The sequence below is a fragment of the Chaetodon auriga genome, chromosome 13 (genome assembly GCF_051107435.1).
Source record: "Chaetodon auriga isolate fChaAug3 chromosome 13, fChaAug3.hap1, whole genome shotgun sequence".
NCBI classification, from domain to species: Eukaryota; Metazoa; Chordata; class Actinopteri; order Chaetodontiformes; family Chaetodontidae; genus Chaetodon; species Chaetodon auriga.
This window is the reverse complement of record NC_135086.1, coordinates 26,367,945-26,656,302: the sequence shown is the minus strand read 5'-3', so window position 1 is coordinate 26,656,302 and position 288,358 is coordinate 26,367,945. Positions and strand designations below refer to the sequence as shown.

Sequence of the window (288,358 nt, the reverse complement as noted above, 5' to 3'; positions counted from 1 at the left end):
CATGGTTTATTTTGAATTCGTGTTGAGTTAGTGTGAAAAGTGCAGTATATGTTCATTTTGTGCTTTTCTCGCTCAAATAGCGTTATTCCGACCTGAAAATGACAGAATATGAGTATTTTAGATTCATTTGTATTTATTTGTCAAACTGTCATAGAATGACATTTCCACTTTAGAAACATCAATTCTTGCATGTTTTTGAAGGACAGCATGGTTTATTTTGAATTCGTGTTGAGTTAGTGTGAAAAGTGCAGTATATGTTCATTTTGTGCTTTTCTCGCTCAAATAGCGTTATTCCGACCTGAAAATGACAGAATATGAGTATTTTAGATTCATTTGTATTTATTTGTCAAACTGTCATAGAATGACATTTCCACTTTAGAAACATCAATTCTTGCATGTTTTTGAAGGACAGCATGGTTTATTTTGAATTCGTGTTGAGTTAGTGTGAAAAGTGCAGTATATGTTCATTTTGTGCTTTTCTCGCTCAAATAGCGTTATTCCGACCTGAAAATGACAGAATATGAGTATTTTAGATTCATTTGTATTTATTTGTCAAACTGTCATAGAATGACATTTCCACTTTAGAAACATCAATTCTTGCATGTTTTTGAAGGACAGCATGGTTTATTTTGAATTCGTGTTGAGTTAGTGTGAAAAGTGCAGTATATGTTCATTTTGTGCTTTTCTCGCTCAAATAGCGTTATTCCGACCTGAAAATGACAGAATATGAGTATTTTAGATTCATTTGTATTTATTTGTCAAACTGTCATAGAATGACATTTCCACTTTAGAAACATCAATTCTTGCATGTTTTTGAAGGACAGCATGGTTTATTTTGAATTCGTGTTGAGTTAGTGTGAAAAGTGCAGTATATGTTCATTTTGTGCTTTTCTCGCTCAAATAGCGTTATTCCGACCTGAAAATGACAGAATATGAGTATTTTAGATTCATTTGTATTTATTTGTCAAACTGTCATAGAATGACATTTCCACTTTAGAAACATCAATTCTTGCATGTTTTTGAAGGACAGCATGGTTTATTTTGAATTCGTGTTGAGTTAGTGTGAAAAGTGCAGTATATGTTCATTTTGTGCTTTTCTCGCTCAAATAGCGTTATTCCGACCTGAAAATGACAGAATATGAGTATTTTAGATTCATTTGTATTTATTTGTCAAACTGTCATAGAATGACATTTCCACTTTAGAAACATCAATTCTTGCATGTTTTTGAAGGACAGCATGGTTTATTTTGAATTCGTGTTGAGTTAGTGTGAAAAGTGCAGTATATGTTCATTTTGTGCTTTTCTCGCTCAAATAGCGTTATTCCGACCTGAAAATGACAGAATATGAGTATTTTAGATTCATTTGTATTTATTTGTCAAACTGTCATAGAATGACATTTCCACTTTAGAAACATCAATTCTTGCATGTTTTTGAAGGACAGCATGGTTTATTTTGAATTCGTGTTGAGTTAGTGTGAAAAGTGCAGTATATGTTCATTTTGTGCTTTTCTCGCTCAAATAGCGTTATTCCGACCTGAAAATGACAGAATATGAGTATTTTAGATTCATTTGTATTTATTTGTCAAACTGTCATAGAATGACATTTCCACTTTAGAAACATCAATTCTTGCATGTTTTTGAAGGACAGCATGGTTTATTTTGAATTCGTGTTGAGTTAGTGTGAAAAGTGCAGTATATGTTCATTTTGTGCTTTTCTCGCTCAAATAGCGTTATTCCGACCTGAAAATGACAGAATATGAGTATTTTAGATTCATTTGTATTTATTTGTCAAACTGTCATAGAATGACATTTCCACTTTAGAAACATCAATTCTTGCATGTTTTTGAAGGACAGCATGGTTTATTTTGAATTCGTGTTGAGTTAGTGTGAAAAGTGCAGTATATGTTCATTTTGTGCTTTTCTCGCTCAAATAGCGTTATTCCGACCTGAAAATGACAGAATATGAGTATTTTAGATTCATTTGTATTTATTTGTCAAACTGTCATAGAATGACATTTCCACTTTAGAAACATCAATTCTTGCATGTTTTTGAAGGACAGCATGGTTTATTTTGAATTCGTGTTGAGTTAGTGTGAAAAGTGCAGTATATGTTCATTTTGTGCTTTTCTCGCTCAAATAGCGTTATTCCGACCTGAAAATGACAGAATATGAGTATTTTAGATTCATTTGTATTTATTTGTCAAACTGTCATAGAATGACATTTCCACTTTAGAAACATCAATTCTTGCATGTTTTTGAAGGACAGCATGGTTTATTTTGAATTCGTGTTGAGTTAGTGTGAAAAGTGCAGTATATGTTCATTTTGTGCTTTTCTCGCTCAAATAGCGTTATTCCGACCTGAAAATGACAGAATATGAGTATTTTAGATTCATTTGTATTTATTTGTCAAACTGTCATAGAATGACATTTCCACTTTAGAAACATCAATTCTTGCATGTTTTTGAAGGACAGCATGGTTTATTTTGAATTCGTGTTGAGTTAGTGTGAAAAGTGCAGTATATGTTCATTTTGTGCTTTTCTCGCTCAAATAGCGTTATTCCGACCTGAAAATGACAGAATATGAGTATTTTAGATTCATTTGTATTTATTTGTCAAACTGTCATAGAATGACATTTCCACTTTAGAAACATCAATTCTTGCATGTTTTTGAAGGACAGCATGGTTTATTTTGAATTCGTGTTGAGTTAGTGTGAAAAGTGCAGTATATGTTCATTTTGTGCTTTTCTCGCTCAAATAGCGTTATTCCGACCTGAAAATGACAGAATATGAGTATTTTAGATTCATTTGTATTTATTTGTCAAACTGTCATAGAATGACATTTCCACTTTAGAAACATCAATTCTTGCATGTTTTTGAAGGACAGCATGGTTTATTTTGAATTCGTGTTGAGTTAGTGTGAAAAGTGCAGTATATGTTCATTTTGTGCTTTTCTCGCTCAAATAGCGTTATTCCGACCTGAAAATGACAGAATATGAGTATTTTAGATTCATTTGTATTTATTTGTCAAACTGTCATAGAATGACATTTCCACTTTAGAAACATCAATTCTTGCATGTTTTTGAAGGACAGCATGGTTTATTTTGAATTCGTGTTGAGTTAGTGTGAAAAGTGCAGTATATGTTCATTTTGTGCTTTTCTCGCTCAAATAGCGTTATTCCGACCTGAAAATGACAGAATATGAGTATTTTAGATTCATTTGTATTTATTTGTCAAACTGTCATAGAATGACATTTCCACTTTAGAAACATCAATTCTTGCATGTTTTTGAAGGACAGCATGGTTTATTTTGAATTCGTGTTGAGTTAGTGTGAAAAGTGCAGTATATGTTCATTTTGTGCTTTTCTCGCTCAAATAGCGTTATTCCGACCTGAAAATGACAGAATATGAGTATTTTAGATTCATTTGTATTTATTTGTCAAACTGTCATAGAATGACATTTCCACTTTAGAAACATCAATTCTTGCATGTTTTTGAAGGACAGCATGGTTTATTTTGAATTCGTGTTGAGTTAGTGTGAAAAGTGCAGTATATGTTCATTTTGTGCTTTTCTCGCTCAAATAGCGTTATTCCGACCTGAAAATGACAGAATATGAGTATTTTAGATTCATTTGTATTTATTTGTCAAACTGTCATAGAATGACATTTCCACTTTAGAAACATCAATTCTTGCATGTTTTTGAAGGACAGCATGGTTTATTTTGAATTCGTGTTGAGTTAGTGTGAAAAGTGCAGTATATGTTCATTTTGTGCTTTTCTCGCTCAAATAGCGTTATTCCGACCTGAAAATGACAGAATATGAGTATTTTAGATTCATTTGTATTTATTTGTCAAACTGTCATAGAATGACATTTCCACTTTAGAAACATCAATTCTTGCATGTTTTTGAAGGACAGCATGGTTTATTTTGAATTCGTGTTGAGTTAGTGTGAAAAGTGCAGTATATGTTCATTTTGTGCTTTTCTCGCTCAAATAGCGTTATTCCGACCTGAAAATGACAGAATATGAGTATTTTAGATTCATTTGTATTTATTTGTCAAACTGTCATAGAATGACATTTCCACTTTAGAAACATCAATTCTTGCATGTTTTTGAAGGACAGCATGGTTTATTTTGAATTCGTGTTGAGTTAGTGTGAAAAGTGCAGTATATGTTCATTTTGTGCTTTTCTCGCTCAAATAGCGTTATTCCGACCTGAAAATGACAGAATATGAGTATTTTAGATTCATTTGTATTTATTTGTCAAACTGTCATAGAATGACATTTCCACTTTAGAAACATCAATTCTTGCATGTTTTTGAAGGACAGCATGGTTTATTTTGAATTCGTGTTGAGTTAGTGTGAAAAGTGCAGTATATGTTCATTTTGTGCTTTTCTCGCTCAAATAGCGTTATTCCGACCTGAAAATGACAGAATATGAGTATTTTAGATTCATTTGTATTTATTTGTCAAACTGTCATAGAATGACATTTCCACTTTAGAAACATCAATTCTTGCATGTTTTTGAAGGACAGCATGGTTTATTTTGAATTCGTGTTGAGTTAGTGTGAAAAGTGCAGTATATGTTCATTTTGTGCTTTTCTCGCTCAAATAGCGTTATTCCGACCTGAAAATGACAGAATATGAGTATTTTAGATTCATTTGTATTTATTTGTCAAACTGTCATAGAATGACATTTCCACTTTAGAAACATCAATTCTTGCATGTTTTTGAAGGACAGCATGGTTTATTTTGAATTCGTGTTGAGTTAGTGTGAAAAGTGCAGTATATGTTCATTTTGTGCTTTTCTCGCTCAAATAGCGTTATTCCGACCTGAAAATGACAGAATATGAGTATTTTAGATTCATTTGTATTTATTTGTCAAACTGTCATAGAATGACATTTCCACTTTAGAAACATCAATTCTTGCATGTTTTTGAAGGACAGCATGGTTTATTTTGAATTCGTGTTGAGTTAGTGTGAAAAGTGCAGTATATGTTCATTTTGTGCTTTTCTCGCTCAAATAGCGTTATTCCGACCTGAAAATGACAGAATATGAGTATTTTAGATTCATTTGTATTTATTTGTCAAACTGTCATAGAATGACATTTCCACTTTAGAAACATCAATTCTTGCATGTTTTTGAAGGACAGCATGGTTTCTTTTGAATTCGTGTTGAGTTAGTGTGAAAAGTGCAGTATATGTTCATTTTGTGCTTTTCTCGCTCATTTTGACAGGAAAATCATATGAATGTTACTTTTTAAGATTCATCCTGTCAAGACCACATGAATTCAACAGTAATTTAAACGAAGTCAAATTCAACAATTAAGTTGCTGAATGTTGCAACATTCACATTGTTTCTCAAGTGGAATTCTCATTCTAAGACACGTTGAAGCATAAAAAACACATGACTATCAAATGGTAACACTCATCTAATTTCAATGTCAACATCATTATACATGGGCAACAAGAGAACAAAATGAACATGTATTTTTAACAGCAATTGAAAAAAAGTCAAATTAAACAATGTTGTTCTTTAAAAACACTCACATTTGAGTGTGGAATTGACATTCTGACAGTGTGACATATAAAAACAAATGAATCTGAAATGGTGACGCTCATTTGATTTTACAGTCAACATCGTACTACATGAGTGATAGGAGCACAACATCAACACTTGTATTTTTCACATTAACTCTGAAGGAAGTCAAATAAAACATGTTGTCCTTCATAAACATTCACAGTTGAATGTTTCCAAAGTGGAATTGTCATTCTACGACAGTGTGACACATAAAAACAAATGAATCTTAAATGGTGACGCTCATTTGATTTTACAGTCAAAATCACCCTACATGAGCGAGCCACGCACAAACTGAACAATTGTCGTACTTTTCAGAGTATCTGAAAAAGAAGTCAAATTAATTAATGATGTCCTTCATAAACATTCACATTTGAGTGTAAGGTGGAATTGGAATTCTGAGACTGTGACACATAAAAACAAATGAATCTTAAATGGTGACGCTCATTTGATTTTACAGTTAAAGTCACACTACAAGAGCGAGAAAAGCACAAATTGAACATTTCTCGTACTTTTCACAGTATCTGAAAAAGAAGTCAAATTAAAACATGTTGTCCTTCATAAACATTCACAGTTGAATCTTGCCAGAGTGGAATTGTCATTCTGAGATAGTGTGACACATAAAAACAAATGAATCTTAAACGATGACGATCATTTGATTTTACAGTCAAAATCACACTACATGAGCGAGCCACACAAAAACTGAACATTTGTCGTACTTTTCACAGTACCTGAAGCAGAAGTCAAATTAAAACATGTTGTCCTTCATAAACATTCACGGTTGAACGTTTCCAAAGTGGAATTGTCATTCTGAGACAGTGTGACACATAAAAAGAAATGAATCTTAAAAGGTGACGCTCATTTGATTTTACAGTTAAAATCACACTACAAGAGTGAGAAAAGCACAAATTGAACATTTGTCTTACTTTTCACAGTATCTGAAAAAGAAGTCAAATTAAAACATGTTGTCCTTCATACACATTCACATTTGAGTGTTTCTAAAGTGGAATTGTCATTCTGAGACAGTGTGACACATAAAAACAAATGAATCTTAAATGGTGACGCTCATTTGATTTTACAGTCAAAATCATACTACAAGAGCGAGACAAGCACAAATTGAACATTTCTCGTACTTTTCACAGTATCTGAAAAAGAAGTCAAATTAAAACATGTTGTCCTTCATAAACATTCACAGTTGAACGTTTCCAGAGTGGAATTGTCATTCTGAGACAGTGTGACACATAAAACCAAATGAATCTTAAATGGTGATGATCATTTGATTTTACAGTCAACATCGTACTACATGAGTGATAAGAGCACAACATCAATACTTGTATTTTTCACATTAACTCTAAAGGAAGTCCAATTAAACCATGTTGTCCTTCATAAACATTCACATTTGAATGTTGCTCAGGTGGAATTGTCATTCTGAGACAGTGTGACACATGAAAACAAATGAATCTTAAATGGTGACGCTCATCTGATTTCACAGTCAAAATCACACTACATGAGCGAGACAAGCACAAATTGAACATTTGTCTTACTTTTCACAGTATCTGAAAAAGAAGTCAAATGAAATTATGCTGTCCTTCATACACATTCACCTTTGAAGTGTTTCTAAAGTGGAATTGTCATTCTGACACAGTGTGACACATAAAAACAAATGAATCTTAAATGGTGACGCTCATTTGATTTTACAGTCAAAATCACACTACAAGAGTGAGAAAAGCACAAATTGAACATTTGTCTTACTTTTCACAGTATCTGAAAAAGAAGTCAAATGAAATAATGCTGTCCTTCATACACATTCACATTTGAAGTGTTTCTAAAGTGGAATTGTCATTCTGACACAGTGTGACACATGAAAACAAATGAATCTTAAATGGTGACGCTCATTTGATTTTACAGTCAAAATCACACTACATGAGCGACAAAAGCACAAATTGAACATTCGTCGTACTTTTCACAGTATCTGAAAAAGAAGTCAAATTAAAACATGTTGTCCTTCATAAACATTCACAGTTGAACGTTTCCAGACTGGAATTGCCATTCTGAGACAGTGTGACACATAAAAACAAATGAATCTTAAATGGTGACGCTCATTTAATTTTACAGTCAAAATCACACTACATGAGCGAGCCACACAAAAACTGAACATTTGTCGTACTTTTCACAGCACCTGAAAAAGAAGTCAAATTAAAACATATTGTCCTTCAAAAACATTCACATTTGAGTGTTGTTCAGGTGGAATTGTCATTCTGAGACAGTGTGACACATAAAAACAAATGAATCTTAAATGGTGACGATCATTTGATTTTACAGTCAAAATCACACTACATGAGCGAGCCACACAAAAACTGAACATTTGTCGTACTTTTCACAGTACCTGAAAAAGAAGTCAAATTAAAACATATTGTCCTTCATAAACATTCACATTTGAGTGTTTCTTAGGTGGAATTGTCATTCTGAGACAGTGTGACACATAAAAACAAATGAATCTTAAATGGTGACGATCATTTGATTTTACAGTCAAAATCACACTACATGAGCGAGCCACACAAAAACTGAACATTTGTCGTACTTTTCACAGTACCTGAAAAAGAAGTCAAATTAAAACATATTGTCCTTCATGAACATTCACATTTGAGTGTTTCTTAGGTGGAATTGTCATTCTGAGACAGTGTGACACATAAAAACAAATGAATCTTAAATGGTGACGCTCATTTGATTTTACAGTTAAAATCACACTACAAGAGTGAGAAAAGCATAAATTGAACATTTGTCTTTCTTTTCACAGTATCTGAAAAAGATGTGAAATTAAGCAATGCTGTCCTTCATACACATTCACATTTGATTGTTTCTAACGTGGAATTGTCATTCTGACACAGTGTGACACATAAAAACAAATGAATCTTAAATGGTGACGCTCATCTGATTTCACAGTCAAAATCACACTACATGAGCAAGACAAGCACAAATTGAACATTTGTCGTACTTTTCACAGTATCTGAAAAAGAAGTCAAATGAAATAATGCTGTCCTTCATACACATTCACATTTGAGTGTTTCTAAAGTGGAATTGTCATTCTGACACAGTGTGACACATAAAAACAAATGAATCTTAAATGGTGACGCTCATTTGATTTTACAGTTAAAATCACACTACAAGAGTGAGAAAAGCATAAATTGAACATTTGTCTTACTTTTCACAGTATCTGAAAAAGACGTCAAATTAAGCAATGCTGTCCTTCATCCACATTCACATTTGAGTGATTCTAAAGTGGAATTGTCATTCTGACACAGTGTGACACATAAAAACAAATTAATCTTAAATGGTGACGCTCATCTGATTTCACAGTCAAAATCACACTACAAGAGCGAGACAAGCACAAATTGAACATTTCTCGTACTTTTCACAGTATCTGAAAAAGAAGTCAAATTAAAACATGTTGTCCTTCATAAACATTCACAGTTGAACGTTTCCAGAGTGGAATTGTCATTCTGAGACAGTGTGACACATAAAAACAAATGAATCTTAAATAGTGACGCTCATTTGATTTTACAGTCAAAATCAGACTACATGAGCGAGCTACACAAAAACTGAACATTTGTCGTACTTGTCACAGCACCTGAAAAAGAAGTCAAATTAAAACATGTTGTCCTTCATAAACATTCACAGTTGAACGTTTCCAGAGTGGAATTGTCATTCTGAGACAGTGTGACACATAAAAACAAATGAATCTTAAATGGTGACGCTCATCTGATTTCACAGTCAAAATCACACTACATGAGCGAGACAAGCACAAATTGAACATTTGTCGTACTTTTCACAGTATCTGAAAAAGACGTCAAATGAAATAATGCTGTCCTTCATACACATTCACATTTGAGTGTTTCTAAAGTGGAATTGTCATTCTGACACAGTGTGACACATAAAAACAAATGAATCTTAAATGGTGACGCTCATTTGATTTTACAGTTAAAATCACACTACAAGAGTGAGAAAAGCATAAATTGAACATTTGTCTTACTTTTCACAGTATCTGAAAAAGACGTCAAATTAAGCAATGCTGTCCTTCATCCACATTCACATTTGAGTGATTCTAAAGTGGAATTGTCATTCTGACACAGTGTGACACATAAAAACAAATGAATCTTAAATGGTGACGCTCATCTGATTTCACAGTCAAAATCACACTACAAGAGCGAGACAAGCACAAATTGAACATTTCTCGTACTTTTCACAGTATCTGAAAAAGAAGTCAAATTAAAACATGTTGTCCTTCATAAACATTCACAGTTGAACGTTTCCAGAGTGGAATTGTCATTCTGAGACAGTGTGACACATAAAAACAAATGAATCTTAAATGGTGACGCTCATTTGATTTTACAGTCAAAATCAGACTACATGAGCGAGCTACACAAAAACTGAACATATGTCGTACTTGTCACAGTATCTGAAAAAGAAGTCAAATGAAATAATGCTGTCCTTCATACACATTCACATTTGAAGTGTTTCTAAAGTGGAATTGTCATTCTGACACAGTGTGACACATAAAAACAAATGAATCTTAAATGGTGACGCTCATCTGATTTCACAGTCAAAATCACACTACATGAGCGAGACAAGCACAAATTGAACATTTGTCGTACTTTTCACAGTATCTGAAAAAGAAGTCAAATGAAATAATGCTGTCCTTCATACACATTCACATTTGAGTGTTTCTAAAGTGGAATTGTCATTCTGACACAGTGTGACACATAAAAACAAATGAATCTTAAATGGTGACGCTCATTTGATTTTACAGTCAAAATCACTCTACATGAGTGAGCCACGCACAAACTGAACACTTGTCGTAATTTTCACAGTATCTGAAAAAGAAGTCAAATTAAAACATATTGTCCTTCATAAACATTCACATTTGAATGTTGCTCAGGTGGAATTGTCATTCTGAGACTGACACATAAAAACAAATGAATCTTAAACGGTGACGATCATTTGATTTTACAGTCAAAATCACACTACATGAGCGAGCCACACAAAAACTGAACATTTGTCGTACTTTTCACAGTACCTGAAGCAGAAGTCAAATTAAAACATGTTGTCCTTCATAAACATTCACGGTTGAACGTTTCCAAAGTGGAATTGTCATTCTGAGACAGTGTGACACATAAAAAGAAATGAATCTTAAAAGGTGACGCTCATTTGATTTTACAGTTAAAATCACACTACAAGAGTGAGAAAAGCACAAATTGAACATTTGTCTTACTTTTCACAGTATCTGAAAAAGAAGTCAAATTAAAACATGTTGTCCTTCATACACATTCACATTTGAGTGTTTCTAAAGTGGAATTGTCATTCTGAGACAGTGTGACACATAAAAACAAATGAATCTTAAATGGTGACGCTCATTTGATTTTACAGTCAAAATCATACTACAAGAGCGAGACAAGCACAAATTGAACATTTCTCGTACTTTTCACAGTATCTGAAAAAGAAGTCAAATTAAAACATGTTGTCCTTCATAAACATTCACAGTTGAACGTTTCCAGAGTGGAATTGTCATTCTGAGACAGTGTGACACATAAAACCAAATGAATCTTAAATGGTGACGATCATTTGATTTTACAGTCAACATCGTACTACATGAGTGATAAGAGCACAACATCAATACTTGTATTTTTCACATTAACTCTAAAGGAAGTCCAATTAAACCATGTTGTCCTTCATAAACATTCACATTTGAATGTTGCTCAGGTGGAATTGTCATTCTGAGACAGTGTGACACATGAAAACAAATGAATCTTAAATGGTGACGCTCATCTGATTTCACAGTCAAAATCACACTACATGAGCGAGACAAGCACAAATTGAACATTTGTCTTACTTTTCACAGTATCTGAAAAAGAAGTCAAATGAAATTATGCTGTCCTTCATACACATTCACCTTTGAAGTGTTTCTAAAGTGGAATTGTCATTCTGACACAGTGTGACACATAAAAACAAATGAATCTTAAATGGTGACGCTCATTTGATTTTACAGTCAAAATCACACTACAAGAGTGAGAAAAGCACAAATTGAACATTTGTCTTACTTTTCACAGTATCTGAAAAAGAAGTCAAATGAAATAATGCTGTCCTTCATACACATTCACATTTGAAGTGTTTCTAAAGTGGAATTGTCATTCTGACACAGTGTGACACATGAAAACAAATGAATCTTAAATGGTGACGCTCATTTGATTTTACAGTCAAAATCACACTACAAGAGTGAGAAAAGCACAAATTGAACATTTGTCTTACTTTTCACAGTATCTGAAAAAGAAGTCAAATGAAATAATGCTGTCCTTCATACACATTCACATTTGAAGTGTTTCTAAAGTGGAATTGTCATTCTGACACAGTGTGACACATGAAAACAAATGAATCTTAAATGGTGACGCTCATTTGATTTTACAGTCAAAATCACACTACATGAGCGACAAAAGCACAAATTGAACATTCGTCGTACTTTTCACAGTATCTGAAAAAGAAGTCAAATTAAAACATGTTGTCCTTCATAAACATTCACAGTTGAACGTTTCCAGACTGGAATTGCCATTCTGAGACAGTGTGACACATAAAAACAAATGAATCTTAAATGGTGACGCTCATTTAATTTTACAGTCAAAATCACACTACATGAGCGAGCCACACAAAAACTGAACATTTGTCGTACTTTTCACAGCACCTGAAAAAGAAGTCAAATTAAAACATATTGTCCTTCAAAAACATTCACATTTGAGTGTTGTTCAGGTGGAATTGTCATTCTGAGACAGTGTGACACATAAAAACAAATGAATCTTAAATGGTGACGATCATTTGATTTTACAGTCAAAATCACACTACATGAGCGAGCCACACAAAAACTGAACATTTGTCGTACTTTTCACAGTACCTGAAAAAGAAGTCAAATTAAAACATATTGTCCTTCATAAACATTCACATTTGAGTGTTTCTTAGGTGGAATTGTCATTCTGAGACAGTGTGACACATAAAAACAAATGAATCTTAAATGGTGACGATCATTTGATTTTACAGTCAAAATCACACTACATGAGCGAGCCACACAAAAACTGAACATTTGTCGTACTTTTCACAGTACCTGAAAAAGAAGTCAAATTAAAACATATTGTCCTTCATGAACATTCACATTTGAGTGTTTCTTAGGTGGAATTGTCATTCTGAGACAGTGTGACACATAAAAACAAATGAATCTTAAATGGTGACGCTCATTTGATTTTACAGTTAAAATCACACTACAAGAGTGAGAAAAGCATAAATTGAACATTTGTCTTTCTTTTCACAGTATCTGAAAAAGATGTGAAATTAAGCAATGCTGTCCTTCATACACATTCACATTTGATTGTTTCTAACGTGGAATTGTCATTCTGACACAGTGTGACACATAAAAACAAATGAATCTTAAATGGTGACGCTCATCTGATTTCACAGTCAAAATCACACTACATGAGCAAGACAAGCACAAATTGAACATTTGTCGTACTTTTCACAGTATCTGAAAAAGAAGTCAAATGAAATAATGCTGTCCTTCATACACATTCACATTTGAGTGTTTCTAAAGTGGAATTGTCATTCTGACACAGTGTGACACATAAAAACAAATGAATCTTAAATGGTGACGCTCATTTGATTTTACAGTTAAAATCACACTACAAGAGTGAGAAAAGCATAAATTGAACATTTGTCTTACTTTTCACAGTATCTGAAAAAGACGTCAAATTAAGCAATGCTGTCCTTCATCCACATTCACATTTGAGTGATTCTAAAGTGGAATTGTCATTCTGACACAGTGTGACACATAAAAACAAATTAATCTTAAATGGTGACGCTCATCTGATTTCACAGTCAAAATCACACTACAAGAGCGAGACAAGCACAAATTGAACATTTCTCGTACTTTTCACAGTATCTGAAAAAGAAGTCAAATTAAAACATGTTGTCCTTCATAAACATTCACAGTTGAACGTTTCCAGAGTGGAATTGTCATTCTGAGACAGTGTGACACATAAAAACAAATGAATCTTAAATAGTGACGCTCATTTGATTTTACAGTCAAAATCAGACTACATGAGCGAGCTACACAAAAACTGAACATTTGTCGTACTTGTCACAGCACCTGAAAAAGAAGTCAAATTAAAACATGTTGTCCTTCATAAACATTCACAGTTGAACGTTTCCAGAGTGGAATTGTCATTCTGAGACAGTGTGACACATAAAAACAAATGAATCTTAAATGGTGACGCTCATCTGATTTCACAGTCAAAATCACACTACATGAGCGAGACAAGCACAAATTGAACATTTGTCGTACTTTTCACAGTATCTGAAAAAGACGTCAAATGAAATAATGCTGTCCTTCATACACATTCACATTTGAGTGTTTCTAAAGTGGAATTGTCATTCTGACACAGTGTGACACATAAAAACAAATGAATCTTAAATGGTGACGCTCATTTGATTTTACAGTTAAAATCACACTACAAGAGTGAGAAAAGCATAAATTGAACATTTGTCTTACTTTTCACAGTATCTGAAAAAGACGTCAAATTAAGCAATGCTGTCCTTCATCCACATTCACATTTGAGTGATTCTAAAGTGGAATTGTCATTCTGACACAGTGTGACACATAAAAACAAATGAATCTTAAATGGTGACGCTCATCTGATTTCACAGTCAAAATCACACTACAAGAGCGAGACAAGCACAAATTGAACATTTCTCGTACTTTTCACAGTATCTGAAAAAGAAGTCAAATTAAAACATGTTGTCCTTCATAAACATTCACAGTTGAACGTTTCCAGAGTGGAATTGTCATTCTGAGACAGTGTGACACATAAAAACAAATGAATCTTAAATGGTGACGCTCATTTGATTTTACAGTCAAAATCAGACTACATGAGCGAGCTACACAAAAACTGAACATATGTCGTACTTGTCACAGTATCTGAAAAAGAAGTCAAATGAAATAATGCTGTCCTTCATACACATTCACATTTGAAGTGTTTCTAAAGTGGAATTGTCATTCTGACACAGTGTGACACATAAAAACAAATGAATCTTAAATGGTGACGCTCATCTGATTTCACAGTCAAAATCACACTACATGAGCGAGACAAGCACAAATTGAACATTTGTCGTACTTTTCACAGTATCTGAAAAAGAAGTCAAATGAAATAATGCTGTCCTTCATACACATTCACATTTGAGTGTTTCTAAAGTGGAATTGTCATTCTGACACAGTGTGACACATAAAAACAAATGAATCTTAAATGGTGACGCTCATTTGATTTTACAGTCAAAATCACTCTACATGAGTGAGCCACGCACAAACTGAACACTTGTCGTAATTTTCACAGTATCTGAAAAAGAAGTCAAATTAAAACATATTGTCCTTCATAAACATTCACATTTGAATGTTGCTCAGGTGGAATTGTCATTCTGAGACTGACACATAAAAACAAATGAATCTTAAACGGTGACGATCATTTGATTTTACAGTCAAAATCACACTACATGAGCGAGCCACACAAAAACTGAACATTTGTCGTACTTTTCACAGTACCTGAAGCAGAAGTCAAATTAAAACATGTTGTCCTTCATAAACATTCACGGTTGAACGTTTCCAAAGTGGAATTGTCATTCTGAGACAGTGTGACACATAAAAAGAAATGAATCTTAAAAGGTGACGCTCATTTGATTTTACAGTTAAAATCACACTACAAGAGTGAGAAAAGCACAAATTGAACATTTGTCTTACTTTTCACAGTATCTGAAAAAGAAGTCAAATTAAAACATGTTGTCCTTCATACACATTCACATTTGAGTGTTTCTAAAGTGGAATTGTCATTCTGAGACAGTGTGACACATAAAAACAAATGAATCTTAAATGGTGACGCTCATTTGATTTTACAGTCAAAATCATACTACAAGAGCGAGACAAGCACAAATTGAACATTTCTCGTACTTTTCACAGTATCTGAAAAAGAAGTCAAATTAAAACATGTTGTCCTTCATAAACATTCACAGTTGAACGTTTCCAGAGTGGAATTGTCATTCTGAGACAGTGTGACACATAAAACCAAATGAATCTTAAATGGTGACGATCATTTGATTTTACAGTCAACATCGTACTACATGAGTGATAAGAGCACAACATCAATACTTGTATTTTTCACATTAACTCTAAAGGAAGTCCAATTAAACCATGTTGTCCTTCATAAACATTCACATTTGAATGTTGCTCAGGTGGAATTGTCATTCTGAGACAGTGTGACACATGAAAACAAATGAATCTTAAATGGTGACGCTCATCTGATTTCACAGTCAAAATCACACTACATGAGCGAGACAAGCACAAATTGAACATTTGTCTTACTTTTCACAGTATCTGAAAAAGAAGTCAAATGAAATTATGCTGTCCTTCATACACATTCACCTTTGAAGTGTTTCTAAAGTGGAATTGTCATTCTGACACAGTGTGACACATAAAAACAAATGAATCTTAAATGGTGACGCTCATTTGATTTTACAGTCAAAATCACACTACAAGAGTGAGAAAAGCACAAATTGAACATTTGTCTTACTTTTCACAGTATCTGAAAAAGAAGTCAAATGAAATAATGCTGTCCTTCATACACATTCACATTTGAAGTGTTTCTAAAGTGGAATTGTCATTCTGACACAGTGTGACACATGAAAACAAATGAATCTTAAATGGTGACGCTCATTTGATTTTACAGTCAAAATCACACTACATGAGCGAGCCACGCACAAATTGAACATTTGTCGTACTTTTCACAGTATCTGAAAAAGAAGTCAAATTAAAACATGTTGTCCTTCATAAACATTCACAGTTGAACGTTTCCAGACTGGAATTGTCATTCTGAGACAGTGTGACACATAAAAACAAATGAATCTTAAATGGTGACGCTCATTTGATTTTGCAGTCAAAATCACACTACATGAGCGAGCCACGCACAAATTGAACATTTGTCGTACTTTTCACAGTACCTGAAAAAGAAGTCAAATTAAAACATGTTGTCCTTCATAAACATTCACATTTGAGTGTTGCTCAGGTGGAATTGTCATTCTGAGACAGTGTGACACATAAAAACAAATGAATCTTAAATGGTGACGCTCATTTGATTTTACAGTCAAAATCACACTACATGAGCGACAAAAGCACAAATTGAACATTCGTCGTACTTTTCACAGTATCTGAAAAAGAAGTCAAATTAAAACATGTTGTCCTTCATAAACATTCACAGTTGAACGTTTCCAGACTGGAATTGCCATTCTGAGACAGTGTGACACATAAAAACAAATGAATCTTAAATGGTGACGCTCATTTAATTTTACAGTCAAAATCACACTACATGAGCGAGCCACACAAAAACTGAACATTTGTCGTACTTTTCACAGCACCTGAAAAAGAAGTCAAATTAAAACATATTGTCCTTCATAAACATTCACATTTGAGTGTTGTTCAGGTGGAATTGTCATTCTGAGACAGTGTGACACATAAAAACAAATGAATCTTAAATGGTGACGATCATTTGATTTTACAGTCAAAATCACACTACATGAGCGAGCCACACAAAAACTGAACATTTGTCGTACTTTTCACAGTACCTGAAAAAGAAGTCAAATTAAAACATATTGTCCTTCATAAACATTCACATTTGAGTGTTTCTTAGGTGGAATTGTCATTCTGAGACAGTGTGACACATAAAAACAAATGAATCTTAAATGGTGACGATCATTTGATTTTACAGTCAAAATCACACTACATGAGCGAGCCACACAAAAACTGAACATTTGTCGTACTTTTCACAGTACCTGAAAAAGAAGTCAAATTAAAACATATTGTCCTTCATGAACATTCACATTTGAGTGTTTCTTAGGTGGAATTGTCATTCTGAGACAGTGTGACACATAAAAACAAATGAATCTTAAATGGTGACGCTCATTTGATTTTACAGTTAAAATCACACTACAAGAGTGAGAAAAGCATAAATTGAACATTTGTCTTTCTTTTCACAGTATCTGAAAAAGATGTGAAATTAAGCAATGCTGTCCTTCATACACATTCACATTTGATTGTTTCTAACGTGGAATTGTCATTCTGACACAGTGTGACACATAAAAACAAATGAATCTTAAATGGTGACGCTCATCTGATTTCACAGTCAAAATCACACTACATGAGCAAGACAAGCACAAATTGAACATTTGTCGTACTTTTCACAGTATCTGAAAAAGAAGTCAAATGAAATAATGCTGTCCTTCATACACATTCACATTTGAGTGTTTCTAAAGTGGAATTGTCATTCTGACACAGTGTGACACATAAAAACAAATGAATCTTAAATGGTGACGCTCATTTGATTTTACAGTTAAAATCACACTACAAGAGTGAGAAAAGCATAAATTGAACATTTGTCTTACTTTTCACAGTATCTGAAAAAGACGTCAAATTAAGCAATGCTGTCCTTCATCCACATTCACATTTGAGTGATTCTAAAGTGGAATTGTCATTCTGACACAGTGTGACACATAAAAACAAATTAATCTTAAATGGTGACGCTCATCTGATTTCACAGTCAAAATCACACTACAAGAGCGAGACAAGCACAAATTGAACATTTCTCGTACTTTTCACAGTATCTGAAAAAGAAGTCAAATTAAAACATGTTGTCCTTCATAAACATTCACAGTTGAACGTTTCCAGAGTGGAATTGTCATTCTGAGACAGTGTGACACATAAAAACAAATGAATCTTAAATAGTGACGCTCATTTGATTTTACAGTCAAAATCAGACTACATGAGCGAGCTACACAAAAACTGAACATTTGTCGTACTTGTCACAGCACCTGAAAAAGAAGTCAAATTAAAACATGTTGTCCTTCATAAACATTCACAGTTGAACGTTTCCAGAGTGGAATTGTCATTCTGAGACAGTGTGACACATAAAAACAAATGAATCTTAAATGGTGACGCTCATCTGATTTCACAGTCAAAATCACACTACATGAGCGAGACAAGCACAAATTGAACATTTGTCGTACTTTTCACAGTATCTGAAAAAGAAGTCAAATGAAATAATGCTGTCCTTCATACACATTCACATTTGAGTGTTTCTAAAGTGGAATTGTCATTCTGACACAGTGTGACACATAAAAACAAATGAATCTTAAATGGTGACGCTCATTTGATTTTACAGTTAAAATCACACTACAAGAGTGAGAAAAGCATAAATTGAACATTTGTCTTACTTTTCACAGTATCTGAAAAAGACGTCAAATTAAGCAATGCTGTCCTTTATCCACATTCACATTTGAGTGATTCTAAAGTGGAATTGTCATTCTGACACAGTGTGACACATAAAAACAAATTAATCTTAAATGGTGACGCTCATCTGATTTCACAGTCAAAATCACACTACAAGAGCGAGACAAGCACAAATTGAACATTTCTCGTACTTTTCACAGTATCTGAAAAAGAAGTCAAATTAAAACATGTTGTCCTTCATAAACATTCACAGTTGAACGTTTCCAGAGTGGAATTGTCATTCTGAGACAGTGTGACACATAAAAACAAATGAATCTTAAATAGTGACGCTCATTTGATTTTACAGTCAAAATCAGACTACATGAGCGAGCTACACAAAAACTGAACATTTGTCGTACTTGTCACAGCACCTGAAAAAGAAGTCAAATTAAAACATGTTGTCCTTCATAAACATTCACAGTTGAACGTTTCCAGAGTGGAATTGTCATTCTGAGACAGTGTGACACATAAAAACAAATGAATCTTAAATGGTGACGCTCATCTGATTTCACAGTCAAAATCACACTACATGAGCGAGACAAGCACAAATTGAACATTTGTCGTACTTTTCACAGTATCTGAAAAAGACGTCAAATGAAATAATGCTGTCCTTCATACACATTCACATTTGAGTGTTTCTAAAGTGGAATTGTCATTCTGACACAGTGTGACACATAAAAACAAATGAATCTTAAATGGTGACGCTCATTTGATTTTACAGTTAAAATCACACTACAAGAGTGAGAAAAGCATAAATTGAACATTTGTCTTACTTTTCACAGTATCTGAAAAAGACGTCAAATTAAGCAATGCTGTCCTTCATCCACATTCACATTTGAGTGATTCTAAAGTGGAATTGTCATTCTGACACAGTGTGACACATAAAACCAAATGAATCTTAAATGGTGACGCTCATCTGATTTCACAGTCAAAATCACACTACAAGAGCGAGACAAGCACAAATTGAACATTTCTCGTACTTTTCACAGTATCTGAAAAAGAAGTCAAATTAAAACATGTTGTCCTTCATAAACATTCACAGTTGAACGTTTCCAGAGTGGAATTGTCATTCTGAGACAGTGTGACACATAAAAACAAATGAATCTTAAATGGTGACGCTCATTTGATTTTACAGTCAAAATCAGACTACATGAGCGAGCTACACAAAAACTGAACATATGTCGTACTTGTCACAGTATCTGAAAAAGAAGTCAAATGAAATAATGCTGTCCTTCATACACATTCACATTTGAAGTGTTTCTAAAGTGGAATTGTCATTCTGACACAGTGTGACACATAAAAACAAATGAATCTTAAATGGTGACGCTCATCTGATTTCACAGTCAAAATCACACTACATGAGCGAGACAAGCACAAATTGAACATTTGTCGTACTTTTCACAGTATCTGAAAAAGAAGTCAAATGAAATAATGCTGTCCTTCATACACATTCACATTTGAGTGTTTCTAAAGTGGAATTGTCATTCTGACACAGTGTGACACATAAAAACAAATGAATCTTAAATGGTGACGCTCATTTGATTTTACAGTCAAAATCACACTACATGAGCGAGCCACGCACAAACTGAACACTTGTCGTAATTTTCACAGTATCTGAAAAAGAAGTCAAATTAAAACATGTTGTCCTTCATAAACATTCACATTTGAGTGTTTCTTAGGTGGAATTGTCATTCTGAGACAGTGTGACACATAAAAACAAATTAATCTTAAATGGTGACACTCATTTGATTTTACAGTCAAAATCACACTACATGAGCGAGACAAGCACAAATTGAACATTTATCGTACTTTTCACAGTATCTGAAAAAGAAGTCAAATTAAAACATGTTGTCCTTCATAAACATTCACAGTTGAATGTTTCCAGAGTGGAATTGTCATTCTGAGACAGTGTGACACATAAAAACAAATGAATCTTAAATGGTGACGCTCATTTGATTCTACAGTCAAAATCACACTACATGAGCGAGCCACACAAAAACTGAACATTTGTCGTACTTGTCACAGCACCTGAAAAAGAAGTCAAATTAAAACATATTGTCCTTCATAAACATTCACATTTGAGTGTTGTTCAGGTGGAATTGTCATTCTGAGACAGTGTGACACATAAAAACAAATGAATCTTAAATGGTGACGATCATTTGATTTTACAGTCAAAATCACACTACATGAGCGAGCCACGCACAAACTGAACACTTGTCGTACTTTTCACAGTATCTGAAAAAGAAGTCACATTAAAACATATTGTCCTTCATAAACATTCACATTTGAGTGTTTCTCGGGTGGAATTGTCATTCTGAGACTGTGACACATAAAAACAAATTAATCTTAAACGGTGACGCTCATTTGATTTTACAGTCAAAATCACACTACATGAGCAAGACACACACAAACTGAACACTTGTCGTACTTTTCACAGTATCTGAAAAAGAAGTCAAATTAAAACATGTTGTCCTTCATAAACATTCACAGTTGAACGTTTCCAGAGTGGAATTGTCATTCTGAGACAGTGTGACACATAAAAACAAATGAATCTTAAATGGTGACGCTCATCTGATTTCACAGTCAAAATCACACTACATGAGCGAGACAAGCACAAATTGAACATTTGTCTTACTTTTCACAGTATCTGAAAAAGAAGTCAAATGAAATAATGCTGTCCTTCATACACATTCACATTTGAGTGTTTCTAAAGTGGAATTGTCATTCTGACACAGTGTGACACATAAAAACAAATGAATCTTAAATGGTGACGCTCATCTGATTTTACAGTTAAAATCACACTACAAGAGTGAGAAAAGCATAAATTGAACATTTGTCTTACTTTTCACAGTATCTGAAAAAGACGTCAAATTAAGCAATGCTGTCCTTCATACACATTCACATTTGAGTGTTTCTAAAGTGGAATTGTCATTCTGACACAGTGTGACACATAAAAACAAATAAATCTTAAATGGTGACGCTCATTTGATTTTACAGTTAAAATCACACTACAAGAGCGAGACAAGCACAAATTGAACATTTCTCGTACTTTTCACAGTATCTGAAAAAGAAGTCAAATTAAAACATGTTGTCCTTCATACACATTCACATTTGAAGTGTTTCTAAAGTGGAATTGTCATTCTGACACAGTGTGACACATAAAAACAAATGAATCTTAAATTGTGACGCTCATTTGATTTTACAGTTAAAATCACACTACAAGAGCGAGAAAAGCATAAATTGAACATTTGTCTTACTTTTCACAGTATCTGAAAAAGACGTCAAATTAAGCAATGCTGTCCTTCATACACATTCACATTTGAGTGTTTCTAAAGTGGAATTGTCATTCTGACACAGTGTGACACATAAAAACAAATGAATCTTAAATGGTGACGCTCATTTGATTTTACAGTCAACATCGTACTACATGAGTGATAAGAGCACAACATCAACACTTGTATTTTTCACATTAACTCTAAAGGAAGTCCAATTAAACCATGTTGTCCTTCATAAACATTCACATTTGAATGTTGCTCAGGTGGAATTGTCATTCTGAGACTGTGACACATAAAAACAAATGAATCTTAAACGGTGACGATCATTTGATTTTACAGTCAAAATCACACTACATGAGCGAGCCACACAAAAACTGAACATTTGTCGTACTTTTCACAGTACCTGAAGCAGAAGTCAAATTAAAACATGTTGTCATTCATAAACATTCACCGTTGAATGTTTCCAAAGTGGAATTGTCATTCTGAGACAGTGTGACACATGAAAACAAATGAATCTTAAATGGTGATGCTCATTTGATTTTACAGTCAAAATCACACTACATGAGCGAGCCACGCACAAATTGAACATTTGTCGTACTTTTCACAGTATCTGAAAAAGAAGTCAAATTAAAACATGTTGTCCTTCATAAACATTCACAGTTGAACGTTTCCAGACTGAAATTGTCATTCTGAGACAGTGTGACACATAAAAACAAATGAATCTTAAATGGTGACGCTCATTTAATTTTACAGTCAAAATCACACTACATGAGCGAGCCACACAAAAACTGAACATTTGTCGTACTTTTCACAGCACCTGAAAAAGAAGTCAAATTAAAACATATTGTCCTTCATAAACATTCACATTTGAGTGTTGTTCAGGTGGAATTGTCATTCTGAGACAGTGTGACACATAAAAACAAATGAATCTTAAATGGTGACGATCATTTGATTTTACAGTCAAAATCACACTACATGAGCGAGCCACACAAAAACTGAACATTTGTCGTACTTTTCACAGTACCTGAAAAAGAAGACAAATTAAAACATATTGTCCTTCATAAATATTCACATTTGAGTGTTTCTTAGGTGGAATTGTCATTCTGAGACAGTGTGACACATAAAAACAAATGAATCTTAAATGGTGACGCTCATTTGATTTTACAGTCAAAATCACACTACATGAGCGACAAAAGCACAAATTGAACATTCGTCGTACTTTTCACAGTATCTGAAAAAGAAGTCAAATTAAAACATGTTGTCCTTCATAAACATTCACATTTGAGTGTTTCTCGGGTGGAATTGTCATTCTGAGACTGTGTGACACATAAAAACAAATGAATCTTAAACGGTGACGCTCATCTGATTTCACAGTCAAAATCACACTACATGAGCGAGACAAGCACAAATTGAACATTTGTCTTACTTTTCACAGTATCTGAAAAAGAAGTCAAATGAAATAATGCTGTCCTTCATACACATTCACATTTGAAGTGTTTCTAAAGTGGAATTGTCATTCTGACACAGTGTGACACATAAAAACAAATGAATCTTAAATGGTGACGCTCATTTGATTTTACAGTCAACATCGTACTACATGAGTGATAAGAGCACAACATCAACACTTGTATTTTTCACATTAACTCTAAAGGAAGTCCAATTAAACCATGTTGTCCTTCATAAACATTCACATTTGAATGTTGCTCAGGTGGAATTGTCATTCTGAGACTGTGACACATAAAAACAAATGAATCTTAAACGGTGACGATCATTTGATTTTACAGTCAAAATCACACTACATGAGCGAGCCACACAAAAACTGAACATTTGTCGTACTTTTCACAGTACCTGAAGCAGAAGTCAAATTAAAACATGTTGTCATTCATAAACATTCACCGTTGAATGTTTCCAAAGTGGAATTGTCATTCTGAGACAGTGTGACACATGAAAACAAATGAATCTTAAATGGTGATGCTCATTTGATTTTACAGTCAAAATCACACTACATGAGCGAGCCACGCACAAATTGAACATTTGTCGTACTTTTCACAGTATCTGAAAAAGAAGTCAAATTAAAACATGTTGTCCTTCATAAACATTCACAGTTGAACGTTTCCAGACTGAAATTGTCATTCTGAGACAGTGTGACACATAAAAACAAATGAATCTTAAATGGTGACGCTCATTTGATTTTGCAGTCAAAATCACACTACATGAGCGAGCCACGCACAAATTGAACATTTGTCGTACTTTTCACAGCACCTGAAAAAGAAGTCAAATTAAAACATATTGTCCTTCATAAACATTCACATTTGAGTGTTGTTCAGGTGGAATTGTCATTCTGAGACAGTGTGACACATAAAAACAAATGAATCTTAAATGGTGACGATCATTTGATTTTACAGTCAAAATCACACTACATGAGCGAGCCACACAAAAACTGAACATTTGTCGTACTTTTCACAGTACCTGAAAAAGAAGTCAAATTAAAACATATTGTCCTTCATAAACATTCACATTTGAGTGTTTCTTAGGTGGAATTGTCATTCTGAGACAGTGTGACACATAAAAACAAATGAATCTTAAATGGTGACGCTCATTTGATTTTACAGTCAAAATCACACTACATGAGCGACAAAAGCACAAATTGAACATTCGTCGTACTTTTCACAGTATCTGAAAAAGAAGTCAAATTAAAACATGTTGTCCTTCATAAACATTCACATTTGAGTGTTTCTCGGGTGGAATTGTCATTCTGAGACTGTGTGACACATAAAAACAAATGAATCTTAAATGGTGACGCTCATCTGATTTCACAGTCAAAATCACACTACATGAGCGAGACAAGCACAAATTGAACATTTGTCTTACTTTTCACAGTATCTGAAAAAGAAGTCAAATGAAATAATGCTGTCCTTCATACACATTCACCTTTGAAGTGTTTCTAAAGTGGAATTGTCATTCTGACACAGTGTGACACATAAAAACAAATGAATCTTAAATGGTGACGCTCATTTGATTTTACAGTCAACATCGTACTACATGAGTGATAAGAGCACAACATCAACACTTGTATTTTTCACATTAACTCTAAAGGAAGTCCAATTAAACCATGTTGTCCTTCATAAACATTCACATTTGAATGTTGCTCAGGTGGAATTGTCATTCTGAGACTGTGACACATAAAAACAAATGAATCTTAAACGGTGACGATCATTTGATTTTACAGTCAAAATCACACTACATGAGCGAGCCACACAAAAACTGAACATTTGTCGTACTTTTCACAGTACCTGAAGCAGAAGTCAAATTAAAACATGTTGTCATTCATAAACATTCACCGTTGAATGTTTCCAAAGTGGAATTGTCATTCTGAGACAGTGTGACACATGAAAACAAATGAATCTTAAATGGTGATGCTCATTTGATTTTACAGTCAAAATCACACTACATGAGCGAGCCACGCACAAATTGAACATTTGTCGTACTTTTCACAGTATCTGAAAAAGAAGTCAAATTAAAACATGTTGTCCTTCATAAACATTCACAGTTGAACGTTTCCAGACTGAAATTGTCATTCTGAGACAGTGTGACACATAAAAACAAATGAATCTTAAATGGTGACGCTCATTTGATTTTGCAGTCAAAATCACACTACATGAGCGAGCCACGCACAAATTGAACATTTGTCGTACTTTTCACAGTACCTGAAAAAGAAGTCAAATTAAAACATGTTGTCCTTCATAAACATTCACATTTGAGTGTTGCTCAGGTGGAATTGTCATTCTGAGACAGTGTGACACATAAAAACAAATGAATCTTAAATGGTGACGCTCATTTGATTTTACAGTCAAAATCACACTACATGAGCGACAAAAGCACAAATTGAACATTCGTCGTACTTTTCACAGTATCTGAAAAAGAAGTCAAATTAAAACATGTTGTCCTTCATAAACATTCACAGTTGAACGTTTCCAGACTGGAATTGCCATTCTGAGACAGTGTGACACATAAAAACAAATGAATCTTAAATGGTGACGCTCATTTAATTTTACAGTCAAAATCACACTACATGAGCGAGCCACACAAAAACTGAACATTTGTCGTACTTTTCACAGCACCTGAAAAAGAAGTCAAATTAAAACATATTGTCCTTCATAAACATTCACATTTGAGTGTTGTTCAGGTGGAATTGTCATTCTGAGACAGTGTGACACATAAAAACAAATGAATCTTAAATGGTGACGATCATTTGATTTTACAGTCAAAATCACACTACATGAGCGAGCCACACAAAAACTGAACATTTGTCGTACTTTTCACAGTACCTGAAAAAGAAGTCAAATTAAAACATATTGTCCTTCATAAACATTCACATTTGAGTGTTTCTTAGGTGGAATTGTCATTCTGAGACAGTGTGACACATAAAAACAAATTAATCTTAAATGGTGATGCTCATTTGATTTTACAGTCAAAATCACACTACATGAGCGAGCCACGCACAAATTGAACATTTGTCGTACTTTTCACAGTATCTGAAAAAGAAGTCAAATTAAAACATGTTGTCCTTCATAAACATTCACAGTTGAACGTTTCCAGACTGAAATTGTCATTCTGAGACAGTGTGACACATAAAAACAAATGAATCTTAAATGGTGACGCTCATTTAATTTTACAGTCAAAATCACACTACATGAGCGAGCCACACAAAAACTGAACATTTGTCGTACTTTTCACAGCACCTGAAAAAGAAGTCAAATTAAAACATATTGTCCTTCATAAACATTCACATTTGAGTGTTGTTCAGGTGGAATTGTCATTCTGAGACAGTGTGACACATAAAAACAAATGAATCTTAAATGGTGACGATCATTTGATTTTACAGTCAAAATCACACTACATGAGCGAGCCACACAAAAACTGAACATTTGTCGTACTTTTCACAGTACCTGAAAAAGAAGACAAATTAAAACATATTGTCCTTCATAAATATTCACATTTGAGTGTTTCTTAGGTGGAATTGTCATTCTGAGACAGTGTGACACATAAAAACAAATGAATCTTAAATGGTGACGCTCATTTGATTTTACAGTCAAAATCACACTACATGAGCGACAAAAGCACAAATTGAACATTCGTCGTACTTTTCACAGTATCTGAAAAAGAAGTCAAATTAAAACATGTTGTCCTTCATAAACATTCACATTTGAGTGTTTCTCGGGTGGAATTGTCATTCTGAGACTGTGTGACACATAAAAACAAATGAATCTTAAACGGTGACGCTCATCTGATTTCACAGTCAAAATCACACTACATGAGCGAGACAAGCACAAATTGAACATTTGTCTTACTTTTCACAGTATCTGAAAAAGAAGTCAAATGAAATAATGCTGTCCTTCATACACATTCACATTTGAAGTGTTTCTAAAGTGGAATTGTCATTCTGACACAGTGTGACACATAAAAACAAATGAATCTTAAATGGTGACGCTCATTTGATTTTACAGTCAACATCGTACTACATGAGTGATAAGAGCACAACATCAACACTTGTATTTTTCACATTAACTCTAAAGGAAGTCCAATTAAACCATGTTGTCCTTCATAAACATTCACATTTGAATGTTGCTCAGGTGGAATTGTCATTCTGAGACTGTGACACATAAAAACAAATGAATCTTAAACGGTGACGATCATTTGATTTTACAGTCAAAATCACACTACATGAGCGAGCCACACAAAAACTGAACATTTGTCGTACTTTTCACAGTACCTGAAGCAGAAGTCAAATTAAAACATGTTGTCATTCATAAACATTCACCGTTGAATGTTTCCAAAGTGGAATTGTCATTCTGAGACAGTGTGACACATGAAAACAAATGAATCTTAAATGGTGATGCTCATTTGATTTTACAGTCAAAATCACACTACATGAGCGAGCCACGCACAAATTGAACATTTGTCGTACTTTTCACAGTATCTGAAAAAGAAGTCAAATTAAAACATGTTGTCCTTCATAAACATTCACAGTTGAACGTTTCCAGACTGAAATTGTCATTCTGAGACAGTGTGACACATAAAAACAAATGAATCTTAAATGGTGACGCTCATTTGATTTTGCAGTCAAAATCACACTACATGAGCGAGCCACGCACAAATTGAACATTTGTCGTACTTTTCACAGCACCTGAAAAAGAAGTCAAATTAAAACATATTGTCCTTCATAAACATTCACATTTGAGTGTTGTTCAGGTGGAATTGTCATTCTGAGACAGTGTGACACATAAAAACAAATGAATCTTAAATGGTGACGATCATTTGATTTTACAGTCAAAATCACACTACATGAGCGAGCCACACAAAAACTGAACATTTGTCGTACTTTTCACAGTACCTGAAAAAGAAGTCAAATTAAAACATATTGTCCTTCATAAACATTCACATTTGAGTGTTTCTTAGGTGGAATTGTCATTCTGAGACAGTGTGACACATAAAAACAAATGAATCTTAAATGGTGACGCTCATTTGATTTTACAGTCAAAATCACACTACATGAGCGACAAAAGCACAAATTGAACATTCGTCGTACTTTTCACAGTATCTGAAAAAGAAGTCAAATTAAAACATGTTGTCCTTCATAAACATTCACATTTGAGTGTTTCTCGGGTGGAATTGTCATTCTGAGACTGTGTGACACATAAAAACAAATGAATCTTAAATGGTGACGCTCATCTGATTTCACAGTCAAAATCACACTACATGAGCGAGACAAGCACAAATTGAACATTTGTCTTACTTTTCACAGTATCTGAAAAAGAAGTCAAATGAAATAATGCTGTCCTTCATACACATTCACCTTTGAAGTGTTTCTAAAGTGGAATTGTCATTCTGACACAGTGTGACACATAAAAACAAATGAATCTTAAATGGTGACGCTCATTTGATTTTACAGTCAACATCGTACTACATGAGTGATAAGAGCACAACATCAACACTTGTATTTTTCACATTAACTCTAAAGGAAGTCCAATTAAACCATGTTGTCCTTCATAAACATTCACATTTGAATGTTGCTCAGGTGGAATTGTCATTCTGAGACTGTGACACATAAAAACAAATGAATCTTAAACGGTGACGATCATTTGATTTTACAGTCAAAATCACACTACATGAGCGAGCCACACAAAAACTGAACATTTGTCGTACTTTTCACAGTACCTGAAGCAGAAGTCAAATTAAAACATGTTGTCATTCATAAACATTCACCGTTGAATGTTTCCAAAGTGGAATTGTCATTCTGAGACAGTGTGACACATGAAAACAAATGAATCTTAAATGGTGATGCTCATTTGATTTTACAGTCAAAATCACACTACATGAGCGAGCCACGCACAAATTGAACATTTGTCGTACTTTTCACAGTATCTGAAAAAGAAGTCAAATTAAAACATGTTGTCCTTCATAAACATTCACAGTTGAACGTTTCCAGACTGAAATTGTCATTCTGAGACAGTGTGACACATAAAAACAAATGAATCTTAAATGGTGACGCTCATTTGATTTTGCAGTCAAAATCACACTACATGAGCGAGCCACGCACAAATTGAACATTTGTCGTACTTTTCACAGTACCTGAAAAAGAAGTCAAATTAAAACATGTTGTCCTTCATAAACATTCACATTTGAGTGTTGCTCAGGTGGAATTGTCATTCTGAGACAGTGTGACACATAAAAACAAATGAATCTTAAATGGTGACGCTCATTTGATTTTACAGTCAAAATCACACTACATGAGCGACAAAAGCACAAATTGAACATTCGTCGTACTTTTCACAGTATCTGAAAAAGAAGTCAAATTAAAACATGTTGTCCTTCATAAACATTCACAGTTGAACGTTTCCAGACTGGAATTGCCATTCTGAGACAGTGTGACACATAAAAACAAATGAATCTTAAATGGTGACGCTCATTTAATTTTACAGTCAAAATCACACTACATGAGCGAGCCACACAAAAACTGAACATTTGTCGTACTTTTCACAGCACCTGAAAAAGAAGTCAAATTAAAACATATTGTCCTTCATAAACATTCACATTTGAGTGTTGTTCAGGTGGAATTGTCATTCTGAGACAGTGTGACACATAAAAACAAATGAATCTTAAATGGTGACGATCATTTGATTTTACAGTCAAAATCACACTACATGAGCGAGCCACACAAAAACTGAACATTTGTCGTACTTTTCACAGTACCTGAAAAAGAAGTCAAATTAAAACATATTGTCCTTCATAAACATTCACATTTGAGTGTTTCTTAGGTGGAATTGTCATTCTGAGACAGTGTGACACATAAAAACAAATGAATCTTAAATGGTGACGCTCATTTGATTTTACAGTCAAAATCACACTACATGAGCGACAAAAGCACAAATTGAACATTCGTCGTACTTTTCACAGTATCTGAAAAAGAAGTCAAATTAAAACATGTTGTCCTTCATAAACATTCACATTTGAGTGTTTCTCGGGTGGAATTGTCATTCTGAGACTGTGTGACACATAAAAACAAATGAATCTTAAATGGTGACGCTCATCTGATTTCACAGTCAAAATCACACTACATGAGCGAGACAAGCACAAATTGAACATTTGTCTTACTTTTCACAGTATCTGAAAAAGAAGTCAAATGAAATAATGCTGTCCTTCATACACATTCACCTTTGAAGTGTTTCTAAAGTGGAATTGTCATTCTGACACAGTGTGACACATAAAAACAAATGAATCTTAAATGGTGACGCTCATTTGATTTTACAGTCAAAATCACACTACAAGAGTGAGAAAAGCACAAATTGAACATTTGTCTTACTTTTCACAGTATCTGAAAAAGAAGTCAAATGAAATAATGCTGTCCTTCATACACATTCACATTTGAAGTGTTTCTAAAGTGGAATTGTCATTCTGACACAGTGTGACACATAAAAACAAATGAATCTTAAATGGTGACGCTCATTTGATTTTACAGTCAACATCGTACTACATGAGTGATAAGAGCACAACATCAACACTTGTATTTTTCACATTAACTCTAAAGGAAGTCCAATTAAACCATGTTGTCCTTCATAAACATTCACATTTGAATGTTGCTCAGGTGGAATTGTCATTCTGAGACTGTGACACATAAAAACAAATGAATCTTAAACGGTGACGATCATTTGATTTTACAGTCAAAATCACACTACATGAGCGAGCCACACAAAAACTGAACATTTGTCATACTTTTCACAGTACCTGAAAAAGAAGTCAAATTAAAACATATTGTCCTTCATAAACATTCACGGTTGAATGTTTCCAAAGTGGAATTGTCATTCTGAGACAGTGTGACACATGAAAACAAATGAATCTGAAATGGTGACGATCATTTGATTTTACAGTCAAAATCACACTACATGAGCGAGCCACACAAAAACTGAACATTTGTCGTACTTTTCACAGCACCTGAAAAAGAAGTCAAATTAAAACATATTGTCCTTCATAAACATTCACATTTGAGTGTTGTTCAGGTGGAATTGTCATTCTGAGACAGTGTGACACATAAAAACAAATGAATCTTAAATGGTGACGATCATTTGATTTTACAGTCAAAATCACACTACATGAGCGAGCCACACAAAAACTGAACATTTGTCATACTTTTCACAGTACCTGAAAAAGAAGTCAAATTAAAACATATTGTCCTTCATAAACATTCACATTTGAGTGTTTCTGAGGTGGAATTGTCATTCTGAGACAGTGTGACACATAAAAACAAATGAATCTTAAATGGTGACGCTCTTTTGATTTTACAGTCAAAATCACACTACATGAGCGACAAAAGCACAAATTGAACATTCGTCGTACTTTTCACAGTATCTGAAAAAGAAGTCAAATTAAAACATGTTGTCCTTCATAAACATTCACATTTGAGTGTTTCTCGGGTGGAATTGTCATTCTGAGACTGTGTGACACATAAAAACAAATGAATCTTAAATGGTGACGCTCATCTGATTTCACAGTCAAAATCACACTACATGAGCGAGACAAGCACAAATTGAACATTTGTCTTACTTTTCACAGTATCTGAAAAAGAAGTCAAATGAAATAATGCTGTCCTTCATACACATTCACCTTTGAAGTGTTTCTAAAGTGGAATTGTCATTCTGACACAGTGTGACACATAAAAACAAATGAATCTTAAATGGTGACGCTCATTTGATTTTACAGTCAAAATCACACTACAAGAGTGAGAAAAGCACAAATTGAACATTTGTCTTACTTTTCACAGTATCTGAAAAAGAAGTCAAATGAAATAATGCTGTCCTTCATACACATTCACATTTGAAGTGTTTCTAAAGTGGAATTGTCATTCTGACACAGTGTGACACATAAAAACAAATGAATCTTAAATGGTGACGCTCATTTGATTTTACAGTCAACATCGTACTACATGAGTGATAAGAGCACAACATCAACACTTGTATTTTTCACATTAACTCTAAAGGAAGTCCAATTAAACCATGTTGTCCTTCATAAACATTCACATTTGAATGTTGCTCAGGTGGAATTGTCATTCTGAGACTGTGACACATAAAAACAAATGAATCTTAAACGGTGACGATCATTTGATTTTACAGTCAAAATCACACTACATGAGCGAGCCACACAAAAACTGAACATTTGTCATACTTTTCACAATACCTGAAAAAGAAGTCAAATTAAAACATATTGTCCTTCATAAACATTCACGGTTGAATGTTTCCAAAGTGGAATTGTCATTCTGAGACAGTGTGACACATGAAAACAAATGAATCTGAAATGGTGACGATCATTTGATTTTACAGTCAAAATCACACTACATGAGCGAGCCACACAAAAACTGAACATTTGTCGTACTTTTCACAGTACCTCAAAAAGAAGTCAAATTAAAACACATTGTCCTTCATAAACATTCACATTTGAGTGTTTCTTAGGTGGAATTGTCATTCTGAGACAGTGTGACACATAAAAACAAATGAATCTTAAATGGTGACGCTCATTTGATTTTACAGTCAAAATCACACTACATGAGCGACAAAAGGACAAATTGAACATTCGTCGTACTTTTCACAGTATCTGAAAAAGAAGTCAAATTAAAACATGTTGTCCTTCATAAACATTCACAGTTGAACGCTTCCAGAGTGGAATTGTCATTCTGAGACAGTGTGACACATAAAAACAAATGAATCTTAATTGGTGACGCTCATCTGATTTCACAGTCAAAATCACACTACATGAGCGAGACAAGCACAAATTGAACATTTGTCGTACTTTTCACAGTATCTGAAAAAGAAGTCAAATGAAATAATGCTGTCCTTCATACACATTCACATTTGAAGTGTTTCTAAAGTGGAATTGTCATTCTGACACAGTGTGACACATAAAAACAAATGAATCTGAAATGGTGACGCTCATCTGATTTCACTGTCAAAATCACACTACATGAGCGAGACAAGCACAAATTGAACATTTGTCGTACTTTTCACAGTATCTGAAAAAGAAGTCAAATGAAATAATGCTGTCCTTCCTACACATTCACATTTGAGTGTTTCTTAGGTGGAATTGTCATTCTGAGACAGTGTGACACATAAAAACAAATGAATCTTAAATGGTGACGATCATTTGATTGTACAGTTAAAATCACACTACAAGAGTGACAAAAGCATAAATTGAACATTTGTCTTACTTTTCACAGTATCTGAAAAAGATGTCAAATTAAGCAATGCTGTCCTTCATACACATTCACATTTGATTGTTTCTAACGTGGAATTGTCATTCTGACACAGTGTGACACATAAAAACAAATGAATCTTAAATGGTGACGATCATTTGATTTTACAGTCAAAATCACACTACATGAGCGAGACAAGCACAAATTGAACATTTGTCGTACTTTTCACAGTATCTGAAAAAGAAGTCAAATTAAAACATGTTGTCCTTCATAAACATTCACAGTTGAATGTTTCCAGAGTGGAATTGTCATTCTGAGACAGTGTGACACATAAAAACAAATGAATCTTAAATGGTGACGCTCATTTGATTTTACAGTCAAAATCACACTACATGAGCGAGCCAAACAAAAACTGAACATTTGTCATACTTTTCACAGTACCTGAAAAAGAAGTCAAATTAAAACATATTGTCCTTCATAAACATTCACGGTTGAATGTTTCCAAAGTGGAATTGTCATTCTGAGACAGTGTGACACATGAAAACAAATGAATCTGAAATGGTGACGATCATTTGATTTTACAGTCAAAATCACACTACATGAGCGAGCCACACAAAAACTGAACATTTGTCGCACTTTTCACAGTACCTGAAAAAGAAGTCAAATTAAAACATATTGTCCTTCATGAACATTCACATTTGAGTGTTTCTAAAGTGGAATTGTCATTCTGACACAGTGTGACACATAAAAACAAATGAATCTTAAATGGTGATTTTACAGTCATTTGATTTTACAGTCAAAATCACACTACATGAGCGACAAAAGCACAAATTGAACATTTGTCGTACTTTTCACAGTATCTGAAAAAGAAGTCAAATTAAAACATATTGTCCTTCATGAACATTCACATTTGAGTGTTTCCTAGGTGGAATTGTCATTCTGAGACAGTGTGACACATAAAAACAAATGAATCTTAAATAGTGACGCTCATTTGATTTTACAGTCAAAATCACACTACATGAGCGAGCCACGCACAAATTGAACATTTGTCGTACTTTTCACAGCACCTGAAAAAGAAGTCAAATGAAATAATGCTGTCCTTCATACACATTCACATTTGAAGTGTTTCTAAAGTGGAATTGTCATTCTGACACAGTGTGACACATAAAAACAAATGAATCTTAAATGGTGACGCTCATCTGATTTCACAGTCAAAATCACACTACATGAGCGAGACAAGCACAAATTGAACATTTGTCGTACTTTTCACAGTATCTGAAAAAGAAGTCAAATGAAATAATGCTGTCCTTCATACACATTCACATTTGAAGTGTTTCTAAAGTGGAATTGTCATTCTGACACAGTGTGACACATAAAAACAAATGAATCTTAAATGGTGACGCTCATCTGATTTCACAGTCAAAATCACACTACATGAGCGAGACAAGCACAAATTGAACATTTGTCGTACTTTTCACAGTATCTGAAAAAGAAGTCACATTAAAACATATTGTCCTTCATAAACATTCACATTTGAGTGTTTCTCGGGTGGAATTGTCATTCTGAGACTGTGACACATAAAAACAAATGAATCTTAAATGGTGACGCTCATTTGATTTTACAGTTAAAATCACACTACAAGAGTGAGAAAAGCACAAATTGAAAATTTGTCTTACTTTTCACAGTATCTGAAAAAGAAGTCAAATGAAATAATGCTGTCCTTCATACACATTCACATTTGAAGTGTTTCTAAAGTGGAATTGTCATTCTGAGACAGTGTGACACATAAAAACAAATGAATCTTAAATGGTGACGCTCATTTGATTTTACAGTCAACATCGTACTACATGAGTGATAAGAGCACAACATCAACACTTGTATTTTTCACATTAACTCTAAAGGAAGTCCAATTAAACCATGTTGTCCTTCATAAACATTCACATTTGAATGTTGCTCAGGTGGAATTGTCATTCTGAGACTGTGACACATAAAAACAAATGAATCTTAAACGGTGACGATCATTTGATTTTACAGTCAAAATCACACTACATGAGCGAGCCACACAAAAACTGAACATTTGTCGTACTTTTCACAGTACCTTAAGCAGAAGTCAAATTAAAACATGTTGTCATTCATAAACATTCACGGTTGAATGTTTCCAAAGTGGAATTGTCATTCTGAGACAGTGTGACACATGAAAACAAATGAATCTTAAATGGTGATGCTCATTTGATTTTACAGTCAAAATCACACTACATGAGCGAGCCACGCACAAATTGAACATTTGTCGTACTTTTCACAGTATCTGAAAAAGAAGTCAAATTAAAACATGTTGTCCTTCATAAACATTCACAGTTGAACGTTTCCAGACTGGAATTGTCATTCTGAGACAGTGTGACACATAAAAACAAATGAATCTTAAATGGTGACGCTCATTTGATTTTGCAGTCAAAATCACACTACATGAGCGAGCCACGCACAAATTGAACATTTGTCGTACTTTTCACAGTATCTGAAAAAGAAGTCAAATTAAAACATGTTGTCCTTCATAAACATTCACATTTGAGTGTTGCTCAGGTGGAATTGTCATTCTGAGACAGTGTGACACATAAAAACAAATGAATCTTAAATGGTGACGCTCATTTGATTTTACAGTCAAAATCACACTACATGAGCGAGCCAAACAAAAACTGAACATTTGTCATACTTTTCACAGTACCTGAAAAAGAAGTCAAATTAAAACATATTGTCCTTCATAAACATTCACGGTTGAATGTTTCCAAAGTGGAATTGTCATTCTGAGACAGTGTGACACATGAAAACAAATGAATCTGAAATGGTGACGATCATTTGATTTTACAGTCAAAATCACACTACATGAGCGAGCCACACAAAAACTGAACATTTGTCGTACTTTTCACAGTACCTGAAAAAGAAGTCAAATTAAAACATATTGTCCTTCATGAACATTCACATTTGAGTGTTTCTTAGGTGGAATTGTCATTCTGAGACAGTGTGACACATAAAAACAAATTAATCTTAAATGGTGACGCTCATTTGATTTTACAGTCAAAATCACACTACATGAGCGAGAAAAGCACAAATTGAACATTTGTCGTACTTTTCACAGTATCTGAAAAAGAAGTCAAATTAAAACATGTTGTCCTTCATAAACATTCACAGTTGAACGTTTCCAGACTGGAATTGCCATTCTGAGACAGTGTGACACATAAAAACAAATGAATCTTAAATGGTGACGCTCATTTAATTTTACAGTCAAAATCACACTACATGAGCGAGCCACACAAAAACTGAACATTTGTCGTACTTTTCACAGCACCTGAAAAAGAAGTCAAATTAAAACATATTGTCCTTCATAAACATTCACATTTGAGTGTTGTTCAGGTGGAATTGTCATTCTGAGACAGTGTGACACATAAAAACAAATGAATCTTAAATGGTGACGATCATTTGATTTTACAGTCAAAATCACACTACATGAGCGAGCCACACAAAAACTGAACATTTGTCGTACTTTTCACAGTACCTGAAAAAGAAGTCAAATTAAAACATATTGTCCTTCATAAACATTCACATTTAAGTGTTTCTTAGGTGGAATTGTCATTCTGAGACAGTGTGACACATAAAAACAAATGAATCTTAAATGGTGACGCTCATTTGATTTTACAGTCAAAATCACACTACATGAGCGACAAAAGCACAAATTGAACATTCGTCGTACTTTTCACAGTATCTGAAAAAGAAGTCAAATTAAAACATGTTGTCCTTCATAAACATTCACATTTGAGTGTTTCTCGGGTGGAATTGTCATTCTGAGACTGTGTGACACATAAAAACAAATGAATCTTAAATGGTGACGCTCATCTGATTTCACAGTCAAAATCACACTACATGAGCGAGACAAGCACAAATTGAACATTTGTCTTACTTTTCACAGTATCTGAAAAAGAAGTCAAATGAAATAATGCTGTCCTTCATACACATTCACCTTTGAAGTGTTTCTAAAGTGGAATTGTCATTCTGACACAGTGTGACACATAAAAACAAATGAATCTTAAATGGTGACGCTCATTTGATTTTACAGTCAAAATCACACTACAAGAGTGAGAAAAGCACAAATTGAACATTTGTCTTACTTTTCACAGTATCTGAAAAAGAAGTCAAATGAAATAATGCTGTCCTTCATACACATTCACATTTGAAGTGTTTCTAAAGTGGAATTGTCATTCTGACACAGTGTGACACATAAAAACAAATGAATCTTAAATGGTGACGCTCATTTGATTTTACAGTCAACATCGTACTACATGAGTGATAAGAGCACAACATCAACACTTGTATTTTTCACATTAACTCTAAAGGAAGTCCAATTAAACCATGTTGTCCTTCATAAACATTCACATTTGAATGTTGCTCAGGTGGAATTGTCATTCTGAGACTGTGACACATAAAAACAAATGAATCTTAAACGGTGACGATCATTTGATTTTACAGTCAAAATCACACTACATGAGCGAGCCACACAAAAACTGAACATTTGTCGTACTTTTCACAGTACCTGAAGCAGAAGTCAAATTAAAACATGTTGTCATTCATAAACATTCACGGTTGAATGTTTCCAAAGTGGAATTGTCATTCTGAGACAGTGTGACACATGAAAACAAATGAATCTTAAATGGTGATGTTCATTTGATTTTACAGTCAAAATCACACTACATGAGCGAGCCACGCACAAATTGAACATTTGTCGTACTTTTCACAGTATCTGAAAAAGAAGTCAAATTAAAACATGTTGTCCTTCATAAACATTCACAGTTGAACGTTTCCAGAGTGGAATTGTCATTCTGAGACAGTGTGACACATAAAAACAAATGAATCTTAAATGGTGACGCTCATTTGATTTTGCAGTCAAAATCACACTACATGAGCGAGCCACGCACAAATTGAACATTTGTCGTACTTTTCACAGTACCTGAAAAAGAAGTCAAATTAAAACATGTTGTCCTTCATAAACATTCACATTTGAGTGTTGCTCAGGTGGAATTGTCATTCTGAGACAGTGTGACACATAAAAACAAATGAATCTTAAATGGTGACGCTCATTTGATTTTACAGTCAAAATCACACTACATGAGCGAGCCACGCACAAATTGAACATTTGTCGTACTTTTCACAGTATCTGAAAAAGAAGTCAAATTAAAACATGTTGTCCTTCATAAACATTCACAGTTGAACGTTTCCAGAGTGGAATTGTCATTCTGAGACAGTGTGACACATAAAAACAAATGAATCTTAAATGGTGACGCTCATTTGATTTTGCAGTCAAAATCACACTACATGAGCGAGCCACGCACAAATTGAACATTTGTCGTACTTTTCACAGTACCTGAAAAAGAAGTCAAATTAAAACATGTTGTCCTTCATAAACATTCACATTTGAGTGTTGCTCAGGTGGAATTGTCATTCTGAGACAGTGTGACACATAAAAACAAATGAATCTTAAATGGTGACGCTCATTTGATTTTACAGTCAAAATCACACTACATGAGCGACAAAAGCACAAATTGAACATTCGTCGTACTTTTCACAGTATCTGAAAAAGAAGTCAAATTAAAACATGTTGTCCTTCATAAACATTCACAGTTGAACGTTTCCAGACTGGAATTGCCATTCTGAGACAGTGTGACACATAAAAACAAATGAATCTTAAATGGTGACGCTCATTTAATTTTACAGTCAAAATCACACTACATGAGCGAGCCACACAAAAACTGAACATTTGTCGTACTTTTCACAGCACCTGAAAAAGAAGTCAAATTAAAACATATTGTCCTTCATAAACATTCACATTTGAGTGTTGTTCAGGTGGAATTGTCATTCTGAGACAGTGTGACACATAAAAACAAATGAATCTTAAATGGTGACGATCATTTGATTTTACAGTCAAAATCACACTACATGAGCGAGCCACACAAAAACTGAACATTTGTCGTACTTTTCACAGTACCTGAAAAAGAAGTCAAATTAAAACATATTGTCCTTCATAAACATTCACATTTGAGTGTTTCTCGGGTGGAATTGTCATTCTGAGACTGTGTGACACATAAAAACAAATGAATCTTAAATGGTGACGCTCATCTGATTTCACAGTCAAAATCACACTACATGAGCGAGACAAGCACAAATTGAACATTTGTCTTACTTTTCACAGTATCTGAAAAAGAAGTCAAATGAAATAATGCTGTCCTTCATACACATTCACCTTTGAAGTGTTTCTAAAGTGGAATTGTCATTCTGACACAGTGTGACACATAAAAACAAATGAATCTTAAATGGTGACGCTCATTTGATTTTACAGTCAAAATCACACTACAAGAGTGAGAAAAGCACAAATTGAACATTTGTCTTACTTTTCACAGTATCTGAAAAAGAAGTCAAATGAAATAATGCTGTCCTTCATACACATTCACATTTGAAGTGTTTCTAAAGTGGAATTGTCATTCTGACACAGTGTGACACATAAAAACAAATGAATCTTAAATGGTGACGCTCATTTGATTTTACAGTCAACATCGTACTACATGAGTGATAAGAGCACAACATCAACACTTGTATTTTTCACATTAACTCTAAAGGAAGTCCAATTAAACCATGTTGTCCTTCATAAACATTCACATTTGAATGTTGCTCAGGTGGAATTGTCATTCTGAGACTGTGACACATAAAAACAAATGAATCTTAAACGGTGACGATCATTTGATTTTACAGTCAAAATCACACTACATGAGCGAGCCACACAAAAACTGAACATTTGTCGTACTTTTCACAGTACCTGAAGCAGAAGTCAAATTAAAACATGTTGTCCTTCATAAACATTCACAGTTGAACGTTTCCAGAGTGGAATTGTCATTCTGAGACAGTGTGACACATAAAAACAAATGAATCTTAAATGGTGACGCTCATTTGATTTTGCAGTCAAAATCACACTACATGAGCGAGCCACGCACAAATTGAACATTTGTCGTACTTTTCACAGTACCTGAAAAAGAAGTCAAATTAAAACATGTTGTCCTTCATAAACATTCACATTTGAGTGTTGCTCAGGTGGAATTGTCATTCTGAGACAGTGTGACACATAAAAACAAATGAATCTTAAATGGTGACGCTCATTTGATTTTACAGTCAAAATCACACTACATGAGCGAGCCACGCACAAATTGAACATTTGTCGTACTTTTCACAGTATCTGAAAAAGAAGTCAAATTAAAACATGTTGTCCTTCATAAACATTCACAGTTGAACGTTTCCAGAGTGGAATTGTCATTCTGAGACAGTGTGACACATAAAAACAAATGAATCTTAAATGGTGACGCTCATTTGATTTTGCAGTCAAAATCACACTACATGAGCGAGCCACGCACAAATTGAACATTTGTCGTACTTTTCACAGTACCTGAAAAAGAAGTCAAATTAAAACATGTTGTCCTTCATAAACATTCACATTTGAGTGTTGCTCAGGTGGAATTGTCATTCTGAGACAGTGTGACACATAAAAACAAATGAATCTTAAATGGTGACGCTCATTTGATTTTACAGTCAAAATCACACTACATGAGCGACAAAAGCACAAATTGAACATTCGTCGTACTTTTCACAGTATCTGAAAAAGAAGTCAAATTAAAACATGTTGTCCTTCATAAACATTCACAGTTGAACGTTTCCAGACTGGAATTGCCATTCTGAGACAGTGTGACACATAAAAACAAATGAATCTTAAATGGTGACGCTCATTTAATTTTACAGTCAAAATCACACTACATGAGCGAGCCACACAAAAACTGAACATTTGTCGTACTTTTCACAGCACCTGAAAAAGAAGTCAAATTAAAACATATTGTCCTTCATAAACATTCACATTTGAGTGTTGTTCAGGTGGAATTGTCATTCTGAGACAGTGTGACACATAAAAACAAATGAATCTTAAATGGTGACGATCATTTGATTTTACAGTCAAAATCACACTACATGAGCGAGCCACACAAAAACTGAACATTTGTCGTACTTTTCACAGTACCTGAAAAAGAAGTCAAATTAAAACATATTGTCCTTCATAAACATTCACATTTGAGTGTTTCTCGGGTGGAATTGTCATTCTGAGACTGTGTGACACATAAAAACAAATGAATCTTAAATGGTGACGCTCATCTGATTTCACAGTCAAAATCACACTACATGAGCGAGACAAGCACAAATTGAACATTTGTCTTACTTTTCACAGTATCTGAAAAAGAAGTCAAATGAAATAATGCTGTCCTTCATACACATTCACCTTTGAAGTGTTTCTAAAGTGGAATTGTCATTCTGACACAGTGTGACACATAAAAACAAATGAATCTTAAATGGTGACGCTCATTTGATTTTACAGTCAAAATCACACTACAAGAGTGAGAAAAGCACAAATTGAACATTTGTCTTACTTTTCACAGTATCTGAAAAAGAAGTCAAATGAAATAATGCTGTCCTTCATACACATTCACATTTGAAGTGTTTCTAAAGTGGAATTGTCATTCTGACACAGTGTGACACATAAAAACAAATGAATCTTAAATGGTGACGCTCATTTGATTTTACAGTCAACATCGTACTACATGAGTGATAAGAGCACAACATCAACACTTGTATTTTTCACATTAACTCTAAAGGAAGTCCAATTAAACCATGTTGTCCTTCATAAACATTCACATTTGAATGTTGCTCAGGTGGAATTGTCATTCTGAGACTGTGACACATAAAAACAAATGAATCTTAAACGGTGACGATCATTTGATTTTACAGTCAAAATCACACTACATGAGCGAGCCACACAAAAACTGAACATTTGTCGTACTTTTCACAGTACCTGAAGCAGAAGTCAAATTAAAACATGTTGTCCTTCATAAACATTCACAGTTGAACGTTTCCAGAGTGGAATTGTCATTCTGAGACAGTGTGACACATAAAAACAAATGAATCTTAAATGGTGACGCTCATTTAATTTTACAGTCAAAATCACACTACATGAGCGAGCCACACAAAAACTGAACATTTGTCGTACTTTTCACAGCACCTGAAAAAGAAGTCAAATTAAAACATATTGTCCTTCATAAACATTCACATTTGAGTGTTGTTCAGGTGGAATTGTCATTCTGAGACAGTGTGACACATAAAAACAAATGAATCTTAAATGGTGACGATCATTTGATTTTACAGTCAAAATCACACTACATGAGCGAGCCACACAAAAACTGAACATTTGTCGTACTTTTCACAGTACCTGAAAAAGAAGTCAAATTAAAACATATTGTCCTTCATAAACATTCACATTTAAGTGTTTCTTAGGTGGAATTGTCATTCTGAGACAGTGTGACACATAAAAACAAATGAATCTTAAATGGTGACGCTCATTTGATTTTACAGTCAAAATCACACTACATGAGCGACAAAAGCACAAATTGAACATTCGTCGTACTTTTCACAGTATCTGAAAAAGAAGTCAAATTAAAACATGTTGTCCTTCATAAACATTCACATTTGAGTGTTTCTCGGGTGGAATTGTCATTCTGAGACTGTGTGACACATAAAAACAAATGAATCTTAAATGGTGACGCTCATCTGATTTCACAGTCAAAATCACACTACATGAGCGAGACAAGCACAAATTGAACATTTGTCTTACTTTTCACAGTATCTGAAAAAGAAGTCAAATGAAATAATGCTGTCCTTCATACACATTCACCTTTGAAGTGTTTCTAAAGTGGAATTGTCATTCTGACACAGTGTGACACATAAAAACAAATGAATCTTAAATGGTGACGCTCATTTGATTTTACAGTCAAAATCACACTACAAGAGTGAGAAAAGCACAAATTGAACATTTGTCTTACTTTTCACAGTATCTGAAAAAGAAGTCAAATGAAATAATGCTGTCCTTCATACACATTCACATTTGAAGTGTTTCTAAAGTGGAATTGTCATTCTGACACAGTGTGACACATAAAAACAAATGAATCTTAAATGGTGACGCTCATTTGATTTTACAGTCAACATCGTACTACATGAGTGATAAGAGCACAACATCAACACTTGTATTTTTCACATTAACTCTAAAGGAAGTCCAATTAAACCATGTTGTCCTTCATAAACATTCACATTTGAATGTTGCTCAGGTGGAATTGTCATTCTGAGACTGTGACACATAAAAACAAATGAATCTTAAACGGTGACGATCATTTGATTTTACAGTCAAAATCACACTACATGAGCGAGCCACACAAAAACTGAACATTTGTCGTACTTTTCACAGTACCTGAAGCAGAAGTCAAATTAAAACATGTTGTCATTCATAAACATTCACGGTTGAATGTTTCCAAAGTGGAATTGTCATTCTGAGACAGTGTGACACATGAAAACAAATGAATCTTAAATGGTGATGTTCATTTGATTTTACAGTCAAAATCACACTACATGAGCGAGCCACGCACAAATTGAACATTTGTCGTACTTTTCACAGTATCTGAAAAAGAAGTCAAATTAAAACATGTTGTCCTTCATAAACATTCACAGTTGAACGTTTCCAGAGTGGAATTGTCATTCTGAGACAGTGTGACACATAAAAACAAATGAATCTTAAATGGTGACGCTCATTTGATTTTGCAGTCAAAATCACACTACATGAGCGAGCCACGCACAAATTGAACATTTGTCGTACTTTTCACAGTACCTGAAAAAGAAGTCAAATTAAAACATGTTGTCCTTCATAAACATTCACATTTGAGTGTTGCTCAGGTGGAATTGTCATTCTGAGACAGTGTGACACATAAAAACAAATGAATCTTAAATGGTGACGCTCATTTGATTTTACAGTCAAAATCACACTACATGAGCGAGCCACGCACAAATTGAACATTTGTCGTACTTTTCACAGTATCTGAAAAAGAAGTCAAATTAAAACATGTTGTCCTTCATAAACATTCACAGTTGAACGTTTCCAGAGTGGAATTGTCATTCTGAGACAGTGTGACACATAAAAACAAATGAATCTTAAATGGTGACGCTCATTTGATTTTGCAGTCAAAATCACACTACATGAGCGAGCCACGCACAAATTGAACATTTGTCGTACTTTTCACAGTACCTGAAAAAGAAGTCAAATTAAAACATGTTGTCCTTCATAAACATTCACATTTGAGTGTTGCTCAGGTGGAATTGTCATTCTGAGACAGTGTGACACATAAAAACAAATGAATCTTAAATGGTGACGCTCATTTGATTTTACAGTCAAAATCACACTACATGAGCGACAAAAGCACAAATTGAACATTCGTCGTACTTTTCACAGTATCTGAAAAAGAAGTCAAATTAAAACATGTTGTCCTTCATAAACATTCACAGTTGAACGTTTCCAGACTGGAATTGCCATTCTGAGACAGTGTGACACATAAAAACAAATGAATCTTAAATGGTGACGATCATTTGATTTTACAGTCAAAATCACACTACATGAGCGAGCCACACAAAAACTGAACATTTGTCGTACTTTTCACAGTACCTGAAAAAGAAGTCAAATTAAAACATATTGTCCTTCATAAATATTCACATTTGAGTGTTTCTTAGGTGGAATTGTCATTCTGAGACAGTGTGACACATAAAAACAAATGAATCTTAAATGGTGACGCTCATTTGATTTTACAGTCAAAATCACACTACATGAGCGACAAAAGCACAAATTGAACATTCGTCGTACTTTTCACAGTATCTGAAAAAGAAGTCAAATTAAAACATGTTGTCCTTCATAAACATTCACATTTGAGTGTTTCTCGGGTGGAATTGTCATTCTGAGACTGTGTGACACATAAAAACAAATGAATCTTAAATGGTGACGCTCATCTGATTTCACAGTCAAAATCACACTACATGAGCGAGACAAGCACAAATTGAACATTTGTCTTACTTTTCACAGTATCTGAAAAAGAAGTCAAATGAAATAATGCTGTCCTTCATACACATTCACATTTGAAGTGTTTCTAAAGTGGAATTGTCATTCTGACACAGTGTGACACATAAAAACAAATGAATCTTAAATGGTGACGCTCATTTGATTTTACAGTCAACATCGTACTACATGATTGATAAGAGCACAACATCAACACTTGTATTTTTCACATTAACTCTAAAGGAAGTCCAATTAAACCATGTTGTCCTTCATAAACATTCACATTTGAATGTTGCTCAGGTGGAATTGTCATTCTGAGACTGTGACACATAAAAACAAATGAATCTTAAACGGTGACGATCATTTGATTTTACAGTCAAAATCACACTACATGAGCGAGCCACACAAAAACTGAACATTTGTCGTACTTTTCACAGTACCTGAAGCAGAAGTCAAATTAAAACATGTTGTCATTCATAAACATTCACCGTTGAATGTTTCCAAAGTGGAATTGTCATTCTGAGACAGTGTGACACATGAAAACAAATGAATCTTAAATGGTGATGCTCATTTGATTTTACAGTCAAAATCACACTACATGAGCGAGCCACGCACAAATTGAACATTTGTCGTACTTTTCACAGTATCTGAAAAAGAAGTCAAATTAAAACATGTTGTCCTTCATAAACATTCACAGTTGAACGTTTCCAGACTGAAATTGTCATTCTGAGACAGTGTGACACATAAAAACAAATGAATCTTAAATGGTGACGCTCATTTAATCTTACAGTCAAAATCACACTACATGAGCGAGCCACACAAAAACTGAACATTTGTCGTACTTTTCACAGCACCTGAAAAAGAAGTCAAATTAAAACATATTGTCCTTCATAAACATTCACATTTGAGTGTTGTTCAGGTGGAATTGTCATTCTGAGACAGTGTGACACATAAAAACAAATGAATCTTAAATGGTGACGATCATTTGATTTTACAGTCAAAATCACACTACATGAGCGAGCCACACAAAAACTGAACATTTGTCGTACTTTTCACAGTACCTGAAAAAGAAGTCAAATTAAAACATATTGTCCTTCATAAATATTCACATTTGAGTGTTTCTTAGGTGGAATTGTCATTCTGAGACAGTGTGACACATAAAAACAAATGAATCTTAAATGGTGACGCTCATTTGATTTTACAGTCAAAATCACACTACATGAGCGACAAAAGCACAAATTGAACATTCGTCGTACTTTTCACAGTATCTGAAAAAGAAGTCAAATTAAAACATGTTGTCCTTCATAAACATTCACATTTGAGTGTTTCTCGGGTGGAATTGTCATTCTGAGACTGTGTGACACATAAAAACAAATGAATCTTAAACGGTGACGCTCATCTGATTTCACAGTCAAAATCACACTACATGAGCGAGACAAGCACAAATTGAACATTTGTCTTACTTTTCACAGTATCTGAAAAAGAAGTCAAATGAAATAATGCTGTCCTTCATACACATTCACATTTGAAGCGTTTCTAAAGTGGAATTGTCATTCTGACACAGTGTGACACATAAAAACAAATGAATCTTAAATGGTGACGCTCATTTGATTTTACAGTCAACATCGTACTACATGAGTGATAAGAGCACAACATCAACACTTGTATTTTTCACATTAACTCTAAAGGAAGTCCAATTAAACCATGTTGTCCTTCATAAACATTCACATTTGAATGTTGCTCAGGTGGAATTGTCATTCTGAGACTGTGACACATAAAAACAAATGAATCTTAAACGGTGACGATCATTTGATTTTACAGTCAAAATCACACTACATGAGCGAGCCACACAAAAACTGAACATTTGTCGTACTTTTCACAGTACCTGAAGCAGAAGTCAAATTAAAACATGTTGTCATTCATAAACATTCACCGTTGAATGTTTCCAAAGTGGAATTGTCATTCTGAGACAGTGTGACACATGAAAACAAATGAATCTTAAATGGTGATGCTCATTTGATTTTACAGTCAAAATCACACTACATGAGCGAGCCACGCACAAATTGAACATTTGTCGTACTTTTCACAGTATCTGAAAAAGAAGTCAAATTAAAACATGTTGTCCTTCATAAACATTCACAGTTGAACGTTTCCAGACTGAAATTGTCATTCTGAGACAGTGTGACACATAAAAACAAATGAATCTTAAATGGTGACGCTCATTTGATTTTGCAGTCAAAATCACACTACATGAGCGAGCCACGCACAAATTGAACATTTGTCGTACTTTTCACAGCACCTGAAAAAGAAGTCAAATTAAAACATATTGTCCTTCATAAACATTCACATTTGAGTGTTGTTCAGGTGGAATTGTCATTCTGAGACAGTGTGACACATAAAAACAAATGAATCTTAAATGGTGACGATCATTTGATTTTACAGTCAAAATCACACTACATGAGCGAGCCACACAAAAACTGAACATTTGTCGTACTTTTCACAGTACCTGAAAAAGAAGTCAAATTAAAACATATTGTCCTTCATAAACATTCACATTTGAGTGTTTCTTAGGTGGAATTGTCATTCTGAGACAGTGTGACACATAAAAACAAATGAATCTTAAATGGTGACGCTCATTTGATTTTACAGTCAAAATCACACTACATGAGCGACAAAAGCACAAATTGAACATTCGTCGTACTTTTCACAGTATCTGAAAAAGAAGTCAAATTAAAACATGTTGTCCTTCATAAACATTCACATTTGAGTGTTTCTCGGGTGGAATTGTCATTCTGAGACTGTGTGACACATAAAAACAAATGAATCTTAAATGGTGACGCTCATCTGATTTCACAGTCAAAATCACACTACATGAGCGAGACAAGCACAAATTGAACATTTGTCTTACTTTTCACAGTATCTGAAAAAGAAGTCAAATGAAATAATGCTGTCCTTCATACACATTCACCTTTGAAGTGTTTCTAAAGTGGAATTGTCATTCTGACACAGTGTGACACATAAAAACAAATGAATCTTAAATGGTGACGCTCATTTGATTTTACAGTCAACATCGTACTACATGAGTGATAAGAGCACAACATCAACACTTGTATTTTTCACATTAACTCTAAAGGAAGTCCAATTAAACCATGTTGTCCTTCATAAACATTCACATTTGAATGTTGCTCAGGTGGAATTGTCATTCTGAGACTGTGACACATAAAAACAAATGAATCTTAAACGGTGACGATCATTTGATTTTACAGTCAAAATCACACTACATGAGCGAGCCACACAAAAACTGAACATTTGTCGTACTTTTCACAGTACCTGAAGCAGAAGTCAAATTAAAACATGTTGTCATTCATAAACATTCACCGTTGAATGTTTCCAAAGTGGAATTGTCATTCTGAGACAGTGTGACACATGAAAACAAATGAATCTTAAATGGTGATGCTCATTTGATTTTACAGTCAAAATCACACTACATGAGCGAGCCACGCACAAATTGAACATTTGTCGTACTTTTCACAGTATCTGAAAAAGAAGTCAAATTAAAACATGTTGTCCTTCATAAACATTCACAGTTGAACGTTTCCAGACTGAAATTGTCATTCTGAGACAGTGTGACACATAAAAACAAATGAATCTTAAATGGTGACGCTCATTTGATTTTACAGTCAAAATCACACTACATGAGCGACAAAAGCACAAATTGAACATTCGTCGTACTTTTCACAGTATCTGAAAAAGAAGTCAAATTAAAACATGTTGTCCTTCATAAACATTCACAGTTGAACGTTTCCAGACTGGAATTGCCATTCTGAGACAGTGTGACACATAAAAACAAATGAATCTTAAATGGTGACGCTCATTTAATTTTACAGTCAAAATCACACTACATGAGCGAGCCACACAAAAACTGAACATTTGTCGTACTTTTCACAGCACCTGAAAAAGAAGTCAAATTAAAACATATTGTCCTTCATAAACATTCACATTTGAGTGTTGTTCAGGTGGAATTGTCATTCTGAGACAGTGTGACACATAAAAACAAATGAATCTTAAATGGTGACGATCATTTGATTTTACAGTCAAAATCACACTACATGAGCGAGCCACACAAAAACTGAACATTTGTCATACTTTTCACAGTACCTGAAAAAGAAGTCAAATTAAAACATATTGTCCTTCATAAACATTCACATTTGAGTGTTTCTTAGGTGGAATTGTCATTCTGAGACAGTGTGACACATAAAAACAAATGAATCTTAAATGGTGACGCTCATTTGATTTTACAGTCAAAATCACACTACATGAGCGACAAAAGCACAAATTGAACATTCGTCGTACTTTTCACAGTATCTGAAAAAGAAGTCAAATTAAAACATGTTGTCCTTCATAAACATTCACATTTGAGTGTTTCTCGGGTGGAATTGTCATTCTGAGACTGTGTGACACATAAAAACAAATGAATCTTAAATGGTGACGCTCATCTGATTTCACAGTCAAAATCACACTACATGAGCGAGACAAGCACAAATTGAACATTTGTCTTACTTTTCACAGTATCTGAAAAAGAAGTCAAATGAAATAATGCTGTCCTTCATACACATTCACCTTTGAAGTGTTTCTAAAGTGGAATTGTCATTCTGACACAGTGTGACACATAAAAACAAATGAATCTTAAATGGTGACGCTCATTTGATTTTACAGTCAAAATCACACTACAAGAGTGAGAAAAGCACAAATTGAACATTTGTCTTACTTTTCACAGTATCTGAAAAAGAAGTCAAATGAAATAATGCTGTCCTTCATACACATTCACATTTGAAGTGTTTCTAAAGTGGAATTGTCATTCTGACACAGTGTGACACATAAAAACAAATGAATCTTAAATGGTGACGCTCATTTGATTTTACAGTCAACATCGTACTACATGAGTGATAAGAGCACAACATCAACACTTGTATTTTTCACATTAACTCTAAAGGAAGTCCAATTAAACCATGTTGTCCTTCATAAACATTCACATTTGAATGTTGCTCAGGTGGAATTGTCATTCTGAGACTGTGACACATAAAAACAAATGAATCTTAAACGGTGACGATCATTTGATTTTACAGTCAAAATCACACTACATGAGCGAGCCACACAAAAACTGAACATTTGTCATACTTTTCACAGTACCTGAAAAAGAAGTCAAATTAAAACATATTGTCCTTCATAAACATTCACGGTTGAATGTTTCCAAAGTGGAATTGTCATTCTGAGACAGTGTGACACATGAAAACAAATGAATCTGAAATGGTGACGATCATTTGATTTTACAGTCAAAATCACACTACATGAGCGAGCCACACAAAAACTGAACATTTGTCGTACTTTTCACAGTACCTGAAAAAGAAGTCAAATTAAAACATATTGTCCTTCATAAACATTCACATTTGAGTGTTTCTTAGGTGGAATTGTCATTCTGAGACAGTGTGACACATAAAAACAAATGAATCTTAAATGGTGACGCTCATTTGATTTTACAGTCAAAATCACACTACATGAGCGACAAAAGGACAAATTGAACATTCGTCGTACTTTTCACAGTATCTGAAAAAGAAGTCAAATTAAAACATGTTGTCCTTCATAAACATTCACAGTTGAACGCTTCCAGAGTGGAATTGTCATTCTGAGACAGTGTGACACATAAAAACAAATGAATCTTAATTGGTGACGCTCATCTGATTTCACAGTCAAAATCACACTACATGAGCGAGACAAGCACAAATTGAACATTTGTCGTACTTTTCACAGTATCTGAAAAAGAAGTCAAATGAAATAATGCTGTCCTTCATACACATTCACATTTGAAGTGTTTCTAAAGTGGAATTGTCATTCTGACACAGTGTGACACATAAAAACAAATGAATCTGAAATGGTGACGCTCATCTGATTTCACTGTCAAAATCACACTACATGAGCGAGACAAGCACAAATTGAACATTTGTCGTACTTTTCACAGTATCTGAAAAAGAAGTCAAATGAAATAATGCTGTCCTTCCTACACATTCACATTTGAGTGTTTCTTAGGTGGAATTGTCATTCTGAGACAGTGTGACACATAAAAACAAATGAATCTTAAATGGTGACGATCATTTGATTTTACAGTTAAAATCACACTACAAGAGTGACAAAAGCATAAATTGAACATTTGTCTTACTTTTCACAGTATCTGAAAAAGATGTCAAATTAAGCAATGCTGTCCTTCATACACATTCACATTTGATTGTTTCTAACGTGGAATTGTCATTCTGAGACTGTGTGACACATAAAAACAAATGAATCTTAAATGGTGACGCTCATCTGATTTCACAGTCAAAATCACACTACATGAGCGAGACAAGCACAAATTGAACATTTGTCTTACTTTTCACAGTATCTGAAAAAGAAGTCAAATGAAATAATGCTGTCCTTCATACACATTCACCTTTGAAGTGTTTCTAAAGTGGAATTGTCATTCTGACACAGTGTGACACATAAAAACAAATGAATCTTAAATGGTGACGCTCATTTGATTTTACAGTCAACATCGTACTACATGAGTGATAAGAGCACAACATCAACACTTGTATTTTTCACATTAACTCTAAAGGAAGTCCAATTAAACCATGTTGTCCTTCATAAACATTCACATTTGAATGTTGCTCAGGTGGAATTGTCATTCTGAGACTGTGACACATAAAAACAAATGAATCTTAAACGGTGACGATCATTTGATTTTACAGTCAAAATCACACTACATGAGCGAGCCACACAAAAACTGAACATTTGTCGTACTTTTCACAGTACCTGAAGCAGAAGTCAAATTAAAACATGTTGTCATTCATAAACATTCACCGTTGAATGTTTCCAAAGTGGAATTGTCATTCTGAGACAGTGTGACACATGAAAACAAATGAATCTTAAATGGTGATGCTCATTTGATTTTACAGTCAAAATCACACTACATGAGCGAGCCACGCACAAATTGAACATTTGTCGTACTTTTCACAGTATCTGAAAAAGAAGTCAAATTAAAACATGTTGTCCTTCATAAACATTCACAGTTGAACGTTTCCAGACTGGAATTGCCATTCTGAGACAGTGTGACACATAAAAACAAATGAATCTTAAATGGTGACGCTCATTTAATTTTACAGTCAAAATCACACTACATGAGCGAGCCACACAAAAACTGAACATTTGTCGTACTTTTCACAGCACCTGAAAAAGAAGTCAAATTAAAACATATTGTCCTTCATAAACATTCACATTTGAGTGTTGTTCAGGTGGAATTGTCATTCTGAGACAGTGTGACACATAAAAACAAATGAATCTTAAATGGTGACGATCATTTGATTTTACAGTCAAAATCACACTACATGAGCGAGCCACACAAAAACTGAACATTTGTCATACTTTTCACAGTACCTGAAAAAGAAGTCAAATTAAAACATATTGTCCTTCATAAACATTCACATTTGAGTGTTTCTTAGGTGGAATTGTCATTCTGAGACAGTGTGACACATAAAAACAAATGAATCTTAAATGGTGACGCTCATTTGATTTTACAGTCAAAATCACACTACATGAGCGACAAAAGCACAAATTGAACATTCGTCGTACTTTTCACAGTATCTGAAAAAGAAGTCAAATTAAAACATGTTGTCCTTCATAAACATTCACATTTGAGTGTTTCTCGGGTGGAATTGTCATTCTGAGACTGTGTGACACATAAAAACAAATGAATCTTAAATGGTGACGCTCATCTGATTTCACAGTCAAAATCACACTACATGAGCGAGACAAGCACAAATTGAACATTTGTCTTACTTTTCACAGTATCTGAAAAAGAAGTCAAATGAAATAATGCTGTCCTTCATACACATTCACCTTTGAAGTGTTTCTAAAGTGGAATTGTCATTCTGACACAGTGTGACACATAAAAACAAATGAATCTTAAATGGTGACGCTCATTTGATTTTACAGTCAAAATCACACTACAAGAGTGAGAAAAGCACAAATTGAACATTTGTCTTACTTTTCACAGTATCTGAAAAAGAAGTCAAATGAAATAATGCTGTCCTTCATACACATTCACATTTGAAGTGTTTCTAAAGTGGAATTGTCATTCTGACACAGTGTGACACATAAAAACAAATGAATCTTAAATGGTGACGCTCATTTGATTTTACAGTCAACATCGTACTACATGAGTGATAAGAGCACAACATCAACACTTGTATTTTTCACATTAACTCTAAAGGAAGTCCAATTAAACCATGTTGTCCTTCATAAACATTCACATTTGAATGTTGCTCAGGTGGAATTGTCATTCTGAGACTGTGACACATAAAAACAAATGAATCTTAAACGGTGACGATCATTTGATTTTACAGTCAAAATCACACTACATGAGCGAGCCACACAAAAACTGAACATTTGTCATACTTTTCACAGTACCTGAAAAAGAAGTCAAATTAAAACATATTGTCCTTCATAAACATTCACGGTTGAATGTTTCCAAAGTGGAATTGTCATTCTGAGACAGTGTGACACATGAAAACAAATGAATCTGAAATGGTGACGATCATTTGATTTTACAGTCAAAATCACACTACATGAGCGAGCCACACAAAAACTGAACATTTGTCGTACTTTTCACAGTACCTGAAAAAGAAGTCAAATTAAAACATATTGTCCTTCATAAACATTCACATTTGAGTGTTTCTTAGGTGGAATTGTCATTCTGAGACAGTGTGACACATAAAAACAAATGAATCTTAAATGGTGACGCTCATTTGATTTTACAGTCAAAATCACACTACATGAGCGACAAAAGGACAAATTGAACATTCGTCGTACTTTTCACAGTATCTGAAAAAGAAGTCAAATTAAAACATGTTGTCCTTCATAAACATTCACAGTTGAACGCTTCCAGAGTGGAATTGTCATTCTGAGACAGTGTGACACATAAAAACAAATGAATCTTAATTGGTGACGCTCATCTGATTTCACAGTCAAAATCACACTACATGAGCGAGACAAGCACAAATTGAACATTTGTCGTACTTTTCACAGTATCTGAAAAAGAAGTCAAATGAAATAATGCTGTCCTTCATACACATTCACATTTGAAGTGTTTCTAAAGTGGAATTGTCATTCTGACACAGTGTGACACATAAAAACAAATGAATCTGAAATGGTGACGCTCATCTGATTTCACTGTCAAAATCACACTACATGAGCGAGACAAGCACAAATTGAACATTTGTCGTACTTTTCACAGTATCTGAAAAAGAAGTCAAATGAAATAATGCTGTCCTTCCTACACATTCACATTTGAGTGTTTCTTAGGTGGAATTGTCATTCTGAGACAGTGTGACACATAAAAACAAATGAATCTTAAATGGTGACGATCATTTGATTTTACAGTTAAAATCACACTACAAGAGTGACAAAAGCATAAATTGAACATTTGTCTTACTTTTCACAGTATCTGAAAAAGATGTCAAATTAAGCAATGCTGTCCTTCATACACATTCACATTTGATTGTTTCTAAAGTGGAATTGTCATTCTGAGACTGTGTGACACATAAAAACAAATGAATCTTAAATGGTGACGCTCATCTGATTTCACAGTCAAAATCACACTACATGAGCGAGACAAGCACAAATTGAACATTTGTCTTACTTTTCACAGTATCTGAAAAAGAAGTCAAATGAAATAATGCTGTCCTTCATACACATTCACCTTTGAAGTGTTTCTAAAGTGGAATTGTCATTCTGACACAGTGTGACACATAAAAACAAATGAATCTTAAATGGTGACGCTCATTTGATTTTACAGTCAACATCGTACTACATGAGTGATAAGAGCACAACATCAACACTTGTATTTTTCACATTAACTCTAAAGGAAGTCCAATTAAACCATGTTGTCCTTCATAAACATTCACATTTGAATGTTGCTCAGGTGGAATTGTCATTCTGAGACTGTGACACATAAAAACAAATGAATCTTAAACGGTGACGATCATTTGATTTTACAGTCAAAATCACACTACATGAGCGAGCCACACAAAAACTGAACATTTGTCGTACTTTTCACAGTACCTGAAGCAGAAGTCAAATTAAAACATGTTGTCATTCATAAACATTCACCGTTGAATGTTTCCAAAGTGGAATTGTCATTCTGAGACAGTGTGACACATGAAAACAAATGAATCTTAAATGGTGATGCTCATTTGATTTTACAGTCAAAATCACACTACATGAGCGAGCCACGCACAAATTGAACATTTGTCGTACTTTTCACAGTATCTGAAAAAGAAGTCAAATTAAAACATGTTGTCCTTCATAAACATTCACAGTTGAACGTTTCCAGACTGAAATTGTCATTCTGAGACAGTGTGACACATAAAAACAAATGAATCTTAAATGGTGACGCTCATTTGATTTTGCAGTCAAAATCACACTACATGAGCGAGCCACGCACAAATTGAACATTTGTCGTACTTTTCACAGTACCTGAAAAAGAAGTCAAATTAAAACATGTTGTCCTTCATAAACATTCACATTTGAGTGTTGCTCAGGTGGAATTGTCATTCTGAGACAGTGTGACACATAAAAACAAATGAATCTTAAATGGTGACGCTCATTTGATTTTACAGTCAAAATCACACTACATGAGCGACAAAAGCACAAATTGAACATTCGTCGTACTTTTCACAGTATCTGAAAAAGAAGTCAAATTAAAACATGTTGTCCTTCATAAACATTCACATTTGAGTGTTTCTCGGGTGGAATTGTCATTCTGAGACTGTGTGACACATAAAAACAAATGAATCTTAAATGGTGACGCTCATCTGATTTCACAGTCAAAATCACACTACATGAGCGAGACAAGCACAAATTGAACATTTGTCTTACTTTTCACAGTATCTGAAAAAGAAGTCAAATGAAATAATGCTGTCCTTCATACACATTCACCTTTGAAGTGTTTCTAAAGTGGAATTGTCATTCTGACACAGTGTGACACATAAAAACAAATGAATCTTAAATGGTGACGCTCATTTGATTTTACAGTCAAAATCACACTACAAGAGTGAGAAAAGCACAAATTGAACATTTGTCTTACTTTTCACAGTATCTGAAAAAGAAGTCAAATGAAATAATGCTGTCCTTCATACACATTCACATTTGAAGTGTTTCTAAAGTGGAATTGTCATTCTGACACAGTGTGACACATAAAAACAAATGAATCTTAAATGGTGACGCTCATTTGATTTTACAGTCAACATCGTACTACATGAGTGATAAGACCACAACATCAACACTTGTATTTTTCACATTAACTCTAAAGGAAGTCCAATTAAACCATGTTGTCCTTCATAAACATTCACATTTGAATGTTGCTCAGGTGGAATTGTCATTCTGAGACTGTGACACATAAAAACAAATGAATCTTAAACGGTGACGATCATTTGATTTTACAGTCAAAATCACACTACATGAGCGAGCCACACAAAAACTGAACATTTGTCATACTTTTCACAGTACCTGAAAAAGAAGTCAAATTAAAACATATTGTCCTTCATAAACATTCACGGTTGAATGTTTCCAAAGTGGAATTGTCATTCTGAGACAGTGTGACACATGAAAACAAATGAATCTGAAATGGTGACGATCATTTGATTTTACAGTCAAAATCACACTACATGAGCGAGCCACACAAAAACTGAACATTTGTCGTACTTTTCACAGTACCTGAAAAAGAAGTCAAATTAAAACATATTGTCCTTCATAAACATTCACATTTGAGTGTTTCTTAGGTGGAATTGTCATTCTGAGACAGTGTGACACATAAAAACAAATGAATCTTAAATGGTGACGCTCATTTGATTTTACAGTCAAAATCACACTACATGAGCGACAAAAGGACAAATTGAACATTTGTCTTACTTTTCACAGTATCTGAATAAGAAGTCAAATTAAAACATGTTGTCCTTCATAAACATTCACAGTTGAACGCTTCCAGAGTGGAATTGTCATTCTGAGACAGTGTGACACATAAAAACAAATGAATCTTAATTGGTGACGCTCATCTGATTTCACAGTCAAAATCACACTACATGAGCGAGACAAGCACAAATTGAACATTTGTCGTACTTTTCACAGTATCTGAAAAAGAAGTCAAATGAAATAATGCTGTCCTTCATACACATTCACATTTGAAGTGTTTCTAAAGTGGAATTGTCATTCTGACACAGTGTGACACATAAAAACAAATGAATCTGAAATGGTGACGCTCATCTGATTTCACTGTCAAAATCACACTACATGAGCGAGACAAGCACAAATTGAACATTTGTCGTACTTTTCACAGTATCTGAAAAAGAAGTCAAATGAAATAATGCTGTCCTTCCTACACATTCACATTTGAGTGTTTCTTAGGTGGAATTGTCATTCTGAGACAGTGTGACACATAAAAACAAATGAATCTTAAATGGTGACGATCATTTGATTTTACAGTTAAAATCACACTACAAGAGTGACAAAAGCATAAATTGAACATTTGTCTTACTTTTCACAGTATCTGAAAAAGATGTCAAATTAAGCAATGCTGTCCTTCATACACATTCACATTTGATTGTTTCTAACGTGGAATTGTCATTCTGACACAGTGTGACACATAAAAACAAATGAATCTTAAATGGTGACGATCATTTGATTTTACAGTCAAAATCACACTACATGAGCGAGACAAGCACAAATTGAACATTTGTCGTACTTTTCACAGTATCTGAAAAAGAAGTCAAATTAAAACATGTTGTCCTTCATAAACATTCACAGTTGAATGTTTCCAGAGTGGAATTGTCATTCTGAGACAGTGTGACACATAAAAACAAATGAATCTTAAATGGTGACGCTCATTTGATTTTACAGTCAAAATCACACTACATGAGCGAGCCAAACAAAAACTGAACATTTGTCATACTTTTCACAGTACCTGAAAAAGAAGTCAAATTAAAACATATTGTCCTTCATAAACATTCACGGTTGAATGTTTCCAAAGTGGAATTGTCATTCTGAGACAGTGTGACACATGAAAACAAATGAATCTGAAATGGTGACGATCATTTGATTTTACAGTCAAAATCACACTACATGAGCGAGCCACACAAAAACTGAACATTTGTCGCACTTTTCACAGTACCTGAAAAAGAAGTCAAATTAAAACATATTGTCCTTCATGAACATTCACATTTGAGTGTTTCTAAAGTGGAATTGTCATTCTGACACAGTGTGACACATAAAAACAAATGAATCTTAAATGGTGACGCTCATTTGATTTTACAGTCAAAATCACACTACATGAGCGACAAAAGCACAAATTGAACATTTGTCGTACTTTTCACAGCACCTGAAAAAGAAGTCAAATTAAAACATATTGTCCTTCATGAACATTCACATTTGAGTGTTTCCTAGGTGGAATTGTCATTCTGAGACAGTGTGACACATAAAAACAAATGAATCTTAAATAGTGACGCTCATTTGATTTTACAGTCAAAATCACACTACATGAGCGAGCCACGCACAAATTGAACATTTGTCGTACTTTTCACAGCACCTGAAAAAGAAGTCAAATGAAATAATGCTGTCCTTCATACACATTCACATTTGAAGTGTTTCTAAAGTGGAATTGTCATTCTGACACAGTGTGACACATAAAAACAAATGAATCTTAAATGGTGACGCTCATCTGATTTCACAGTCAAAATCACACTACATGAGCGAGACAAGCACAAATTGAACATTTGTCGTACTTTTCACAGTATCTGAAAAAGAAGTCAAATGAAATAATGCTGTCCTTCATACACATTCACATTTGAGTGTTTCTTAGGTGGAATTGTCATTCTGAGACAGTATGACACATAAAAACAAATGAATCTTAAATGGTGACGCTCATTTGATTTTACAGTTAAAATCACACTACAAGAGCGAGAAAAGCATAAATTGAACATTTGTCTTACTTTTCACAGTATCTGAAAAAGATGTCAAATTAAGCAATGCTGTCCTTCATACACATTCACATTTGATTGTTTCTGATGTGGAATTGTCATTCTGACACAGTGTGACACATAAAAACAAATGAATCTTAAATGGTGACGATCATTTGATTTTACAGTCAAAATCACACTACATAAGCGAGCCAAATAAAAACTGAACATTTGTCGTACTTTTCACAGTACCTGAAAAAGAAGTCAAATTAAAACATATTGTCCTTCATAAACATTCACGGTTGAATGTTTCCAGAGTGGAATTGTCATTCTGAGATAGTGTGACACATAAAAACAAATGAATCTTAAATGGTGACGCTCATTTGATTTTAGAGTCAAAATCATACTACATGAGCGAGCCACGCACAGACTGAACACTTGTCGTACTTTTCACAGTATCTGAAAAAGAAGTCAAATTAAAACACATTGTCCTTCATGAACATTCACATTTGAGTGTTTCCTAGGTGGAATTGTCATTCTGAGACATTGTGACACATAAAAACAAATGAATCTTAAATAGTGACGCTCATTTGATTTTACAGTCAAAATCATACTACATGAGCGAGACAAGCACAAATTGAACATTTGTCGTACTTTTCACAGCACCTGAAAAAGAAGTCAAATGAAATAATGCTGTCCTTCATACACATTCACAGTTGAACGTTTCCAGACTGGAATTGTCATTCTGAGACAGTGTGACACATAAAAACAAATGAATCTTAAATGGTGATGCTCATCTGATTTCACAGTCAAAATCACACTACATGAGCGAGACAAGCACAAATTGAACATTTGTCGTACTTTTCACAGTATCTGAAAAAGAAGTCACATTAAAACATATTGTCCTTCATAAACATTCACATTTGAGTGTTTCTCGGGTGGAATTGTCATTCTGACACAGTGTGACACATAAAAACAAATAAATCTTAAATGGTGACGCTCATTTGATTTTACAGTTAAAATCACACTACAAGAGCGAGACAAGCACAAACTGAACATTTCTCGTACTTTTGACAGTATCTGAAAAAGAAGTCAAATTAAAACATGTTGTCCTTCATAAACATTCACATTTGAGTGTTGTTCAGGTGGAATTGTCATTCTGAGACAGTGTGACACATAAAAACAAATGAATCTTAAATGGTGACGCTCATTTGATTTTACAGTCAAAATCACACTACATGAGCGAGCCACACAAAAACTGAACATTTGTCGTACTTTTCATAGCACCTGAAAAAGATGTCAAATTAAAACATATTGTCCTTCATAAACATTCACATTTGAGTGTTGTTCAGGTGGAATTGTCATTCTGAGACAGTGTGACACATAAAAACAAATGAATATTAAATGGTGACGATCATTTGATTTTACACTCAAAATCACACTACATGAGCGAGCCACACAAAAACTGAACATTTGTCGCACTTTTCACAGTACCTGAAAAAGAAGTCAAATTAAAACATATTGTCCTTCATGAACATTCACATTTGAGTGTTTCTAAAGTGGAATTGTCATTCTGACACAGTGTGACACATAAAAACAAATAAATCTTAAATGGTGACGCTCATTTGATTTTACAGTTAAAATCACACTACAAGAGCGAGACAAGCACAAACTGAACATTTCTCGTACTTTTGACAGTATCTGAAAAAGAAGTCAAATTAAAACATGTTGTCCTTCATAAATATTCACAGTTGAACGTTTCCAGAGTGGAATTGTCATTCTGAGACAGTGTGACACATAAAAACAAATGAATCTTAAATGGTGACGCTCATCTGATTTCACAGTCAAAATCACACTACATGAGCGAGATAAGCACAAATTGAACATTTGTCTTACTTTTCACAGTATCTGAAAAAGAAGTCAAATGAAATAATGCTGTCCTTCATACACATTCACATTTGAAGTGTTTCTAAAGTGGAATTGTCATTCTGACACAGTGTGACACATAAAAACAAATGAATCTTAAATGGTGACGCTCATTTGATTTTACAGTTAAAATCACACTACAAGAGTGAGAAAAGCACAAATTGAACATTTGTCTTACTTTTCACAGTATCTGAAAAAGAAGTCAAATGAAATAATGCTGTCCTTCATACACATTCACATTTGAAGTGTTTCTAAAGTGGAATTGTCATTCTGAGACAGTGTGACACATAAAAACAAATGAATCTTAAATGGTGACGCTCATTTGATTTTACAGTTAAAATCACACTACAAGAGTGAGAAAAGCACAAATTGAACATTTGTCTTACTTTTCACAGTATCTGAAAAAGAAGTCAAATGAAATAATGCTGTCCTTCATACACATTCACATTTGAAGTGTTTCTAAAGTGGAATTGTCATTCTGAGACAGTGTGACACATAAAAACAAATGAATCTTAAATGGTGACGCTCATTTGATTTTACAGTCAACATCGTACTACATGAGTGATAAGAGCACAACATCAACACTTGTATTTTTCACATTAACTCTAAAGGAAGTCCAATTAAACCATGTTGTCCTTCATAAACATTCACATTTGAATGTTGCTCAGGTGGAATTGTCATTCTGAGACTGTGACACATAAAAACAAATGAATCTTAAACGGTGACGATCATTTGATTTTACAGTCAAAATCACACTACATGAGCGAGCCACACAAAAACTGAACATTTGTCGTACTTTTCACAGTACCTTAAGCAGAAGTCAAATTAAAACATGTTGTCATTCATAAACATTCACGGTTGAATGTTTCCAAAGTGGAATTGTCATTCTGAGACAGTGTGACACATAAAAACAAATGAATCTTAAATGGTGACGCTCATCTGATTTCACAGTCAAAATCACACTACATGAGCGAGATAAGCACAAATTGAACATTTGTCTTACTTTTCACAGTATCTGAAAAAGAAGTCAAATGAAATAATGCTGTCCTTCATACACATTCACATTTGAAGTGTTTCTAAAGTGGAATTGTCATTCTGACACAGTGTGACACATAAAAACAAATGAATCTTAAATGGTGACGCTCATTTGATTTTACAGTTAAAATCACACTACAAGAGTGAGAAAAGCACAAATTGAACATTTGTCTTACTTTTCACAGTATCTGAAAAAGAAGTCAAATGAAATAATGCTGTCCTTCATACACATTCACATTTGAAGTGTTTCTAAAGTGGAATTGTCATTCTGAGACAGTGTGACACATAAAAACAAATGAATCTTAAATGGTGACGCTCATTTGATTTTACAGTTAAAATCACACTACAAGAGTGAGAAAAGCACAAATTGAACATTTGTCTTACTTTTCACAGTATCTGAAAAAGAAGTCAAATGAAATAATGCTGTCCTTCATACACATTCACATTTGAAGTGTTTCTAAAGTGGAATTGTCATTCTGAGACAGTGTGACACATAAAAACAAATGAATCTTAAATGGTGACGCTCATTTGATTTTACAGTCAACATCGTACTACATGAGTGATAAGAGCACAACATCAACACTTGTATTTTTCACATTAACTCTAAAGGAAGTCCAATTAAACCATGTTGTCCTTCATAAACATTCACATTTGAATGTTGCTCAGGTGGAATTGTCATTCTGAGACTGTGACACATAAAAACAAATGAATCTTAAACGGTGACGATCATTTGATTTTACAGTCAAAATCACACTACATGAGCGAGCCACACAAAAACTGAACATTTGTCGTACTTTTCACAGTACCTTAAGCAGAAGTCAAATTAAAACATGTTGTCATTCATAAACATTCACGGTTGAATGTTTCCAAAGTGGAATTGTCATTCTGAGACAGTGTGACACATGAAAACAAATGAATCTTAAATGGTGATGCTCATTTGATTTTACAGTCAAAATCACACTACATGAGCGAGCCACGCACAAATTGAACATTTGTCGTACTTTTCACAGTATCTGAAAAAGAAGTCAAATTAAAACATGTTGTCCTTCATAAACATTCACAGTTGAACGTTTCCAGACTGGAATTGTCATTCTGAGACAGTGTGACACATAAAAACAAATGAATCTTAAATGGTGACGCTCATTTGATTTTGCAGTCAAAATCACACTACATGAGCGAGCCACGCACAAATTGAACATTTGTCGTACTTTTCACAGTATCTGAAAAAGAAGTCAAATTAAAACATGTTGTCCTTCATAAACATTCACATTTGAGTGTTGCTCAGGTGGAATTGTCATTCTGAGACAGTGTGACACATAAAAACAAATGAATCTTAAATGGTGACGCTCATTTGATTTTACAGTCAAAATCACACTACATGAGCGAGCCAAACAAAAACTGAACATTTGTCATACTTTTCACAGTACCTGAAAAAGAAGTCAAATTAAAACATATTGTCCTTCATAAACATTCACGGTTGAATGTTTCCAAAGTGGAATTGTCATTCTGAGACAGTGTGACACATAAAAACAAATAAATCTTAAATGGTGACGCTCATTTGATTTTACAGTTAAAATCACACTACAAGAGCGAGACAAGCACAAACTGAACATTTCTCGTACTTTTGACAGTATCTGAAAAAGAAGTCAAATTAAAACATGTTGTCCTTCATAAATATTCACAGTTGAACGTTTCCAGAGTGGAATTGTCATTCTGAGACAGTGTGACACATAAAAACAAATGAATCTTAAATGGTGACGCTCATCTGATTTCACAGTCAAAATCACACTACATGAGCGAGATAAGCACAAATTGAACATTTGTCTTACTTTTCACAGTATCTGAAAAAGAAGTCAAATGAAATAATGCTGTCCTTCATACACATTCACATTTGAAGTGTTTCTAAAGTGGAATTGTCATTCTGACACAGTGTGACACATAAAAACAAATGAATCTTAAATGGTGACGCTCATTTGATTTTACAGTTAAAATCACACTACAAGAGTGAGAAAAGCACAAATTGAACATTTGTCTTACTTTTCACAGTATCTGAAAAAGAAGTCAAATGAAATAATGCTGTCCTTCATACACATTCACATTTGAAGTGTTTCTAAAGTGGAATTGTCATTCTGAGACAGTGTGACACATAAAAACAAATGAATCTTAAATGGTGACGCTCATTTGATTTTACAGTTAAAATCACACTACAAGAGTGAGAAAAGCACAAATTGAACATTTGTCTTACTTTTCACAGTATCTGAAAAAGAAGTCAAATGAAATAATGCTGTCCTTCATACACATTCACATTTGAAGTGTTTCTAAAGTGGAATTGTCATTCTGAGACAGTGTGACACATAAAAACAAATGAATCTTAAATGGTGACGCTCATTTGATTTTACAGTCAACATCGTACTACATGAGTGATAAGAGCACAACATCAACACTTGTATTTTTCACATTAACTCTAAAGGAAGTCCAATTAAACCATGTTGTCCTTCATAAACATTCACATTTGAATGTTGCTCAGGTGGAATTGTCATTCTGAGACTGTGACACATAAAAACAAATGAATCTTAAACGGTGACGATCATTTGATTTTACAGTCAAAATCACACTACATGAGCGAGCCACACAAAAACTGAACATTTGTCGTACTTTTCACAGTACCTTAAGCAGAAGTCAAATTAAAACATGTTGTCATTCATAAACATTCACGGTTGAATGTTTCCAAAGTGGAATTGTCATTCTGAGACAGTGTGACACATAAAAACAAATGAATCTTAAATGGTGACGCTCATCTGATTTCACAGTCAAAATCACACTACATGAGCGAGATAAGCACAAATTGAACATTTGTCTTACTTTTCACAGTATCTGAAAAAGAAGTCAAATGAAATAATGCTGTCCTTCATACACATTCACATTTGAAGTGTTTCTAAAGTGGAATTGTCATTCTGACACAGTGTGACACATAAAAACAAATGAATCTTAAATGGTGACGCTCATTTGATTTTACAGTTAAAATCACACTACAAGAGTGAGAAAAGCACAAATTGAACATTTGTCTTACTTTTCACAGTATCTGAAAAAGAAGTCAAATGAAATAATGCTGTCCTTCATACACATTCACATTTGAAGTGTTTCTAAAGTGGAATTGTCATTCTGAGACAGTGTGACACATAAAAACAAATGAATCTTAAATGGTGACGCTCATTTGATTTTACAGTTAAAATCACACTACAAGAGTGAGAAAAGCACAAATTGAACATTTGTCTTACTTTTCACAGTATCTGAAAAAGAAGTCAAATGAAATAATGCTGTCCTTCATACACATTCACATTTGAAGTGTTTCTAAAGTGGAATTGTCATTCTGAGACAGTGTGACACATAAAAACAAATGAATCTTAAATGGTGACGCTCATTTGATTTTACAGTCAACATCGTACTACATGAGTGATAAGAGCACAACATCAACACTTGTATTTTTCACATTAACTCTAAAGGAAGTCCAATTAAACCATGTTGTCCTTCATAAACATTCACATTTGAATGTTGCTCAGGTGGAATTGTCATTCTGAGACTGTGACACATAAAAACAAATGAATCTTAAACGGTGACGATCATTTGATTTTACAGTCAAAATCACACTACATGAGCGAGCCACACAAAAACTGAACATTTGTCGTACTTTTCACAGTACCTTAAGCAGAAGTCAAATTAAAACATGTTGTCATTCATAAACATTCACGGTTGAATGTTTCCAAAGTGGAATTGTCATTCTGAGACAGTGTGACACATGAAAACAAATGAATCTTAAATGGTGATGCTCATTTGATTTTACAGTCAAAATCACACTACATGAGCGAGCCACGCACAAATTGAACATTTGTCGTACTTTTCACAGTATCTGAAAAAGAAGTCAAATTAAAACATGTTGTCCTTCATAAACATTCACAGTTGAACGTTTCCAGACTGGAATTGTCATTCTGAGACAGTGTGACACATAAAAACAAATGAATCTTAAATGGTGACGCTCATTTGATTTTGCAGTCAAAATCACACTACATGAGCGAGCCACGCACAAATTGAACATTTGTCGTACTTTTCACAGTATCTGAAAAAGAAGTCAAATTAAAACATGTTGTCCTTCATAAACATTCACATTTGAGTGTTGCTCAGGTGGAATTGTCATTCTGAGACAGTGTGACACATAAAAACAAATGAATCTTAAATGGTGACGCTCATTTGATTTTACAGTCAAAATCACACTACATGAGCGAGCCAAACAAAAACTGAACATTTGTCATACTTTTCACAGTACCTGAAAAAGAAGTCAAATTAAAACATATTGTCCTTCATAAACATTCACGGTTGAATGTTTCCAAAGTGGAATTGTCATTCTGAGACAGTGTGACACATGAAAACAAATGAATCTGAAATGGTGACGATCATTTGATTTTACAGTCAAAATCACACTACATGAGCGAGCCACACAAAAACTGAACATTTGTCGTACTTTTCACAGTACCTGAAAAAGAAGTCAAATTAAAACATATTGTCCTTCATGAACATTCACATTTGAGTGTTTCTTAGGTGGAATTGTCATTCTGAGACAGTGTGACACATAAAAACAAATTAATCTTAAATGGTGACGCTCATTTGATTTTACAGTCAAAATCACACTACATGAGCGAGAAAAGCACAAATTGAACATTTGTCGTACTTTTCACAGTATCTGAAAAAGAAGTCAAATTAAAACATGTTGTCCTTCATAAACATTCACAGTTCAACGTTTCCAGACTGGAATTGCCATTCTGAGACAGTGTGACACATAAAAACAAATGAATCTTAAATGGTGACGCTCATTTAATTTTACAGTCAAAATCACACTGCATGAGCGAGCCACACAAAAACTGAACATTTGTCGTACTTTTCACAGCACCTGAAAAAGAAGTCAAATTAAAACATATTGTCCTTCATAAACATTCACATTTGAGTGTTGTTCAGGTGGAATTGTCATTCTGAGACAGTGTGATACATAAAAACAAATGAATCTTAAATGGTGACGATCATTTGATTTTACAGTCAAAATCACACTACATGAGCGAGCCACACAAAAACTGAACATTTGTCGTACTTTTCACAGTACCTGAAAAAGAAGTCAAATTAAAACATATTGTCCTTCATAAACATTCACATTTGAGTGTTTCTTAGGTGGAATTGTCATTCTGAAACAGTGTGACACATAAAAACAAATGAATCTTAAATGGTGACGCTCATTTGATTTTACAGTCAAAATCACACTACATGAGCGACAAAAGCACAAATTGAACATTCGTCGTACTTTTCACAGTATCTGAAAAAGAAGTCAAATTAAAACATGTTGTCCTTCATAAACATTCACATTTGAGTGTTTCTCGGGTGGAATTGTCATTCTGAGACTGTGTGACACATAAAAACAAATGAATCTTAAATGGTGACGCTCATCTGATTTCACAGTCAAAATCACACTACATGAGCGAGACAAGCACAAATTGAACATTTGTCTTACTTTTCACAGTATCTGAAAAAGAAGTCAAATGAAATAATGCTGTCCTTCATACACATTCACATTTGAAGTGTTTCTAAAGTGGAATTGTCATTCTGACACAGTGTGACACATAAAAACAAATGAATCTTAAATGGTGACGCTCATTTGATTTTACAGTCAAAATCACACTACAAGAGTGAGAAAAGCACAAATTGAACATTTGTCTTACTTTTCACAGTATCTGAAAAAGAAGTCAAATGAAATAATGCTGTCCTTCATACACATTCACATTTGAAGTGTTTCTAAAGTGGAATTGTCATTCTGACACAGTGTGACAAATAAAAACAAATGAATCTTAAATGGTGACGCTCATTTGATTTTACAGTCAACATCGTACTACATGAGTGATAAGAGCACAACATCAACACTTGTATTTTTCACAGTAACTCTAAAGGAAGTCCAATTAAACCATGTTGTCCTTCATAAACATTCACATTTGAATGTTGCTCAGGTGGAATTGTCATTCTGAGACTGTGACACATAAAAACAAATGAATCTTAAACGGTGACGATCATTTGATTTTACAGTCAAAATCACACTACATGAGCGAGCCACACAAAAACTGAACATTTGTCGTACTTTTCACAGTACCTGAAGCAGAAGTCAAATTAAAACATGTTGTCATTCATAAACATTCCCGTTTGATTGTTTCCAAAGTGGAATTGTCATTCTGAGACAGTGTGACACATGAAAACAAATGAATCTTAAATGGTGATGCTCATTTGATTTTACAGTCAAAATCACATTACATGAGCGAGCCACGCACAAATTGAACATTTGTCGTACTTTTCACAGTATCTGAAAAAGAAGTCAAATTAAAACATGTTGTCCTTCATAAACATTCACAGTTGAACGTTTCCAGACTGGAATTGTCATTCTGAGACAGTGTGACACATAAAAATAAATGAATCTTAAATGGTGACGCTCATTTGATTTTGCAGTCAAAATCACACTACATGAGCGAGCCACGCACAAATTGAACATTTGTCGTACTTTTCACAGTATCTGAAAAAGAAGTCAAATTAAAACATGTTGTCCTTCATAAACATTCACATTTGAGTGTTGCTCAGGTGGAATTGTCATTCTGAGACAGTGTGACACATAAAAACAAATGAATCTTAAATGGTGACGCTCATTTGATTTTACAGTCAAAATCACACTACATGAGCGAGCCAAATAAAAACTGAACATTTGTCGTACTTTTCACAGTACCTGAAAAAGAAGTCAAATTAAAACATATTGTCCTTCATAAACATTCACGGTTGAATGTTTTCAGAGTGGAATTGTCATTCTGAGATAGTGTGACACATAAAAACAAATGAATCTTAAATGGTGACGCTCATTTGATTTTACAGTCAAAATCAGACTACATGAGCGAGCCACACAAAAACTGAACATTTGTCGTACTTTTCACAGCACCTGAAAAAGAAGTCAAATTAAAACATATTGTCCTTCATACACATTCACATTTGAAGTGTTTCTAAATGATGGCGGCGCGCAGCAGTGCAGCAGTCGGACAACTCTCCCGGTGCGACTCTACTTCTACCTCTTTTTCTACCTCTTTTTCCTGCAATTCGCTGAGCACTAATAAGTACAGCAGAGAGGAACTACTCCGGATTGGTATGCGTTACGGAGAGTCCAACTCCAGCCGGACTTCTAACGACAACATCCCACCGGAGATAGTGAGACCAGTGAGCAGCCCGTGGTTCACCATCCCCGCGACCAAACAAAGGAGGCGGCGGCGCCGGGGCTGCCGAGCCGGCGTCCAAGCTCGGCTACGGAGAGACCCGTACAGACCAGCGCTACCCAGCATCTTCCTCACGAACGCCAGGTCGCTGAACAACAAGTTTGACGAACTATCGGTCTCCATAGACGCGCAGAAAAACCTGCGAGACAGCAGCATTGTCGTCATGACGGAAACCTGGCTTCACTCGGGGATCGCGGACGAAGCTATCACGCTAGCGGGACGCACAGCACACCGAGCCGACCGGACGAGCGACTCGGGGAAAAGCAGAGGAGGAGGACTGATCATCTACTCCAACAACAGGTGGTGCACTAACGCTACAGTGACTGCAAGACACTGTTCCCCTGATTTGGAGTTTATTACACTGAGATGTCGTCCTTTTTACCTGGCCCGAGAGCACACGGTTGTTATGGTTACGGCTGTATACACACCACCCAGTGCTAATGCTAACATAGCATTAAAGACCCTGCTAGCCGCTGTTAGCAAACAACAGACCGCACACCCGGATGGCATTTTCATTGTGGCGGGAGACTTTAACCATGTGGACTTAAGAACTATGCTCCCCAAGTTCTACCAGCATGTTACATGTGCAACGAGAGGTCACAACGTGCTGGACAAGGTCTACAGCAACATCAAGGGCGCATACAAAGTCTCCCCCCTCCCCCACCTCGGACAATCAGACCATTTGTCCCTATTTCTCACCCCAGCATACAGACCTCTCATACAAAGAACACGGCCTGAGGTGAGAATCACACGTACTTGGCCTGAAAATGCCATCCCACAACTACAGGACTGCTTTCACACAACTGACTGGGACATCTTTGCACAAGAGGACCTAACTACCTACACATCCACTGTTCTGTTTTATATTAAAACGTGCATGGATAATGTCACTGAGGAGAAGAAGGTTAGACATTATCCAAATCGGAAACAGTGGATGAACAGCGAGGTAGAACAGCTGCTGAGGGCACGGGACTCTGCTTTCAGGTCAGGTGACAGTGAACTGTACAGTTTAGCCAGATCCAACCTGAAGAGAGGCATCAGACAGGCAAAGGCATCTTATGCTAGAAAGATCGAGGGACACTTTGCGGAGGGGAACCCCCGACGTGTTTGGCAGGGCATCCGTGACCTTGTCAACATGAACAGCTCCAGCGCTCCCACTACCAGCACCAGCACAGATCTAGCAGAGGAGCTGAATCAGTTCTTCGCTAGATTTGAGGTTGGAACAGAGCAGGATGCCCCCGTGACTACGATGCTGCCAGCTGACACCCCGGCCCTTACTGTAAGCACGGAGGAGGTCCGGAGTGTGCTCCGGAGTGTGAACCCGTCTAAGGCTGCTGGCCCCGACGGCGTACAGGGGAGGGTACTGAGGGGCTGTGCAAACCAACTAGCAGAGGTTTTCACCAACATCTTCAACCTTTCACTGGCTACCTGCACAGTCCCCAGCTGTCTCAAATCGGCCACCATTGTACCCATCCCCAAGAAACAGTCAGTCAGCGGCCTGAATGACTACAGGCCTGTGGCTCTCACATCCACCGTGATGAAGTGCTTTGAGAGACTGGTCCTGAGGCACATCAAAACCTTACTGCCTCCCAGTCTTGATCAACACCAATTCGCATACAGAGCCAACAGATCCACGGGTGATGCAATCAACACAGCCCTCCACACAGTGTGTAAACACCTGGAAGATTCTGGCAGCTACGCGAGGATGTTGTTTGTGGACTTCAGCTCTGCCTTTAACACTCTGGTTCCGAGCAGACTATTGTCCAAACTGCGCAGTCTTGGCATTGGTGAGTACACCTGCAGATGGATCAAAGATTTTCTCACTGAACGTCTGCAGACAGTCAGGATGGGGGATCACCGCTCCTCAACCCTGACTGTGAGCACTGGGGCTCCCCAGGGCTGTGTGCTCAGCCCAATGCTGTACACCCTCTACACTCACGACTGCGCACCAATTCATAACAGCAACATCTTTGTTAAGTTCGCAGACGACACAACTGTGGTGGGGCTGATTCACAACAACGACGAGACAGCCTACAGAGATGAGGTCCTTAATCTCACTACCTGGTGCTCCCTCAACAACCTGGCACTTAACTCCTCAAAAACCAAGGAGCTAGTGCTGGACTTCAGGAGGAAGAGAGAGGATCCCCCTCCTCTTCTCATCGGAGGGGACCAGGTGGAGCAGGTCAATGACTTCAGGTTCCTGGGAACGCACATCTCAAAGGACCTGACATGGGGCACCAACTCCAACGTCCTTGTGAAAAAGGCACAGCAGCGTCTGTACTTTTTAAGGTCACTGAGAAAAGTCAACGTTTCCAAGGACCTGCTGCTGTCCTTCTACAGGTGTTCTGTGGAGAGCATCCTCACCCACAACATCCTGGTGTGGTTCAGAAGCTGCTCCCAGGCTGACAGGAAGGCTCTGGAAAGAGTCAGGAAGTCAGCACAGGGCACCATTGGAGTCCAGCTGCCCTCTCTGGCAGACATCTACAACACCAGATGTCTGCGCAGGGCCACAAACATCACCCGTGACAGTTCACACCCCGGACACAGACTGCTCTCCTTGCTTCCCTCAGGAAAGAGATACAGATCAGTCAGGGCTCACACCTCCAGACTCCTTAACACCTTCTACCCCAGTGCAATCAGAGTACTGAACTCAGCACTCACTAGGTAGATGATGTTCACCGTGCAATACGTATGTGCAATATACCCAATACGTGCAATATATCCCACTGCTGCTGAAACTTCTTTTTGCTCCTGCAAATATGACCTACTGTTAAATTTATCATACTGTTAAATCTCTTATCATACTGTTAAATGTCATTCATCACACTGTTAAATGTCATTTATCATACTGATAATGCCTCTTCTGCACTATACTATTTACTATTTACTATTTACCATTTGCTATTTATTCTTTTTCTAGCACAGCACCACCAGAGTTGTCTTAAATCTCGTTGTACACCACGTATAATGACAATAAAGGCATTCTATTCTATTCTAAAGTGGAATTGTCATTCTGACACAGTGTGACACATAAAAACAAATGAATCTGAAATGGTGACGCTCATCTGATTTCACAGTCAAAATCACACTACATGAGCGAGACAAGCACAAATTGAACATTTGTCGTACTTTTCACAGTATCTGAAAAAGAAGTCAAATGAAATAATGCTGTCCTTCATACACATTCACATTTGAGTGTTTCTTAGGTGGAATTGTCATTCTGAGACAGTGTGACACATTAAAACAAATGAATCTTAAAAGGTGACGCTCATTTGATTTTACAGTTAAAATCACACTACAAGAGTGAGAAAAGAATAAATTGAACATTTGTCTTACTTTTCACAGTATCTGAAAAAGATGTCAAATTAAGAAATGCTGTCCTTCATAAACATTCACGGTTGAATGTTTTCAGAGTGGAATTGTCATTCTGAGATAGTGTGACACATAAAAACAAATGAATCTTAAATGGTGACGCTCATTTGATTTTACAGTCAAAATCAGACTACATGAGCGAGCCACACAAAAACTGAACATTTGTCGTACTTTTCACAGCACCTGAAAAAGAAGTCAAATTAAAACATATTGTCCTTCATAAACATTCACATTTGAGTGTTGTTCAGGTGGAATTGTCATTCTGAGACAGTGTGACACATAAAAACAAATGAATCTTAAATGGTGACGATCATTTGATTTTACAGTCAAAATCACACTACATGAGCGAGCCACACAAAAACTGAACATTTGTCGTACTTTTCACAGCACCTGAAAAAGAAGTCAAATTAAAACATATTGTCCTTCATAAACATTCACATTTGAGTGTTGTTCAGGTGGAATTGTCATTCTGAGACAGTGTGACACATAAAAACAAATGAATCTTAAATGGTGACGCTCATTTGATTTTACAGTCAAAATCACACTACATGAGCGACAAAAGCACAAATTGAACATTTGTCGTACTTTTCACAGTATCTGAAAAAGAAGTCAAATTAAAACATATTGTCCTTCATAAACATTCACAGTTGAATGTTTCCAAAGTGGAATTGTCATTCTGAGACAGTGTGACACATGAAAACAAATGAATCTTAAATGGTGACGCTCATTTGATTTTACAGTCAAAATCACACTACATGAGCAAGACACACACAAACTGAACACTTGTCGTACTTTTCACAGTATCTGAAAAAGAAGTCAAATTAAAACATGTTGTCCTTCATAAACATTCACAGTTGAACGTTTCCAGAGTGGAATTGTCATTCTGAGACAGTGTGACACATAAAAACAAATGAATCTTAAATGGTGACGCTCATCTGATTTCACTGTTAAAATCACACTACATGAGCGAGACAAGCACAAATTGAACATTTGTCGTACTTTTCACAGTATCTGAAAAAGAAGTCAAATGAAATAATGCTGTCCTTCATACACATTCACATTTGAGTGTTTCTAAAGTGGAATTGTCATTCTGACACAGTGTGGCACATAAAAACAAATGAATCTTAAATGGTGACGCTCATTTGATTTTACAGTCAAAATCAGACTACATGAGCGAGCCACACAAAAACTGAACATTTGTCGTACTTTTCACAGCACCTGAAAAAGAAGTCAAATTAAAACATATTGTCCTTCATAAACATTCACATTTGAGTGTTGTTCAGGTGGAATTGTCATTCTGAGACAGTGTGACACATAAAAACAAATGAATCTTAAATGGTGACGATCATTTGATTTTACAGTCAAAATCACACTACATGAGCGAGCCACACAAAAACTGAACATTTGTCGTACTTTTCACAGCACCTGAAAAAGAAGTCAAATTAAAACATATTGTCCTTCATAAACATTCACATTTGAGTGTTGTTCAGGTGGAATTGTCATTCTGAGACAGTGTGACACATAAAAACAAATGAATCTTAAATGGTGACGCTCATTTGATTTTACAGTCAAAATCACACTACATGAGCGACAAAAGCACAAATTGAACATTTGTCGTACTTTTCACAGTATCTGAAAAAGAAGTCAAATTAAAACATATTGTCCTTCATAAACATTCACAGTTGAATGTTTCCAAAGTGGAATTGTCATTCTGAGACAGTGTGACACATGAAAACAAATGAATCTTAAATGGTGACGCTCATTTGATTTTACAGTCAAAATCACACTACATGAGCAAGACACACACAAACTGAACACTTGTCGTACTTTTCACAGTATCTGAAAAAGAAGTCAAATTAAAACATGTTGTCCTTCATAAACATTCACAGTTGAACGTTTCCAGAGTGGAATTGTCATTCTGAGACAGTGTGACACATAAAAACAAATGAATCTTAAATGGTGACGCTCATCTGATTTCACTGTCAAAATCACACTACATGAGCGAGACAAGCACAAATTGAACATTTGTCGTACTTTTCACAGTATCTGAAAAAGAAGTCAAATGAAATAATGCTGTCCTTCATACACATTCACATTTGAGTGTTTCTAAAGTGGAATTGTCATTCTGACACAGTGTGACACATAAAAACAAATGAATCTTAAATGGTGACGCTCATTTGATTTTACAGTTAAAATCACACTACAAGAGTGAGAAAAGCATAAATTGAACATTTGTCTTACTTTTCACAGTATCTGAAAAAGACGTCAAATTAAGCAATGCTGTCCTTCATACACATTCACATTTGAGTGTTTCTAAAGTGGAATTGTCATTCTGACACAGTGTGACACATAAAAACAAATGAATCTTAAATGGTGACGATCATTTGATTTTACAGTCAAAATCACACTACATGAGCGAGCCAAATAAAAACTGAACATTTGTCGTACTTTTCACAGTACCTGAAAAAGAAGTCAAATTAAAACATATTGTCCTTCATAAACATTCACGGTTGAATGTTTCCAGAGTGGAATTGTCATTCTGAGATAGTGTGACACATAAAAACAAATGAATCTTAAATGGTGACGCTCATTTGATTTTACAGTCAAAATCACACTACATGAGCGAGAAAAGCACAAATTGAACATTTGTCGTACTTTTCACAGTATCTGAAAAAGAAGTCAAATTAAAACATGTTGTCCTTCATAAACATTCACAGTTGAACGTTTCCAGACTGGAATTGTCATTCTGAGACAGTGTGACACATAAAAACAAATGAATCTTAAATGGTGACGCTCATTTAATTTTACAGTCAAAATCACACTACATGAGCGAGCCACACAAAAACTGAACATTTGTCGTACTTTTCACAGTATCTGAAAAAGAAGTCAAATTAAAACATGTTGTCCTTCATAAACATTCACAGTTGAACGTTTCCAGACTGGAATTGTCATTCTGAGACAGTGTGACACATAAAAACAAATGAATCTTAAATGGTGACGCTCATTTAATTTTACAGTCAAAATCACACTACATGAGCGAGCCACACAAAAACTGAACATTTGTCGTACTTTTCACAGTACCTGAAAAAGAAGTCACATCAAAACATATTGTCCTTCATAAACATTCACATTTGAGTGTTTCTCGGGTGGAATTGTCATTCTGAGACTGTGACACATAAAAACAAATTAATCTTAAACGGTGACGCTCATTTGATTTTACAGTCAAAATCACACTACATGAGCAAGACACACACAAACTGAACACTTGTCGTACTTTTCACAGTATCTGAAAAAGAAGTCAAATTAAAACATGTTGTCCTTCATAAACATTCACAGTTGAACGTTTCCAGAGTGGAATTGTCATTCTGAGACAGTGTGACACATAAAAACAAATGAATCTTAAATGGTGACGCTCATCTGATTTCACTGTCAAAATCACACTACATGAGCGAGACAAGCACAAATTGAACATTTGTCGTACTTTTCACAGTATCTGAAAAAGAAGTCAAATGAAATAATGCTGTCCTTCATACATATTCACATTTGAGTGTTTCTAAAGTGGAATTGTCATTCTGACACAGTGTGACACATAAAAACAAATGAATCTTAAATGGTGACGCTCATTTGATTTTACAGTTAAAATCACACTACAAGAGTGAGAAAAGCATAAATTGAACATTTGTCTTACTTTTCTCAGTATCTGAAAAAGACGTCAAATTAAGCAATGCTGTCCTTCATACACATTCACATTTGAGTGTTTCTAAAGTGGAATTGTCATTCTGACACAGTGTGACACATAAAAACAAATAAATCTTAAATGGTGACGCTCATTTGATTTTACAGTTAAAATCACACTACAAGAGCGAGACAAGCACAAATTGAACATTTCTCGTACTTTTCACAGTATCTGAAAAAGAAGTCAAATTAAAACATGTTGTCCTTCATAAACATTCACAGTTGAATCTTTCCAGAGTGGAATTGTCATTCTGAGATAGTGTGACACATAAAAACAAATGAATCTTAAATGGTGACGCTCATTTGATTTTACAGTCAAAATCACACTACATGAGCGAGAAAAGCACAAATTGAACAATTGTCGTACTTTTCACAGTATCTGAAAAAGAAGTCAAATGAAATAATGCTGTCCTTCATACACATTCACATTTGAGTGTTTCTAAAGCGGAATTGTCATTCCGACACAGTGTGACACATAAAAACAAATGAATCTTAAATGGTGACGATCATTTGATTTTACCGTCAAAATCACACTACATGAGCAAGCCACGCACAAACTGAACACTTGTCGTACTTTTCACAGTATCTGAAAAAGAAGTCACATTAAAACATATTGTCCTTCATAAACATTCACATTTGATTGTTTCTTGGGTGGAATTGTCATTCTGAGACAGTGTGACACATAAAAACAAATGAATCTTAAATGGTGACGCTCATTTGATTTTACAGTCATCATCGCACTACATGAGTGATAGGAGCACAACATCAACACTTGTATTTTTCATATTAACTCTGAAGGAATTCATATAAAACATGTTGTCCTTCATAAAAATTCAGAGTTGAATGTTTCCAAAGTGGACTTCTTATTCTGAGACAGTGTGACACATAAAAACAAATGAATCTTAAATGGTGATGCTCATTTAATTTTACAGTCAAAATCACACTACATGAGCGAGCCACACAAAAACTGAACATTTGTTGTACTTTTCACAGTACCTGAAAAAGAAGTCAAATTAAAACATATTGTCCTTCATGAACATTCACATTTGAGTGTTTCTTAGGTGGAATTGTCATTCTGAGACAGTGTGACACATAAAAACAAATGAATCTTAAATGGTGACGCTCATTTGATTTTACAGTCAAAATCACACTACATGAGCGACAAAAGCACAAATTGAACATTCGTCGTACTTTTCACAGTATCTGAAAAAGAAGTCAAATTAAAACATGTTGTCCTTCATAAACATTCACAGTTGAATGTTTCCAGAGTGGAATTGTCATTCTGAGACAGTGTGACACATAAAAACAAATGAATCTTAAACGGTGATGCTCATTTGATTTTACAGTCAAAATCACACTAAATGAGCAAGACACACACAAACTGAACACTTGTCGTACTTTTCAGAGTATCCGAAAAAGAAGTCAAATGAAATAATGCTGTCCTTCATACACATTCACATTTGAGTGTTGCTCAGGTGGAATTGTCATTCTGAGACAGTGTGATACACTAAAACAAATGAATCTTAAATGGTGACGCTCATTTGATTTTACAGTCAAAATCACACTACATGAGCGAGAAAAGCACAAATTGAACATTTCTCGTACTTTTCACAGTATCTGAAAAAGAAGTCAAATTAAAACATGTTTTCCCTCATAAACATTCACAGTTGAACGTTTCCAGAGTGGAATTGTCATTCTGAGACAGTGTGACACATAAAAACAAATGAATCTTAAATGGTGACGCTCATTTGATTTCACAGTCAAAATCACACTACATGAGCGAGACAAGCACAAATTGAACATTTGTCATACTTTTCACAGTATCTGAAAAAGAAGTCAAATGAAATAATGCTGTCCTTCATACAGATTCACATTTGAGTATTTCTCAGGTGGAACTGTCATTCCGACACAGTGTGAGACAAAAACAAATAAATCTTAAATGGTGACGCTCATTTGATTTTACAGTCAAAATCACACTACATGAGCGAGCCACGCACAAATTGAACATTTGTCGTACTTTTCACAGTATCTGAAAATGAAGTCAAATTAAAACATGTTGTCCTTCATAAACATTCACAGTTGAACGTTTCCAGAGTGGAATTGTCATTCTGACACAGTGTACACATAAAAACAAATGAATCTTGAATGGTGACGCTCATTTGATTTTACAGTCAACATCGTACTACATGAGTGATAAGAGCACAACATCAACACTTGTATTTTTCACATTAACTCTAAAAGAAGTCCAATTAAACCATGTTGTCCTTCATAAACATTCACATTTGAGTGTTGCTCAGGTGGAATTGTCATTCTGAGACAGTGTGACACATAAAAACAAATGAATCTTGAATGGTGACGATCATTTGATTTTACAGTCAAAATCACACTACATGAGCGAGCCACACAAAAACTGAACATTTGTCGTACTTTTCACAGTACCTGAAAAAGAAGTCAAATTAAAACATATTGTCCTTCATAAACATTCACGGTTGAATGTTTCCAAAGTGGAATTGTCATTCCGACACAGTGTGACACATAAAAACAAATGAATCTTAAATGGTGACGCTCATTTGATTTTACAGTCAAAATCACACTACATGAGCGAGACACGCACAAACTGAACATTTGTAGTACTTTTCACAGTATCTGAAAAAGAAGTCAAATGAAATAATGCTGTCTTTCATACACATTCATATTTGAGTGTTTCTAAAGTGGAATTGTCATTCTGAGACAGTGTGACACATAAAAACAAATGAATCTTAAATGGTGACGCTCATTTGATTTTACCGTCAAAATCACACTACATGAGCGAGACACGCATAAACTGAACATTTTGTCATACTTTTCAAAGTATCTGAACATACACATTCACATTTGAGTGTTTCTTAAGTGGAATTGTCATTCTGAAACAGTGTGACACATAAAAACAAATGAATCTTAAATGGTGATGCTCATTTGATTTTACAGTCAAAATCATACTACATGAGTGACAGGAGCACAACATCAACACTTATATTTTCACATTAACTGTGACGGAAGTCAAATTTAAACATGTTGTCCTTCATAAACATTCACAGTTGAACGTTTCTAAAGTGGAATTGCCATTCTGAGACAGTGTGACACGTACAAACAAATGAATCTTAAATGGTGACGCTCATTTGATTTTACGGTCAATATCACTACATGTGAGTGACAGGAGCACAACATCAACACTTGTATTTTTCAGAGAAACTGTGATGGAAGTCAAATTAAAACCTGTTGTCCTTCATAAACAATCACAATTGAATGTTTCTCAAGTGGAGATGTCATTCTGAGACAGTGTGACATATAAAAACAAATGAATCTTAAATGGTGGCGCTCATTTGATTTTACAGTCAAAATCACACTACATGAGCGACAAAAGCACAACATCAACACTTGTATTTTTCACAGTAACTGTGAAGGACGTCAAATTAAAACATGTTGTTCTTCATAAACATTCACAGTTGAATGTTTCCAAAGTGGAATTGTCATTCTGAGACAGTGTGACACATAAAAACAAACGAATCTTAAATGGTGACGCTCATTTGATTTTACAGTCAACATCACACGACATGAGTGAGACACGCACAAACTGAACACTTGTTGTACTTTTCAGAGTATTTGAAAAAGAAGTCAAATGAAATAATGCTGTCCTTCATAAACATTCACATTTGAGTGTGTCTCAGGTGGAATTGTAATTCTGAGACAGTGTGACACATAAAAACAAAAGAATCTGAAATGGTGACGCTCATTTGATTTTACAGTCAAAATCACTCTACATGAGTGAGACACGCACAAACTGAACACTTGTCGTACTTTTCAGAGTATCTGAAAAAGAAGTCAAATTAAATAATGCTGTCCTTCATAAACATTCACAGTTGAATGTTTCCAAAGTGGAATTGTCATTCTGAGACAGTGTGACACATAAAAACAAATGAATCTTAAATGGTGACGCTCATTTGATTTTACAGTCAACATCACACGACATGAGCGAGACACGCACAAACTGGACACTTGTCGAACTTTTCAGAGTATTTGAAAAAGAAGTCAAATTAAATAATGCTGTCCTTCATAAACATTCACATTTGAGTGTGTCTCAGGTGGAATTGTCATTCTGAGACAGTGTGACACATAAAAACAAATGAATCTTAAATGGTGACGCTCATTTGATTTTACAGTCAACATCGCACTACATGAGTGATAGAAGCACAACATCAACACTTGTATTTTTCACATTAACTCTGAAGGAATTCATATAAAACATGTTGTCCTTCATAAAAATTCAGAGTTGAATGTTTCCAAAGTGGACTTCTTATTCTGAGACAGTGTGACACATAAAAACAAATGAATCTTAAATGGTGATGCTCATTTAATTTTACAGTCAAAATCACACTACATGAGCGAGCCACACAAAAACTGAACATTTGTTGTACTTTTCACAGTACCTGAAAAAGAAGTCAAATTAAAACATATTGTCCTTCATGAACATTCACATTTGAGTGTTTCTTAGGTGGAATTGTCATTCTGAGACAGTGTGACACATAAAAACAAATGAATCTTAAATGGTGACGCTCATTTGATTTTACAGTCAAAATCACACTACATGAGCGACAAAAGCACAAATTGAACATTCGTCGTACTTTTCACAGTATCTGAAAAAGAAGTCAAATTAAAACATGTTGTCCTTCATAAACATTCACAGTTGAATGTTTCCAGAGTGGAATTGTCATTCTGAGACAGTGTGACACATAAAAACAAATGAATCTTAAACGGTGATGCTCATTTGATTTTACAGTCAAAATCACACTAAATGAGCAAGACACACACAAACTGAACACTTGTCGTACTTTTCAGAGTATCCGAAAAAGAAGTCAAATGAAATAATGCTGTCCTTCATACACATTCACATTTGAGTGTTGCTCAGGTGGAATTGTCATTCTGAGACAGTGTGATACACTAAAACAAATGAATCTTAAATGGTGACGCTCATTTGATTTTACAGTCAAAATCACACTACATGAGCGAGAAAAGCACAAATTGAACATTTCTCGTACTTTTCACAGTATCTGAAAAAGAAGTCAAATTAAAACATGTTTTCCCTCATAAACATTCACAGTTGAACGTTTCCAGAGTGGAATTGTCATTCTGAGACAGTGTGACACATAAAAACAAATGAATCTTAAATGGTGACGCTCATTTGATTTCACAGTCAAAATCACACTACATGAGCGAGACAAGCACAAATTGAACATTTGTCATACTTTTCACAGTATCTGAAAAAGAAGTCAAATGAAATAATGCTGTCCTTCATACAGATTCACATTTGAGTATTTCTCAGGTGGAATTGTCATTCCGACACAGTGTGAGACAAAAACAAATAAATCTTAAATGGTGACGCTCATTTGATTTTACAGTCAAAATCACACTACATGAGCGAGCCACGCACAAATTGAACATTTGTCGTACTTTTCACAGTATCTGAAAATGAAGTCAAATTAAAACATGTTGTCCTTCATAAACATTCACAGTTGAACGTTTCCAGAGTGGAATTGTCATTCTGACACAGTGTACACATAAAAACAAATGAATCTTGAATGGTGACGCTCATTTGATTTTACAGTCAACATCGTACTACATGAGTGATAAGAGCACAACATCAACACTTGTATTTTTCACATTAACTCTAAAAGAAGTCCAATTAAACCATGTTGTCCTTCATAAACATTCACATTTGAGTGTTGCTCAGGTGGAATTGTCATTCTGAGACAGTGTGACACATAAAAACAAATGAATCTTGAATGGTGACGATCATTTGATTTTACAGTCAAAATCACACTACATGAGCGAGCCACACAAAAACTGAACATTTGTCGTACTTTTCACAGTACCTGAAAAAGAAGTCAAATTAAAACATATTGTCCTTCATAAACATTCACGGTTGAATGTTTCCAAAGTGGAATTGTCATTCCGACACAGTGTGACACATAAAAACAAATGAATCTTAAATGGTGACGCTCATTTGATTTTACAGTCAAAATCACACTACATGAGCGAGACACGCACAAACTGAACATTTGTAGTACTTTTCACAGTATCTGAAAAAGAAGTCAAATGAAATAATGCTGTCTTTCATACACATTCATATTTGAGTGTTTCTAAAGTGGAATTGTCATTCTGAGACAGTGTGACACATAAAAACAAATGAATCTTAAATGGTGACGATCATTTGATTTTACAGTCAAAATCACACTACATGAGCGAGCCACGCACAAACTGAACACTTGTCGTACTTTTCACAGTATCTGAAAACGAAGTCAAATTAAAACATATTGTCCTTCATAAACATTCACATTTGAGTGTTTCTTAGGTGGAATTGTCATTCTGAGACAGTGTGACACATAAAAACAAATGAATCTTAAATGGTGACGCTCATTTGATTTTACAGTCAACATCGCACTACATGAGTGATAGAAGCACAACATCAACACTTGTATTTTTCACATTAACTCTGAAGGAATTCATATAAAACATGTTGTCCTTCATAAAAATTCACAGTTAAAATTTTCCAAAGTGGACTTGTTATTCTGAGACAGTGTGACACATAAAAACAAATGAATCTTAAATGGTGACGCTCAATTGATTTTACAGTCAAAATCACACTACATGAGCGAGCCACACAAAAACTGAACATTTGTCGTACTTTTCACAGTATCTGAAAAAGAAGTCAAATGAAATAATGCTGTCCTTCATACACATTCACATTTGAGTGTTTCTAAAGTGGAATTGTCATTCCGACACAGTGTGACACATAAAAACAAATGAATCTTAAATGGTGACGCTCATTTGATTTTACAGTCAAAATCACACTACATGAGCGAGCCACGCACAAACTGAACACTTGTCGTAATTCTCAGAGTATCTGAAAAAGAAGTCAAATTAAAACATATTGTCCTTCATAAACATTCACATTTGAGTGTTGCTCAGGTGGAATTGTCATTCTGAGACAGTGTGACACATAAGAACAAATGAATTTTAAATGGTGACGCTCATTTGATTTTACAGTCAAAATCACACTACATGAGCGAGACAAGCACAAATTGAACATTTGTCGTACTCTTCAAAGTATCTGAAAAAGAAGTCAAATTAAATAATGCTGTCCTTCATACACATTCACAGTTGAATGTTTCCAAAGTGGAATTGTCATTCTGAGACAGTGTGACACATAAAAACAAATGAATCTTAAATGGTGACGCTCATTTGATTTTACAGTCAAAATCACTCTACATGAGTGAGACACGCACAAACTGAACACTTGTCGTACTTTTCAGAGTATCTGAAAAAGAAGTCAAATTAAATAATGCTGTCCTTCATAAACATTCACAGTTGAATGTTTCCAAAGTGGAATTGTCATTCTGAGACAGTGTGACACATAAAAACAAATGAATCTTAAATGGTGACGCTCATTTGATTTTACCGTCAAAATCACACTACATGAGCGAGACACGCATAAACTGAACATTTTGTCATACTTTTCAAAGTATCTGAACATACACATTCACATTTGAGTGTTTCTTAAGTGGAATTGTCATTCTGAAACAGTGTGACACATAAAAACAAATGAATCTTAAATGGTGATGCTCATTTGATTTTACAGTCAAAATCATACTACATGAGTGACAGGAGCACAACATCAACACTTATATTTTCACATTAACTGTGACGGAAGTCAAATTTAAACATGTTGTCCTTCATAAACATTCACAGTTGAACGTTTCTAAAGTGGAATTGCCATTCTGAGACAGTGTGACACGTACAAACAAATGAATCTTAAATGGTGACGCTCATTTGATTTTACGGTCAATATCACTACATGTGAGTGACAGGAGCACAACATCAACACTTGTATTTTTCAGAGAAACTGTGATGGAAGTCAAATTAAAACCTGTTGTCCTTCATAAACAATCACAATTGAATGTTTCTCAAGTGGAGATGTCATTCTGAGACAGTGTGACATATAAAAACAAATGAATCTTAAATGGTGGCGCTCATTTGATTTTACAGTCAAAATCACACTACATGAGCGACAAAAGCACAACATCAACACTTGTATTTTTCACAGTAACTGTGAAGGACGTCAAATTAAAACATGTTGTTCTTCATAAACATTCACAGTTGAATGTTTCCAAAGTGGAATTGTCATTCTGAGACAGTGTGACACATAAAAACAAACGAATCTTAAATGGTGACGCTCATTTGATTTTACAGTCAACATCACACGACATGAGCGAGACACGCACAAACTGAACACTTGTCGTACTTTTCAGAGTATTTGAAAAAGAAGTCAAATGAAATAATGCTGTCCTTCATAAACATTCACATTTGAGTGTGTCTCAGGTGGAATTGTAATTCTGAGACAGTGTGACACATAAAAACAAAAGAATCTGAAATGGTGACGCTCATTTGATTTTACAGTCAAAATCACTCTACATGAGTGAGACACGCACAAACTGAACACTTGTACTTTTCAGAGTATCTGAAAAAGAAGTCAAATTAAATAATGCTGTCCTTCATAAACATTCACAGTTGAATGTTTCCAAAGTGGAATTGTCATTCTGAGACAGTGTGACACATAAAAACAAATGAATCTTAAATGGTGACGCTCATTTGATTTTACAGTCAACATCACACGACATGAGCGAGACACGCACAAACTGGACACTTGTCGAACTTTTCAGAGTATTTGAAAAAGAAGTCAAATTAAATAATGCTGTCCTTCATAAACATTCACATTTGAGTGTGTCTCAGGTGGAATTGTCATTCTGAGACAGTGTGACACATAAAAACAAATGAATCTGAAATGGTGACGCTCATTTGATTTCACCGTCAAAATCACACGACATGAGCGAGACACGCATAAACTGAACATTTTGTCGTACTTTTCACAGTATCTGAAACAGAAGTCAAATGAAATAATGCTGTCCTTCATACACATTCAGATTTGAGTGTTTCTAAAGTGGAATTGTCATTCTGAGACAGTGTGACACATACAAACAAATGAATCTTAAATGGTGACGCTTATTTGATTTTACCGTCAAAATCACACTACATGAGCGAGACACGCATAAACTGAACATTTTGTCGTACTTTTCAAAGTATCTGAACATACACATTCACATTTGAGTGTTTCTAAAGTGGAATTGTCATTCTGAGACAGTGTGACACATAAAAACAAATGAATCTTAAATGGTGACGCTCATTTGATTATACAGTCAAAATCATACTACATGAGTGACAGGAGCACAACATCAACACTTGTATTTTCACATTAACTGGGACGGAAGTCAAATTTAAACATGTTGTCCTTCATAAACATTCACAGTTGAACGTTTCTAAAGTGGAATTGCCATTCTGAGACAGTGTGACACGTACAAACAAATGAATCTTAAATGGTGACGCTCATTTGATTTTACGGTCAATATCACTACATGTGAGTGACAGGAGCACAACATCAACACTTGTATTTTTCACAGAAACTGTGATGGAAGTCAAATTAAAACCTGTTGTCCTTCATAAACAATCACAATTGAATGTTTCTCAAGTGGAGATGTCATTCTGAGACAGTGTGACATATACAAACAAATGAATCTTAAATGGTGACGCTCATTTGATTTTACAGTCAAAATCACACTACATGAGCGACAAAAGCACAATATCAACTCTTGTATTTTTCACAGTATCTGAAAAAGAAGTCAAATTAAAACATGTGGTCCTTCATAAACATTCACAGTTGAATGTTTCCAAAGTGGAATTGTAATTCTGAGACATGGTGACACATAAAAACAAATGAATCTTAAATGGTGACGCTCATTTGATTTTACAGTCAAAATCACTCTACATGAGTGAGACACGCACAAACTGAACACTTGTCGTACTTTTCAAAGTATCTGAACATACACATTCACATTTGAGTGTTTCTAAAGTGGAATTGTCATTCTGAAACAGTGTGACACACAAAAACAAATGAATCTTAAATGGTGACGCTCATTTGATTTTACAGTCAAAATCATACTACATGAGTGACAGGAGCACACCATCAACACTTGTATTTTCACATTAACTGTGACGGAAATCAAATTTAAACATGTTGTCCTTCATAAACATTCACAGTTGAACGTTTCTAAAGTGGAATTGCCATTCTGAGACAGTGTGACACGTACAAACAAATGAATCTTAAATGGTGACGCTCATTTGATTTTACGGTCAATATCACTACATGTGAGTGACAGGAGCACAACATCAACACTTGTATATTTCAGAGAAACTGTGATGGAAGTCAAATTAAAACCTGTTGTCCTTCATAAACAATCACAATTGAATGTTTCTGAAGTGGAGATGTCATTCTGAGACGGTGTGACATATAAAAACAAATGAATCTTAAATGGTGACGCTCATTTGATTTTACAGTCAAAAATCACACTACATGAGCGACAAAAGCACAACATCAACACTTGTATTTTTCACAGTAACTGTGAAGGACGTCAAATTAAAACATGTTGTTCTTCATAAACATTCACAGTTGAACGTTTCTAAAGTGGAATTGCCATTCTGAGACAGTGTGACACGTACAAAGAAATGAATCTTAAATGGTGACGCTCATTTGATTTTACGGTCAGTATCACTACATGTGAGTGACAGGAGCACAACATCAACACTTGTATTTTTCAGAGAAACTGTGATGGAAGTCAAATTAAAACCTGTTGTCCTTCATAAACAATCACAATTGAATGTTTCTCAAGTGGAGATGTCATTCTGAGACAGTGCGACATATAAAAACAAATGAATCTTAAATGGTGACGCTCATTTGATTTTACAGTCAAAATCACACTACATGAGCGACAAAAGCACAACATCAACACTTGTATTTTTCACAGTAACTGTGATGGACGTCAAATTAAAACATGTGGTCCTTCATAAACATTCACAGTTGAATGTTTCCAAAGTGGAATTGTCATTCTGAGACAGTGTGACACATAAAAACAAAGGAATCTTAAATGGTGACGCTCATTTGATTTTACAGTCAACATCACACGACATGAGCGAGACACGCACAAACTGAACACTTGTCGTACTTTTCAGAGTATTTGAAACAGAAGTCAAATTAAATAATGCTGTCCTTCATAAACATTCAGGAGCACAACATCAACACTTGTATTTTTCACAGAAACACTTGTCGTACTTTTCAGAGTATCTGAAAAAGAAGTCAAATTAAATAATGCTGTCCTTCATAAACATTCACAGTTGAATGTTTCCAAAGTGGAATTGTCATTCTGAGACAGTGTGACACATAAAAACAAATGAATCTTAAATGGTGACGATCATTTGATTTTACAGTCAAAATCACACTACATGAGCGAGCCACACAAAAACTGAACATTTGTCGTACTTTTCACAGCACCTGAAAAAGAAGTCAAATTAAAACATATTGTCCTTCATAAACATTCACATTTGAGTGTTGTTCAGGTGGAATTGTCATTCTGAGACAGTGTGACACATAAAAACAAATGAATCTTAAATGGTGACGATCATTTGATTTTACAGTCAAAATCACACTACATGAGCGAGCCACACAAAAACTGAACATTTGTCGTACTTTTCACAGTACCTGAAAAAGAAGTCAAATTAAAACATATTGTCCTTCATAAACATTCACATTTGAGTGTTTCTTAGGTGGAATTGTCATTCTGAGACAGTGTGACACATAAAAACAAATGAATCTTAAATGGTGACGCTCATTTGATTTTACAGTCAAAATCACACTACATGAGCGAGACAAGCACAAACTGAACATTTGTCGTACTTTTCACAGTATCTGAAAAAGAAGTCAAATTAAAACATGTTGTCCTCTATAAACATTTGAGGGTTTCTAAAGTGGAATTGTCATTCTGACACAGTGTGACACATAAAAAGAAATGAATCTTAAATGGTGACGCTCATTTGATTTTACAGTCAAAATCACTCTACATGAGTGAGACACGCACAAACTGAACACTTGTCGTACTTTTCAAAGTATCTGAACATACACATTCACATTTGAGTGTTTCTAAAGTGGAATTGTCATTCTGAAACAGTGTGACACATAAAAACAAATGAATCTTAAATGGTGGCGCTCATTTGATTTTACAGTCAAAATCATACTACATGAGTGACAGGAGCACAACATCAACACTTGTATTTTTACATTAACTGGGACGGAAGTCAAATTTAAACATGTTGTCCTTCATAAACATTCACAGTTGAACGTTTCTAAAGTGGAATTGCCATTCTGAGACAGTGTGACACGTACAAAGAAATGAATCTTAAATGGTGACGCTCATTTGATTTTACGGTCAATATCACTACATGTGAGTGACAGGAGCACAACATCAACACTTGTATTTTTCAGAGAAACTGTGATGGAAGTCAAATTAAAACCTGTTGTCCTTCATAAACAATCACAATTGAATGTTTCTCAAGTGGAGATGTCATTCTGAGACAGTGCGACATATAAAAACAAATGAATCTTAAATGGTGACGCTCATTTGATTTTACAGTCAAAATCACACTACATGAGCGACAAAAGCACAACATCAACACTTGTATTTTTCACAGTAACTGTGATGGACGTCAAATTAAAACATGTGGTCCTTCATAAACATTCACAGTTGAATGTTTCCAAAGTGGAATTGTCTTTCTGAGACAGTGTGACACATAAAAACAAAGGAATCTTAAATGGTGACGCTCATTTGATTTTACAGTCAACATCACACGACATGAGCGAGACACGCACAAACTGAACACTTGTCGTACTTTTCAGAGTATTTGAAACAGAAGTCAAATTAAATAATGCTGTCCTTCATTAACATTCAGGAGCACAACATCAACACTTGTATTTTTCACAGAAACACTTGTCGTACTTTTCAGAGTATCTGAAAAAGAAGTCAAATTAAATAATGCTGTCCTTCATAAACATTCACAGTTGAATGTTTCCAAAGTGGAATTGTCATTCTGAGACAGTGTGACACATAAAAACAAATGAATCTTAAATGGTGACGATCATTTGATTTTACAGTCAAAATCACACTACATGAGCGAGCCACACAAAAACTGAACATTTGTCGTACTTTTCACAGCACCTGAAAAAGAAGTCAAATTAAAACATATTGTCCTTCATAAACATTCACATTTGAGTGTTGTTCAGGTGGAATTGTCATTCTGAGACAGTGTGACACATAAAAACAAATGAATCTTAAATGGTGACGATCATTTGATTTTACAGTCAAAATCACACTACATGAGCGAGCCACACAAAAACTGAACATTTGTCGTACTTTTCACAGTACCTGAAAAAGAAGTCAAATTAAAACATATTGTCCTTCATAAACATTCACATTTGAGTGTTTCTTAGGTGGAATTGTCATTCTGAGACAGTGTGACACATAAAAACAAATGAATCTTAAATGGTGACGCTCATTTGATTTTACAGTCAAAATCACACTACATGAGCGAGACGAGCACAAACTGAACATTTGTCGTACTTTTCACAGTATCTGAAAAAGAAGTCAAATTAAAACATATTGTCCTTCATAAACATTCACATTTGAGTCTTTCTAATGTGGAATTGTCATTCCGACACAGTGTGACACATAAAAACAAATTAATCTTAAATGGTGACGATCATTTGATTTTACTGTCAAAATCACACTACAAGAGCGAGAAAAGCACAAATTGAACATTTGTCATACTTTTCACAGTATCTGAAAAAGACGTCAAATTAAGTAATGGTGGCCTTCATACACATTCACGTTTGAATTTTTCTAAAGTGGAATTGTCATTCTGACACAGTGTGACACATAAAAACAAATTAATCTTAAATGGTGACGCTCATTTGATTTTACAGTCAACATCGTACTACATGAGTGATAGGAGCATAACATCAACACTTGTATTTTTCACATTAACTGTGAAGGAAGTCAAATTAAAACATGTTGTCCTTCATAAACATTCACAGTTGAATGTTTCAAAAGTGGAGTTGTCTTTCTGAGACAGTGTGACACATAAAAACAAATGAATCTTAATTGGTGACGCTCATTTGATTTAAAGTCAAAATCACACTACATGAGCGAGACACGCACAAACTGAACACTTGTCGAATTTTTCAGAGTACTTGAAAAAGAAGTCTAATTAAATAATGCTGTCCTCCATAAACATTCACATTTGAGTGTTTCTAAAGTGGAATTGTCATTCTGAAACAGTGTGACACATAAAAACAAATGAATCTTAAATAGTGACGCTCATTTGAATTTACAGTCAACATCGTACTACATCAGTGATAGGAGCATAACATCAACACTTGTATTTTTCACATTAACTGTGAAGGAAGTCAAATTAAAACATGTTGTCCTTCATAAACATTCACAGTTGAATGTTTCCAAAGTGGAATTGAACACTGCATGAGAGAGACAAGCACAAACTGAACACTTGTACTTTTCACAGTATCTGAAAAAGAAGTCAAATTAAAACATGTTGTCCTCTATAAACATTTGAGGGTTTCTAAAGTGGAATTGTCATTCTGACACAGTGTGACACATAAAAAGAAATGAATCTTAAATGGTGACGCTCATTTGATTTTACAGTCAAAATCACGCTACATGAGCGAGCCACGTACAAACTGAACACTTGTCGTACTTTTCAGAGTATCTGAAAAAGAAGTCAAATTAAATAATGCTGTCCTTTATTAACATTCACATTTGAGTGTTTCTCAGGTGGAATTGTCATTCTGAGACTGTGACACATAAAAACAAATTAATCTTAAATGGTGACGATCATTTGATTTTACTGTCAAAATCACACTACAAGAGCGAGAAAAGCACAAATTGAACATTTGTCATACTTTTCACAGTATCTGAAAAAGACGTCAAATTAAGTAATGGTGGCCTTCATACACATTCACATTTGAATTTTTCTAAAGTGGAATTGTCATTCTGACACAGTGTGACACATAAAAACAAATGAATCTTAAATGGTGACGCTCATTTGATTTTACAGTCAACATTGTACTACATGAGTGGTAGGAGCATAACATCAACACTTGTATTTTTCACATTAACTGTGAAGGAAGTCAAATTAAAACATGTTGTTCTTCATAAACATTCACAGTTGAATGTTTCAAAAGTGGAATTGTCATTCTGAGACTGTGTGACACATAAAAACAAATGAATCTTAAATGGTGACGCTCATTTGATTTTACAGTCAAAATCACACTACATGAGCGAGACACGCACAAACTGAACACTTGTCGTACTTTTCACAGCATCTGAAAAAGAAGTCAAATTAAAACATGTTGTCCTTCATAAACATTCACATTTGAGTGTTTCTCAAGTGGAATTGTCATTCTGAGACAGTGTGACACATAAAAACAAATGAATCTTAAATGGTGACGCTCATTTGATTTTACAGTCAAAATCACACTACATGAGCGAGACACGCACAAACTGAACACTTGTCGTACTTTTCAGAGTACCTGAAAAAGAAGTCAAATAAAATAATGCTGTCCTTCATAAACATTCACATTAAAGTGTTTCTAAAGTGGAATTGTCATTCTGAGACAGTGTGACACATAAAAGCAAATGAATTTTAAATGGTGATGCTCATTTGATTTTACAGTCAAAATCGTACTACATGAGTGACAGGAGCACAACATCAACACTTGTATTTTTCACATTAACTGTGAAGGAAATCAAATTAAAACATATTGTCCTTCATAAACATTCACATTTGAGTGTTTCTCAGGTGGAATTGTCATTCTGAGACAGTGTGGCACATAAAAACACATAATTTGATTTTACAGTCAAAATCACACTACATGAGCGAGACGCACAAACTGAACACTTGTTGTACTTTTCACAGCATCTGAAAAAGAAGTCAAATTAAAACATATTGTCCTTCATAAACATTCACATTTGAGTCTTTCTAATGTGGAATTGTCATTCCGACACAGTGTGACACATAAAAACAAATTAATCTTAAATGGTGACGATCATTTGATTTTACTGTCAAAATCACACTACAAGAGCGAGAAAAGCACAAATTGAACATTTGTCATACTTTTCACAGTATCTGAAAAAGACGTCAAATTAAGTAATGGTGGCCTTCATACACATTCACGTTTGAATTTTTCTAAAGTGGAATTGTCATTCTGACACAGTGTGACACATAAAAACAAATGAATCTTAAATGGTGACGCTCATTTGATTTTACAGTCAACATTGTACTACATGAGTGGTAGGAGCATAACATCAACACTTGTATTTTTCACATTAACTGTGAAGGAAGTCAAATTAAAACATGTTGTTCTTCATAAACATTCACAGTTGAATGTTTCAAAAGTGGAATTGTCATTCTGAGAAAGTGTGACACATACAAACAAATGAATTTTAAATGGTGACGCTCATTTGATTTTACAGTCACAATCATACCACATGAGTGACAGGAGCACAACATCAACACTTGTATTTTTCACATTGACTGTGAAGGAAGTCAAATTAAAACATGTTGTCCTTCATAAACATTCACAGTTGAATGTTTCCAAAGTGGAGTTGTCTTTCTGAGACAGTGTGACACATAAAAACAAATGAATCTTAATTGGTGACGCTCATTTGATTTAAAGTCAAAATCACACTACATGAGCGAGACACGCACAAACTGAACACTTGTCGAATTTTTCAGAGTACTTGAAAAAGAAGTCTAATTAAATAATGCTGTCCTCCATAAACATTCACATTTGAGTGTTTCTAAAGTGGAATTGTCATTCTGAAACAGTGTGACACATAAAAATAAATTAATCTTAAATGGTGACGCTCATTTGATTTTACAGTCAAAATCACACTACATGAGCGAGACAAGTACAAACTGAACATTTGTCGTACTTTTCACAGTATCTGAAAAGAAGTCAAATTAAAACATATTGTCCTTCATAAACATTCACAGTTGAATTGTAGCAGAACTGGTCTGTAGCTGACCCTCTTCTCCCCTCTTTGCATTGCTCAGGAGAAGTGTAGTGATAAAACAATCAGACTTTTAAGAGTTATTGACCATCTGGAAGGTTCACAGGAAGGTGTGAACCCAGGCAGAGACAGGATGTCTGGTTTAGAGACATCTTCTCACACTCTTTCAGGGCAACAAGAGTCACTGATACCACTTTTACTTCTAATTTACATCTGGTCAAGACGTTCTCATGGAGGTGCTAACTCTTTCTTGATAGCCCATGGGAGTTAAGGACAATAAAACTGCCTGGATGGACAAATGCCATGTCTCAAAGGAATCTTCAAATCAGATAATGCTGATGGGTTGTAAATTAGACATTCCTGAAGCAAACTGTTCTTTATGTCTGTGTGCCTTTTTGCTTAACCTACCAAATTAACCAAATCTCAATGTTTGATTTAACTGTAGATGTTATAACATTGCTAAGCTCGTGATCTGTACAATAACAATGCTTTCCTGGTTTTTCTAACTTACAGGATGACGAAACTGTGAATTTAACTATTTCAAAGGTTTTCTCTGAGTTTCTACCATGTAACCATACTGCCATCTAGAGGTTCATAGCGGTTAGGCTGAAGGTGCTCAGCGGAAGACATTTATTAATAAGTTACCATAATAGCGATAATCATTTCGGCAAATATAGTCTTTATTCCTTCATCATATTAAAGTTGTTATACCCTTAGTCATCATGTTTATTAGGATTAGTATTAGAAAATGTCACCATGTTCATTGTTTAATGTTGTCGTTATTCATAAGAATTGTCTAATGCATGTAGTGAACAGGCATGTGTGGGTTCTCTCCGGGCACTCCAGCTTCCTCCCACAGACCAAAAACATGCTCGTTAGGTTAATTGGTCTCCAAATTGTCCGTAGGTGTGAGTGTGAGTGTGTGAGTTGTCTGTCTGTGTGTCTGTCTATGTTGCCCTGCGATCGGCTGGCGACCGGTTCAGGGTGTACCCCGCCTCTCGCCCATTGCTAGCTGGGATAGGCTCCAGCCCCCCGCAACCCCGAAATGGGATGCGCGGGTAAAGAAGATGAATGAATGAATGTAGTGAACACGCATGTTGTTGTTGTGCCACTGAAAATTGATCATTTAAAATATATTCGATTGACCATAGTGAGAAGCAGATGAGCCCTCGTATGAATCATTAATTAATTCTCGCTCTGTGAAATGAAATCACGTTGCGCGTCTGCGAACCATCCCACATGCATGACGTCCTATTGATTAGACACGCCCTGGAGCGATGATAAAGTTAGCCACGCGCAACGGACGCTAGTTGAGTTTTTAGTTTCTTCTTTCTTCTAGTCTAGTTTTGTTTTTCTTTCGTCTTGTTTTGTCTTAGTTTGTGTTAATTTCTGTTCTTTAGTTTTCAAGTATTTTTCCGCTCCGTCGTTTTCTCAGTCTTTTTGTTGCTGCTCACAACTACACAGTGGCCTGATTTAATTCTGCAGAAAACGCACTTTTCTAATCTTCGTGAAACTTTCATTTTTGCTCGCCACGCCAAGCCGCATAATTCCTATTTTTGTTGTTAAAGTCTAGTCACGTAATAATAATTTTGAAGACATTTTCGACTGGCCATCGAAGAGTTTCTCAATCTTATTATTAGAAATCAAAAGCCTTGCCAAACGGCCAACTACTAACTGACTGCACCGAAGACCTGTAGCCTGCTGCTGACCAGCTGGTCCGGGTTAAATAACCATCGGAAGCCATTCCTCGTCTGTAACCAACACCGAAGACCCTCAGCTCCCGAGACATCACTGTCCAACACTGGCTCTCAACAGTGGTTCGCTTGATTCGTCTGGCAGACCGCTGTGCAGATCAGAGTGACGGACGACGACACGGAGCCTCTTCGTGTCAGTTCGGGGCAGACATCTAGGAACGTCGCTTACAAAGTAGGCATACTTAAGCGGTTGTGAATAAGAGTTGGTCCGTGAGGTTGAGATATTGTCAATTTGTTTAAATTCTCTAAATTGTTCATTCAACAAATTAACTTCATATTCGCGTACCCTTTCCCCTTTAAAAACCCACTTCTCACTGTCGCCAAACTCATTTTACCATTCTCTTGCCATAAGTTCCTCTGTGCAGTGTTTGTGTTAATTCACCTCATCCATATAATCTATTGCATTATCCATGATTCATATTCATTTCATTATTGTGTTTAATAATCTTTTGCATACAAGTCGTTGTCAGACGGTGCCCTTTTGAGCTGGATATAAGCAATCCCTGTACTGAGAGTTTACGCCTTAGATTGTCAGACTGATCTACTGTTGGTTCATTCAACCACGTTCACTACATCAGCATTACAAGACACGATATACAAAATCCTTCTGAGCTGAGGAAGGTTGGTGCCCGGTATTTATTAACGAATGCAACATTAATTTAAAGGTATAGATCATGATGGCGCCGCGGACGGCTGCCTCGGTGTGTTGGTGCGCGTTGTTTTGTTTTGTGTTTTAACCCTGTTTTTTGTGACGGTACCCGGAGCTCTTTCACCAGAGAAGAGCTCATGAACATCAGGGGAACAACACCAGAGGATTTATTTCCTAAATTTATGCTCCCAACAGTGGAAATTTTGGACATACTGGTCAAAGGTGTGCTCACCCTTGCTCACGCAGTGAAACGCCGGAGGAGAGGAAAACGGGCCGGCGCGCTCGTGCGCCTTCGCCAGCGCGGACTACGTACAGCGTTACCGGGAATATTTCTCTCTTACGTGCGTTCACTGCCCAACAAACTGGAGGAATTGCAACTGCTGTTGGGTAAAAACAGGGACTTTTCTTCATCTGCGGTTTTGAGCTTCATCGAGACGTGGCTCTGTGGATTAATACCGGACTCTGCGCTGCAGCTGGCTGGCTTCCAACTCCACCGCGCGGACAGAGACATGGAACTTTCCGGCAAAACTAAAGGTGGAGGAATCTGTTTCTACATCAACAGTGGCTGGTGCAACGACGTGACAGTGATCCAGTAGCACTGTTCTCCTGACCTGGAATCTTTCACCATTAACTGTAAGCCTTTTTATTCACCCCGCGAGTTCGCTTCATTCATTCTGGTCGGCGTTTACATCCCGCCACAAGCCAACGTGCAGGACGCACAGCGTATGCTCACAGACCAGATACTGCGTGTGGAGCGGACCAACCCGGACTCCTTAGTTATTGTCCTTGGCGACTTTAACAAAGGTAACCTCACCCACGAACTCCCTAAATACAGACAGTTTATCAAATGCCCGACCAGACAGGAGAATATTCTGGATCACTGTTACACCACCGTCAGCGATGCTTATCACGCCATCCCCCGTGCTGCACTGGGCCACTCTGACCACGTCATTGTACACCTGATTCCTGCGTACAGGCAGAAACTAAAGCTCTGCAAACCTGTAGTGAGGACATCAAGGAAGTGGACCAGTGAGGCTGTGGAGGATCTCCAGGCGTGTTTGGACTCCACTGACTGGGATGTGTTCAGGACTGCTACCAACAGTCTGAATGAGTACACGGAGACTGTGACGTCCTACATCAGCTTCTGTGAGGACTGCTGTGTTCCATCACACACCAGGGTGAGTTACAACAATGACAAACCCTGGTTCACAGCCCAACTCAGGCAGCTAAGGTTGGCAAAGGAAAAGGCCTTCAGGAGTGGGGACAAAGACAGATACAAAGAGTCGAAGTACAAGTTTAGCAAGGCGGTGAAAGAGGCTAAATGGCTGTACTCTGAGAAGCTCCAACACCAATTCTCAGCTAACGACTCTGCGTCTGTCTGGAAAGGGCTCAGGCAGATCACTAACTACAAGCCTAAAGCCCCCCACTCCATCAACGATCGACGCCTAGCCAACGACCTGAACCAGTTCTACTGCCGCTTTGAAAGACAAAGGGACAGTCCAGCAACCATCCCCCACGACACCTCTGAACAGCTCCAGCTCCAGTCATCTCCACCAATGCCCACCTTAAAGCCCCCCCCCCATCCCCACCCACCTCAGTGACGACTCTTTCCATCCATGAAAGGGACGTCAACAGACTCTTCAGGAGACAGAACCCCCGGAAAGCAGCTGGACCGGATTCTGTCTCCCCATCTGCCTTGAAGCACTGCGCTGATCAGCTGTCTCCAGCATTCACAGACATTTTTAACACTTCATTGGAGACATGTCACGTGCCAGCCTGCTTCAAGTCTTCAACCATCATCCCTGTTCCCAAGAAGCCAAGGACCACAGGACTTAATGACTTCAGACCCGTCGCCCTGACCTCTGTGGTCATGAAGTCCTTTGAGCGCCTTGTGCTCTCACACATCAGAGACATCACTGACCCTCTCCTGGACCCCCTGCAGTTTGCCTACAGAACCAACAGGTCTGTAGACGATGCAGTCAACTTGGCCCTCCACTTCATCCTCCAGCACCTGGACTCCGCAGGAACCTACGCTAGGATCCTGTTTGTGGATTTCAGCTCTGCCTTCAACACCATTGTCCCAACTCTGCTTCAGGAGAAGCTCTCCCAGATGAGCGTGCCTGACTCCACCTGCAGGTGGATTACAGACTTCCTGTCTGACAGGAAACAGTGCGTGAAGCTGGGGAAACACTTCTCCGACGCTAAGACCATCAGCACCGGATCCCCCCAGGGCTGTGTTCTTTCTCCTCTGCTCTTCTCCCTGTACACGAACAGCTGCACCTCCAATCACCAGTCTGTCAAGCTCCTGAAGTTTGCGGACGACACCACCCTCATCGGACTCATCTCTGATGGCGACGAGTCCGCCTACAGGTGGGAGGCTGACCATCTGGTGACCTGGTGCAATCAGAACAACCTGGAGCTCAATGCTCTAAAGACAGTGGAGATGGTTGTGGACTACAGGAAGAACCCAGCCTCACCCGCCCCCATCACCCTCTGTGACTCCACTATTGACACTGGAGTCTTTCCGCTTCCTGGGAACTATCATCTCCCAGGACCTCAAATGGGAGCCGAACATCAGCTCCCTCATCAGGAAAGCACAGCAGAGGATGTACTTCCTACGGCAGCTGAAGAAATTCAGCCTGCCAAAGACAATGATGGTGCACTTCTACACAGCCATCATTGAGTCCATCCTCACCTCCTCCATCACTGTCTGGTACGCTGCTGCCACCGCCAAGGACAAGGGCAGACTGCAGCATGTCATTCGGTCTGCAGAGAAGGTGATTGGCTGCAATCTCCCATCTCTTCAGGACCTGTACGCCTCCAGGACCCTGAGGCGTGCAGAAAAGATTGTGGCTGATCCCTCTCACCCCGGAAACAAACTCTTTGAGTCACTCCCCTCTGGCAGGAGGCTGCGGTCCATCAGGACCAAAACCTCACGCCACAAGAACAGTTTTTTCCTGTCTGCTGTCAGCCTTACCAACAAGGCCCGGAACCCCCCCTGACACTCTTCACATCCCACCTCGGACTCGTTCTGTCACATCGATTGATATAATATAACTCTATGCGTTACATTAACTTGGACTTCTTTCTGAAAAACAGGCTGTGTTTCCGGTAAATAGCAGCAACAAAAAACAGACTTATGTATATATATTTAAATTGTTATATTTTATGCTCTTATTTTAGTAGATGTGTCATGCACCAATTTCACCAGAAAAAATTCCTCATAAGTGTAAAAGCGTACTTGGCAATAAAGCTTTTTCTGATTCTGATTCTGATTCTGTAATTCCCCTACAGAATGTTTCCAGAGTGGAATTTTCATTCTGAGACAGTGTGACACATAAAAACAAATGAATCTTAAATGGTGACGCTCATTTGATTTTACAGTCAAAATCAAACTACATGAGCGAGCCATGCACAAACTGAACATTTGTCGTACTTTTCACAGTATCTGAAAAAGAAATCAAATTAAAACATATTGTCCTTCATAAACATTCACATTTGAGTTTTTCTAAAGTGGAATTGTCATTCTGAGACAGCGTGACACATCAAAACAAATGAATCTTAAATAGTGACGCTCATTTGATTTTACAGTCAAAATCACACTACATGAGCGAGACACGCACAAACTGAACATTTGTCGTTCTTTTCACAGTATCTGAAAAAGAAGTCAAATGAAATAATGCTGTCCTTCATACACATTCACATTTGAGTGTTTCTAAAGTGGAATTGTCTTTCTTAGACAGTGTGACACATAAAAACAAATGAATCTTAAATGGTGACACTCAATTGATTTCACAGTCAAAATCACACTACATGAGTGAGACGAGCACAAACTGAACACTTGTCATACTTTTCACAGTATCTGAATAAGTAGTCAAATTAAATAATGCTGTGCTTTAAAATCGTTAACATTTGATTGTTTCTCAAGTGCAAGTGTCAGTCTGAGCCAGTATGAGACATAAAAACAAATGAATCTTAAATGGTGACGCTCATTTGATTTTACAGTCAACATCATACTACATGAGTGACAGGAGCACAACATCAACACTTGTATTTTTCACATTAACTGTGAAGGAAGTCAAATTAAAACATATTGTCCTTCATAAACATTCACATTTGAGTGTTTCTCAGGTGGAATTGTCATTCTGAGACAGTGTGGCACATAAAAACACATGAATCTTAAATAGTGACGCTCATTTGATTTTACAGTCAAAATCACACTACATGAGCGAGACAAGCACAAACTGAACATTTGTCATACTTTTCACAGTATCTGAAAAAGAAGTCAAAGTAAAACATATTGTCCTTCATAAACATTCACAGTTGAGTGTTTCTAATGTGGAATTGTCATTCCGACACAGTGTGACACATAAAAACAAATGAATTTTAAATGGTGACGCTCATTTGATTTTACAGTCAAAATCGTACTACTTCAGTGACAGGAGCACAAACTGAACACTTGTCATACTTTTCACAGTATCTGAAAAAGTAGTCAAATTAATTAATGCTGTACTTTAAAATCATTAACATTTGAATGTTTCTCAAGTGCAATTGTCAGTCTGAGACAGTGTGAGACATAAAAACACATGAATCTTCAACGGTGATGCTCATTTGATTTTACAGTCAACATCACACTACATGAGCGAGACAAGCACAAACTGAACACTTGTCATACTTTTCACAGTATCTGAAAAAGTAGTCAAATTAAATAATGCTGTGCTTTAAAATCATTAACATTAGATTGTTTCTCAAGTGCAATTGTCAGTCTGAGACAGTGTGAGACACAAAAACACATGAATCTTAAATGGTGACACTCAATTGATTTCACAGTCAACATCACACTACATGAGCGAGACAAGCACAAACTGAACACTTGTCATACTTTTCACAGTATCTGAAAAAGAAGTCAAAGTAAAACATATTGTCCTTCATAAACATTCACATTTGAGTGTTTCTAAAGTGGAATTGTCTTTCTGAGACAGTGTGACACATAAAAACAAATGAATCTCACATGGTGACGGTCATTTGATTTTACAGTCAAAATCACACTACATGAGCGACAGGAGCACAAATTGAACATTTATCGTACTTCTCACGGTATCTGAAAAAGATGTCAAATTAAGTAATGCTGTCCTTCATACTCATTCACATTTGAGTGTTTCTCAGGTGGAATTGTCATTCTGAGACAGCGTTACACATAAAAACAAATTAATCTTAAATGGTGACGCTCATTTGACTTTCCAGTCAAAATCACACTACATGAGCGAGACACGCACAAACTGAACATTTGTCGTTCTTTTCACAGTATCTGAAAAAGAAGTCAAATGAAATAATGCTGTCCTTCATACACATTCACATTTGAGTGTTTCTAAAGTGGAATTGTCTTTCTGAGACAGTGTGACACATAAAAACAAATGAATCTTAAATGGTGACGCTCATTTGATTTTACAGTCAAAATTGTACTACATGAGTGACAGGAGCACAACATCAACACTTGTATTTTTCACATTACTGTGAAGGAAGTCAAATTAAAACATATTGTCCTTCATAAACATTCACATTTGAGTTTTTCTAAAGTGGAATTGATTGATGACTGATTTTACAGTCTAAATCACTACATATGAGCGACAGGAGCACAAAATGAACATTTTTATTTTTCACAGCAACTGAAATAGAAGTCTAATGAAACCATGTTGTCTTTCAAAAACATTCACATTTGAGTGTTTCTAAAGTGGAATTGTCCTTATTAGACAGTTTGACACGTAGCAACATCTGAATCTTAAATGGTGATCATTTATTTTTGCTCTCCAAATCACAATATATGAGCAAGATAAGCATAACGAACATATGTTGTTTTTGTCACAGTAACTGCAAAGGAAGTCAGATTGGCCATGCTGTCATTCAAAAACATTCACACTTGAATGTTTTTCTGTAGAATGTGTATTTTGTAGAGATCTCATGAAGCTCATCTGTTCCATCCGACGCAGCCACAGGTATGATCAAGTAAGATGAGTAGTGGCTCACACCCTCCTCAGATGAAAGGGATCCTGGATCACTGTGTTTCGCTCCATGTCGTTCCACAATGTGAGGAGGCTAATGAAAAAAAGCAATACAGAAATAAATAATTACATTATTATTAGGGGTGGGACTCGATTAAAAAAATTAATCTAATTAATTAGAGGCTTTGTGATTAATTAATCTCAATTAATGGCAGTTTAATGGTATAACAATATTTGCCACAAGAAGCCACATTTTGCTTCATTTGCTCCAGTGTGGGTTGCCGGCACCACTTGCTTATACTCGGACCAGGACTGCTAGCACTAACAGCTCCGGCGGTTTCTGTGCTCACTGCAACATGCTTTGCATTCAGGTGGTACCTTAGGCTTAATGTGCTTTGGTGGTAGGCAAATTCTTTTTTGCACAATTTGCACAAAACCACGCTCTTATCTTGGACTTGGGCAGCCACGTATCCCAGAATGCATTTCGTAGCAACGATAGCGGAGGAGAGGACTCACAACTGTAAAGTTACAAGTCTCGAAATACTACTGTTTTAGTAGTACGGAATGAATTTTAAGATTATTTTATGTGAGAAAGTGGATGTTAAAACTTAAAATCTGTAGTCAATTTATCACAATAGCGCGTAGTTTAAAATTTGCTCCAAAGTTTTCGGAGATAACCGGCAGACGAGCTGCAATGGTGACGTCATCAAGTACGCTGCCTTCCCTATTGCAGAATGACCGTCCTGCGTCCTTCCGTCCTGGAGAGACTGTACTCCCAGGTCCAACTTGTTAAGTCCGAACTGCCAAGTTCGTAAGTCCGAACTGCCAAGTTCGTAACTCCGAACTTGGTGTACTTGGTATAGAGAAATGACCCTAGCTCTGACGCGTTTTGTGCATCAGTGTGATCGGTGGACCAGGAACTCGTGCACTTACAAACGTTCCGTGTTGTCTGGAGTGCAAACTGCGATTAAATGCGTTAATTTTTTTGACGCGTTTTTTTCTTTGTAATTAATTAATCGTAATTAACGCGTTAAAGTCCCACCCCCTAATTATTATTAAAAAAAAATAGTCAAAATAATATCTTAAAGCTAGATCTTATGCAGCGCTTTTCCCAGTACAATGGCGCAAGTAATGAAATAAATGAATAGATCAATACATACATTACTACCTCAGATGACACTATGGCGACCAACACACCCGCAGCTCCTGCTCCTACCCTTTGTAATTACGTTTGGTTATAAAAACTTCAAACAAGACGGAACCAACAAAAGAAGCGCTGACTGCAAAGTCTGAGGTCCCAAGATTAAGGATGCTGGATCAACTACATCAAATTTTATCAGGCACCTGAAAACTCACCCGGATAAGTCACATTACCGCATATGGACGTTTAGCAAACATGTTTAGCTCAGCATCAGCTATGTTTAACTTAGCTTGCTACCAGCTTTGTAACCGAATATTTGAATAGATGAGCGAATGTTAGTTTGCTTGTCACACTTATTTGCATGGAGCGATGTTAACATGATGTTTATTGGGCAACATTATTTATCTACATTCCTACAATGCTTTTGACTGGGTGAGGTGTAACATTTTCTATATTTTTGTTCTTATTATGGTCCGACTGAGCCTGCACAATAGGGGGAAAGATATAATGTAACTGTATGTTCATGTTGGAAGAATACAGTCTCCTTTAAAGGAAATCATTCATTGTGTCTTTTCTTCATGTTGCATTGCAGTACCCTGTTTAAAGTGATCATATAACAAACAACTAATCAGTACTGATACTTAATGCTAATAGATAAAGGAGGGATAATAATACAGTAGATACTTTGAATTTCTTAGATATAGCTGTGCAGTATTCTTAGTAGACCGAATAGCAGCAGATGATAGAAGGCTCATTAAAACAAGAGACATGAGAGATTTATTTTCTAGAGACTTAAGACTTGACTTGGACTCATGACCAAAGACTTGAGACTTGACCAAGTCTCACCCCACAAAGACTTGAGACTTGACTTGGACTCGTGACCAAAGACTTGAGACTTGACTTGGACTTGCAAAAAAAGACTTGTGAACATCTCTGGTGTCAACATCATATGACCTCAGTGTCAGAGGCACAAAAATAAACATTTGATTTCTACAGGGAACATTTCAAAAGCGAAACATATTTAAGACACAAAACGCGGCGCATTACTTGATTTTCTTGAAGGACAATGGGTTAGTCCAATGAAATCTCTCAGCCTTCCCCTCCAGGCAAAAGTGTCCGTCTGTGGACATTTGAGACATTTTTGTCTGCAAGCGGCACCAGTAGCAAATATAAGCTACCTGCCACCTATATTGCGCATTTCGAGAGAGAGAGAGAGAGAGAGAGAGAGAGAGAGAGAGAGAGAGAGAGAGAGCCTTCATAGCCTTTGTATTCAAATAATGCCATTAGTAGACTTGGTGTCCAATGTAGCAGAACTGACCTATAACTGACCCTCTCTTTCCCCCCGTTACTTCAGGAGAAATGGAGTCATAAAGCTTCCCAACTTTTAAGAGCTATTGACTATTTGAACTGTTTACAGGGCAGCCTGAATTCAGAGAGAGACAAGATGTCTGGCTGAGGAACACCTTTCCAGATTACTTCAGAAAAGCAGGAGATACAGACAGGTCAACTTCAAAGGTTACCTTTCACCTAGAGTGTCTCCCATGGAGATGCTGTTCAGTCTCTTCCTGTCTCTGGCAGTGCTGCCCCCTCCCCAGCACACTGCAGTGTTTTATGCCATAGTGTGCTGGGGAGGGGGCAGCACTGACAGAGACAGGAAGAGACTGAACAAACTGGTTAAGAGAGCCAGTTCTGTCCTGGGCTGCCCACGGGACTCATCGAGGAGGTGGTGGACAGAAGGATGTTAGCCAACCTGACATCCATCATGGACAACTCCTCCCACCCCCTGCACCACACTGTGAGGACCTTGAGCAGCTCCTTCAGCACAAGACTTTTACATCCCCAGTGCAGGAAGTAGCGCTACCGCAGGTCATTCCTGCCCACAGACCTCAGACTGTATAACAATGCACAATAACATCAACTCAAATGCAAGTTGTACTGATCACATCTCACATTTCTCCTGTTTTTCATCTGCAATCGTCATTTCTAAATGAGTAGTACGTATAAGTAAATAAGTGTGTATGTATTGTTTATATTGTAAATTACCATAGGGTATATAACACTGCAATATTTTCTGGTCTTCTTGTCCTCTGACTTCTTGCACTCTGTCTTTTTGCTGCTGTAACATGTGAATTTCCCCCCATTGTGGGATAAATAAAGTCTATCTTATCTTATCTTAATTCTTCTTTACACCTCCACAACAGATACAGACAACAAAACCGTCTGGATGTATAAGTGCCAGGCCTCAGAAGAATCTCCAAAATCAGATACTGCTGATAGGTTGTAAATTAGACATTCCTGAAGCAGACTTTTGTATGACTGTGTGCCTCTTTTCTATCACACCAGGAAAACGAAATCTATATTTTTGAGTTACCTTTGGATCTTCTTACAGTATTAAACCCATAATCTGTATGCTATCAATGTTTTTCTTGTGTTTCTAGCTTATAAAATGACAAAACTGTGATTTTAATTCTCCTAAGAAGTTTGTCTGAGTTTCTACAATGGAACCATACTGCCATCTAGAGGTTCATAGCGGTTAGGTTGTATATGCTTGACATGAGACAGTTATTAGTAGTAACGATAGTAGTGATAATCATTTTGGCAAATATAGTCTGCCTTTTTTTTATTTCTTTGTTATATTAAGTTAGTTATACCCTTACACATCATGTACATGGATGAGTATTAGAAAATGTTATCATGATTAATGATTATTGTTGAATGTTGTCATTATTTATAAGAATTGTCTAACGCATGTCGAAATGTCTTTGAAAATTGATCATTTAGAATATATGTGATTGACCATAGTGAGAAGCAGACGAGTCACTCGTACGAATCATTAGTTAATTCTTGCTCTATAAGGTGAAATCACATCGCTCGCCTGTGAACCATCCCACATGCGTGACAGTCTATTGACACGCCCTTGAGCAAGTATACTGGCTGCAGTGTGCTGCGGACGCTCAGTCTTTAGTTTCTTTTTAAGTCTTCGTTTTTCTTTTGCTCAGTCTTTGGTTTCTTTTAAGTCTTTCATGAGTCTTCTCTGATTTCCCAGTTATTTGTCTTGTTTCGTTGTCCTCTCTTTTGTTGCTGCTCATAGTTACGCTGAGTAGCTTGATTTCGTTATTCAGAATACACTCTTTTCAAGTCTTTTTTTCATGAAAACTAAATTTTTGCCCGCCACCTTAAGCTGCACAATTTTCCAAAGTTCTAGTTACGGAATAATAATTTTGGAGACATTTTCAACCGGTCATCGAAGAGACTCTCAATTTTATTATTCATCTAATGTTTTGCCATACTGTTGGCAACTCTCATCACCGAAGACCTGTAGCCAGCCTCAATCCACCTGTCTGGTTTAAATAACCATCAGAAGCCACTCTGTGCCCGTTACCATCACCGGAAATCCAGACCCCTGAAACATCTCGTCCAAAAATGATTCAGCGCGGTGGTACGACCTGGTTACCCTGTTGGACTGCAGAGCAGACCGGAGACAGACACAACGACTGGGGCCCCTTTGTGTCAGGTCAGAACAGACTCTGTAAGGGAACAGCTTCGGTGATGATACGCTGGCTGTGCATAAGCTGGCCTAATCCTCTGGTCAGGGAAGACGCAGCAACTTCTCTCCCTTTGATGGCTTTATTGACTTGTTTCCAAATAAACAGGACACTGTAGCATTTGTATGTGTGTGTGGTTTGTGATGTCTGCAAAGACAACAGTAATAACAGTATTAATAATAATTAACCTACAGTGGCAGTAATGTTAGCAAAACCTGAATTACAACTGACATATGTAACGTGTCATACTGAATATCACCGGTAGGAAGTCCCTGCTGTTGTTAAGAGACCCTGGTGACCGTGTCATCTTCAGGCATCTTGGGGAGTGGTACCAGCTTGGTAACCGGACGAGTGTAAACTGTCCCTTTAATGTTGACATCCGCCGAACGAACTGTCCCATCGTCGTCGGGGTGAACTTTGGTGACCTTTCCTATGGGCCAGAGTGCCCTAGGAAGCTGGGGATCCACTACCATAACCACTTGGTCTGCTGCAAGGTTAGCCGTAGGGGTCCTCCACTTCTGGCAACGCTGAAGGTCAGGAAGGTACTGGCGGGTGAATTGGCTCCAGAACCGGTCTGCTAGGACCTGGCTATGCCTCCAACGGCGGCGGCCTAGAAAATCACTGGAACCATATGCGGCTTGTGGAAGCGATGCGTCATACCGCCCATCGGCAGCAAGTTAGGCGTTACGGGATCGGGGTCAGCCAGGTCAGAAGAGGAGTATCCCAGGGGCTTGGAGTTAAGTATACCCTCTACCTCCACGAGGACAGTTGACAGCACCTCCTCTGATACAACTTGGTCCCGCAGCACAACTTGGAGAGAGGCTTTGACTGATCTTACCTCCCTCTCCCACGCGCCACCGAAGTGGGGTGAAAGAGGAGGATTGAACTTGAATGTGATGCTTTGGTCGGCCAACTGCTGCTTTAATGATGGCTTGAGGTCTTCCAGTGATTCTTTAAGCTCTCACTCTCCCCCTCGGAAGTTGGTGCCTCGGTTGCATAAGATCTCGTATGGCTTGCCTCGTCTTGAGATAAACCGACGTAAGGCCAGTAGGAACGAATCTGTGTCCATGTGTGGCAACAGATCGAGGTGGACACATCTTGATGTAAGACATTTAAATATAATGCCCCAGCGTTTCTCATGCCTCCTTCTGATCTTCACTGTATAGGGCCCAAAGCAGTCGACCCCCGTGGACCAGAATGGGGGTTTGTCGATCTGGAGCCGTGCTGCCGGCAGGTCGGCCATCTTTGGTGCTACAGGGGTGCTTCGCCACAAACAGCATTCTGCACAGTGTTTCTGATGCTTCTTAATGACCTGGCGACCACGTAGGATCCAGTAATTTCTACGAATCTCTGCGAAGATTCTCTCAGGGCCAGCGTGGTGCAGACGGTGGTCGTAGTCCTTCACTAGGAGCTGTGTGATTGGGTGATCAGGGCTGATAACCACAGGGTGAAGGCTGTCTCCCAGCAGGCTCTCTGCTTTAAGTAGGCGACTACCAACTCGGATGAGGCCTAGTACTTGATCGTATTCGGGGCTGAGAGCACTTAGGCGGCTGCCTGAACGGACTGGTTTACCCTGTTTAAGTGCCTTTAGTTCCTCCGGGAAGCTGTCGGATTGTATCCTTCTCAGCAGAGTAGTCTCCATCTCAATATGGTCAGCGGCGGACATAGCTGGAGTGGCCGCCCCGTGAAGGGACTGGTAGGTAGCCTGCAGTAGTTCAGTCCATGTACTGTATTTAGCAGGATCAGGCTCATCGCTGCTGGTGATGGAGATGTGACCACAGAAGGTTTGGGCTTTCAACTCGTCAGGTTCTTCTGTGTGTACTGAGGGATTCACTGGCCAGTGATCTGGGGACTGATACAGAAACGAAGGCCCTTGACTCCAACTACTTGGCTGGGATAGTTCGAGAGTCTTCCCGCGAGTGATATCATCAGCAGGATTCAAGTCGGTGTTGATGTATCTCCATGATCCGGGTGTGGTGAGGTCCAGTATTTCAGTAACTCTTTTACCAACGAATACTTTGTACTGGTTGGACTCCGACTGTATCCAGCTCAGTACGGTTGTTGAATCAGACCACAGCACCACGGATTGGATGGACAAAGTCAGTTCGGTCTGTAACACCTTGGCCAGCTGAGCTCCTGTGAGTGTGGCGCATAATTCCAGTCGGGGCATTGTCTGTTGTCGCCTGGGTGCGACCCGCGACCTGGCCATGATGAATGACACGGTGATGCGTCCCTCTGGATCCTCCACTCGCAGGTAGGCGACTGATCCGTACGCCTTCTCCGAGGCATCACAGAAGATGTGAATCTGCCTCACTGATGAGTCGTTGTTGGCAGCTGCTGGAACATAACAACGGGGGAGAACTATGTTCTGCAACTGAGGGAGCTCACCTTCCCATGCCTGCCACACTGGAAGCAGCTTGTCTGCGATGGGCTCGTCCCACTGTCTTTCTGTAGCCCACAAAGCCTGGACCAGGACTTTGGCACGGGTAATGAAGGGGATTATGTATCCGAGCGGGTCGTATTGCGAGGCAAGCACTCTATACACGTTCCTCATAGTGGGCTGCTTGGGTGATACAGGCTGGCATTTATAACCCAGTGTGTCTGTCATGCAGTGCCAAACCAGGCCAAGGGTGGATTCCCTTGGGTCCGCTCCTTCAGCGGTTAGCCACTGCTCAGATGTCAGGCGGGAGGTGAGAGATTACCTCCGTCTTGTTGGATGCCCACTGCCTGATCTCAAATCCCCCTTTTGCTAGGAGGTCTCTCAGGCGGTCAAGAAGATCCTTTGCCTGCTGTGGTGAGCGGAGTGATTTCAGGCAGTTATCCACATAGAACGAGGTGATTACCGCCTCCAGCAGGTCCTCGTTGCCACTGTGGTGATCACGAACGTGGCGCTGCACAGCATAGATGGCACAACACGGATTGCAAACTGTGCCAAATGGCAGGACGCGCCATTCATAGATGTCAGGTGATCTGTCTCTGTCCATGTCGCGCCAGAGGAAGCGGAGAAGTGGGCGGTCCTTGGGCAGGACTCTGATTTGATGAAACATAGCCCGTATATCTCCGCTGATGGCGACCACATGTTTTCGAAATATGAGCAGAACCCCCAGTAATGACGGCCCGAGAGAGGGTCCTGGTAGCAGGTCATCGTTCAGAGCACTGTCCTGGTAGCGAAAGGAGCAGTTGAACACCACCCTTGCCTTTCCATTATGATGTACTAAGTGGTGTGGAATGTACCAGGATTCAGCAGAACGGTTGGCCTCCTCGCTGGTGATCCGCTCAGCGTATCCTGCCTCCACTAACTTGTGGATTTCCTGGTTGTAAACTTTAGCAAGCTCAGGATTGGTTGACAGACGGCGTTCTGTGGAGCGGAGGAGGGACATCACAGCAGCAGGTGATGTGCAGGGCAGAGCTACTTTCTTCTTTCGAAGGAGAGGCGTTGCGTATCTTGTGACACCGTCCACTATTACAGTGGTGCTCTTCTCATCAAGCATGGTGAGAGCTGCTTGGTCTTGTTTGGATCTTGTCACCTCCCTTTCACTTTTGAATGGCAAAATGTCCAGCTGCCACAGGCGTTGAACATCCTTGTGTAGGTCAGAGCAAGGTGTGTCAACTGACAGGTGAAGGAAGGAGCTCTCACCGGGTGGATGTTGGAGAAAGTTGGTGGGCCCTTGCACTGCCCAGCCGAGTCGGGTGCAGACTGCTACTGGTGCTCCGATGGGTCCTGCACGCACTGGGTGGATTGGAGTTATTAGATGAGGGTGATCAGATCCAATCAGTAGCATTGGCTGTACTTTGGTGAAGGTGTGTAGGGGGACTCCTTTCAGGTGATTGTATTTCCTTGTCAGTTTGTCTCCTGGACATGACTGCTCGGCCAGTTGGAGTTCAGTCGCGGTGAAAGCTTGGCTGATGGAATGATAGGCGCGTGGCTGTGTGTTAGCAGACACCTCAAATGACACTGCCATTCCCTGTAGCTTCAACACGTCCTGCCTGATAGTCTTCAGTTTGAGTGACTCCACTTCTCTACACAGTCCAAGGTGTTTGACTGCAGCAGCCAGGATCACAGTGTGCTCAGAGCCGTCATCCAACACTGCATGTGTGTTTAGTGTTCTTTTGCCATGGCGAAGCAGCACTGGTACCACTTTTAACATGACATGCCCTGAGTGGCTGGCGTGATCCAGATACACTGCGTTGGTTGGGGCACTGACTGTGAGAATGTTCAGCTGTGGGTCTTGGGCCACGACTTCGTGGAGTATCAGCAGGTGTTGTTTGTTGCATGTGGAGCAGAGTTTCTTTAGGGTGCAGTTCTCTGGTGAATGGCCACATCCACATCTCCAACATTTACCTTTGTTTTTAATCCAGGCGGCTTTCTCCTCTGTAGTAATTCTTTTGAACTCAGGGCAGCCGCTGAGGTAGTGATCCTGGGTGCAGTATGGACAATAGGGCTTAAAGCGCTCCCTCCTTTTGCCTGTGGGCTGATCTTTCTTTGAGCTTGGCTGGATGTGGGTCCGTTGTCGCTGTGGAGAGGTCTGCTGATGTTTGACTGTTGTGGAGTCGCTGCTGAAGTAAACAGAGGCTGGCTTGACCCACTGTGATTTACTTGCTTTATTCTCCCTCTGTGTGATGCGACTGGACTCAGCTGGGATGGATTCTGCTGCGCGTCGGGATACCTGGAGCACCTGAACTTTCATGTCCAGCCATTCAGCGAGGTCAGGTAAGGTGTATGTCTGGTTGCTCCCACTGCGGATGATGCCTCTTTTAATGCAGAATTCGGCGAAGCTGTCCCTGTAGTTACCCGGCAGCTTGCCTAGGAGGGTGTCTACGTGGGAGCCGCACTGCAGTTCAGACTGAGCGGGACCGTCCATGCGGCTTAACATCCCCACCAGTGTGTTTACAGCTGAGGAGAAATCTCCGAAGGCCCTTGAGTCGCCAGGTTTGACAGGAGGAGAGTTCAGTATAGTCTTTAATTCTCCCTGAACCAGCTGTCTTGGCTGCCCATAGCGTTGCTGCAGAGCGTCCATAGCACTGGTGTATGGCGTAGAGTCATGTATGTATCTCTTTGCCATTTGGTAGGCACTGGGAAGTTTAAGGTGATCAAGCAATACTTGGTATTTATAATCTTCAGTTAAGTGTCTGTGTGGACCAAGTAAGCTATCCAGTCCCCTTTTCAGCATGATGAAATCGCTCTCCCGTCCAGAACTGAAGAGAGATAGCTTGGGCTTCGGGATACCGTATGAGGCCGCAATAGCCATCTCTATCATGGTGAGTGTTGCAGGATTGTTGTAGGGAGAGATGTATCCTGGCGCTGTAGGTGGAGCAACCATGGGTGTGAGCTGTGGGTAGTGTGCAGCTGATTGGGATACAGACTGGTATGGCTGTGGTTGAGCGGCAGGGGGATATTCAGTCTGTGGGAGTGAATAGGCTGCTCCTGGATCAGTAGGTGGCCGACAAGGGGGGATAGCATGAGAGTTTGGTCTTGTCCCTTGTTGGTTGAATGGGGCAGATTGAAATCCTAGCTGTGGTCCAGCTTGAGGAGTGGCCTGATGCTGGACGTACTGAAGATAACTCTGCTGTGGTGCGGTTGTGGGGAAGGGCTGTGGCGTAGCTTGAGGCTGTGGAGGTGCAGGCTGGGTTGGCTGAGGTGTGTACAGGGCAGGTGGATGTGTCAGCAGGGTTGTAGGCTGATTTGGCAGAAACACTGTTGGCGGTGCCTGTTGAGCTGGCTGGTGCCTCAGCTGCACGTGCTGACCTGCATGCTGGACAGGCAGAGAAGGTGGATATAGTCTCTGGGCGAGCGGGGTGTGGTGAGCTGGCTGAACTAGCTGGACGATGAGTAGACTCACTGAGGTCCAGCGGCTGTGCTGCTACCTGGACAGATAGCTGCAGAGCTCTGGCAGCCTGAGTTGTTGAGCTGAGTTCTCCATGCTGTATGGGCTGTGCTGTAGGTGGGCGAGGCTCACTGTTGTCTAGGAGATGACTGTATCCTCCATCAGTCACTTCACTGTGGTGAATATGAGGAAGACTCGAGCTCCGGAGAGGATATGACAAGTTGAATGGATGCTGCTGAGGGTGAGCTTTGCCTTTAACACTGTCCATGGCTGACTGTAGCTGTCTCATCTGCCTAGTAATGTCTTTCATGCGGGCTTCCATCCCTTCCAGCCTCAAGTTTTCAATCCCTGGGAGCGTATGGTCTAGCGGCTCTTCCTGATGTGCTTGCATCACTTGTTGTGTTGTATCTTGTCTATTCAGGTAGCCGAGGTTGTCAATGACAAAGTCATGCAGGTACCTGGGGAGTTGGCGAGACCGGCTTGGGCGGGATACAACTGGAGGTTGATCATCTGCATGGGTGCCAGAAGTTGCCATGGTGCAGTCATACACAGGATCCGGCTTGAAGGACCTCTTGTAAGGGAACAGCTTCGGTGATGACACGCTGGCTGTGCATAAGCTGGCCTAATCCTCTGGGCAGGGAAGACGCAGCCACTTCTCTCCCTTTGATGGCTTTATTGACTTGTTTCCAAATAAACAGGACACTGTAGCATTTGTATGTGTGTGTGGTTTGTGATGTCTGCAAAGACAACAGTAATAACAGTATTAATAATAATTAACCTACAGTGGCAGTAATGTTAGCATAACCTGAATTACAACTGACATATGTAACGTGTCATACTGAAAATCACCAGTAGATGGCAGTGCAGGATCATGAATAACACAAAAGCCTGGCGCAGCAGGAAGGTCACGTGACCAAACTAAACTGAGACAGCCCCGGTAGTTACCGATCCGGTCAATTTGTCACGCTAACATACAGTATAATAGCAGCCTCAATGAGCAACAGCTACACGGCTGAATATGCAATGACCGAAATAAACAAATGCACGGTAATTAGCTATGTTACATGCCGGGCCGTTCACGTTTCACAAGGCTCTGTAAACATGCTACATGGTAAGCTATAAATGGAGCTTATTAACCTGGTAATATTAACGACTCTCATTACATACAAAATATAAACAACATCCGCTCGTCTTATAACTTACATCATCACCGACGCACACTGTCACACTGTACAAAAGGGATGAAGGGGAGCGCTGCCGATCGGCGAGGAGTTACTCAACTAGTCAACAACACAGAAAGTTATCGAACACACACTGCGCATGCGCAGAACAGTCCATAGTCTCTGCAAAGAGCAGCTTGCTGTGACGTGGGCTCCTCACAGCAGGGAATTCACAACAGACTCGTTTGAATAACGAGTTGGATCCGTAACCATTCACTCAAGAAATAAACTTTACATTCGCGTCCCCATTTTTCTATCTAAAGTAAAGGGGACGAGGTGAAAAAGTGAAAAAAATTCCACCTTTTTCAAAGGACTACTGCTCCGCCATACGTTCACCTAGAGACGCCATTCCAACTTTAAAACGTAGACACAAGTCTTGTCTATTGGGTCGATAAAAACGTCTAGATTTTTGCTCTTTCCACACACCTACCGGCCACAACTTACACTCTACAGGCATGATTTTTTCCACAGTTGTAGACAAACTTGTCCTCTCTCTCACAAGAGAGAGAGACGCAGAAAGGAGCCCTTTTTTCAACTCGCGACTGTGTCCACAATATTTGCTGTAGAAACACAAAATTACACCAAATGGTTCAGGAAGTCCTCAAGGTGCTCACGGTGTCTTTGTTTTTCTGATAGGAGCTACCGTTCTCTCAGGATAAGCCCAAATGTGAGAGCAGCACAGAGGCAGAAAATCGCTCGTTTTCTCCGCTTTTCTGTCTGCCCCTGTCTGTCTGCCCCTATCGTCAACGGCAACTAGCTCAAGTTGCCGTGACGACCTCTGAGCCTCAGTACTCAGAGTGGCAGAGAGCCTAAAAAAAACTCCAGATTTTCTGTCTTTCCACGCTCCTCCCGGCCACAGTTTATACTCTACAGGCATGATTTTTTCCACAGTTGTAGACAAACTTGTCCTCTCTCTCACAATGTGCTGGAAAAATGTGTGAGACTTACAGAATTTGAATTAGCAGCCTCTAAGCCCGGCCACGTCTGTCTCTTGTCTCTTTTTCTCTCTCTGAGTGCATGTGTGCCTGAGTGCTGAGAGTGGGCGTGTGTGTGCGTGCGCAGCTGTGTCTCATAGAGCATGATTGGGAGGGCCTCTGAAGTTGCTGCGGCAACCTCTGAGGCTCAGTAGCTCTGTGAGCACTTCTCTCTCGTGCTCCCACACACAAACAAACGGACATATGGGCATATAATGCGATGTATATGTACACAGTCAGGCAGTAGACCCCGTGGCCCTTTCAAAATTTCTCCACGTCTGAGGGGAAATTGTCTAGTTAATATTTATTATTGTGTTTAATAAATAAGACTTTTCATTCAAGTCGTGGTCAGATAGTGTTCTTTTGAGCTGGATATAAGCAATCCCTGTATCAAGAGTTGACGCTTCAGATTATCAGAGTGGTCTACTGTTGGTTCATTCGTATCATTACATCAGCATTACAAGAAATAATAAATAAAATCCTTGTGAGCTGAGGAAGGTTGGTGCCCTGTATTTTATTAATGCATGCAACATTAACTTAGAGGTTTAATAAACGGATTCCCCTACAGAGGCAACCAGTGAACAGGCGACAGGGTCATGGACACCCAGGGCTCATTGATAAATGAGGGGGGCAAAGGCCAGTCTGATTCCACAGAAGAGCTACTGTAGCATAAATTGCTGAAAAGGGGAATGTTGGTTATGATAGAAAGCTATCAGAACACACAGTACATCACAGCCTGCTGCAACAACATTAAACAACGATATTAAAACATGAAAACCACCAAATAGGCAGCTGATTTAAATGTTGTGACTACTCCATGTATATTTTGTTTTAGCTTCTGTCTTTAAATGATCATCCCAAGAATTTCCACATTTTCAGAACCAGAACAGCAGAAATTGTCCAATGGTACTTATTGGCACTCTCATCCTACTGGCCTAGATTATATCCATGACCCATACAGAGCTTGTGAGTATGCTACTGAAGTCACTGCAGAGACAGGATAATTATGGTAGTCTACAGGCAGCTTTAAAAGAAAACCATGTGTGTGATTGTGGTCTTCACTCAAAATCGGACGTTTTGATGAACTCTACCTTTATTGGTTGTTACATTAAATTGGAACCAGTGTAAAAGCAGAGAAAAAGCTGAAGGGTGCTGGAATCAACTTCACCCACATATCTCCTCAGGTAGCGGACAACTGCTGTCTGGGCAGGGGTTGTCTGGGAACTGCAGGAACTCCTTCACTGCTTTTCCAGTTGTTTTTTTCTGCTGAATGATATGACGTAGAGCATCAGGTGGCCACACACTTGCTAGCTGCAACACAATGGGACGCCATCACTCCATTACATACATTGGTGCCTATAATAGAGCCTTGTGTCCAATCTGTGACAGCGGTGGGAATAAATTGTCCTTAGTAGGGATTTGCTGGCACTCATGTGCCTCAAGGGCATCAAACAGTGCATTGCTGTTGACAGAATCAAAGTCCTCCAAAGCCTTCAGAAGTACTTCCCTCTCCTGATCAGACACATACTGGATGAAGGTGTCTTTTAAGCTGCTGGTGGTTTTGCCGTACAGTGCCTCCTCGAGGAATGGTGCTGCCAATTTCACTGGGAAATAGCAGGCAATTCGCCACCCCTGTACTAAGATTTGTTTTTTTTTTTTAATTGTAGAAAAATCATTTGGGAAGAACACATTTCAGCCATTTCATTGATTTCCAGTACCGTTTTGTCCCTGTCAATGGTCAGGTGTCTCGTTCCTCCATCACTTGTTTGTAACGTTTTTCTTTTTCAACAGTCCATCTAGCCAGGCTCAATCCATCTCCTGTTTTTTTTTTTTTTTTTTTTTTGCACTTGTATTTCCGACCCATTGCTTTTATTGGCAGGTACTATCACCTCACTAGACACCAATCTATGTCACAACCTTCTGAGTATAGTCTGTTGGCAGAAGGCCACAGTGGCTAATCTATCTCCATATTTAGGGATGTACTTTGCCAAATCACTATCAGTAACTAGTAACAGCTGCAGTTGTCACCCCATGTGACGCACGCGGCAGTGTTTTTTTTGCTACATATTAAGGCCTGTTTACGGTGTGTTTTTGCCGGCTTTTTTCGCCTGGAAGGCGCTATAGAAATCTGGCACCCAATTGAACAAAGTTAAACTGAGAGAGCGCGCCGTTCACAGACACCAGAATGAACGAGTTCATAGGAACGGTCATCAGGCAGTTATCCAGTACAGTAAGTTCACGTTTGGCCAAAATATGAACAAGTTCATGAACTATCAATCACAATGAACGACCACACACACACTCACTCACACACACACACACACACACACACACACACACTGAAACTGGTGCACAGGCACGCGCGCACGCTCTCAGCGCAACAGACGTGGCCGCACTTCGAGGCTGCTATTTCAACTTTGGTAAATCTCTCAGATTTTTGGTGCACATTGGGAGAGACAGAACACATGTGTCTACAACTGTGGAAAAAATCATGCGTGTAGAGTGTAAACTGTGGCTGGGAGGAGTGTGGAAAGAGCAAAAATCTGGAAGGTTTTTCGGCTCTCTCCCACTCTAACCGATGACGTCACCCGCTCTAGCTCCAACGTTCCAAGCCATACACACTAATGCGAAGGTCGGAAAACAGCATAAAACTTAAAAAATGATATCTCAGAAACTATGACAAATACAAACACGATGTCTACAACATTTAAAATAGCACTTATTGTGACCCATGTAAAGGTTGAATGAAATTTGTAGCTCAGTAGTTAGAGTTCAAAGAGGGCTGGGTTTGAGCTTTTCCAAACGGCTCTCTCATTGACTACCATTCAAAAAATATTGTGGATAAAAATTAATTATTGAAAAAGTACAAACGATTAATACTAGTGATATTATGACATTATACACAAGGAGCCAGTGTTGGGAAAGTTCACTGTCTACATGAACTACTGCACAGTTCAGTTCACAAATTTCAAAATGAAGTAGTTCAGTTCATAATTCATAATTCAACATTTTCAACTAAGTTCACCGTTGTAAAAATGAATTAATTCATAGTTATTTTTTTCCATATGTTGTTGTGAGCTATTATTTTTCAAAATGATTGACACAGCCTATAGAACCACAGACAGCAATTATTTGATCAGTTTTAACACTGTAACTATGCATCAGATTTCATCTTCATATTCTAGTTTAAAGTCTTATCCAACCATGATTTACAGTAGCATTGAGGGGAAAACATTTCCCCATTGCAGCTTTAAATGCTGCTGTCCATTCAGTCCACACTATTAACAGCTGCAGCTTTCACCCCATGTGACGCACGCGGCGGCAGTGTCAATTAAATAATTAATTTTTATTTGATCAGTTTTAACACTGTAACTATGCGTCAGATTTCATCTTCATATTCACGTTTGAATTCTTATCCAACCATGATTTACAATAACATTTAGGGGACAACATGTCCTCATTGTTGCTTTAAATGCTGCTGTCCATTCAGTCCACATTACTAACAGCTGCAGCTTTCACCCCATGTGACGCACCCCAGATAGCAAAGATCTTCTGGCCCATATCTGGCCCACACCTGACATGTTCATCCGGCCCACATGCCGCATGGAATGATGGCACTTGGGCGGTCCGCCCCTGTTTGCCAAAAGTGGGCCACAACCTAGCCATCACAATGCCAGATGTCAACCAAAACCAGACCAAATAAACCAGCACTCAACCAAATGTGGGCCACTGTACATTTTTATTCTGGCCCACACAACACATGGAATGATGGCACTTGAGTGGTCCATGGTTGTTTGCCAGGAGTGGGCCAAAACAAAACCAACCCACTGCCAGATGTCAGCCAAGAAGAGAGCCAAAAAACCCAGCACTCACCATGGTTGTTTGCCAGGAGTGGGCCACAGCCTAGTCATAATGCTACATATAGCTGAGCAAGAACATTAGAACTCAGTCAAATGGGAGCCACAGTTAGCTCTCAGACTTACCCAGAACTTGTCTCGCCTGCACACATGAGTCGCAACCAAACCATGATAAAGTTTTATGTCAAATATGAACAAATAGAACAAACCAGAACTGGTCTGAATTTGTAGCTACCTGTCATTATGGTATCCCCAGGTACTATGTTGAATGGTGGCATGCAGTGGTACAGTCTTGTTGGGACTCATCTGGACATCTAAGATGAGGAAACCTACTGAAGAATTGAGAAAATGACCGGACATGAGAAACAATGGTGAACAGTAGAGAACTATCTTTTTTTTTTTTTTTTTTTTTAACCTACAAACACGAACTGGAACAGTGAGGTTTGAATCTTTCTTGGGCCCAACATCTGGCTTGTCTTCTCTCTGAGGCCTGGGCTTGTCAGCCCTGAATTGGCTCGTCCTCTTGTCCCGTGAGGCCTGAAATGCACAAAAGAATGTGTTTTGTGGACTCAGTAAACAATGCAACCGGATGCGCTGGTTGGAAGGAAGAAAGCCTCCATTATCCCTGGAACAAGTTACAAGTCATTTATTTAACCAGCACTGTTACTCTGAAGCTGTTTCATTAAGTAAAAAGTACACAGTAAAAAAAAGTTCCGTCAAAAGACGGAGAAAGTACTGGTAATTTTCTGCCAGTATTTTCTCCGTTATTCTACGGACACTTCCGTCAACCCTAGAACGGATATTTCCGTACTTTTACGGGACATTGACCATTATTCTACGGACACTTCCGTCAACCCTAGAACGGATATTTCCGTACTTTTACGGGACTTTGACCATTATTCTACGGACACTTCCGTCAACCCTAGAACGGATATTTCCGTTCTTTTACGGGACTTTGACCATACCATTTAGGGACACTTCCTTCGATCCTAATCCGGATAATTCCGTACTTTTACGGGACTTCAGTCAATCCTAAAATGGAAAATTCTGTAGATTTAAAGGACATTCACTGTACCATTTACAGACAATCAATCAGAGTAAACCGTATACAAATATAACAGTGTTTATTTTTTCCTGCTTACTGCAATTAAAACATTAAAACAGTACAAGTTCATATGACAATGCATTCAACTGTAAACAATTGATTAGTGCAATTAACATTTTAATTAACTTTAACATTTTAACCCCTTTTCTCCTAAATGTTGTAGTCATGTCAATTAACAGTGCCATACAATTTCTTTTTGTTTTGTTTTTTAAATGCATTTCCACAAAATAAAATAAAAAATACAATCAACTATAAAGAATTTATTGGTGAAATTAAAACACTGTAAGTCACCATTCCCCACTGACAGGTGCTGCCCCAGTCTGTAGGAGAACATGCAGTGACAAATATCACCCTCCCCACCCAACTTCCCTCTCTGAACATGGGGATTTGAACCCTAGGTCTTGGTGGGCAGGCACTTAATCCCTTCACCACCTGAGCTACATACACATTATTAAAGACATTTCCATAAAACGGTAACAAAACAGAATAATATGTCAATACAACAATCAATTTAACAACTTAGTGCAGCAATAGGCATTCAAAAAAATATCAGACTAACAGAGGTAGTTCTGTCTCTGCCAGTGTGTGTGTGTGTGTGTGTGTGTGTGTGTGTGTGTGTGTGCACGCACATGCAGTCCAAACAGTTCGAGTCAGACAAGAGGGGTGTGTGTGTGTGTGTGTGTGTGTGTGTGTGTGTAAGTGTATACGCAGTCCAAAAACCTCAAATGCCCCATTCGAAATCCTTGAGTTGAGTCACAAGCTTGAACAGTCTTGGCGGAATGTGGTGCCGTTTCCCCTTCTGTTCTGCCTTGGACCGTCTGTCTGGATTGATTCCACAGAAAACTCTAAGGAAACAGAAGAAATATCTTTAGCTGCACATGCAATTAAATGGATGAAAATGAACTAAAGTGTAATGGACAAAGTTGAGATACTCATATGCTATTCTGGAGAGCTCCATTCCTGCAGGGCCACACTAAGTTTGTTCACCATGCCCCTGTGTGTGTGTGTGTGTGTGTGTGTGTGTGCGTGTGTGTGCGTGTGTGCATCTCAACTCATTCTGTGTCTCAGAGGACTGTGGACAGTTCAGGATCCCACCTACCAGGGAATCCAAGCTAACAGAAACTGCAAACTTTCTATTCCTGGAAGGTTAGCATGCTATTAAAGGAAGCCATTGTTCTCACGTTAGTAAAAAGAAATAAAAATTGAAATGTTTTGGGGGGAAAAAAAAACCTTGTGTGTCACGCTGTGACAGACAGAACAAGAATCTCAGCTGCTTACCTTTGCATGAACTCAAGCGTCAGAGCCATCTCCTTCGGGTACTCTACGTTGCAAACATAAAACAAGGCGAAGGCATAGGCGAGGGCCACAATGGGGGAGGTGATGTGGTCATTTACAATGACTTGATAGACAGCGATCTTGAATTGCTGGTCACCTCAAAACAGATATATCACAAAAAAATAATTAATTAAATCACATACACAAATAAATTAAAATAATGATTGCTAATTACTAGTTTTATTTTAATAATGAGCAAAAAGTACTATTATGGTATTCAGCATTTAGTTTCTCAGACTTGTACATACAATCGTACTTAAATTTAAAGAGGCTGCCAGTAAACCCCATATACCTTTTCATCACAACAAATTGCCATCTCAGTAAAACTAAAAAGAAATGAAGAGCATATTCCAAGCTTGCTGGGATGCAAAAATGATTTAATTACAAACCTCTGATTAGGATGCATGGGGTACATGGGAGGTTGCAGAGTTCAACATTTGCAGAGTCCTGTTTTGGAAAAATAAAACAACAAAGATACACATATGAGATGGTTTTATGTTTCCAGGGGAAGTCCACACAGTGTAGCTCCCAGTAGAAACCGCTCAAATTACAAAATAATTATATTGCTTTACATAGCAACAACAACCCAAAAAGGGGTTCCCGGATTGAAAGGTATGGTTCCCGGTCTAAATGGGCTAGAGAGCACCAACAGTGCAAAGTGGGTCAACTATGATTGTTTGACCAGGAGTAAGTTAACTCAAGTACTGTGGTTGAGTACTTTTTCCACCACTGGATATAGATAATCATCTTGAGATCATTACCTGGGAATTAACATCCATGAAACTTACTTCATTTTGGTAGAAAAGGTGATCAGGGTTTTCCTTGAAGTATCTCACAATGCCATAGATTAGAATAGAATAGAATAGAATGCCTTTATTGTCATTACACGTGGTGTACAACGAGATTTAAGACAACTCTGGTGGTGCTGTACTAGAAAAAAAAAAAGAATAAATAGCAAATAGTAAATAGTATAGTGCAGTAATAATGCAGTAGATAGTAACAGTAAAGATAAGATAAAAATGGCATATGACACAATGATAAAAAGTCATTTAACAGTATGATAAGAGGCATTTAACAGTATGATAAATGACATTTAACAGTATGATAAATGACATTTAACAGTATGATAAAGGGCATTTAACAGTATGATAAATTTAACAGTATGGTCATATTTGCAGGAGCAAAAAGAAGTTTCAGAAGTTTCAGCAGCAGTGGGATATATAGCTGTATTGGACTGTATTGATTGTATAGTGTTAGTGCGTGAGAACTGCCATGCTTCTTCTCCTTTACAGTGGGGGTGATAAAAAACCAAGAGAAGCCTGAACCTGCTGTTCCGCCCATTGCATTTGGCTGTTTTCATTAAGCCATTAAAAACTTCAAATTGATTGGTTCCATAAAAATACAGAAGAAATTTTGAGTATTGGCTCATTTTGGTACCAGTGATGAAGGTCGGTCTTTTTATTAAAAAACACAATTTTTGCTGCCAAGCCTGGTGTCTATATAAAGCCAGCACATATGAAAGTTCTTCAGACACAAAAATGGCTAAAACAAGGAACCTAACGCAGGAAACATGCCTGAAGATAAACATTAAACTGTCAAGAATTTAGTTTTGTTAGTTTAGTTCTGTCGTTACAAAAATGTAAACACCTGTGAGAAACAGATTTTTTGTCCTACAGGGGGAGATGGTGTTATTTTTTTTTACATATTATGCCAAGGTAAGTATTGTACTCCATAGCAACATGGCTGAGGCTCTCAGTTGGAAGTAAGTCCATCCCACATACAGTATTAAACTTGCTACATATCAAATTGGAGATGACAATTAGTCAACTAGCCACTAGTCACCAGTCGATCACATGGTGGAGCTGAAGACCATGAATGCAACAGAAAAGCAACAAGTATGAGGTTAGATAGATGACAGCTTAACTTTAGATATATTTGTGTTCGATAGGGGGATCTTTCATTCCAGCTCACTTTACCTTTTATCAATGGAGAGAAAAGCATTACTAGTTTCAAACGAAGCTGAGCATATAAATGGAGAGCATGTATTGCATTATTAAAATTTATTTAGCCCTTTTTAGAAAAAGGGACCAGTGTTCCCTGGTCAAATACAAAGTGGGAAACATAGAACTCGGGGAACATAGGGATGACCTTGCTTCATATACATGACTTTATTTTGCAGATGGAGTATTGCATTAAAGTCAAACAAACACAGTTTTCATTGAAGATGTGTTTCTAACTGAAATATTTCCCTACTTTTCAGACCCTTGTACTGGCTTTTAAGAAAGTCAATGAGTGACAGTTTCAGTCACAGTACATTACTGCCCCATCAATGCCAGCTAAATTTTTCCATATCTCTCGACACTTGCTTGTATGGTAGCCTGAACATACTTCTAATTCCTAAGTGACCATATGGCAAAAATCACCACACAGCCTTTTGTAATTGTATTTTGAATTTAGAATTGGGGAGATTTGCTCTCCAATTCTAAATTCAAAGAATTTTGGCCCATGGGCCAAACGGCAGTGCAGAGTACCCGGCCTTCTTGGAGTCCCTGGGAGGGGTACTGGAAAGTGCTCCAACCGGGGACTCCATCGTTCTGCTGGGGGACTTCAACGCCCACGTGGGTAGCGACAGTGATACCTGGAGGGGTGTGATTGGGAGGAACGGCCTCCCCAATCTGAACCCGAGTGGTGTTCTGTTGTTGGACTTCTGTGCTAGTCATAGTTTGTCAATAACGAACACCATGTTCAAGCATAAGGGTGTCCATCAGTGCATGTGGCACCAGGACACCCTAGGTTGGAGGTCAATGATCGACTTTGTAGTCGTATCATCTGACCTTCGGCGATATGTCTTGGACACTCGGGTGAAGAGAGGGGCTGAGCTGTCAACTGATCACCACCTGGTGGTGAGTTGGATCCACTGGCAGGGGAGGAAGCAGGACAGGCTTGGCAGACCCAAATGTACTGTGAGGGTCTGTTGGGAACGTCTGGCGGAACCCGCTGTCAGGGAGGTCTTCAACTCCCACCTCCGGGAGAGCTTCGACCAGATTCCGAGGGAGGTTGGAGACATTGAGTCCGAATGGACCATGTTCTCCACTTCCATTGTTGATGCAGCCGTCCATAGCAGTGGCCGTAAAGTCGCCAGTGCCTGTCGTGGCGGCAATCCCCGAACCCGGTGGTGGACACCGGAAGTAAGGGATGCCGTCAAGCTGAAGAAGGAGTCCTATCGGGCTTGGTTGGCTCATAGGACTCCTGAGGCAGCTGACAGGTACCGGCAGGCTAAGCGGGCAGCAGCTCGGGCGGTTGTAGAAGCAAAAACTCGGGTCTGGGAGGAGTTCGGGGAGGCCATGGAGGAGGACTACCGGTCGGCCTCGAAGAAATTCTGGCAAACCGTTCGGCGCCTCAGGAGGGGGAAGCAGCTCTCCATTAATACTGTTTACAGTGGAGGTGGGGAGCTGACCTCGACTGGGGATATTGTCGGGCGGTGGAAGGAATACTTCGAGGATCTCCTAAATCCCACTGTCATGTCTTCTGCAGAGGAAGCAGAGACTGGGGACTCGGAGGTCGATTCGTCCATCACCTGGGCTGAAGTCACTGAGGTAGTCTGCAAGCTCCTCGGTGGCAAAGCTCTGGGAGTGGACGAGATCTGCCCTGAGTACCTCAAGTCACTGGATGTTGCAGGGCTGTCCTGGTTGACACGCCTCTGCAACATCGCGTGGCAGTCGGGGACGGTGCCTTTGGACTGGCAGACTGGGGTGGTGGTCCCTCTGTTTAAAAAGGGGGACCGGAGGGTGTGTTCCAACTATCGGGGGATCACACTCCTCAGCCTCCCTGGGAAAGTCTATTCCAGGGTACTGGAGAGGAGAATCCGGCCGATAGTCGAACCTCGGATTCAGGAGGAACAATGCGGTTTTCGTCCCGGCCGCGGAACACTGGACCAGCTCTATACCCTCCACAGGGTGCTTGAGGGTTCATGGGAGTTTGCCCAACCAGTCCACATGTGTTTTGTGGACTTGGAGAAGGCATTCGACCGTGTCCCTTGCGTCATTCTGTGGGAGGTGCTCCGGGAGTATGGGGTTGGAGGCCCTCTGCTGAGGGCTGTGCAGTCCCTGTACAACCGGAGCAGGAGCTTGGTCCGCATTGCCAGCAGTAAATCGGACCTGTTCCCGGTGCATGTTGGACTCCGCCAGGGCTGCCCTTTGTCACTGGTTCTGTTCATTATTTTTATGGACAGAATTTCTAGGCGCAGCCAGGGACCGGAGGGGGTTCGGTTCAGGAGCCGGCAGATTTCGTCTCTGCTTTTTGCAGATGATGTTGTCTTGTTGGCTCCATCGAGCCAGGACCTCCAGCGTGCACTGGGACGGTTCGCAGCCGAGTGTGAAGCAGCTGGGATGAGAGTCAGCACCTCCAAGTCCGAGGCCATGGTTCTCGACCGGAAAAAGGTGGCTTGCTCCCTCCGGGTTGGGGGAGAGATCCTGCCTCAAGTGGAGGAGTTTAAGTATCTTGGGATCTTGTTCACGAGTGAGGGAAGAATGGAGTGTGAGATTGACAGGCGGATCGGTGCAGCGGCAGCAGTAATGCGGTCGCTGTATCGGTCCGTCGTGGTGAAGAAGGAGCTGAGCCGAAAGGCGAAGCTCTCGATTTACCGGTCAATCTACGTTCCTACCCTCACCTATGGTCATGAACTTTGGGTCATGACCGAAAGAACGAGGTCCCAGATACAAGAGGCTGAAATGAGTTTCCTCCGCAGGGTGGCGGGGCAGAGATAGGGTGAGGAGCTCTGTCGCCCGGGAGGAGCTCAGAGTAGAGCCGCTGCTCCTCCACATTGAGAGGAGTCAGCTGAGGTGGCTCGGGCATCTCTACCGTATGCCCCCTGGATGCCTCCCTAGGGAGGTGTTCCAGGCATGCCCCACCGGGAGGAGGCCCCGGGGAAGACCCAGGACACGCTGGAGTGACTATGTTGCTCGGCTGGCCTGGGAACGCCTCGGGGTCCCCCCGGATGAGCTGGAGGAAGTGTCCTGGGAGAGGGAAGTTTGGGCATCCCTGCTTAGACTGCTGCCCCCGCGACCCGGCCCCGGATAAGCGGGTGGAAATGGATGGATGGATGGATGGATGGATGGATGGAGATTTGTTCTGTACTTTACCCTCATTTTTTTTACACATGCTGACAGTTTCATCTTGATTTCTGCTGTAGAACTGCACATATGTTGCAAAATAGGTATTGTAGCTGACTTACACGTGTGCTGTGCGGCCCGCTTTTTCTCCTCCCTCTCTCTCCTCCCACCATCTCTGTCTCCAGCGAGATGGAGCCATCTTTTAATGTATGCCTCCACCTCCTGGTCTGTTGCAGTGGCCGTTAACTGATTGTTTCTGACCGTTCCTAAAAAATGAGAAAACTGTAAAGCTTTGGATAGATTACACACAATGGTGAGAAAGGGCCAGCTGCATGGCATGCTATATCCTGCCCATAGCTGGCCAGCAATGATTGTAGTTTGAAAAACAGTCTAACCATGCTGTCTAGCCACATTCTAGAACATGCGCTTCAACTGGTAGCAGCAAAGTCTGGTAGCTCTCAGTTTTTTGCTCAACCTTTGCTTTCTTTTTTGTGTTTTTGTCAAGTTTTTCCTCAACTACTGATGGATACTGCTGTTGGGAGAAGAGAGAAGAGCTTTTTTCATTGAAAAGGGAAATTCAAGTTGACTAATAGCTCATCTACCATTTGAGTCTGATGAGGCTGTGGGTATGAAAAATCTTCTGTATCTCTGTCCTGCAACGAAGAGAGAGGAGCCGTCCACCACCGCTGCTTCTCTGATCCATCAAGGTGTTATGAAGTGGATGATCCGTGTTGTTCAGGATGGACTCCACCATCCTCATTGTTTATCTCTCCACCACCTCCCCCAGAGAGTCCATCTTTACTCCGATGACAGAGCCAGCCTTCTTAACAAGCTTATCCAGCCTCTTTGCCTGTTTTAGTCCTAAACTTCCTCCCCAGCAGACTGCAGCAGAAAATAAAACACTTGCCACCACAGACTGATAGAACATCTGCAGCATCTTATTACAGAAGTTTAAAGATCTGAGCTTTCTCTAGGCTTTCTTGTATGGATCAAAGAGGCAGCGGTGGTGGACAGAGAGATACAGAAGATCTTTCATACCCACAGCCATCAGACTCAAATGGTAGATGAGCTATTAGACTACATGAATTTCCCTTCGGGGATAAATGAAGCTCTTATTATTCTCATTATTCTTATTCTTATGACCAGCCCTATACTAAAATTATAGGAGGAAAACTCTGCCCTTCAGCTGATGAACTGATTGCTGATCTCAGAGCAGGGGACAGATTCACAGCTGGCAGGGAGAAGATGCTAGAGCACACAGTCAGTTTTAGAAATTTTTATTTAGGTGCAGGTTGCTGACATTTTGACACCGAGTATGTCCTCTTTAGAGCAAACAGGGCATTTTGTGAATGACAGCTTTAAACCGGTGCCTTATAACTTGGTTTCCGATTGATTGATTGATTGATTGATTGATCACAGTACTAAAATTTTCTAAAACTGACCGTGTGCTCTTCAACAAATTTGAAGAGAATAGAATAGAATGTTGTCGGCTACCACACTAATGCATATCATCCAGATCCGTATCTTGATGAATTGATTGTATGTTTCTGGCATGAAATACAGTCGTTTACTCACCCAGATAACTTCCGTCGGACAATACATACATTATTATTATACATTATCTGCTGCGAAACCAGTATTTTGTTATGACTGACTCGTGCTGTTCCCTTTAGAGTCCGGAGTTGCCCGTTATCATCATCTGGGGTCTGTAGATTGACCTGAACTGGATGATGACATCATCTCTGAGTGCCGCGCGCAGCACGGCTCGTTCACTCGGCTTGTTTACATGAAATTATCTACTGCTAATTAACTATGGTTCGTTTTTGTGTATTTCCACATTGTCCCAAAACAAAATGAGCAGCTGGATGAAGTTCAGCTTCCACAGGCTTATTGTTTAAAGGCTGCATTCTCGGTGCCCTGTTCACTCTCCTATATGGATATACACGGGTCAGAATGGGTCTAAATATCGTCTGATGGACTCCGAATGACACCAAAGTTATCTAGCTGAGTAAACGACTGTATTATTAGAAGCATGAAAGAAAAGAAAAACCAATTCATTAGACATATCATAAAGAAATATAACCCACAATTAACACTTACCAGTAATGACATCTTTGAGCTGCAGGCTGTGGAAAGCAGTTTTGCCATTGATGCCACGCCAGTTCAGTTGTTTCGCCAGGGAGTTTGTGAAGCAGTGTTTCATAACTCTCCACACTGTGTCTTTGATGTCAATCCCTCCGATGACACTCAAAGCAGTAATCTCGGGCAAAAAAGAACATACATGTTCTATATGAGCAGTATTAGTTGTACTAGTTTCAGGGGAAATGTTTTTGGACAAAATAAATCAATAAATTTCAGTAAAGTCATTTCAGTGTGCTGTGGTTTATCTTTATTTTTCTCCTGAGATGTCCCTGTAATCAGCTGACACCTGATCTTCATTTTGGCTGTGCATGGTAAATTTTACTAACCATGTATCCAAACAGTCTTTACTTTAGAATAGTCCTCACTCCAATAACAAAAAAAAAAAAAAAAACTTGCATAAACACAGACATATGCAAAACAGTTCTACAGAGAAATGCATGGTTACCATTTTCTTTTTGAAGTCTGCCTCTTCCCTGATACGCTTCTCCACAGCCAGTAAAGAGGTGATATCTTTTAGTGGGAACAGATCTCTCTCAAGGGCCTCCTGCTCACCAACAGGCTTTCCCTGAATCTTCTGTACAGTCATTTGAAGAATCTTCAGCTGATCTAGGATGATTTCCTGATTTGTCAGGAGCCTACGCAGAAGAGCTAATAATGACATGCAGTAAAATAATTAAAACCAAAAGGCATTGTAAGATGATTCATACAGAGAAAGAGGAAAAGATAGTGAGAAAGAGACGGTTTGTGCATTTGTGTGCAAAGATAATCACTTACGAAAAAGGTTTGAAGCACCTGTAGCTGACGATCTTTGACCTTCACCAGAAGTTGAATTGCCCGGACTGGTCACTGGCTGTCTTGTTTCAGGGCTCATCACTTGCTGAGATTCTGAATTCTCAGACAATTCAGGGCTCACCATTGGATGCTTGGACACAGGAATCATGGGTGGTTGGGGTTCTTGCCTTGACACTTGTGTGTGTGGTGTTGGGCTAAGGGTCCTTCTCTGAATTGTTGACTTGATCTTTAAGCCTGGCCCTTTTATCTTCGGGGCTGGAGGCAATGATCCTGTTCGTTTGACAGTAGCGCTGTCATCACTGTCACTGTCAAATCGAATGTTTGGTCTTGTGTGTACATGTAGGGGAATGGGAGCGGAAAAGGAAGAAATTTAAAAAGATTGTGGGAGACTACTAAGTACAGTATAAAGCATTTGTCACCGGTAAAATGTTGCACTGAACTTAGTGCTTAAGATATACCACATCAGACTACTTAGCCCTATTACTTTTGTTAGCAGGGAAATTTATGTCCCATAACCACTGACTTGGCAGAGTAAAAAACTATATAAGGAAAGAGATAACTGCATGTGATGATAGACATTAAACTCGGCCTTATACATAAAACTCTGAACCATAGGGGAGATTGGGGTAAGCTGAGCCACTTTTCATATTCAGGATCACTACATTAAGACAGTTATAGTTTCACTGCAAAATAATGCATCTGTATATTTTTTCAGGATATTGTTCGGTCCCACAAACACACAGAAAGAGTGTAAACATAACAGTGTTGATAATACAGCCTGGCATACCTTACCCCATGTACGGGGTAAGGTATGCCATCAGACCACTTTTTACCACAGGAAGTTGAGCATCGGAGCAGAATAAGCTGAGCCACCCCCCTGCTTCCCCTCCATCCATCTACCACTCCCCCTCTTTTCTCAATACTCAGCCTGTCCTGGGTTAGGTGAGGATAAAAACGCAACATCCCATTGGATGTTGCGGTGGGCACTGGCACAGGGAAGAAACGAAACAAAATTTAAAAGAGCCGTTTAAAATTAGTTAGTAAGGGGTCCTCCTCAAGAAAAACCTTTTCAGGAGGGTTTTTTTCTTTTTTTCTTTTTTTAAAAAACAAAGAGAAAAAGGAATGATGAAAATAAAATGGATAAAATCGGATGGCCGGTTTGACACAGGGTGGGGCCGTTTTGAGAGTGGTCCCCGACGCAGGTAGGGCAGCAGGACTATAGCGTAACTGAGTTAAAATCATTTTCCTCTGTTTCAGTTTTATTAAGTTTTCCTTCATCCCCAAGAGTTTTTATGTTTTTTTATTTTTTTATATTTATTCTTTATTTTTTATTTGAAGGGGAGAGAGGATATTAAAATGACTGTTTCTTGTTAAGAAAATATAAATAATTTGATAGGTTAATAAAATATAAATAAAATCATAAGATACTGGATTGATAGGAGGGATAGGCAATATAAGGGATATATAATATAGGGGATATAAACAATAACACACACAAACACACACATGTAAAATTATACATATGTACACATATATGTATATTGATAAAAGTGGCATGCCTTCTCATAAGATTAAAATATATGATATAATAAATAAAAAATATAATATAAAAAAGAGAAGAATAAAAAATGTTAGTAGTTTTAAAAGAGGAGGGTAAGTGCTTAAGATAAGTGCAAATTAAAAACACACCTGTATAAATGATAAAAGCGCTCTAAAGTTCAAACAATCCAGTAATAAATAAGACATTAAGATTATAATAAATACTTTTAAATAATAAATTAATTAAATTCATCAGGGTAAACAGTCATAAAAATATCTCTGTCTCCTTTTTTAAGGATTGTAGGAAATAAGAGAAGAAAGATAAAAGAGGGGGAGAAAAATAAGATAAAACAAGAGGTTAGTGTTCAGTTAAAATTCAGTGGTGGATGTATCATTTTTAAAACTTTTCATTTAGCCCTGTAGGGTGGACCATCTCTGGTTGCTCTCCAGGCCCATACTTTGGAGGTTGTGGGGGCCATGCAGTTTAAAATGGGTGTATAAGATACTTGTGCCGTTCCCGCTATTCATCTTAAAAATGTGTTGTTTGATTCTTAAAATTAATTGATTGCCCGTCTCACCCACATATAGTTTGTGGCAGGCCTTGCATCTAATTGCATAAATGACATTTTTGGTTGTGGGTTTCAAGGCCTGCCACAGGTTAAAACCAATTTTTGAATAGGGGTTAAAAATGTGGGGGAGACGGACAAATGCAATTTCTGAGCCTCGAAGCGCCTCCTCCTTCCCGGTGCGTCTATTCAAATTTGTGTGCACCAGGATGTCTTTTAGGTTTTTGTTTTTTCGATAGGCGGAGATCATGCGGCAATCTCTCAATGATTCACAAGCATCCCTCGTCCCCTGGAAATTCCCCCGGAGAGCACCCATCAATTTTAGTGTGCTCTCCGAGTAAGTCATCACCAGGGGAACGAGGGAGTCGGAAGGCTGGGTTGTAGTGTTGTTTTTTTGCTTACAGTTAAAAGTGCCGCTGACCTCCGCCTTGATGCTACGGAGGAAGCGCTTCGAGTAGCCCCGAGGCCTCAATGCACTGAAGAGGGTGCTGGTGGCTTCCTCCACATGGGAAGGTGCATATCCTGTGAAAACGGATTAGCTGAGATTTTATCAGACCTCTGTACATGTGTTTGGGATGGTAGCTAGACTTGTGAAGGAGAGCGTGTCCTTGAAAAAAACTTTGGTGGCCAGTAACTTTTTCTGGTCGCTGGAGCTGCGGAAGAAGACCTCTGTATCTAAAAATTGTACTGTATTGGGCTGTAAATTTTGTTTGAGTTTTATTTTAGGATGGTGTGTGTTGAGCGTGTTCAAAAAGAGAAGGAAATCTTGTTCTGTGCCCCCCCAGAGGCCAAAGATGTCGTCCAGGTACCGGAGATACAGCAGGGGTTTGGTGGGTGATATTTCAATGGCCGTTTCCTCCCAAAGGGCCAGATAAATGTCAGCATAGGCCGGTGAATATTTCCGGCCCATTGCACAACCGCACAGCTGGAGATAGTGTTTATTGTTAAATTGAAAGTCGTTCCAGGTGAGGGTGATTTCGAGTAACTGTAAAATTTCTTTATCTGGTCTGGCTGGGTCTGGATGTTTATTGAAAATGTGTTTTATGGCCGCAAGGCCTAGTGGAGTTTCAAAATTGGTGTACAGGGAATCTATCTCTATTGTAAAAAGAAGAGTGTGGCTGGGTACATGCATATTATTGATTTTATTAACAAATTCGTATGTGTCTTTGATGTAACTGGGGTGAAGTTTTGAGAGTGGGTTGATGAAATGGTCTATGTATTCGGTAATTCTGTATGATTCTGATCCACAGTCACTTACGATGGGGCGGCCGACCGGGACCACAGAGGGGACCGTCCACGTCTCAGGAGGCTTGTGTATCTTGGGGAGGAGGTAGAAGAGGCGGGGCCTGGGCTCATCAGGACCATCCAAGTATTGTTTTTGTTTGGCTGTGATATGTTTATTATTGTACAGTGTTTGTTTTCTTTTCCTGTCCTGGGTTAGGGTTAGGGGTTAGGGGTTAGGGCTGTCCAGGTGAACACAAACTGCTGGGGCCTGCTACTGAGCCACTTTTAAAATTATGTTGCATTTTGGGAAGAATCACTCATCTTTCTCTTTGAAAGTAAAGCCTGGTTTACCATAAACAACTTTTCCTGTTTTCAGGAACATACTTACTGTAATCCTAAACATCCAGATTCTTGATGTAATAATTAGGACATATATAGTCAAAATACACTCATTAAGTGAATGGGGCAGGTGGCTCAACTAACCCCACAGCTACTTCATTGACTTCATTACTCCCCACATGGTGCACTTTCATTCTAAGTTTACTTCCTCATGTAGCTCACAGATATCACAACGCATCTATAAAACAAATTTATAATTATCTCTTTTGGTCTAAACACAATTCTCATGACACTTATGACTGACTGAATTCACTTTCGAGAGTCCATCCATCCATCCATTCCCACCCGCTTATCCGGGGCCGGGTTGCGGGGGCAGCAGTCTAAGCAGGGATGCCCAAACTTTCCTCTCCCCGGACACTTCCTCCAGCTCATCCGGGGGGACCCCGAGGCGTTCCCAGGCCAGCCGAGCGACATAGTCACTCCAGCGTGTCCTGTCCCGGGAGGGAGGAGGCCCCTAAAAAAATGCAGAGAGAGTGAAAAATGTTTTTTAGACATAAATGTCAAACCACTTATATGTTTCTTACCTTCACAGACTCCATGAAATGATTCCTTCTTCCTAAATATTTGGTTACATGCTCATTTTTTTTCTTATGGTTTCCTAGCAACAAGGGGTGGCTTAACTTGCCCCAATGCTCAGCTTACCCCAGTCTTCCCTATTGAGGGATTTTTCTTCAACTTAATATGAATGAATGAATAAAGAGATTCAGTTCTCTGAGCTAAATGTTAGTACTAACTCCAGCCTGGCGTACTGTGTAGTAGGTGTTTACAGCTCCAGTGTTTGAACCAGGAGAGTCATCAGTATCATGCAAGTAATGATATTGATTATATTAGTATCATATATCTGCAATAATGTACGAAATTATATTAATTGCATCAGCTAAAGATTTACTTTCTAAATCCAGAACTGAAGAAGAATTGACCTCATCAAATCTTTGCTACATGAGGTGGTGGTTATTGACACTGAACAATGTAGTAATAATTCTGAATGTCACAAATAGTACTGTAGTGGCTTTAAATACTTACAGTTTTTTTTTTCGCTTTCTCCTCCCTGGCATGTCATCATCTTCTTCCGCTGTCTGTAGGTCAGTGTGGGTTTCGGCCTGGGGAAGTTTCAGACGAGCAGTTTTGTAGTTAGCTGTTAAAGAGAAGATTCCAAAATCATAATTAATAGACTGTGTATGTTTGAAAATGACTGAATTCTGATAAACATGTGATGTGCATACCCGCTGTATATAAAATCCGAACTCTGTATTCTTTCCACGAGTATTCTGGCTGCTCTTCATTTTTTACGGCCTTTGCCAACTCATCAGATCTGTAGTGAGTGGGCCACTGACAGATGTCATCAGCAACCCAAGCTGCTGGCACCACCTCAACCTCTTGGGTTTCATAAAACTCAACAATGTAAAACATTGTCTACAGTAGGAAGGTGGTACAACGGCACAAAGTAGTCAGTTTTACAAACATAAACAGTAACATTTAACTGCAGATAATTCATGCACATCTCCAAATGAATAATTACTATAAACATGGGATACATACTTACACAGAGATAGGCGAAGGCAGGCTGCACTATCACCACTGTCTAAACTTGCCACTGAGCTGCACATAAAGTATAATAATATAATAATAATTCTTTTTTTTTTTTTTACTCCAGATGAAAGATAGGCCATGTGTGGCTAGTGTTAAACATGCTTAGAATGAATCTGCATGCAGAAGAGGCACAACAACAAATCCTGCCTCCAAAGGTAATCGAACACACTTTTGTAATTTGTCCAACCTCAAGCACATTAGGTGTGATGACAGATCTGACACAAAACAAATTCCCAAATTTGTAGAGTCAATGGGATAGTCAAAAAAGCTTGAAATCTGTCTGTATTCTTAGCAGACAATGTATTCCTGACCCTCAAAAACAAGTATATTCTGGACCAGAAGAATCTTGCCATTCATTTTAATGCACCTGTCTCTCTCTGATGAATTAATGACAAATTCCTCTATTTCCAGTACTTTAAACTGGAAGACAGTTCCCACAAAGCCCTGTGGGACAAGTCCATCTGAATGCAACATTTTGAGGTTTTTGCCAGTTTTCAGAGTTTCTTCTTGTAAATTTGTTGAGTCAAGTTCTGAAATCCTGTGTATCACTTGTTGCAGTGGTGAACTAGGCTTTCTAACGATGCCTTTAATCTTTTTTAAATAGTTCTCAAAAATAAATCCAGATATTAGGTCCAAGTTCCCATGTACCAATACATCTTCACTGAGGTGAATCAAGCCATGTATGTTGTATACTATAAATTCCTGACCATAGAGTTGCCCAAAATGTTTGACAAATGCTCTGAGAAGTGTTTTTGGAAAGTCATTTAGCATCAAACAAGACTCGCCAGAATGTAAATGCTTACAAATAACAGCATAAAGTTTTGATACACCTCAGGAGCCAGAACATCTTTCAAGACAACTGGGCCAGTGTAAAGTATGCCTTCCATCTTAATCTTTCATCAAGCCCCCTTGGCCTCCGGGCAAATTCTGAGGGTATGTACATTCTGAGGGCAAGTAACTTGGCTGAAATCAGAGAGACTTGCCTGGATGAAAGGCGGGATTTTAACTTCCCACATGTACCAATCCATAAATCAAGGAGACGACGCACCACACCTAAGCAAACTAAATGCATATAGTCATGTGGGAAGCCACTGACCATAGGAACATATGTTTCACAAAATGGCGAAGGTTGTATGTGGTGGTCTTCATCCTCTACATTTGAAAAAGATTCATCAGTTCTCACTCTAGCGTTTGCCTCTGGGAATGTCATGCGATTATTCATGTAAACGCCTGACTGTACACATTTGTCACAGCCACTGTAGCCATTGTGTGACTTTAACCTTTAACGAAGGCCCTTGCAGGAGCATCACAAATGACTGAGCACACAGTCAGGAAAAAGGTTTTACCATTCACAACAAATCCATTGCTCAGGGATTTCAGTTCACAAACCAGGGGCCTCATTTATAAAACTTGCTTACGCACAAAACGGTGCTTGAAAGTTGGGTACGCAACTTCCTACGCAAAAGGTTGTGATTTATAAAAATAAACTTAGCGTGAGAATGTGCGCACCGGTACGCCAACTTTGATGCTTGCGTACGAACATTTTGGAGACGGGGAAACTGGCGGTGCAGATGGTGAGGTGGTGAATTGAAGCCAGATTGATCTCATACATTTAATGTCATCACATATCAGACTTATAGACCCGCGTAATCATAAACACCCAAGTCTGCAGTGTTATAGATGTGTTCCTTTAATGAGCCGTTAGGCCTACTACTGTATGCACAATGTTCATATATCATACTTCCATCTTCAAATGATACAGAGCAGTGGATGGCACTGATGGATTAGTAGTAATTCTGACAAGGTGTGTAACAATCATTCAATTTGCTGAGTAAGCATATAAATAGTGCGGTGACACTCGTGCGTAATGCTGCACAATGGATGCGCTGGCACTGCTGGAAGATCACGCAAATGGTAGGATCAGGATGGAGAGAAGTTTTAGGGACCACGGAGATTTCCTGGCCCATGATGATGACTGGCTAATAAGCCGATTTAGATTCCCTAGAGCGGTGCTCTTGGATCTATGTGCTGAACTGGGCCCAGTGTTAGATAGACCCACCCGCCGGAACCGCGCCATCCCGGTGCATATCCAGGTGCTGACCACTCTGGGGTTTCTGGCGACTGGCTCCTTTCAGTGGGAATTAGCCGACAGGTAAGTGTTTGATATGATTAATATTATATAACGTTACATTGTCTGTCTAAAGCCCCTTTTGGGTATGATATAATTCAGTTAAATTATGTCCTTAGGTCTGGGATATCGCAGCCATCCCTCAGCGCCATAATGCCAGCCGTTTTGGATGGCATTATAAAAATGACCAGTCGATACATCAGGTTTCCTTACACTGTGGGTGAACAGGCCAACATTAAAAGGCAATTTGCAGTAATGTCCGGTTTCCCAAATATAATCGACGCAATTGACTGCACTCACATTGCTATAAGGGCTCAGAGTGAAAATGAATTTGCTTATGTGAATCGAAAAAATGTGCATTCACTCAATGTACAAATTATTTGTACCTCGGACATGATCTTGACGAATGTAGTGGCACAGTGGCCTGGGTCAACACGTGACTCATTCATCCTGACGCACAGTAGTGTAGGGATCTGTAATTTCTGCCAAGGATCGCTCTGTGGCACTGGAACTATTCACTGCGGTGACGACGTGCCGCCACTCATTTTTTTTTATTTTTTTTTATTGTATTTGTGACGCCACTACTGTGACCACCAAACAAAATATCCTTTCTGGCCTCCACCTCACCCACAAGCACCTCGATTTCAGTCTCCGTAAAATTTCTTTTTCTTTTCTCTGCCATGATCGAACGTAAAATGCCATTGATCAGCAGGCATATTTATATGCAAAGCCATTCATGAGGTACTTTGCATTGACCATTCATGGTAAAATGTGGGTGTGTCGGGGGCGGGATGTGAGGTGAATCCACCTGCGCAATCTTCCAGGAGGAGTGTGATTTATAAAGGGAAAATTGCGTGCAGGTGTGAGTACGCACGGTTTTATAAATCCGAATATTTTTTGGCGTACGCCATTTTCAGCTTTTGGGCGTACGCACACTTTTAGTATGGATTCTACGCAATGTTTTATAAATGAGGCCCCAGATCTTTTAGATATTCTGACAATGACTGAGGCTTTGAGTTCCCACAGAAAATAGCAATGGGCACAGGTTCCCTAGTGAATCCTTGAAGAGTTCCCAAGATGGGCCAAAACTGAAGAGCTGAACTTTTAAAAATTGGTAGACCGTCAATATTTAACTGCAATTTAAAGTTGTGACTCTCTGGAACAATAAATGCAAGTCTCTGAAATATCTTACTGAACATATTCTGTATCCCAAAATAGTGGAACGATCCACCTGCCAAGGAACTAACAGCATGGCAAATCTGTGTCTTTAGCAATGTTCTGGCAGAGGGCAGACAGAGCAATCAGTGAAATCCCAAAGTGTTTACTCCAGTCTCTCAAACAACTTGCTAAATCTCTTGTGTCAACATAATTTCTCTCATCATCAATTCATCCCACTGGAGGGAAAGGTTAGTTGCATGAGATGCTTTCCACCTGGACAAATGAGAACTTGCACAAACATGTGTATGAAGGGACGATATTTACTAACACAAATTAGTCATTTATTTTTTCTTTAATGAAGACCAGAATTTCTGCTTGGGGCAAATGCACAGGTTGCCAATCCTCTCCTTCAGCGCTCTCTCACACTCTCTTGTGTCAACATAATTTCTCTCATCATCATCACTACTTAATCCACCATCTTCACTGTCTATGGCAAAGTTTGGTAGTGAATCAGCGATTGCTTCCAAGGTTGAAGCAATCGCTTCATCTTCAAAACTGTGCTCCTCTTCAGTGTCAACCTCAAGCTCATGCTTGCCATTTAAAGAGTCAAAGAACTGGTTTACTTTTTTCACAGCTCTTTTCCTTAAATTACTTCTAGTGGTATTCCACTGTTCTTTTTCCATGCCACTATCACTAACCTATTTGAGGTTTGGACAACTTGTGCAGCTCAGCAGCAGACAGCTATTCTGAAAAAGAAATAGGAGCAAGTATTATACATTGATACATCATATAGTATATGAGTAAATGTATTTCACCAGAGCAGCTTACCTTTAAGGAAAGTTGAATATATTTCCACCAGCAAATTTCTGTAACAGCAATAGGCACACTTTGTAAACATCATCATCATGACAGTATATAATACACTGTAATTACAAAAGCATAATGTAGCACAAGCAAATGGGTATTTTTCCTTCACAATAATACAAACAAAGACTATTTTTTCTTGGGAGTTTTTCCTCAGTAGTTGTAATTGGGTCTGAGCAGAGGATATTGTTTTGATGCTGTGTGAAGCCATTATAGACAAACTGTAAAAATGGGCTGTAAAAAATTGCCTTGCCTTGGCATGAAGGTAGGTTATGACTAAATATTCTTTTGCAGTTTTTTCAACAATGACTACGTAAATATGGTGAATCAAGATGAAAATAAATGTTAACTGTCCTATGACCATTTAGTGGCCAGGCGTTTGTAAGAAACGTGCGTATTTACAACAGGCTACTACTTGGGGATACCAATAAACACTATCATCACACACACCGGCACACGGACGCACACAAGTTAAGTTACCTAACTTAACAATATATAGTAAGTTCCAACAATGACCATTAAATGTTTCATTCTTTTTCGTTCATAGGCACTCACCGTGACTTCTCTCCTGGACAGACCTCAGACCGCGCTTTCTGCTCCCTTGTTCCCGCTTTCGTCAATTTGAATATAGTGCGTTCAAAAGACTCGGTTATTTTGAAAACTCCGACTTGAAGCAAGCCCCCCACCCCACCCCCCCACACCCAAACAAATATGAAAAGTAATATAGTTTGAATAAAGATAATATCCTTCACGACTTCAAGACTTAGTAACGTTGACTTCTATGGTTTATGATCACGCCGGGGTTTATGATCAGATAAGATGCCTTCAGTGCACCATAAAAACGAAACTCAGGCACTTTCGTTTCACACTTTAGAAGGTGCGTTTTAAAACTCTCCCCTAGTTTTTATTTGACTTTGATAGTCCATGATAGTTTTAATTTGATATTACAAAAACCAGTTCGGGCGGGATGGGAGGGGCAGGCACTGCATTTTAAGTGGTTGAATCAGGTGATGAATATACCAGAGACGTTTATGTTTTCAATTCGGATTTGTTTACTTCTTATTTTGCGGGCCGATGTGTTAGGTTAAAGTGAAAAAATAATTATCAGATACCAGATGTTACACATTTTTTATGTGGTAACATTATATCAAGGGAAAATCAAAAGTATTCAAAAACAAAATGCTCAGACCCTAAGGGATCTCTATAAGCAGTTGAATTAACTGGAGTCAGTTTTAGGTCTGTCTGACCTAACCAGTTAGAATAGAAAAATATACTTTATTCATCCCACTGGAGGGAAGGGTTAGTTGCATGAGATGCTTTCCACCTGGACAAATGAGAACTTGCACAAACATGTGTACGAAGGGACGATATTTACCAACACAAATTAGTCATTTATTTTTTCTTTAATGAAGACCAGAATTTCTGCTTGGGGCAAATGCACAGGTTGCCAATCCTCTCCTTCAGCGCTCTCTCACACTGTTTTGTATACATGGAGATACAACCTCAATCTCCATGTGGAGGAATCTAATAGGCTGTTTATGAGCTGGACCTTGTTTTTATATGCATTCATGTTGTGCATTTAGTGCATATACTCAAATCAGAGGAAACACTGAAAGACGCTGTTGGTCATGTTGTAAGACTTAACCCCTTTTTATTATTAAATAATTTATTTATTTAACCTTTATCCAGATGAGTCAACTGAGAACTAGTTCTCATTTGCAATGACAACCTGTTAGATTTAACATCTCTTACAAGAAAAGATTTTATTGATCCTAGAAAGTTTCATCAACAAACATCAAACTAGGCACATTATATATACTCTTAGATATGAGAGATAATACATAAATATATTGCACAAGAGACCGACTCTGTACCGACTCTCAGAATTCATCATCCACTTTTTTTTTTTTTTTTTTCCTCTCAGATGTACTACATTTTATGAACAGGGCTGTTTCTCCCTGTATCTTAGGTGCAACAGACAGCTCGTCCTGTGACCTGGGGATGAAGGGTGTTGTTCATGATAGACATTGGCTTCGCTAAAATTATCCTCTTACCCACCTCCATAGTGGAGAACAGAAGGCAGTTCAGGCCTAAAATCAGTTCTATATATATATGTATACACACACGCACACGCGCACACACACACACACACACACACACACACACACACAGACATATATATATATATATATATATACACACACACACACACACACACACACACACACACACACATCACTTTAGGCTCACATCCAGATCACTCTGTGTTAACTGTGCCATATTTAGGCCAAAACTGGCCCAAATGTGTTTCGACTCAGGTGGGCCACGTCGGCTACGTTATATTTGGGCCACTTTAGGCTCACATCCGGATTAGTCGATGTTAACTTGCCATATTTAGGCCAAAACTGGCCCAAATGTGTTTCGACTCAGGTGGGCCACGTCGGCTACCTTATATTGGGGCCACTTTAGGCTCACATCCAGATTAGTCGATGCTAACTTGCCAGATTTCTGCCAAAACTGGCCCAAATGTGTTTCGACTCAGGTGGGCCACGTCGGCTATGTTATATTTGGGCCACTTTAGGCTCACATCCAGATTAGTCGATGTTAACTTGCCATATTTTGGCCAAAACTGGCCCAGATGTGTTTCAGCTCAAGTGGGCCACGTGTGCTGTTAATTAAATAATTAATTTTTATTTGATCAATTTAACGCTGTAACTATGCGTCATATTTCATCTTCATATTCAAGTTTGAAATCTTATTCAACCATGATGTTGCTGTGAGCTATTGTTTTTCAAAAAGATTGACACAGCCTATAGTACCACGGACAGCAATTATTTGATCAGTTCTAACACTGTAATTATGCGTCAGATTTCATCTTCATATTCAAGTTTGAATTCTTATCCAACCATGATTTACAGTAGCATTGAGGGGAAAACATTTCCCCATTGCAGCTTTAAATGCTGCTGTCCATTCAGTCCACACTACTAACAGCTGTAGCTTTCACCCCCTGTGACGCAAGCAGCGGCGGTGTTAATTAAATAATTAACTTTTATTTGATCAGTTTTAACACTGTAACTATGTGTCAGATTTCATCTTCATATTCAAGTTTGAATTCTTATCCAACCATGATTTACAGTAGCATTGAGGGGAAAACTTTTCCCCATTGCAGCTTTAAATGCTGCTGTCCATTCAGTCCACATTACTAACAGCGGCAGCTTTCACCCCATGTGACGCACGTGTGGCACCCTGGACATTTTATTAGTTCAGATTATGTCCAGAATTATGTTTTGATGAGTTCTTTTAATTAACTTGGCCCCCCACCATTATTTTTCTCATTAATATAGTTTCAAACGCTTTGTGTCACTATACAAAACACTCACCTGTTTCACCTGAAGTAATTGTAGGGCAATACCCTTTTGCGTCAGTAGGTGTCAGTATTGGCTTTGTGATGAGGCTGACTGGCGCTGTAATCCTGTCGTAGCAGGAAGTAAGCCCAGTCGTAAAGCACAAGATGGTCAAGATAGCAGCACTGAGAGCTGATACTCATACAAGACTGTTGTCATGTTATATTTTACAGGTGAGCAAAGTGCACAAGCGCCTTATACCTTTCCATACAAATATTGTGTTTAGTAACTGTTGTGTTAAACAACTAACACGAGCAGTTTATTTGGTACACAAACAATATGTAAACGGGTTAATATAACAGATAGTTAGCATATTCAGTTTACATGAGTATTATGCAAATAAATACAGTGCTCAGTTGCAGACATAAAAGTGAACAAATGACAGAAGCAGAAGAAAATATTGAGTTTGTTACTGTGGTAGACTGTTCATGTTATGCTGTGTGTTATGTATTTGTTAACTGTAGAACAGTAATAGTTATATTGGTTATTGTATTATTAGGTGCTGTAATCCTGTTGTAGCAGGAAGTAAGCCCAGTCGTAAAGCACAAGACGGTCAAGATAGCAGCCCCAAGAGCTGATACTCATACAAGACTGTTGTCATGTTATATTTTACAGTGTTTGCTGGACATTAAAATCCTTTGCACTTGGATGAAAGTTGTCATCATTGAATAAGTGTAACATAACTTGGTGGCCCGTAAGGGGAGGTAGCTGTAAGGACAACAGAGACACAGTCCCTCCGCAAGAGATGAACCTGGACCAACCAGCACCAACACAAGACAAATATGGAGCAGCCCCAGGATGAGATCAGTGCGGTGTTGTGGACGCTTGAGAAACCAGAGCTCATCAAGCTGTGCCAGCATCTTAAGTGCAGTGAACCAGCAGGGGACGGATTCAGAGGTCAGTCCCGTCGGGCCCTGATTCGGCTAGCTGACAGCACTTTGGATGAAATTAGAGAGAGTGAGGAATCTCATGTGTTCCAACAATTCATTAGTGATCTCCAGTCATTCATACAGTCACTACAAGAAAATGGTACTGATGATGCAGAAATCCAACAAACTGAGCCTAGTAAAAGGCAAAGACTGTAACAAGAGTATGTACAGCTTCAGCAGGCTCAGGCAGAGGCATGTCGTGTTTTGGAAGAGAAGATTGAGGCTTTGGGGTCCCAGCTTCGCAGCACAACACCTGTAAAAGAAAGAGAGGTCAATCATCCTCCACCCTTCACAGCACCAGAAGTGACTTTAAGAAAAGTTTTCCGGATCTGTGGTCAAATAGGGGAGGCCGGACAGAAGGACAAATTATCTTTCACCAGTTTGACCAACCAAATCAAGTCTGGGCTTAAGAAAGGCTACTCAGAGACTGAAATCATCGAAGCTGTGATTAAAGCAGTAAGCCCTGGCCTTCACCTTCGAAACCTGCTGGAAGTCAAGCGAGACCTCACACTTCCTATATTAAGAACCATACTGAGAGGACATTATAAAGTGGACTCATCATCTGACCTGCTTCATAGACTCATGAACATTTACCAAGATTCCAAAGAATCAGCCCAAGATTTTCTGTTCAGGGCAATAGAGCTCAGAGAGAAACTGCTCTGGAAGTCCGGCGATGACACCGAAGGGGAACAGTTAAGTCCAGACTTAATCCAACGCAAGTTCCTGCGCTCATTAGAGACTGGTTTGCTGAGTGAGGCAGTAAAGTTTCAGCTGAAGCCTCACCTTAGCAACCCCAAAGTTACAGATGAAGTACTGATAGAAAAGATTAACGAGGCTGCCAGCCTTGAGCTAGAGCGGCAAAACAAGCTTCGGAGAAACACTAAAGTCAAACCACCCAGAGTAAATGAGATACATGCAGGGCAACCACCCCACAACAGTCAGTTGCCTCTGAATAGTGGAACAGACACAAATGATGAAACACAGATGACAGGGGGTGTGGGAGCCACCACAAAGAAAAAACAAGGACAAAGTAAAGGGCCAGACCCAGAGACTGTTAAGTTGATTGAGGGCCTTAAGGCTGATGTTCTTGAGGTGAAGAAAATGTTCAATGAGACATTAGAGGTAACAAAGTCAAGACCCAGCACAGCCACCCGGCCATCACCAGCTGCAAGATGGACTAAAGGATGTCAGGTATGCAGAGAGGCTGGGGTTGGTGACACATGTAGACACTGTTATCGCTGTGGGCAGGCAGGCCACCTCTCCCGTGGCTGCAGGCAGAACAGGTTCGCTCAGGGAAACAAGATGGGGCTGCTGAGCCGGGACCCACGGTAGCCCACTCACTCTCCAGGTCCCAAGTAAACGGTGTGGCATTGCAAGACACCTCCTCGCCTGTACAAGCGCTATCAGGTGACCACACAGACACTCTCTCTGCCACCCCACAACCAGACAACAGCAGACCCACAGTAGCCCACTCATTCTCTGAGCCCCAAATAGTGTCTGTGTCCCTGCAAAACACCTTACCTCCACCAGAACCCCCAAGTGATCACACAGACAGTCTCCCTGACATCTCACAGCCAAACAGTGGCGAGCCCTGCAGTGACTCACCAAGTGGTTATGTGCCCTCACAGCGCCAAACCAAGCTCATCAGTCTTATTGGGAGAAGATGTCTGGTCCAGTGCCACTTAGACAACATACCAGTTGAGGCTCTATGGGACACTGGAGCTCAGGCAAGCCTCATCAACAATGACTGGCGGAAACAACACCTCCCACACAGCACTGTCAAGCCCCTTTCTGAGCTTTTGGGGGCAGAACCACTGGTAGCATTGGCTGCTAATGGGAGTGAAATTCCATATGATGGATGGGTTGAAACAGAGTTTTATCTGGACTGTGACACACACCCTGAAAAGACACTCTTAGTCCCCATGTTAGTATCCAGTGACCCCAATGTTGCAGAACAACCCATTATTGGATTCAACGTGATTGAAGAAGTAGTGGGCAAATGGGGCAAGCGGCAGCCAAAAACACATAACATTCAGAAAATGAGTAGAATCTTCTCAGTGTCTGTGAAAACAGCTAAATCAGTGTTAAAGATATTACAGACATCAGACCCAATCCAAAGTGTGGGGACAGTGCAGACAGGCAAGAGGGGAATACACCTGGCTGCTGAACAGATAACCACCACATTTGTTCGTGCACATGTTGGAGCCCACTTTGCAGGAGAGAGCCTGTTGTTTGTTCCCAGTGTTCCATCACAGCTGCCTGAGGGGCTCGTCATTCAAGAGGGACTGGTCACTATCACAGAGGGAAGATCCATGTACATCCCAGTCTCTGTCGCTAACACCACCAAGCTTGGCATCACTTTAACACCTCGCACTATTCTGGGACACCTGGAAGAAATAAAGGCAGTGTATCCCATCACAGTGGAGCCCCATGATAAGGCACCGGAGGCAGAGACAGTTGAACAAAACACTGAGCAGCACCCTGTCCAGCTAAACGCGGTAACTAGCCACCCACAGCACAGCCATAAGCCACCTCAGTGGGATCCTCCTGTGAAATTAGACCATCTCAGTGAGAACCAGCAGCAGGTTGTGAGACAGCTGTTAAGAGAGGAATGTCATGCTTTTGCTTATGATGACAAGGACATAGGATGCATTCCCAGCTTAAGTATGCACATCACACTGCATGACACCACACCTGTTCGAAAAACCTACATATCAGTGCCAAAGCCTCTGCACCAAGAGGTAAAGGAGTACCTCCAAGATCTCCTGAACTGGAGGTGGATTTCAGAGACAAGGTCACCTTATTCTTCCCCAGTCGTCTGTGTCAGGAAAAAGTCAGGTGAATTAAGACTTTGCTGTGATTACAGGGAACTCAACAGGAAGTCTGTACCAGACAGGCACCCGATTCCCAGGATCCAGGATATGCTCGACTCCCTGCATGGCAGCTCCTGGTTTTCAGTCCTTGATCAGGGCAAAGCATATCACCAGGGGTTCCTGGACCCAGAGAGTCGTCCCCTGACAGCCTTCATAACACCTTGGGGCTTGTATCAGTGGAACCGCATACCCTTTGGTCTCAGCTCAGCCCCTGCAGAGTTCCAAAGGAGTATGGAGGACTGTCTGAGGGGCCTTCGTGATGTCACCTGTCAGCCATACCTAGATGACAATCTAGTCCACTCACCCTCATTCGACACTCATGTGGACCACATCCGTACTGTCCTGCAGAGATACCAAAAACACGGTGTCAAACTCAGCCCACAGAAATGTGATGTCTTCAAGCAGAAAGTGCGCTTTCTCGGCCGGATGGTGTCAGAAGAGGGGTATACCATGGATCCAGCCGAGATAGCTCCTGTTCAAGCTCTTAAAGACAGACCACCAGCCACGGTAGGGGAGTTAAGCAAAGTACTTGGTTTCCTCTCCTACTACAGGGCCTACATTCCAGACTTCTCTAAGGTGGCAAAACCACTTTATCAGCTGCTGATCCTGCCTCCAGACAGAACCCCACCACCTGTATCAAAAACAAAGGGGAAAAGGGTTAGTACAAAGCACAGGAGCCGACCACCACCCACCACACCTATCAGTTGGACTCAGAGCCACCAGGATGTTCTTAACAAGCTGACTGGCTGTCTAACAGAACCCCCTATTCTAGGCTATCCTGATTTTGCCGAGCCATTCATACTTCACTGCGATGCCTCACAAGAGGGCCTGGGAGCTGTGTTATACCAGCAAAAAGAAGGCAAGATGAAGGTGATTGCATATGGCTCACGGACGTTAACACCCCCCGAGAAAAAATACCACATGCATTCTGGAAAGCTGGAATTCTTGGCCTTAAAGTGGTCAATTTGTGAACGCTTCCGAGATTACCTTTATTATGCCCCACATTTTGTTGTTTACACAGATAATAATCCCCTAACATATGTCCTTACAACAGCAAAACTGAACGCAACAAGCTATCGTTGGGTGGGTGAATTGGCTGACTTTAACTTCACAATCAGGTACAGACCTGGTAAGAAAAATGCAGATGCTGACGGCCTGTCCAGGTTACCCCTCGACATTAACCAGTACATGGCCCAGTGCACAGCAGAGGTAAAGCAGGATGTAATCAGGGCTGCTGTGGAGAGTGCAGTGTTCCAGAGAAAGGATGCCTTCCGTGACACCACTGTAATCAACCAGAGTGCCATCAGCCTAGTGCAAGACCCCACACCACTGTCTGCTGGAAAGTCACTCTCCCAAGATGAAATCAGGGCAAGTCAGGAGAGGGATGCTGTGATTGGCCACTTCCTGCACTTCAAAGCTAATGACTATCTGCCGAAAGGTCGTGCCCTGAAAGTAGAACCTCCTGATGTCAAAATCCTGCTGAGACAGTGGAGCAGATTGCATGTAAATGATGATGGAGTTCTCTACAGGAGAGCCAATGGAAGAGATCAGCTCGTGCTCCCCAAAGAACATCATAACACTGTCTTCAGAGAGCTACACAAGGAAATGGGACATTTGGGGGCAGAAAGAACTCTGGGGCTGATAAGAGACAGGTTCTATTGGCCCAGAATGCAAAGTGATGTGGAGCATTTTGTGATGCATGCCTGTGAGTGTCTAAAGCAGAAACGACCAAGCAAAAGCACCAGAGCACCACTTACCTCCATTATCACTAGCTACCCCTTTGAGCTTGTGTCTATAGACTTTTTACATCTTGAGACCTGCAAACACGGGTATGAATACATCTTAGTGGTAATGGACCACTTTAGACGTTTTGCACAAGCCTATGCAACAAAAAACAAGTCAGCAAAAACAGTGGTGGAAAAAGTCTTCAACCACTTTGCACTCACCTTTGGCTTTCCAGTAAGAATCCATCACGACATGGGGAGAGAGTTCGAGAACCAGATGTTTTCCCAGCTGCAACAGATCTGTGGTATGCTTGGATCCCACACAACTCCATATCATCCGCAAGGCAACGGACAAGTGGAGCATTTCAACAGAACGCTCCTGTCCATGGTGAGAACACTAACTGACACTGAAAAGGCAGATTGGAAGAACTCGCTGGCAAAAGTAGTGCATGCCTACAACTGCACACGGAGCGAGGCCACCGGGTTTTCTCCATACTACCTACTATTCGGCCGCACACCACAACTCCCTGTAGACATCCTGTTCAATCTACCATCACAGGAGCAGCAACACTCACAAAGTCAGGAAATAGACATGGAAAGTGAGGAAGAAGGTGAACTTGTGTGGAGATTTTCACACCAACACAACCATACAGGCAGAGTTGATGCTCCTACTCCTGAGACTGAGGCCTCTGACACCTCTGAACAACAAGTGGAAGCTCTACAAACAAGAGACAGTGAGCCAGAACTACAGGATGTGGAAGGAGAAGAGGAGCTTCAGCTGCAGACATCACAGGATCATCAGTATCTACAGGAGCAACAAAAAGACCAAACATCTGATGAAGAGGAGCAACACCAGCAAGGAGACAGAGACTCTGACACAGATCCAGGGTCATCACCTCTGGCACAGCACATCCACCCCCCGAGAGAGCGACGACGGCCAAGGATGCTGACCTACGACGTGTTGGGACAACCTACTGTCAGACACGCTGGTATGGACAGCATTGAGGTGGGCGCACCAGCACCTTGCTTCCAGACTCTGTGGAGACCATGGGTGTCCACAGAAATACAGACAATTTGCTAGAGACTAAAGTTAGAAACTGCTAACAGGTCTGTTGCTGCTGTCTTTAAAAGAATTAAGCTGCTGAGAGAGGAGAGCCCTTTGTGACCCGTTCCATCCAAAGACTCCACAGGTCCGATGTGTTTTGAAAGTTTATTGTAACGAAAAGTCAAAAAGGCAAACAAGCAGTCCAAGCAAAAATGGAAAATATAGTAATGATGGTAAACTGAAATAGATAACGACCGAACGTGGATAAACAAACTTAAGTACGGTCAACAAAAAATATGAGGCTCTTTCCCCCTCTGTCTTTCTTTCTTTCCTTCTTTCTTTCTTTCTTTCTTTGTTTTAACTCGCGCCACCACACACAATAAGAAAATAACCAAACCCCCTGCTGTGTCCAACACAAATGACGTAATCAATGGAAATGATGTAAAACCTAAAGCAAAATGGCAAGAAATATATTTAAGCTGCTACAATACCAGCCCCTAATTATTATAATTCAAAAAATAATAATTACACAATAAATGATAATCACACATACAAGTACATTTCAACATAAAGTCCATTATAAAAACCTTCTTTTTTTTCATAAGAATGCTAGACGTGCACGAGAAAGAATGATCCTTATTGTCACTGTGGATCAGTCCATAGTCCATAGTGTATGTGTGTATGTACTGTAGTGCGCAAGGGGCAAAGGTCAAAGTTCAAAACAAAAACAAAGTCAGTCTGGGTTTCAAAGTTCTTCTGACTCCAATAGAAGGCAGATTTTGTTGATTGGTCTGTTCAGAAATCCAGTCTTGGTCTTGATCCGGACCTGACAAACGAGACCTCTTTTATCCAGAATGGTCTCTGTGATTTTTCCAGTCAGCCAGGTGTTTCGAGGTGCTGAATCATCCATGATGATTACAATGTCTCCTGTTGTGAAGTTGCGTTTGGTTTTAGACCATTTTTGTCTTTCTTGAAGCTGTGGAAGATATCCTTTAATCCATCTTTTCCAGAACAGGTCTGACATGTACTGGAGTTGTCTCCATCTGCGTCGAGCATATATGTCATCTTGTTTAAACTGTCCTGGTGGTAATGATGGCATGGTTTTGAGGAGAAGAAGATGGTTTGGGGTAAGTGCTTCAAGGTCATTTGGGTCTGTTGAAGCCTGACTGGACGGCTGTTGAGGATTGCCTCAGCTTCACATAAAACTGTGTGAAGACCCTCTTCATCAAGATTTTGTACGTTTAAGGTTGAGTTCAGAACCTTTCGCACTGATTTAATCAATCTTTCCCAAACGCCGCCATGATGGGAACCAGCAGGGGGATTGAAGATCCAGTTGATTCCCTTGTTAAGCAGAGCGTTGTGAATCTGACTCTGATTCCAGCTTTCAATTGCTTCTTTCAACTCCCGCTGAGCTCCTACAAAATTGGTGCCATTATCAGAACGAAGTTCTTTAATCTGACCACGTCTGGCAATAAAGCGTCGAAGGGCATTGATGAAAGAGTCTGTGTCGAGTGACGATGCCACTTCAATGTGAACTGCTCTTACAGCCAAACATGTGAAAATAACACCATAGCGCTTCACAACTTTCCTTCCTTGCTTCACTCCGAAGGGTCCAAAGTAGTCCACTCCAACGTAGGTGAATGGGGGTTCATCTGGAGTGACTCTGTCCAATGGCAAGTCTGCCATCTGCTGTTGACCAGGGGTAGCGTTTACACGCCAACAGGTAACACATCTTGACAGTATCTTTCTGATCAACACAGTGGCACCAGGAATCCAGTATTTTTGACGCAGGATAGATAACATATGGTTGCGACCACCATGACCCACCTTTTCATGAATATGTCGCAGAATCAGATCAGAAATGTGGAAATCCTTAGCCAATATCACTGGATGTTTCACCTCTTCTGGCATTGCTGCTCTGCTTAAGCAGCCTCCAACACGTAACACGTCTTTGTCCAATATAGTATTGAGTTTGTGAATGTGGCTGGTCCGCTTGACGTTCATTCCTTTCCTTAGACTTGTGATTTCATCTGCAAACCTCCTCTTCTGACAGAAGCAGATTATCTCCAATTCAGCAGCAGCCAGTTCCTCCACAGTGAGATGAGGGGTTTTCATAATCTGAAGATTTCTTGTGTTGTTTTGTGGTAGGTTTCTGTGATGAACGTTGTCTGAGTGACTATCGACATGAGTTGCTTGTTTTCTTTTTCTGCTGAGATACAAAAGCAGTTTTCTAAATTTGAGCATCCATGCTACTGCTCTTTTCAGGCGAGTCCAGGCAGAGAAATGATGGATTAAGTGTGTCACTGGATCCATGTTTTCAGTTGTTACCTGTGTAGCATTTACGGTTATGCCTTTGACTTCAGAGTCTTTTGATGAGATTTTCTTCTGCTTCTGTCATTTGTTCACTTTTATGTCTGCAACTGAGCACTGTATTTATTTGCATAATACTCATGTAAACTGAATATGCTAACCATCTGTTATATTAACCCATTTACATATTGTTTGTGTACCAAATAAACTGCTTGTATTAGTTGTTCAACACAACAGTTACTAAACACAATATTTGTATGGAAAGGTATAAGGCGCTTGTGCACTTTGCTCACCTGTAAAATATAACATGACAACAGTCTTGTATGAGTATCAGCTCTCGGTGCTGCTATCTTGACCATCTTGTGCTTTATGACTGGGCTTACTTCCTGCTACGACAGGATTACAGCGCCAGTCAGCCTCATCACAAAGCCAATACTGACACCTACTGACGCAAAAGGGTATTGCCCTACAATTACTTCAGGTGAAACAGGTGAGTGTTTTGCATAGTGACACAAAGCGTTTGAAACTATATTAATGAGAAAAATAATGGTGGGGGGCCAAGTTAATTAAAAGAACTCATCAAAACATAATTCTGGACATAATCTGAACTAATAAAATGTCCAGGGTGCCACACCCTCCCCTACTTAAACAAAAGAAAAAAAAAATGTTTTTACACTTTTTTTTTTTTTTTTTTTTTTTAACTCATTATACACCTAATACTGTACCACTGGTGCCTTTGCCTGAAAAACTGCTATGGTTAATGGCATTTCTCTGTGCAGTGAAAGAACCCTTTAATACTATGTTAAATTGAATACCTGTAAACCCATAGTAGACTGTAGTGCTGCTCAAATGATGCAGAATACCAGTTTTTGTAAAGGATAACCATTTGTTTCAGATTTGTAAACACATTCATCCTACTGTAACTAGACTCAATAACTGGCCAACACTTCACTCTAGTCTGTTACCACACTCCCAGTGTCTACAGTTTGAAGCACCATAGCATGTGTTTGTCACCCACTAAATTAGCGTTTGTGGCACTACAGTTTGTACTTTAAAGAGTAATGTTCTTTTCTGTCCACAATTTTCAATGTCAGTTCACAATTTTTCTCCATTCCTAACTTTAGCGTATTCGACCTTGTAGCAGCTAAAATATATTTCTTGCCATTTTGCTTTAGGTTTTATGTCATTTCCATTGATTACGTCATTTGTGTTGGACACAGGGGGGGTGTGGTTATTTTCTTATTGTGTGTGGTGGCGGGAGTTAAAACAAAGAAAGAAAGAAAGAAAGAAAGAAAGAAGGAAAGAAAGAAAGAAAGAAAGAAAGAAAGAAGGAAAGAAAGAAAGACAGAGGGGGAAAGAGCCTCATATTTTTTGTTGACCGTACTTAAGTTTGAAATAGATAGGCTAAAGACCGAACATGGATAAACAGTTTACCATCATTACTATATTTTCCTTTTTTGCTTGGACTGCTTGTTTGCCTTTTTGACTTTTCATTACAATAAACTTTCAAAACACATCGGACCTGTGGAGTCTTTGGATGGAACGGGTCACAAAGGGCTCTCCTCTCTCAGCAGCTTAATTCTTTTAAAGACAGCAGCAACACTTTAGTCAACAAAAAATATATCATCGTTGGATCAAAAGACTTTGGATCACGGAGACGCGGATTGTGTTGGATTTGTGGACCTCGGACCTTTGGATTGGACTTTTGGATTGGAATTTCGTTGGAAAGGATTAAGTGCACCGGCATGGAAAAAAGTGATCACAGCGGAGCGCTGCGCAAAACCGGAACGGAGTGAAAGGAGAGTAACAGCGGCGGCACATCACAGCCATCAGAAGCGGTATGTTGAGATTCGTTCTGTGTATTGAATGAAATTGGAACACAATGTGGACTTGGACTTGACGCCGCTTGTCCAGAGGGGACCGTTGTTTGGCCTGTGTGATTGTGCGCGCTGGATGTGCCGAGCCATCGGCGAAGTTTGGAGCCCGTTTGGATTGTTTATGACAGTGTGCTGCTCGTTGGATCAAAAGAGCGCACGGATTATAAATTGGAGCTGTGGAGCTTCGACAAGAGTGTAATGCAGCGGTGAAGAAACTTTAAGGACTCACACGCGAAATTAATGAGCTCATGAAAAGTGATGAAAATGCAAAGGATGTGCAATGGAACTTGGATAGATTGATTCAACTGTTTGAAAGTGCAAAGGCTGTGCATGAATCTGTTATCGTATTGCTTCTCAAGGAGGATCAAGAAATTCAGGCTGACTGGTTTGCACGTGTAACTAAATACAACACAGACTTTGTGGAGGATGTGAAACAATGGCTTTTTGAGAATGAAAGACACTATTTGCAAACAAGCCATGTTTTACCAACTGTTGCAGATCCAGGCACTCCTCCAGTCTTACCTGAGACTGCACCTGTTGAATCAAAGGAGGAAATTACTCCACAGGACAAGGAGGAAATTACTCCACAGGACAATCCCCCCCCTCACTTAAACCCAAAAGCAACATCTGATGTGCAGGAACTAATCCAACCTGGTGACAGTGTGTCTAATGTTGCAAGCAGCAAGAAAAGCAAACACAGTGCTTCCAAGGCAAGCTCCAAAGTATCAAGTACTTCATCTGCATGCATTAAAGCTGAGGCCGATGTTGCCGCACTTGTTGTTCGTCAGAAAATGCTAAAAGATAAACATGCTCTGGAGGAACAGGAGCAGCTGATAAAGAGAAAGAAGGAGCAGCTGCAGCTGGAAGCGGACATTGCTGCTACGATGGCCAAGATGCACGTACTTGGAGCATCAAGAGGATCCAGTATACAAAGTTGTCCTACAAAAAAGTCGGATGGTATGATGTCATATTTTGAAAAGCACCAAGAAAAGAAAGCACTTCATGTTGACGCAAAACCTTTCGTGCCAAGCTTACAAAACATGCAGCCACAGGGACAAAGTCTCCCAGATCAAAACAGCACCAATCCACAAGCCACTACAGCACCTGTAACTGCACACAGAGCTGCAACTCACACCCAACCTTCTAGTACAGACCCCAGAACACCCAACACAAGCAACAGGAATGCAGATGAGCTTGCATGTGTGACAACACCAGCCATCTTACCTACCTCAAACAATGGTGACCAGAACAACATATACAGTGTCATGGAGAAACAAAATGAAATAACTGCACTGTTAATTCAGCAACAATGCCTTTCTTCTATGCCAAAGAGGGAAATTCAAGTTTTTGATGGTGACCCCCTTCAGTACCAAACATTCATTAAATCCTTTGAACACAGTATTGAAAACAAGAATGAAAACTATAGAGACTGTTTATATTACTTGGAGCAATACACAAGAGGACAGCCAAGGGAAATGGTGAGAAGCTGCCTACACATGGACTTGGAAAGAGGATACAGGAAGGCTAAATCTTTACTTCGGGAGCATTTTGGCAACGAGCACAAAATCGCTAGAGCTTACATGGACAAGGCTCTTGCATGGCCATCAATAAAACCTGATGACACAAAATCCCTTCAAGCATACACCCTTTTTCTTCAAGGATGTTGCAATGCCATGGAAGATGTTGACTACATGAAGGAGCTGGACATGCCTTCAAATATGCTCAACATCATAAAGAAATTGCCCTATCGGCTGAGGGATCAATGGAGAACTGTGGCTTGTGATTTCCAGGTAAAATACAAACAAAGAGCTACCTTCAAGGATGTAGTGGATTTCCTGGAAAGACAAGTAAGGATTTTGACAGACCCAGTGTTCGGAGATATCAAAGACACTCCAGCAGTGAGCAAAGACGTAAGGAGGTTCAAGTCACAACCTCAACCTAGGATAAAAGGAAGTACCTTTGCTACCACTGTGACACTTAAAGAACCAAATGGAAAAGGCACAAAGGAAAGAGAAAGTTCGCTGGACTTAAAAGGCTGTTTGTTTTGTGATGGTGGACATGTTTTGGATGTGAGTACAAAATTGGAAAAGAAGACACATGATGAGAAAATCGCTTATATGAGGAAAAATGGAATATGTTTTGGCTGTTTGTGTAAAGGGCACCTCAGTAAAGACTGCAGAAAGCGACTCACCTGTGGCATATGTGGTTTAAAGCACCCGACGATGTTGCATATTCACCAAAAGAAAAAAGAGATGGACACACAGCAAACAGAAATAAAGGACACAGCTAAAAGGAGTTCTGTAGCTTCAGTCCAAACCAGTGGTCTTACCGGGGCCGGTGAAGACAGCTGCAAACTTTCAATCGTGCCTGTGCAAGTGAAAGCCAAGAAGGGGAGTACAATAGTACACACGTACGCATTTCTTGACCCAGGGAGCACCGCATCGTTCTGTACAGTGGGCCTGATGACCAAGCTTAAGCTTCAAGGAAGAAGGTCAAGTATTCTTTTGAGAACCATGGGTGAAAGAAAGGTCGTTGGAACCAACATTGTTTCAGGTCTTGAAGTTGCTGGCCTGGATAGCAGCAATTTTTGTGATCTTCCAGGTATATACACCCAGAAGACTATGCCTGTGCATCAAGGAAACATCCCACATCAGAAAGACATTGAACAGTGGTCTCATTTGGATAATGTTTATCTGCCTGAAATTGAATCTGAGATCGAACTGCTGATTGGCTTGGATGTGCCAAAGGCTCTGGAGCCGCTTGATGTTATACGGAGTGTTGGAGACGGACCTTACGCTGTAAAGACCATGCTTGGATGGACAGTGAATGGACCGCTTGGAAAAAGGGACGAGGATGCTCAGGAAAAGTCAACAGTCAATGTGAACAGGATCTCTGTCGTGAAACTTGACGAGCTGTGGCAGCAACAGTTCAGGAATGACTTCCCTGAGTGTGTGAGAGAAGATAAAGAACTGTCAAAAGAAGACAAGATGTTTTTGGATTTGGTCTCACAATCTACCACACTAGTTGACGGCCATTATTGCATTCACTTACCTTTAAAAGAAAAGGAAATATGTATGCCTGCACACTTAACCTAAAGAAAAGATTTAAAAGAGACTCATCTTTCCACTCTGACTACACCAGCTTCATGTCTGACATGTTAGCCAAAGGATATGCTGAACAGGTACCAGATTGTGTTCTGGAACGCAGTGATGGCAGAAAATGGTATCTGCCACATCATGGGGTCCTACATCCACAAAAGAAGAAACTGAGAGTGGTGTTTGACTGTGGAGCAACGTTTCAGGGAGTTTCACTGAACTCTCAGCTCTTACAGGGGCCAGACCTGACCAGTGCGCTAATAGGAGTCTTGACTAGATTCCGCAAAGAACCGGTTGTCATCGCTGCAGATATTGAAGCCATGTTTCATCAAGTCAAGGTGCCAAGGGAAGACCGGGACTTGTTGTGCTTCCTCTGGTGGCCTGACGGAGACTACAGTCAGAACATGGTGGAATACAGGATGACAGTGCATCTGTTTGGAGCGACTTCGTCACCCAGTTGTGCAAACTTTGCACTGAGGAGATGCGCTGAGGACAACGTGAAAGAGTTCAGCCCTCAAGCTGTGAACACCGTTATGAACAATTTTTATGTGGATGATTGCCTTGCGGCAGTAGCGTCAGAAGAGGATGCAATAGCTCTCTATCATGAACTGCGAGCTATTTGTTCCAAAGGAGGTTTCCTGCTCAACAAGTGGATAAGTAACAGTCGTTGTGTGTTGGTGTCCATACCTGAAACAGAAAAGGCAGAAGAGATGAAGAATTTGGATATGGATTATGACAACCTACCTGTGGAGAGAGTGCTTGGTGTACAATGGTGTGTACAGTCTGACGTCTTCAAGTTTAAAATCATCATCAAAGACAGACCACTCACCAGAAGAGGAATTCTTTCCACAGTGAGCTCAATATATGACCCCCTTGGGATATTGTCACCCGTCGTCTTGACTGCCAAGAAAATCCTGCAAGATCTGTGCAGAAAAAAGGTTGGTTGGGATGACGCTTTAACCGATTCCACTGTGCAGGAATGGATGCGATGGATACAGGAGCTTCATTAGTTAGAAAATTTCAATGTTGATAGATGTTTGAAACCCACTGACTTTGGAACTGTTGCATCTGCTCAGTTACATCACTTTTCAGATGCATGTGAAGTTGGTTATGGAACCGTCAGCTATCTGTTACTAAATAACACTCGTGGCCAAGCACACTGTGGATTTTTGATGGGAAAACCAAGAGTGGCTCCATTAAAGCCAGCCACTATCCCTCGAATGGAGTTGACCGCAGCCACAATGGCAAGCAGGATGGACACAGTGTGGAGAAAAGAGCTACAGATGGAATTAGCGGATTCCATATTCTGGACTGATAGCACCTCTGTGCTCAAATACATCAACAACAAAACCACCAGATTCCATACTTTTGTGGCCAACAGAGTCACTGAAATTCACAAAGTCTCACGTGCACAACAGTGGAGATTTGTTAACACAGCTACCAACCCAGCAGACATGGCATCTCGAGGTTTGAGAGTTGAAACCTTTCTTCAAAAAGAAATATGGCTGTCTGGACCTGAATTTCTTCTTCAGTCTCAGGAAAGGTGGCCTCAAAACCCGGATGGTTTGGAATCCTACCACAGCTCTTCTAAAAAAGTTGGTTGTCATTCATTTAATCATGAATGCCCTTTAATGCTGCACTAAAACTGGTGACAGAGAGTACATCAAACCATTTGATACAGTTAAATTAAGAAGAACATAGATCAAGAAAACATAAAAGGCTCTCCTACAAGAAGCTAAAATAACACTGTTTTTCCTTAAAATTAGGCACTGTCAGTACCTTAAGAGAGTTGCTAATGTTACCATCACTTAGGGCTGAACAATGTGACAATGGTCTGTAGTTCTGACAATATTTTGATATGGACTGACTGAACCTGCTACTGTATTTTACTCAACCCAAATTTGCCACTGTACAAGCAAATATAATTAAACACCACATTTAATGTTACCAACATAGTTTGTGGGCGTATGCTATTTATACACAATATATACCAGACATAGCTTATATAACAATCAGATACTACACTGAATAGGTTTTTATTCATCATAGTTTCACTTTATCACAGGGTAATTTGCTGCTCATTAGAAGAAAACTGTACTGCAATCTAAAGTGAAACCATATCACTGTTACTAGAACTGTCCCTCCTATATGGATTGTACCAGGCAGTTTGTAGAATGACATTATCACATTTAATGTCATTTCACTATCAGACCCAAAATATACTCCTGTGACATTATGGAAGCTGTAGGACGACAACGACCTGGCCTACAGAGAGGAGGTGGAGCAGCTGGTGGGCTGGTGCAAAGACAATAACCTGATCCTGAATATGGATAAAACAAAAGAGCTCACTGTCGACTTCAGGGAGAACCAGCCCAGTCACGCTCCACTTCTCCTCAACAACACAGCTGTGGAGGTGGTCAGCAGCACCAAGTTCCTGGGGGTGCACATCACAGACAACCTCACCTGGTCTGTGAACACTGCATCACAGGTTAAAAGGGCACAGCAACGCCTGCACTTTCTGCGCAGGATGAGGAGAGCCCAACTGCCCCTGTCCATCCTCACTACTTTCTACAAAAGCACCATAGAGAGCATCTTGACCAGCTGCATCTCTGTGTGGTGTGGAGGCTGCAGTGCTGCTGACTGGAAGAATGTGAGGAGAGTGGTGAGGACAGTGGAGAAAATCACTGGGACATCTCTCCCCTCCATTCAGGACATTGCACCTAAACACTGCATGTCCCATGCCAGAAACATCATCAGGGACTCCTCACACCCCCACCATGGTCTGCTCTCCCTGCTGGCCTCTGGAAAGAGGTTCTGCAGCATTCAGTGCAGGAACTCCAAGTTCTGCAACAGCTTTTTCCCCCAGGTCATCAGACTGCTGAACTCAAAATGAGTATTTTTGCAACATTGTTCCCACCTCAGGTCACTCTTCACAACTGCACTTTAGATTAACCTTAGTATATATTTGTGCTGCTTATTTTTAACTTACTGCATATTTCTGCTGCTATTTTCAATTTAGTGTATATTCCCGCAGGTTATTCAACTCACTGTTCTATTTCACATACTATATATATCACAATACACTGCTATTTATTTTAACATACTTTTAACATACCTGTACATATCACTATACACTTTATATACATATATATATACACACACACACACACACACACACACACACACACATATATATATATATATATAATATTTTTCAACCCTTTTGCTGAGCTTGTTGCAAACGAAATTTCACTTGCTGTCTACTGAATGACAATAAAAGCTGTGTTAAGTGTAAGTCTAAATCTGTCAGTACAATGCATCTTTGTTTTGCATTCTTAGACCCTTGTTAGTCTTTCTTAGAGGGTAATTTGCTACACTTTACATAACACAATGGTACAAAGTTGGAAGTAATACAGGAATAGCCTTAACTTAAAATACAGAAGAGTGTCAGCCATGTCTGTCCTCACCTGCTCTACAATGCTCTAGTATTGATCCATACACAACAACAACTTTGACTGATCTCTTCTAGCAAGATTAAGCTCATCAACTTAAATCCAACTATTAACCAAAATAACAATAACCTTAACCAGTGCTTTCCTCAGGTAATGCAGCTACCGTTACATACATTAATAAAGGATATTCTGTCAAAAGTAATGTAACCTCAGAGGGAGAGAGAGAGCATCATTTAGTAGGCGATTTGAAGGGTGACGAGGGGGGATGCCATCCGACCTGTTAGCAAAATTACCAAAATGCATCCCCCTTGTAACCTGCCATCTCACCTCTCCATCCCCTATTAGTGGGCAGAGTGCAGGGGCATGTCAGTCTAGTCTGCTGACTCATCCTTTATCTGACTGAGTTTTGTGCCAATTAGAATCTATGACCCCGACCATGGCTCTGGAAGATCAGTAGCCCACCTGTGCTGTGTATTGATAAATCCATGGTCCTATAGTAGTGTACGGATTTGTGATTGTGCCCTTTTCTCTCAGTTCTGCCATTCTGTTCGTTTTGGATGTATAATATTCTCTAAACTAGCCTATATACTATAAATACTTAAATCTATACTATATTGTAGCCTATATACTCTATCCTGTCACCAAAATGACAAATAGCAACATGTAGTTGCGGAAGAGTGAGAGGATCATTGATACACTGCTTCCTGTAGTATTCCTATAATATTGCTATTCTATAGCGTGTGTGCTGCAATACACCAACAGACCAAGCCACCTCTGTAACAAACTCTTCCTTGGCCAAGAGCTCTAGTTGCCAAAGTGTTGCTGAGTCTGATATCGTAAAGACTGCCGCAATCGTCCAGTTTGGCCGTGTGTAACATTCGCTGCTTGGCCTGCTGAAGCGACTTGGGAGTTGCGAAGTCTGAAAAGTTCCCTCATCTTACTTTCCACTGCGCTGCAAGTAACGTTAGGTGCAGATGAGCCTGTTCTCTGCCGCTCAATGGACGAAGACAAAGATGTGACAGTCTCAGGGGAAGATAAAATATTTCTTAGTACCCCAATGGCCTGCTGCAGCACACCTGCCTCATCTCTCCCATCCATGCTGATCTGACCTGAACATGACCCTGGTCTAACTTCTCAGCCAGTCACTGCGCGATAAAATTACCTGCCTTCCGTTTCCACTATACTCTCTCCTTTACACATGCATACAGTCTACTCTTGCATACATATTATTTCTTCAGACAAACATACATTTTCTTCTTACATACATATATTATTTATAATATTAAATATACATTGGCTGAAGAAGAAGAATCAGAGGGACAATCCCCTTTATTGTCACACAACATACATGCGAACACGCCATGCAATTGGTGAAATTTATCTTCCGCATTTAACCCATCTTGGTCATTGTTCCTCCGTGGCAGACCAGGAGCTGCCATCCAACCGGCGCCCGGGGACCCAGTTTCCTTTGTCACCATAGGTCAGGTGGTGATCTTCTTGCATGTTTTTAGTGGGGGTTTTTTTTAAGGAGGATACCCCAGGTGAACACGGGGAGAACATGCAAACTCCACACAGAAAGGACCCTTTTTCCTCGAGCAGCAAGCATCAAAGGCATGGTGGAGGACACGCCCCCGGTGCCCGCAGCGAGAATCGAACCCGGGACCTTCTAGCTGTGAGGCCACAGTGTTGCCACCATGCCACCACCTGCATGTGCATGAGTGCAAAATGTATGAATATGTGAGTGAAAATATATAAATATGAGACTGAAAATGTATAAATGTGTAAGTGAAAATGTATAGATATGAAAGTGAAAATATATGAATATGAGAGTAAAATGTATGTAGTGAGTGAAAATATGTAAATATGAAAATAAAAATGTGTAGGTGTAAGAATGAAAATAAATTAATGTGAGAGTAAAAATACATGTATCTGAAAGGAGAATGTATGTGAGTGAGAGTGAAAATATATGTATGTGAAAGGAGAATGTATCTACGTGAAATTGCCAGGATGAATTATGGCTTGAACAGCCCCTTACAGTATGCAGCAGTGTCATGTTTAAGAAGAAGAAGACATCCTTTATTAGTCACACACACAACATGCAGAGTTAGGGAGGGAAACTCCACACGCCATGTGAAATTGTGAAATTCTTCTCCGCATTTGACCCAATTTCTTTTGTCACCATTGGTCAGGTGGTGATCTTGCATTTTTAAGGAGGAAAATGCAAGAAGACCTGCTGCTTGAGGAAGACCTTTTTCCTCAAGCAGCACCATGTATGTAGTTTGTCTTCTGTTCATTCAAATATTATTTGACAGAACTGTTGTTCTTATAAACAAGGAACAATTAGGTGTTTAACCGCCTATCTGTCCACAGATATGTTTCTGCAAGTTAAGACCAGAGTTTTACAGTTGAACAAATCCTGTGATTTTGAAATATGCCTCCGGTTTTACTATGTAGTCCATTTAATGGTCATCAAATTAGCTTTGTTTATTTATTGTGCTTATATATATATGTATACACACACACACACACACACACACACACACATATGTGTGTGGGTGTATCTGGGGTGTGTTTTAGGTGCACTATCCTGGTGCGGCAATCCAGGTTGTCACAATATGTCTTTGTCAATTACCTGTTAAAGAAATTTATCTGAAGAGTAGAGACAACAGATGCAGCATCTGGGATGATTCACAACTTCCTCAGCCAAAGATCAGTGTGTTTTGCCTTCTGTTGTCAATTTTAACCACTACTATGTACAGAGCAATAGGAGTACAGGGCACTCTTCAAGTGTAAACATGGAGAAGGTGAGGGGAAATTATGTCATTTCAGTGATCCCCTAATAACTAAGCATAATGCATACATTTTCTTTACGATCCATAGTGGAAATCAACCTAGTACACTCAAGTTCACTTCAAAAAAATACTTGTACTGTACTTCAATTTCAATTTCAATTTTATTTGTATAGCACCAAATCACAACAGAAGTTGTCTCAGGACACTTTCCATATAGAGCTGGTACAGACCAAGCTCTTTTATCTACAGAGACCCAACAATTCCCTCATGAGCAAGCACTTGGCAACAGTGGTGAGGAAAAACTTCCCTTTAACATGCAGAAACTTCAGGCAGAACCAGGCTCTGGGTGGGCAGCTATCTGCCTCAACCGGTTGGGTGAGAGAGAGAACAAGAGAGAGAGAGAGAAGAAGAAGAAGAAGAAGAAGAAGAAGAAGAAGCGAGACATGACATGGAGCTAACCTCCTCTGTTTTATTATTTTCTTTTTTAGAGGGGCAACAGAGTCAAGTGTCATATGCATTTAACCTGTAGCACTATCAACCAGGTAGTCAATTTGGGAGGGACTAAAGTTAGCATAGGAGTCCTCTGTTGTATTGAGACATGGCATTGAATTAAATGCTGATGGGATCATATCCTTAAATTTAGTTACAGCTCAATCAGACAGGAGTCTGGTAAACAAATTATTGCTGACGGGCAGGTAGTCTGGTAATATGAATTCAAAAGTTGAACATTTGGGTTTGCAGGCAATATTTGCAATTTAAGTGAAATAAAATGATATCATCCTTCATTAACATCCATATTTGAATGTTTCTCACCTGGAAATTTGTTGCTAAGACCATCTTGCACTTGACAATGAATGACAGGTTGATCCCAACCAGTGATCTAAATAGTGTTACTGAAACCCACCTCCAACCACAGGTGAAGTTATCAGTGGACCCTCTACAGTTCGCCTACCAACCTCATCTGGGTGTGGACGACGCCATCATTCACCTGCTGCAGTGTGCTCACTCCCACCTGGATTGTAGCGGCAGTACTGTGAGGATCACTTTGTTTGATTTCTCCAGTGCATTTAATACCATCCAGTCGCTGTTCCTGGGTGAGAGGCTGCGAGTGATGGGAGTCGACACGCCCACATTCTCCTGGATTACTGACTATCTGACAGACAGACCACAGTTTGCTTCAGAAAATCATTCCTGCCATGAGCCATCACACTATACAACAGTAATTTAAACAGTTAATCTCTACCAACCTCACAAACCCCAATAGTTCAGTGTTTACATATTATTTGCACTACTGCAATACTGAACAATACTGTTTATTGTTTACATTTATTTATCACTTGCAACATTTTTCTGGTACATAGTTTATAGCTCTCTCTTTAAAAACTGCTGTTAATATTTGTTTATATACTTATCTATATATTACATATATTTTAAAAATTGCTGCTATTCTATGTTTATATACTTAGTTATATTTTAAGAATTGCTTCCACATTTGTCAAGTAGCAAAGTTTCAGAAAACTTTTTTTACCTCAAGAAATTGATTGGAAGCTTAGTGATGTAGATAATACTTTCTTCTGGGATCAGGGAAGCAACACTGACCATAATTGTAACGGGTGTGTGTAGGACCCAGGTGTTGTACCAGCCACTTACCATACAGGGTGGTCTGATGTATAGGGCTTTCGATTTATATACTTTATATATGAGATTTGCATCCAGTTCCTGTCCAGCACGCAGTTTGGGTGAAATCATTTTGTTGCCACATGCCATCAGAAACTCTAGGCTGAAAAACAGTGGGTAAAATTGCAAAAGGCGAAAAATAAATACATACATACATACATACATACATACATACATAAATAAACAAATGGGGGGTGGGGGGTTGGACACAGCAGATAAACAGCAGTCAAGGATGTACTCCTTAATTGCATTCTGTGCTCATCACCCATAAAACACAGCAAAATTTAGGATGTTGTATTTTTAGATGAACAATGAGGAAACCAAGCTGACAGTGTACCATACTAAGCAGAGAGCGAGCTCAGACGGATTTGCTTTAATGAGATTGCTTCGGTGTACAAAATCACTGACAGACTTTGAACAGTGGGAAGCCAATCTCTGTTCGGGAGATAACCCTTTCACTTCTGTGAAAGAAGGAGATCTGCATCGCCACAGAGTGGTGAAGCTCGACAGATGAGGACTGAGAACCCAGACAGGAGAGTCTGGGAGATCAGGACAGGAATACGCAGAGGTGATCGTGCAAAGATTTGACAATAACGCTGGAGAGTCTGGCATGAAGCACTGACAATCTGGCACTGAGCTGAGGAGAAGCTGCTCCTTAAATACGCTGGCTGATGAGGCTGATGATAATCAGGTGAACAGGTGTGCGGGGCGTGTCTAAATATTGATTTGTCCAATACTTTTTTTTAACTTTGTACTTTGTATTGTGTTGATGGTGCAACTGTTCTTGTTAGGATCCACTTACCTGTCTGTTCCTAATGTTTTCCTCTTTCCCTTATCCCTTCGTGTTATATGTCTGTCTGTTCGTTCCCCTGTCTGTCTGAGCCTGGTCATGACTCCTACACCTTCTGCTGGCTCCGTCTAATCACCTGAGCACCTGCTGCGCATTGGGCTCATCAGACCAGCAGTATTTAAGGTTGGCTTTCTGCTCCACTGGTTGCCAGATCGTCCTGATCTCTCCCGTCTGTTACGTCTTATCTCTGTGTGATCGTAAAAATATTACTGTTTAGAATATCTCCCTGTGATTTTTGCTGAGACTGAACTGTATTTGGATTTTTTGTTTTTTTGTGCTTTTTGGACTGCTGCTAATGTGTTCTCTTTTTTCAGTGTTTTCCAGCCACAGCTCTTTGTTTTTGCCTTTTGTTTAAATAAATTTGTGTTTATTCTGTATTTAACAACTCTTTCTTTTAATAATAATGTCTAATAATTATTTTGCAGTATTTCGTAAACCTGACCTACCTTGATAGGTTAAGGTTGATCAGTCAGCTGTCATACCCCTTCAGTGTTTCCCTCCCCTTCTCCAAGTGGATCAATGACTCAGTACATGGCCAGACATTGCTCATCCAGACATCTGCATATATTTTATGAAATTACCAGGTCGCTAGATGGATAAGATAAGATAAAACTTTTTTTGATCCCACACTGGGGAAATTAAGTCGTTACAGGCAGCAAGTATTACAAAAAGCAAAAACAGTGGCACAGAAAGGTCAAGATAAAAAGTATACAGGATATGAAATAGAAAATCAACTACATATATTCGAGTCTATGTATTATACACAATATGTATAGTTTATAAAAAACTGTTGCTAATATGGATAATAAATAGACAACAACTTAAAAATTGCACAAGATGTAATGAATAATGTGAGTATAAGTAAATTAGCACTGATAACAGTAATGCAAAAAAACAGTAGGTTTATGATGTAGAATTGGGAGAGACAGCATCAACATGTTACAATCCTAAAGACCTGTCTGTTCCTAGTGGTCCTTTTTCCTTCTCCCCCAGTGTTGAATGTTGTCTGTCTGTTTCCTCTGTCTGTCTGCTTGCTACACCATCTCCTCTCCTCGTGAGTTTGCTAATGTCTTTTCATGAACTGCCTGCCTGCCACGTTAGCGTGTGCCTTACCTCTGACCCGTTTCAATGGAGTTTCCTTAGTTTTTCACCACTCTCTTTTGGAGTGTGCTTTTCTTTATTTCCCTCCACTCCTTTTGAGTGTGCTTTTGTTTGCCACATTATTTATTGAAATAAATCTTGTTTAATATCTTAAATTCCTCTCTGGTCTGCATCCTTGGGTCCAAACCAATTATTCAGCCGTTCAGCCTAACAGAACAATCCGGCCTGTATAGCCCCAGCAGATCCAGTAAAGAAAGCAGCATGATCCAGGGCGTCCTACTTGGCCAGCATGAACAATTGTTCCAGGCTCTCTACGAGTCTAATCATATGTGGCCTTGATGTTGACGGCTCTGCTGCTGCAATCGAACTTGTGGCTGCAAACATGTTTGTGATTTTGGCACATGTCGCTGCGTCCACTTGTAGGCTTTTGAGCCTCTTTTCTCGCAGCTTCTCTGCGCCCCCCTTGCCTAGGCCTATCCATTTATACAGACAGACATTCACTTCTCTCCTACTCCGGTCGAACTCCAATAGAAAAAATTTAATAACCTTGCCTGGAGGGGAGGGCCGGGTGAGGAGGGAGGGGAGAGCTGAGAGATTTCATTGGATTAACCGATTGTCCTTCAAGAAAATCAACCAATGGGCCGTGTTTCGTGTCTCAAATACCGTTGTGGCCGATAAAAAAATATTTATAACTTTTTTTTTTTATTAAATTATGACAGCCCCGGCCAAAAAATGTACATCAGCCCACCGGTCATTGCCCAGTACGGCCTGTCCATGCCTGCTCTCGAGCAACCTGCAGTACAGTCTCTCCCTCTTCCTTGTATCTTGGCACAGGTTTATTTTTGTGGTAAAGAAAGACAAAACCCTTAAGCTGTACATTGACTTCAGGGGCTTAAATGAGATCACCGTCAATAATAAATACCCACTGCTTCTCATTAACTCAGCCTTTGACTCTCTGCAGGAAACTACCATCTTCATGAAACTCGATCTATGTAATGCCTACCACCTGGTCTCAGTGTTGCCAACTCCTCAGTGAAAAAAGTAGCTAAAGGCTGTGGTAAAAGTCGCCAGAAGTCGCTAAATGACATAATCGCATGATTTGCATAATTTAACCCACCTCCTTTACCCAGGCTTGGGACTGGCAGATGTAAATTAAAAGACACTCTGGCGGAGTTACTTTTTTGTTGTTGTTTTTTGTGCACACACACGTACACACACACACACACACACACACACACTTAGAGAAAGAGTAAGTCATTTGATATCTGAAATGATTTCTGAAATCTCGCTAAATATGGCGACAAAGTCACTAAGTTGGCAACACTGTCTGGTCTGCATAAGGGAGGGGGAGGAATGGAAGACTGCTTTCAACACACCTCTCGGCCACTTCGAGTACCTGGTGATGCCCTTTGGACTCACCAACTCTCCTGCAGTGTTTCAGGCACTGATTAATGACGTCCGTAGGGACTTTCTGGCTGACAGGGCCTTTAAGAAACTCAAGGGACTGTTTGCACTGTTGATGCACTGTTTACATCAGCATCCATTCTGGCTCAATCTAACCCAGCCAAACCATTCATAGTGGAGGTGGATGCGTCTGACACTGGGTTAGGGGCTCTACTTTCCTAGTGTGCGGATCCAGATAACCGTTTGCACCTGTGTGTTTTTTTCTCATGCTGTCTCTCCCCAGCTGAGCAGAACTATGACGTCGGTAATCAGGAATTGCTGGCCGTTAAGCTAGCACTGGAGGAATGGAGACACTGGCTTGAGGGGGCTAAGCAGCCATTTGTAGTGTGGACTGAGCACAAAAATTAGCCGATATCAAATTGGCCAAAAGACTGAACTCTCGCGAGGCCTGGTGATCATTGTGGGCAGGTTTAACTTTTCACTCACCTACAGACCTGGGTCCAGGAATACCAAGCCTGATGCACTGTCCCACCAGTTTGCGGAGGCTGATGCTTGCAAGTATGTTGCTGCCTGTACTGCCTGCGCTCGCAGCAAGGCCTCTCATAAAGCACCGGTGGTCTCCTCCTCCCGCTGCCCATACCTGGGAGACCCTGGTCTCATATTGCAGTCAACTTTGTCACTGGACCGCCCTCCCAAGGAAAAACCACCATCCTTACTGTAGTTGATCATTTCTCTAAAGCTGCTCAATTTGTCCCTCTACAGAAGCTGCCCTCGGCTCTGGAAACGGCTGAACTTATCACACTCCATGTCATCAGACTACATGGTATTCCCCATGATATTGTCTCTGACTCTGTCTCTGAGGGCCCCAGTTCATCTCTCAAGTATGGAAAGCATTCGCCAGAGCTTTGGGGGCCACCGTCAACCTTACTTCTGGTTTCCATCCCCAGTCTAACAGGCAGACAGCGAGGGCAAACCAAGACTTGGAAACGGCGTTACGGTGCCTATGTACTGACAACCCATTGGAATGGAGTTCTCTCCTTGCATGGGTTGAATACACCCAAAGCTCTCTGACTTCCTCTGCCAGTGGTCTCTCTCCATTTGAAACCTTTTTAGGCTATCAACCACCGCTGTTTCCCTCTCAAGAGGCTGAGATTGCTGTTCCATCGGTGGATGTGAATAGGATTAAGGACATCTGGGCTATGGCCACCTGGGCTCTTGAACGCACCCAGGGAGTCAAACAACGCTCCACCAATTGTCACAGGACCCCAGCCCCTCTCTACAAATCAGGTCAGTCAGTTTGGCTTTCCACAAAGAAGTCAAGCAAACTGTCTCCTGTTTATTGGGCTGTTTACTATCCTTAAAGTCATTCATGCTCATGTGATAACTTTGAAGTTACCTGAAACTATGAGAATCCACACAGCGTTTCATGTGTCTCAACTGAAGCCTGTCTCCTCTTGTCCTCTGTGTCCTCCTTCTGAACCCCCTCTGCCCCCCAGGTCATCGACGGTGATCCTGCTTTTACAGTCCGCCACCTGGTGTGCCGTGTTCGTACATCCTTGACCCCACCCTTAGGAATGAGTTCCATTGTGACCACCCTGATATACCTTCTGGGTCGCCAAGAGGCATCTGTTGGGGGGGTACTGTTACGATCCTACAGACCTGTCTCCTAGTGTTTTTCTTTTCCCCTTCTCCCCCAGTGTTATATGTTGTCTGTCTGTTTCCCCTGTCTGTCTAGCTGTGTGTGTCTCATGTCTCTACACCTGGCCAGCTTCGCCTCCACAGGTGCACACCTGAGGCGCATGACATGATAAAAGGGGAGAGCTCTCTTACCTGTTGCCAGATTGTCCTGAATTCTTGGCACTGTCTTGATTCCTACAAGTGTGAGTACTTGCTACACCATCTCCTCTCCTTGTGAGTTTGCTAATGTCTTTTCCTGAACTGCCATTTACAATGTGCTTATGTGTTTCAGTTGCCTGCCTGCCGTGTCAGCGTGTGCCTTGCCTCTGACCCATTTCAACAGAGCTTCCATAATTTTTCATCACTCCCTTTTGGAGTGCACTTTCCTTTATTTCTCTCCACTCCTCGTGAGTGTGCTTTTTTTTTGTTTGCCACATTATTTATTGAAATAAATCTTGTTTAATATCTTAAATTCCTCTCTGGTCTGCATCCTTGGGTCCAAACCAATTATTCGGGCGTTTGGCTGAACACAAAACAGTGCTACATTACATGATGATGGTGTTAAACAGTCTGACCGCTGTAGGAATAAAGGACCTGTGGACCACAGGCTGTGGTAGCGTTCTTTTTTTACACACTGGATGCAAGATGACATTCTTTTTCTCTCACAATTTCAAACTGTCAGGATTTGAAAACTCCAAACTTGGCATTGTCAACCTTTTCCTGTTTAGCTACATATTACCTAGTAATGCAAATGGAAGGAAATCTATTTTAATAAATCTATCACTCAGGAACTCTATTTTATATTATTTCATATGTAATGGAAAGGCACGATCAATGTTAGTTACATAAGTAAATTAATGGATTATTTTTTCAATTTCATTAAATATTGCATTTTTTTGGCAAATGGCAGTCATCTGCCTTGACTGGTTGGTTAGAGGAGTAGAGGGGTAGAGAGGTGGGGGGAAAGAGAGAGCGAGACAGCAATGACAATAATAATGACAGCTATAATAACAAATAACAAATGACTAAATATGAAGTAGTATATGAGAATGTATATGGTATGTGTATAGTATACGTATGTACTGTACAATAATAATACAAATTTATTACTCCTATGTGATTTTAGATTTTGAATGTTTTTACTTTCAAATTTCAAATCCAGTCTTTAGGAGTGAAGTCATGTGGAAGTCAAGTCTTGACCTGTCAGGCACAGTTCAAGTCTAATAGCCTTATTTTAGTGCCTTAAGTCAAGAGTTAGATATCTCCACCCACTGGCAGTGTAATGTGCAATTTATTTTAACATCATGATGTGTGGCCTACCCTGTGACACAACCCAGTTGTTTAAAGCTTCCTGTCATGTGGGTGGAGTCTCTGCACCCGGATAGAGTTCAACACAAGCTGTAAACCACTGACGAGTGCTGCATATTTCTGTTACCGGTAAGTTTTGCTTTTATTATTATTTTGGTAGTTTGCCTTAGTAAAGACATTTTTTGAACTGTACAACCCTCTTCACTTTTTATTTTTGATATTTTTACACAAACAGTGAATAATGTTTCAAATGAAGTCTCATGAAGGACACAATAAAAGATTTCACATCGCAAACAACCATGTTTTATTTCAAAAGTGTCATCTAAAATGAGAAAAGTCAGACTACCAATGCATTGAAAAAATGTCTACATAGCTACGCCACTGGTTTGTGACAGTCTGGACATTCATATGAAGCCAAATGAGGAAGACAGGCTTCTTGTTTTCTGAGAGGAAGTTGACAGAAGTAACTACTGACTGACACATTTTCACAAAAGGGGACCAAGAATTATGTTTCAATTTAATGTTGAAATGTGTGATTATATTAATGAATTTAGTTTATAAACACATTTCAAAACATTTTCAGTTAAAGATGTTTTATTGCCAAGAACAACTAATTTCTCCGGCATCATATCATATTAACTGTACAAATGAGCCGCTTTCTACCAATAGATAGTAAGAAGACGTAGCACATGGCCAAAGACCATGGTGGTCTCATATCTATATATGTTAAAATTGTCTGACATGTTTATAGTCATATAGTAACCTATTTTTACAGAGTAACTAAAATATGATGCTATTTATTAATGATTAGGATCTAAGATCCTCAACAAAAAATGTTTGGACTGGTTTTTGAACAGACCTAACACATCACAACACACAAATTCAAATAGAGAATTAGCACCTAATTACTCTGTGCTCCTTTGTAGTTAACAGCAATGACCTTTCACATTAATAATGAAGCAGAAAAGCATCAAAATATATTTGCATCTTTGCTAACCTTGCTGCTGCTTCTCTGTTCAGTAAGATCAAATGTTGTCTCCACTGAGTAGAATATACAACATGCGACAGTGTATTAAGATCTTTTATCTAAACAGGAAATAGAATGGTTTTTGCTTTAACTCATCATTATCAAGCAAATGTTGATTGCACAATGCAATGGCTATAGAATAATGACGCCATCTGCCTTTTATTGGTTCTGTGAAAATCCCTACAAAAGTGCTAACCTACCAGCAGGTCAGGGAACTAATTTTAAAATCAGCTGGTGTAGTGCTTTTTCTTACTGTATTCAATACCTTTTTTCTGAGTTGTTTTGTTATGTTATAATTTCTTTATCTGTGTAGTTTCACTGAGTAAATACTAATGTCTCATCTCAGTTTCATGTGAATTGCCGCACTGCAAATATATCTCATGAAAAAAATGTTGACATGTTGAACACTTGAACACACTCTAAGTTTCTGAAAACCACACCCATGAAAACGGAACCAAAAATGATGATGTAACTTTTAAACCATGAGCTGTTCACAGGGACAGCAGGGCACAGTGAAAGGTGTTAGAATGCTAAAAAAAAAAAAAAAAAACTGGAAGTGTTACTCCCTGCAATATTCCATCTGATCTGCTGTCAAAAAATGGCCAAAATGACCATAGTCTTGCTTTGTAGATAATCTACAAATACTACTACTACTACTACTACTACTTATGACAAATCTCACTGACAAATACATTACATTTCCTGTTTTTCCCAGTTAAATGATAATGTGAAGTTGTAGGAAATATTCAGTTTGCATTAGCAATAACTTCAAATCCCTGAAGTTCTGTCACTGACATTGCTTGGTGTTCACTTGTTTCTCAATATTAAGTTTGGTCCCAGCAATACACCCACAAAGTGTGAAATAGATCAGTTGAGCAGTTCTCAAGATATGGGAGGGACGGACATACATACAGACAGACAGACAGACAGACAGAGTTTTGCTTTATAGTTAAGTGGTTAGATGCAGGAATTAGACAATATGCTTGGATTCCTCTTTTATATTGATTAATAATATCAGAGTGCAACACAATGAGTGACACACTGAGCATGTCAGAATCCCAGGAGATAAACACAGAGAACCTCTTTAAAGAGCTAAGAATAGGAGTTATTTTATATGTGAAAGTGATGAAATGTGGCAACTGGACATACTGCTGATGGATGTGTGTAATTCTATTTAAAAGTTATGCATAATGCTGTTGGATGTGCTTAATGCTGTTTAAGGTGGGCCTGCTACTGTTTTCATTGTGCGCAATGCTATAGTAATGCTATAGCTACAGTGTGCACCTGTCAATAAGTTAAATGTGCACACACACACACATGGTCATGATCATAACCTACCACTTTAGACCAATAGGCCGAAATGGAAGTTAGGAAGGGTGTGGTACATTATATTTATTGCTCAGAAATCTAACTTTTGCTTTTTATGAGAAAGAATGCATAGTATGTAATTTAAAACATTACATTATTTCATTTTAATGTGTCTTAATTCTTTTCAGCACTGTAGCTATATTTAATGGTCAAATGGTGTCTTACAAACAAAATATATTCTTATTATTCCTTTAAGATACAGCTTTGTTATGGGTGTGATTCCTCCATGTGAGTTGCATAACAAGTGCAAAGTATGAATGACTAGATGCAGTAACTGAAATAAATCTAAACTCTATACAAATTGTTTCGTATATGTGCTGATTCATATTTGATCATTCTGAGGCCATAGTTAGCACTGTTATACAGGAGTACATTTTTGTACAGTAAGAGTTTAAGTACAGTATCCACAATTATCAACCAACTGCTACTAGTGTTGTGTACTGTAGTCAGTGAAGTCAAATAGTCATTTTAACCAGACAAAGTAGCAGCAGTATTATTATCAATAACACAATTCTATATATACAAGATAGATGCATTACGATTTCTTGTGAGTGCTTTTTCAGTCTGACTCACAAAGAGGAAATGTACTGATGACGCAACACTTCACTGTTCCCGTCTACCTTATATGGTGTCAAAAGTGTTGAGTGCAGCACAGGGTTCTGTGTACAGGAAACCTTGTATTCATATTCAGTATTACACTTGGGAGTGGGTGGATGTTTCATACATATCATTAGGGTGACCATCATTCTCACATGTAGTCCCATGATGCTCCAAGGACCTTTGATATTTTAACATCAAATGTTTTTTAGTTACATCAGTGAGTCACTGATCATTTGTTGATGAAGTCATTTTATTTAGATGAGTGTTGTCAAATGGTCAATGTGCACCCATTTTTACAAGTTTACAACTCATAAACAACTCTCATAGCAGAGTGGTGGATGTCCTAGAGGCAGGGGCAATAGATGTGAATAGATGTGGTATGAGCACACAGAAAGTCCTGATGAATTTATGGCAAAACAGTTGTAAACCCTAATGAAGATTAAAATATTTTCATTGTATGACACTGATTGACACATATGACACACTGATTGTATGATTTAAAGTATAACTATTCCACCTCCGCAATAAAATCGATTAACTATTTAACCATTTAGAGGCATTTAGAGGCTAACTAATTTTCTAGCATACTGGACAACCTATATGGAACTTCACTGTGTTTTCTCCATTTCAAGGGCACCCTAGAGGGTACTATATCAGGTTTTTATCAGAGTTATTCCTTTGCCGCAACTCTTTCCATCAATATAAAGGTTGGTGCTATAGTTGGTGTAAAGTCATTCAGTGCTCTGGCAGCAGGCGTTAAGATACTTTAGAGATGTATTGTCTTTAAGATAGCACAGTGCAGTGTTACCGCGGCACCTGCAACCACAGTTGCAGTGCAGTGCATAGGTGTTATCCCACCTATCCATGGTGGTTGGTTGATAAGGAAGTTGCACATTTTCTTATGGTTTTCATGAAAATGTGCATTGACTTTGAATGTAAAAACTTTTTCGACAGTGCGAGCAGCAGTCCCTTAAAGGTACTGTATATAACATAAGATTCTTTATTGATCCCCCCTGAGGGGAGGTTTTGGTACAGATAGAGAACTTAACAAATTACTGATTAACAAGTAAATAATGTATAAATTTTGAAATACCAAACAACGTTAAGGGATTTCATGTTTTCAAGGATAAATTAGTGATTAAGAATCTGTATTTTAAAGGATCCTTGTTGTACTTTATTCTTACTTGTTGTAAATCTCATGATTTTAATTCTTATCTATCAAAAAAAAAAAATCTATCTGAATTATCTAAAAAACATGTGTTTTTTGTCATCAGGACATGGGTCTGTGTTTACTGTTTGTTCTGCTCTTGCTGATGAGAAGAAATGGTAAGTTTTAAAAAGTTATCTTAAAGCCTCATAGTAACAAACATACAGAAGGCATATAGAGATATAGATATATATCTTTGAGGCACACTATTTGTACCAAATATATACAACACCATTTTGTCATTCAAGGAGCTGAAATAGAATTAAAATCCAAAATAAAACAATCAGACCGAGCCTCCTTCCGGAGGCCTTCCCAAGAGGTGGCTCCAGGACAAATTTGGGCAGGGAAATGGCTGATTTATGCTTGCTGACTGGTCAGCTGGCTGGAGCATAGCAGTCTTGTCTGGCTCAAGAGCAAGGTCCAGCAGAAAAGACAGCAGGGAGCTGGATGACAGAGGTATTCTAGTGATTCCAGTCAGTCCATGAGCAAAGAAGAAGTTTTTCTGGTGGGGAGCAGTCACTGATGGAATCTTCAAGGATCTGTAAGTGGAGATAGAGCCCTGAAGATTAGTGCATTTGGAAAGTATACTGTACCTGTGTGAAATGTCCCCTACTTGGATCAGGAGCAGGAAAGAAAGAGTGGTAAGTGGTGTGCCAATGTCAGTAGAGGCCAAGTCATTTTCAAATAGTGCAGGTGTGTGAAGCAAGAAGACTGACAAGATTCAGAGAAGGGGTGAAGGAGGGCATTAATTTGGAATGTTTGACTTTTGGAGGTGAGTTGCCAGAGAGAGTGTACCTTGAGTATGAACAGTGCTGTGAAAAAGTATTTGCCCCCTTCCTGATTTCTTACTATTATGCATATTTGTCACACCTAAATGTTTCAGATCATCACACAAATTTAAATATTAGACAAGCATAACCTGAGAAAGTACAAAATGCAGTTTTTAAATAATGATTTTATTTATTAAGGGGAAAAAGATTTCCAAACCTATATGACCCTATGTGAAAAAGTAATTGCCCCCCCTTGTAAAGAGTCAACTGTGATTAACCACATTTTTTGGAAAGCTGAGTTCAATTTTACTGACCACACCCAGGCCTCATTACTGCCAGAACTGTTCAATTAAGAAATCACTTAAATAGAACCTGTCTGAGAAAGTGAAGTAGGATGCGAGATCTTGAACAGAAACACATCATGCCGCATCTAAAGAAATTCAAAAACAAATGAGAAACAAAGTAATTGAAATCTATCAGTCTGGAAAGGGTTACAAAACCATTTCTAAGGCTTTAGGACTCCAGCAAACCACAGTCAGAGCCATTATCCACAAATGGAGAAAACTGGGAACAGTGGTGAACCTTCCCAGGAGTGGTGTACCAAAATTACTCCAAGAGTGCAATGACGACTCATCCAGGAGATCACAAAAGAACCCAGAACAACATCTAAAGAACTGCAGGCCTCACTTGCCTCTGTTAAGGTCAGTGTTCATTAGGGTACGGATAAAGTATTTTTGACGAGTACGAGCATGATACGAGTAAAACTTGTCAATATCCGTGCTCGGATATTGACAAGTGTATCCGTGCTCGGATATTGACAAGTTTTGAAGGAAATCAGAGGGACAATCCCCTTTATTCGTCACACAGATACATGCCCATATCATGCCCACACACGCAATGAAATTTATCTTCCGCATTTAACCCATCTTGGTCATTGTTCCTCCGTGGCAGACCAGGAGCTGCCATCCAACCGGTGCCCGGGGACCCAGTTTCCTTTGTCACCATTGGTCAGGTGGTGATCTTCTTGCATGTTTTTAGTGGGGGTATATTTTATGGAGGATACCCCAGGTGAACACGGGGAGAACATGCAAACTCCACACAGAAAGGCCTTTTTCCTCAAGCAGCAGGCACCGAAGGCATGGTGGAGGACACACCCCTGGTGCCCGCAGCGAGAATCGAACCCGGGACCTTTTTGCTGTGAGGCGACAGTGTTGCCACCGTGCCACCGTGCCACCTGTCTTCACGCTCTGTGATTGGCCAGTCACACACAGCACCCGCCCCTCCCTACACAGACACATCTCTAGTTCACGTTGCTCTCTTCAGTACGCCTTAGGTTTTCTTCAGCTCGCCTCTATTTCGGTTTATATGATATTTAAAGTTACTTGGTGAACTTGTTTCATAACGTACGCGGTGCATTTGACAAGACAGAGCTGAAAACGGCTCGTGTCGTGTCGGTCACTGCCCCCACTCCAGTCGTTTTTTTTTGTACCGTCTGCTTGCTCTTAGTTTGGCTGGTGATATAAAGTCAGGTGGAAAACTTTGCTCGTACTGAACGCGGTGCTTTTGAGAAGAATACAGTGAACAAGGCTGACATATTATTTCCCTGTTTGCCATCACTGGATGTTTGCATGAATCACCAAGTTCACACAGATCATTAACAAAATAAACAGTCTTACAGACCACTTACACACATACACACATATAGCTGAACACACAAAGTAGCCTATATTAATATTTTTATTGTATAACAATTTCAGACTTAAAATAATGTACCGATTTAAGCCCCACCCATTTCTGTTAGGCACCGCCCACTCCAAGTACAGATACGGATACAGATAATTTAGATGGTTGAACGGATACCGATAGTGATGTACTTGCTCATCCCTAGTGTTCGTGATTCAACAATAAGAAAGAGACTGGGCAAAAATGGCATCCATGGGAGAGTTCCAAGGCGAGAACCACTACTGACCAAAAAGAACACAACGGCTCATCTCACATTTGCCAAGAAACATCTTGATGATCCCCAAAACTTTTGGAAAAATATTCTGTGGACTGGCAAGACAAAAGTTGAACTTTTTGGAAGGTGTGCGTCCCGTTACATCTGGCGTAAAAAGAACACAGCATTTGATAAAAAGAACATCATACCAACAGTCAAACATGGTGGTGGTAGAGTGATGGTCTGGGGCTGCTTTGCTGTTTCAGCACCTGGATGACTTGCTGTGATTAATGGAACCATGAATTCTGCTGTCTACCAGAAAATCTTGAAGAAGAACATTCGGCCATCAGTTTGTGACCTCAAGCTCAAGTGCACGTGGATTATGCAACAGGACAACGACCCGAAACACACCAGCAACTCCACCTCTGAATGGCTTAAAAAAAACAAATTAAGGTTTTGGAGTGGCCGAGTCAAAGTCCGGACTTAAATCCAATTGAAATGCTGTGGTGTGACCTTAAACAGGCAGTTCATGCCTGAAAACCCTCCAATGCGGCTGAGTTAAAACAATTCTCTGAAGAAGAGTGGGCCAAAATTCCTCCACAGCAATGCGAAAGACTCATTGCCAGTTATGCTTGATTACAGTTATTACTGCTGCGGGTGGCACAACCAGTTATTACTTTTTCACATAGGGTCATGTAGGTTTGGATAGCTTTTTTCCTTGATAAATAAAATCATTATTTAAAAACTGCATTTTGTATTTACTCAGGTTATGTTTGTCTAACATTTGTGAGATGATCTGACACATTTAAGTGTGACAAATGTGCAAAAAAATAAAAAATCTAGAAGGGGGCAAATACTTTTTCACAGTACTGTATGTTACAAGGGGAGGCCATATGAGAGAGCTAATCTCAGATGCTTCTGCTCTCAGGAATATAGACATGTTGCAGCAGTATGTAGAGGAATCAGATGATGGGAAAAATGTGGGAAGGATTTCTGCTATGTGGAGTAATGCAATGCAGAGCAAACAAAATGCCCGCACTGCAAGGGAAATCACCATGTAGTGTCAGCAGACTGTTGAAAAAGAAGTGAGAAAATGAAAGTGAGTATGATCAGAGCAGAAAAGGGTTTGTCAAAGACTGAAGCTACTACGAGAGTGGATAGAAATCCTGAAATGTTGGCAGTGCAACAGGAACCAACACAGGAAAGAGTTGTAGCTGATCAGAATATCTGCAGGAACAGGAAATGGAAGTCAGAAAGGATTAAGATGGCACTGGACACTGCCAGGAGATTCTTCAAAGCTGTGGACATATCTAAAGAACATTAACATGTTAATGTTAATGTTAACCTGCCCACCCCTATGAAACATATTAAATAATTTATGTACAAGGTAGACATGAACATGATGAAAATGAATTTTGTGTGTCCACAGCACGTTATTTAAGAGTTGAATATGTACTGATTTAAAAATTTCTTTAAGAGATTGTGTTGTATATAGCTTGTTTTTCTTTGCAGGATTGTGTCAACAAGGGGAAGTTTGCTCGAAGTCTGTGATCAACTCCTGTGGGGACTGTATCAGATCTGGACCATACTGTGTGTGGTGTAAACAGCTGGTGAGAAACAAAGTTTATGTAACACACTTATCCTGGCCCGTACACATATACGTGTGTATATATACATATATATCAAATGGGAGCTACATAAGATATGGGGAGTAAAGGCAACAGTGGTGCCAGTGGTAACTGGAGCACTAGGGGTAGTGACCCACAAACTAGGAGAGTGGCCTCAGCAGATTCCAGGAGCAACATCTAAGGTCTCTGTCCAGAAGAGTGTAGTCCTGGAAACAGCTAAGATACTGTGCAGAGCCCTCAAACTCCCAGGCCCCAGGATCCAAGGTTGAGGAAAAAGACACACACCACCCCTCTTGGGGTGTGAGAGGGGATTAATATAACACACACACACACACACACACACACACACACATATATATATATATATATATATACACACACACACACACACACACACACTGCTCAAAAAAATTAAGGCACCACTTAATCATCACAGTATACCACAAAGTCAGTTAAACGTCAGGGATATCAATTTGTCCAGAAGGAAGGAAGGAAGAGGAACAAGTGATTGTGACTCAATTACACCTGCTTTGGTGCAAATGAAAGGGACAACAGGTGCAATGGAGAGGCAAATACAATACAACAATACAATGGTATCTGCTCCTTTGTGTGAGGAGGAACAGGAGGAGTACTGCCAGAGCCCTACAAAATGACCTCCAGCAGGCTACTGGTGTGCATGTTTCTGACCAAACTGTCAGAAACAGACTCCATGAAGGTGGCATGAGGGCCCGGTGTCCTCTAATGGGACCTGTGCTCACAGCCCAGCACCGTGCAGCTTGATTGGCATTTGTCAGAGAGCACCAGAATTGGCAGGTCTGCCACTGGCGCCTCGTTCTCTTCACAGGGAGCAGATTCACACTGAGCACATTTGACAGGCGTCAAAGAGGCTGGAGACACATGGTGAATGTTATCCTGCCTGTACCATTATCCAGCATGACCGGGTCGGTGTTGGGTCAGTGATGGTCTGGGGAGGCATATCCTTGGAGGGTCGCACAGACCTCCATGTCATAGCCAATGGTACCCTGACTGCTGTTAGGTAACGGGATGAAATCCTGTCAGATCTTATGCTGCTGCAGTGAACACTGGGTTCCTCCTGGTGCTGAACAATGCCTGGCCTCATGTGGCCAAAGTGTGTAAGCAGTTTCTGGATAAGAAGGCATTGATGCCATTGACTGGCCTTTGTGTTCCCCTGACCTAAATCCAATTGAGCACCTATAGGAAGTTATGTATCGGTGCATCCGACGCCACCAAGTACCACCATAGACTGTCCAGGAGCTCACTACCTCGATCATCAGTACCACAAAAAAGAAAGCCACCAGTTGAGATTTATCCTAAATGATTTTATTTATCCTAAATGCTGGAATGAAGTTTGCACCCAAACCGGCATTCCATTACGAGGACTCCCAAACAATATATTGTGTGGTGAGATCATCTGACACAAGATTTTGGAGTTAAGGGTTAAAATTTTGGCACAGCAAATTACTTTTGTAGCAATTGGGAATATACAAGAGAGCCTGACTCATTAGTCCCTGGACAACAGCTGCATTTATCAGAAGTGGTAGATGGAAAGGTTGAGCCTAGTGAAGATGATGGCCCCCTGGAGAAGCTTGAAGTCAGAAGTGATTAACGTAAGTGAGTTGCGGTTCTTCACTGTGATCTCATTAAGACCCCTGTAATTGATGCAGGATCTCAGTGTCCCATCTTTTTTTCCAATGAAGAAGAAACCCACCCCAGCAGGTGAAAATGATGGATGAATGATGCCGGCTGCCAACGAGTCATCGATATATGTGTCCATGGCTTCTCTCTCTCCGCAGTCATAAGAATGATGAGGAGGCAGGGAGGTTGCCTTAGCTTTACTGAAAACCTCCTTGTAGTCATGATACTCCGGCAGCAAGGTGGTCAGATCAGGAGTGAAACTCGGGGTGAGGGCACACTAAGGGGCTGTGCCATTCTTGAGACAGAGCTGGTAGCATGAAGCACTCCATCCCAGGATGACCCCCGTAGTGCAATCTATGTGAGGGTTATGCGGTCATAACCAGGGAATACCCCAGGATGAGCAGGATGTGTGGTGACTTCAGGATGTGAAACAGGATGGTCTTGTGATAATAACTGGACAGCAGGACACAAACTGGTTAAGTCTGATGGGTAACAGTTCCTAGTAGATAGCTGTCGAATACACTGACCGAAATGGGTCTGGAGAGGGGGACCAGATAAATTCCCAGCTGGCTTTTCATCCATGATGCTGGCATCGGTCCTAGAGTCAATGAATATAGCCAGAATGTGAGTGCCCTCCAGGAGGAGGAATTTGGACTGGAACAGGGGTCACTGAGGGGACAGTGCGGAGGTGCAAAGCAGAGCAGAGAGAGATAGGTTAGGTGGTGGAGATCGCTAGTGCTATGCACAACTGATCAAACTGTAGTTATACAAACGGAAACTGACTGCAGTGGCTGTGTGCATGCGGTTTGTGTGTGGACAACACCTTCTATTAATCAGAACCATTACATCGTCAGACGTAGAGCTAGTGCACTTATGCGGCATGGCTAAAAAAAAAAAGAAAGAAAGAAAAGAAAAAAAAAGCTTGCTATCTACAATATAATTTGCCTTTTATTCCTGCTAATACTGTGTAATTTAAATGGACCACGGATACAAGCAACACATTTTTCCAGTGATGGCAGGCTTAAAAAAATACTGTGGCAGGGTTATTACATAATAACTACAATGATAATTTCACTTCATTTTCTACAATAATAAACATCAAACAATCAATTCATATAATTAATAAAACACTCATTCAAGATTCTAGATTACTTTATTTTTCCCATAAACATAAAAAACAGTACACAATTTTCAATCCATGTTAAATCTCTTATGAAATTCACTGGAGTTGCAGCTTGTGGAGTGCAGGAGGAGGAGGGGAGGCACAGAATCTTTTTTCTTGAAAAGGGATCATCAACATTCTAAATTCAATATGAGTAACTTATATAGATTCTAATTTATAGTTAGAGACCCACTCACTCTGCGATCAGTGTACATGCCTCATCGCCTCAACCATCACATCATCTGTAGCCACAGGATCCACAATTCCAATCTGCCATCCACGTAGTTGATTCCACAGCATTCCTCAATGTTGGGGTGACAGGACGCTGCCAAGTACACAAAGTACCTGTAGTATCATGTCTAAAAAACCACAGGTGCGCTTCCTCTGCATCCTAGAGGGACGAGACAAGTAAGCCAAGGTTAGCTAGCTTACACTCTTTTTAGCTAGTAAGTCAGTTTGTTTACTAATGTGGCGCTAGCAAGGTAATGCCACAATACACCTAACGATATCACACTGGTAAACTTACTTGTGTGACATTAGACAACCGGTTCACTAGCTAGTTAGTGTGTGGCGTTACGCTACACGAGTTCGCTGTGGCATTACGGCTATACAAGTAAGCTAACTAGCCAGTGAGCTGGTTGGCTAATGACGCACTAGCAGGTTTACAATTGTGGCACACAAGTAGCGTAGCATGATTAATCTGCAATTTTGATGAGGACATTAGCCAGTGAACTATAATGCTAGCTAGGGCAGACTGTATTCTGGACATAATGATCTTTCAATCAGTCGAGCCTTTCCAGCTCAGCAACTAATGTTACGGTTAAATTACCTGCTGTTAATGGGGCACACCACGGTCTCAGCACAGACGTCTTTCAATGAAAGCATGGCCACTTCCAACACTTCCCTCTCGCAGCAGAGCATCTGGGACGTGCGGGATAAAGTCACGCAGGGAACATCCCCCAGAAGATGGCCCACGTTCGTCTCCCGACAACAAATACACTCTGTCGGGGTGGGCATTTCCCTGCAGTTGCCACATGCACCACGCTGTGTTGCCCACTCTCTCAGCACCTGCAGAAACCATCAGCTGCTCTTCCTCCAAAACAACCCAGGGCTGTGTTTGAGGTGTTTGTCTCCTCAGTGGCTCGAAGATGTATGCCATCAGGTGTGATGGCATCGCTTCGAAATTCCGCTCAATGTCGTCCTCTTCCATTCTTTCTTCGTACTGCCAAGCTAGCTATGTATCCAACCTGATCCAACCAACCAACCTTGTGACATAGCTAATGACGCAAGAACAACATGGCGGCGCACTATTGCTGAAGCAGTTGATCGGCACGAAAAAAAAACTCTTCTAATTTTATGTAAAAGCATTTTTCATCTTAAAAAAATCACAGACGTATTCCCACACACTTAATTCTGTGTGAGATAAATAAGAATTGGAGTGTTTCATGTCCCCTTTAATCCAGGAAATACAGGGTAACCGAAGTTATCAAACTCTGAAGGATAAGGTATTTACCAGGGAGCAGGCAATCGGGCATAGTCAAAGGCAGGCAGGTCCAATAACGAGAGATCAATCCGATAAGATACGATAAGCTGGAGAGTCTTGCATGCTGCGAAGAACAATCGGGCACTGATAGTGTGTGGGAGAGCTGCTGAAGTGCTGGACTGATTGCAATGAGTTGTGTGATCGGGGGGGTGGACTGGTGGTTGTGGCTAAGTGTGAAAAACTCCTGGCAGAGCAGGTGAGCAGATGAGATGACAATGACAACAAGTAAGAGACTGAGTGAGAGACTGATTGTTGCTATAGACTTGCTGAAACCACATAGTTTGCACAGTAAATGGACTGTATGTATATCATGTTTTTCTAGTCAAGTTAATCACTCAAAGTGTTTTACATTATATGCCACATTCACACATTTATACAAACACTTGCCAAAAGACAGTTTGACATGCACAATGGAGGAAGTGGGGATCAAGCCACCGACTTCCTGATTGGTGAATGACCCACCCTACCTCCTAAGCCACATGTGGCTTGAATAATTGTTTTGTGTAGTTATCTAAACTGTCTTGTTGTGTGTTATCGTATGTAAATGTTTAATGATGTTCTTTCAATAAAAAAAGGACATAGATTTTAGGGTGTTAAATTGGATTCAACTGGGTGAACAGGACGAAAGGTGAGGTCAAACGGCTCAGGGGAACCACAACCCTGCTGTAATCCTGAATGAAGCGCCTGTAGAAAAATCCCAGGAAATGCTGGAAGTGCTTTCAATTCTCGGGGACCGGCCAATCCTCCACTACCTTTATTTTTCTGGGTCCACCTTCACCTGTCCATGCTCAACAACAAAGCCCAAATAACTGACAAAAGCAGCCTGAAATTCACATTTCCTGCTTTGACAAACAGTTAATTTTCAAGTAATCTCTGTAATACCTGCTACACATGCCCTGTGTGCTCCTCCTGATTCCTGGGAAAATGTTAGTAAGTATGTTGTCTTATGTTTTGAAGAACCATATTTTGGCAATTGCCCTAATATCTTTCTAAATTACTATTTAGTTGAGGACTAATGCTTAATCAATTATAGATTTGCCTCCCACTACTCTGCAGTGTACCATGAATTCTCCAACTGTGGCTTGGGCTTTTGTTTATTTCAATGCAGAAAAGAACCATGTCTTGATTTCCTTTTTAAAAAACACTTGTTTAAAACATTCTTAACAGTTGATGCAATCTCAATTCGCCCCATGTTTACTGCTGTCTTGATAAGAATTCCATCAGTACAACTGAGAACACAACAGATATTCCATTTCCATTCACTTATAACAACAACAACAACAACAACAACAACAACAAGAATAATAATCATCATCATCATCATCATTATCATCATTATTATTATTGTTATTATTATTATTACTATTCTTAGCTATTGACAGTGAAACTCAACACTTATAATGAAACGTGTACTAGAGTGAACTTAGTTTATCTAAAATATAAAAGACTATTCTTATCTGTTTTGGGGTGTTTTTGCCTCCCCTTTGTACAGAATTTCACCAAAGCAGGTGAGCAGGAAGCAGCACGCTGTGACACCCAAGCTCAATTAATAGAAAGAGGATGCAAGAAGGAAGAAATCATTTCCCCCATGAACAACCTCAGCATTGTCCAAAAACATCCACTGTCTGTGTCATTCAACCGGCAAGAGCCTGTTCAGCTGAGTCCACAGAAGATTAGTCTGAGACTGCGACCCGGTTAGTGGAATCGGTTAATGCTGACCTTTGATTTTTGAAGAAATAAGTGTTTGGTTTCCAGGTCAAAGTAAAATGTCATTATCTGAATTTGTGAAGAACTTGGCTGGGCAAAACATACTTTTCTTGTTTTTCAGTATCATCTATCATCACATTTGATTTGAGAATTGAATGGACTTACTGTCACTGAACTTCAAATATAATATTTTTAATATTATACAGTGTATTGTTTTATGCATACATGACCATGGTAGTATTTCTTGTTTTCTTTTGTTTCTCATTAGCTCGTTTCTCTTCTGTGTTTACAGGGCTCTCTACCACATTCAGTGTTTCTTTTAAAAGAGTTCAGGGTTATCCAGTTGATCTCTACTACCTGATGGACCTGTCTTACTCCATGAAAGATGACTTGGAAAATATCAAAGAACTGGGAAAAGATCTTTTTGAAGCTCTGAATAACATCACTGGAAATGCTCAAATAGGTAATAAGATTGCAATCTGCACCTGATAATCTTTCAAAATACCAATATTTATTATTTGTAAACATTTTAGAATACAGCTACATCTTATCGTCTAATTATCTTGTACATTTCACCTATCAGTAAATACCTGGTACTGGTAACCAATATGGGACACAAAATCTAAGTAGGTACAAGGAAAGAAGAGGTTTGTTTATAAGAAGGACTTTAAATAGATTACACTGTATATCAATTTAATCAATTTAATAATTACAAATTGGTAGTAGTTTTAATTGCACCCACGATAGGAAAAGGGTAAACTAGGGTAATAGCGCTGTTGTTGTATTGACGTTAGTTATGGTATTATTATCAATATTAAACATATTTACCTTGTAAAACATTTTTAAATATGGAGTTCTTGTTGTAACTGCAAACATTTGCCCAACCCTCAGAATAAGGGTGTACCTCTTGTAGGGAATGAGATGTAGCTATAAATATGTTAAAATATTGTTTTTTTTTTAAATGATGACAAAACACAAGGAATGTTGGCATTCAACATAAGATCCAACTGACAGTTAAAACTGATATCAGAGAAAAGTCTTTTATCAGGTCCTTGCAGTGCCCATCTAAGTGACACACTGCTATCTGGATTAGTGTTGACCATGAGACTATTAGGTCTCCAGGTGGCTTGCTTCATGCTGAGGTACTGCTGCTTGCAGATGCTACAGGGCTTCTTCAGAATACATGCCTCTGGTGCGTGATTCCTACAACAGCACCAGTGGCCCTTTCCTTTGATCTTGCCCACAATTAGCAGTGTTTTGAATTTAGGGCACATACTAAAATAATAGTCTCTGGTGTTGCAGTATAGGCAGTAAGACTTGACATAAAGACTCCTTAGTACAGTGGACACAATGGATGGGTGATTTCAAATGCAGCCAGGTTGATAAATCAGGCTGTGTATAGGTCTTTTCAATGGCAGTCTCCAGGATGCCATAACTAAGACTATACAGGTGAAACCCGAAAAATTCTAATATTGTGCAAAAGTTCATTTATTTCAGTAATTCAAATTGAAAGGTGAAACTAATATATCATATAGACTCATTACATGTAAAGTGAGATATCCCAAGCCTTTATGTCTTATATTTTTGATGATTATGGCTTAAAGCTTATGAAAACCCCAAATTCAAAATCTCAGAAAATTAGAATATTGTGGAAAGGCTCAGTATTGTAGGCTCAAAGTGTCAGAGTCTAATCATCTAATTAATCCAAAACACCTGCAAAGGATTCCTGAGCCTTTAAATTGTCTCTCAGTATGGTTCAGTAGAATTCACAATCATGGGGAAGACTGCTGACCTGACAGTTGTGCAGAAAATCATCATTGACACCCTCCACAAGGAGGGAAAGCCTCAAAGGTAATTGCAAGAGAAGTTGGATGTTCTCTAAGTGCTATATCAAAGCAAATCAATAGAAAGTTAAGAGGAAGGAAAAAGTGTGGAAGAAAAAGGCGCACAAGCAGCAGGGATGGCCGCATCCTGGAGAGGATTGTCAGGAAAAGGCCATTCAAAAGTGTGGGAGAGCTTCACAAGGAGTGGAATGGGGCTGGAGTTGATGCATCAAGAGCCACCACACACAGATGGATCCTGGACATGGGCTTCAGATGTTGTATTCCTCTTGTGAAGCCGCTCCTGAATAACGAACAACACCAGAAGCGTCTTACCTGGGCAAAAGAAAAAAAAGAACTGGGGCCTCATTTATAAAACATTGCGTAGAATCCATACTAAAAGTGTGCGTACGCCCAAAAGCTGAAAATGACGTACGCCAAAAAATATTCGGATTTATAAAACCGTGCGTACTCACACCTGCACGCAATTTTCCCTTTATGAATCACACTCCACCTGGAAGATTGCGCAGGTGGTTCACCTCACATCCTGCCCCCGACACACCCACATTTTACCATGAATGGTCAATGCAAAGTACCTCATGAATGTCTTTGCATATAAATATGCCTGCTGATCAATGGCATTTTATGTTCGATCATGGCAGAGAAAAGAAAAAGAAACTTTACTGAAATCGAGGTGCTTGTGGGTGAGGTGGAGGCCAGAAAGGATATTTTGTTTGGTGGTCACAGTAGTGGCGTCACGAATACAATAAAAAAAAAAAAAAAGAGTGGCGGCACGTCGTCACCGCAGTGAATAGTTCCAGTGCCACAAAGCGATCTGTGGCAGAAATTACAGATCCCTACACTACTGTGCGTCAGGATGAATGAGTCATGTGCTGACCCAGGCCACCGTGCCACTACATTCGTCAAGATCATGTCCGAGGTACAAATAATTTGTACATTGAGTGAATGCACATTTTTTCGATTCACATAAGCAAATTCATTTTCACTCGGGGCCCTTATAGCAATTCGAGTGCAGTCAATTGCGCCGATTACATTTGGGAAACCGGACATTGCTGCAAATTGCCTTTTAATGTTGGCCTGTTCACCCACAGTGTAAGGAAACCTGATTTATCGACTGGTCATTTTTATAATGCCATCCAAAACGGCCGGCATTATGGTGCTGAGGGATGGCTGCTATATCCCAGACCTAAGGACATAATTTAACTGAATTATATCATACCCAAAAGGGCCTTTAGACAGACAATGTAACATTATATAATATTAATCATATCAAACACTTACCTGTCAGCTAATTCCCACTGAAAGGAGCCAGTCGCCAGAAACCCCAGAGTGGTCAGCACCTGGATATGCACCGGGATGGCGCGGTTCCGGCGGGGCCCTGTTCAGCACATAGATCCAAGAGCACCGCTCTAGGGAATCTAAATCGGCTTATTAGCCAGTCATCATCATGGGCCAGGGAATCTCCGTGGTCCCTAAAACTTCTCTCCATCCTGATCCTACCATTTGCATGATCTTCCAGCAGTGCCAGCGCATCCATTGTGCAGCATTACGCACGAGTGTCACCGCACTATTTATATGCTTACTCAGCAAATTGAATGATTGTTACACACCTTGTCAGAATTAATACTAATCCATCAGTGCCATCCACCGCACTCTATCATTTGAAGATGGAAGTATGATATATGAACATTGTGCATACAGTAGTAGGCCTAACAATCAATCTGGCTTCAATTCACCACCTCACCATCTGCACCGCCAGTTTCCCCGTCTCCAAAATGTTTGTACGCAAGCATCAAAGTTGGCGTACCGGTGCGCACATTCTCACGCTAAGTTTATTTTTATAAATCACAACCTTTGCGTAGGAAGTTGCGTACGCAACTTTCAAGCCCCGTTTTGTGCGTAAGCAAGTTTTATAAATGAGGCCCCAGGTCTGTTGCTCAGTGGTCCAAAGTTCTCTTCTCTGATGAGAGCAAATATTGCATTTCATTTGGAAACCAAGGTCCCAGAGTCTGGAGGAAGAATGCAGAGGCACACAATCTAAGATGCTTAAAGTCCAGTGTGAAGTTTCCACAGTCAGAGAACAGTTAGAGAATCTATGGGGCATTGCCAAGAGAAAGATGAGAGACATGAGACCGAACAATGCAGAAGAGCTGAAGGCTGCTATTGAAGCATCCTGGTCTTCCATAACACCTCAGCAGTGCCACAGGCTGATAGCATCCATGCCACGCCGCATTGAGGCAGTAATTCGTGTAAAAGGGACCCAAACCAAGTACTGAGTACATATGCTTTTCAGAGGGCTGACATTTCTGTATTTGAAATCCTTTTTTTTTTATTGATTTCATGTAATATTCTAATATTCTGAGATTTTGAATTTGAGGTTTTCATAAGCTGTAAGCCATAGTCATCAAAATGATAACAAATAAAGGCTTGAAATATCTTGCTTTGCATGTAAATTGTCTATGTAATATATTAGTTTCACCTTTAAAGTTGAATCATTGAAATAAATGAACTTTTGCATGATATTCTAATTTTTTGAGTTTCACCTGTAATCCACAAAAATACACCCCGATATCTGGCTGGCAATGTGCTTAGGAGTCTGTAAGCCATAATCATCAAAATGATAACAAATAAAGGCTTGAAATACCTCGCTTTGCATGTCTATGTAATATATTAGTTTCACCTTCAAAGTTGAATTATTGAAATAAATGAACTTTTGCACAATATTCTAATATTCCGAGTTTCACCTGTAATCCACAAAAATACACCCCGATATCTGGCTGGCAATATGCTTAGGAGTCTATAGACATTTAACGTGTGTTCTTCAGCAGCCACATTGATAATATAATTTAGAGCTTGTTTTACAAGCATATGTTTGCAGCTCATTTTGTCTGAAAATGTTGTGATCGTAAAATAATTGTTTTATCTGCAGCTCAGCAGCACTGTAATGACTGCTGGTAAACATAGTATTTGAGAGCCCCTCCAAAAAAGAAAAGGAAAAAATGTAAATGAGAAAAAATATATGTTGATTTTTGCCATATTAGAAACAGGACAGGTGATCACAGAGTCTGATCCTGTGTGCGCTAAATTCTTCCCTTGTACCTACCAGGACTTAATGTTTTGAAATCCCATTTGTGCAAACTGTTTTACATGAAATTTACATGCTATATTCTGAAGTTCTGTCATTTGTTTCTGTATGTTATTTCTGTAGAAATCTCAACAATCTGAAATGTTTGATAAACCTTTCAAGAACTGCTAACTTATAAAGAAAAAAACAAGAATTAGGAACTAATAGATATTTCTCTAACTATAGGGTTTGGTGCCTTTGTTGATAAGACGGTCCTTCCTTACACTAACACCAATGAGAAGAAACTGCAGAAGCCATGTGATGAGAATGACCAGCAGTGTCAGGCCGCCTTTGGCTACAGGCACGTGCTTAGTATGACACCAAGGGAGGATGAGTTCAAAAAAAAAGTGACAGAGCAGTTCATTTCTGGGAACTTGGACTCTCCTGAAGGGAGTCTTGATGCTATGATGCAGGCTGCTGTATGTGGGGTAAGGACCCAACCAAAGAGATAACAATGTACTGTAAGTAATACAAGGTAATCAAGCATAAAACTAAAAAACCCTCTGTATGGGTCCTTTCTACAACAGAATGTATATTTCTGTGCTTTTGAACAGACTGTGTAAGCTTAAAGGGCATAGCATGTTTACTGCGTCAGCTATGTCAAATGTCTGGATAAACTGGGCCAAATGATATTGTCAGGACTTGACAATATATACTTTGGTTGAAGGAATGATGCCATTTTCACAAATGTCAGAACTGAGGCTGGGTTCTGAAGTTATTCTAAAATGCAGACCATACTGCAGAACAATAATTATTAAAATTATAATATATAATAATAATTATTATAATAATAACCATAGGGGCTGTCACATCTAATCTTTTCAGTTCTGTTCAAATGAACTCTGGTGCATGATATTACAGTACAACATGTCTCATCTGTTAAGCTGCTATTTATGTTACAAGAATTAGAGCCTGGATTAATAATTAGAAAACTTTTTTGAGATCCTTGTCACAGCAGAGAAAATAAACACATAATGCACGATAAAGTGCTTCATGACTTTTTGCTCAACGACAATGTCATTGAGCAAAAAGCAATGCTTGGAGAGCGGCAGTCATTGTTACTGAATATAGTGACAGAACACTTCTTGCATATTCAGTGGCAGCGTCACACATTTTGTGCCGAGCTGCACACAAAGCTTGGTTCAGTTTAGGGGCAGGTGGAGGCCTTGGTTAAATATTGAAAAAAAAAACAAAAAAAAAAACAGTGGCTTTTTGTATTCAATAACAAGACAATCTGGCCTTAAGCAAGTGTTCTAACTGCCCAAAAAAAGGAGGGAAACTATGGTTTCTGGGTTTTGTACTGAATACTTGTAAGCATTATTCATAAAGCAGTTATTAGGGTATGAACGTATTTTGTGGGAGGCCGAGTGTGAGCACAGTTTTTGAATTTGTTTGGACCTAAAGATGCAGACGAGAGACAGAGATATAAAAAATAACGCAATTTATTTTAGACACAAGGGGTGAAACAGAAAACGCACTCATCAGGAGTGGATACAGAAATAAACAAAAAGCGCACTCAAAAGGAATGGGGAGAAACTAAGGGAGCTCCGACGAAGCAGGTTTTAGGCACTAACTGACGCGGCAGAAGACACTGAAACAAAAAGAGCACACAATGTGGCAGTCCAAAAATAGTTAACATTAGCAACTCAACAGGAGAGGAGATAGCATAGTACTCACAAAACACAAACAAACACACCGCCAGGGATTCAGGACAATCTAGCACAGGTAAGAGAGAGCTCTCCCCTTTTATCCTGTGCCTTAATCAGGATAATGCGCGTCAGGTGTGCACCTGAAGAGGCGGAGCTGGCTGAGTGTAGGTGAAACCCAGCTAGACAGACAGAGGAAAAGACAGGCAACAATAATACTAGGAAACAGGAAAAGGACATAGGGATAGAACAGGTCTGTAGAATCAGTACAGTAAGTTCCTTTTAACTTGACCTTTGAAGTTTTCTTGCTTAAATGGTTCCTCACACTTACTGTTGTATAGGACAAAATAGGTTGGAGGAACAGCAGCACTCGGCTGATTGTGCTGACCACTGATGCTGGATTCCACATGGCCGGGGATGGAAAATTAGCCGGCATACTGGAACATAATGATGAACATTGCCACATGGAAAACAACCTTTATACCAAGAGCACTGATATGGTATGTAAGAATCAAATGAGCCAATCTACAGTCATTAAAGTTATCTAAATGATAGACAAAAGTGTAAAAATAATACCTAAGTTATAGTCATAAATTGCAGCTGCCCTTTATGATTCCAAAAATAAATTTTCATGAAAAACATTGATAGTGAGTTTTGTTCTGTGGTTGGCACCTCAAATGGTTGTTTATGAGGTGTAACATGGACATGAGGTTTATAAAGCTCACTGATATCACAAATTGTTGTGTGCAGGACTACCCATCTGTTGGACAACTAGCTATGCAGCTGGAAAAACACAATATTCAGCCAATATTTGCAGTGACAAAAAATGTGGAGATTGTGTACAAGGTAAATAACATTTACCTTTCATATGTGTACCTCCTTTTATTTGTTTATAGAGCACACATTAAATTCTTACTGTGATTGATTTTTCATGTCATCTTATGTTTTGTGCTAGGAACTCTCTAAAATGATCAAAAAATCAGAAGTGGGAGTTCTGTCAACAGATTCTAAAAATGTTGTTCAATTGATTAAAAGTGCCTACGACGTAAGTTGCCAATTCACCATTCGACTTGACCACTTTACCAATACATTTTTACTGATTACTTTATGCTATTTTTCTCTACATCTCACAACATTCAAATGTGTAATCCATGACAGAAGTTGTCCTCAAAAGTAACTGTGACCCATGACAGTCTCCCTGACAATGTAAGAGTTGTCTACACCCCGAAATGTAATCAGGCAGGACCACCAGGGGACAGCGAAGGGATTTGTAAAAACGTAACTGTGGGAGAGAAGGTCAGTTTTCAGATTTTTAAAATATCTTTTCATCATGATGTTCATATACCAATTGCATACAGTTCTTGTTCATCAATTCCAGGTTTTCACACTGTATTGGGTGCTCCCAATATCTAAATTATGGTTTTCATTAAATCCATCCATCCATTGTCCATCCACTTAACCTGGTCCAAGTCCTTGCCCTTGTCCTCCCAGTTGGACATGGTTGTAACTCTTTTCTTTGCTCTTTTTTGTTTTGTTATTTATTTAGTTTGTTTATTTGTTGTTTGTAAGGATGGAACAATATCAAAATCTCTTGGTTCATTAATACCCGATATTAAGGCCACAATACTATATCTATTAAAGAAAAAATACTTGGAAAAAAAAGCCCTACATTGATAAATGAGTGTATACACAATCTTAATTCATATAAAATTTGTTTTTAACCTAAATTGCTTCTGCTTTCTTCCTTTCATAAAATAAAATAGACCTAAGCATATGCTAACAAGTGGCATGAATTTTCTTTGTCCATAAATGATTGAACCAGAGATGCAGTCTGCTTCTTTGAGGCTCTGTGTCACTTTAGCTTTTTTCTCTAGGTACAGAATTGCTGTGTGACCTTGATGTTACTGTTTACTTTGGAGCCATGTTTACAATCCAAATCCATTGTTGTTGACCACAGAAAATGGCCTGAAGTCTAATAAATTTCAAACATGCCCACAGCACCTCCAAAGGGAGGTGGCCTGGAAAAATCTTAATCAAAAGCCCAAACCCCCTTAACTGGTTCCTTTCAATGTGAAGGAGCAGCGGTTCTCCACCAAATGCTCTTCGGCACTCTTCCCTCTACCTCTTACGTTGAGCCCTGCCACACAATTAAAGAAACTCGTCTCTACTACTTGAATTTGCGACCTCATTCTTTCTGTCGCTACTCAAAACAAATGATCACAAGTGAGGGCTTGAACATAGATCAACCAGTAAATCAAGACCTTAGACTTCAGACTGCATCTCTAACACAACATTGCTGTGGTAGATATACCTCTTCCGTGTTGCATTGAGGTCAATGACAATGTCCATGCAGACTGGATTAGAGGGTGTGTTGCAAATAAGATGCCAAGATGCTAGAAAAGAGGATTCATGAGGATCAGATTCAGGATGAGCTTGAAAGGAGGGGTCCAATATATTAAATATGAATACAAGAAGGGATCAAGAATTTGAATATTTTGAAAATGTGGTAAATGTATTACACCTCTGTCTGACTCTCCAAACCTAACTGCCCCCTCCAGATTTCTTTTGAGGTCACCGTGACAGCGGACTCATGTATGACGGACAAGTCTTTTACGATAAGGCCACTGGGCTTTAAAGATACATTGACAGTGACCTTATCGACAAACTGTGAGTGTGAATGTGAAGACACCCAAGACAATAGCCACCCACACTGCCAGGGCAAGGGAAGAGTCAATTGTGGTATTTGCAGGTAAGCTTTACACCACCTACAGAATAATTTTGTCAGTTAGTTGGCATTGAAAGTTATATTGATTGCCTGAAAACGGTGTGTATTGGGTTTATATGGCGCCATTAGATGAATGATTCTAAAGTGGAAATCTCATTCTAAGACAGTTTGACACATGAAAACAAATGAATCTTAAATGGTGATGCTCATGTGATTTTACAAACAAAATCACACTACATGAGCGACAGAAGCACAACATCAACACTTGTATTTTTCACAGAAACTGTGAAGGAGGTCAAATGAAACCATGTTGTCCGTCATAAACATTCACAGTTGAATGTTTCTAAAGTGGAATTTGCATTCTGAGACAGTGTGACACATAAAAACACATGAATCTTAAATGGTGACATTCATTTGATTTTACAGTCAAAATCAATACATATGAGCGACAGGAGCACAAAATGAATGTGTTGTATTTTTCACAGTAACTGAAAAAGAAGTCAAATGAAACCATTTAAGTTTTTCTCAAGTGGAAATCTCATTCTAAAACAGTTAATTTCCTCAGTTATAGACCAGAATCCGTTACAATAGGCAGCATAACCTTTTCATAACATTAATATTTTCACTAGAGCCCCTCAAGGATGTGTCCTGAGCCCCTTCCTGTTTGCCCTCTATACCAATGACACCAGTGACAGCCCCTCACCCAGCATCACATACAGTAACAGTCAAAAGTTTTGACACACCTTCTCATTCAATGGTTTTTCTTTATTTTTTGTATTTTTATTTTTATTTTCTAAATTGTAGATTAACACTGAAAACATCCAAACTATGAAGGAACACATGTGGAATGATGTAGTAAACAAAAAAGTGTTAAACAAACCAGAATATGTTTTATATTTTAGATTATTCAAAGTAGCCACCATTTGCTCTGATGACCATGTTGCACACTCTTGGCATTCTCTCAGTCAGCTTTATGAGGTAGTCACCAGGAATGGTTTTCAATTAACAGGTGTGCCTTGTCAAGAGTTGACTTCTGGAATTTCTTGCCTTCTTAATGTGTTTGAGACCATCAGTTGTGTTGTGCAGAGGTAGGGTTGGTACAAAGGTCTAAATAGTGAATAGCGACGACTGTTCTAATCCATATTATGGCAAGAACCACTCAACTAAGTAAAGAGAAGTGACAGTCCATCATTACTTTATGACATGAAGGTCAGTCAATTCGGATAATTTCAAGAACTTTGAATGTATCCTCAAGTGCCTCAAGACCATTAAATGCTATGATGAAACTGGCTCTCATGAGGACCGTCACAGAGAAGGAAGACCAAGAGTTATCTCTGCTGCAGAGGATAAATTCAGCAGTTACCGACCTCAGAAACTGCAAATTAACAGCGCCTCAGATTAGAGCCCACATAAATGCGTCACAGAGTTCAAGTAGCAGGCACATCTCAACATCAACTGTTCAGATGAGACTGTGTGAATCAGGCCTCCATGGTTGAATTGCTGCAAAGAAGCCACTTCTTAGGAAGAACAACAACAAGAAGAGAATTGCTTCAACCAAGAGACACAAGGAATGGACATTAGGCCAGTGGAAATCTGTCCTTTGGTCTGATGAGTCCAAATTTGAAATTTTTAAGACACAGAAAAGATGAGTGGATGGTTTCTACATGTGAGGTTCCCACCGTGCAGCATGGAAGAAGAGGTGTGATGGTGTGGGGGTGCTTTGCTGAACACACTGTTGGTGATTTACTCCAAATTCAAGGCACACTTAACCAGCATGGCTACTACAGTGTGCTGTCATGATAAGCGATCCCATCTGGTATGCGCTTAGTGGGACCATCATTTGTTTTTCAAGAGGACAATGACCCCACACCTCCAGGCTATGTAAGGGCCATTTGACCAAGAAAGAGAGCGATGGAGTGCTGCTTCAGATGACCTGGCCTCCACAATCACCTGACCGAAACCCAATTGAGATGGTTTGGGAGGAGTTGGACCACAGAGTGAAGGCAAGCAGCCAATATGTGCTCATCACCTCAGGGAAGGTTACAGCTTGTTGCAGGAGCTCTGTCGTTTTCGTTGGTTTTTGTGTGTTTTTTCTGTTTCTTTTAAACTCTATTTCTTAACTCACTTTTGGTAACTGTGTCGCAATGTTTGTGCACAGTTTTACAACTTTTTTGGGGCATTTCTGTTGCTTTTTGCACTCTTCGTAACAGAGGATCGTACAGAGGGGAGTGGGGCATTGTCTACACACGCGAGTAGCTGATCGCGTTGTGTAGACCCAAGCTGCTGCCCAGAAACAGGATTGTAGTCCCGGACGAGTTGAAGAGACGACATCAGGGCTGCATAGCCAGAGCCAAATGGAGGGCAAAGGCACGGAGATGCAGACCGTCTGTCCCGGTGATCATCACAGGGAACGTGAGGTCCTTAGCAAATAAGACGGACAAGCTTGTTGCACTGGTCAGGACTCAGTGGAAATACTGACAGTGCAGCCTTATGGCCTTCACTGAGTCGTGGCTGCATTCAGACATCCCAGACCTGAGCGTTGAGGTACCCGGCTTCAGCTATGTGTGGGCAACACGGGTTAACACCTCAGTATGTCCCTCTTGTCCACAGGCAGCCTGTGTCCATGAAAACAGTGAACAGGTGGACTCAGGAGGCTAATGAGTCACTGCAGGACTGTTTTGAGACAACACACTGGGATGTGTTGTGTGAGCCACATGGGGGGGACATCAACAGCCTGACAGAGTGTATCACAGAGTACATCAAATTCTGTGAACAGACCATACTGCCAACCCGGACTGTATGCTGCTTTCCCATCAACATGCCCTGGGTCACCAGTGAACTGAAAATTCTGCTAAACAGGAAGAAACAAGCTTTCAGGTCAGGGACAAAAAAGAACTGAGGGGTGTTCAACACGAGCTGAGGGAGAAGCTGAGGCAGAGTAGAGATGCCCACAGGAGGAAGCTGGAGGCCAAACTCCAGCAGAACAGAATGAACAATGTGTGGACAGGAATGAAGGAGATCACAGGGCTCCCACATCCCCCACCATTCCCTACAGCACCCCCTCCACTAGTACCATCCCCTGCCTGACTGCGGGCCAGGTAAGAAGACAGCTGGAGATGCTGCATTTGGGCAAGGCTGCTGGCTCTGATGGCATTAGTTCCAGAGTCCTGAGGACTTGTGCCAACCAGCTGTCCGTGATCCTGGGTCATCTCTTTAACCTGAGCCTGAGCCTGCAGAGAGTCCTGGTGCTGTGGAAGATGTCCTGCGTGGTTCCTGTTTCCAAAGAACAAGTCTCCATCTGGCCCCAATGACTACCGACCCGTTGCCCTTACATCGCTCATGACGGTGCTGGAGAGGCTGGTACTGGTCCAACTCCGACCGCCGGTGAAATCATCACTGGACCCTCTACAGTTTACCTATCTACCCCACCTGGGTGTGAATGATGCCATCATACACCTGCTGTAGCATGCCTACTCCCACCTAGTTTGTAGTAGCAGCACGGTGATGATCACTTTCTTTGATTTCTCCAGTGCATTTAATACCATTCAGCTCCTGGGTGAGAGTGATGGGAGTCGACACACCCACAACCTCCTGGATTACTGACAGAGGTGGAAAGAGTACTAAAATATTCTACTCAGGTGAAAGTACTATTACTCTGATGAAATTTTACTTAAGTACAAGAAAAATGACCAGTCTAGAAATCTACTCAAGTAAAAGTAGAAAGTAGATCATTTAAAATTTACTTAGAGTAAAAGTTACTTAGTTACTTTTCTAACAGCGGGTGTTGGCTCTCGTGTAGTGCAAAAAGGACAAGAGGATATAAATCTCAATCTAGATGCAATCTAAACGCTGTAACAAAAATAAACATGTCGACACACAACATTTAAATCATTTAGGAGGTATAATGTGTCATTTTAGTGCAGACCATCCCATAAAATATTTTCAAGCAGTAAAACCACTGAAAGTGGCATAAATTGTGGATTCTGTAGACCAACGGACACCAACAGTAATACTGCAACTCTATAAATGAAAACAGGTCCATATAAGCTAAAGACCAAATGCTTTACCAGGAACCTTCAAGGTGTTTTTAAGACCAAACAGTGCCACTCTTCGATATCAGACTGTACTCTACCTGTCCAATAACAAAGCATTTCAAAAGAACTCCAATCATGTCAGAAGGACTGCATGACAGCTGCAATAAAAACTTTTTAAAATTGTACAAAAAATGTACAAAAAAAAAAAAAAAAAAAAAATAGCACACTGCTGGTAATGATTGTCACTTTAGTCCAGCTGCATGAGCTGACAAAACTTACATTTTAACTTACAAGTAACAGCAATAAAATACACATTTCAAAAGAGAGGTTACATGAACAAGAATGATATCTGACCTACAGTGAAATGTGCTGGAGCTAAACTTGAAATCTTCTCTTCTCAACAAAAAACTCACAGTTGTGCCATTTTGGGTCACTCATGCAACACAGAAAAAAACCCTGACTTGTGTCTACTCGTTTGCAAAACCATTAAATGTTAACATTTGCCTTTACAAACTCAACCTGACATTGTATTTCAATGCTACACAATGTATAAATGTAGTTTTACCAGTTTTCTTAACTTCACCAACCTGTAAAGGAGAATAAGACAGGCGACAGCGCTTCCTTTCAGTACCGCTTCACTCAGCAGAATGAAGAAGCAAACAAGAGTCCGTCCGCAAAGAGAGTCCGTGGCGGGAAGCCACACTGCCTCCTGCTGGCAGCACTAAAATACTCACAGCATTTTCAAAATAAAACCATTAACACAAAAACATAAAATGTGACTATACATTTTGTGTGCGCCACACAAGCAAGTGCAGCAGATCTCCTCTCCAAGGTTTCCTCATCTATTCAATGAGCTGTGACCCCCATACAACTTTGTTGGTGTGCTGTCCAACAATCTGTGGTGGTGCCTACATAGCTGACCTTACTGAGGTATGACATCAAAGTCTTCTTCATCTGAATGGCAGCTCCCTCTATGCTGGTCCAGAGAGTGAGTCTGGAAATGACCTTGCATTGAGGATTCAGTGTGACTAACAGTTCTCTGAAAGCTGGTTGTTCAACCACAGAAAATGAATGAAGACCCTCACAAATGAAGCTAGTCAACCTTTGCCTGTGGCACACGTCTGTTTGGACCCACTGCCATCATGTCACTTATTTTTGCTTGCTTGCTTGGGGTTTCTGGTAGTCCCAGGGTTCACTTCCGTGTTGCCACAAAGTCACTAAAGGCCTTCAACTTTGATGGATGTTTCCTCTGTGAACAAAATATTTTCATCAGTATGTAAATCACTGCTGTCTTCATTAAACACACTGAATTTCAAAAATTTAGATTCATACATAAAAGGTTGTCTACGCACATTTTGTATTTTACACATCATAATGCACAATTGTTGCTCAGTAAGATGCCTGAAGATATAAACAAGGCTATTAAAAGGCTATCATATTAAATGATTATGATATGATATTACATGGAAAGTTCAGGTTTTCTGAAGTGGGCCGGGGTTGTATGAAATACTTGTGCCTAATCAGTGTATTACCTGTTTCTTCTACATAAACAGCATCAGCACTCTCCCTGTTTGGAGGAGCAGAGATAGTCTACGTTGCTGAGCACACGGGACAGCAACACAGCAATAAAAAAGTTATTTTAACCTCCTAAAAGAAGAATTACTTGTTGTGTTGTTGGCCTTGTTGTTGTAAAATGTACTAGGTACAGCCCCCTTATCTACAGTATTTGACATCTGTTTTTGACGTCTCGTCAGGTAGGCTAACAGAGTGTTAGCATAAGTACTAATAACCTCATTTGCTAGTTACCAACAGGTTGCTAGTGCCGACCAACATTAGCAATGTTATCCACTGATGTCTTTGGAGGTTATTATAACAAGCTTCTTACCAGCTAATTTGTGAAAACGAACCGTTGACTTACCTCAACATGCTTGCACAGGTTTGATGTTGAGTTTCTATAAGCAGCTAGCTCCATCTGTCTGGGCAAACACAGCTTACACTGCGTAATAAAGCTGTTGCCTTTCTTGCACTTTAAGCCAAAGTGGTCACTTAAATGTGGCCATGGGTGCACTTCATTTCTTTCAAATTCAACTTCAGCAGAATTGGACAGGTTTTCACTTTCAGCTGGGTCTGCACCACTGGAGTCTGATTTGTCCGTCTCCATGGTCTCCATCGTTGGTGTGACTTTAGCGCCAGTTCTCCTTCCAATCATTCACATTGCAGTAGTTTCTCGGACGCAATATTTTTTTCTTTTTTTGATTTACTCAGTAACGGATGTGATTTAAAATGTACCGAAGTACAATACTTCAAACAAAACATACTTAAGTAAAAGTAAAATTACAGTTCTTAATAAGTACTTTTAAAAGTACAAGTACACAAAAAAACTACTCAATTACATTAACGCAAGTAAATGTAATTCATTACTTTCCACCTCTGTTACCTGACAGACAAACCGCAGTTTGTCCGACTGGGCAATGTTCTGTCTGAGACTGTATAGTAGCGACACAGCGGACTGTTCTGTCTCCTTTTCTCTTTACCTTCTACACCTTATGCTACCCATACATCAGAAGACTTTGAAAAGATTTGGAAAAGACTATTGAAAAAAATTATCAGCTCACACTGCTCACATCTAAAGATAAGTTTTTAGAGTTTTTAGTCACAGCCTAGTCTCAGACTGAGATTTTACAAAAACTGTGAATCTTGAAGGGTCACTATTTGCAAGACTGCAACTAGATTCTTTTAGCAATTTTTTCCCACCATGCATTTTTTTTCCCATCATACTCATTATCATGCAGAGCACAGAATCCAAAACAAAGGGCTAAAGAATTGAGGGACATGATGAAGGAGTACTTCAACTCTACAGAGGGCCAAGTACTCTGGCAGGAGCACCACATATGTGTGCATAAGTATGATGATGGAATATCCCTGACTACATGTGACCCCACATTATCTATTTTGTCACTGTGTTCTCATAATGACACAATCCTCAATAGTATGGAAATACTGTAAATGTTTGTGCTCAAGTCTGCCTTTTTAATTCAATAAAGAAAAGAAAAGAGAAGTTCTGTTGTACTGGCTTAACTGTACTGGTACTGTTGTGTCACTGTTGTGCCTTTTTGTTGTACAAATAAGTTCAATAGAAAGCAAATACTTATTGAAAAATTGTTCATTTTTATTTATTCTGACTAGAAAAGGTACTTCCACATTAGAGCAAAACTGTGCAAACACAGGCTACAATCTTTCAAATTAAAAATTACAAAAAAGGGACATTCACAGCAAAATGTCATTCACAAAAGCATACACAAAAATCTGAAAGTATCAGCTTATTCAGCCACATGGGCTGTGAGGTAAAGTGCAAAAAAATATTAGTTGAAACATTGTGTTTCAATTATGCAAGTGTCTGAACATCAGCTCTATTTAACCATGTACATTATGTGTGATTTACACATCGGAACAAATGAAATACTAAAACAATTCTTCAACTGTAAAATGTAAACAATATCAACAATGTAAAATATTCAAACTCAAACTTATTTTAATTATCTTCACTGTCTTCAAGAAGTTGCATGAAACTTGATTGCCCCTGAGGTAGACTGTATGTCTGCTGGTGTGATGTGATGGTGGTTGTGATGTCTGAGGCTGAATGTGAGGCTGGACTTGATTATGTTGCAGACCTCGAGTTATGTATTGTGATGGTGTTTGTTGTGGCCAAATGTTAAGCTGATCATTATGATGTGGCCTGTATTGTGCCCTGCATGTCAGATGCTGATCTGCTTCTTGAAAATCATACAGTATAGTCATTACTGTTTTTTTGGCTCTTGCTTTTAAAGTTGTGTCTTTGATGTGACTGACCTCAACTGCAACCTGTCGTCCAAAGCTCGACTCTTCTTCTATGTTATCATCTTTTTCTGTGTTGAAACCACATCTGACAGTTTTGGGCATTTCTTACAACAATTCAAGCTTCTCAAGCTCAATGTCATTGTCACTGACACATCTTGCCCTTTTGCTGGCTGACTCTGGGCTCTGATGGTGGTGGGCTTGAAGACCTTGATGAACCTGGTGTACAAGGCCTGAGCACAGACTCTGCAATGTCCTTGTCCAGAGTAGAATTCTCAACAGGAGAGGACACCTCCTCATCAGCCATCGTCCCCTGTGTGTGAAACTGTGTCCTCAGAGACAGACTCCTTGTTTTCACCTCAGCAACTGAAACATGAAATGGGTTGCATTAGCACAGGTAACATGGTTGTTTTCCTTGTACAAAGTTAAGTTTGCTCACTCCCTCATTCACTGTCTTTCATTTGTGCTCTTAATAATGTAACGTCACTAGCAAACATGACCTAACTAGCACGTAATGCCACTGCACTCAATACAGTGGTAATGTTATTAGCACGTTAGCATAACTACCACACTTACGGGGTATTTGCAGGGCTTCTGCAATGTCAGTCCATCTCTTTGCCTTCACCACTCTGTCATGATATTTTGGACAATTAGCATCGAACAGGCAGGGCTCATCTGCCCACAAGTCCACCATCTGCTCTCTGGACGGTCCATATTGGTCGGGACCTACGACGTTTCACCACCGGTGTTTCTTGTTTGTCCATGCTGCTCTACCACTTGTGGTTGTTTTGGTTTGGTTTTGACTGTCAGGTTTCCTGCTTCCGCTTTTGTCAGAGCTCATCTATCGATTGTTGATTGTGTTACCTCACTCCAATTTGTGATAATATCAAACACGTTTGATATTGTCATGAGCCCAAGACTAGGAGAAGACTGATATAAAACAGCGCAGATTACCACCTTAAACTTAACGATCGAGATGATGGGAGCGCACTGTCACTCCAGTAAGACTCCTACTAAAGACTTTCAGTTTTTAGTCTGTGACTGTGAAAATCTTCTGGTGTAAGCCCAGCATTACAGAAGTAAGAAGTTTTCGGATGACTCAATGGTGGTGGGGTGTATGAAGGATGGACAAAAGGAGGAATACAGAGCAGTGGTGGACCATTTTGTGGAATGGTCTGGTAGAAATTACCTGTTGCTTAACATGGCCAAGGAGGTGGTTATTGATTTCAGAAGGAACAGGACCACACAACCACTGTGTATTCTGGGGGAGAATGTCACTGTGGTGGAGGATTACAAATACCTCGGAGTCCACCTCGACAACAGACTGAACTAGAAAACTAACATCAACGGTGTTTACAAGAAGAGGATGAGCAGACTCAGACCATTCAACATGTGCAGCAAGCTGTTGGAGATCTTCTACCAGTCTGTTGTTGCTAGTGCACTCTTTGCTGCTGTGTGCTGGGGCAGCAGCATCGGAGCTAATGACACCAACAGACTGAACAACTGATCATGAAGGCCAGCTCCGTTATTAGTTGCAAATTAGACACTTTTGAGTGCATGGTGGAGAAGAGGACACTGGACAGACTCATATCCATCATGGATGATTCTGAACATCCTCATCACCACCTCGTAAACAGATAGTAGAGCTCCTTCTCCAATAGACTGCTCCAGCTCCGCTGTCACAAGGACTGTTTCAGGAATTTATTCCTGCCACAAGCCATCACACTGTACAATATCAATTTAAACAGTTAATCCACCAACCTCACAAACCCCAATATTCAAGTGTTACATGTTTTTCTGCAAAATTGCACACACTGTCTATTGTTTACATTATTTATCATTTAAAACTGCATAAATTTTTCTTTTGGAACTACTGTATATACTTGTTTATATATTTCTTCTTAATTATACTGTATTTTCATTATATCATTAGAATATTATATAATATGTATTATACATTATAATACATATTATATAACTATAGATTTAGTTATGCATAATTATATTTTTAACAAACTGGTGTTTTCTTGTTTATATATTTTGTTACATTTTTTTAAACAATTGTTTATATTTTGTGTTTATCTGTATGTTTAAATTGCTACTGCAACAGAACAATTTCCCAAAGTGGGATCAATAAAGACAGTCTAAGTTTAAGTCTAAGTCTAAGACTGTTGGAAAACCATTCCAGGTGACTACCTCATGAAGCTGATTTAGAGCATGCCAAGAGTGTGCAAAGCTGTCATCAAAGCAAATGGTGGCTACTTTGAAGAATCTAAAATATAAAATATAAAACATAGTTTCATCTTATTCTATTTTATCTTATTTTATTATCTTTTCTTTTTCACACGGGGGTTGCAACAAAAATTTCATTGACATGGCTATGCTCAATGACAATAAAAGCAATCTTGAATCTTGAATCTTGAATCTAGTCTGGTTTGTTTAACTCTTTGTGTTTACTACATCATTCCATATGTTTTCCTTCATAGTTTGGATGTCTTCAGTGTTAATCTACAATTTGAAAATCAAATAAATTAAGAAAAACCATTGAATGAGACTGACTGGTCTTGTACCTCTAGAACTTGGATGGCACTGCTGTACATGTACTACTCAACAATAATAACAACTCAGTGGTCAGCTACTATGACTCCATCTACCATCTCACGCAGTGGCGCACAGACAGTCATTTGCAGATAAATGTCTCCAAAACAAAAGAACTGGTCTTCAACTGTGCCAGCACACGCAGGTCAGCCTCCAACGCCACCCATACCTCCATCAACATCAATAGTATAGTTGTTGAAATGGTAGAGAACTACAGATATCTCGGACTCACCCTGGACAATAAACTGACCTTTGAACAGCGCACCGTTGACATCCATAAATGTTGTCAACAAAGATTCCATCATCCGCAAGTCAAAGCACTCTCAGTCGCCCCACACCTTCTGCTACTATTCTACAAAAGCATAGTTCAATCCATCCTCCTCTGCTGCTCTGCTGTTCTTTCCTCTGATCATAATAGGCTTTTGTTCCTTGCACATCCTGCTATAAGTTTTGATAGTTGAAGGCAAAAGATAGTCCAGAGGTGTGGTGGACTTCCAGATACTTGTGAGTTGTGTAGGTGGTGAGAAGGTTGGCATAGCCTTGTTGATACAAGACTCAGGATGGTCATAGTGTTACTGGCTTTTTAGACTTTTTCTGTTTGTATGTCTTAAAGGCTATGTCCTATATCTACTGGATCTCCATTGTAAGAGGATCAACTAATATAACCAGGTAACTGCTTATGGTTGGATGGAGGTTCCAGAGAGGCTTTCCAGAGGCGGCTGCAATAAGCCTGGTTCTGATTCTGGGTTCTGATTCTGGGTGACATGCACTGGGAGCTGGGGGAAATGCTATAGTGACAACCCAATTTTTAAGGCGTGTTAGTTTTGTGTTGGCATGTGTTGTAGCCAATTTGGATTTGTGTGTGTAATTGTAGTCAGACCATCAGCTCGATCATCCACCTACAGGCAGCAGTGCCAGTGGAGGCTCAGTTCAACCAGTCAAACCACCAGTTCCATCATCCATCACTAGGAGGGAGCAAAGCTGCCATATCAATGGGTGCACAACCCAAGGAAAATTTTGCACATGGTGGACCAAGGCCTTGTGTTCTGAATCCAAAGCCAAGCATGCTTCAGGGATCTCAGGAAACATTTCATGTGCATCACACACAGGAACCCACCATGCTTTTTACACAGGAACCCACCATGAAATTTATGCAGGAACCCATTCAACAGACTGACCTAATGCAAACCGATGTGGATCAATGCAATCTGTTAACCATCATGCAACGGCAAAATGACATTACAGCTCTTCTGATACAGCAACAGTCCTCATTGTCACTCCCTCCAAGAGATATACCAACCTTTGAGGGAGACCCACTTGAGTATAGTGCATTTATAAGAGCATTTCAGCACGGGGTGGAAGGAAAGGCAGCTAGCGGTATGGACTGCCTGTATTTCCTAGAACAATATACAAAAGGACAACCAAGAGAACTGGTCAAGAGCTGTCAACACATGCCACCCGACAGGGGATACCAAACAGCAAAAGAACTCTTACAGGAACGATTTGGAAAAGAGCAAAAAATAGCTAGTGCATATATGTAGAAAGTTCTGGGATGGCCACCAGTGAAATCAGAGGAAATCAAGGCTTTGGAAGCTTTTTGATTGTTTCTCCCGGTCTGTTGTAATGCTATGGATGATGTCAGTTACATGTCAGAGATGAACATGTCATCTGACATGCGTGCTATTATCCTAAAACTACCTTATGAATTGAGGGAAAAATGGAGGAACGCTGTTTATGAGCTGCAGGAGAGGCACCGACGTCAAGCAGGCTTCAGTGACATTGTCAAATTCATTGAGAAAAAAGGGTCTATTGTTTCTAATCCACTTTTTGGAAACATTCAGGACACAGCAATTTCATCACCAAATCATAAAAATGGAAACAAAGTCTCACAGGCTCGGCTCAATGGAAAAAGAAGTAGTTTTGCAACTTCTGTGACAGCTGTCAATTCTAAAACTGTGACTGAAATGCAAAAGGAAAAAACTTACCTGATGAATCAACAAAGTTGTCTTGTCTGCTGTGTGAAGAGGGTCACAAATTGGAGCTATGTCCCATAATGGAGAAGAAGTTGCACCAAGAGGAAATCGACTTGAGAGAGGTGTTTGTTTTTGGTGTTTAACTGTTGGACACATGAGCAAAGACTGTCATAGGCATCTGTCTTGCAAATTGTGTAACCTGAAGCATCCTACCATCCTCCACATTTATTCAAAGAAAGAGATCAAATCAGAGGACACACAGCAGGAAACAACAGAGAACAGTCATGTAGTTTCTCCTAAGACATGTGGCCATACAGGGGCTGGAGCAGAGGATTGTGTCTTGGCAATCATATCTGTACAGATCAAGGCCAACAAAGGCAGCAAAATACAGACCACGTATGTATTCTTAGACCCCGTCAGCACAGCCACTTTCTGCTCTGAGCGACTCATGAGGGAGCAAAAGGTCAGAGGAAGAAGTGCTAAATTTCTATTGAAAACAATGAACCAAAAAAGGTTTGTCGATAGTCACATCATCTCAGGACTGGAGATAGCTGCACCCAACAGTAACAACTACTTTGAATTACCTGATGTGTACACAAGGTGCAAGATGCCTGTGACCCGCGATAACATTCCACGGCAGGAAGAACTGAGTGCCTGGTCTCACCTAAACTCTGTCAAAATTCCAATCATTGATGCTGATGTGGAGCTGTTAATCAGAACCAATGTTACAAAGGTAATGGAGCCATGGGAGGTGATAAATAGTAATGGTGAAGGACCATATGCCATCAGAACTCTATTGGGCTGGGTTATCAATGGACCACTGAGAGGAGGCAGTGAGATTGACAGCAGCTGTTGCACCATTACTGCCAACCAAATATCCATTGCTTACATAGGGGAACTGTCGGTGAAGCAATACAACCATGATTTCAATGATAAATCAACAGATGAAAAGCCAGAAATGTCCAGAGAAGGTGTAAAATTCATGGACATTATGAACAGCTCGGCTGAACTTAACAATGGGCGTTATTGCTTGAGGTTATCTTTCAGAAATGATGATGTTGTTATGCCCAGGGTTAGCTGTCTCAAAAGGAAATTGGAGAAAGAGGTTACATTTAAAGAAGAATACACTCAGTGATGTCATAAATAAAGGTTACGCAGAAGAGGGTGCCAGAACACCAGCTGGAAGGAAAAGCAGGCAAGGTCTGGTACATCCCACATCATTGTGTGCATCATCCAAAAAAGGGAACCCTGAGAGTGGTGTTTGATTGTGGTGCAAGCTTTAAAGGCACCTCATTCAACAGTCAGTTACTGCAAGGACCAGACTTGACAAATTCTCCACTTGGAGTGCTCACAAGGTTTCGTCAAGAACCTATTGCAGTGATGGCAGATATACAGGCAATGTATCACCAAGTCAATGTTGCAAAACAGGACATAGATTTCCTCTGCTTCCTCTGGTGGCCAAATGGCGATCTGACACAACATCTCACTGAGTACAGAATGACAGTTCATCTGTTTGGCGCAATATCATCACCCAGCTGTGCTAGCTTTGCTTTAAGAAAGGTCGCTGAGGACAACAAGGCAGCATTTCCAGCACGTCATTGATACCATCAAGCACAATTTTTATGTGGACGACTGCTTGAAGTCCTTGCCTTCAGAAGCTGAAGCCACAGCATTGGTGAGAGACCTGACAGCTGTACTCCAACACAATACCAACACATAGCGGCTGAGCTGGGGGGCTATAAACAAGCCCACACCAGCTCGCCGCCTCTCACCGCGGGCAACTCCAGAGTAGAAGAGAGTCCAGCCTCTCTCAAGGAGTTGGGTTCCAGAGCCCAGACTGCTCGTGGAGGTGAGCCCAACTATCTGTAGCCAGTACCGCTCAACCTCCCGCACTAGCTCTGGCTCTTTCCCCCCAGCGAGGTGACATTCCATGTCCCCATAGCCAGAGTTGTCGTCCAGGGTTTGGGTCGTCGGGGCCACCGCCCACAACTGCTACCCATAGCACAAAGCACCGGCCCCTTCTGATCCTTCCTGCAGGTGGTGGGTGGGTGGTGTTGCAGTTCTCCCCGCTGAGTGAGAGGGTCATTTCCCTGCGCCTTCAGGTCAGGGATAGGTGTCTCGCTGTTGTTTTGGCCTACGGGCCAAACAGCAGTGTAGAGTACACAGCCTTCTTGGAGTCCCAGGGAGGGGTACTGGAAAGTGCTCCAACCGGGGACTCCATTGTTCTGCTGGGGGACTTCAATGCTCACGTGGGTGGTGACAGTGATACTTGGAGGGGTGTGATTGGGAGGAACAGCCTCCCCGATCTGAACCCGAGTGGTGTTCTGTTAGTGGATTTCTGCGCTAGTCACAGTTTGTCCATAACGAACACCATGTTCAAGCATAAGGATGTCCATCAGTGCACGTGGCACCAGGACACCCTAGGCCGGAGGTCAATGACCGATTCTGTAGTCGTATCATCTGACCTTCGGCGGTATGTCTTGGACACTCAGGTGAAGAGAGGGGCTGAGCTGTCAGCTGATCACCAACTGGTGGTGAGTTGGATCCGCTGGCAGGGGAAAAAGCGGGACAGACTTGGCAGACCCAAACGTCCTGTGAGAGTCTGTTGGGAACGTCTGGCAGAACCCGCTGTCAGGGAGGTCTTCAACTCCCACCTCCGGGAGAGCTTCGACCAGATTCCGAGGGAGGTTGGAGACATCGAGTCCGAATGGACCATGTTCTCCACTTCCATTGTTGATGCAGCCCTCCGTAGCTGTGGCCATAAAGTCACCGGTGCCTGTCATGGCGGCAACCCCCGAACCGGGTGGTGGACACCGGAAGTAAGGGATGCTGTCAAGCTGAAGAAGGAGTCTTATCGGGCCTGGTTGGCTCATGGGACTCCTGAGGCAGCTGACGGATACCGGCAGGCCAAGCATGCGGCAGCTCAAGTGGTTGTAGAAGCAAAAACTGGGGTCTGGGAGAGTTTGGGGAGGCCATGGAGGAGAACTACCGGTCGGGCTTGAAGAAATTCTGGCAAACCGTTCGGCGCCTCAGGAAGAGGAAGCAGCTCTCTGCCAACACTGTTTACAGTGGAGGTAGGGAGCTGTTGACCTTGACTGGGGATATTGTCGGGTGGTGGAAGGAATACTTCGAGGATCTCCTCAATCCCACTGTCATGTCTTCTGAAGAGGAAGCAGAGACTGGGGACTCAGAGATCGATTCATCCATCACCTGGGCTGAAGTCACTGAGGTAGTTTGCAAGCTCCTCGGTGGCAAAGCACCAGGGGTGGATGAGATCCGCCCTGAGTACCTCAAGTCACTGGATGTTGTAGGGCTGTCCTGGTTAACATGCCTCTGCAACATTGCGTGGCAGTCGGGGATGGTGCCTCTGGACTGGCAGACTGGGGGTGGTGGTCCCTCTGCTTAAAAAGGGGGACCAGAGGGTGTGTTCCAACTATCGGGGATCACACTCCTCAGCCTCCGCGGGAAAGTCAGCACCTCCAAGTCTGAGGCCATAGTTCTTGACTGGAAAAAGGTGGTTTGCTGTCACCCGGGAGGAGCTCAGAGTAGAGTTCTCCTCCACATCGAGAGGAGTCAGCTGAGGTGGCTTGGGCATTTCTACTGGATGCCCCCTGGACGCCTCCCTAGGGAGGTGTTCCAGGCATGCCCCACTGGGAGGAGGCCCCCAGGAAGACCCAGGACACGCTGGAGTGACTATGCTCAGCTGGCCTGGGAACGCCTCGGGATCCCCCGGATGAGCTGGAGGAAGTGTCCAGGGAGAGGGAAGTTTGGGCATCCCTGCTCAGACTGCTGTCCCCGCGATCCGACCCTGAATAAGCGGGAGAAGATGGCATGGCTGACAGCTGTATGTTATTTGGGAGGCTTTCAGCTGGTTAAATGGATCAGTAATAATAGGTCAGTGCTAGAATCCCCTGAAGTGGAAAAGCGGGCCAAAGAACCAAAAGAACTGGACTTTGACAGAGACAGTCTCCCTGCTGAGAGAACACTGGGGTTGCAGTGATGCGCAGAAACCGACTCCTTCAGGTTCAAGATTCAGGTTCAGGTTTTCTGGAATTTCCCCTTGTGGGACAAATAAAGGAATATTGAGTTGAATTGAATTGAAGATGGCAACCCAAGAAAGACCATGCACAAGACGAGGTATTTTGTCTGTTGTAAGTTCAGTGTATGACCCCATTGGATTTTTGGCCCCCTTTACCTTACCTGTGTAATGGGAATTCTTATTATTCATCTTCTCTTTACTCAATCATTAGTATTCTCTGTCTTAAAGCCAAATGAACAACCATGTCATATGATTCGGTGTGTGCGTGTGTCATTATCTGCTGGCCATGTAACCAAGTACAGTATGTTATTATGCACTGATTAAGTGAACCTTGTGTCCTGATTGTACAACACATTATGATGTGCCTATTGTGCTGACATTGTTCTGATGATAGAACAAAGTCATCGTCTATCGTATACAAAAATAATATATTGTATATAATCTATCATCTTCTCCTGCTCCGGGCTCTTTCTTGTCATCTCACACTCAAGACAGCAAGAAGGGAGTCCGTCTGCAGGTGTCAGAATAAACTCACAGAAAGACAACGAGCGACTCTGTGCTTTTTAGTACAAAATTGCCAGAAAACCTTCCAGATTGATGCTGCAAAACCTTTGTAGGCTGAGCTACAGTTGGGACGAGCACATCCCTCAAAGCTACCAGCAGCAGTGGGTCAGGTGGCTAGAAGATCTACAGAGGCTCAGCACATTCAGTGTGCCAAGATGCATCAAGCCCAAAGATTTCGGACAGCTTGTAAGTGCCCAATTACACCATTTCTCTAACGCCAGCAAGGATAGGTACGGCACAGTTTCCTACCTTCGTCTGCAGAATGAAGAGAACCAGGTCCCCCTGGCTTTCATACTGGGACTCGTCCACTAAAAAAATGACAATTCTATCATCTGGACAGACAGTACAACCGTGTTAAAGTACATCGGGAGTGAAACAAAGCGTTTTCACACGTTCATGGCTAACAGGGTTTCTGCCATAAGAGAAGCTACTGTCATCTCACAGTGGAGGTATGTGGACACCAAGCAGAATCCAGCTGACGAGGCCTCTGGTGGGGTCAAGGTTGAGTATCTTCTCACATCCAGCAGATGGATCTATGGCCCAGACTTTCTCTTCAAGAATGAAAGAGAATGGCCCACTAACATTGTAAAGTCCACTTCTATCAGCAGTGATGACCCAGAGGTCAAAGGTGAGGCCATAGTAAGCACTGCGATCATCAAAGATGCACCAAATGCAACAACTCAGCTAATAACCTACTCCTCTTCTTGGAAAAGGTTAAAGACTTCAGTAGCGTGTTTTCTCCAGCTGAGAAAGGTGTTGCAGTTGTTGAGTCAGAAGAGGAAGGAAATAGAAGCTTCTGTGTTGAGCAATGGGCTTGACATAACTCATCAAAAGAACAAAGTTGAAAAGGAGATGAGAGCATTCAGAGCCACACTGGGTGGTCAAACCTTGTCTCTTGAAGATACTTCTGCAGCTGCGAGTGCTATCATTCAGTATTGCCAACTAGAAAGGTTCAGTGATGAAATAGCTGCACTGAAAGGTGGAACATCTGGAATGAAGAAAAGTATTCACATTTACAAACCTGACCCAGTGCTGGAAAGTGGGCTTTTGAGAGTGGGAGGGTGGCTCTGCAAAGCAGCTATGCCAGGTGACATGAAACATCCAGTTATTCTTGCTAAAGATCAACATATCTCCACTCTCACCTTACGCCACATTCGTGAGCAGTTGGGACATTGTGGAAGAAATCACCTGCTTTCCAGACTCTGCCAACATTACTGGATCGCTAATGCAAATGCTGCTGCCAAAAGGCACCTCTCTTCTTGTATCATTTGCAGACTCTACAGCGGAAAGCTGGGCGAATAGAAGATGGCAGATTTGCCAAAAGAGAGACTTCAACTTGACCTTCCACCATTCACAAATGTGGGTGTTGATTATTTTGGCCCTTTTGAGGTGAAGGCAGGCCACAGCCTCATCAAATGCTACAGCATCATATTCACTTGTATGGCCAGTGGGGCTGTGCATTTTGAAATGGCACATTTTTGAAAAGTATCACATCTCAGGTCAGACAATGGAACCAACTTTGTGGGGGCAAAACGTGAGCTGAGAGAAGCTCTGTCTGCACTGAATCACAAGAAAATTCAAGCTGCATTACTTCAGTCTGGAGTGAAATGGAGCTTCAACACTCCTGGTACATCCCATCATGGGGGAGCACGGGAAAGAATCGTTCGTATGGTCTGAAAGGTACTGAACTCTGTACTTCAGCAGCAACACACAGTCGATGAAGGATTGCAAACTCTTCTGTGTGAGGTGGAAGCCATATTAAATGACCGTCCCCTCACAAAGGTCTCGGATGAGCCTAATGATTTAGAACCCTTGACTCCAAATCACATCCTCTTGTTGAAAGGCAAACCCACTCTACCACCTGGCCTTTTTGAGAAAAGCGACCTTTACACCAGGCAGCGCTGGAGGCAAATTCAATTCCTTGCAGATCTCTTTTGGCACAGGTGGATTCGGGAGTACCTACCTCTGTTACAGGAGCGTCAACAGTGGAGAAAGGACAAGAGAAGCTTTGTTGCAGGCGATATCATTCTCGTGGTGGATTCTAGTGCTCCTCTAGAGCGACCGATTACGAAGATCTGTCTGCTGCTGGAAGCTGACTGAAAACTCTTGTAAAGACTGTTATTGGCGTCAAGTGTTAGGGGCGGATTTCATGCACCGTTTTTCATTCGTAGGATAACAACAAACAGCATGCCTAATTTAAATAACGTTTTTGACATATTAAACAAGTGAAATATAATGAGATATTTTCAGGAATGATAGACAAGATGTTGTAAAATAATAATTTAATGTCAACCCAATTTCACCAATATTTTGACTTTCAACCTATTTTCACATTTTCCTGGAAAGGTGCCAGCGCGACATCCAACAGGTTTTCCTAGATTCCATCACAATTGCATTGTAATCGGCTCCAGCAAGTCTATTGTGTTGAATTGTTATTATACAGTAACAATTAGGGGCCCGTGCGTTTGTGTGGGTGAATGAATGTGGGTGTGTCATTGGTGAGGCACTATGGTTGCTAGGGGTTACCTGTACACCTGTGGGCATGGGTGGTTAATCAGGCACACTAAAGTAAGAGGAGGGAGACACAGCTCCAGAGGGAATCAGGATCAGGGAAGCCACACAGTTTTTCAACCGTGTGTGTGTGTGTGTGTGTGTGTGTGTGTGTGTGTGTGTGTGTGTGTGTGTGATAATGTGTCTGAAAGGATTCTGTGTCACATTTTTAGTATTTTTTTGTCCTTTTGTACGAGCTCATTCTTTATCACCTGGCCTTCTGTAGGTGTTTTCTTTAAAGAGTTGTAAGTGAATAAAGTGTAAAACTCATATCCATGGAGGACCTCATTTTTACACACTACCATGAGTTGGGAATGACTTCAGATTCCCTCCAGTGGCTTTTTTGTAGCTAGATTGCCACTACAGCATGTAAACTGTGCCACAGTCTTTTCTCTCATGCCTTTGGATGTGACAGCAGTCAAGAATCATGGGTTTGGGAAATTAGAATAATAATAATACTTTACACAGGAATTGTAGCTCAAAGTGCTTTACAAAAAAAATCACATACGTCAAGTGCTTCACATAAAAAAGGCAGAATGAACACAAAAACAGGGGCAGAGAATTAATGTAAAGTATGATGAAGAATAAAACCCACCTAATAACAATAAAGATAAGATAGAACAGAATAGATATATAGAATGATGGGAAGTATTTCATCTCATGTAGACTACTTAGGCCTCTGAAGCAAACAAGCATAACAGAGCCCCCTGATTTCCCAACGGACACAGATTCAACAGTGGTCTTATGACAAGAGGTTTAATGACAGCTACTTTAAAGAACTGTGGTTCATAGCCTGTTGATGACAGGTTGAAATCAGTACCAGTTGAGGGCAAGTAGCAATGAATTTTGAACATAAGAATTACTTATGACGATCATTGTGACTCTGTCACCTGGGTTGCAGTGCTGAAGGAAAACCTGGGATTATTCTTGTTTACCTCCATTAACGATGAGTAAAAGGCTGCCCCACGGAGGGCCTTCTTGTAACCAGATGATCACTTTGGGAGCGACTAAAGTTAGCAAAGGAGTCCTCTGTTATAGAGACATGGCATGAATTTAAATGCCAAAGGAATCATTTTCTTAAATTTAGCTACAGCAGATAGACATCTAGTGGAGAAACAAACCAAACAATCACAGGCAAACAAAGATCCAGGTAATGCAGGCCATGACTCATGGTCAGAAACAGAAGGCTAAGGTAGTTACCAAGCAACAGGAGAGCAGAAAGTCAAAAACAGGCTGTTTTGGCAATGAGAGATCAGTCCAAAGGTAAATGCATGAGAGCGAAGAACAATTTGGCCCTGAGTGAGTGTGGGAGAGCACCTTAAATAGACTGATTTTGAATGAATCTCAGGAGTGTGATCAGGTGAGTGGGCAGGTGGGCATGGCTGGCCGGGGAGTGAGAGTGGAAAAGTACTGACTGAACAAGTGAACAGATGAAGGAAAATGGAAGCAGACAAGAGAGTCAATATACTGTGACACTGATGTCCACATTGTAATGGGTGTGTTAGGACCCAAATGCAGCACCAGTACACAGGGATTACTTATGTGCCTGTAATCTCAGACTTGGCAGGGACAGGTAACCAGCAATGCAGTTCAAAGTTCAATTCAGAACTATAGTCTCTATATATTTGATGCAGTAACAGGTCATGTATTTTTCCACTGAGCGGTCACATAAGCTATAACTAGTCGGCCTGTGCCAAGCCGAACCAAAGGCCAAGGCTATAGATTTCTTTACTATATTTGTTTTTTATATTGATTTTATATTATTATTGAAAGATTTAAATTTAACTGAGCTGTTTGATTGCCCTTGCTTATTATATACATATTAAATTGCACATAAATAAAAGTTAAAGAATAAGTGCTGGATTTTCCTTTTTATAGTTTTCTGATTGTAGTAAAACATAGATTGTTGTGTGATAAACATCCAGAAAGTTCTAAAAGACTACTCTAGCCTCCTAAAAATTAACAGATTCTTCGGGCATATTGGCCACTAAACCTTATCCTAGCACTATTACCAAGAGCCTAAGATAATTTTTAGGAGAGCTGCTGTTAACGGGCGTGGCTGGTAACTGTATCCAACTCAAGGGATATTCAACTGGGTGCATTGCCAGTGGTAGCAGGATAGGTGTCCACATGTGGGCAGTTAGAAGCTTGGTTTGTCTCTTTGTCACCAGCTTTCCACATTTTTCAGATTTTCAGCCAACTAGGGTAATATTCTGTAGGATTGAGAACTGGATCCTTTGAACGGAGAACTGGTCCAGTACTTCCTAAAGGGGTAATTCGGATTCTGACACAGTTTAATTTTCAGTACTCTCAGTCTAGCAGCAATGCTGGATTATTTTCCTTTTGATCCCATTTTAAGATGTAACAATCCATTAATCGGTCAGAGAAAAGTTTGAGTTGAGTTTCAGAAGTTAAATACCAGGCACAGCAGGGGCATAGTTGTTACTGTTAGAGGGGGTCTGTGTAAGGCCGGTGTCCTGTCCTTGCCATTCAGAGGGTGGTTTAACCTTTTGAAGATGGTGTGTAAAACTATTTCACTACACAGTTATTTTTTGGGAATATCCAATGAGACGTTTATGTTTTCCTGACAAGCAATTTCTTGTGAGAATAATTATTGATGAATTAACACAAGCAGGCTAAAACATTTTAGGCACAACAGGCTGCCTTTAATAGTGCATGGAAACTCCCAATAACATTCTGGCACCACCTTCTGCAATTCAGGACTCAAAAGTCATTGAGGAGAAAGTGTAAACTTTGATGCAAAATGTACTGATGCATGGGAATGACTGACCACCATAGTGACACTGTAGTGCACCACCAGGAAGAAAAAAAATGCATGAAAATACAATGATTGTGACATTAACTACTTAATTATCCATAACTTTGGCATTAGGAGAAAACAACTATCCAATCAGAGCTAAGTAGGTAAATTATTTCCTCATTATTAAACACAGCTGCAAACAGAGAGAGAGAGCCAGCTTACTCTGAGGCAGTACATGTGATCACAGTGTTAGAGAGAGGGTCTGGGTGGATGGTTGACTTTGACACCAGAGACTACAACCCACAATCCACACCCTACAGTCAATGTATGACAATGTCAACGTGTGCAGACCAGTGTACCGCAGCATGTTTTCATTGCAGATGTTTGCAGATCTTACCTTCCGTGATCCATGAAGCTGACTCAGATCTTGAAAGGGCTCTGCAAGACAGTTATGAAATTCTATCAAAATACATGTAACAACATTTAATATGTTAAATATCAATATTGCTTTCTTAAGTGAAATAACATGACACTTTTCCAGAATTACTAGGATTTGAAGCTCTAATTCATGTTTTTTTCTAACTAGCAAATTTTGCTCACTTCTGACAGTGTGGATTATAGAATTTACTGTCTTTTGGCATTTACTGTGGACATTATATTTCCAAATTATATTTTCCAGACAATAATTTATGCTGAATTCAAGTATTATCATGTATCCAATAATTTTGTCATTTAATGGCCTAATATACTATACTATTACCTTCCATAGAGGGATACTGGTTAAAAAAAAAAAAAAAAGACTAGCTCTTTATTTGTGTTATTGTTACAGTTCACAGATTTTTTGCTTTTAGGTTTGATTGCTCTTCCCTATTTGTCCTTATTCAGCTGCAATGAAGGCTTCGTCGGTCAGTTCTGCGAGTGCTCCATCGGTAATAAAGACAAGCACTCCCTGCGAGCATCCTGTCAGAAGCATAATGGCACTGAGTGTGAGGGTCGAGGAGACTGTGTGTGTGGCAGGTGCCAATGCCACACCACAGAGAGTGGAAGCAGTTACCATGGTGATTTTTGCGAGTGCGATGATGAACATTGTGAGAAGTTCCAGAATAAATTATGTGGAGGTAAGGTTTCAGTCATTTTCAAATTATCTTCATTTTAAAGCGTTACATCAAAAGAAATTACTTTTTACATTGTGGTTTAACAGTTACAAGTATTTCTCACCAAACACATTGTCATTGACATAACAACTGTATTTTTTTCAGCATTTACTTGGTATTTATAAACCTGCAATGTTTACATTTATGTTTGCTGGCTAGCATTTTTTTCTTCCAGATTGCTATCTAACAAGGTGGTAGGGAGGGAGGAGTTTGTACCTTTACTTTGGGTTGTGGATTGTAAATAACTGACAATGAGGGAAGAGAGAAGGGAGAAGGGGTCCAATGCAAAAATTTCCCTGCATGGACAAGGGACATTTCAATTGCATAGTCAGTGTCTTGTAACCCAAGGCCATGATGTCCCCAAAATTTCAATCAGGAGGGACTTAATGGAAAAGAGACTTTACAAGTAATTAGATAAATGTATTTAACAGAATGCACCATAGGATAGTTGAATAAATATGAGACAAGTCTTCGGTGATTAGAGCCCACCATGGTCACATCATATTTTAAGGTCATACTGATGCCGTGAGCTGTACAGGGAATATGCCTGTTAGACCCGATGCTATGGCATCTCTGGTCATGTTATTTAGTCTTTGGATATTAAAATGAACGTAGTTAATTCTATGCACATTCTTATTTATGTTCACCCACCAAAACAGGGATGATTTAAATCCTGCTGCAATTTGATTAACCAATACATATTCATGAGGTACACCTCTGGGGACTCCAATTGCATCTATATAGGTCAGAGAGTTTTGGTAGGTGTGGCTTCTACCCACCTAGAGAATGGATCTACACAAACTAGAAGATGTCTTTAACCTTCGGTTCTGTGGTCTGCTCCCATATCAGTAAAGTCAATTATTATTTCTTTCCATGGGGCATCAGGTGCTGGGAAGCTACCCAGTCCAGCCTTGAGTGAGACCTTTGGATTAATTGATTGCATATCTCACATGACTGTACAAAATATTTAGTGATATCTTTGAGGTGGGGATGCCACCAATGTTGTGAAATTTTTTGTGAAATAATTTCTTGAATGAATGACTTAGAGAGTCTAAGGAGAATTAAGAGTATTATAACCCTACAGCACCAACTCATTGTTCAAGACCGCATAAGCATGCCTACTTTGCCAGCGACACTCCGGTGGATGTCTGTTCCAAACTGACACGAAGGGGCCCTAGGCGTTGTTTACCGCCGTTGTAACCAGTCGAACTGTGAGGCTGAGTCAATCTTGGACAGAGATGTTTCAGGGGTCTGGACCTCCAGCATCGGTAACAGGCGCAGTCGAGGGTCGTTGGGGCTGTTGGGCTTCGGAAAAAAGTACGAAAAGTTGGCAGTCGAATGGCAAAAACTTTAGGTTAATAAGAAAATTGAGAGTCGGACAGCGGACAGTATCTTTCATTCCAGGTCGTGTCTATGATGAGTAGATTGTCCCGCATGTGGGATGATTTGCAGGCGAATGCTGTGATTTCATCTTATAGAGAGAGAATATTAACTGATGATTCATGCGATAGACTCATCTGCTATTCACTATGGTCAATCACATATATTCTCAATAATCAATTTTCAATAACATTTCAACATCGTTCACAACATGTGTTGTCAGATGGTGTTATTGTCCTTATCAGGTGTGGCTGTAAAGAAAAAAATTAGTATCTCTATGAACAACACTCTAGGTGAAAGGTAACCTTTGAAGTTGAACTGTCTGTGCTTCCTGCTTCCCTGAAAGAATAGGGGAAGGTATTTCCAAGCCAGACATCCTGTCTCTCTCTGAAATCACACCTCCCTGTAAACAGTCCAAATGCTCAATAACTCTCCTGAAGGAACATGGAGGGCAGAGAGGGTCAGTTATAGGTCAGTTCTGCTACAAGGGAAAGGAACAGTTTTAGGAAAGGAAAGGAAGTTTGACAGCAACAATATGATTGGCTCACAGAGGCTGTGGCATAATCTGATTGGTTTAAAGCTCTCAGTCAGCTGATCGAGTTGGAAGAGGAAAAATGGAGAGACAGGGCAAGACAGAGGAAAAACTGTGAATAAAAAAAAGTATGAAGATAGTCTCTCTGACTGACCTTTTGCTAAGCTTCATTTTAATCAGGAGCACTTAAAGGTGCAGTTGCATATTGGCATGTTATTGAAATTATGCACTTGGCTGTAAATTTGGCAGAGATGGACGGTGAAATGGCACTGTGGAAAAAAAAAGGTGGAGCAGTGTGAGCAGGTGATTGTTTGATTGATAAATATAGAGTGGAGCTTTGCCGGAGAATGATTTGTAGAAGATGGAGCAGATCACATCACAGTAGATACTGAAAGGTACTAGAAGCACAAGATTTATTTTTTTTGCAACCAATTTTTTTAATTGTATTTTATAATTCAAACAGAAAACAGTTACACATACACAAATAAGACAACATACAACAATCAACCACACTCATTGTCTCTCTCTGAATGGCTGGTTGAGCATGGAGGCAGGATGCAGAATAGATGCAATGGTTGGCTGGCTGTTGCCCTGATGTTCAGTAATATTTTTGAGAATGAACACATCAGCTAGACCCTTTTTCAGACCCTGCTGCTGATCTGCACTATTAATAAACTTAGTTGGACCACGGAAATATTTTGTATTTGATATAAAATTCCTGAGATTGCACAAAATCAGCCCTCAGAGGGAATGCAGGGTATGTGAGGTTGTCTGCATACACAAATGTGTAGTTAAAATAAGGTATAGTGGCACTCTAACTCTCCTTTCCATTCCTCACTATTTATAGGAAACGGTAGGTGTAACTGTGGCAGATGTGAATGCCATTCAGGTTACGAGGGCTCAGCCTGTCAGTGCAAGGTCTCTGAGGAGGGCTGTCGCACCCTTAACAACACTGTGTGCTATGGCAGAGGGACCTGCAAGTGTAACCGCTGTGAGTGTCAGGGGGGATACCAGCGTCCACGATGCCAAATATGTCTCGGCTGCCCTGACCCTTGCCAGACCAAATTGTAAGGAGTCCAAACTTCTACTCAACTGTTACTTTCAAATTATTATCACAGATTTGCTTCACAATGGAAAAGGTACCGTTTCTTTAATCATAAATGAACAAGTAACTGATGACCTAAGTTGTTGCGTTTGATTTTGTTCTCAGGAACTGCATTGAATGCCTTGGCTTCGACTCAGGTCCTTTTAAAAAAAACTGTAGTGTGGCTTGCAGCAAGAGCATTTATCATGAGATGGTAAACCAGTTCACCATACCAACCAGGCAGTGCCAACAAAAGGACACAGAGGGCTGCTGGATGAAATTTAAGCTGGACCAGTTGGTTGGAGAGGATAACTACAAGGCTGAAATTCTGAAAGAGAGAGGTAAGCTCCTCATGAAATGCAGAAAACTCTTTGTGATCAGTTTAATTAATGCAATTCTGCTATTTGGAAACATTAAACAATACTAAGAGTCTGCTAGCAGCCCTGTTGGGCTTTGCAAGATGGCGCTGCGTTAGGTGGCAGCCTTTTGCAGTAGATCTGTCGTTTTTGTTCATTTAGTGTGTTTTTTCCATTTCTTTTCATTTCTATTTCTTAACTGCGTTTTTGGTAACTGTGTCGTGATGTTCACACACGCAGTTTTATTGCTTTTTTGGTTGCCTTTCTGTTTTACACTCTTACTTACACTTGTAACGGAGGACTGTACAGAGGGGAGTGGGGACATTGTCTACCCACACTGCTGCCTGGAGAGAGAATTGTAGTCCTGGACGAGCTGAAGAGACGACATTGGGGCTGCAGAGCTGAAGCCAAACAGAGGGCGAAGGCACGGAGATACAGATCATCCGTTCCGGTGATCATCACAGGGAACGTGAGGTCCTTAGCAAATAAGATGGACGAGCTTGTTGCGCTGGTCAGAACTCAGTGGGAATACCGACAGTGCAGCCTTATGGCCTTCGCTGAGTCGTGGCTGCATTCAGACATCCCAGACCTGAGCGTGGAGGTACCAGACCTGAGCGTGGAGGTACCCGGCTTCAGCTGTGTGCGGGCGGACAGAGACGTGACTCAGAGCGGGAAAAAGAAGGGAGGAGGGATTGCACTGTTTGTGAATGAGAAGTGGTGTAATCCCGGTCATGTTACTGTTAAGCAGCATTTCTGTAGCCCAGACATTTAGCTGCTAGCTGTGGGGATACAGTCTTATTATTTGCCTCAGGAGTTCACGTCCGCCATCAGAATCAGAATCAGAAAAAGCTTTATTGCCAAGTACGATTTTACACATATGAGGAATTTGTTGTGGTGAAGTTGGTGTATGACACATCTACTAAAAATAAGCTATTAAAGAAGTACAAAATATAACAATATAGATATATATACACAAGTCTGGGGTTTTTTTTGTTTGTTTTTTGTTTGTTTTTTCCGGAAACACAGTCTGTTTTTTTAGAAAAAAGTCCAAGCTGAGCGTTAATGTAACGCATAGAGTTGTGTCTATGTCGATGTGACAAGATGAGGCAGAGGTGGAGTGTGAAGAGTGTCGGGGGGGGTCCTGGCCTTGTTGATAAGGCTGACAGCAGACGGGAAAAAACTGTTGTTGTGGCGTGAGGTTTTGGTCCTGATGGACCGCAGCCTCCTGCCAGAGGAGAGTGTCTCAAAGAGTTTGTGTCCGGGGTGAGATGAATCAGCCACAATCTTTTCTGCATGCCTCAGGGTCCTGGAGGCGTACAGGTCCTGGAGAGATGGGAGATTGCAGCCAATCACCCTCTCTGCAGACCGAATGACACGCTGCAGTCTGCCCTTGTCCTTGGCGGTGGCAACAGTGTACCAGATGGCGATGGAGGAGGTGAGGATGGACTCAATGATGGCTGTGTAGAAGTGCATTGTCTTTGGCAGACTGAATTTCTTCAGCTGCTGTAGGAAGTACATCCTCTGCTGTGCTTTCTTGATGAGGTCCTGGGAGATGATAGTTCCCAGAAAGCGGAAAGACTCCACAGTGTCAATAGTGGAGTCACAGAGGGTGATGGGGGCAGGTGAGGCTGAGTTCTTCCTGTTGTCCACAACCATCTCCACTGTCTTTAGAGCGTTGAGCTCCAGGTTGTTCTGGTTGCACCAGGTCACCAGATGGTCAACCTCCCACCTGTAGGTGAACTCGTTGCCATCAGAGTTGAGTGAATGATGAGGGTAGTGTCATCCGCAAACTTCAGGAGCTTGACAGACTGGTGACTGGAGGTGCAGCTGTTTGTGTACAGGGAGAAGAGCAGAGGAGAAAGAACACAGCCCTGGGGGGATCCGGTGGTGATGGTCTTTGCGTTGGAGATGTGTTTCCCCAGCTTCACGCACTGTTTCCTGTCAGACAGGAAGTCGGAAATCCACCCGCAAGTGTGGTTTAACAGTGATCCAGAATATTCTCCTCGCTGGTCGGGCATTTGATAAACTTCCAGGTCAGGAGAACAGTGCTGCTGGATCACTGTCACGTCGTTGCGCCAACCACTGTTGATGTAGAAACAGATTCCTCCACCTTTAGTTTTGCCGGAAAGCTCCGTGTCTCTGTACGTGCAGTGGAGTTGGAAGCCAGCCAGCTTCAGCGCAGAGTCCGGTATTAATCCACAGAGCCATGTCTCAATGAAGCACAAAACCGCAGATGAAGAAAAGTCCCTGTTTTTACCCAATAGCAGTTGCAATTCCTCCAGTTTGTTGGGCAGTGAACGCATGGTAGAGAGCAATATTCCCGGTAACACCGTGTGTAATCCGCGCTGGCGAAGGCGCACAAGCACGCCAGCCCATTTTCCTCTCCTCCAGCGTTTCACTGCATGAGCAAAGGTGAGCACACCTTTGACCAGTATGTCCAAAGTTTCCACTGTTGGGAGCAGAAATTTAGGAAATAAATCCTCTGGTGTTGCTCCCCTGATGTTCATGAGCTCTTCTCTGGTGAAAGAGCTCCGCGTACTGTCACAAAAAACAGGTTTAAACCACAACACAAAACAAAACAACGCGCACCATGACACCGAGGCAGCTGTCCGCGGCGCCATCTTGATCCAGCCATTGGGATCACTGTTTACATCCCTCCAAAGGTTGACTGGGAAGCAGCGTGTGATGTCATCCACTTCACCATAGCAGAGCTACAAACATAGCAATCAAATGCATTTGTAGTCATTACTGGAGAATTTAACCACAATATTTTGGACAAAACTCTGCCAACTTTCAACCAGTTTATCAACTGTCCCACCAGAGACAATGGCATGCTAGACTTACTGTATGCTAATGTAAAGGATGCATACAGTGTGACTGCCCTTCCCCCTCTCCAACAACAAGCCCTGGATCACCAGTGAACTGAAAATTCTGCTGAACAAGAAGAAACAAGCTTTCAGGTCAGGGAACAAAAAAGAACTGAGGAGTGTTCAACACGAGCTGAGGGAGAAGCTGAGGCAGAGCAGAGATGCCTACAGGAGGAAGCTGGAGGCCAAACTCCAGCAGAACAGAGTGCAGAATGTGTGGACAGGAATGAAGGGGATCACAGGCAGGCAGCAGCCTTGAGAAGGCCAGTGATCTAAACCACTTTTTCAACAGGTTTAGCTCACAGCCAAGAGTGGCCCTACATTCTCCCACCCCTTCACATCTTCCCACTATCCACAACGGCATAACCCCCTTCTGCCCAAGTTTTCTCCCTCCAACCCTCAACCCTCCCTGGTGATGCCTCCCTTGGACTCAACTCCCACATCCCCCACCCAAGACATCCTGCGTGGTCCCTGTTTCCAAAGAAGAAATCTTCATTTGGCCCGAATGACTACCGACCTGTTGCCCTTACATTGCTCAATGCTCATGATGAAGGTGCTGGAGAGGCTGGTCCTGGCCCACCTCCGACCACAGGTGAAATCATCACTGGACCCTCTACAGTTTGCCTACCAACCCCATCAGGGTGTGGACGATCCCATCATACACCTGCTACAGCCTGTATCCCACAATCCCACCTGGATTGTAGTGGCAGCTGGCACTTTCTTTGATTTCTCCAGTGCATTTAATACCATTCAGCTGCTGTTCCTAGGTGAGAACCTGCGAGTGATGGGAGTCGACACGCCCACAATCTCCTGGATTGTTGGCTACCTGACTGCAGTTTGTCCGACTGGGCAACGTTCTGTCTGAGACCATGGAAAGTAGTACAGGAGTACCACAGGGGACTGTTCTGTCTCTTTTTCTCTTAACCTTTTACACCTCAGACTTTCAGTACAAGTGGTAAGGTGTAGGATGAATGAGAGGAGGAATACAGAGCAGTGGTGGAGGATTTGTGGAATGGTGTGGTAGAAATCACCTGCTTGGCATGGCCAAGACGAAGGAGATGGTGATTGCTTTCAGACAGAACAGGACGACTACACAAATTCAGTCTGCCAAAGACAAAACCAGAATGTTGTGTGGAATGTTGTGAATGGGGAGAATGTCACGGAGGCGGAGGATTACAAATACCTTGTGCACCTCGACAACAGACTGAACTGGAACACTCAGATCATTCAATGTGTGCAGCAAGATGTTGGAGATCTTCTACCAGTCTGTTGATGCCAGTGCACTCTTCTTTGCTGCTGTGTGCTGGAGGAGCAGCATCGGAGCCGGCAACACCAACAGACTGAACAAACTGATCAGGAAGGCCGGCTCCTTTATTGACTGCAAACTAGACACTTTTGAGGAGGTGGTGGACAGGAGGACACTGGCCGGACTGTTATCCATCATGGATAACCCTGAACATCCTCTTCACCACCTGGTGGACAGACAGCGGAGCTCCTTCTCCAATATACTGCTCCAGCTCTGCTGTCACAAGGACTGCTTCATGAAATCATTCCTGCCATGAGCCATCACACTGTACAATAGCAACTTAAACAGTTAATCCACCAACCTCACAAACCCCAATATTTTACATATTATCTGCAATACTGATTATTGCACATATAGTCTGCTGTTTACATTTATTTATCATCTGAAAATATTTTGCTGTAAAAACCTTGTTTATATACTTGGTTATATAGTATTTTCATTATATTGTTATAATATATAATATGAATTATACATTATAATTAAGCAATTCTATTTATTATTATTGCTTTCATAAAACGATTACCAATAATAGCAATATGAAAGAGGACTACACAATAATTTTCATGTAGTTTTTAATTAAACAGAAATACATATTATCTAATAAAATAGCCCCGCTGTGAAAAAAATAGTCCCACCTCTCCGGATGTTAGCTCTGCATGTCGTCTATTCCTCGCCTTTTTTTTTTTCCGAGAGAAAGTCACTGCTCAATCAACTCTACCACTGTTAACCCTATCTGGGGGGTGAAAGTTAGCCTTAAACATGTGAATTCAACTAATTTAGTCTATTTGTTAACGTTGTCAAAACACTGCAGCAACTTTTTGCCACCTACTGTAACAGTTTGTTGTCATGGATACATTGTTGCTTCTCTGACAATCAGCCCCGTAACGTTTACATGCGAGGCCCCCCCGCAGTTAACTATGAGTGAGTGGTCCGTAAGAATCCACCCAAAACCTCAATGAATGAGAGTTTTTTTTTTTTTTTAATAGTTTTAGCTTTGAGTGATCACTGACTTTATTAAGCCGACTATATGTGACATCGCGGCAGGCACCTGGAGACGCAGCAGCGGCATCTGAATATCATGACTTTAAAAGCACCAAATTACTTGCCTTAACGAATTTCGTTAGTAAATAATGTGAAGAATTGTAAAATATCATTTCCATGAGGCTGTTCAATCAGACAGCCAATCAGATTGCCGGATTTCACCTTTCCGTTTTATAATACATATTACAGGACTATATATCTAGTTATATTTTTATTTTCAACGAACTCATGTTATTCCTATTTATATTTTTTGTTACTTTTTTGTTACTTTTTTAAACAATTGTTGTGTACATTCTGTGTTTGGCTGTATGTTTAATTGCTACTGCAACAAAATAATTTCCCAAATTGGGATTAGTAAAGACGCAGTCTAAAGTCTAAAGGCTGTATTTAGGAATAGCAGTGCTTTCAGCTAAATGCTAGCACCAGCATGATAACATGGTCACAATGACAATAGTCAGAGGATCACCAGATTTATTACAATTCATCCAGAGGGAAACGTAAATGGTAAATGGACTGTATTCATATCGTACTTTTCTCGTCTGTATTCACCCATTCATACACACATTCATACAATGGTGGCCAGGCCACCTGCTCATTACAAACTTTAACCATTCACACACTGACGGCACAGCAATTTGGGGATCAGTATCTTACTTTGACACGTACAATACCGAGGCCAGAGTTCAAACCACTGACCTGCAGGCCAACCAAAACAGGCTTGCTGGAAAAAAGATGTTAGCCCCCTTTTCATTCTCTTTTTTATATGGTTTTATAGTTTTGCATTTTAGATTATGTGTAAAAGAAATTTGAATTTGTCCCTCTTCCCCCAGACTGTCCTGAGCCACCGAACGTCACAGCTATCATCGGAGGCTCCATTGCATCTGTGGCTCTCATTGGCATTGTGCTGTTGATGCTCATCAAGTTACTCATCTACATGAAGGACCTGAAAGAGTTCAGGAAATTTGAAAATGAAAAGAAGAAATCCAAGTGGGCAGAGGTGAGATGCTTAATTTGAATGTGCAAAATTAAAAACTAAAAATCAATCAACATGTAAGAACTACAGCTTTTATGGTTTTATTTCATTACATTTTCTATTGTTTGGTGTAAAGTGTTGAGCAGCAAAGCATGCCTCCCTTCAGGTTTGAATGGCAAGATACATGATCAACTCAACTAAACAACTCAACTCAACAAACTATTCAAATTGGACTGTTATGTACTGCAGCAATGTAAATAGAAGGCCAGTATTCAGTGCTATTACTGGCTAGTAACATGCTATGCTATGTAGCATGAGGCCAGTATAACTGAGGCTGTAAAAGTCAGGATGGTGCATTGACCCAGCTTCATCACAACACTTAGCCAGTACAACCATGTCATTTCAATGCACACACACAACTCTGCACGTTGTTAGTTTTACACCCATTAACAACAAATGTATACAACACAACCATAGCTATAACAAACAAAAGCTCCCACCAGCTATTGTCATAATTACAGGGACATCATTAATCAAAACTTAGAGACAGAAGTGTGTCTGGCATGCTAACATTCTGAAAGTCTGAGTGGAAGCACCACATTTCTCCAGGATGGACTCCAAACTCATGTCAGCCTTAATGAAGTCCTTTGCAACTACTTTGACAATGTGTGAAAAACCCAGTGGGTTTTCCACAAAACTCAAACCATATGTCCTTCATAACAGCATGGGCCTTACTAGCAATCAAATATTTTTGTGAGGAGTTCAGATATATTGTTTCCTGTTTGTGCTGTACAGCCTCTTAAGATCCCGTTTCACCCCTGTACAGGAAGTACTGGACCAGCTCTCCATTTAATGTGACCTATTCTCAGTACTACAGAGTCTTACCCTAAAACCCAGTAACAGCAGCTTAAATTCAATCATTGTTATAACTTATAATATGACAAAAGCTCGTATGTACTACTTTACCATCCTGGGACTGCGTGAAAGTCCTTTTACTCACAGTTTTTATGTGTGGTAGGATAATAGGGATCTCAACCTCTTTGACAAGTCACGTGGACTGTCTCAAGAGTACAAGCCAGCATCTCCCAAATCTGGTCAATAAAATGTCCTGACACAATCCAACAAGCTTCAGTTGTTCTTACTGTCTTCAGTGTTGTTTTGATGTGCCACATAGCTTTGGAATTTCACTGTATATCAGGATTTACTGTCGCATATCATCCACCTTCATAAAAAGGTGGAAACCTGCATTCTCATCAGTTGACACAAGTTGCAAATCCGAAACAATTATCTTGGCTAGGCTTTTTGTGATGTGTCTGGCTCTTTGTGAATCATCTAAAAAAGATTAAGGGGGAAGCTGAACTTTAATTGTCATTATAAATAGTTATATTTTTATTCTGAGTACCACCATGTCACAACAAAATTTAAATTGAGATTGTGATGATCATGTTTAGGAATCTAGGGTACACAGACAGACATGCAAAAAGCATAACCTCCACCACTTCCTTGGCAGACATAATAAATAATAATCATGTTAACTGTGTCTGGATATACATTTTTTGCCTGAGAGAGGGTGGTGTGGGAGACTTGGATGTATGGAGATCTTGTTTTTGTTCAGCTACCGAATAACTTTCAGGGTGTGTTTTTTTAAAAATGTTTTAATGTTTAAATGTTGCTACTATGTGGCAAAGGAATCAAAACCCAATGACTAGTTTATAAGTGCTGAAGTATCAATCCTGCAGTATCTATCTACACATTACCTGCTTAAGCAGGTGCAATCAAATAAGCAACCTGAAACGGGAGAAGGGGCTCACAACCACTCTCAATAATAAATGTATCTCACTTACCAAAATACTCAATGCTGGTTGCTTTGTAGGTAAGGTGGTTGTTGTAGATGTCCAAGAGAGAGGGGATGGAGGTGAATGATCATTCCAGCTGTATTCGCTATGCGCTGCAGGCTTAAAAGTGTCGCAATATTTATTATAAAATCGTTGCAGCATATATGCAAGATAGCGCCATGTTAGGTGGCTGCCTGTTGCAGTAGCTCCGTCGTTTTTGTTCATTTTTGTTCATTTAGTGTGTTCAGGGGCGGGGCATGTGGACAGGCAAGCCAGGCAGTTGCTTGGAGCTCCCGGCCACTAGGGGGGCCCCAACCACTTATTTACAACAACGCTTATTGATAGGCCTGGGCTTTCTGGGACCTCTGTTGGTCCCTGGAACCCAGGGATTTCTTGGGGCTCCAAGCAAGAAATCCCTGGGGCCCCCACCCCACCCCACCCCACCCCACCCATGCACAATTTCTGGGACATTTGAGATGAATACTGAAAAAATAGACTAGTGGGTGACATCATCGCTAGAGTGGGAGAGAGCCGAAAAAAAAAGTCTAGATTTTTGCTCTTTCCACGCTCCTCCCGGCCACAGTTTACACTCGACAGGCGTGATTTTTTCCACAGTTGTAGACAAACTTGTCCTCTCTCACACAATCTGCTGTCTCTGTCTCTGCTCTCCATTGACTCCAATACAAAGATTTTCGGAGAGAAGCAGAAAGAAGCCCTGTTTTCAACTCGCGACTGTGTCCACAATATTTGCTGTAGAAACACAAAATTACACCAAATCGTTCAGAAAGTCGTCGAGGCGCTCACGATGTCTTTGTTTTTCTGATAGGAGCTACCGTTCTCTCAGGAGAAGCCCAAATGTGAGAGGAGTGCAGAGGCAGAAAATGGCTCCTTTTCTCCGCGTTTCTGTCTGCCCCTGTCTGTCTGCCCCTGTTGTCAATGGCAACTAGCTCAAGTTGCCATGACAACCTCTGAGCCTCAGTACTCAGAGTGGCAGAGAGCCTTTTTTTAACTCCAGATTTGTTGTTTTTCCACGCTCCTCCCAGCCACAATTTACGCTCTAGATGCATGATTTTTTCCACAGTTGTAGACAAACTTGTCCTCTCTCTCACAATGTGCTGGAGAAATCTGTGAGACTTACAGAATTTGAATTAGCAGCCTCTAAGCACGGCCACGTCTTGACTGCAATACAAAGGTTTTCTGAGAGAAGCAGAAAGGAGCCCTGTTTTCAACTCGCGACTGTGTCCACAATATTTGCCATAGAAACACAAAATTACACTGAATCGTTTAGGAAGTCCTCAATGCACTCACGGTGTGTGTGTTTTTCTGATAGGGGCTACGGTTTGGTTAGCAGAAGCCCAAACGTGAGACCAGCGCAGAGGCAGAAAATGGCTCTTTTTCTCTCTCTGAGTGCATGTGTGCCTGAGTGCTTAGAGTGGGCGTGTGTGTGCGTGCGTGTGCAGCTGTGTCTCATAGAGCATGATTGGGAGGGCCTCTGACGTTGCTGTGGCAACCTCTGAGGCTCAGTACCTCTGTGAGCACTTCTCTCTCAGATTGAGCCTCAGTACTCAGAGTGGCAGAGAGCCTTTTTTTAACTCCAGATTTGTTGTCTTTCCACACTCCTCCCAGCCACAATTTACGCTCTAGACGCATGATTTTTTCCACAGTTGTAGACAAACTTGTCCTCTCTCTCACAATGTGCTCAAAAAATGTGTGAGACTTACAGAATTCAAATTAGCAGCCTCTAACCCTGGCCACGTCTGTCTCTGTCTCTTTTTCTCTCTCTGAGTGCATGTGTGCCTGAGTGCTTAGAGTGAGCGCGTGTATGTGTGTGTGCGCAGCTGTGTCTCATAGAGCATGATTGGGAGGGGCTCTGAAGTTGCTGTGGCAACCTCTGAGGCTCAGTACCTCTGTGAGCACTTCTCTCTCATGCTCCCACACACAAATAAACAGACATATGGGCATATAATGTAATGTATATGTACACAGTCGGGCAGTAGACCCCGTGGCCCTTTCAAAATTTCCCAAAGGGAAATTGTCTGGTTTAAACAGTTCATCTCTACCAACATCACAAACCCCAATGTTTCAATGCATATATTATTTTCACTACTGCAATATTGCACAATACCGTTTATTGTTTACATTTATTTATCACTTGCAAATTTCACATATTTTTCTGGTACATAGTTTATAGCTTTGTCTCTCTCTCTCTCTCTCTCTCACTCACTCACTCACTCTCTCTTTAAGAACTGCTGTTAATATTTGTTTATATATTTGGTTATATTTTCTATATTTTATCAATAAAGTCAAGTCTAAGTCACCTTAATGGACAGAATACCTCTTCATATAGTCCGTTTTTAATCTGTTGTGCTGATGGAACAAGAAATATACATTATTCTCAATTACCATGTGACCACTATTGTACAGGTAATTCACTTTCCAGCATTTGTTTGTGTTGTTGAAAAAACACTATTGGTAAAAACAAACTAATCATCAAGCTTTCTCTGTTTTCAGGCTGACAACCCACTGTTCCAAAATGCCACCACCACTGTGACCAACCCAACCTTCACTGGAGAGTGAGAGCGACCACTGCAGCACAGTGTGTTCAGTTCACGTATCTGAGTTAATGTCTGCATGTTAGGAGAAATGTCCACATTTACGGATGTATTTACTGGCTTTAATGTTGACTTGCTTTCTGTGATAAAGGGACAGTTCACTCCAAAATCTTTTTTTTCTTCCTCTTACCTGAGCGATAAATGGACTAAAGACTGGACTGTATTTAAATAATGCTGTTCTAGTCTTACCTACCACTCAAGGTGCTTTACAATACCAGCCAGCAAACACCCATTCAAACACTGGTGGCAAGGAGATTCACAGCGCTACGAATGTGATACACTGGTGGTTTGGTCATTTGAATCACCTTGTGCATGAAATGGACTGATTGTGTTCCACGCACTTCAGTGAAGAGGAAGATGTCGTTATAATGGAGAGCTATGAACAATATGAAAAATATTACAGCAAAAAGCAACATTGTTGCTGCAAATAAGGCAAGAGAGGAATGCTGGCAGATCATGCAAACTCTTAAATTAATATACAATAAGTATTTTAGCACTCAATACCCATGAGACAACTACATATTTTCTCTTGAACTCTCTCTTAAAGTTAAAATTTGATACCGCATATTTAAACATTATACTCAGGAATTGCATTTTTCTCTGCAGATACAAGAGCTTGGTCTGTACCAGCTCTATATGGAAAGCGTCCTGAGACAACTTCTGTTGTGATTTGACGCTATACAAATAAAATTGAATTGATTGAATGGAATTTAGGCCTGACATGGTCCCCTAATGAATGATATGCGGCGATCACTTTAGTTTTTGGCCAAATCAAAGTGAAATTCCTTTTATCGATTGAATATTATCTGTGACGTGTCAATAGACTAACCAATTTTGTACTTGGTGTGCTATTAGCGGCAATACCAGTACTGTAAAACAGACTTGACATCAAATCAGGACCAAGCATAAAAACATAATCCAAAGCGGTCTATAGTTTCTGTGCCTTCATCATTCTTTTAGTGTTTGGATGATGTGTAAAATTTTGATATTACCTGAAGCAAATGGGGAAAAAATGATATCCTTAATCACCAACTGAATGCATGTAGGTGTTTGTGGCCAAAAACACAAAACACAATGTATACAGTTTGCCCTGCTGTAATTACACTGTTCGGTATCATTACTAACATACAGGTCACCAAGTTTAATGTATTCCCTAAATTGACAATCTATATTGTGCATTTCTTTGTCAGAAAAGAAATTAGTGACATTTTTCCCACAGGCCAAGAGCCAAAAAATAATTTCCTTCAAAGAAAAACTAAAAATGCTCAGTGGTAGCAAGAAAAGAGTGCAAAAACTAAACATATATCAAACCTGAGTTTACTGCTCTCTGATGCACGAAACTGACAAAGCTTATAAGACCGTTTTTATCTATAAACAACATTAAGAATACAAGAAAAATCAGTTGCATTCATTTCTTGTGGCTCATTATGCAGGTTTTCCAGAGTAATTTACCTGTCATGGTGTTTCGTTTCATAGTGTCTCATGTTAAATTATTTCATTATAGCCACACTTTCTCTGCACAGAAGACAAACAGCTTTGTCCTTCATATCTGCAAACATATACTCTGCCTCCCACCTGCCTTGACAACCAGTTTTCAAAGTCCACCTTACGTTTAGCCATTTTTTGGGGAGAGGGTAGCTGAAAGTTGACCACAGGTAACTAGCTCTATCAGGCTGCTGATGAAAGAGTGGGGCAGTGACTCGCGCTCGTAGGCCTTTGATTGACTCCCACAATGCACTGCCAACGCACTGGCAGTGCATTGTGGGACTTGAAGTACCAGTGGTGTGTGCAATATAACAGCGGGCCAGCTCTAATAATAATTAGATATTGTCATGTGGGCTAAAGATGATTCCATTGCAGGCCGCCTTTGACCCACGGGCCATATATGATCTAAATGGTATGTATTTTCGATTTTGAGGTGAATTGTCCCTTTAAAGATGAATAACTGTAATTTAATACATGATTGCTGTTGCATTGTATTTGTTTACTTATTCCAAAAAAATATGCAAATGTTTTCTCATTGAATATAATTCACAAGCTGCAGTGTAGTATAGCTTGAAATGTATACAGTATTGGAGTTTGCAGTCTGCAGAAAATAACAATGTATCATGTACATACACACCCAACAGAGAGCAGAGCCACAAACCCCAGTACACCCACACCCTACGTATAAAAATGAAACAATATATATATATACACTTACGTATCACAAATGAGAATGAATTCACACATCAATCATTACATTTGAACATAAGAGGAGTTTTAAAATACCTCATTCATCAATACAAGTGTGACTACCCCATGCTGTCATTCATTCCTACCTCCATTAACTGTCCTCACAACAACATTGGCTGTTTTACCCTGAAGGTGGGCCTATAAGAGCTCACTCAAAGTTTAATTAAAATATTCAATGAAATGCCTCCTTATGTGACATATTGCATCCAATCTGTTTTTTTCCCTCTGCTTTTTACAATTCAAAGTAAATCAGTGCTGTTTGTTGCTATGATGTCTTGATGTCTTCATTATTTTTAATAGTGTTCTGAAGTCCCAAAATAACTTACTATATGTAGTCATTATGGATTTTTACTATCCCATGCACTTGAGGTAGCTTGACTGACACAACTGGTGGGTGGCTTTAAGTGCTTTAAGTGCTTTGATGTTGCTCTGACAATAGTTCTTGATCAAAAGTTCTGAACCTCAAACCCTTACACATGCAAATGATGCCTCCTTTCACTATATGACACCAAGAGAAAAATGATAAGCGTATGTCCTGTATGATTTAAACCCACATGGCAGAACTTATGATGTATAATCTACAATATTGTAGCCAACTTAATTGCTGCGGCTGTCTACCTTTCTGGTCTGGCAAACCAATCATTCCTGGTTGATCACTCTCACTGCTGTCCAATCACTACCGCACAGGGTGCAAACTATGGGGGAGCCAGGGGGAACTTGGCTCCCCTTAACGAGACAGGAGCTCCCCTGAAAACATGATTTGCAAATTTTTGGGAGTCTCTAAAATATTGGCAAAATGCTATTTTTGCCATGCATCTTTCTGTATCGTCATTGTCATTGATCATGTGTTTAATTAGGCTATTATTTATGTATGATTCATACATGAGATTGATTCACTCTAATAAAGATACTGGCATGCATGCTATTCTTGCAATCAGCAGCGAAACATTGCAGCACAATATTAATATTTCACTCATGTTAACAGGTAAACGGAAAGATGTTGCTGATATGTGACCCTTGCATTAGTGTATTTGTACACGGAAATAATTGTGCTCATCTGTGGTAACCGTTTTTGATGAGGACTGGATAACTTGTTGGCAGCCTGGTGTTGTCTGTTTTTGACTTGATGCTCATAGAGTTGTGTGTTTACAGGCTGTTTTGCTGTTTGACCTATTCATGTGTATTGGTGCTCATAAATTGTAACATAGTACTGTAGTAGTACTAGTAAGTACTGTGTCCTGCTTTACTCGGCCGTATTGTATTAATCTGTGGTTTGTTTTCCATGCTGTGGTGGTTTGATGTGGTTATTACGTGATTATTATATATCAGATGCAGAATCACAGTAAGTCCGACCCCCCCCCCCCCCCCCCCAAAAAAAAAAAAAGAGCTCCCTACACTGCCGGTGCAGGAATATTGCCACAGACACTACATTTAAAACAACTGGTATACTGGAAAATACAGGCATTTATTTTGTATTTTGTGATGACAGGATTCACCAGCATTATGTGAGGTTGTTTGGCAATGGCTTGAATTTAACGGACATTGCTTTCTATATAAAATGAGAACACAAATTATTATGTTATTTTCTCAATAATCAAGTTCCTTTACATGATAAACTTAATGTTACGTAAAATTGAAATCAGTAAACCTAAAACACCAATTCAAAAATAGTTTGGGATAATATGAACAAAAGACATATTCTAGGTTACAGAACCAGCAAACATGGCATGAAAATATATTTTGTTGAACTGACAGTAAAAGAAATAGACTTCAGTTTCGAGTATAGCCTGCATATGTTGCAATGGAAATAATCTAGTTATATTTGATGGGGTTTCATAAATGATAGACTTATTATTTAGGTAAGATGGATCTGCTTTATTAGTGATTTTGACAGGGATGGCAACAAGTACAGATGAAGTGGCATGGCATGATTGCTTTACAAAATAACACAATAATTTAAGAAAACAAATCAGAGCTCCAACTGTGTTCAAAGAGCCAACAATTCTGGATTATGGTGACATCATGCAAGCCTGGATGAGACAGGTCAGGAATGATTCAGACAAGACACAACTCAAAGTTATTTTTGAAAAACAGGCTGCTTTAATTTTCATTGCTGGTTGAGGGGCACTACAGTAGTAGTAGATACCAATCAGTACGAGTCACTGGCAATCAGCCATTCACTTTTCAAAGGACATATCCAATATCATTATCATATCCAAAAAGTAGCAACTCCACAACATATCGTAAAGACAGGCTCAGATTACAACATCTTCAGGTCAGGTTAGCTGTTAACTTTCTCTTTTCAAGGAATTTGGTGCCTGACACAATCAGGACAACCCAGGTCATTTGAGAATGAGGAGCTATAAGCTACTTACCAAAGGATGCTGGTGTAGCTTTTCAAAGTCTGATCAGAGCTTAAGCCTGCTGCAATCTGAGCCCAGGTTTAGAGACAGAATAATGTCCTAATCAACACAAAACACTCATCTAAAACCTGAAGAGGAGATTCTGTTGATTATTACTGATCTACCCATGTAGGTGAGGTGCAGGGGTGTAGGCCTGGAACACAGTAGGAGAAGGAGAAAACAAAAGGATGAGCTCAAAGTGTAGCAGAAACCTTGAACTAGTCAGACTGATCTAATCAGCAAGGAGAGCAAAGGGAAGGGAGAGCTGCTGTCACTGTGCTACATCTGCTGGGTGGAGTTCCCGTTCCAGGTGTTGTTGTCATCCTCGCTGTCCTCCTGAGTCCGGAGCCTGCAAATTTTACCATCTTTCTTGAAGTCCTTGGGCTGTTTCTCCAGAGTGTGCTTGGAGAGTGTTTCTCTGAGTTGACACAGAAGAAAATGGCAAAATACAAAGTGACAGTATTACCACATATACAGTCTATACCTACTGTATATAACAATAAAATCTCTTTGTTCCTATCAAAGAGCATTGATTGTTGTGAAGTGCTGATCTAACTGACTCGTAATCCCATAAACTAGCAGCATGGTAAACAGTAGCACAAGCAAAGAAGATTTAAACTCACCTAACTGGCTCTACTACATCAAAAGCTGTCACATAACAATATTGACTGTATCCTAAGTTTGCTTTATCCACCATAAGCTAATGGTTAAACCAGACCGAATAAGACTATAGCAGCAGAACCATGAACAATGTTGTGTTTTGTTATTTTCTCTTTGTAAGAGAATGAGCAAGACATTTTTTTTACAAGTTACATAGTAGTGCTTTAAGAATGTTCCAAACTGTTATCTCTCTCTCTCTCTCACACGCACACGCACACACACGCGCACACACACACACACACACACACACACACACACAGGCACTAAATGTTCTGTACAGAATTCAACAAAAAGTCTGTGGGGTTCAACCATGTACATCCACTGGTAACCATATATTAAACATACAAAGCTGATTCAGTTTTAATTCAGTTGTGATTTAATTCTGATTAAGATCAGAAAAAAACATTTTATTTGCTCAGGAATGACAATGTATTGGGAATGATGAATTAAAAAAAACAAACAAACACATTTAATTTTAGTTTTAAGTGCTCTTTCATAAATATCCCATTGTGGTCACTGTCACACCAACAACAGTTAACACAAGCATGATGCATTAGTGGCCTAGGGATGGAGGCATTTGACAGTGATGTGTTGATTGGAGTTCCAGAGTCAGTGTCTTCCATCTAAATTTGGTGTTTTCAACAACACTGCATGGATTCAAAAGTGTTAACCCCCCAACTTTAGATGAATTACACACAGAATTTGGTTTTGATCTGTGGTTGCGGATCAATGTGGTAGTCAAATTTCTGACACATATGAGTGAATCCTTACCCCCCTACTGCTGTTTTGCATACTGCTGTTTACAAGCCCTCACCTCTTTGGTTTGTCAGAAGCTGAGTTGGTATAAGAGTTGGACTGGTGGGTGGGGTGTCTGGCTGATGCTCCAGCAGGGGGTGGGTTTGTAAACATGAAGGAGCTGAGGAATCTCCATACAGCCAGCAGAGGATAGAGGAGTGAACCAAGGACTGCCCAGATACCACCCCCAGAGGTCTGGACCACTGCATTACCTGGTCTGCCTGACTGCTGAGAGAGAGAGAGAGCATCCAAATAATGTTGATACAGAGGCACGTTTATAAGTCGTTCAACATTTTCGGACACACATTTATTTGTGAAGAGCTAGCCATGCTGTTTCCCTGTGCATCCCTCTGCAAAGCTAAGATACTTTGGTCCTGACTACAGAACATCAAATAATTTCCAAAAAAAACATTCTTTTAAAGTGTCAATGAAAAGTGCCAGTGTTTAAGAATGTCACAGTGACATCCAAGAGGATCAGGTAGCTCTTCTGAGCAGCATGCACTGGTCTATTTAAGGTAATCAGGGTCCGGTCAGTTTAGGCGGCAAGTTGACTGAATGAAACATAAAATGTGGACTCTGGTCTACTCACCGGCAGAAGCACGATGGAAGCACTTGGAGCCAGTTCTAGTTCGAGGAGAGTCTTGTTCAGGTCTTCACTAGTGAACTCCCGCCGAGGGAACATGGTGGCCAGGGAGAAGTTTCCATAGCGGTTTCCCACCTCCTAAGACAGGGGCAGCACAAAATATTTCAGAGTGATTCTGAATGAGGAGACTTACAGCCATGTGATACACTTTAGTATGCTATCACATTATTCAAAGATGTGAGATGTCATGGTGTGGCCACCATCATCATCTGACCTCAACCCCATTAAGCACCTTTGGGGTATCCTTAAAATGAAGATCTATGAGTGTGGGCGGCAAATGAAAACATTATGTGTATCATAATTTGGAAGACAGTGTAAATACTTCATTCATGATTTTGATAGTGCTCCTTTTAATGAACAACTCTGCCTATTTCACATGAATGCTCACATAACTGAAATTGAAAACCTGGAATTATCAGGATTATAAATGTCACCGTGAAGTAGGTAAGATTTGTGATACAGGCCCTAACCTCTGCATCAATAATGCACTAATGACTTGATTATGTAAAAGTGAAAACTGATTATCTAGATGACAAAAGATCAGACTAAACTGTAAATTTTGTTTACTGTGGCATCTCTGAATGTTGTCTTGGGTTATCAAAATGTAAGTAAATGCATGCTGCTGGGGGCTGCAATCACTATTGAGGATCCTTCTCTTGTTTATTCAAGTTAATGTGTCTGTGCAGAATGAGTAAGACACTGATGTGTTGAGTGAGTTGAGAAATAAGCTAGTTGTTCAGTGCCATGAGAGTATATAAGCATTGATTCTAATTTCAGGCAACAGTGCCCGTCTTATTTTGTAAGTGATACTTCACAGAACCCATTCAAGACTACCTGCTCTCCGGTTTGATCCATGGCCCCTGCAGTCTACATGTCAAAATATCCCTGGGCAAGACACTGAACTCCAAATTGCTTCCCATACTGTGCCATTGGTGTGTGAGTGTGCATGAATGGTTATCGATCCTAGGTGGAACCTTGAATGGTATTCTCTGCCCCCAAGGGAGGGATGGGAATGGAAAACCAGAACCCTTGAGAACCAGTTCTGATAGTTGTGCATTGTAAAGCAATGATGTTAAACTAATGTGTATACGCTGCTGTAACAAGAACTCATAGTGAAGATGAAGAAACTGCTCAATGTACAGCTTCATTTCACAAAGACAGGTGATCATTTCAAGTACAGGTGGAAACTCTAGCAATATACTGAAACACATCTTTCTCTACAATGTGGGCTTAAATTCCAGGAATGCTATGTACAAGTGCCACTGCTTCCCAACTGAGCAGCACATCTGTTACAGAGGGTAAATATCCTATCTTTCAATAGCATTAGTGCCATGCAGGCAGGCTTAGTAGATTTTTTCTTTGACTAAGAAAACCTAAATGAATGCTGTTAAAATATTCTCTCACTTCATCAGTTCACCAGAATCATCAGATGATACAGAGGCCGAGGAACCGATAAACAGAATCAATAGTAGCACTGGCATCAATAAAATCTTGTTAATTACCATCCCTACGTAAGAGCTATGACACTGGATAGCGCTGCTGGGACAGTCAACCTGTTGTCATTGCCAGCTTATGTATTTTTATTTCTTACTCCAGTGTTTATTGATAGTGTTGATACTGCATTTGGCTGTTCATGTGTTTCATTGCAAGAAATATACAGTTATTTCCTGTTGTGTAGCTAGGGTTCAGCTCTTGATTAAGAGGCTCATTCTAAACACTCTAAAAACTTATTTTCTGAATAGGTTCACCAGGTTTGCCTTCTTTCCGGTGTTTCACACATTCACACCAGTAGGACACTGTAAATATATTAGGCTTCACTGGAGCTACGGTATACGGTATATACCAATTTACAAATTCTGTATAGAATGAGATTTGTTGTATAGTAAGATTTGTTATTAATTTATTTTAGATAATTATGACTTGTCTAAAGTAGTGCTAGTCTCACATTCCTGCTACCATGATAAACAAACTTTCTAATTCTATTAATATAGCTTCTGTCTCCATTTACTGTTACCAAACAAGTATTAAATAAATATATGGCATGGTTTATGCTCATATCTTAAGTAGTGTGGTTATGTAATATTAGGTGTGGGTTCAGTTCCGGAAGTCAATTACTACAGAACACAGGTTGTCCTTGTAGTGACACAGAGAGCATTGACACAAGCTTCACTGATAAGAGAATATGATGAAATCGTGGGGATCATCTCAAGGATAGTGTACTATAATTTCTGTCAATAAAATTATGACAACAAATACAACAGTGACTGTATGGAAATACATAGTCAAACAAACCTGAACAGCAAAGTGCCGAGCCTCCTGCAATCTGCTCTGTGAGGGGAACTGGTTGGTGAAGGATGAGCCGTCTGGGAGGCGAAACTGTATCCTTGCTATGGTACTGAACACACACACACACACACACACACACACACACACACACACACACACACACACATTTATATTCAACACATTTCATAGAAGCAGAAATGGGTTTTATGCACAGACACCTCAGGCAATATCTGTCTTGTTGCACCATTTTCTCTCTCATATGGCCTCAGGATTAGCAACAATCCTGTATCTGTTATGCTTGTCCATTGGAGTAAGCCTTTGTTAATAATTAGTGACTACCACAGTGGAAAGGCTTCCTTAACAGCTTTCAGACCATTTGGCCCAAAAACTATGAGCAAAATATTTTTTTACAGCAGACTTGCTCAAGCAGGAAATGTTAATAATGGAATGCAGCCATGACCAATGTCATTAATTAGTGTGCTCATTTTTAGTGACATGCACTCTTATAATCTTAAATGTATTTCAGTTATGATTCTTCTGGACTCTGACTCTGAACCCTGGGTAATGACCAGCGCCGTCGCGAGTGGCAGCCCTTCCAGCAGCTCCACGTGTGTTGTGTGCTATGTTGTACTTTGTGTACTTTTAGAGCTTTCAGTGCTCTTTTTTGTCACGGATTAACCTCTATCCTTCGGATATGGATTTTAACAAGCTTAAACTTGTTTATTCGAGGAAACCAACTGCTCGCTCTGCAAACAAAGTCCTGTGCTGGTGTGGTTCCCCAGTTACCTGACCAGGTGAGGAGGCTGTATCGAGGCTGCAGAGCCGGTGCTAAGCTAAAGGCTAAGTGGCTAGCGAGAAAGTGGAGATACAAGCCATCATGGGAAATGTGAACTCACAACCGAACAAAATTGATGAACTGGCTGCGCTGGTGAAAAATGTCAAGACCTACAGCGAGTGCAGTTTGTTGTGCTTTTCTGAAGCGTGGCTCACGACAAACATTCCAGATGGCGCTACCCGGCTCCAGCACAGTCAGGGCAGACAGAGACACAAAAGCCTGCCGGAAAAGAAAAGGAGGAGGACTCGCTATATACATCAACACAAGATGGTGTAATCCTGGGCATGTAAGCACCAAAATCTCCATCTGCTGCAGGCATTGAACTTATGGCTGTAAGTTTGCGTCCTTTTTATTTGCCCAGAGAGTTTGGACACGCCATTGTCGTTATTGTTTACATCCCTCTGTGGGCTGATGCGGAGGTAGCGTGTGACGTCATCCACTCTGCCGTTGCCAAACTACAAACACAGCATCCTGAGGCCATTGTGTTGATCTCGGGGGACTTTAATCACGTGACTCTGGACACAACGCTACCTGCTTTCTTCCAGTATTTGGACTGTAACACCAGGGGAAATAGGACTATTGACCTACTGTATGCAAACGTAAAAGACGCATACACCTCCATCCCGCTGCCTGCACTGGGGAAAGCAGACCACAACCTGATTCTGCTTCAGAATCACTAGAAACCAAAAGTGAGGAGGCTTCCCAACAACCACATGCTCATTTGGAAGGTGGTCTCCTGAGGCAGGGCAGGCTCTGAGGGATTGCTTTGCAACTACAGACTGGGATGTACTGCAGGGGTCACATGGTGAGGACATTGAGGGGGCTGTGAACTGCATGACTGGCTACATCAACTTCTGTATGGGCGTTGTTGTTCCCGTAAGGACTGTATGCTGCTATGCTAACAACAAGCCCTGGATCAGGAGTGATATCTAGGGCCTTCTAAACCAGAAGAAGAGGGCTTTCAAGTACAGTGATCAGCAGGAGCTTAAGCGTGTGCAGAGGGAACTCCAGCTCAGGGAGGTGAAGGAGCAGTACGGAAGGAAGCTTGAGCAGAAGTTGCAGAACAAATGCATGAGGGAGGTGTGGGACAGGATGAAGATCATCACTGGCTGCAACTCGAAGAAGGGTGTCACCATCAAAGGAGATGTGGAGAGAGGGACCCAGCTGAACAACTTCTTCAACAGGTTTGACCACTGCAACTCATTCACACCTCAGAGTAGTACTGCACCCCCCTCCCCACCCTCTGTTCTCTCTCTCCCTCTAGACACCAGCACAAAGGAGACCATCCCCCCACCCAAGATTACAGCAGCCCAGCTGTGCGGAGAGCTGAGGAGGCGAGTATCCCCCTGACTGCTGAAGGCCTGGACGTTGGAGCTGGGAGACCCCTACAGCGCATCTTCAACCTGAGCCTGGAGCAAGGGAGGGTCCCTCAGCTGTGGAAAACATCCTGCATCATCCCAGTCCCAAAGAGACCAAAACCTGAGGAGCTAAATGACTTCAGGCCAGTTGCCCTGACATCACACGTGATGAAGACCATGGAGCAGCTGCTGCTACACCACCTGAGGCCACAGGTGCGCCACGCCCTTGACCCTCTGCAGTTTGCTTACCAGGAGAAGGTGGGAGTGGAGGATGCCATTGTCTACTTGCTACACCGATCCCTCTCCCACCTGGACAGGGGCAGCGGCATGGTGAGGATTACATTTCCCTTTTGGACTTCTCCAGCGCCTTCAACATCATCCAGCCTCTGCTCCTCAGAGATAAACTGACAGAGATGGGAGTAGGCTCACACCTGGTGGTCTGGATTACAGACTATCTGATAGGCAGACCTCAGTATGTGAGACTGAGGGACTGCAGGTCTGACACCGTGGTTTGCAGCATAGGAGCACAGCAGGGGACCATGCTCAGACAGGAGGAGGAGTACAGGACACTGATCCAGGACTTTGTCACATTGTGCGACTCCGACCACCTGCACCTAAACACCACCAAGACCAGGAAGATGGTGGTGGACTTCAGGAGGCCCAGGCCTCATCCAGAGCCTGTGACCATCAAGGGGGACTGTGTTGAGTTTGTACAGACCAACAAATACCTGGGAGTGCAGCTGGATGATAAAATGGACTGGACTGCCAGCACAGATGCTCTGTGCAGGACAGGACTGTACTTCCTCAGAAGGCTGGCGTCCTTCAACATCTGCAAAAAGGTGCTGCAGATGTTCTACCAGACTGTGGTAGCAAGTGCCCTCTTCTACACAGCAGTGTGCTGAGTAGACAGCATCAAGAAGAGGGACGCTACACGTGTGGACAAACTGGCGAGGAGAATAGAATAAAATAGAAAATAGAATAATAATTCTATTTGTATAGCACTTTTCATACACAGAAAAATGTAGCACAAAGTGCTTTACAGTCAAAGATAAAATAAAGAAAATAAAGACCCTCCCACCTCTACCCCGTCCACACACACCCACACAAAGCCACACATAAGATCACACAATCAACACTCACGTTATATCATGATGAAATACATACTGAGGAAACGCCATCTTGAATTGAAAAGAAATGAAATGAGGAAACACAAGAAATATATTTAAAATAAAATAATAATAATAATAATAATAATAATAATAATAAAACTGAACAAAATTAAAAATATATATATATATATAAAATACAATAAAATAAATAAAATGAAATAAAATACCTAAAATTGCTTAAAAGCCAGACTAAAAAGGTGGGTCTTAAGTTTGCTTTTAAAAGTATCAATATTACATGTTGCCCTCAGATCTTCAGGCAGGCTATTCCATAAAAGGGGGGCATAGCAATAAAAAGATGCCTCACCGTATGTTTTGGTTCTAACTTTAGGTACTGTTAAAAGGCCACTTCCAGAAGATCTGAGGGCTCTGCTGGGTTCATATGGTAAAAGCAAGAAGGAGCAAGACCATTCAGAGCTTTAAGAGCTTTATAAATCAATTCTAAAATGCACAGGAAGCCAATGCAGAGACTTTAAAATCGGTGTAATACGAGCTCTCTTTCTGGTCTTTGTCAGCATTCGAGCAGCTGAGTTACGAAGTAATTGAAGTTAGAAAATACTCTTTTAGGGAGACCAGAAAGAAGAGCATTGCAGTAATCGAGCCTGCAGGTAATAAAAGCATGAATAAGTGTCTCTGCATTGGCTTGAGAGAGAAAGTGGCGTACTTTGGCAATGTTTTTCAAATGACAAAATGCCTTTCTTGTGACTTCCTTTATATGAGCCTCAAAATTCAGTTCTGTGTCAAATGTTACGCCAAAATTGTGACTTGTTGACAAGGGCTAAAAGAGACAGCTTGTAGTTTGCTAGCCAGTTTCTCTCTCTGGTATCCTGTACCAATAACTAAAACCTGAGTTTTGTCCTGGTTGAGCTGTAGAAAGTTCTCTGCCATCCAAGATTTAATGTCTGTAATACAGTTAAAAAGGACATCAAGTGGTCATGTGTCATCAGGAGACACAGCGATGTAAAGCTGTGTGTCATCTGCATAGCTGTGAAAGTTGATGCCGTGCCTCCTGATGGCATTTCCAAGTGGTAGTATGTCTGGCTTAAAAAGGGCTGGACCTAAAATTGACCCCTGGGTCTTAAAAAAGACACAGAAATGATCTGATAAGCCCACATCCGCAACAGAGGAAACCTGTACTGACAGGCTATGTGTTATAACCAGGTCCTGTATTGTGGGTGGGCTGTGTAACATGTTGGATAAAATTCATGCAGTTAATTAAGTTTAAAAAATCTGAACTCAAAGAGTCTGATTTATTATCCACATGAATGTTAAAATCACCCAAAAATAATAATCCTGTTATATTTAGCATGAAAATTGAGATGAGTTCTGAAAATTCTGTGATAAAAGACATACATCGTTTGGGTGGTCTGTTGATTGTTAAACATAGTGTGGGAGGGCTGCTAAAAAGAAGAGTGATATTAAAAAGACATGTATTCACTAAATAAAATGTTCTTAAAACCATGTGCTGCTAAAAGAATTGTGGCTGTCCCTCCTCCTCTTCTACCATTTCTAGTAGAATATGAAAAGTCATAATGGGGGGGTGAAGCTTCAATGAGGGTTGCAGCTTCATCAGTACCAAGCCACGTTTCAGTTAAAAACATACCATCAAGATTCTTCTCTAAAATAAGGTCATTTATCTCACTTAAAAACTCATTTGAACACTTGACATTTAAACTTGAATTCTATTGCATTGGACATTTTTACTTTTAACCCTCTGGTGCACAGCGGTCACTGCAGTGGACAGCTACTAAAACGTAAGCTTCTCTTTAATGCATTGGTTTCTACGGTGGAACTGCATATCAGCCTCTAGAGTGCTCTCTGCTGCCATACTCCATTCAGGTCAATTCATTGGTCAGTCGGTGTAACTGCAAGTAAAGTATATGCCGACCACTGCTGACATATCCTGTCAATCCTTCTATGCTGGAAGAGCCCCACTGGTAAAAAAATAAAATAAAATATGATGATATACAGTAACATCTAAGGAAGGATATCATCTGTTTGGAATATGAAATTTTTATGTCTAATATGTAGAAAATTACGATTAACCATGTTTCCAATGAAGTGGACATCATGCTTCACTGTTTCTTGTGACTGTTTTGGTTATAAGTCAGTGTATAATTGTTATATTTATAAGCTATTCATTTAAAATATGCATTTTTGTGCAGATTAGCTGTAGTTTGTGTTACTATAATAATTATTTTATCGTATTTTGTAGACTTCAAACGCAGCAAAGAATAAGGCAGCCTACAGAATAGTCCAGGAAATTCCGTCCAGCTCCAGTGATGATAAGGACAGTGATGATGAGTGTAGTGACAACAGTGATGAGTGGCTGCCAGAGAAGAACAGAGACATAGGAGCTGAGGATGATGGAGATACAGACAGTCAGGATGCAGAAAGTGAGGATGATGAGGGGCAGGATGTAGAGGAAGGTCAGCATGATCAGGGAGCTGTGGAAGATGGGCACATGGGACCTGACCATACTCAAGCCCGCAAAAATATCTGGAAAGTCCACCAAGACAATGACTTTGATGGAGACTTGCCTCCTTTTCTAGGAGAGTGTAAACTGAATGTGGAGGGAAGAGATCCCATAGATTTCTTCAGACATCTGTTTCCAGCAGATCTTGTTGATGATATAGTGCACAACACCAACTTGTATGCTCTCCAGAAACGGAAAGAAAGTCTGGCAGTGACAGGAGAAGAAATGCAGATTTTTTTAGGGATCAACCTGATCATGGGGTACATTCGGTGTCCTAGGGCACGAATGTACTGGTCTAGTGAGGATGGCCTTCGTCTTGGAATAATTGCAAATGCCATGTCTGTAAACAGATATGAGCAAATCCTGAGATACCTGCACTTTGTGGATAACTTGACTTACCAGCCAGCGAACATGGATAGGCTCTTCAAAATAAGACCATTGCTAAGTGTACTTCAGGAGACATTCAAGGCAGCAGCAGACTCTGAGGAATTTCAGTCAGTTGATGAGCAGATCATTCCTTTCAAAGGCCTACTGTCCATCAAACAATACATATCAAAAAAGCCCAAACCCTGGGGAGTGAAAGTGTGGGTGAGGGCAGGAACCTCAGGCTATACAAATAGATTCAAAGTGTACCAAGGCTCTGAAAGTAGTGGTCGCATCAGTGGATTGGGAATGGCTGGAGATGTGGTGATGCGTCTTTGTGATGACATAAAACACAAAAATCACAAGGTGTTTTCTGATAACTTCTTCTGCAGCATTCCACTCATAGAGGCCTCGAAAGACCAAGGCATCTATGGCACAGGTACATGCAGAGCAAACAGGGAGCAAATCAGAAATTCAAGAGTGAAAAACAACTGAAAGAAATGGGCAGAGGAGCTTGCTCTGTTGTCAGCAATGATACAAACATCACTGTCACACATTGGCTCGACAGTTTAGTCATCCACATGGTCTCGTCCTGTGCTGGCCAGTCCCCTGAAGATATTACCAACAGATGGGTCAACAAGGAAAAAGCGATGATGATGGTCCAAAATCCCTTCCCTGTGGCCCTTTACAATCAACACATGGGTAGGGTTGATCTTGTTGACCAATGTCTGGCAATGTACCCCCACAGACGTCAAAACAAGAGGTGGTACGTCCAAGTGTTTTTTCATTTTTTGGATGTGACCATTGTAAATGTCTGGCGCCGCTACCTGATGTCTGGTTTGGAAAAGATGAGACTCCTCCTCTTCAAACCTTCTGTGGCTCATGCACTGATAAATAGTGGCACCCTCCAGCAAAGCAAAAGATGAAGACCCAGTGGGACCCCACAACCCGTGAAGCGGAGAGCAGTCACCAAAGCAGCCGTGAGGACAGGTTTGGCACAGGATTTCACTGGCCCCAACTCACCGAGATGAAAAATGCAAACAGATGCCATGATGCTGCATGCACACGGAAGACCAAATACATCTGCATGCAATGCTGTGTGCCACTGTGCCCTGGATGCTTTGCGAACTTTCATACAGCCTAGGTGTGATGAACATAGAAGTGTTTGGAGATGCAGAGACTAAAATGTCAGTTCGTGTTTTCTTCCAACATGCTAATATAAGGGCTTGGTAATACTGTCCTGAATCCTTATAGAACTGTGGAGACTCACAATAATGTTTCTCTTGTTGGAGATGGTTTGACACATTCAGGTGTAAGATTCACGGCTATGAGTATCATTGGTTTTCTTATTCAGGCCTAAACATTGCGCCTATACAGTGTTGAAATTTCCAAAAAATTGTTGATATGTTTTTCAAAGCATAAAAAGAAACAAGTGTTTGTATATATACAATAGAACACAAGTTAATTCATTTTTACAGTAAGTTCACCATGTTTTATGTTGAGTGCTCAGGCGCATGTGGTCCATTGGATTGGACATGTCTGTAACTTTATGAAAAAAAATCACATTTTTGGAAAAAAAAAAGTTGAACATTTTTTTTCATGTCCTGAGAAGAATAAAAACACTTCAGAAAAAAAATCTTGACCAAGGCTTTCATAATTCGTGCATCAGAGGGTTAATTCTGGTTGGGCACTTTTATTTTTAATTCTGTTTGCCCTGGACATTTTTACTTTTAATTCTGTTTGCACTGGACATCTATACTTTTAATTCTGTTTGCACTGGACATCTTTACTTTTAAGTCTGCTTGCACTGGACATCTTCACTTTAATCCTATTTGCACTGGACATGTGGACATTTTTACAATTTTTACTTTTAACTCTTTGCTTGCTGTGCTTTTAGATTTTTTATTGCATGCCTTTTACTTAAAATTTGTGGAATATGCTGGAACTTGTGAATTTCCCTTGGGGATGAATAAAGTATCTATCTATCTATCTATCTATCTAGAACAAAATTGCGAATACAGGGAGCCGAAATGATTTTCCTCCACAGGGTGGCTGGGCTCAGCCTTAGAGACAGGGTGAGGAGCTTGGACATCTAGGAGGAGGCTGGAGTAAAGCCGCTGCTCCTCCACGTTGAGAGGAACCAGTTGAGATGGTTTGGACATCTAGTGAGGATACTTCCTGGATGTCTGAACATCCTTGATACGCTGAAGGGATAATGTCTCTTGGCTGGCCTGGGAACACCTCAGGATCCCTCAGCAGGAGATCGTGGAAGTGGTTGGGGAGAGGGCTGTCTGGGCTTACTTGCTGAGGCTGCTGCCCCCGCAACCTGGACCCAGATAAGTGGAAGACGATGAGTACGAGAAAGGAATGAATGTGCTGCTAAAGAAAAAGAGATTGAGGATGCTCCAATAACTTTTAGAGCTGGTGTCAGACAGCATTCTGGTTTTCCCATTTCCAAAACTGACAATGGTGAAATAGAAACTGACAACACGAAACAATTTGCAAATACTGCCAGAGGACGGTCAACTACACTACATTAAACACGTAGATGAGAAGCCATTTGGTGCATTGCCACCCAGACAAAGTACTCCAATCACAACAACAACAACACATGGTACGAAAAAGCTTCAGTTTATCCAAAGGATAAACTGTCTATGTCTTCCTGAAATAAGCATTTGTAGCCCTGCTTCCCCATAACAGTCTCATAACAGTCTTCAGTCCCTCAAGAAATAACACGATGCATCGGTGAATATGTAAGACTTCAGGCCATTTTCTGTGGTTGACAATGAAGAATTTCTGAGTTTAGTGAAAATGTTGGAGCCAACATACAATTACATCAAGGGCACCCTTCAGTCACACAGTGATACTAGCTCTGGACCGAGAGGCAAAAGCTAAACTGACACAGAGCCTCAAAGAAGCAGAGTGCATCTCAGTAACCACAGATAGGTGGACTTCGCAAGCCACTCAGCGTTACATTAGTCACAGCTCATGTTACTGTCAGAAAATGGAAAATGAAAAGTGTTGTCCTACAAATGCAGCCTTTGAAGAAGCACATTTAACAATGCTTTAATCTCTCTTATCCCTAAAAAGGATAGAGATACAGCAGACTCATCTAAGTTCAGGCCAGTTAGACTTCTTGGGGTAGACTAAGATTCTGAAAAAAACACTGGCATCACGCCTAAAGAAAGTATTACCCAACATCATAAATAGTGACCAAGTAGGTTTCATCAAAAATAGATCATCAGCTGATAATATGCGAAGGTTTATACATCTTATACATATGAATTGTTCTAAACCAGTACTGGTGGCAGCCTTCTCGCTTGATGCCGAGAAGGCTTTTGACCGGGCAGAATGGGGATTCCTTATGGCAGCTCTTTCAAAGTTTGGGTTTGGGCCTGGATTTTGTTACTGGGTGAAGGAGCTCTATTCCAACCCAAGAGCAGCTGTACTTACAAATGGCGTGATATCGAATTTTTTTTCTCTCTCTAGGGGAAGAAGACAGGGCTGTGCCCTCTCTCCCCTGCTCTTTACGATTGTTTTAGAACCACTGGCCTCAGTGATCAGAACTTATGTTAGAATTAAAGGTGTGCGTGCAGGGGCGAGAGAGCATAAGTTGTTTATATATGCTGATCATATTTTAGCAGTGATAACAGACCCTGTTAACTCTTTACCAGGGTTACTTGATTGTATTGACTCCTATTCTAAATTATCAGTGGATAAGATAAATTGGCACAAATCAGAAGGCATGCCGATATCGAATACATGTTACTCAAGTGATGTTGCTCCGTTTAAATTCAAGTGGATGCCTTCAAATATGAAATACCTTGGTATTCAATTAAATCCAAATCTGGAGGAAATAATGCTTGCTAATATGGAACCACTCCTCTGTAAGATAAAAATGAACCTGGATAAATGGGAAAAATTAACTTTGTAGGGGAAAATTAATGTGATTAAAATGGTGGTTGCCCCACAATTCAATTATGTTTCCATGATGTTGCCTGTTGATATATCACCACAGTTGTTTAAGCAATTTGATAGAATTATCAAAGATTTTCTATGTGACAGAAAAAGGCAGAGAATCAATATTAAGAAAATGTGTTCACCAAGAGATATGGGAGGAATGGCTCTCCCCAAAATGAGACTATACAATCTATCATTTGAAACGTCTAGATTGATTAAACACGATGGGAACGGACCCAGAGCCGAGCTGGATCAAAACTGAACAGGAGCTAGTCAGCCCCTTTAAACCTTTGGACGTTCTTTCACATGGTCCAAGTTCCAATGGTTGTGAGTTCTCTTCAAACCCAGTATTGGCTCATTCTAAGGCAGCCTGGAGAGAGGTACACCGAATGTGTGGAGTATCTCACTTTAGACAACCATATGCCTCTCTGTGGCATAACCTGGCTGTACTTATTGGGAAAAAGTCTGTTTATTGGTATCAATGGCTTACAAAAGGGATATACAAAATAAATGATCTGTACCTAGACGGGGTATTTCTATCTTTTTCTGACCTTGTACAAAAATATGATCTGGAATATAGAGGTAATTTTTGGAAATACTTGCAAATCAGAGACTATATTACTAAAGGCCAATTCATGCAAGATAAAAACCCAGTGTTGGACCTTTAGGATTTACCTTGCACAGCACACAGGGCAGCTGTGTTCTACAAAGCCTTTAACGACTTACAAAAAGATCTTTGTAAAAATCTGAGGCTCATTTGGCAGAAGGATCTAAACTGTGAACTGAAAGATTTGGTCAAAAATACTGGCAAATACTGGTAAATACAGTCGCATGCAAAATTATTCAACCCCTCTCATATCTTTAGGATTTGGGCAGAATGAGGAACATTACAACTGCAGAATATTACTAAATCATATCAGTGGTTAATAGATATTAATTGCAATTTAAAATCAGAGTAAAAGTCAACATTTATTTCATAGTTCATCCAAAATGTGAACTTTAATACAAAAAGCATGTTGCAAATTTATTCAACCCCCAATCGAATCAATCAACTCATGTTGATTACGCATAATTACAACTAAATGCCATTATGCAGCAAAACTAGGAATTCAAATAGGTGACACCAAGGTGTCCATTCTATTTGTATTATTATGTTAATGTCCACCCAATGTGTGATTAAGCTTGGTTTACACTTCTGCGTCGCGGCGACGGCGTAGGTACGGCGTCGCCGACGCAGACCCCTACGCGGACCCTACGCCGTAGCCTGACGCGCACCTCCAAAAAATCCTGACTACGCGTCGCGTGACGCTCAGTGACGGCGTAGGGTGTACGCCATAGGTACGGCGTCACCGCAACGCAGAAGCGTAAACCAGGCTTTACTCATCACATGCCTTGCTCTCTGCTGGCAAAATGGTGAAGGTCAGAGAGTTGTCCAAGAAGTTAAGACAGGAGATTGTAGCTTTGCACAAGAAAGGTAATGGATACAAGAAGATATCCAAGCTCTTAAATGTTCCCAGAGACACCATTGGGAGCATTATTCGCAAGTTTAAAGCAACTGGTACTGTGGCAACACAACCAGGTCGTGGACGAAAGAAGAAACTTTCAGCAGCCACAACAAGATTCCTGAGGAGACAGGTGGACAAAAACCCCAGGATTACTGCAAAGGACTTGAGACACGTTTTGGCTGAAGAAGGAACTGATGTTTCAGTGGACACAGTACGCCGCACACTTCATGCTGAAGGGTTCAATGCCAGAACCCCCAGACGCACACCGCTGCTGAAGCCACACCACAAGAAAAGTTGCCTCCAGTATGCTAAGACCAACCTGACAAAGCCACAGAAGTTCTGGGACACTGTCCTATGGACTGACGAAACAAAACTGGAGCTCTTTGGCCCGATGGATCAGAGGTATGTTTGGCGCAGGAAGAACCAGGCATACACAGAGAAGAACACCCTGCCTACCGTGAAGCATGGCAGTGGGTCTGTGATGCTGTGGGGGTGTTTTGCCTCCAATGGCACTGGGAATCTCCACCGTGTTGACGGCATCATGGATTCGACCAAATATCAGGATATTCTGGCCAAGAATGTCACCAAGTCCGTAAAGAAGTTGAAGCTGGGGCGTCATTGGACATTCCAGCAAGACAACGACCCCAAGCACACATCCAAATCCACGAAGGCTTGGTTGGAGAAGAAAGGCTGGAAGGTTCTGGAGTGGCCATCACAGTCTCCCGACTTAAACCCAATTGAGAATCTGTGGTGGGATCTGAAGAAAGCTGTTGGAGCACGCAAACCTAAGAACATTTCTGAGCTGGAGACTTTTGCCCATGAGGATTGGGCCAAAATCCCCAAAGAGCGCTGCCAGAAGCTTGTGTCAGGCTATCGTTCCCGTCTGCAGCAGGTCATTGCAGCTAAGGGGTGCTGCACGAAGTACTAAAGACACGACCTCGTAAGGGGTTGAATAATTTTGCAACCTGCATTTTGTGTTTAAGTTGCCATTTTTGATGAATTTGGAAAGAATTATTGATTTTTGCTGTAATATCAAATGGTAATAAACTATCTGTTCATCACTTGTATGATTTTGTACTATTCTGCAGTTGTAATGTTCCTCAGTCTGCCAAAATGTCAAATATAACAGAGGGGTTGAATAATTTTGCATGCAGCTGTATATAAAGGAGGCTCAGGGGCAATTTATTCAATATAAGTTATTACATAGGTTTTATTTTATTCCTTCTAAGCTTCACAGGATGGGCTTGCTGGCCAGTGATTTATGTTGGAAATGTCAGGCAGAAACTGGGACATTTCTACATGTCATCTGGGCATGTAAACTTGTTTACCCATTTTGGGAAAAAATATTAGAACACATGGGTAAGTGGTTGGGTATTGCGGTACCTAAATCACCAAGACTATGCCTGATGGGGGATCACACACAGCATCCAAATGTATCAATGACTTTGCAGTGATAAATGTGGGGGTGGTCACGGCTGCTCGAGTGATCCTCAGATTTTGGAAGAGTACATCTCCTCCAGTCTTTAAAAAATGGATGGTATCTATGTTAGAAATAGTATCATATGAACAAATGTTAGCTAGAATTAATAATGAAGGTCAGAACTTTAGGAGGTCATGGGATGGTTTTTTCTGCTCATAATATTGATGGGACACTGTAATTATGTAACTGTATCACTGTGGTTGCTAAACAGTTTTGTTTCTACAAATGTGTATTCACTGTCGGCCTATGGATATATTGTTATGTATTGAGAATACTGTTTGTTCATGCATACTCAAATAAAAACTTAAATTATGAGAAAATGCCTTGTTGATGTCAGGTCAGAGGAGAATGGGCAGACTGCTTCAAAATGATAGAAAGGCACCAGTAACTCAAATAACCACTTGTTACAATCAAGGTATGCAGAATACCATCTCTGAACGCACAATAGAAGATTGGAAAAACGTTGCCTGGTCTGATGAGTCTTGATTTCAGCTTTGACATTCAGATGGTAGGGTCACAATTTGGTGTAGACAACATGAAAGCATGGATCCACCCTGCCTATCCACAGTTCAGGCTGGTGGTGGTGGGCCCCTTAGTACCAATTGAGCATCACTTCAATGCCAGAGCCTACCTGAGTATTGTTGCTGACCATGTCCATCCCTTTATGACCACAGCGTGCCCATCCGGATGGCTACTTCCAAATGCACCATGTCACAAAACTCAAATCATCTCAAACTGGTTTCTCGAACATGACAATGACTTCACTATACTCCAATGGCCTCCACAGTCACCAGATCTCAATCCAATAGAGCACCTTTGGGATGTGGTGGGACGGGAGATTCGCATCATGGATGTGCAGCCGACAAATCTGCATCAACTGCGTGATGCTATCATGTCAATATGGACCAAAATCGCTGAGGAAGGAAGGTTTCCAATACCTTGTTGAAAGTATGCCACAGAAAATTAAGCCAGTTCTGAAGGCAAAAGGGGGTCCAACCCGGTACTAGCAAGGTGTACCTAACAAAGTGGCCAGTGAGAGTATTTTTTTCTGATACATAGTTTATAATTCTCTCTCTCTCTCTCTCTCTCTCTCTCTCTCTCTCTCTCTCAAGAACTGCCTTTAATCTTTGTTTATATACTTAGTTGTATTTTATTGTATTATATTATTACATAATAAGTATTATTTATTATAATACACATTATATAACTATATACTTATATTTTTAACAATTGCTGATATTTTATGTTTATATACTTAGTTATATTTTCAAGAACATTCTTTTCTCTTAGTTTTGTTCTCATTCCATCTTGCAGTGTAGGCAGCTGAAACATTTATAGTTTGCTCCTTGGTCGCATGAACATTTTACCTCCTCTCCCTGACTAATGTCTCCTTCCTGACCTCCTGCTCTGCCTGTTTGGCATGCAGTAGTGCCTGCTTGGCTGTCTTCTTCTCCTCCTGCGTTTTGGCATAGCGCACTGCTCTGTCAGCTCGGTCCTGCAGGACAGAGGGAACAAGGTTTAACAAAGTTATTGTACATGATATACCATATGTCTACATGTTAAAGCTGGATGTGAATACATTCAAGTATTTCTGTATTGGAAAAGCTTGAAATCACAGTTATATTTCGTGTTGAGTGTCATTCGAATTTTGTTTTTGAGTTTTAGAACCAACAAAAGAAATATATTTTTGTTACCTCATCTTGCTGAGAATACTGTGAATTGTCAAATAAAAGCTGGTTTTCAGATAAACAAACAGATACTGAGCCATAATAGGCAGCATAAAAAAAGGTGCAAGGGTGGATTACCTGCACTTTAATATCTAACATGGTAAATTCAACATAATGTACTAATGTCTCCACAGCCCTGATTCCATCAGTACAACAGACATACCACTGAAGTGCTGAGAACACTTTTTACTTCATACTTTCCAGATGAAATCAATGAGAGGTCAAAAAGCGGACCCCCTCCAAAATGAATATGTCAAATGCTAATACCAACTATTACTTATGAACACATACAAAATAAAAGACATGGGATACAAGACAATTGGAAACACATGAGATGCAGAAACACACTGCCGATCAGCAAATAAGGAAGTGATTATGCCTTCTACATCACTGGAGGACTTTCAATGTGAAACCTCTGTGCATAGGTGTTGGATATCAGTGATAGAGGCAGCCACAGCAAAAATGTTAGGAGAGAGAAAGATGATCTTACCAAGGCAATCTGCTGTTTGACCCGCTCCCTGGCAGCCTTCTCCTCCGCCTTTTCTCTGTTCCTTTCCTCCAGGAGTCTCTTGGTCTTCTCCTCTTCCTGTTTCCTCTTAAAGTCCTGCATATCCTTCCCTACCTTCCGCCGTTCAATTTCCTTCTTGATCTCAATCTGAATCACACAGGTAGGTCAGGAGTGGTTGGGACCACATTAATTATGCATTCCAATCAGTGTATATAAACTGCATTTTTAAAAACAATCAAACGCTATACAATTGTTAGTATTCTCTGTATTAAAGTGTGTCTACAGGTGTTTGTAACTTTTGCTGAGCAGCTGCAACAGTGGCCTCTGCTGCCACCACTGGTAATTACATCATGCTGTTGCATATAATTGTGATGTAATGTGAGTGAAGGGTACCACAATATCCTGGGAGAGAGAAACAATTTGAAGGGGAGCAGACTTTGACATGAGACCAGGACTGAGATGAAAGGAAACATGTCCATGTAAAAGTTACGTAGCTTCACTGTAATCAGCAACTACACAGACCCCAGTAGACAGAGCAATAAGGACTGTGTTTTAAAAAACACTGTGACATCCTGGTTGGTTCAGAGTTTTCAGAGGACAAGTGACTGAGGAAAACTCAGATCAACCTTGAGACCGTTTCGCTGAACAACACTTCATGTTAATCAACAATAGCAGTATTGCACTGATTTATACATAGCAGTGATGTTGAGATTAAAGCAGACTGTGGTTAACTGTAACTGCAAGTGATTAGCCTGTGCATATCAGAGATCTGTGCACAGGGTGTGGAGGATAGGCCAAGACAGAACGGACCAACAACTCCTGATGTGCACACAACTGTTGTGTTCACCCTTCCTGGGTGACATATGACTGGAGGAGCTCAGTGAGCATCCAGTATGTTTAACACTAATAACTGAGGGGAACAAATACGCTTTCTTTCACCTGTTGGAGGAATTGAATCATGTGTCTGGTCAGTAACAAATTTCCATATTTCACATATTGGGGTGACGTGACCTCCCTGTGGCTACTATGATTACACACCTTGGTTCAGCACCATGAAAATATGGAGTAGTATTTAACCTCCTAAGACCCGAACTCTTGCATGGCATGCATTTTTAATTTCTCTTTGCTATTTGGGCTGATTGGGACCTGACGAGTTTAAAAACAAAGAATTATCAGTACACTATTATTTTTTTCTATATTATTATTATTATTATTATTATTATATTACATATTATTATTATTAGCAGTGTAATGTCCTCGTATGTGGACACCAGGCCCTTGTAGAGCAAAATAGACCACCAAGACCACAATAGGTCTAGACAACCCAAAATGTGATGTCAACATATGTGGACGCCAGGTCCTAGGAGGTTAATGCCCAAAAAGGCTTGTCTCCTTACCTCTTCTTCTTCTATCTTCTTTTGCTCTCGTCTCTCCTCCAGCTTCTTGGTCAACCTGACAGGACAATATAACAAAATTAAAAATATCTGTTAAGATTAAAGAAAATGGAGGAAAACCTGGCTCACAGTCCACTGTAATATAATACAAAAGAGACATGACTGTCTACAACAAAGCAAAATGTCTGGCGAGAAAGTATTACTTTTCCAAGATAATATTCTTCCAAGTGAATATTATTCTCCACTATTATCCAGCAACTCAATTATGTCCTCATCAGTCCGCACTTGTCATCAAACTGTGAAAAACATGCATCTTTCTTCAATAACAAAATAACTTAGGTTATATCAATTAGAACCAGCACTGCTGCTGACTACACTACTCACAAAAAGTTACAAAATTAAAAAACTAAATTAAAAAATAAAATTAAAATTAAAATTTAAAATTAAAATTTGGCTCTTGGGTGAAATTTCAGGATGAACTTAAAATACACTATAACCTCTACAGGTGAACTTAATTTGACCTTCTCTAAACTTTTGAATGCACATGTCCAACTGTTCAGTGTTTCAGTACTTTTCGCACAACTTGCTGTTCTCTAACAGGGAGCTGAATAACAAAATTCACAACAGGTGTTTGATCCATGAATCGACCAATAAATTTCCTGGTTCAATTAGAATTGGTATTTAAACAGTCCTCTTCATCATGCTGTTCACATTTTGACATCATAGGACCAAGGTGACGCCTAACAACTGATCAACAGTACCTCGCCATTGCGAGGCTTCAAGCAGGATGTTCTCAGAGGAAGTGGCCACTGAGCTTAGAGTGTCACACAGTGTCATCAGCAGGTTGTAACAGAGATACGGAGAGACTGGAAAAGTCACAGAAAGGCATAGAAGTGGACTACCTTTGGCCACATCCCACACTGATGACTGCTCCATTGTGAACACTGCCCTGCGGAACTGGATGATGAATGCCACTCAACTCCAGGCACATTTAAGGGAGGCGAGAAGTACCCAAATGTCACATCAGACCATTTGTTTACATCAGCGTGGTCTGAGTGCTGTCTAGTCAATACAGTCTGAGTGCTGGACGACCTGCAAGGGTACCTGACCACACCACCAGGCATAGGCGTCATTGTCTTGCATGGGCACCAGTGGGCCTCAGTGCTGTTCTCTGAAAGTCGATTCACGTTGAGCAGAAATAATGGCCGCCAACAATGTTGGAGACGTCAAAGAGAGTGCTATGCATCAGCCACTGTTGTCACCAGACGAGCCTTTGGTGGTGGTGGTGGTGGTGGTGGTGGTGTTACAGTGTGGGCAGGTGTGTCTAGTCAATACAGAACTGCCCTACACTTTGTGAATGGTACAGTGACAAGCCCATACTACCTGAATAACCTCAGTAACCCAGTCATTGTGCCCCTGCATGAACGACACAAACCTAATATCATCTTCATGGACGACAATGTTCCAGCTCATCGAGGTTGCATCATTAGAGAACGGCTGCTGGAGACTGGGGTACCTCAAATGGAGTGGCCTGCACTTTTTCCAGACCTGAATGCCATAGAAAACCTATGGAATCAGCTGAGTCGCTGTGTAGTGGCTTGTAACTCTGTACCCCAGAACCTCAATGACCTGAGGGCTGCCCTTCAAGAAGAATGGGATACCATGCCTTAGCAGACAATAAGTCAACTTGTGAACAGCATGAAACGTCATTGTCAAGCTGTACAAGTTATTGAAACATTGACATTTTTTGTTGTGGTATACCCACCATTGTTGTTGGCTTTTGTTTCAATAAATTGCTTGAGATGAGGAAATCACCATTGCATGCTTCTACTTACATGCCCTACTTTTATAATGTAATATCACTGTAGCATGAACTTTTTACATTTTCCATAAATTTTACCCAAAAGCCGAATATCCCTAACTTTTTGTGAGTAGTGTATAAACACAAATGACCACAGGAAACCCTCTAAAAATGTATTTTGTTAAACAGAACCAAAAGGACATTAGTACAGGTTTAGCTGCTTTGCACAGGAGGAAAACTGGGGATGCACGCTTTGTAAATTATGCTCCAAAGTGGTCATTCTATTTCTGTTTTTATTTATCCATTTATTTTGTGAAGCACTTGGTGCATGTGATTTCTTTGTGGACAAACACTATGGGCTGCAATCTTTTATGACAGGTGCCATACAAATAAAGTTTATCATTTACATAATAATAATTATTATCATAATTATATATAGAATTAATACAATTTAAATATTCTTGACTTCTGGACTGGACTGGCTCATTGGTCGGCTGAACTTCAGGTTAAATGTCATAAGTTTATGCAGCTATTCAGGTGGGATTCGGACAATTTAAAAGTACACTTCTTCAGGCACCGTTACACCACTGGTTACAATGTCAGTACTTCAACTTTGTGTAGGGCAATAGAAACTGTGTCCTCGATAAAATGAGACACAATTTGTAACTGTGATTTAGGAGATGATAGCAAATTCTCCGGTGTAACGTTAATGTCTGAACTCTGCAGCAAGAACACACAACACTCTCTCCAGCATTAACTTCACCATGACAGCAATGTCAAAATAAAACCAGTGACGCCTCTTACATCTAATAGACAAGCCTTGTGATGCTCTGAGTAGCACAGGTTTCACTGGGCTCTCCAGTGGTCTGATGTGCTGAGACAAGCGTATAGCCTCACTTCCTGTTGGCAGTTGTTGCGTTGGTAGTAGCGTACACCTGTTGCTCTTGCTCATCTGAGTGTAATTTGCTCTATCTTTTGTTACAGCAGCTTATTATCTGTTATTTAAAGTAACACTAGTTCTGCTCAAGGCCAGAGCTGGTGACGTGGAATCATATTTGAAACTGCTGGCTAAGGACAGGCGTAAATAAGATAAGATAAGATAAGATAGACTTTATTTATCCCACAATGGGGGGAAATTCACATGTTACAGCAGCAACAAGACAGAGTGCAAGAAGTCAGAGGACAAGAAGACAAGAAAAAAATTGCACAAGTGTTATATACCCTACGGAATTTACAATATAAACAATACGTACACCCTTATTTACTTATATGTACTACTCATTTAAAAATGACGATTGCACATGAAAACAGGAAAAATGTGAGATGTGATCAGTACAATTGGCATTTGAGTTGATGTTATTGTGCACTGTTATACATTCTGATGGCTGTGGGCAGGAATGACCTGCGGTAGCGCTCCTTCCTGCACTGGGGATGTAAAAGTCTTGTGCTGAAGGAGCTGCTCAAGGTCCTCACAGTGTGGTGCAGGGGGTGGGAGGAGTTGTCCATGATGGATGTCACCTCCCCAGGGGGGCAGCATGGCATAGAACACTGCAGAGGCCACCACAGTGTCATAGAAAGTCCGGAGTAGAGCCCTGCACACACCAAAGGACCTCAGTCTCCTCAGCAGGTGTAGGCGACTCTGGCCCTTCCTGTACAGGGCATTAGTATTGTCTGTCCAGTCCAGTTTATTGTTGAGGTGAACGCTCAGGTACTTAAATGAGTCCACCATGTCAATGTCCGAGCCCTGGATGTTCACCGGTGTGTGAGGGGAAGGTTTCCTTCAGAAATCAATAATCATCTCCTTGGTCTTGCTGGTGTTTAGGATAAGGTGGTTCTGCTGACACCAGTCCACGAAGTCTGTGATGACCCCCCTGTACACCTGCTCATTCTCCTCTGACACACAGCCAACAATGGCACTGTCATCAGAGAATTTCTGCAGATGACAGAGGGTGGAGTTGTATATGAAGTCCGAGGTGTAGAGGGTGAAAAGGAACGGTGACAGCACCGTACCCTGGGGGCCCCTGTGCTGCTGACTACCACATCTGACACACAGCTGTGTAGCCTCACATACTGTGGTCTGTCAGTGAGGTAGTCGATGGTCCATGCAGCCAGCTGTTGGTCCACACCAGCCGCCTCCATTTTCCCCCGCAGCATTGAAGGCTGGATGGTGTTGAAAGCACTGGAGAAGTCAAAAAACATGACTCTCACAGTGCTCCCGGGGGACTCCAGGTGAGACAGGGCCCGGTGTAGCAGGTAGGTGATGGCGTCGTCCACCCCGATGCCAGGTCGATATGCGAACTGCAGCGGGTCCAGCACAGAGCTCACCTGGGCGCGGAGGTGGCTGAGGACAATCCTCTCCATGGTCTTCATGAGGTGGGAGGTTAGGGCGACAGGTCTGTAGTGGCTTGGTTCCCTGGGATGGGCTGTTTTTGGAACCGGCACCACGCAGGAGGTCTTCCACAGGGCTGGGACTCTCTCCAGACTGAGGCTCAGGTTGAACATGTACAGATCCACCTGACTGAGCTGGTCTGCACACTCCCTGAGCACCCTGGAGCTGATGGCATCTGGGCCTGTGGCTTTCCTGGCCTTTGTCTTCCTGAGCTCCCTCCTCACCTGGTCCACAGTGATGGAGAGGGGGGGGGGGGGGTGACTGTCGGGGGTAGTCCAGAGCTGTAGGTGGTGGTGGTGACTGTAAGGGGTAGTCCAGAGCTGTAGGTGGTGGTGGTGGGACCTTGATGACAACGGGGGTTGGAGCAGAGTGGTCTGAGGGTGTATGCGTCCCTGACATTAGCATACAGAAGGTCCAGAGTTTTATTGTCCCTTGTGTGGCAGTTTACATACTGTGTGAAGTTGGGGAGAGTGGCGGAGAGAGTCCACCACCTTTCTTCTTACCGCTCTCTGCCACTTTCCAGTCCACACGGACTAGGGTAAATCCATCTAAGGAGACTACAGGGTCCGGTGTGTCCTGGTTCAGCCATGTCTCTGAAAAACACATAAGACTGCTCTCCCTGTACTCCCGCTGCAGCCTTACTAGCGCCGATAGTTCGTCCATCTTGTTGGAGAGAGAGCGGACATTTCCCATGATAACGGCCAGCAAACATGGTTCACAGTGTCCTCCAAAAGTATTGGAACAGTGAGGCAAATTATATTGTTTTTGCTCTAGACTGGAAACATTTGGGTTTGACACCAAAAGATGAATATGAGACAGGAGATCAACATTTCAGCTTTTATTTCCAGGTATTTACATCTGGATCCAATACACAACTTAGAAGACAGTATTATTTGTAAAGGAAGACTGCATTTTTAGGTGAGCAAAAGTATTGGAACATGTGACTGAGAGGTGTGTTTTGTTGCCCAGGTGTTTCCTATTACACTAATTATTCAAACAATAAATAGCACTGAATGTCTGTAGTGCTCAGTTTCAGATTTGGGTTTTGCCTGTGCAGAGTGCAATCATCGTAAGAGGTGTAACAAACATGAAAACTAGAGAGCTGTCTATGGGTGAAAAAGAAGCGATTGTGAAGCTGAGAGAGGATGGAAAATCAATCAGAGCCATTGGACAAACATTGGCAATAGCCAGTTCAACCATTTGGAATGTCCTGAAGAAGAAAGAAACCACTGGTGTACTAAGGAACAGACGTCGAACAGGTAGACCAAGGAAAACAACAGCAGTTGATGACAGAAACATTGTGAGAGCTGCAAAGAAAGACCCTAAAACAACTGTTAGTGACATCACCAACAACCTTCAGGGGGCAGGAGTGAAGGTATCAGTATCTACCGTTCGCAGAAGACTTCATGAACAAAAGTACAGAGGCTACACCAGAAGATGCAAGCCACTCATCTGCAAAAAGAATAGGAAGGCCAGGCTGGATTTTGCCAAAAAGTACAAAGACGAGCCTCAAAAATTCTGGGACAAAGTTTTATGGACTGATAAGACAAAGATTAACCTTTTCCAAAGTGATGGAAAGGCTAAGTTTTGGAGAAAGAAAGGATCTGCCTATGATCCCAGACACACAAGCTCATCTGTAAAACATGGTGGAGGCAATGTCATGGCTTGGGCTTGCATGGCTTCTTCTAGGATGGGCTCATTAATCTTCATTGATGATGTAACACCTGATGGCAGCAGCAAAATGAACTCAGAGGTCTACAGAAACATTTTGTCTGCCAATTTAAAGAAAGATGCAGCCAAACTGATTGGGAGATCGTTCATCATGCAACAAGACAATGACCCTAAACACACGGTAAAAACAACAAAGGAATTCATCAGGGGCAAGAAGTGGAAGGTTTTAGACTGGCCAAGTCAATCTCCAGACCCTGTAGAGCATGCATTTTACCTGCTAACGAGGAGACTGAAGGGTGCAACCCCCCAAAACAAGCAACAGCTGAAAGAGGCTGCAGTGGAAGCCTGGAAAAGCATCACAAAAGAAGAATGCAAAAGTTTGGTGATGTCAATGGGTCACAGGCTCGATGCAGTTATTGCAAGCAAAGGATTTGCAACAAAATATTAAGTCTTACTCGCTTTAATTTATCTTAAGTCTTTCTGTTCCAATACTTTTGCTCACCTAAAAATGTAGTCTTCCTTTACAAATAATACTGTCTTCTAAGTTGTGTATCGGATCCAGATGTAAATACCTGGAAATGAAAGCTGAAATGTTGATCTCCTATCTCATATTCGTCTTTTGGTGTCAAACCCAAATGTTTCCAGTCTAGAGCAAAAATAAAAAAAAATGCATCACTGTTCCAATACTTTTGGAGGACACTGTATATCTCCGTCTTCTCTCCCGGTGCTTGAGACCCCCTCTACAGCCTCTCCGTTTCCTCCTTATCTCCGCTGGAATCTCTGGTTTCCCAGTGTGGAGCAGTCCAGTGTGTCTGAGGGCTAACAGCTGGTCCCATGTGTAGACAAAAGAGCCATGGCTGAAAGGATCTCCCAAGGCAGATTCAAAAAGTCCAAAAAATAACAGAAAAAAGAGCGCAAAAATTACAAATGTGGAACCCCTACTTGCGCATATCCATAGGGGTTTTAGAAAAAAAGAAAGAACACAAGAAAAACACACAGAAATACAAAAAAAACACTAAAGTGAGGAAAACAGAAGACAGAGCTGCTGCAACTTCCTGCCACTCACGCAGTGCCATCTTGGATGTATACAATACAATAAGATTGTTATTCGGGTCAGCGGTAATGACACCGTTACTCCAACTGGAATCAGAATGTGGAATCGGTGTGTACATATGCAAAGACAATGTCGGACTCCATAGTTTTCTCTGGACCCCTGCCAAATCGGACCAGTGATGACATGTTTAGCCGCATGTCATCAATCAATCGCTAGAGGTGGTGTCGAACAAACGGTGTGGGTTTCATTGATAACTGGCAGACTTTCTGGGAAGACTGAGTCTGATTAGGAGGGACGGCATCCATCCCACTTTGGACGGAGCAGCTCTCAGCTCAGACAACTCAGAGCTGAGAGCAGGAGGGCGAGCTGCAGTCCTACACATGTGGGCAGCTGTGGCTCAGGAGGTAGAGCGGTCATCCACCGATCAGGAGGTCGGTGGTTCGATTCCTGGCCTCAGCAGTAGCAAAGTATCCTTCCCATTGGTGTGGGAATTCATATGTAAGCGTCTGCCGAATGACTAATTGTAATTGTACACACCTCTCTGTTTTTCTGAGCAGTTACCCACCCAACTCTCCATAGAGAATGTGTCTGCCTCCCGACTATGTAAACTAAGTAAACCAAAAGTACAGAGAAGAGGAGTTAAACATAAAAATCTAATAAAAATGAAAACTACCACTGCAATAGTACAAGATAGTAGAAAAGACACCTTAACATAGACTCCTTAATAGAAAGGACATGGCGTTTTGGAAGAATTTCGGTTTGCCTGGCAAAATCCTACTTTTCAGATCGCTCTCAGTTTGTACACTTTAATGATGACTCTCTGTGCTTGCTAAAGTCAGCTGTGACCTATTCACCTTATATATGCTTCCTTTAGGGAACATTATCAGGAAAGACTTTTCATTGCTTCACGGATGATACCCAGCTATATTTTTCCAGAAGAAACCAATCAGTTCACTAGACTATAAGCGTGTCTTCAAGACAAAGACCTGGATGACTTACAATTTTCTGATGCTAAACTCGGACCAAACTGACGTAATAGTGCTTGGCCGTAAACACCTTAGAACCTCACCTTCCAATGATATAGCAATTATGGATGGCCTCCAGCAACCCTGTAAAGAATCTGGGAGTTATCTTTGATCAGGACATGTCCTCTCACTCCCAAGTAAAACAAATTTCAAGGTCTGTGTTTTTTCACCAACATAACATTGCAAAAATCAGGCACATCCTGTCTCAAAACGATGCAGAAAAACTAGTCCATACATTTGTAACTTCCACATTGGATTATTGCAAATCCTGACTATCAGGCTTCCCAAATTCGTTGCTGAATATTCTCCGGTTGCTCCAGAATGCTGCAGTACATGTTCTGACAAAAACGAGGAAGACTGATCATATTTCACCAATATTAGCCACTCTACACTGGCTCCCTGTAAAATTTAGAATAGAATTTAAAATTCTCATCCTTACTTACAAAGCCATAAATGGTCAGGCACCATCGTATTTTAAAGAGCTCAGAGTACCTTTTTACTGTTAGGATCCGCTAACTTGTCTGGTCCTAGTGTTCTCTTTTTCCCCTTTCCCTTAGTGTTATGTGCCTGTCTGTCTGTTCCCCTGTCTGTTTTAGCTGGGTGTATCCCTGCACTAAGCTGGCTCCACCCTACCAGCAGCACACCTGGGGTGCATGAGCCTGATTAGGGCTGAGTATTTAAGGAAGGCTCTCAGCTTTGCCTGTGGCCAAATTATCCTGACCTCTTCCATGAGTTTCCTGAGTATTTGTCTTGTGAGTATCTCCAGGCATTTGCCAGTTGCTCTCTCAGTGTTTTTTGTAAGAGTTAGAATAGTCCTTTTCTTTTGCCACTCACGTGTGCTCTTTTGTTTCAGTGCCTACCACCCATGTCATTTCAGAGTAAGCTTAAGCTTTTTGATAAATGAGGGAATTGTTGGTTCTCTGTAGATAAAAGAGTTTGGTCTGTACCAGCTCTATATGGAAAGTGTCCCAAGACAACTTGATTTGGCGCTATACAAATAAAATTGAGTTGCACTGAAAAAAGTATCCCTTTCTATAGGCTAGAACTGGTGAACTATGAATTCTGTACTTTTTTCAATACAAAACCCACGGTTCAACTATCATTGAATGAGTTCTTAACACAAAAGGGACGGACTGAACCTCTTCCACTGCTGAGTAAGTGAGTGAATGAATTAATAAAAAAATGGAACCGCAAGAGTGGTAGCTAGTTACAGCGGCATTGATCGCTCTTCTTTGTTTTAGTGTTTTTAGTGTGTTTCTTCCGTCACTAGTCTCGGCTGAACGTGTTCACCTACGGGTGTACAACTGGTGACACTTGTTCTAAGCTTTTTGCTCATTTTCTGTACAATTCAAAACAACATCTGGAGATCCATTCAGTCATGGCTCCACTGTTTACACAGCTGTTAGCACTGTGCAATGCCAAGGTACTCCCAGTGACTTGATATTCAGTCCAGATGCGGACCGAGGTCTGGACTTTAAGAGGGCCTGCTCTGAAGTAGAAAGGGGGCAATATCGTCAACGCGATAATTCACTCCTCCACCTCTGTACTTCTCCTGTCCTAAACTTTTACTTGCTCAAATTTCTTTCTGAAGTCTTAATAAAGTTTGTTACATGTCTAATGCTAAAATCTAATGTCTAGAATGTACAGAGTTTGAAATGTATGTGTGCTCCTACCTTTCCACCTTTGCATCCAGGTTTTCTTTGCTCTGAGAACACTGAGTAGCTTGATCTGAAGATTCATTCTCTGCAAGAGTCACTGTGGCTGAAAGGCTGTGATCATCTCCTGTGTTTGAGAGGGATGCTACATAGAATAGAAACACACAGAGGAAGCACAGAATTAACCTTCAAAGTGATTATAAAGACACCGTTACTCTCTGTATTTTTGTTTATTCACCAACAGACTCTTATTCATGTGAACTCCCTGCAACACCATAGTAAACTAGTAGTAAACTCTATTTCAGATTTAAATCACAATCTGAAAGCAAATATTGGCAGCATTCTGTTAAGACACACAATAGCATTTTGGCTTTATTACTTTTTTCTTTAAAAATCCTAAAACATTACTCTTAGATTTTAGAATTTGAAAGACCCTGGAAGAAAAAAAAAAAGAACAGGTACTCTCTTCAGCTACTCAATAACTTCAGATTTCTTCAAATTATCTCATTATATCTTCTCTATGAAGGCTGGATATTCACTCTGCCTTCCACTGTGGCTGTTTTGAACAGCTATACAGTTTTTCTTTCTGATATAGTCACATATCGTACCAACTAGTTCTTTTCAAGCACAGTACGTTCCAAAGGCTGAACGACTACTGAGTGGCTGTGGCTGAGAAGGTACAGCAGTTGTCACACCGATGGCGCAGCATCGGGGGCAGTTTTGGGGTTCAGTATCTTGCCCAAGGATACTTCAGCATGCGGACTGCCAAGGCCAGGGTGCTGCACCATCGGTGTGTGAATTCATATGTTGGATAAAAGCGTCTGCCAAAATGACTAAGTGACTGCTGCACACTGAGAAGGCACAACTGAAATATCTGAACATTTTACTTCCCCATGATGAAAACAGAAACTGATTAAAACCAATTACATTGGTTCATTCAGTATCTACAATATCTTGATAGAGTTGGGTGAGGAAACTCTCCCTTTTGAACTTACTGGACTTAAACACTCTGAAACCCAGGCAAGCAGGGTGTTTTTACTCCTATCACATTTTTACTCACTGTGGGTTCATTTTCACTGCAGTATATAAGTCCTGTGCTTCTTTGAAAACAGCACAATCATAGCTTGAAGTGCAGCATAACGACGTTAAATTTGAATGCTATACATATTGAAATAATTACACTTTTACAACCTCTACAAACCATCTATCTTGATTTCTCCTCCTGGTTACTGGCTCACCTCCTGCAGTTCGGTCATGGCAGTGTACTCATTTAAGGCTCCTCAGTTGCGCCGAGGAGTACATTACTTTTGATATTTACATGATCTGATTTTTCCTGATGGAAGCATTCATAGCATATGATTTGTTCAAGAACTGTCAGAGGAAATTTGAGTAGGACTATAATATATTCCGTTTCTACAGTCTTGATATCATAAATGGTGAAAATTTGGTAATTTTTCTTAAAGAAAACATGCCTTTCCAGTGAGCACTGCTACTTTCTTTTTGTCTTTAAAAAGAATGCAGAAATCAAAGGACGGTGGATTTTCCTCCATGAATTTGACTCGAACGAGGCCCTTGACTCCAGACGACCATGGCAGTGCATCTGCCTGGAGGATGACTGTGTGATGCAGGCTAACTCACCTTTCCCTGTTCCTGGAACTGCTGCAGGCTCTGTGGCTGCTGCAGCTGACCGAAAATGCATTGCTGGAGCTGGGGCTGGAGCAGGTTCTGTGGTAATGTTGTCATGTGGATTGGTCTCCACAGAAGTACTTGTCTGTGGCAAGTCTATCCCACCTTCAATCTGCTGAGCATACATCTGTCAGAAAGCCAGCAGAAAGATCATTACATACAGTAGCTTCAGTGGTGATAGCTCAGAGGTTGGAGGCTTGTCTTCACACCTACAGTTATACTAGCTTTCAACTACACATTGTCATGCAGATTAGGGCTACCCCATATATCATGTATGCCTTTGTTGGTTGAGCATGTTCTCAGAACGTAATGGTGTGATCTTACAACACACAATTAAGCACATGGTGCAGGATGTCATATTATAAAGTAAGATCAGCAACAGAATCTGAAAAACTACATCAACAATGTAGAAAAGTTTGGTGTTGTTGGTGCTTTTTCTGCTAAGATCTGCACATTCCTACCAACACACACAGTTTTAGGCTTTGTCACAGCTGCTCCAGACACTGTCATTCTAGCCAGTGTATGTCCAGGTTAGTGTACAGAGCATCTCATATCATTCAAAGTTCATTTATTTGTTATTCTACAAAACAGAGCTAAACAACAAAAATGCAAGTTGTTGTATCTTTGTGTTCAACAGGAAAATCTATTTTTTATGGTGGAATGCAGAGGATGAGTTGAGCTGCTGATGTTGCATGCCCTGTTACGGCTCTGGCCGTACTGCTTCTGCTCTGTTTGTTCCTGTGTGGTCCTGCGGTGTCCTTTTGTCTGGTCCATGTTTCTGTGTGTGAATGTGCGCTCTTCTTTTTTTTTTTCGTTTTTTTTAACAGCTGTGCTGGTCCTGCCCTCCTCCATACAACAAGTGGTGTCACTCTCCCATTGGTTCCTCAGAATCAGAATCAGAATCAGAAAAAGCTTTATTGCCAAGTACGCTTTTACACATACGAGGAATTTTTTCTGGTGAAATTGGTGCATGACACATCTACTAAAATAAGAGCATAAAATATAACAATTTAAATATATATACACAAGTCTGTATCCAGCGAGTTTTAAACCAAGGATTTTTCATTCACCGGGGGACTCGGCTTGACAGCAGTGGCTTGTGTGTTTCTGCCGTGTAACTTAAGAACTTTGTCCCCAGATCTTCTGTGTATTTTGTGGTAGTGATTAGATTTAGAGTTAGTAGTGTGGTTTTTGGTGGTGGGTTTTTGATATTCTCCAGGTATTTGTAGTTGGTAGCATATATTTAGCACTATTTTTGTTTTGTTTTGGCTGTGGCCCTTTTTTTACCTGTACATCAGGCCTCTTTTGTGGTTTGCTATTGTACCTGGTTTTGCTTAGAGTGATTTTTGATTTTTTTGGAGACAGAGTTTGTTTTTTCACTCTTGTTGCATCTCAGGTCACCAGGAGCCAAACTCCCAGGCGGCTGGGGATCCAAAGTGGGCAGATGAGCTGAACACCTACTTCTGTAGGTTTGAAGAAACATCTGCCCCTCCCCCAGCTGCACCAGCACTGCAGCAGACCTCCTTTGATCTGCCCGCACCCTGCCCGAGTACCCCACTGACCCCCCCCCCCCCCCACACACACAGTATTCAGCTCACCGCAATCAACGCCACCCTCCACTGCTCCTCCCAGCCCCCCATCCATTTCACAAGACACTCAGCCCCCCTGCTCCAACTTGTCTCTCACACCTCTCCAGGTGAGGAATCAGCTCAGGAGGTTCAAGACCAGGAAGGCTGCAGGACCGGATGACCTCAGTCCCAGGCTCCTCAGATCCTGCTTTGATCAGCTGAGTGGGATCATTAGACATCTGTTTAACCTGAGCCTGAGACTGGGAAGGGTGCCACGCACCGTTCCTCTTCACCCTCTACACAGCTGACTTTTCCCACCTGTCACCCACCTGCCACCTGCAGAAGTTCTCTGATGACTCTGCCATTGTCGGCCTCATCACAGATGGGGACGACAGGTCATACAGAGAACTCATCCAGGACTTTGTGGACTGGTGCCAGCAGAACCACCTCCTGATTAATGCGGATAAAACCAAGGAGCTGGTTGTGGACTTTCGTCAGTGCCCGTACTCCTCACCCTCACCAGTAAATATCCAGGGAAGGGACATTGAGATGACATCTTATAAGTACCTGGGTGTTCATCTGAACAATAAATTGGACTGGACACAAAACACCACTGCACTTTACAAAAAAGGACAGAACAGACTCTACCTGCTCAGGAGGCTGCAGTCTTTTGGGGTGCGTGGGGCACTCCTGAAGACCTTCTATGACTCTGTTGTGGCCTCTGCCATTTTCTATGGTGTAGTCTGCTGGGGGAGCAGCATCACTACAGCTGACAGGAAGAGGCTGGACAAACTCATTAGGAAGGCCAGCTCTGTCCTGGGATGCCCTCTGGAACTGGTGGAGGAGGTGGGGGGGGGGGGGGGGGGGATGACAGCCAAGCTGTCCTCCATGACAGACAATGACTCCCACCCCCTCCAACACAATCTCACTGCACTGAGGAGCTCCATCAGTGACAGGATGCTACATCCGAAGTGTGTGAAAGAGTGGTATTGCAGGTCATTCCTCCCTGCAGCTGTCAGACTGTACAATAAAAACTGCTCCGAGTAATCAGTGCAATAGTCTGTGCAATAAGCTGAACAATAAAACATGTACATAGTAGTCTGTAAATACTATCTACAATTTCTTACAATTTTTTACAATTTCTTTCTTTTATTTTTATTTTAAAATTCTCATTCTTTTGTATATATTCTGATGTTGTTTCTAATTTGCGTGCACTTCTTATATTAATCTGCTCTACTGATGCTGCTGTAATCGGGAATTTCCCCTCGCGGGACAAATAAAGGAATATTGAATTGAATTGAATTGAATTGAATTGAATTGAATTGAATTGAAGTGAATTGAAGTGAATTGAAGTGAATTGAATTGACACCGCTTGTGCTGGATGTCCTCGATGGCAGTTAGCTGGGCACCAGTGATGCACTGGCAGTTTTCACCACCCAATGCAGGGCCTTCCACTTGGAGACTGTGCAGCTGTGTACCATACTGAGATGCAGTTGGTCAGGATGCTCTCGATGGCACAGTGGTAGAAGTTAACTAGGATTTGACGAGCCAGATTAACTTTCTTCAGTCTCCTTAGGAAGAAGAAGCGCTGTTGAGCCTTCTTTATCAAAGTGGAAGAATTGAGGATCCAGGAGAGGTCCTCAGAGATGTGGACCAGGAACTTGAAGCTGGAGACACATTCAACCTCAGCCCCTTGGGTGTGAATTGGGGTGTGACTGCAGCCTTTAGTTTTCCTGCAATCCACGATGAGCTCCTTCGTCTTCTTGGTGTTGAGGGTCAGGTTGTTGTTGGCACACCACATCGCCAGCTGTTGAACCTCATCCCTGTAGTCTGATTCATCGTTGTTGTTCATCACGCATTTGACAGAGAGAGAGAGCGATAGAGAGAGAGAGAGAGAGCCGCGACAGAAACAAATTATGATTTGTACATTAGTAATTAATTTTACACTGAAATTTACGTTATTTGGTAATAAATTAATTTAAGCAAAAAAAAAAAAAAAAAAAAAAAAATCTGAGGAGCCACTTGGGAAGCGAAAGAGCTGGCTCTTTAAAGAGAGACGAGCCGTAAGAACTGGCTCTCTGAAAGGAGCCGGAACTCCCATCACTACCAGCATGGCTCAGGTGATGAACATACTCCAGTTGGTGTGTTGGAACTGGTGTTGGAGTGTGGAGTCTGCTCCCTCTGGCCATACTATGGCAGTCCTCACTGACCACTTCACATTTCTGATGAGTGGTGTGCACTTGGGGAGTAGAAACAATGAGAGGTGATCAGACTGTCCAGGTGTTGGAGGGAGGTGGCTTTGTAAGCCTCAGGGATGTTTGTATAAATATGGTCCAGGGTTTTGTCTCCTCTGGTGGACAGCAGACATTCTGGTGAAATTTTGGGAGAGCAGTCTCCAAGTTGGAGTGGTTAAGTCTCCAGCAACAATAAAGGCTTCATCAGAGTGTGCAGTTACTTGTTTGTGGATAGCAGCATACAATTCTTTCATTGCTAGTTTAGCATTAGCATAGGGGGGATATAAGATGCACTTATCACAGTGGATGTGAACTCTCTAGGCAGATAAAAAGGCCTGCACCTGATCAGATATTCCAGATTAGCAGAGCAGTGGCTCTCTGTGATAACAGAGTCTGTACACCAAGTCTTGTTCACGTAGATACACAGTCCTCTGGTCTTCCCGGAGTGTTCTGCCGTTCTGTCCGCTCTGAAGATGCGGCATCCCTGCAGCTCTTACCACATTGTCTGGGATGCTGTTGTTAAGCCACATTTCAGTGAAGATTATGATGTCAGTCCATAAACATTCTCTGCGAGGTGATCCACAGTCATAGCCTGTCCATTTTGTTCGCTAAGGACCGAACATTGTCGAGGAAGATACTGGGTAGCGATAGCTGGTGCAGGGTTAGCCATAGCTTAGTCCGTAGACCTTGGTGCTTCCCTCTTCTTTGTTTGCAATCTCGACGCTGCCGACAGTCGCTTCCAGTCAGCATAGCTGAGTCAGTCAGTCATATGCTGATATCCTTGTTTTTTCTGCCAAAAGCTGCGGAAAGTGGATCCTTTTGCTGTCTGTCACTGGAAACCTGAGATTAGGATAGGAGGGGGCGGCTGTGGCTGAGGAGGTAGAGCGGTCTGCCAATTAAGAGGTCGGTGGTTCGATCCCATGTCCCAGTTCACATGACGAAGTATCCTTGGACCCCAAAACTGCCCCCGAGGCCGGGGCATTGGTGTGTGAATTCATATGTACGTCGCTTTGGATAAAAGTGTCGTGCCGAATGACTAATTGTAATTGTCATTGAATGGACTGGTAAGCATTAAAGAACTGCATAGTTTGAATAGAAGACTGAAACACTGCATCAAATATGTGAGAATGGGCAACCCATTGACAGGATGTAACAGCTACTATACAAAGTATTGAGAACAGACATTTAGAAACAGCATTACATCAACTGTAAAGCATCCCGTTACAGATTTGGTTGACACGTTCTCCTGAATGTGTCCTAACACCACTGAATAAGGTGTTGAGGCTCCCAAGAAGCCTTCCGTAACGAGGCTTCCATAGCACAGTCGCTAGGCTTAAAGCTTCAACTCCAGCCAGAGAGTGGTCTGCCGTCATCCACCGCAAAGGCAAATGCAGCAAAAAAAATCATACAGCACCAACCACACATATTTTAATGGATTTTAAAGAATACCCACAGATCTACATTACTGGAAATTGAATATTACAGAATGCCGTATACAGAAAACTGTAAGTCATTTCTGGTATAGTTTTGCAATGGTTTCACTCCTGTTTGACAAATGGATATTTGAATGTTTGTCTCTACAATCGTGTTGTCCTCAGCTACTTTGCTCCGCCATGGCTTTCACTAGCCTCCTGACGCCGCTCACAGAGCTGTTTGAGCGGCAGCCGACAGCATGAGCAGAGGGAGGGGGCGGTTCGCAGCATGCGTGAATACTAACAGATGTCAGACACTCCCTCAGACTCCCTCAGACGCTCCTCAGCTGCGGTGGATTCTTGCAAATCGCAGTGGGAGCAGTAGGTGGGACCAATGGAGCTGTTTTTTGTTTTTTTTTTCCACAGATTACATGTTTCATGTACTGCTGTCTGTGCATAGGGACAGTTTTAACAAATACGACAAAAAATTACTTTTATACAAGTTACCTACTGCAGCTTTAACCCCATAACCTCAATCAACTGTCCTCTCTCCATGATTGCAGAGTTGCCAAAGAATTGGTGTTTCCTCCTCCTAAACCCTGACAAAACAGATATTTGTTCTGAATTTCTGACAGTCCCACATTATAACTGTTCTTGCCTTCCTCCATTGGCTTCCAGTAAAAGTTAGAATACAAAAACTACAAGCTAGGCATGAACTCTTCCCAAAGTTACATTTCTGATCTCCTCATTCTGTATTCAACTTCTTGACCACTCAAATCCTCTAATCTCTGCCTTTTATTCATCCCTTCCTCCAATTTAAAAACAAAGTGTGATAGTGCCTTGCTGTTTTAGCTCCAACCCTCTGGAATCATCTTCCACCATCTATCAGACTTACTGAATCTTTTGACATTCTTTTATTTATAGGCAAGCTGTTTTATAGATCTAGAATTCTGGGCTCTGCTTGTCTTTCAGTGTTTTGTTGTCTGGTCTCTCATTGTGCTGTGTTTTATATTGCATTATGTTGTTTTTATATATATTGTATTATTATTGTATTATTGTATGGTGGACTGAGTAGTTTAAGTTTGCTGTCTTAAGCTCCAATATACAAATGTTACTTTTTGTTAGTGTTTTTATCTGTTCAGGGCAGGGTGGTTTATGTTGGTAATTGTCATTTTTGTGCTAGTTTATTGTTTTAAGCATTAGTGAGGTGTGTTACATTTATGGACACCAACTGTAGTTAGAAAAATGGTGACACATGATGTAGTATGTGCACGTAGATGTAAACATTGAGGTCTATTGATTAGATTGGCCCCACTGTCATCAAAATCTGATACAGAAATTAGGATTAGTAATGGATCAGTGAATCCCTAGTCCCCAGATCAACTCCACTGTCGCCAATACCCAACCCAGGTATTTGGGGCAATCCAATCTGGATTATGGATTACAGCTACATCAGCCCTGCCTGACATCCACTGCAACTGCTACTACTATTATTACATCCACTGTCATTGTTACTGTGATTGCATTTCTGTCTGACTCTCTCTGTCTCAGTCTCTCTCTCTCTCTGATTGTATTTCTGTCTGTCTCTGCCTATCTGTCTCACTCTCTCTCGCTCTCTCACCCAACCGGTCGAGGCAGATGGCCACCCACCCAGAGCCTGGTTCTGCCTGAGGTTTCTGCCTGTTAAAAGGACTGTCCCACTGTCACCAAGTGCTTGCTCATGAGGGAATTGTTGGGTCTCTGTAGATAAAAGAGCTTGGCCTGTAGCAGCTCTATATGGAAAGTGTCCTGAGACAACTTCTGTTGTGATTTGGTGCTACACAAATAAAATTTAATTGAACTGCATTGAATATGATATCAGACCAAAATTCAATTTTGGCAAATTTGTAGTGCTGCTGTTGATTTATCTCTCCACTGTTTTTCCTGATGTTTTAACTCTTTTAATCAGCTAGAGGTAAGCAGGGGAAGCAGGAAAGCAAATTGACCAAAGCATGGATGGGGGAGGGCTTTGTAACTGCCAGGAATGTCTGTGTAAACATGGCTCACAGTATTGCTTCCCCTGGTGTGGGTCTGGACATGCTGGTGGAACTTAGGTGAGGAACTTAGGTGAAACAGTTCTGAGGTCTGTTTAATTAAAATCACCACTACAGTACATGCAGCATTAAATTCCTGTAATGCATTTTTTGAGTTTGCATCTGGACGAATGGAAACATCATCAGCAAAGACATTGGTGAATTCTTGGGCAGATACTACGGTTGAAATCTTCACATTAAAAGCTCAACATCTGGGAAACATTGTCTATCAACTTTGGACTCCCTTCATCTTATCAGAGCAATGCATTCTGTTGGCATGGAACACGGTGCCATCATCACATTGAGCTGTGAATGAATGTTCTAAATTTTAATATGTTCAAATTGCAAAAAGAAATCCATACATTTGGCTGTGAAAATTCATATTTAATTGTGGAACAAAAAAGGCAGCAGCATTGCATCGGTTCCACTGAGTGCAGTGTATACTGGACAGGAGTAAAAAAAAAAATCAGTCTGTTTTTTATTATTATTATTTTTAACCGGGAAAATGTGCGACATATTTAAATATTGTCGGTCATTATGTCAGGTGAAAAATAATTCCCGAGTTGGATGTGAAAATATTGTGGCTCGACACACCGTTTTCACTGCTTCTATGATGTCTGTCCTCTCTCTCTAGCTCCCCTCCCAGTTCTTTGAATTAAGTTGATTTCAACCAATCCACAGTTGGCAATAATTGTTATAACAGTGGTAAGATGAAGCAAGAAGGTTTTGATGAGTTTCACTTAGTTTTTGTTGCATTTGAAATAAGTGGGTTTTACAATGACAGAACTACTGTTTCTGTGAATGGAGTCCTGTGGCTTTAGCAAGAGTGGTATAATGTTTTTTTCTGATTAAATAAAAAGGCTCTTACTGGTTAACAAGAAGGTCCATCTCTGTAAGGATCCTTTCCATAATATTGTCAGACACTTAAAATAACAATCTGAGCTTCCCTATGGCAAAAACAAACATTATATTGATGGCCCAGACAGATTACATTGCAGCCCGTTTCAAGGCTGTCGACTGCTGAACTCTGGTTCAATATTAGAAAAACTTCAAACGTTGTCTCCATTAGTACCTTGGACACAAAAACAAGGGAAAATAATGCCCATAATTATATAATAAGTCAGATTTTCTGGGACACTGAACTCTTTAGGGAGATGTGGACTGGGACCGATTGGACACACAACGTCACTTTCATTTCACTTTGACCAAGCATGTTTGCAAAACTTGGACTCCCAAAGCACTTGAGCATTGTACACTGCATGGAGAGTGGCAAGAAGAAAGGTGGGGGATTTGTGTTGACAACAAATGATGCAATCTGAATCATATCGCATTAAAGACTGTTTGTGCCCATGTCCACAATTTTCCCATGCCATCATTTTGGTTAAGTTCATTCTTTAGAATACGCACTGTCGCAAGACTACACAGGCAGCACCTGAATACCTTTCTCACCATATCAGAGGACTTCAACTATGTCACCCTAGCTGTACCTCCGCCCACAGGAAATGGTCTAATCACCTTTTCTGTTCACCCTCCATGTCTTGCCACCTGCAGAAATTCTGATGACTTTGCAATTGTGAGCTACATCGATGAGAGGACACAGAGACGCTGAGTACAGGGGCTTAGTGGACTACTCCGTTGAGAGGTGTGGCCTGAACCACCTGCAGCTTAACAATGGTGAAACAAAGGAGTTCGAAAGTACCCGCGACGCCTATTACCATCCAGGGAATAGATATGGGCACTGGTCAGGGCTACTTGTACCTGGAAGGACACCTGAACAACAACCTGGACTGGAATGGGCACTGGTAAGGGCTACTTGTACCTGGAAGTACACCTGAACAACAACCTGGACTGTGTTCAGATCATCAAGGCTGAGTGTACAAGAAGGGCCACAGCCAATTCTACTTTCTGCAGAGGCTCAAGTCAAGTTATTCAGTGTGTAGTACCATGCCGGGGATGTTCTACCAGTCTGTAGGCAAGGCTGCTCGATTATGTCATAATCAGGCTTATTTTGGTCAATACTGAGATTGCAATTATTTTTTTCTTACTGAATAAAATTGGACTGACAAACAAATTTAAAAAATCATGTAATATGTACAGCGGCATCAGGGGCTTTACAGTCTCATTTTATTCAATTCCATGTAAGCGTTCTGTAACCCATTTGCGGTTGAACATGCTTGATGACCAGCGACACACTGCTATAAAATATGTGGAAAATATGTGGAAAGTTTGAAAAAACACAGTGAGCAAACTGCGAATTAAGCATTTGCTCCAATCTTTTTGGTCGTACCTGCTTAACTCTGTTGATTCTTTTCATCAGTTCTTCAGGCAACACACTGCCGGCGATGACTTCAAGAGGAATCCCATTCTCTCCAATAAAGAAGCTAGAGGGTATGCACACCACTGGATCTTCATAGAGGGTGGGTTAAAGAACAAGCTCCCAGCAACTGATATTTTGTAGAACTAAATGTGCAGGATAAAAAGCTGTCTTCATTGATCACATACTTATGGAAGACCATTTTCACCAGTCATAGAAAACAATGAAAGGTAAATGAAAGATAAAAATGTTAATATTTATGGTAAGTCAAAATTATGAGATGCCCCCATCAAAAGCTTCAAACTACTTCAAAGGACTGCCATCAGCTAAAATAAATATTAATATTACTCCACCCCATTCTCCTTTACCGTATTCCATGGTGCTTCTTTGCTGTACTCGACTCGGCCCACCTCAGCTGCTGGTGTTGCAGCACTGCTCCTCTTAACCACAGCCTACAGTGGAGCACTTCACTACATTTCCAAGTAAAAACTAGAGTATGTGAATGTGAAAATTTTGGTTGCACCAGAGTTCTGAAACGTAAACGTGCGCATGCGCCGACCATGCGTGCAGCCTATTGCAGTCGCTCCTGTTTGTTTTCTTAGTTTTCCAAACTTTTTGTTGGTCTATTCTTTACTATACCACCTGTATTTTTATGATTGACATCTCGAAGCTGTGCTCTCTCCAAACATGTTCGTACAGAGAGTCCTGGTCTGTTTTTTCACTACGGAATTGCTACTTTCACTGGCCGGCTGGCTTGTCGGCCAGAACATCAGAGACCCCCGCTGAAATCTGGAGGAAAACACACAGAGGATGCAGGAGGGGACTGAAACAGTGGAGGAAAAGAGCTGGGTCGAGACAACGGAGGTTTATGGAGAAGAGGAGATATAAGCCGTGTCTCCCCTCTCTCATGATGAGCAAAGTGAGGTCGCTGGTAAATAAGGCGGATGAGCTAACAGCACTGGCCAGGAGTCAGAGGGAGTACCGGGAGTGCAGTCTGGGGTGCTTTACGGAGACATGGCTGCACCAGGACATACCCGGTGGCAAAGTCTCCATCTGTGGCTTTCAGACATTTCAGGGCAACCGGGATTGCACTGAGAGCGGTAAGCGTAAAGGAGGGGGCTTGCCGTTCTAGTCAACAACCGATGTGTAATCCTGGTCACATTACCATCAAGGAACGTATCTGTTGCCAGGATATTGAACTGTTGGCTGTTGGGCTCAGGCCATATTATTCGCCCAGGGAGTTTTCACATGCCATTATCGTAGCTGTTTACACTCCCCCCCCCCCAACCCAACGTTGGCATGTGACATCATTCACTCCGCTGTAGCCCGTCTGCAAACTCAACACACAAGTGCATTTATTGCTATATTGGGTGACTTCAACCACGTCACCATAACAACAACATTGCCCAACTTCACTCAGTATGTGAGCTGTCCTTCAAGAGAGGAGAGAACCCTGGACTTGCTGTATGCTAACGCCAAGAATGCACACAGCTGCTCCCCCCTCTGGGTAGGTCAGACCACAACCTTGTGCACCTCAATCCCTGTTATGTGCCTCTGGTGAAGAGTCAGCCTGCGACCACAAGGACAGCAAGAAGATGGTCAGAGGAGACATACGAGACACTGCAGGGCTGTTTTGAGGTGACAGTCCGGCAGGCACTCTGTGAGCCGCATGGGGAGGACAATGATGGGCTCACAGACTGCATCACGGACTATATCACTTTCTGTGTGGACTCCACTGTCCCAGCATGGGCTGTCCATTGTTATCCAAATAACAAGCCATGGGTAACAAAGGACATCAAAGTCATCCTCAATGAGAAGAACGGGGCTTTCAGAGCTGGTAACAGGGAGGAAAGTGGAAACTCCAGCAGAACAACTTGAGAGAAGTCTGGAGTGGAATGAGGACCATCACTGGCTTCAGAATGACCAACAACAGAGGAGTTGAAGGCAGCATTGACAGGGCCAATGGAATGAATCTGTTTTAGATATAGATATAGATTTGACACTGCAGGCCTGGCTCATCCCCCCTCCGACTCCTCTGCTGCCTGTCCTGGATGACCACTATCAACCACTCCCCACTCCCCCCTCCTCCTCCTCCTCCTTCTTACACCCCCCCCATCCTCCTGTGTGAGCCCTCTTCACACCTCCTCCTCCAGCTGCCAGACTGACTGTGCTCTCCAAACTGAGGACTACACCCCTCCCCCACCTGTCACCGCCACAGTGTGCTTCACTGCTGACCAGGTAAGAAGACAGCTGATGAGACTCCACTCAAACAAGGTTCCAGGCCCTGATGGTGTCAGCCCCAGGGTGCTCAAAGCCTGGGCCCCCCAGCTGCGTGGAGTTCTTCACTTTGTCTTCGACATGAGCCTAAAGCCTGGTTTATGCTTCTGCGTCGCGTCGACGCCGTACCTACGCCGTCGACGCAGACCCCTACGCGGAACCTACGCCGTAGCCTGACGCGCACCTCCAAAAAATCCTGACCACGCGTCGCGTCGACGCGTTGTGACGTGAACGTCGAGGACTGTGATTGGTCCGCTCAGAACTTATTTTCGGTTCAGCCGCAGCCCCATGGTCGCAGCACAACAACACCGCCATTTTCAAAGTTGCTGTGGTGAGAGCCACAAGAAAAAATGGACCAAGCCAAAGAAAGAATTATCGAGGAGGTACGCAAGTACGACCACCTCTACAACTCCTCTTCGCGGCAGTATAAAGACTGCCAAATGGCCAACAATTTGTGGAGGGAATTCTCACGAAACACGGGGATCAGACAAGAGCCCCCCGAAACCATACAAAGACACAGCCACACCCCCCTAGCGGCTTGGCGGTGAATTGCGGAGCGACGCGTTCCCTCGACGCAGAACTATGAATGCTCAGTGACGGCGTTGGGTGTACGCCGTAGGTACGGCGTCGCCGCGACGCTGAAGCGTAAACCTGGCTTTAGTCTCCAGAGGGTCCCCATGCTGTGGAAGACATCCTGTCTCGTTCCTGTGCCAAAGACTTCACAGCCCAGGGCCTCCAAGGACTACAGACCTGTGGCACTGACCTCCCACATCATGAAGACCCTAATCAGCTGTCACTAATTAATGTTCATTCAATGAGTAACTTGATGACAGAACAAAATTAAACCTCACCTCATAAACATTTTTTGTCTGAGTACAGATATTAGCTACAGAGAGAAAAAAATGGCCATGTTTTATTTTGGCCTGCCAGCAAGTAATTCCCAGAATAATTGTGACAGCTGATGTGACATGCTGCCATTTATTTATCAGTTAAAGTGACAGCACCAGCAAAAAATGAAAAACTGTGAGTTGAATGTTTTCTACACTGAGCTTACAGATTCTATTATTGCCAGATCTTAGGAAATCATGTCAAACCAGTGTCAGAACAGAATCAATCACCAGCACAACCAAGTTATTTTTCACACACTATTTTTCATTCTTATTGCATGCTGTTGCTAAGGAGAGCAGTGCTGAAACACTAGCAGGCTGACGTGACAAATCTCAGTAGAGTTCAGTGAAGACAGGGTCAGATTTTGATAAGCTTTATTTTAGCAGATATTTGTCAATTAAAATATTCCTGGGTGGCCCACAGACAATGATCGTTAGGATCAGCTTGGGACGACTCCAGTATCATCAGTATACATCAGTAAACTTCTACAAACAAGACATTTTTAATGGTTGAGAGATTTCATCTATTGAATGAATCTAATTGTATATATTGTTTTATAAACATTTCCTTTTAAATTTAGCCTGACAGGGGAGGTTCATGGTCTGAAACTTACAAAAGGCCGGCTCTGATCCATATTTGAAACTACTCAATAATGTGGGCTTCAGTCAACAGTATTTATTTGACCAAAGAATGTGGCTATGTAACAAGTAGTGCAACTAATAGCTTTCCTCAGCGATCAGTCCGTAATCAATAAGTTACTTTCTGTTGTAGCTCGACACTAATTCAACTCAAGAGGAAATTACCAATATTTTGAGTAATAAAAAAGATACAGATCTGGGAGAACTGCACACATGTCTCACTGTGGGGGAAAAAAAACATCACATGGTAAAACTCCATACACATGGTAAAACTCCATACACATTCACACATCTATTTGTTAAATGTATTAAATCAAACAAATACAAAGAAAGTACATGCCCTGTACTGTTAACTTATGTTGTCATGTATTTTTACTGCTTTGTTGTGTTGCCAAAAACAATTTTTCACAATATGAGCAATAAAGTTCCTAAAAAGACAAGAACTTAACTTAATTTTAAGACACATTAAATAAGATAAAAGGTTACTAATGATTTAAAATTTAAGTGTATCTAATGACATTCAAAGCCAATATCCACTGCAAAAATAAAACATAAAAAAATAATAGGGAAGTTGGTTAGCTTAGTAGGATGCAGTAACAGCTTTGAGACATCATATTTTGTTTTTCCGACACGGTGTGTGATCACTTATGGAAATATCTTGAAGACAATTATTTTTCTTGCACCTAAAATTCAGTGCCACACACTGTGCATTTAACTTAACACATGAGTACCTCTTGGCATCGACTTTGATGATCACACAACTGTTCTGTGCTGCCTCTGAAACTCTGTAATTCTCCCAACTGGATATCAGCTGTGCTGACTGTTCATCCTCCCCTGAGAACAGAGAGAGTGACAATGATGAGTCATTTAGTTGCAGCTCACTGTCAATACATTAAACCATGCTGTCAGAAGTTGGATACTTTCTACAAAGCTGCAATGATTTAAACAACTACAGTTAACTAAAATCTCAACTGCCATTACTGGTGCCTATGATAAAATAATGACCCACTCAAACTACAGACGCTTTTATTTACCTGGCTATCATTTGACGTGTGAACCAACTGTACTGTTCCTGTCAGCAGGGGGATACGTTGCCCAGATCACTTGAATCATAATCTGACTAATGTCGAGTGACATCAGAAAAATCATTTAAGATAACTCGCATGTGCTCTTTCTAGGCTTGTTAATATGATTAGGCTACTAGCGACAACTGGCGCTATTGTAAAAGCGTTTCCATTTCTTTCTTAATAACGTTACATAGGCCAGTAAACAACACTACTAGCTAGCACATCATTGTAGCTACAACATATTTAGGTAACTGCGTTTGTCTTGCTTTCGGTGGGTCATTTTACTCAAATACGAGTAACGACCCTTTAATTTCTAATTCTTTGACAGCTGGTTGGCTGTGCTTGCTGGCTAATGGTTTAGTACAATTGTTACCACTAAAGGTTGGCTAGCACGCTAGCCGTATTGAGGGGGATGTGCTAATGCTTCGTAATCACTTGCCACCCACACAAGCTCCCGTTAGCTTGCTGGCTAATCGACACACACACACACACACACGTACCTGTAATGACAACGACAAAGACGCAACTCCGCTGTTTCGCCGCATTAATGGCATCAGGAATTGAACCCTCAAACCAAAGCATCCTTACGAGCCTCTCTTGATTTGTGACAACCAGCTAAGTTATATCAATTCATGAAACTAAGTCAGCCTGTCCGTTTCTATTTCAGGGCCTGAACATTGGGCACTGTGCTACGCTGATCAGCTGGCAGGAATTAGACACCTCTGGGACAAAGCACAACGAGGACCACGTGACCGCTGCAGTCATCTCATAGGCTTGTTTGAGATGAGTTGCGGCTTGCCTTGAGAACAGACAAGAGCAATCGTCTGTCACGAGGGGAGCCAATTGCAGGTGGGGGGAGCACAGAAACCTTGAAAACGACAGTTGGCGACACTCAGATCTCACCCAGCGCCGTTGAATCAGAGAATTGCAAAAACTGTTTTATCCAATTAATCAGAAATTTGTAAGTCAATGTAGAAAAATCAAAGAAATCCAAACCTCCCTTTTTCACGAATTTGTAACATATTCTTAAAGTTAAATAAGAGCTAGTCTACAGCTGTAAGAGTGTTGTAATCTAAATGGCAATAGAAAAAGGTAATGTGGGCTATTTCCGTAAGCTTTGAACAGCTGTGCACAACCCTTCAGTGACAACACAACGAAGTGGTCCAGGCCTCCAGTGGGAGCACGAAAAAGAACAGCTTGGACAAATGTGAAAAGAAAAATACATAGCTTTTTATATCTTGTCACCTCTTTACTCCACTTTTTTTCCTGCATCAAAAACAAACTTTTTTTTCAAAACTTTATTTCAAAGTGAAAATACATCTCTTACAGGAATAAGAACTTGCACTCCACAAAACAAACATAACACTCAAACCACAAGCAAGACCAAGCTTACATAAATAAATAAATCTCTCTCTGTCTCACTCGCTCGCTTTCTGTTTCTATCTCTCTCTCTCGCTCTCTTGATATGAAGGCCACAATCTGATATTTATTATGATATTAAAAATAGATAAATAAATTAGTGTATACAGCATTTCTAACAGGTTTAACAGGCCAGTTTAACAGTCTCTGTTTGGTGGTCAACTCAGCTGTGGTAGTTGAACTGCAGTGACAAAACACTGCTACATGTCTCATTCCACCAAGCAGACAGTTGGTGTGGATTACATTCAAATCTGCTTGTGAAGCAAGGTTTAAATTGTGTGCAAAACAGTGTATGTGTGGAAACAGTCCGGCCTCTACTGCACATACTGTTTATTGTATACATTTATTTATCATCTGCAACTTGCACAATTTTTTTCTGGTATATAGTTTAAAGCTCTGGCTCACTCTCTCTCTTAGGAACTGCTGTAAATACTTGTTAATATACTTAATTAATTTGTATTTATATTATATTATTATAATATTATATGTGTTATACATTATAATACTATACATTATAATACTATACTACTACTAATATTATATAACTATATATTTAGTTATACTTAGTTATATTTTTAACAATTGCTATTATTCTATGTTTATATACTTAGTTATATTTTAAGAATTTTATATGCTTAGTTAGATTCTCTGAGAACATTTTTGTTCTCTTAGTTTTTCATTCTCATCCATATTCTTCTTTGTTGTATATATTTTGTGGTTGTCTGTATGTTTAAACTGGTTCTGCAAAGGAATAATTTCCCAAATTGGGATCAATAAAGTAACAGTCTAAGTCTAAAACATACGTTGTTTAAAGCTGCAGTATGTAACTTCTATAAAAGTAATTTTTTGTCATATTTGCTAAAATTGTCCCTATGCCCAGACAGCAGTACATGAAACATGTGATCTGTGAAAAAACGGCTGCATTGGTCCCACCTACTGCTCCTACAGCGATTTGCAAGAATGCACCGCGCCCGACACAAAACAACCAATCGGAGCCAGAGGAGCATCTGAGGGAGTGTCTGACATCTGTCAATCACTACTCACACATGCTGCAAACCGCCCCCTCCCTCCGCTCATGCTGCCGGCTGCTGCTCAGTCAAACAGCTCTGTGAGTGGCGTCAGGAGGCTAGTGAAAGCTATGGTGGAGAAACAGCCACCCCCAAAGGACAAACTGCCCATACCACTGCTGCAAACACCAGCATATACGGCTAAGACAACAAATAACCATAAAGCTAATATGGTGATTGTTACAGTAACACTCCACAGCACGTACGGTATGTTAGCGACTGTGATGTAGCGGCTGGGTAGAGTTAGTTTGTTTCCTATGCTAAGGCTAACGTTACTGGTTGTCATGGCAGCTGTGGAGATGCCGCAGGGAGGGGGGGCCTGGAGGCAGGGCATGAGTGCAGTGGAGAGGAAGGGGGAGTGACTGGAACTTGTGTTGGTTCAAATTGTCAGGCTAAGTCTGCTCTCTTCTCGAGCTTGCCTACTGCAGCTTTAATGTTATCGTATATCATTGGTTGTTTATGGGTCATGTCACTTGTCCTGTAATGTGATTGGCTGTAGGGTGGGAGCAAGAGAGCAGCAAGTGGTTGAGCAAGAAGAAAAGAGAGAGATCGGGGACCACAGAGTTTTTGCTGTGAAAGGCAAAGAAAAGAAAGGACTGAGAGATGTATTAACTAAGTTAAAAGTGTGTTTGTGAGTAGTACAACTGTGGAAGATATAGCCTGCGAGTCGGCAAATGAGTGTGAAGACTATATGAGCAGATATGTGTTCTGTGAGTAGTTCGGTATTGATGCAGTATGCAAAGTGGGAGTAAGAAGATTCCTCACTTGCGCTCCTCGACCCTACTTCAGCAACACCATGGTCAGTCAGCAGCCAGCAACTGGGATATTCAGCTGTTTGGTAGTGAAACGGGACCCAATGACTTAAACTCTACTACTGTGAGTACTCTGTTAGGTTTTGACTGAATTTACAGGATCCAAAGTGCCAGGCTTGGACAAATTAGGCAAGACGCGGGAAAACAATTTAAGTGTTTTAATGAGTGAAAGGTTAGTTCAAGCAAAGCCAAGTCCTTATACTGAGCTGAAGGGCAGATGGATCCAGTCCCTTGGCGAGAGTAGGTAGACAGGTCCAAGTCCTTGGTGAGTGCAAAGTGACTGATCCAAGTTCTTCTGTGAGAGCAGACCAGCAGGGCACAGTCAAAGCAGGCGTGAGAGCAGACCGGCAAGACACAGACAAGCAGGTGTGGGCTAGGCACCTGAGCACAACAGGGAAAAACACAACCAATTACATATACAAGACAAAATCCGCGCTGGAAATTGTTTAGGCTGTTCAGCTGAGCAACCCAAAGGCCAGCCCCAATTGTTATGTTGATGCCTTGGAAAGTGTGTTCGAACCCCTGAATCTGGCAAAGACTTGCACTTTACACCAGTAGAGAGGTGAAAAGCTGTCCGACTTCTTGAGAAGGTTGGAACACTCACTGACCAAGTTAATGCAAAAAGGGGGCCTCCCCAGCCACAGGGCTGATCGGGCACGAATTGAATAGCTTATAAGAGGCACAAATGAGTCACATGTGATGCTGTTACCCCGAGGACCGGGAGAGAGGAAAGAGAAACTTTCCCATCTTAAAGCTGTTAAATGAGATTCGTGAAGAGGAAGAATACAAGACAGCATGACAAAAATTAAACACAACAGTCAGACAAGTGACAATCAGTGATGAGACAAAACCCAAAGCAACAGAAGTCCATGAGTTAAAGGCAGAAATCACACACACACACACACTGAGCAAAAGTCAAAACTAACCAAGAAAGTTACTGTGGCGAGGGAGAGTAGGAGGAAGTGATTGATCAGAGTACTGTATGTATGCTGGTACACACTAACGGTTGCACGACAACGCCACCCCGGGAATTTCACCCAGGGAATTAGACACACAGGTCCGTTTCTACTGATGGGCAGAGACGTGGTTCCAAGGTTTAAAAGGACAAGTTTATTAAATTGTATTTTTAAAAGCAAACCATTCGCACAGGGAGGAAAAAGGGGGACCTG

At 40.0% G+C, this 288,358-nt stretch overlaps 2 protein-coding genes and 1 long non-coding RNA gene across 6 annotated transcripts; 2 read left to right on the top strand and 1 right to left on the bottom strand.

Moving 5' to 3' along the window:
- The first annotated feature begins 164,320 nt into the window (after positions 1-164,320).
- LOC143330175 (uncharacterized) lies at positions 164,321-164,974 on the top strand. The gene is made up of 2 exons (XR_013077940.1): positions 164,321-164,555; positions 164,879-164,974. It is a non-coding gene; the product is annotated as an uncharacterized LOC143330175 (long non-coding RNA).
- Positions 164,975-170,973: 5,999 nt separating this feature from the next.
- On the top strand, positions 170,974-235,894 carry itgb2 (integrin, beta 2). 3 transcript variants are annotated; one of them, XM_076746625.1, is made up of 16 exons: positions 170,974-171,043; positions 175,184-175,235; positions 179,335-179,432; positions 185,304-185,505; positions 185,811-185,981; positions 190,670-190,911; positions 192,471-192,629; positions 192,880-192,975; positions 193,085-193,174; positions 193,291-193,425; positions 194,688-194,878; positions 218,093-218,325; positions 221,121-221,340; positions 221,484-221,698; positions 227,758-227,924; positions 232,247-235,894. In XM_076746625.1, exons 2-16 carry the CDS (start codon positions 175,187-175,189, stop codon positions 232,310-232,312), a joined length of 2,334 nt encoding a protein of 777 aa, XP_076602740.1. In that variant the 5' UTR covers positions 170,974-171,043; positions 175,184-175,186; the 3' UTR covers positions 232,313-235,894. The 3 variants fall into 3 exon arrangements, with proteins under 3 accessions (XP_076602740.1, XP_076602739.1, XP_076602741.1); XM_076746624.1 differs by having other exon boundaries at positions 193,288-193,425; positions 232,247-235,893; XM_076746626.1 differs by lacking the exon at positions 175,184-175,235 and having other exon boundaries at positions 170,981-171,043; positions 193,288-193,425.
- A 536-nt stretch (positions 235,895-236,430) lies between these two features.
- Positions 236,431-284,639, bottom strand: ubxn4 (UBX domain protein 4). 2 transcript variants are annotated; one of them, XM_076747007.1, is made up of 13 exons: positions 284,392-284,639; positions 283,556-283,658; positions 283,017-283,045; positions 278,995-279,113; positions 269,374-269,548; positions 267,754-267,880; positions 258,144-258,198; positions 256,729-256,893; positions 255,879-256,006; positions 241,375-241,477; positions 239,029-239,160; positions 238,459-238,667; positions 236,431-237,402 (listed from the first exon to the last, which is right to left on the bottom strand). In XM_076747007.1, the coding sequence occupies exons 1-13, from the start codon at positions 284,471-284,473 to the stop codon at positions 237,264-237,266; spliced, it is 1,566 nt and encodes a 521-aa protein (XP_076603122.1). In that variant the 5' UTR covers positions 284,474-284,639; the 3' UTR covers positions 236,431-237,263. The 2 variants fall into 2 exon arrangements, with proteins under 2 accessions (XP_076603122.1, XP_076603123.1); XM_076747008.1 differs by having other exon boundaries at positions 238,459-238,664.
- Between the last annotated feature and the right edge of the window lie 3,719 nt (positions 284,640-288,358).

What these genes read in the sequence shown, in the direction of transcription:
- itgb2 (XM_076746624.1), top strand. Translation starts at nt 175,187, where the DNA reads ATGGGTCTGTGTTTACTGTTTGTTCTGCTCTTGCTGATGAGAAGAAAT. An exon ending in CACTGGAAATGCTCAAATAG is followed by an intron (nt 185,982 to 190,669) that starts GTAATAAGATTG and finishes CTCTAACTATAG; the next exon opens with GGTTTGGTGCCTTTGTTGAT. An exon ending in TGATTAAAAGTGCCTACGAC is followed by an intron (nt 193,175 to 193,287) that starts GTAAGTTGCCAA and finishes AATCCATGACAG; the next exon opens with AAGTTGTCCTCAAAAGTAAC.
- ubxn4 (XM_076747007.1), bottom strand. Translation starts at nt 284,473, where the DNA reads ATGCTTTGGTTTGAGGGTTCAATTCCTGATGCCATTAATGCGGCGAAA. An exon ending in AGTTCCAGGAACAGGGAAAG is followed by an intron (nt 267,881 to 269,373) that starts GTGAGTTAGCCT and finishes TATTCTATGTAG; the next exon opens with CATCCCTCTCAAACACAGGA. An exon ending in AGAAGATAGAAGAAGAAGAG is followed by an intron (nt 256,894 to 258,143) that starts GTAAGGAGACAA and finishes TGTGTGATTCAG; the next exon opens with ATTGAGATCAAGAAGGAAAT.